This window comes from Hordeum vulgare, chromosome 4H (assembly GCF_904849725.1).
Source record: "Hordeum vulgare subsp. vulgare chromosome 4H, MorexV3_pseudomolecules_assembly, whole genome shotgun sequence".
In the NCBI taxonomy this organism is placed as follows: Eukaryota; Viridiplantae; Streptophyta; class Magnoliopsida; order Poales; family Poaceae; genus Hordeum; species Hordeum vulgare.
Genome location: NC_058521.1, coordinates 228140435 through 228428792, shown reverse-complemented (window position 1 = coordinate 228428792; position 288358 = coordinate 228140435).

Genomic DNA, 288358 nt, shown 5'->3' with positions numbered 1-288358 from the left:
CAACATACATATAGCTCTCAACAATAGTAATAGACACGTGTGTCTTAGGAGAGTTTTGTTACGATGCTTATGAAGCTCCCCCTTATTATATGCATAGTAAAATAGGTAAGTGCGAGAGCTCCCCCTTAATGTGTGCATTGAAGATAATAGCATGATATAACACCATAATAGTTCAACAATGCATAGCATATCATATGAATCAATAGGATAGCATAAAACTCATCATCATATGACACAACGATAATATCGTGATATCTCATCACCACATGATAGTTCAACAATACATCATCCATAGGTGATGGCATAGCACACCATCCATAAGTATCGTTACATGATGATACATCATTAAGTTCAACATAATACATCATACCATACATTGTGAGAGGAACTAAAATCGAAAACTAAGATAAGATAATGTTCTCCCCCTTTGGCATCAAGGACCAAAAAGGACGGAAAACCAGCAATGCTATCACATACTCAAGGATCACCTTGATCAATATCATCATTAATCAGGCATCATCCTGAACATCATCATCCTCATCATCAGGCAAACCACTGCCACCAGCCTCGTCAAGAAAATCAGCCCACTCAGGACCAGATGAGAAGCCAAAGTCAGAAGGAGGAGCAGCAGGAAGGGCCTCATCATCACTCACATCAAGAGCGCACGAGTCTCTCAGACGAGCCTTGAGGGAATTCTTGGAGGAGACTAGGCGAGAAACCACATCATGGGTTTGACCACACTAGAAAGAGACGACCTTCATCATAGCAGAATGTGCCTTTCCAATGAATTTGGCAAATCGACCGAGAGGAGCGGAGCTAGATGAGGGGGTTGCTGACCGGGCAGCAGTGCGGCGAGTGGATGTGGAGGATGGGGTTTTCTTGGGAGCATAGTTATCCGCCATGTGAGCGGGAATGACCCACTTGTGATGTGTGTGAGTGACAACAACAGAGAAATCAACAACATGATTAATAAGAGCCTGGATGAAGGGGGCATGAGGGAAAGCTCGCTTGTATTCAAAACTAGCAAGCCGAATCTCATGCCATAGAAAGTGAGGCACATTAATTTTGCTCTTGGGGTGCTCGTACAAGTGTGACATGATGTCAATACAGTAGCCACTGCAAGAGCCCTTATCACCCATCCTGGGATAGATGGTGCGGATAAGACACTGAAAGATGATAAAGTAAGGTGAACGCCAGATGGATACCTGGTTAAGATCCTTCATGCGTTCATCCACATCAAGCTCACGAAGTGGTTTGAGGAGATACCCACACGCCTCAATGGACTTAGGTGCATGGTTAGGATCATTCCTATGTATTTTGAAGCCGGAGTTGGGGAAACCAAGTGCCGCAACAAATGTATCATAAGAAGTTGTGAAGCGAACGTCAGAGGTGATCCAGCTAACAATGTGGTTTGGAGCAAAGAAGCATGTGGCATAGAACTGGTGAATGGCAGCAGCATTAAAATCGCGATGAAAAGCAAACGGGGCGGCAAGCCCCGATGCCTCAATAACCTCAACGGCGCCCGAGTATTTCGTCGGGTGCATGCGAATATGCTCAAGATCTATGAAGTGATGAACAGAGAGACCCTTAGGAACTATGACTGTAGTAAAAATGTCCGCCTGGACGTGTGTGCGGAAACGTGAGTCCGTAGAGTCACGTACGACAGAGAATTGATCAATGTCGCGGTAGAAAGTGAGGTATGAAGACTTGGCAAGTGTGGTGAAGTTCGTGACTTCACGACCTAAGGTAGCCGGGGGTTCAAGTGAGATGCGACGAGCTTCACCTGCGGGCTGAGCAGGAGGAGGTGGTGGCATATAGGACGCCATGCGAGTCCCGGGCTTTGGCATGGACCTCCGATCGGTGGGCTGGTCAGCAAGGTCCTCGGCGGCAAGCTCATCCTCGAAGTCAGAGCCATCACCATCAGACGACGAGGGGAGCTGTGGAGACGGAGGACGCCGGACAGTCCGTTTGAAGGGACGACGTTGCCCTTCCGAGTCCGACCCCGTGCCAGTAGGGGCACGAGCGGATGAGCCAGCAACGTCCTTCCGGGCGGCGTGCTTAACCTTGGGCATGGTGCACAACAACCTACACGGATGGAAACCCCAAATGAGGAACGAACATGGTCAAACCTTACGAACGAACATGTGGACTTTGGAGAGAGGGAACCAAACGCGAGGGGAACGGAGGAGATACCTGTAGACGGATCCTGCGGAGGAAGAAGAGGAAGAAGAGAAGGATCCGCGGAGGAGATCAGGAAGATCTCGGGACTGGCGGCGCGGGCGAGCGCTCCTGGAGCTGGCGGCGGCGGCTGCAAGGGAAAAAGGGGGCATGTGAGGGCTAGGGCAAAGCCCAGCCCCGTGCCCAGCTGTTTATAGGCCCCGATGCGTCGGACGTGCGACAGGCGTCAGACGTACGGAGAGCATTTTGTCGTCTGACGACCGACACTGGTCGGACGTCCGGAATGAGGTTAGCCGTCGGACGTCCGAGACACGTCGGACGACCGAGAGAGAGGAGGAGGTAGAGGCTGATTCTGGAATCTTGGATGATGAGGTGATACTAAGTATTCTCGCATGTGTAGCAGCCAAAGGGACCTCTCAACTAACATATTTTGGACATGGTCTGATGTAAGTCTTTTAATACGATTACTACGATAAATGTGGGTCCAAAATACGTCAAACGCATGAGTGCATAGAATCATGCACAAGTTATCCTCTTATAAGAGCAAGGCACATGACACAAGGGTCATGGCACAAATTTGTTTCATTCATATGACCATGAAGAGCTAAGAGAACACCAACACTAAGCATTTCATCAATGTGATTGACAAGGACTTGCAGGAAATTACAAAGTGGAAAAAGTATTATGTTCATGCCATGATGCAACCTACACAGTGTTGACTCTAATATTGTACATGCATGAAGTAAATACTTGTTACCGGAAAAGCATTGGTATGGCGTAGAAGTAGCCGAGTCCTGTCTTGACTCTAATTTCTTCGTGACTAGCACCATCTTTTTCTGAGAATAAGTCAAGATAGCAATGCTTCTCCAAAGTACCTAAACCACCAACTAAGCACAATATGGTCCCAAAATTTATTGGGTCCGAAGTAGTTAGTCCAACTACAATATATATATATAGGGTAAGATCACTCAATTATGTGCATATAGATATAAGTTTTACTTTCAAGCACACCCTAACCTTTTTAATGGATACGTCTAATTTACCATATACATATATTGGATCAAAGATACGATAGACATGGCATGTGCATCTACACATAGTAGATATGCCTACACAATCCTATCAAAATCCAAGGATATACAATTTGGACAAATGAACACATAATTTTCTATTACAGAACATTCATGTCATCCAAAATGGATCAGGGTGACAAATCAACACATGGTAGCACCCCAAGTTCAACACATGAACTGGTCAAGGCATCAAGCCATGTAAGGCATGCATTTTGCACAACCTTACATGCATGTCTCACCCCAGTAGATTTATAAGTGTAGGTAATATGATTATAACTACCACAACATTATGAAATAAGTAGTGCGAGCTCTATCGGGAGACACATGAATTTCTCGGCACGTTATGTAGGTCAAGTGAAGATAGAGCCGAAATAAAATGACCATGAAAAACACTACCAAGCCAGAGATACCATGTGTGAGAGAACACAATGACATTTAGAGTTATCAGTGGTGGTAGGTGCCAAACGAGCACAAGAATCGTTTTATACTCACACAAGTGTGATATGGGAGTTCAACCATAAGCATAATGTTTAGATGACATACGTTAACATCCCAATTAGTTAGATCATAGTGTGGAGGATTAATTCGGAAGGCATGCATCAACAATGCCCTTCTTTTAGATATGATATAGTGGCTAAGCCATGAGCATTGGTGTAGTAGGACATTATACTCACGCACATCTAAGAAATTTAGATACCAACAGGGATTATTATGCGAATTAAAATATGTGGAGCATGACACACCACAAAGTTATATGATAACCACATGTGGTGGATTCTGAGTGGCATACATCGGATGTTTTGTCTTACCAGGGGGATGTGACATGCACAAAGCATATCATCCTCACATAATGTGATAATCCATGTATTTATCATATAAGGCAATCGATCATCCAACTAAGGTGATAAGTGGATGCCAATTTAAATTTCGGATGGCCTTGACATCAAACTAATTGATTGGATAATCTTGCACCGAATACTACATGGAGTCCAACACATATGTACACATTTTGGGTTAGTGGTGTGCGTAGAGCAGAACACTCCCCCTTAATGTGATGAGCTATTAACATCGCAAAAGACCCACACAACGGTGCAACTAGGATGCAAGTAATGATCAAGACTACACACAACTATATGACATACATAACGACCTACACATGATAGATAACATATAACAATCATACTAGTAGGCGCAACATGTCAAAGTACATGCTAGGAAACAAACCTAAACATGAGAGGGAGTGGGGCAGGCGACTGTCAATGTAAACAATTTAAGTACAAGTCACCGCAAAGAGGCACATTGGATATGGGATATGGGTTCGATAATCCAAGTGACTTGGCTTGAGATGATACGAATGATGAAGAGTCCTCAAATCTTCATTGTGTATCCAAGTCTCCAATGTCCTCCAGAGTCACCTATTGATCAAGTTTGAGCTTGTTGGTCCCCAACTACGTTGGGTCCTAAGAGGTTAGTCACAATAGGCTTGGCAACCCAAATGGTTCTTTTCTTGACACCATTTTGAGTTCCAACAAACTTGGCAAACACATTGCCAACCTTATCCTTCCCAAGGGAATAGCTATCATCAATAGTGATTGGGTTGGATAAGTTACCTCTCGTGCAAGACGAAGCGACGTGACCCTTCTCACGACATAAGTAGCAACATCTACCCTTTGTTTTCTTCCCAGTTGATTTCTCACCTCGGGGACTGTTGGCTTGGGTCTTATTGGGAAGAGGCCTTCCTTCAACTTGTAGCTGAGTGTGTGATTGAGTTTGTGGCTGCTTCCCTTGTTGCTTGTGACTTTGAGACTTCATCTTCAGAGGGCAAGATCTAACATGGTTCCCTTTAACTTTGCACTTGAAGCAAATGATTTTGGCCGAATTCTTAACTCGTTCTAGGCCACTCTTGTTCTTGTTTGAGTATACTCCAACATCATTTTTGTCATTCGGAGATGTTTGCTCACACAGGACGTTGTTGAGTGTGGACATCCCTTCATGACACTATTCCAAGTCTTTCTTCAAAGAAGTGACTTGGGCCTTGAGCTCTTCGATTTCCTCTACACGGTTAGTTTTAATGCAAATACTAGAGGAAGTGTAAGTTTCATTGTTAGAGCAACAAGCGAAGGAAAGTAATTCATCACACGAGGTAGCAACATTATGAGAAGACGAATTACGAGGACTAACACATGGAAATATATTACTTTGACTAGAAGTAGTGCCATTGTCCACATGAGGCTCTCTTGATGTTACCTTGGTGATGATAGCCTCATGAGCTAACTTTTGCACATTATAGGATGTCAGAAGATCGGCATGAGAGCTTGTGAGCATTACATGGTTTTCTTCCAACTTCCCATAATTGCTAGTTAGTAAATCAAGTGGAGCATGTAGCTCAATATTCTCCTTCAATGTTGATACTTCAAATGAGGTAGAGTTAGATGTACAAGTATCATCAACAATATGAGAGGAGTAAGTAGCAAATAGAGACTTCTCATGAGTAGATTGAAGCTCCTCATAGATCTTAGAGGTTTTGATGAGCTCTCCCTTGACATTATTGCATTCAAGGAAAAGGACCTCAAAATCCTTTTTAAGTTAATCATGAGCAACTTCAATCTCTCCTTTTGAAGATCTTAAGTCTCTACATGCTTGATGACTCTTCTCAAGTTCATGTTCAAGTTGTTCACTTTTAGCTTGTTCATGATTAAGTGAATCATTACAATTTTCAAAGTAAGCAAGAACATCCTGGAATCTTTGAAGAGCGTTATTTTTAGCTTTATGAAGAATTTTACTGATCACATAGATATTTTCAGTCAAGTCATCATCATCATCCTCGTCGCAAATATCATCGTTATTACACAAGGAAGATGATACCTCATTATTACCTCTTGCCACGAGGCACATGTGAACTGGAGGAGTTGATGATGATTCTTTTGGTGAATCAGATTCTTCATTAGTCAATAGTACTTCATATTTCTTGATTTCCCCTAAATGATTAGTCATAGATCAACTAGGGAGAAACAAGATATTTTGATCAAGAGGACACGAGGAAGCAGGCATATCACCACAGACATTTGTCGAGGGATCTTTAGGTGAAATGCATGACCTATCAGCACAATAATTTACACTATGTGTGGTGCTAGATATGCTCGTGTCCATAGAGGCTATGACATTTTCATCAACATATATTTCTTCACTCACCATGTCATTACCTTGTGAGATTGAAGATGCTAAGGTGTGCAAGCAATCAGATATGGAAGTAGTGGTGGACTCTTTAAGATCGAAAAGAGTGAATAGCTCATGCACCAACTCCTTCATCATAATACTGTCTTCATCAAGATTGGACCCACCATATATATCTTCAATTTTAGTCCAAACTTCACGAGCTGACTTGCAAGTCGAGATAGACTTAACCACTTCAGGACTTATGGTTCGATGAATGGTGAGAAAAGCCTCACAATCAAGATACATTTAATTAGTAGATGAAGATGCATCATCCTTTTTGTCGGCAATCCCTACAAGAACAATTCGTAAAGTATTTGGGCCCATGCCCCGAAACTGATGAAACATGCGAATTCTCCATAGGGTATAATTTGTGCCATCAAAGTCAAAGGTGTCATTGTGCACTAATCCAATAGTCGACATCGATACTCTCTAGGTCGTGAAACCTAATTAAAGAGAGACCTTGCTCCGATACCAATTGAAAAGACCTCGATGACGCCTAGAGGTGGGGGGTGAATAGGCTATTTCAAAACTTCTTCGGATTTGGCTTGAAACTAATGCGGAAAGAAACTAAGAGGGTACTTGTCAAGCACAAATCCTAAATGCACTAGGCACTGCAACGTGTATCAACAACACGATCTACCAATATGGACACAATACAGTTACTAACAAGCACAAGTAAGTTACACAAACTTACTTGAGCTATATCACACGACAAGTAGGTGAACAACACAACATACTAGATCACACTATATCACACGATATATCAAAAGCTGCAAGTATGAACGTGTGGATATAGAAGGTATGCTTGAATGATTAATCTTGTACAAGAAATAGCCAACACAATATAACGAGCACAAACAATATGCAATGTATGTATGCTCAAGTAACACAAGTAAACCACAAGTAAGGTGTTAGGGTTACGGATAACCAAGGTCACTGTGACGAAGATGTATCCCGATGTTAACTTCCTTGGAGGGAAGCTAGTCACCGTTAGAGAGGTGGATGTTACCACGAAGGCACACCAACGCCATGAAGGCTCACCCTATTATCCCTTTGAGATAACACCACGAAGGCGTTTCTCAACCACTAGTGGTAAGCCTTTGAGGTGGCTTCCAAACCCTCACAAACTTTTCCGGCGGGTAATCACACGGATTGATTCCTCTCCAAAGAACTCCTACCGCCTAGGAGTCTCCAACCTCCAAGAGTAACAAGATCACGGGGAATGCTCAAAACTTGCTCAAATCTCAAATAGCTTGGGTTGAGAGAAGGAGAGGGAGACGATCTATCTTTTGATTGGAACAAATCTCAAAGGGGCTCACAAATGCTCTTGGGATCTAAGATTTGGTGTGAGCAAATGTGTGTGAGGTAGAAATGTGTTCTTATGGGGATATGGCTATGTTGGACACCCTCTCACGAAGTGGGAGGGGGTATATATATTGTGGGGAGTGTAAAATAGCCGTTGGGGACACTTTAAGCCACACAGGGCTCGGACGTCCGGCAGTTTACGGAAGTCCGTGCGTCCGCAAGGGGTCGGACGTCCGACAAGGGTCGGTCATCCGAGATCTGTAGATATGTCTGGAAACACTGTGGGTTGAACAGGGACCGGACGTCCGGAGAAGGCCGGAAATCCGAGTTATTCGACTCAACTTCTTCTGGTGCAAGGTTCCGGATTTTCGAAGGGGTCGGACGTCCGGCCCTCGGACGTCCGGAGGGAGCCGGAAATCCGATTTATAGAGCTCACGTTCTTCTGGTGCAGGGCTCCGGATTTCCGAAGCTGGTCGGTCGACCGGCCCTCGGATGTCCGGAGGGAGCCGAAAATCCGTGTTATAGGGCTCAAGTTCTTCTGGTGCAGGGCTCCGGATTTCCGAAGCCTGTCGGTCGTCCGACCCTTGACCGGCCTTCGGACGTTCGGAGGGAGCCAGAAGTGCGAGACATTAGACCTGTTTTGAGATAGGAGCAGAATAGAGAATATGTGGTATTGAGCAGAATAGTGGATATCTAGTTTGAGAAAGTTCATCACAAAAACCTGTGATCCCCTCTTAATAGTGCGGGATCCGTAAAGACTCAAGAATTGTAAAAGGGATACCGATGATCCATACTTGAGTGTGTACTTTTATTTGCTGATCATCACTCCGCATCGCTAACATCAAAGTAACTGATACCTTGAGTTAGCCCTTTCACTTGAGCTTGATGTTGTTGTTCCTTCTTGGCTCAATGTTGAAAGCAAGACATGATGAAGTCTTCAAGTAGCTCTCCCATACACAATGTGGAAAGCCTAGCTTATATATTTATCTTCATTTGTCCACCAGGTGAACATCCACAAGGATCAAGCATGTAGTGCTCAGGAATGCTTATCTTGATCTCGTCCTTCTTAGCACATGAGCTTGTCCTTATCAACACATGATCATTCACAATAGCTTAAAAAGGGTTAGTGATTAATTATCTATATGTGTGTTGTCAGCAACACCAAAACATGATTAAGGGCATGACTGCACTTTCAGAAGGAGAATATATAAAGGAAGATGGGCGCCACTGGTGGGTCAGGTTGCCCACTAAACAGCACGACGCGCCACGGGTGCCTCACGCGCCCTGGTGTAGAGTGGCCACCTAGTGGCCCCCCTCCGACACTTACTCATTCCTGTATTTTTTATTTATTATAATTTAGATCTCCATAATTTTTAGCTCAATCCGTGATGTGCAGAATAGGAATCTCTGACATTGCTTTTTCAGGTCCAGAACTGCATCTCGCATTATTCCCCCACTTGATGTAAACCTTGCATATTATGAGAGAAAAGACATTAGAATTACTCCACCAAGTGGCAAAATGAATAAAAACACTATAAATAATAGTAACAAAACATGATGCAAAATGGACATATCAACTCCCCCAAGCTTAGACCTCGCGTGTCCTGAAGCAAAAACCGATAACGAAAATCATGACCACATGCTTTGAGATAGGTGTGTCGATAAAAAAAAAATACGGACATAGGAGCATCATGCTTATTATTATAACAGGAAATAAAACCTTATAAATACTTCATCACAACATTTTCCTCACATAACTTCTATCATAAAGGATTCTTATAAACAAGTAGCAATTCATCACAACATCGAAGTATGAAGCATAAACTCTATTAATAACCAACAAACTATGTTCTTAGTCAACTTTGCAACACAATTCATCATATTTTTAGGAAGGGTCACATGTTGGAGCTTTTAATCAAGTCTAGATACTCAACCATTATTTAGTCTTCTATGATTGCTAACACTCACTACATTTATATGACCAAAAGGTTCCAACTGGACACATAAAAAGATAGGGGCTTATAGTGTCGCCTCCCAACATATTCACCTCAAGAGTAATGTCAACAATAATAATTCATGGCCACCCACACTCAGCTAGATATATATGTTTAGATCTTTCCCCACCACATGATGCTTGCCAAAAGAGAAGATAAAGAAAGTAGAAGAAAATACTTTAACGCACAAAAGTAAATACATCAAGATAAAATATAGGCCCTTCGCGGAGGGAAACAGAGGTTTTCATGCACTTTTTGGTTGTATGCTAAATCTCTTAGTGCGAAGGAACGTTACGTTATATTTCCCCTTGTGATGGCAACATTTATTATGAAATACATCGCTTTTATTATTACCATCACAAGTTTGTACAACCCTTAATTTCCCTTACTCTAAATGATCAAACATGTTTAGAAGCAATTTTAATTGCTTTGTGCACCGATGACAACTTACTTCAAGAATCTTACTCAATCCATAGCTAGGTATGGTGGACTCTTGAAACATAGGTGTGGGTTTGAGGTTTTGGATGCACTAGTTGTATCTCTACTTAGTCCGGAGTTTTTGGCTAGCAATGGTATTGGGCAAGAACCACATGTTAGAGGATCTATGACAATATAACTTTTATGTGAATATGAGCAAGCATAAATCATTATGTTGTCTTGCTTGTCCAATGTCAACAGTTTTGGCATATTATAATTAATGGTTGCTCACAATCATAAAAGATGCCAAGGATAGTGTATTTGCATGTAAATCTTCTCTTCCCTTATTAGTTCTTTCAAGTGTTGCATCACTGGCCAATGCTATTTTTGTCAATCTTTAACAAATTTTACCACTTATACTTTTCCTTATGTGGTGTCACTACTTACTATAAGATTGACATACGATCTTTTTCAATATTTTCTTTTATTTGTATTGCAATAAGAAAGTAGAGAAGCAAAGCTCAAACTAAACCTTATTACATAGCTCTCACTCGATTACATAGATAGATAGATTGATCAAGAAACTAGCACTCAACGGAAAAATATTGTACTAAACTTTTGTTTGACTAGATTTCCGAATAACTAAATATCAAACTAGGATGGATAAAGAAAAATAAGGTTGATGGGGATACGATACCGGGGTGCCTCCCCCAAGATTGACACAAGCCAAGGGGAGTGCCGATACCCGTGCACTAAAGTCTCCTTCTTTGGTGGTGAAGATGGTGGATTCCTCACAATGATGACCCTCAAGACACGATTTTCCTCCTCGAGCTTGTTACTAGTTGTTTGAGCTCCATTATTTCCTTATGTAGCTTTTCGGTGACAGTTAAGGCACCGTCCGCCCACGAATGTATCATGGATGCGGGGGAAAAGCAACTCTTTTTCTCAAGTTATTATAAGAGATGAACTTAGCATTGGGATGTTTAATTAAACCTGACAGGCTGAGCTTGTGAATTATTATTGCCAGCCCTCAAATTTAAAGGAAGAAGTGAATTCCTCTTTGATAGTTTCTTTCGGTTCCTCCCTTTTCATCTCCATCTTCATAAGCCAAACATCTTCCTCTAAGTGGTTGGAGGAGGAACAAGACATGATGCCCAGCTTGATAGTTCTAATAGAAAAAGAACACGAAACAAGAATAGAGGATTTGTCCGTGGTACTAGGGTTAGATCATCGGGAGATATATATTGAGATTTTTTATATAAGTGAATACATGATCCACAAGAAAACGAAGCCAGGAAGGTACGCAAGGGGCCCACTTGACATCAAGTCGCGCCAGGGGGGCCTGGCATGCCCTGATGTCTAGTGGACAACTCGGTTCCCTTCCCGTGTGTTTCTCAGTTTCCTAAATTTTCTAAAATTCCAAAACTGCAGAAAAAATTGAATTTTTTCTGTGCCCGTTTACTTACTGTATCACATACCTCTTGATTTTCAGGGTTCTGGAGTGGTTTGGAAGGTCTCCCTAATGTGCTCCTCCCGTGTCATGGTTTGGATAATATTTGTTTCATCATTAATTGGTGTACCTCAGATGTAGTGCTTTATTCTTTGTCCATTGACCACCTTCGGGTTAGTGCCTTCGGGATTATTTAACTTAATATCTCCAGACTGATAAACTTCTTCGATAATTTATAGTCCTTCCCATTTATATAGAAGTTTTCCTGAAAGAATCTAAGACGAGAATTGTACAATAGAACCTATTCACCAACTTTGAATTCTCGCTTTTGGATTATTTTATCATGCCATCTATTAACTTTTTCTTTGAATAGTTTGGCATTTTCATAAGCTTGGGTTCTTCATTCATCTAATGAGCTGATATCAAATATCATCTTTTCACCAGCAAGTTTGAAATCATAGTTGAGTTCTTTAATTGCCCAATAAGATGTATGTTCTAACTCAAGAGGTAAATGACATGCTTCCTCATAAACCATTTTATAGGGAGACATAACCATAGGATTTTCATAAGTTGTTCTATAGGCCCACAATGCATCATCTAATTTCTTAGACCAATTCTTTCTGGACCTATTGACAGTCTTTTGCAATATTAGTTTTATTTCTCTATTGACTAATTCTACTTGGACACTACACTGATGATGATAGGGAGATGCAATTCTATGGTTAACATCATATCTAGCAAGCAGCTTACGGAAAGCACCATGAATAAAAAATGAACCACCAATAGTCATTAAATATCTAGGGACCCCAAAACGTGGGAAAATTACTTTCTTAAGCATCTTAATAGAGGTGTTATGATCAGCACTATTGGTTGGCATAGCTTCTATCCATTTAGTACCGTAATCAACAACAACCAAAATATGTGTATAACCATTGGAGGAAGGAAAAGGTCCCATATAATCAAACCCCCAAACATCAAATGGGTCAATAAAAAGTGGATAATTCATTGGCATTTCCCGACAACTACTAATATTACAAGTTATTTGACATTCATCACAAGAAGGACAAACTTACGAGCATCTTTGAAAAGAGTAGGCCAATAAAATCCAGACTATAATACCTTGTGTGCAGTTCTATCTCCCACATGGTGTCCTCCATAAGCCTTGAAGTGACACTTATGAAGGATTTGTTCCTGTTCATGCTCAGGTATACAGTGTCTAATAATACCATCTACTCCCTCTTTATAAATATGCAGGTCATCCCAAAAGTAATGTCTTAAATCAAATAAGTATTTTTTTTCTTTTTTTGATAGGTGAAACTAGGTGGTATGTATTTAGCAACAATGTAATTAGCATAACCAGCAAACCATGGTGTGTTATGAGAAACATTGACCACAACTAGTTGTTCATCAGGAAAGCTATAATCAATAGGTAGTGGGTCATCAAGAACATTTTCTAACCTAGACAGGTTATCAGATGTGTGGTCCTCGGCTCATTTCCTATCAAAGATATGCAAATCAAAATCTTGTAGCAAGAGAACCCACCTAATAAGTCTAGGTTTAGGATCTTTCTTTTACATAAGATATTTAATAGAATCATGATCAGTGTGAAAAATTACTTTAGAATCGACAATGTAAGATCTGAATTTATCACAAGCAAATACAAGTGCTAAAATTGTTTTTCAGTGGTAGCACAATATCTATGGTCACTGTCTAGAGTTTTACTAGCATAATGTATGACATTGACTTTCTTATCAGCTCTTTGCACTAGAATAGCACCAACAACATAATACTAGCATCACACATAATTTCAAAAGGCAAGTTCCAATCAGGTGGTTGAACAATAGGTGCATAAGTTAAGGCATTATTAAGTGTTCCAAAGGCATCTACACATTCATCATCAAAAACTAAAGGAACATCCTTTTGTAATAAATTACTAATAGGCCTAGAAGTTTTATAGAAGTGTTTAATAAACCTCCTATAGAAACCAGCATGACCATGGAAACTATGGTTACCTTTGATATCTTTGGGGCATGGCATCTTTTCAACTGCATCAACTTTAGCCTTATCCACCTCAATACCCCGTTCAAAAATTTTATGACCCAAGACAATACCTTCATTCACCATAAAGTGGCACTTCTCCCAATCCAAGACAAGTTTAGTTTTCTCACATCTTTGCAAATCTCGATCAAGGTTGCTTAAGAAATCATCAAAAGAAGTTTCGTAAATGGTAAAATCATCCATGAAGACCTCAATAGTCTTTTCATATAAATCAGAGAATATAGCATTCATACATCTTTGAAAGGTAGCAGGTGCATTGCACAATCCAAAAGGAATACGTCTAAAAGCATAGGTTCCAAAAGGACAAGTAAAGGTAGTTTTCGCTTGATTAGGTTGTGACACAGGTATTTGAGAGAAACGAGAATAGCCATCTAGAAAGCAAAAATGTGTTTGCTTCGATAATATTTCTACAATTTCGTCTATCAACGGTAAAGGATAATGATCTTTTCTAGGAGCTTTGTTTAATTTTGATAAATGAATTACCATTCTATATTCAGTCACAATTCTTTGTGGAACAAGTTCATTTTTATCATTAGTAACAAAAGTGATACCTCCTTTCTTAGGGACACAATGGACGGGACTTTCCCATCTACTATCAACTATGGGATAAATTATACTTGCCTCCAGAAGCTTTAATATTTAATTTTGCACCACTTCTTTCATTTTGGGATTCGGTATTCGTTGGTGATCAACAACAGGTTTAGCATCTAGTTCCATATCAATCTTGTGCCGACAAAGAGTGGGACTAATGCCCTTACGATCATCAAGAGTACACCCAATAGCATCTCAGTGCTTCCTTAAAGTTTTTAGTAATCTTTCTTCTTCATGCTCTGTAAGGTTAGCACTGATAATAACAGGATATATCTTCTTTTCATAAGATAAGTATATTTCAAAGTGTGAGGTGATTGCTTTAATTCAAACACAGGATCACCCTTGGGTGGAGGAGGACCTCCTAGATTTTCGACAGGCAAGTTGTGTTTAACGGTAGGTTTTTGTTCAAAGAACATATTATCTATTTGATTTCTCTCATGCACATGCATATCATTTCCTTGGTCTAGAAAATATTGTTCTAATGGATCCATAGGAGGAATGGAAATAGAAGCAAGACCAATTACTTCATCTTTACTAGGCAATTCTTTGTCATGGGGTTGTTTACTAAACTTGGAGAAATGAAATCCATGAGACGTACCACCAAAATTAACACTAACAATTTCCCTTTTGCAATCTATTTGAGCATTGACAGTGTTCAAGAAGGGTCTACCAAATATTATGGGATAAAAATCATCTTGTGGTGATCCAAGTGCTAGAAAATCAGTGGGGTATTTTACTTTCCCACACAAGACTTCAACATCTCTAACAATCCCAAGTGCTGTGATGTTGTCTCTATTAGCAAGTTTAATAGTAACATCTATGTCTTCTATCACAGCGGGTGCTATCTCATGCATAATATCTTGATATAAGGTAAAAGGGATAGCACTAACACTAGCACCCATATCACATAAACCATGATAGCTATGATCTCCTATTTTGACTGAAATGACAAGCATGCCAACAACATGTCTTTTCTTATCTCTAGTATCAGGTCTGGCAATTCTAGCAGCTTCATTATGGAAATAAATAGCATGCCCATCAATATTGTCTACCAAGAGATCTTTAACCATAGTGGTACTAGGTTCTACCTTGATTTGCTAAGAGGGTTTGGTTGTTCTAACATAACTTTGATTAACCACAGTTGAAGCTTTAGCATGTTCCTTTATCCTAACAGGGAAAGTTGGTTTCTCAATGTAAGTAGTAGGCACAACTGGGTCAACATTGTATATAGTATTTTCAACTTAAACTTTGATTCGTTCTTCCATTTTTTCGTTATAGGTAGACGATATTTAAACCACTTCTTTCTAGGGAGATCAACATGAGCAACAATGGTTTCACAAAATGAGGCTACTATCTCAGAGTCAAGTCCATAGCTAGTGCTAAAATCATTGAAAGCATCAGTATTAATAAAAGATTTAACACAATCAAACTTAGGATTTATACCTGACCCTTTACCTTCGTCGAGCTCCCAATCTTCGGAATTGCGTTTAGTTCTTTCTAAAATATCCCACCTGAATTCAATAGTCTTCTTCATAAAAGAATCACACCAAGAAGTATCGAGCAAGGTTTGATCATTACGAGAAAGCCGAGCATAAAAATTCTGAACAATAATTTCTCCCGAGAGCTCATTATTGGGGCATGAATATAACATTGACTTCCTCCTCCCCAAGCTAGAGTGATACTTTCTCCTTTATGAGGCCAAAAATTATAGATACAATTCCGATCACGATGAACATATGCATAGGATAAAATGTTTGGTGTAACTCCAATTGCAATTGATTCAAGTTCCATGATTGTGTATCATCACATAGCCTATACCATGTTAATGATTTCCCCCAAAGATAAATGAAAAACATTCTTATTGACTTCATCTCTGGATAGACCTGCAAGCTTAAATAATCGACAAACTTCATCCACATAGAATAGGTGCATATCGGGATGTTTCATTCCATCTCCTGCATAAGGATTAGCTAGCAGTTTCTCTATCATCCCCGAAGGAATTTCGTAATAAACATTTTCGGTGCACCAGGTTGAGGAACAAATCTTGGTATTTTCCTTCGAGGTGAAAATATTTTGGACAAGCCCCTAAAAGGATTACTTTTCATAGTGACAAGTAACGGTAAATTTCAGCACGTAATATAAGTTTTCCCTTACCAAAGTCCGCTTACCAAAGGCGCTTCACTCCCCGGCAATGGCGCCAGAAAAGAGTCATGATGACCCACAAGTATAGGAGGTTAGTCATAGTTCTTTTGATAAGTAAGAGTGTCGAACCCAACGAGGAGCGGAAGGTAATGACAAGCAGTTTTCAGCAAGGTAATTTCTGCAAGCACTGAAATAACGGTAACAAGTTGTTTGATAGCAAGATAATTGTAACAAGTGACGAGTAGCAATAGTAACAATAGGTATAGAAAGGTAGACCAATCCTTTTGTGGCAAATAACATGCCAGAACAATTTCTTATAATAGGCAAAGCGTTCTTGAGGGCACACAAAAATTTCATCAAGTCACTTTCGTCGTGTTGGGTTAATTCGCATTGGGTATTTTGATAATTTGATATGTGGGTGGACCGCTGCTTGGGTGATATTCCTACTTGAACAAACCTTCCACTTATGATTAATCCTCCCGCAAGCATGCGCAACTATGAGAAAAGTATTAAGAATGAATTCTAACCATAGCATTAAACATAGGGATCCAAATCAGCCTCTTACGAAGTACTGAATAGATTGGGGTTTATGTTTCTGTGACTCTTGCAACACACCCTCTATTTACTACTCCAAAATGCATTCCCTTAGTCCCAAAAATGGTTAAGTATCATGTAGTCGATGTTCACATAACACGACTAAGGGGATCACAACATTTATATCATCAAAATATTGAACGAATATCAACATCACATGACTACTTGCAACATGGTTTCTCTCGTGGCCTCAAGAACAAAAGTAACTACTCACAAGTGATAAACATGTTCATGATTAGAGAGGTATTGAATAGCATAATGGATCTGAACATATAATCTTCCACCAAATAAACCATAAAGCCTCAACTACAAGACGTATTTAACACTACTAGACACACCCCAAGTACCAATCCGAGGTTCCGGTACAAGATTGAGTACAAGAGATCATCTAAGGTTTTGATAGGATCTGGTGTTGGTGAAGATGTTGATGGATATTAGCCTCCCCAAGATGAGAGGGTTGTTGGTGATGACGATGGCCTCGATTTCCCCCTGCGGGGCGGAAGTTCCTCCGACGGAATCGCTCCGCCGGGCGGCAAAAGTGCTCCTGCCTAGATTCCGCCTCGAGACGGCGGCGCTTCATCCCGAAAGTCCTCTCCCTAATTTTTTAGGTCGAAGAAGAATATGTACCAGAAGATACATGCCAAAGGTGGGCCAGATGGCCCACTAGACATTAGGCCGTGGTAGGGGTGCCTGGCTCACCCTCGTGTCTAGTGGACGCTTGGTGGCCTCCCTCCGACACTTCTTCATTCCAGTTTTTTTATTTTTTATAAAATAAGTCTTCGTAAATTTTCAGCTTAATTGGAGATGTGCAGAATAGGTATCTTTGATGTAGCTTTTTCAGGTCCAGAATTCCATGTGCCGGTATTCTCCCACTTGATGTAAACCTTGCATATTATGAGAGAAAAGGCATTAGAATTACTCCACCAAGTGGGAAAATGCATAAAAACACTATAAATAATAGTAACAAAACATGATGCAAAATGGACGTATTAGAGGGCTCACCTTAGATCGAGGAGGATGCCACAGTGGTGGAGGAGGGCCGGCACCGTGAGGAAGGCTGGCACAGGGCGGGTCGGTGATGGCACGGAGAGGATGTCGCGGTGGTGGTGAGGGTGGCCTTAGGGAGGAGGGCTAATGTAGGGAGGAGGTCCGGCGCGGGGAGGTGTGGACGCGGAAGGAGGGACGGACAAGGAGGAGGTCTAGCGTGGGGAGGGGTGGCCGCAAGGAGAATGGATGACACGGGGAGGAGTTCCGATGCAGGACTGCTCGGGGCGGCGACAGGGACAGGCGTGGCGGGGGCGGCATGGGTCGTCGGGGGCGGTGTGGGTCGTTGAGAAGAGAGGGAGAGAGAGGACGGTGGGAGAGAGAGAGGGGGGTGGGGGCACGACCATTATGTAGGCATCTTCTTTGTCGTCTGCTATTAGACGGCAAAGAGTATAAAAGCGGACAACAAAGACCTAGCGGACGATGTCTAGTGCATCAATTTGACCTATCCAACTCCACGGTCTAGTGGGGCCCAACTGGGCCCTTTGCCGTCTGCCATTTGGCTATTTTCCGTCTGACCACAGACAACAAAGAATGTACTGATGGGAAATAATATCTTTGCCATGAGTCCCTTCTTTGTCGGTTGTTTTGTGGACACTAACGGCAAAGACCTTCTTTGTCGTCTGCTGGCAGATGACAAAGAATGGACTGATGGCAAATTCCCTAATTGCATTAGTAGATGTTGGTAAAATCTTAATGAATATGGAAATTCTCAAGTTCTTGAGAGCATGCTCAAACACTAGGTTATATCCTCGGTATTAGTTTCGAAAGGAAATGAGACATTCTCAGAAAATATTGGCATTAGGTAAAATGCAAACCCATATTTTTTTGAATCACAGAAATATTTATTTTGGGCATCTCATTCAATCCAATAGTTATTTGCCTTGGATTTATATTCATTATACAAATAATATAAGTCCAATAATTCTGAAACTTTTTATGTGATACTAGTTAAATCCACTAAACTCACATGAGAATTCTCATATTTTACAAAAATGGTTTAGTATTTTATCTAAACAAAAAAATTGCAATAATTAAAAAAACAACACGAAATAACAATAAAAATCTTACATGGCTAACATGGCAGCTCGAGTAGCCAGCCCAACCCACCTGGCTGAGCAGCCACTTGTCTCCTTCCTCTTGCTGGTAGGCAGGGGGATAGACAGCGCACAATCGGGAGCGCCACCTCCTACTTCATGCTGGCGGCCATCCCTGCATCCAAATCTCCCAGCCAAGAGAGCTGTGTGAGCCTCCTCGAGCTCATCCTCCTCCCTCGGTCTCCCTCCCCTCTCCCTTGCTCTCTCTCCCAACCAGATACGAGCGAGCCCGTCACTACCGCTTGCAACCACCGTGTCCACGGTCCTCGAGAAGCCCCGACGTATTCCTACCTGCCTCCTCATCGGAGGAATCAAGGTGGGAGGCCGTATAGCACCACCATTCCGTTCGTCTTCAACCTTTGGACCCAACGGCAGCCTTGCTACCTCTTGAGCTTGCGTTTGTTTTCCCTCGAAGAGGAAAGGGTGATGCAGCGAAGTAGGTAAGTATTTCCCTCAGTTTGTTGAGAACCAAGGTATCAATCTAGTTGGAGGAACAAGCGATACTCATATAGTAGTACCTACACAAATAATCAAACACTTGCACTATAAAGGGGTTGTCAATCCCTTCAAAGTTATTTGCAAGGATGAGATCTGATAGAGAAAGATATAAAATATTGATAGATCTGGAAGTAAAACTAAAGTAAATAAATTGCAACAAAGTATTTTTGATATTTTTTTATAGATCTGAAATATGATATGGAAAATAGACCCGGGGCCATATGTTTCACTAAAGGCTTCTCTCATAAAGGAAAGTAATACGGTGGGTGAAAAAATTACTTTCGAGCAATTGATAGAAAAGCAAATAATTATGAAGATATCCAAGGCAACTATTATGCATATAGGCATAATGTCTGTATCAAGTAGACCGAAACAATTCTGCATCTACTACTATTACTCCACACATCGACTCACTCCTACCTACATCTATAGAAAATAATATGTTAGGTAGCATTCCACTTCAGTCCCAAATATTTTTGATGTGGAATGTTACCTAACATATTTATCCATGTAATCTTCTCTAATGTGGCATGAATATTCAGACCCATAAGACTCAAAACAAAAGACTATATTGAGATAAAAACAATAATACTTCAAGCATACTAATAAGGTAATTGCTTCCTTTCGAAATAACATGGTCTTAGAAAGTTATCGCTGCAAAATCATATGGTCTGGCTATGCTCCATCTTCACCACACAAAGTATCTAAATCATGCACAACCCCGATGAAAATCAAGCAATTGTTTCACACTTTTAATGTTCTCAAACCCTTTCAAATCTCACGCAATACACGAGCGTGAGCCATGTATATAGCACTATAGGTGGAATAGAATGTGGTGGAGGTTGCAAAAAGAAAGGAAGAAGATAGTCTTACATCAACTAGGCATATCAACAGGCTACGGAGATGCCCATCAATAGATATTAATGTGAGTGAGTAGGGATTGACATGCAAGAAATGCACTAGAGCTATAAGTGTATGAAAGCTCAAAAAGAAAAGTAAGTGGTTGTGCAAAAGATGTGTACCACTAGTTATGTGAAAGTGACAACATAGGAGACTCTCTATGAAGAGCATGGTGCTATTTTGAAGCACAAGTGTGGAAAAACATAGTAGCATTGTCCCTTCTCTCTTCCTCTCATTTTTTCTTTTTTTTTGGATGGGCTTCTATGGCCTCTTTTTTTTATGGCCTTCGCTGGCCTCTTCTATTTTATTTTGTAAAGTCGAGAGACTCATCCCAACTTGTGAGGGAATCATAGCTTCCATCATCCTTTTTTATCATATGGGACAATGCTCTAATAATGGAAACTCATCAAACTTTTATTTACTTACAACTCATAATATTACAACTCGACATCTAGAACAAAATATGACAAGCAATATGGAAGTGATGGTGCATGTCATAAAAATGGAATGGTGGTGTTCCATGGCAGTATATCTCGGAATGGCTATGAATATGCCATAATGGGTAGGATGGTGGCTATTTTGAGGAAAATATATGGTGGCTGTTTTGAGGAAGGTGGGTTTAATCTACCGGCAAAAGTTGTGCGGTACTAGAGAGGCTAACAAAGATGCAAGGGTGAGAGTGCGTATAATCCATGAACTCAACATTAGTCATAAAGAACTCAGAAAATTATTGCAAAATCCTATTAGTTATCGAAGAAAAGTATTAGACACATGCTCCTAGGAGAAGGGTTGGGAGGAGTTGACCATCGCGCGATCCCGACCTCCACACAAAGGTTGACAATCATTAAACAAGTCATGCTCCGACTTCATCACATAACGGTTCACCATACATGCATGCTACGGGAATCACAAGCTTCAACACAAGTATTTTTTTCAAATTCACAATTACTTACTAGCATGACTCTCATATCACCATCCTCACATCTCAAAACTATATGCAAGGAATCAAACTTCTCATCATATTCGATGCACTTAATATTAAAGTTTTTATTATATCCCTCTTGGATTCCTACTATATTGGGATTAAATTCATAACCTAAACCAATTTCCATGTTGTTTAAAGAACTCTCAAAATAATATAAGTGAAGTACGAGAGTTTAATAATTCCACCACACCGTCGTGCTCTAAAAGATATAAGTGAAGTACTAGAGCAACATTGCCTAGCTCAAAAGATATAAGTGAAGCATGAAGAGTATTCTAATAAATTCCCAATTCAGCGTGTCTTTCTCTCAAAAGATGTGTGCAGAAAGGATGATTTTAGCAAACTAAAAATTAAAGACTCATGTCATACAAGACGCTCCAAGCAAAACACATATCATGTGGTGAATAAAAATATAACCTCAAGTAAATTTACACATGGATTGAAGACAAAAGAGGGGATGCCTTCCGGGGCATCCCCAAGCTTAGGCTCTTTCGTATCCTAGAATATGGCTTGGGGTGCCTTGGGAATCCCCAAGCTTAGGCTCTTGCCACTCCTTATTCCGTAGTGTATCAAATCTTTACCCAAAACTTGAAAATTTCACAACACAAAACTCAACAGTAAACTCATGAGATCCGTTAGTATAAGAAAGATAAATCACCACTTAGGTACTATTGTGAACTCATTATTTATTTATATTGATGTAATATTTATTGTATTCTATCGTCTTCCTGATTCATCCCCCCCCGATACAACCCATAGATTCGTCAAAGTAAGCAACCAACACAAAGAAAATAGAATATGTCAAAAATAGAAAATTCTGTAGCAATCTGATTACTTCGAATACTTCTGTAACGCCAAAACTTCTAGAAAATTAGGATGACCTGGGAAATTTGTAAAGCAATCTTGTGTAAAACATCAGATAAAAATTGCATTCCAGTGAATTTATTAAATTCCTAGACTGAGAGCAAAAGTTTCTGTTTTTCAGCAAAATCAACTTGCAAGCACAATAGATCATCCCAAAGGTCTTACTTGGATCAAATACTAACTAAAACAAGAAACACTATTATTACAGAGGTAGTAATATGTGAATCACACAAAAACATAAACAAAAACAAAAGCAAAACAAGTAAAATTGGGTTGCCTCCCAACAAGCGCTATTGTTTAACGACCGTAGCTAGGCATAATGCAATAGATCTAAGTATTATCATCTTCTGTATGCAATCCATAGGTAGCTCTCATTCTAGATTCATAAGGTAATTTTATTTTCTTTGTAGGAAAGTGCTCCATGCCTTTCCTTAATGGGAACTGGAATCTAATATTACCTTCCTTCATGTCAATAATTGCACCAATCGTTCTAAGGAAGGGTCTACAAAGAATAATATGACATGTAGGATTTCATTCTATATCAAGAACAATGAAATCTATGGGCACATAATTCCTATTAGCAATAATAATAACATCATTAACCCTTTCCGTAGGTTTCTTAATTGTGGAATCCGCTAGATGCAAATTTAGAGAACAATCATCAAATTCATGGAATCCTAACACATCACATAAAGTTTTTGGAATTGTGGAAACGCTAGCACCCAAATCACACAAAGCATGTCACTCATAATATTTAATTTTAATTTTAATAGTAGGTTCCCACTCATCATAAAGTTTTCTAGGTATAGAGACCTCCAACTCAAGTTTCTCTTCAGAAGATTTCATCATGGCATCCACAATATGTTTAGTAAAAGTCTTATTTTGACTATAAGCATGTGGAGAATTTAACTTGGATTGCAAAAAGGAAACACAATCAATTAAAGAAAAACTATCATTATCAAAATCCTTGAAATTCGAAAGAGTGGGCTCATTGCTATTTAAAGTTTTGACCTCTTCCATCCCACTTTTATCAATCTTATCACTAAGATCTATGAACTCTGAATCATTGGGACGCCTCTTAGCTAAAGTTGACTCATCACCAGTCCCATATTTTTCAGACTTTATGCTAGAAAACAAAGATTCACTAGCTATCACACCAATTAATTTTAGATCTTCATCAATATCATCACGAGGAAACACCTTTTCAAGTCATTCGCGATTAGCACGTATCCTAGCGGTTCTTTCTTTACACTCATCAATTATCATATATTTTAAATACTAATTAATATCATGCTTGGGAGGAATAGATCTATTTTTTTAAAAATCAATCTTAAGAGAAATTCTACCAACTTTCCTAGCCAAATCAGCAATCTTGAGCAATTTGTCTTCAATCATAGCATTGAAACCTTTTTAGAGCTAAAGAATTATTTAATATTATTATCAACATCAGAGGGTATCTTATTATAATTTCCATAAGAATTGTTGTAGGAATTACCATAATTATTAGAGTAATTACTAGGAAACGGCCTAGGATTAAAATTACCTCCATACGCGTTATTGCCAAAATTGTTCCTACCAACAAAATTCACATCCATAGATTCATTTTTGTTTCCAATAAAGAAGACAAAGGCATATCATTGGGATAAATAGGAGCACTCTTATTACCAAACAATTTAATTAATTCATCCATCTTTCCACTCAATGTATTTATTTCTTCAATAGCATGCACCTTCTTACTACTAGGAGATCTTTCAGTATGCCATTGACAGTAATTTGCCATAATATTATCTAGGAGTTTAGTAGCTTATCCTAATGTGATTTCCATAGAAGTACCACCCGAGGCTGAATGTAAAATATTTCTAGAAGGAAAATTCAATCCTGCATAAAAAATTGTATAATCATCCATAAACTCAAACCATGCGCGGGGCAATTCCTAATCATTAGTTTCATCCTCTCCCAAGATTATGCAACATGCTCATGATCAAGTTGTTTAAAATTCATTATATAGTTCCTAAGGGAGATAATCTTAGCGGGCGGAAAGTACTTGGAAATAAAAGCATCTTTACACTTATTCCATGAATCAATACTATTTTTAGATAAAGATGAAAATCAAGTTTTGGCACAATCTCGTAATGAGAAAGGAAATAGCTTTAATTTAACAATTTCATTGTCCACATATTTATTCTTTTGCATATCACACAACTCAACAAAAGTATTTAGATGGGATGTGGCATCTTCACTAGGAAGGCCAGAAAATTTTTGTTTTACAACAAGATTGAGCAAAGCGGCATTTATTTCACAAGATTTCGCACTAGTGGCGGGAGAAATCGGAGTACTAATAAAATCATTATTATTAGTGGTGGAAAAATCACATAACTTGGTATTCTCTTGAGCCATCGTGACAAAGCAATCTAGCACACAAGCAAGCAAACAATAAGAAAATCGGAGAAAGGGCGAATAAAAAGGCAAATCTTTTTGGTATTTTGTGAAAAAAATAGAAGTGGGGGAGAGGAAAACAAGAGGCAAATGGAAAATAAAGTAAATGCAAGAGATGACTTTGTGACGGGTACTTGGTGATCTTGCTATGTATACTCCCTGACAACGGCGCCAGAAATCCTTCCTGCTACCTCGTGAGCTTGCGTTGGTTTTCCCTTCAAGAGGAAAGGGTGATGCAGCGAGGTAGATAAGTATTTCCCTCAGTTTGTTGAGAACCAAGGTATCAATCCAGGAGGAGGAACAAGTGAGACTCCTATAGTAGTACCTACACAAATAATCAAACAGTTGCACCCAACGCTACAAAGGGGTTGTCAATCCCTTCAGATTTATTTGCAAGGATGAGATCTAATAGAGAAAGATATAAAATACTGATAGATCTGAAAGTAAAACTAAAGTAAATAAATTGCAGCAAAGTATTTTTGGTATTTTTGGTTTATAGATCTCAAAATATGATATGGAAAATAGACCCGCAGGCCATAGGTTTCACTAGAGTCTTCTCTCATAAAGGAAAATAATACGGTGGGTGAAAAAATTACTTTCGAGCAATTGATAGAAAAGCAAATAATTATGAACATAACCAAGGCAATGATTATGCATCTAGGCACGACGTCCGTATCAAGTAGACCGACACGATTTTGCATCTACTACTATTTCTCCACACATCTACCGACTCCTGCCTGCATCTAGAGTATTAAGTTCACGAAGAACAGAGTAGCACATTAAGTAAGATGACATGATGTAGAACGATAAACTCCAGCAATATGACGAAAAACCCATCTTTTTACCCTTGATGGCAAGAATACAATTCGTGCCTCGCTATCCCTATTGTCACTGGGTGAGGACACCGCAAGATTGAACCCAAAACTAAGCACTTCTCCCATTGCAAGAATTACCAATCTAGTTGGCCAAACCAACCGATTAATTCGAAGAGAATTGCAAAGATATGAAATCATGCATATAAGAATTCAGACGAGACTCAAATAATATTCATGGATCATTTGAACGTAGACTCACAATTCATGGTATCTCGACAAACACATCGCAAAAGAGTATTACATCGGATAGATCTCCATGAAGATCATGAAGAACATGGTATTGAAGATCAAAGAGAGAGAAGAAGCCATCTAGCTACTAGCTATGGACCCGTAGGTCTGTGGTGAACTACTCACACATCATCGGAGGGGCAATGGAGTTGATGTAGATGCCCTCCATGATCAATTCCCTCTCCGATAGATTACCGGAAAATGCTTTCAGATTGGATCTCTCGAGATCAGAGGCTCCCGACGGCGTATAAGTATTTTCGATCCTCTTTTTTGTGTTTCTGGAATATTTGGGATTTCATAGGCCAAGAATTATGGTTAGGAGACCTGCAGGGGGGCCACAAGCCACGGGGTGAGGCCACCCCCAGGGGGAGCCCTGCAGGCTTGTGGCCTCCCGGCAACTGCCTTTCCCCCTACTCCAAGTCTTTTGCGTGTCTTCTAGTGCAAGAAAAATCTTTATGGAGATTTTATTCCGTTTGGACTCTATTTAATATTCCTTATCTGCAATATTCAAAAACATTGAAAAATAGAAACTGGCACTAGGCTCTAGGTTAATAGGTTAGTCCCAAAGATAATATAAAACAACATATTAATGCATATAAAACATCCAAAACATATAATATAATTGCATGGAACAATCAAAGATTATAGATACGTTGGAGACGTATCACGCCTCCATTGACATGCCACCAGCAACCCCTTGCTGAGCTCGCCGTTGCCACCTCCGGAAATGCGGTGCGCCGTTGTCCTGTATCCCCCTCTTCCTCAGTTTTTCGCGGACCCTAGCTAGCGCCCCCAACATGGCCGAGCTCTGGACGCTGCCGTGAGCTTTCCTCTGGCGATCCCAAGCTCCCTTGGACCCTCTAGGCCACTGATAACCCACAAGTGTAGGGGATCGCAACAATTTTCGAGGGTAGAGTATTCAACCCAAATTTATTGATTCGACACAAAGGGAACCGAAATAATATTCTCAAGTATTAGCAGCTGAGTTTGTAAATTTCAACCACACCTGAAAGATTAGTGTCTGCAAGCAAAGTATCAGTAGCAAAGTAGTATGATAGCAACGGTGTCAAAAAAAGATCTGTTGACGGCAGACTATTCCTAACTTGTTGTATCAATGGCGCCAGTAAATAGCACGTGGACGGGGAACTATTCTTCCCAGGCAACGGCTCCAGAAAAGTCTTGCAACAAGTAGCAGCAAGGTAACAGAAGTAGTGACAGCAGTAGCAAGGAACAGCAGTAGTAACAGCAGCATTAGAGTAACAGCAGTAGCAACAGTAGTAGCGACAAAGTAACATATCAAGGACCAGTAGTAAAAGACTCGTAGGCAGTGGACCGGTGATGGATGAGTATGCCGGATGTGATTCATCATGTAACATCTATAACAGAGAGAGATATGTAACTAGCTCCCGTTCGTCAATCTAATGTAGGCATGTATTCCATATGTAGTGATACGTGCTTAGGGAAAAGAACTTGCATGACATCTATTGTCCATCCCTCCCGTGGCTGCGGGCTTCTAATGGAAACTACGGGATATTAAGGTTCTCCTTTTAATAAAGAACCAGACCAACACATTAACACTTGGTGAATACATGAACTCCTCATACTATGGTCATCTCCGGGAGTGGTTCCGGCTATTGTCACTCCGGGGTTGCCGGGTCATAACACATAGTAGGTGACTACAACTTGCAAGATAGGATCTCAAACACACATATATTGGCCACAACATAATAGGTTCAGATATGAAATAATGGCACTCGGGCCCTAGTGACAAGCATTAAGCATGGCTAAGTAGTAGGAACATCAATCTCAGAACATAGTGGATTCTAGGGATCAATCCCCATCAAAACTAACTTGATTACATGATAGATATCATCCAACTCATCACCGTCCAGCAAGCCTACGATGAGATTACAAACGAACGGTGAAGAGCATCATGGAATTGTCGATGGAGGAAGGTTGATGATGACGATGGCGACGATTTCCCCTCTCCGGAGCCCAAAGCGGACTCCAGATCTGCCCTCCAGATGAAGAACAGGGGGTGGTGGTGCCTCCGTATCATAAAACGTGATGAATCCTTCTCCCTGATTTTTTTCCGGGCGAGACAGAATAAATAGAGCTGAGTTTGGAGGCGGTGGCGCCACGTGGGCCCCACAAGCCCTCACGTCGCGACCTAGGGGGGTGGTCGCGGCCCAGGGGCTTGTGGCCCACTGGTACACCTCCTCCGGTGGATCTTTGCGCAGGTATTTTTCATTTATTCCAGAAAAATTCTCCGTAAATTTTCAGGACATTCTGAGAACTTCTATTTCTGCACAAAAACAACACCATGGCAATTCTGCTAAAAACAACGTTACTCCGGGTTAGTTCCATTCAAATCATGCAAGTTAGAGTCCAAAACAAGGGCAAAAGAAGTTCGGAAAAGTAGATACGGCGGAGACATACCAGCCACATAGATAAATGCGGGCTAGTCCTTGCTCCGTGTAGGTACCCTCTGCCGGCCATTTGGTCGCCGCGGGAGGTATTCTGGCGGCTCCGCCGCGTCAGAGGTCGCTACCAGCCTAACTCCGGCCAGATGACGTGCCGGATTAGGTTAGCCACTAACCACCCCCTTGTGTGGATGACATGTGAGCTCAAGCCCGGTTAACTTTTAGTTAGATTTTAATTAAAAACCATTTAACACTATGCCCATGACATGTGGGACGTGGTCGTGAGGTTTGACCTGGACCTCGCATAGTTGACATGCTCACGCAGTGATGACACAACACTAACGTCATAAATCATTTACTCAATTTGTTTTATGTAGAGATAAATCTGAGAATTCTAGAAATGTTTTAAACTTCCAAAATTTATAGAAATTCAACCGTAGCTCCAAATGAAATAAATTATATATGAAAAATGATCTGAAAAATCCAATAGATATGTTTATGGCATTTTCGTGCATGTTAGAACAACTTATATCCTTTGTTTAGGACAAATTGCTTAAATGACATATAAATAACCACGTGTGGAGTTTAAATTTGAATCTTTGATTCAAACCAACTTCATTTAATGTGGTTGCTTGATGCATTAGCTCAGTGAACATCATATTGCCATGGCATGATCATGCATCATAGTGTTGCATTTCCGTGAAGTAAATGTTCTTTTCTTTTTTGCTGGTGATGTTTCCCCTCGGTAGACGTTGTTCCGACGATATTGTTGTCACCGAATTGTTATCTTCAGAAGTTCGAGACGAGCAAACTCCCTTTGATCATTCCGATGCATACTCTCTCGCTCTTGCTCTCTTTGACTGCATTAGGACAATAATGATTAAACTGGTACATGTTCTCGGTAGTTATCCTATTCATTTGTGTGACTTTTGTTTGTTACAGTAAATACTTGAAAGCACTTAGCATGAGTAGCAACTTCTTGATCCTTGTTGTACCTACTCAACCATGATTGCTTACTATGTCTGCCATGCTTAGAGTCGTGTAGGGTCTGATCTATCTAGGCGATAAATTAGAATGGTTGTGATCATGTTCCACAGTGTGAAAGCTAAGTGTGTGAATCCGATTTAGTAAAGGTAGCCATGAGAGGCCATATAGGAGTACATGGCAGCTTGTCTCATAGAAACTGCTCTTAGGATATGTGGTCTTGTATTTATGTTCCAAGACATTATACTATCGCACATTGGGCTCCGATAACGTGAGCTCTCTTGGCCTATTGACTTCCCTATTCTCAGGCTAGGAGTCGCAGTAGTTTGAAACGTTTCTAGTTTGTGTCATGGCTTGCGAAGAGGACGAACGACATAGTTGGGACCGGCTTGGGGCCCTCCTCACATTGTTTGAGGCCTTATTGGGAACCCGAGCCGGACTTCCATTATGGTCTCCAACTCAGATAGGCGACTACCTTGGGTGCAAGTCATTGTACGCTAACATCCGTAGCCCACACCCTTGCCACACTTCCTCTTGAAGGTTGCCGAGTACATGACATGTATGTAGTTGTAAGTGGCAGGAGCGTGTGTGAAGAAGTGTACCCATGTCGGGTAAATGATTTGTTCAAATAGTCGCGTCCTCGGATATGGACTACTTGGAAACTTATATGGTTCATGGACAAGCGAAATGGATACTCCAAAATGCGCAAGATAAGTGTGAGTGCTATGGATGGTCTTCTCGTAGGGAGACGGGAGTGGGTCCATAGTGGTGTATGGATGCGATGAATATGTGGAATCGTGTGCGCTATCCCACCTCAAAGAAAGTATTCATACTCGTAGTACATGTAGGCAAATAGTCAAAGGTGGCTTGCTGCAATAAACTCCACAAGACCATAACCGCTTTGTTCATAATGATGCATAAGTAGATAGTTCTGATGTAAGTCTTGATGAGTACGTTTGTACTCATAGTTGCTTATTTATGTTGTTGCAGATGAGACGTTAGTCTCACTAATAGTTCTATGTAATGTGTTTGATGTTGACCGGAATAGCTTGGGAATTCCAGACAGAGGTCTCGCTCCTTTGGGAGGGTCGTTGTAGATTTTAGGGCTTCTCCAACCACTTTTGGTAGATGTGTGCACCCAGACATGTTAAGCTACCACTTGATGCTTGTACGACTTGAGTGTTGGGTCATGTAACCCCTATTCGTAATATCACACTATGTTGACTTTTATGATTCTTTAAACAATGCTTGAGTCATAGAGTTGTGTTGTGATGACATGTTGTATCTACACATATCGTGCATATTGTGTGTATGTTTTGAAATGCATTGTATGTGTCGGATTCGACACCTAGTTGTGTGCCTTTAGTAGACCTTTTTACATGGAAATGCCTCTTTGTGCTTCCACCGAGCCATGGTAGCTTGCTACTGCTTCGGACACATTTATTGACCGACGTATATCCTTATTGCTGTTGTGTCTGCCTCTACGGGGAAATGTCACACGGTGTAATGGAGTCCATGTAGCCTGCTATAACTCGTTTACAAGCAGTTGATGACAGCAATGTCACATGGTGTAACGGAGCCGTGTAGCTTTCTATGACTCGTCTACACGCAGTTGATGACCGACACCTGCATTGCTAGGTTACGTATTCTTGTTCTTGTACGGATGTGCCACTTGGGTTTATAACTTGTCATGTCAACCCAAGTTCTTTCACATATGATTGCTAGCGACATATTCATATATATGATCATAAAGACGAAAATGGTCTCGGCCAAGGTAAGGTGGCAGCCATGGGGCTTACCGTGCGGGAGGCCGAAAGTGATGTGATGTGTTACATGCTAGACTCATATGGCTTAGGATCAGGGCACCGACAGAAGTGATGGTGAGAGAGGGATACATGGGCCCTTGGCCCGTGGGCTCTGTGCATGTAGGTGCCGAATATCCGGGTTGGGAGCTAGATGTCTAGTCGTTCACGAGGCGTCGGATGTCCAAGGCACTAGCCGGATGTCTGGCTTGGCACTGGTCAGAGATCCATGGCTTCGGTGTACTTGGACGGATGTCCAGGCAGTTGGTCGGATGCCTGGCCACTGTAGCTCCATCAAGCGATGGTCCCTAGCTTCTGGTTTGGACTTAGTGGTGTCAAATGACCAGGCTTTAGCCGGATGTCCAGCTGCTATGGCTCTATCGCGAATACATTGAGGCACTTCTTGTTCCGCGTCCGTGGTGGCTTGTCCTCCACTTCAAGTGTCGCCATGGTCGTCTCGCATGTACCTGAGTATACACAAGGTTTGTATTTGAGGTGGCATCCATGTCTCAAGTGAATTCAAATAGGAAGCACTTAGGAGCGAGTTTACCTTATGTCTAATGGCACTTGGAGCTTGGGGGTAGACAGAGTGTTCATGGGGATGGCCATAGGATGCTCCGCATCATGTCCCCAAACATATATCCTCGGATAAAAACGTCATCACCATGGAAATGGTAGTCATGAACAGACTCGTAGTTGGACGGAGTGGAAGTCGTGGTGCGATTAAAGTACCCCAAGATGTATCCAATATGGTGTACATGCAAAACGAGCAAACACAAAGTACACATGGAAATACATTTACCGCACACGAGGTGTCCATGAATTAACCACTAGTTTGTCTAACAAGAATGTTCATGACAAGTATTGTGAAGCCTAGTAGAAAGATGGAGAATGATATACAAAGCAATCATGTGATCAAGTTCATTGTGCACGAAGTGACAAATTCTACCATTATGTCGCATCATATTATAGTAAGAAGTTTTATGAAAAGCATGAGCATGGCAAATGTTAATCAAAAGGAATGTATGATCATGCAATTGTTGGTGGACAATGTGATCATGAAGTATGAATAGTCCATCAAGGTAGATCACAATAGATTTGCTAAGAAAGTGCACAAGCTCATATATCAAGTATGAGATGGAAAGAAAAGATGCACGAAGACATTAAAAATGTGAGTCAATACATTCATGCAAAGCAAATTTGGTGTGGAAAGAATGTTTCCATTTAGCATGTTGCACAACAAATGTGTAAGTGTTCTTGCAGGTTTCAAAATGCATGGGGAAGTACCAAGTCTAATCGTATGCACAATATATCTTTCTTCTCCATCCATTTGATGTATCATGTAAAAGACAAGGAGGAAACAACAATGGAAAAGTTGGCCATTCAACAAGTGTATGGGGGAGTGGCCCAAAGGTAACGAGCTTACCATAGGAAGATGCTCAATGATCTTGTTGCCGCTCATCACGTGTGCCTTTGCATGACCAATATGTCTCATGAAGGCATCACCTTACAAAGCCTTCAAAATTAAAGAACACGACAAACACTCGGAAAAAGAAATGATTATAGTGTGAATGCAAAACCTATCATTTGTGTGGTAAAAGACCCAACAAGTGTCATCGTCATTCTTATCATAAGAAGGGACAAGACAATGCGGCATGGTATGTAAGCATACCACGTGAGCACAACGAAACATATGGAGCTCAACCAAAGTAGCATACGTTTAAAGTAATATGCCCATGTTTACAAGCATACATAAGAATTGTAGCGCAATGTCAATATAAATAATCATAGCATGTGATGAGGACACAAATATAATTTTTACACCCACAACCCCTATTACTATACATACTAGACCAATTAATACAGTTCGGGCATGCCAATTGAATTACTAGGTACTTTTGTTTCTTAGAAATCCTTCTAATGTTCATGAACATATGATGATGCCTAACTTAGATACTTTTGTGTTACTTATGAATGAAGGGCCTACCACAGACAAGAAGGATGTCCACTGGAGCAGGATCAAGCATGGATAAGAAGGTGCGCACGCGTGAAAGAAAAATGCAGTTTCTATTGGTGATGTTCGCACTTTGAAGCCACCATAAGGAGAGCATGAAGGCTTGGATGAAATGTACAAGATGCCACTTCATAAATTTGGTCCATAGGCCACTACAGGTGCTGCATTACCTTATTTTAGGCCAGGACCATGTAATTTCTAAATACCACTTTATAGGCTGTTTTTAGAGTACGTATGTGTGGGCGAAACTGAGTTAGGGTTGGTTTTGGACCCCTCCTCCAAGGGGTCACTAAATTTCCCTTTATTCCCCCATATATACAACCCTTAGGGCGCCGTTTAGACTTGGATTTTGTTTAGATTACAAGTTCACCATAGCTGAACTTCGCACCTTTGATTTGTGTTATACGACCAGACCAAGACGTAACCGTACCCCACTTCCATCAATAAAGCTTTCCCCTTATATTCACAATATCTAGATTGCAATTTCAGTTTCATGTTTATTCTTCATTTATGTGGAGGAAACATATTCTCTTGGTCAGGTTGATAATGCTCTGGTGTGGTCAATAACCTGGGAGTTGGTTTAGCGATTGCAAAGCCACGACATCCACACATGTTTATAGTCAGATCATCAAATCCCACTCCACCATAAACGATAGTCACATCTCATCGAATGATAGGGACAACTTCACCTCTATCAAGTGGTATCTGATTTCCAGGTTGCTCGGTGAGAATTTCCAGTTTTTCGTAGTTCAGACCGCATCTGTTATTCATACATATAGTCCCCCAAAAAGCCACACAAAAAACTAGGGTTACTTCATCTTCTCTGAACCAATCTGAGCCTTTTGCAATTATCTATTCACTGTTTTGCTTTGTTAAATTTGCAGTTGCATCATCATGTCGATTTGCTGTTATTAATTTCTAGTATTTTAGAGTTCCTAGTTATGTTCATATCTTTTCACGTCATCGCTGCACCATCTTCATCGCTGCGAGATACCACCACCACACAAGATACATCACTTCTACCATATACCACCACCACACTAGATACATCACCTGCCATATCCCAACACCGCATATCTGCCACCAATATGAGTCCATATATACCACCACATATCTGCCATCACGCCAATCCGACTCCACCTCCATCACAGATTCGCCACGAGCAGTGTTCCACCACCCCTACATATATCCGCCACTAGTCTGAGTTCCACCAGATTCATATCCACCACCAATCCTAGTGTGAGTCTAGTATTTTCTGCTTTGTTGATGATTTCCAGATCATGCCATACTACTTGTCGTGATCAAGTTGTACTTAATAACTTTCGTGTTGCTCGCAGTAGAGAAATAGGTCCAGTTTAAAAAACTAAGTGTGGAAAATTCTGGCTAGACAGTTTTTAGACCATTCTAAGACTTTTTCAAAAAATAATTGTTGTCGAGCACAAAAAGAATAGGAAAAAGGAAAAAAGAAAAAATTGTGTGTGCTCCTTCCTTGTTTAGGTGCAGTGGTGTGATTTTGTACTGTTCTAGGCTCGCGTCTCTAGGACAGTCTAGCCTAGGACTAGCACGGTACCGTTGTTGAGCGTCTTTTCAACTTTGCATCTCTGAACTGGCTATTGCTGACCCTTTTTTCTACCATATTATAAGCCTTCCTAGCTCCACATACATCTGCTTTGTGTGTTTCCCAACATATAGAAATCTCTTTAGCCAAGCGTTGATATTTTTAACTACAACGGTTGCTGATCACCGCCTTTTGCTTGCTAAGAACTGGTAAAAATTTGAGATTTTCCTGACGGATTTGTGACACACATCATCACCAATACCACCACTTCCTAGTAGTCTGTAGGTTCATATTCTTGTGTGTTCCTATTGCTACTAACCATCCCAGGATCACAAGCCGATGAGATCGACTGGGAGGGCCTGACCAACAAGGAGCTCCATGATGAATTTTAGCAAATAAAAGGTGACCAGGTGCAAGACTTGGTGACCAGCCTTGGAGAGGCCTTGGAGAAGCTCGAAGGTTTGGAGAAAGCATTCAACACCAAGATGGACGCCAATTTCAATGAGGTGATTTCCCGTCTAACACCACTAGTCGCAACTATCGTCCCTCTCCAACAACAAGAACAACAACACCAGCAACGCCCGAATTTTTGGGGCGTGCATAGTGTGTGCCTTTCGACCAAGACCATAATTTTGGTGTCGTTGTTACTATTGCTGCTGTTGTGGCTTCTGTGGCTACTATTGCAACTGTCGTTGAGAAGAATGAGGATTATGATGGTGATTGCAATGATGAGGGAGAGGTTGCTCCAAATCAGCACCAGGGGCAACCACCACCACAAGCACTGGGTCTTCCATGTGGATACAATCACAAAGGTAGGGATGTACCACCCCCTCGGGTATGGGATCTTCGCCATCTCCCTAAACTTAAATTGAATATTCTGACATTTGATGGTAGATATGTTCGTGATATATGTCTTACCTGGGATACACAAATAGAACAATTTTTTACATGCTTACAATTTCGTGAGGGTCGACGTGTTGCGGCTGCTGTTTGTCCATTCACTAGTCTTGCTTGTGTTTGGTGGCTTGAACATTGTAGAATACATCATGCTCATATCCCAACTAGTTGGGCTTATTTGAAAACTGCTATGCGTACTGGGTTCCACCATATTATCAACGTGAATTACTTCAAAAATTGCAGCTTCTAAGAGAAGGAAAAAATTATGTAGAAGAATATTATGAGGAATTACAAACTGGCATGATCAGATGTGGTATTGTTGAGGAAAATAAATCTATGCTTGCATGTTTTATGGGTGGATTAAATAGAGATATTGGTATTATTTTAGGGTGTAAGGATTATAACACTATCACTCATTTATTCCATCTAGCTTGCAAAGCTGAACATGAAGTGTACGATCGACAGGCATACGCGAGAAGTAATTTTTCTATAGGTCACACTTCATCATGGAAGCCACATACCTCATATACTTCTACACGTCCTGGTGGAACACCGCCTACTTCAGCCATCAACTCCAACCGAGATACCAGGAAATAGGCCCCTGCCCCACCCTCCGTCGCCTACTTCAGCCATCAACTCCAACCGAGATACCAAGAAATAGGCCCCTGCCCCACCCTCCGCCAAGAGCACACCTTCCGGGCCTGCATAGAGCTCTTCTTCATCCATTACATACACATGATAAACACATGAGGTTATATGTCGTCATTGCAAGTGTGACGGTCACTACGCGAGAGAATGTCCATCCAAGCGTGTGATTATTGTTACTAAGGATGGTAGATATGACTCCGCTAGTGATTATGGTGAAGAGACTCTAGATCTTACTGCAAGTGAATAACATGGTGTAGATGCTACTAAACAAGAGTCACAATAAATGGCTCTGACTATGTTGACATGTATGAAAGTTTAGTTGCTCAACGTGTTTCAAGTGCAAAGGTAATACAGGCTGAGAAAAATGAGAGACACAATTTGTATCGTACGAAGGGGGTTGTGAAGGAACGTTATGTTCTCGTCATCATCGATGGAGGGAGTTTCAACAACTTGGCTAGCATGAAGATGGTGGAGAAGCTCTCGCTCACCACTAGACCACATTCTCATCCTTATTACATCCAATGGTTCAACAATAGTGGCAAGGTTAAGGTAACTCATATTGTTCATGCGCATTTTACCATTACTACATATTCTGATTTTGTTGATTGTGACGTGGTACCCATGTAAGCATGCTCTGTTTTACTTGGTAAACCATGGCAATTTGATAAAATTCCTATACACCATGGTAGGACAAATCAATATACTCTTGTTCATAAGGATAAAATATAACTTTGCTTCATGTGTATCTTGAACATATTATGAAAGATGACATTGCTAGAGCTAGTAAAGCAAAACAGGTGCAACTAAGAGTGAAAATCAGATTCTGGCAAAGGAATTTGAGCAACACAATAAGCCTAATAAACCATCATCTAGTGTTGCATGTGAAATAAAATTGTAGAGTGGATGTTTACTTTCTACTAAATCTAATATTACTGATCTGGATTTTACAACATCTGTTTGCTATGCTTTTGTGTGTAGTGAGGTATTATTTTCATTCGAGGATGTGCCACCCTCTTTGTCTCCTATTGTCACTAACATCTTGCAGGAGTTCACTGACGTCTTTCCACAAGATGTGCCACCGGGATTACCACCTGTTAGAGGGACCGAGCTTCAGATTGACTTAATTCCTGGTGCATTGCTACCCAATCGTGCGCCATACCATACTAATATAGAGGAGATGCAGGAGATTATGCGTCAAGTACAGGAACTCTTCGATAAAGGTTATATACACGAATCCCTTAGTCCTTGTGATGTTCCTATTATTCTAGTGCCTAAAAAGGAGGGTACATCGTGTATGTGTGTCTATTATAGAGACATTGATATTATTACTATTCATTATTGTCATCTTATTCCTAGGCTAGATGATATGCTTGATGAACTAAGTGGTTCTACAATTTTCTTCGAAGTTGATTTGCATAGTGGATACCATCAAATTCGTATGAAACCGGGAGATGGATGGGAAACAACATTTAAAACTAAATTTGGATTATATGACTTGTTATCCATGCCTTTTGGGTTAACTAATGCACCTAGTACTTTCATGAGATTACTGAACGAGGTTTTACATGCTTTCATAGGACGATTTGTGGTAGTCTATTTAATGATATACAGATTTATAGTAGATCCTTGGAGGAACACTTGGAACATTTATATGTTGTATTTATTTCTCTATGTGAGTCATGTTTGTTTGGTAACCTTGGGAAGTGCACCTTTTGCACTCAACCGAAGCTATTGAGAGTTGGCCACAGCGCAAAACAGTCACACAAGTGAGGAGTTTTCCTGGCCTCGCTAGTTTCTATAGGCATTTTGTGAGAGATTTCGGCACCATTGTTGCACTTCTCATTGAGCTTACAAAGAAGCATGCGCCTTTTGCTTGGGGTAACGCCAGGAAGAAGCATTCACGGTATTGAAAGATAAGTTAACACATGCTCCTTTACTCCAACTTCCTGATTTTATTAAGACATTCGGGCTTGAATGTGAAGCTAGTGGAATTGGATTAGAAGGCGTGTTTTACAAGATGGTAAACATGTTGTGTACTTTTCTTAAAAATTGAGTGGTCCTAGTCTGAATTATTCTACTTCTGATAAGGAATTATATGCTCTTCTTCTGACATGGAAACATGCCAACATTATTTATGGCCCAAAGAATTTTTCTGATCGTGAATCTTCAAAACATATTAGAAGTCAAGTAAATCTGAACTGTAGACATGCTAAATGGGTTGAATTTATTAAAAGTTTCCCTTATGTCATTAGACACAAGAAGGGAAAACACAATGTTATTGCTGATGCATTGCCTCGTCGTTATACTATGCTTTCAAAACTTGACTTAAAAATATTTGGTTTGGAGACCATCAATGATCAATATGTGTATGATGATGAATTCAAAGATGTGTTGCGGAATTATAAACAAGGGAGAACATGGAACTAGTTTGTCATTAATGAGGAATTTGTGTTTCGTGCTAACATGTTATACATTCCAGCTAGCCCCGTTCGTATTTTGTTGTTGCAGGAGGCGCACGAAGGAGGATTAGTGGGACACTTTGGTGTGAATAAGGAGGACGTATTTCCTACATATTTCTTATGGCCAAAGATGAGACGGGATGTTGAGTGATTTATTTCTTGCTGCACTACATGTCAAAAAGCTAAGTCATGACTCAGTCCTCATGGTTTATCTATGCCTTTGCTTATATCTAGTATTCCTTGGGAGGATATATCTATGGACTTTGTTTTAGGTTTACATTGAACAAAGAAGGAGAAGGATAGCATATTTTATATCATGGATAGATTTTAAAAAATGGCACACTTTATACAGTGTCCTAAAAGTCATGATGATGTTAATGTTGCTGATTTGTTCTTTCGTGGAATTATTCGCTTGCACGATGCGTCAAATACAATTGTTTTATACTGTGATGTTAAATTTCTTAGCCACTTCCGGAGATGCTTATGGGCTAAGTTGGGGACTAAACTACTTTTTAGTACTACATGTCACCCCCAAACTGATGGACAAACTCAAGTAGTCAATAGATCATTGTGTACTATGCTTTGGGTTGTCTTGCAGAATAACTAGAAAATGTGGGAAGAATGCTTTCTTCATATTGAATTTGCTTATAATCGTTCATTGAATTCTACTACAAATATGTGGCCTTTTGAAGATGTGTATACTTTCCTACCTCGTGCACCTATTGATTTGTTGCCTCTTCCATCTTCGGAGAAGGATAATTTTGATGCTAAACAATGTGTTGAATTGATCTTAAAAGGCATGAGAGAACTAATGAAAATATTGAGCATATGAATGCTAAACACAAACTTGCTAGAAATAAGGGTAGAAAACATGTCGTCTTTGCACCTGGAGATCTTGTATGATTGCATTTGTGTAAGGTTAGTTTCCTGATTTGTGTAGGTAAAAGCTAATGACATGATGCTCATGGTACTCTTAAGGTATTAGAGAAAATAAATGATCTGCGTGCAGAGTTTTGCGTTAGTCCCACTTTTAACATAGCAGATTTGAAGCCTTATTTCGGTGAGGAAGATGATCTTCCGTCGAGGACGACTTATTTTCAAGAAGGGAAGGATGATGAGGACATCGATACCAATGTTACACCAAAAGCCCCTGCTGCTAAACATATTGGACCAACTACTAGAGCTCGCGCATGCCAACTGAATTACTAGGTACTTTCGATTCTTGTAAATCCTTCTATTTTTCATGAACATATGTCATAGCTAACATAGATAATTTTATTTGAATTATGAATTAAGGACCTATCATGGATAACAAGAATGGACATTGGAGCGAAATCAAGCATGGAGAAGATGGTGCGCTGATACGTCCCAAACGTATCTATAATTTCTGCTTTTCCATGATCTTTTGGGTGACATTGTTACATGTTTTGCTACACTTTTATATCATTTTACACATATTTGGACTAACCTACTAACTTAGTGCACCCAGTGCCAGTTTCTGTCTGCTGCTGTCTTTTTTGCACACGACTTTTACCCAATTTTTCTAAGCCCGAAAAAATCCAGAAAAATATATAAAAAAATCAGCGAAACAGAAGCTTCGGGATCACCGAAGGAGGGCCAGAGGGGGACCATGGGCTTCCGAGGCGGAGGGCCAGAGGGGGACCATGGGCTTCCGAGGCGGCCTGCTAGCGCGACCAGGGCCCAGGCCACACTAGAAGGTCGCCTTGGTGGGCCCGACCTCCTCCGGTGCCCTCGTTTTGCCTATATTTTCTGTTCCTTGAGGAAACCCTCGCAGACTTTCTGGAATCGCGAATTTCTCCATCGTTCCGTCGCGGCAGTGCTTCCAAGATCGGGAGCGTTAGGAGACCTCTTCCCGGCACCCTCTCGGAGGGAGGATTGACCTCCGGGAGCTTCTCCACCACCATGGACGCTTCCCGGACGTGTCGTTAGTAGTCCTCCTTGGACCATGAGTCCATGACCAGTATCTATGTGATGTCTTCTCTCCAATCTAGTGCTTCAATGGTTAGTCCTTGTGAGCTGCCCTACATGATCAAGGAATCTATGTAATTCTCTTGCTATTGCTATGCTCTGTTTTTGGGATCCGATGGATTATGATATTATGTTTAGATTGTTATGAGTTATATATTTGATTATCCTTTTATATTATGTTCCTTAGTGATTCATGCATGTTCTTCGTTGCTATTTATTGCTTTGCCCGAGTAGTAGATTGTAACACCAAGAGGGAGCGTTATGCATGATTGTGGGTTCATGCCCCTCGATGTCTAGCTTGAGTGACAGAAACATGAGACTAGGAGATGTGATTTTTGCCACCAGGGAGAAAACAACGGTGCTTGTGACCATAGTTGCAAGGATTATTTACCTTACGCATAGTTCGTTAATGCAGTTGTCCGTTGCTTTGAGTTTACACATTGAGTTGGGCTCGCAACTTAATGCCAGAGAGATGTTCTGGATAGATATCTCGAGGTGGATGATTAGTAAGTAGATGCTGATGAATAAACGGTCTACTTGTCTTGGCGTATTGCCCATTACTATTGAACCTCATACTATCAAGGAGCATAATTAGCATTGCGGTGCGATCATAATTCTGTCAATTGCCCAACAATGATTTGTTTACCCTAGCATAGTTGTTTATCGTCTTTTGGGAGAGAGACATCACTAGTGAACATCATGTGACTCCGGTCCATACCACCATCATTTCTTAAACATCCACTATTATCGCTTTCTTTACTTTTCCGTTGCAATCACTATTACCTTCCCTCTTGTGTTTTGATCCTTTGCAAACTACAAGGCGAGAGAGATTGACAACCTCTCTGTACTCGTTGGGAGCAAAGTTATTTGTTGTGTGTGCACGTCCACGTCTTCTGCTAGCATTAGGGTGGAATACACCTACTTGTTGAGCCTAGCAGTCCTCCTAGTTCGATAAACCTTACAGTCTCCTTGTAAGGGAAATTTGCTGTTGACTACATCTCCACCTTCCACTTGGGATCCAACGAGGGGCGAGAAGTATATACATCAACTTGTCATCAAGCGAATTTCTGGCGCCGTTGTCAGGGACTCCACTCTTCAAGATAGGGGAGTTGCACACCATCTTTTACCTTTGCTTTTTAGTCTTGTTAGTTTTCTTTCTAGTTTTTGCTTTAGAGTCCTATACCCAAAACCCACAAAAAATTAGTTACCTTGCTCTTGCTCGTTGTCGGTTCTATGGGTTCCACTGAGAACACCAAGTTGTGTGACTTCACTAGTCACAACAACAATGAGTTTATCTCCACTCCTATTGCTGCTCTTGCCACTTAGGCCACGTCCTATGAGATTAAACCGACTTTGCTAAGCCTAGTTATGAAAGATCAATTCTCGGATGCTGCAGATGATTCTGCTTTGCACTTGAACAATTTTGTTGAGCTCTGTGATATGCAAAAATATAAAGAAGTAGATGGTGATATTGTTAACCTTAAGATTTTTCCTTTCTCCTTGAGAGGAGGAGCTAAAGTGTGGCTTCAATTTTTGCCTAGGAATAGCATAGATTCTTGGGATAAGTGCAAAGATGCTTTTATTGGGAAGTATTACCCGCCTGCTAAGATTATCCAGTTGAGGGGTAACATTATGAATTTTAGGCAACTGGATAATGAACATGTTTCTCAAGCTTGGGAACGTATGAAATATCTTGTTAAGAATTGCCCTACTAATGGTTTGACTACTTGGATGGTTATCCAAACTTTTTATGCAGGATTGAACTTTACCTCATAGAATCTGTTAGACTCGGCCGCGGGAGGAACTTTATGTCAACTACACTTGGTGCTGCAACAAAGCTATTGGATGAGATGATGACAAATTATTCTCAATGGAACACCGAGAGAGCTCCAACATGTAGGAAGGTAAACTCTGTTGAGGAGATTTCCTCCCTTAATGATAAGGTTGACATGATTATGACTCTACTTACTAAGCAAGCTCCTATTGATCCTCATGACGTTCCTTTAAATTATTTGGTTGCTTAAGAGAGAGAGCAAGTGGATGTTAATTTTATTTCTAGGAACAACTTTAATAACAATTCCTATAGGAGTAATTTTGGTAGCAATCCTAGACCGTTCCCATCCAACAACTATGGGAACAACAACAATTATCCTAGCACCAAAAACTCCACTTGTGAATTAGAGAGCATGCTTAAGGATTTTATCACTTCTCAAAAAGCCTTCAACAAGAGTGTAGAAGAGAAACTAGAGAAATTAGATAGTCTCTCTTTGAAGGTGGACAACCTAGCTCATGATGTAGAGATGCTTAAAATTAGATTTTCCCCACTTGAGGAAAGGAACACCACACCCATGAATGCTATCCAAGTCCAAATTAATGATAACATAAGAATGCTAGCCAAACATAAAGAGAGATGGGCTAGAGAAAAGGAAGAGGAAGAGAGAATTAAGAGGCTTCCTACACACACTACATTGCTACTATACAAGTTTTTGAGGATCTCAAAACCTTTAGCACCAATCGCACTCCTAGTCCAAGTGGACCCATTAATGGTGATGCTAATACCTCAACCAAGGACAAGAAGGTCCTATGAATTTAGAGACTACCAAAAGAATGAGCTTAGATGACATTTCTACCACTTTAATTAATGGTAGTAATCTTGAGTTTGACAATTTTAGTCTCTCCGAAGTCATCACCTTTTTGCAAAGAATGGCTAGAGACACCCACACTAGCACACTTATTATTGCCTTCATCGAGCATATTAGCAATGCTCTTATCAAAGCTTGGGAGGAGAAGCTCAAGCTAGAGACTTATATTCCTAGGAAGCGAGAAGATGATTGGGATCCTATGGTCAAAATTAAATTGAATAATATCTCTTGCTTTGATTTATGTGATGTTAGAGCTAGTGCCTCTGTTATGCCCAAAAGAATGTATGATATGCTTCATTGGAAACCTTATGATCCATGTTCTTTTGGTGTTCGTCTTGTTGATTCTTCCATAAAGAAACCTTTAGGGAGAATTATTATGTTCTTATTATTGTCAATGATAATTACGTGCCCATTGATTTTCTTATTATGGACATTGAATGTGATCCTTCATGTCCAATTATTTTGGGACGTCCTTTTCTCCGCACCGTTGGTGCTATCATTGACAAGAAAGAGGGAATTATTAAATTCTAATTTCTACTCAAAAAGGGAATGGAACACTTCCCTAGAAAGAATATTAAGTTACCCTATGAGTCCGTTACACGGGCAAGCTATTCTTTTGGAGTTGATAACACTTGATCTTCTTGCACTATGCCTAGCTCAAAGGCATAAAAGAAAGCGCTTGTTTGGAGGCAAACCAATATGTTTTTACTTTATGTTTTAGTCGTCTTGATGTGTGTTAATACTTTAGCAACATCATTGTATCTTTTTTTTAAGATTTGTGCCAAGTTATAGCCTCCGGTTGCAAGAAAGTTCAAAAATTGTGACATGCTGTCCAGAAACAGATTCTATCTGCTTGACGGAAACATTCGCCAAAAATCACCAAATCATCTTTTTGATCTGAACTTTTTTTGATAGCATGCTCTATATAGTTGTCTTTGTGGCATCTTTTTTGAGTTTGTTTATTTGAGTTGCAGAACTGCCACGAATAAATTATTTACTACTAGTTGTTTTGTTTTTCACAGATTCTGCCATGTTTTGTGTTTTCATTGTTTTGCGAATCCTAAGCTTGCTTTTTATTTGCTAAAACCCTTTGGCATTCATGATAAGTAGTAGCTTTTCATGAGAATCTTTATTTCTAGAAGGTATTGAATTATTTTATTAAGGGAACTAACTACTCTAATCAGCTTATGATGAGTTTTGTATGAAGGGACTTTTCAAGTATTGCGATGGGAGAGATGATGAAAGAACATAAAGGAGTGTCAAACGCTCAAGCTTGGGGATGCCCCCATGCACCCCAAGAAATATTCAAGGAGACTCAAGCGTCTAAGCTTGGGGATGCCCCCGTGCATCCCCTTCTATATCAACAATCATCTGGTCGTCCATCTCCATACTATATTTTTATCACTTCATATGATATGTGCTATGCTTGGAGTGTCCCACTATTTTCTTTTTAGTTTGTTTTAGTTTTGTTTGCTGGTTATAACAAGTAGGAACCTAGCATACCTTGTTTGGGAGAGAGGCACGCTCCATTCCACTATAGAACACAACATAGCTTTTCATGCTTATCCTTTTTGTGTGTTCTTCATCTTTTCGTAGCTACTGTCATGCTTAGCTCTTAGTTTTCATGCTTATCTTTTTAAGAGCTTTTACTTAGGTTGAATTTGGAACTCTCTTGAGTTATCATGCGTATCTTGTTTAGAGAGTTGTCTTGTTGCACTGAGTTGTGTGTCTTGTATAAGTAGGTAATCGAGATTGCTATTTACGTATAGTAGTAACTTGCAATAGTTTTGAGGTATTGATTTGAGTAATGTTTCAACTATTGGTGTCGAGAGCTTCAGCCTATTAGTGATAGGTGTTGTATTTTGGGAAATCCGTGTCTTTTTGAAAAACTAAAAATTAGTGGAGAACTCTAGGTACTACATTGATCGCTAACCTCTAGAGGGGTTGGAATATATAGAGTACCCTCACGATACCATGAGTCGAGGATGCGCAAGGATAACCAAACCCCCAAACATTCCTCCTCGGGGTACTTGTCTTTTTGTGAATTTCCTAACTAGATAGAGAGTTACTGATAATAAGTGTATGAGTTCTTCGGACTAATGTGAGTATTTTATTGTTGGCACTTCCACCATCCATATTTTGCTAGCCTCTTCGGTACCGTGCATTGCCCTTTCTCACATTGAGAGTTGGTGCAAACTCTGCCGGTGCATCCAAACCCATGACATGATACGCTCTGTCATACATAAGCCTCATTATATCTTTCTTAAAAACAGCCACCATACCTACCTACTAAGGCATTTCCATAGCCTTTCCGAGATACATTGCCATGTAACATCCATAATCTCATGACTTGATCTTCATGTCATACATGCTTTTGCTTGATCATAGAGTTGCATGCTAGTTGGGCCTTTCCCTCATTACTGCTACATGACATGCTAGTATCATTGCATATCCTGCTACACTAGCAGAGGCATACATTTGCATACATCATGATAGTTTTCACTTGTCTTTATGTTGAGTACTTCTTATAAAGTGTGATGATTTTTATTTCTATTCATGTAAAATATATAGTGTTGCCCTTAAGTGAGGAAAAGATCCCAAAGAGGACAAACAAAAGATCCCAAAGAGGACAAATGAGAGATAAAAAGAAAGAGCCAAAGATTCCATACAAAAATAAAAAATAAAAGAGAAATAAAAAAGAAATGAAAAGAGAGAAAGGGGCAACACTACTATTCCTTTTGAAAGATCCACACTCGTACTCCATTACTATATTGGTACTACATAGAGATTGTCATTCATGCATAACTATATGGGGATCCTTACACTATAGAACTTGGTTTGCATATTCCAATGATGAGCATCCTCAAATGAGCTCTAGGTCTTCATGAGCAAACAAGTTGGATGCACCCCCACTAGTTCCATTGGAGAGCTTACCTTAGCTCATATGTGCATCCATTACATGGCAATCCCTACTCCTCACATCATATCTATCATTTGGCTTTCTCTCGCCTATGGTTGTCCTCATTGATGTGAGCCTTTCACACCTTTTTGTCTTACTTCGCATTATAATTATATTTGCCATCCTAAGTGCCAACATATCTTGCTTACGCTCATTCATTGCATGAGTGCTCAAAATCGAAAGGGAGAGGATCATTTTGACTTGTGCCCGACAAGTGGTCTCGGGATGAGCCAAAATAAGATTCCAAAGGAGACTAAGTGTGAGGTTTAGTAGATTGATTTCTCAATTAAAAAAATATTTTATCTCTAAACCCATCTCCCACTTCTTGCACGCAAACATCATTTGGAGACATTCGAGTCACGGACGGCGAGAGCTCTTGCACCTTTATGTTCTTACTTTGCTAAATTCAATACTAGATATAGACTCTTGCTTGTTATTGTCTTGACTTGAATTGCATATCCCAGTTGCTTTACTTTGAAGTACTTATATGTGTGTTAGCATGTCACCACATAAATTATTGTGTTATCATTTATCTACTCGGCGACGAGCAGAAGTTAAGTTTGGGGATGTTGATACGTCCCAAACGTATCTATAATTTGTGCTTGTTCCATGATCTTTTGGGTGACATTGTTACATGTCTTGCTACATATTTATATCATTTTACACATATTTCGACTAACTTACTAACTCAGTGCACCCAGTGCCAGTTTCTGTCTGCTGATGTCTTTTTTGCACGGGTTTTTACCCAATTTTCCGAAGCCCGAAAAAATCCAGATAAATTTATAAAAAAACAGTGAAACAGAAGCTTCTGGATCAACGAAGGAGGGCCAGAGGGGGCCAGGGGCCTCACAGGCGGTCTGCTGGCGCGACCAGGGCCCAGGCCGTGCCATGAGGTCGCCTGGGTGGGCTCCACCTCCTCCAGTGCCCTCCTTTGAGCTATATTTAGTGTTCTGTGAGGAAACCCTCGCAGTCTTTCTGGAATCGCGAATTTCTCCATCGTTCCGCCGCCACAACGCTTCCAAGATCGGGAGCGTTAGGAGACCTCTTCCCCCCCCCCCCCCCCCCCCCCGCCGGAGGGAGGATTGATCTCCGGGAGCTTCTCCACCGCCATGGACGCTTCCTGGACGTGCCATGAGTAGTCCTCCTTGGACCATGAGTCCATGACTAGTAGCTATGTGATGTCTTCTCTCCAATCTTGTGCTTCAATGGTTACTCCTTGTGAGCTTCCCTACGTGATCAAGGCATCTATGTAATTCTCTTTCTATTGCTATGCTCGGTTTGTTGGGATCCGATGGATTATGATATTATGTTCAGATTGTTATGAGTTATATATTTGATTAGCTTTTATATTATGTTCCTTAGTGATTCATGCATGTTCTCCGTTGCTATTTATTGCTTTGGTCGAGTAGTAGATTGTAACTCCAAGAGGGAGCGTTATGCATGATTGTGGGTTCATGCCCCTCGATATCTAGCTTGAGTGACAGAAACATGAGACTAGGAGATGTGCTTGTTGCCACCAGGGAGAAAACAACAGTCCTTGTGACCACGGTTGCAAGGATTTTTTACCTTACCCATAGTTCGTTAATGCAGTTGTTCGTTGCTTTGAGTTTACACTTTGGGTGGGGCTCACAACTTAATACCGGAGAGATGTTCTGGATAGATATCTCAAGGTGGATGATTAGTAAGTAGATGCTGATGAATAAACGATCTACTTGTCTTGGCGTATTGCCCATTACTATTGAACCTCCTACTATCAAGGAACATAATTAGCATTGCGGTGCGGTCATAATTCTATCAATTTCCCAACTGTGATTTGTTTACCCTAGCATAGTTGTTTATCGTCTTTTGGGAGAGAGACGTCACTAGTGAACATCATGTGACTCCGGTCCATACCACCATCATTGCTTACACCTCCACTATTACCGCTTTCTTTACTTTTCCGTTGCAATCACTATTACCTTCCCGCTTGTGTTTTGATCCTTTGCAAACTACAAGGCCGGAGAGATTGACAACCTCTCTGTACTCGTTGGGAGCAAAGTTATTTGTTGTGTGTGCAGGTCCACGTCTTTGCGCGAGGGGAATGGTTATAGACACATTCCGATGAATCCAAAGTTGTCATTACTCTCAAGAGCTCTTTTTGTCAACTCATGGGATTGTGGTGTTGATGGGTATTCATGAGTATCTATACACAACAAAGGCTAAGGGAAAATTGTGTGCGCGTGGTATATGTATACATCATTCGTTCGGTTGTGCATGTGCATGTGTTCATTAGCAGAAAATATCAAATGCTCAAATAAATAAGATGCGTGATATAGGAACTTGTCATCCATCATGTAAGGTTTGTTGTTATATATAACACAATGGAGACTAGAAGTAGGTAGTGCATCAGTTCAATTATTTAGCGCATGATAATAAATGGTATGCAGATGGTGCACACAAATATTGGGACCAAGCAATGGATGGGATGAAACACAATCTCCTAACATGTATGAGGAAACTATGGGGGCCTCCTCATGTGCATTAGCCAAAGAATAATTCGGAGTATATGGACAAAATTCAAAACAATTCATATCCAAAGCATTATGGTCACATCATGACATATGTGAATAATTGCGCAAATGATGCAAAGGAAGCATGGCAATATCATCACAAGAAAAACAAATGCCAATGACCAAACGCTTATCATATATACCATATTCGCAAATTGGATTTACTTTTGTGGGATATGAATAGTCACTATGGTGAGATTGCAATGCTGCAATATGAGAATTCTCACTCGTAGCAAATGGCAAGTTTACACGATTGTCAAACATGATGTGAACAATAGAATTTTCACATGTTATCCTACGGAGTATACTATCAAAACTAGGTATTTTTTGCATTCTTATCATCATATTCATCATAAATTGGTGGCATGTCTAAGAATAAGCAAGACATCGCATGTGATGTATCCACAAGGTGATCAACATCATGCAAGAAATCAATGTCAACATAGTCCACTAGTGGGACAAGCAAAGAGACTTCACCTATGTTACCTTTAGAGCTCCGCTCAGGTGATGTAGGTGAGGTGGGAAAAACCAACTCATGGTCAACATCATGATGGAACCATGTGGGGGTGCATCATAGTCCACCATGGACATCATCATTCCGATTGGAAGGATGGACTCATCGAGGGTAGGAACGTCGTCATGTATGTTACCTTGCACCAAATAAGCAAACACAAGAGGAGTAGAGGTTAAGTTGTTAGAAATCATAGTGGCCACATCTACCCTCTTAAATACCTCACTCACTAAGTGTTGTAGCTCACACACTCCCTCAAGGATGCTCTCACTCATATGGTTGGTTGAATCACTCAAAGGGTGGTGATGGCTCTCCACCTCACATAGGATATTTGGCACGTTTTGGTGTATGGGGCTAGTGGTGGTCACACTCTGCCTCTCATAGGAAATGCACTCAATGTCACATATGGTGGAGGCACTCATCTCACTCATGTGGTAGTGGCTCTCCTCACATGGAAATTGGGGCATCTTATCATAGGTGGATGTCAGAGAGATGTAGGTGCCAAAGTCTCCGTGATCAACTCCTTGCACCGCCTTCGTTGAAGGGATGGTCTCATCCTCAACCTCATGATCGATAAAGCCTCCGAAGATGAATGTAGTAGGATGTGGCAAATCATCACTCTCCTCCAAGTTTGAAGGTAACATCCCAAACTCGGTCTCGGCGCTTGTCTCCAAGTATGAGTCCCATGTTGGCGACGTCTTCATGTTGTCGAAGAGGGTCACACTTGCCTCCATGGTCGAGGGGAAAATCCCATGCTCGACCGTATTATCGCCGTTGCCTTGTATGAGGGCCATGTGATTTGGCTGCTCGTTGCATGCCTCCATGACAAAAGGGAAATTCCCATGCTCGGCCACCTTCTTTGGGGAGCTTATGAAGATGGAAGGGTCGCCCTTTCTTATAGGCCTTGAAGGTGGCACCGAAGCTTCTAGATGTTGAGCATCACATGGTATCCCCATGGATACATCGTCAACACCTAAAGCTCCAAATGGTCCATGACAAGAGCACATGGAGGTGACATAGAAACTGAGGTGACATCTCTTGTCGGGTATATACCCCGCAGTGTAACCCGACTTGAAGTATGACCCGCCATGGACTTGGCGACTCACCGACGACTCAGCAGTGACCTGGCGGGGAACTCATACTTGACCCTACAGGCGACTTAGATAAATGCCGAAGGCCCAAGGCCCGGTGTACAACCTCGCATAAGGCGGCTCATAGGGAGACCAGGAGGGTCGGCTCACAAGAGAAGGCCCAGGAAGAGGAGAGACTCCCTCACAAAGGAAACAAGACGCGGATTAGGATTCAAGAGAGACTAGTCCTATTCCTATTCCTAGTAGGACTCTACATGTAAACTTATCCCTTCCACCTATATAAGGAGGGATAAGGTGTCCCAAGAGGGACAAGTTAAGTTATACAGATTGATAAGTTTAAGCAATTAGAGATTAGAGGTGATGAGTCTGCACCTTTATAATCAGGGATCATCATCTTCATCAATGAAACACAAGCATGACGTAGGCTTTTATCTTCATCGGAGGGGCCGAACCTGGGTAAACTCGCGTCTCTCGATTCTGACCAACCCCTCTCAAGCCGCCACATGGTTGTGATGGCCTCACACCTAAGTCCTTGCACGAGGACATATACCGTGACGAAACCACGAAATTTGACACGCACCGTGGGGCCGATCGTACGGTGATGTTGTGTTCTTCAAGGAAAAAAATTTCAAGGATCGAGAAGTTCATGATTGATCGAAGGAAGATTATCCAACACGGAAAGATGACGCAAGATAAACCTGTCGTGTGACAATTTCGGTCGAAGCTACTGATAGTATAGTATAAGATTTGAGTGAAATAGAAATTAGGGTGACAACTTGCGCGCCGTCGTCGAGACTGATCAGGGGGAAGCTGTCAAGAGGTCAACTCCATGAAAAAATAAACCACCACGTGGAGATGGACACGGAGAAGGACGCAGACACGGATTGGAACAAAAACAATCTCCTGACCGATCCTAGGATTAGGGAGCAAGGGTTCCGGCCGGCCCGATGGATGAGGCACAACCTTCTTGGCAACTCCTTTTCCTGCGCGGCGCTGCGCAGTCTGTACCTCGGTACTGCAAGCTCGACCTTGCATCCATTCCAGCCTCCCAGCGGTTCGCCGCTCCGCTGCGCCGACTCGTTGCCGCGCCTCACCATACCAGCCACTAGGCATCTCCCATTCATCCATGTCCACAGCACCTACCCATCAACCCATGCATCCATCACGAAAGCATACATCCATCCATGTCCACGACACATATCCATCAACCCATGCATCCATCACGAAAGCATACATCCATCCACCACCAAAATACACATCATATCCACCTCTCATGAGTGGGAGGAGAAATCGCATCGGGTGGAGGAGTCCAGAGAGGACGCTTGTGCAGGCGGCCGAGCCTCTCCGTACACCAGCTTGACCTCGCCTCAAGTCGTCGTTGCACCTTGAGCGTCGGTGGTGCCGGCCGCCATCCGCGTCTCGAGCCTCCATCGTACCTCGAGCCACCGTGCCGTCGGACACCACCTCGCCCGGCTCCACTTCACCTCGTTGCCGACGGTGCACCTCTAGCCACGCGCCCATGCAAGCTCCATCCGTCGTGGCTAATCAGCTGGTGTCCGTGCACTTCGAACCCGCCGCGCCCGCATGCACTTCGCCTTCGCCATAGCCTCGCCTCCCCTGGGCCGCGACCTCGCCTCGCCACAGCAGTCGCCGCCGCCGCGGCTCCAGCTCGCCGGCTTGCCACAGGCCTCCATCTCCGCCTGGCCTTGTGTAGGCCATCGACCGCGACCTGACCTGGTCCAGAGCCGTCGCCCCGGCTCCGTTCGCCTCCCGCTGAGCCGCTACCTGCTGTCGTCGCCACCGCGGGGCTACGCCATGTGTCCGCTAACAGCCCCCCCTCCGCTCGCCCATATCGGGCCTGCTCCCGTGCTGCGCCGACAGGGCCCTGTCCGCCTCACCTGGCCACGCTGCGCTCCTCCTCTTGTGAGTCGCCACACTCCTCCTCGCCTAGACCAGCTCGTCCCGCTCACTAAGTCACCAGTGAGTCGCCCCTGTTGCCATAGATCCACCACACAACGCCGACTCGCCCCTGCTGTCTTTGCCTCGCGCGTGTCGCCGCGTTGCTATGCCCTCGCCGCGTCGCACCTTGCAAAAAGCCGGCCCGCCACCAAGCCATGTGCCACGCCACGCCGGCTGCAGCCACTCCATGACAACGCCGCCACCATGCACGGTTCCACCATCAAGTCGCTGCTCCGGCCGAGCCTCGCGTCGGTTGTAACAACCATTCGCTTTCGTACTATGTCACGCGTTGGTCAAACAAACGGCGTTTAATAGCTTGGGTTTGTTATACAAAAGACCGAGGAGAAAGAGTTGTTCAAAAAAAAGAAAAAAAATGGCTGTTGTGAGATTTGAGTGGTTCAAAGTTCATCTGGATATCCATCACACAAATTTTACGACTACAGTCCGATCAGTCAGAAAGACTCGCCAGATGATCTGCCACGGTTTGACTTAAACAGAGCCGGTCGACGGACATACACATAGCTGTTTCTCCGTCTACTATGGACACACAAAGAAAATACCAGGTGCTATCCGTTCCATATATTTTCTTAACGCATATTATTTTATATGAGCACACTTATTCCGGCTTGTAAATTTTTTATGCAGGACAATTCCTCGTTTCAAGGATGGTATTATATCCCGGAGATGGAGCGTGCGCATACACTTTTATGCACCGGTGTTCATCCATTTTGCATTGCCCAGCGAACTCGCACACCAAATGAGAACGCAGTGGTCAGCTCGCCATCAACACCGGCTAACAATGACGCGGCCAACTCTCACATTCGTGCAAACCAAGGCAGCTTACAATGAGGCGTCCAACTCTCACGTTCGTGCAAATCAAGGCAGCTTATAGTGACGCAGCCAACTTTCACATCCGCACAAACCAAGACGGTTTACAATGACGCGACCAATGCTCATGTCCGCACGACCAAGTCGGTTTACAATGCCACGGCCGATTCTCGAGTCCATGCCAAAACGCCAGACAACTCTCGCATTAAAGACGCCGCCCTCACGGACTGGATTATGTCAACCCGTCGGTGTAGTGCTCGCTTGTACGAGCCGCCCAACAGATGGACGCAAGTCGCCGACCCCATGGTCCGGTTTATATCAACCCACCGATGCAGTTCTCGCTCATAGGAGTCGCCCAACAAACGGATGCAAGACGCCGCCATCACGGTCCCGACGACATCAACATATCGGTACAATGCTCACTTATACGAACCACCCAACAGACGTGCGCAACCGTCAACATTATATCGGCTTATGTCAAAATCAAGTATGGAGACTCTCAAGCCGCCCTCCTTGAGTCGACTTAAGACTTGGGGGCTACATGAACATGGCTCGGCAGACTCAACTGCGATGAATAATTCAAGAACCCCAGGTCATTACAGCAATAAAGCCGGCGCCCACGAAATTCGGGGTTTCTGTCGTTTCAGCTTCTTGAAAGCATGAGTCTTTATTGTTTCATAAGCCATCCAAGCATGGACTCTATCAGTATAAAAGAGCATAAGTCGCCATGCTGCACTTATTTCAGAACTGGATACTGGTAAGCCAAAGGGGACCAAAGTTGCCCCGTTGCACGGTTCAAACATGGGCGCCTTATATGGTTTTGAGAATTAAGCCGGCTTACTTGGGGGCTACTAGTTCCCAAGTCGTTTTGCTGTAAGAGCGTAAACTCTTCTACAATCCTATGTCCGACCTTTCCCTAATCATAGGTCACTTGGGGGTTTCGACTCACTTAGTTCAGCCTGAATACCATCTTGGCTAGCGAAAAATGAACGCATTACAATGGTTATACTGGACTATGTGTTTGGCGACTTGCCCTATGGTCCCATGTACTCTTGGCGAGTTAATCCATTTTGGACCCTGAACTCGCCTTGGTTATAACATGAATGGTGCTTGCGGGAGCCGGCATATGGAAAATAGACAAACCATGGGTTCACAGAACGTGCTTCACTGAAGCTTGACTCGCGCCTGATCAGCCGTTCTAAACAACTAAGGTTGTTGCAAAAGCCTCTTTAGGGTGGCACTAGAGCCTTGCAAGCTCGTCCTACCCTGTCGTGACTCACTGAGCCGGCCGCCGTGACTCACTGAGCCGGCTTAACCTTTTTTGGTACCACTAGAGCCTGGAGAGCTCGTCCTACCCACCATGACTCACTAAGCTGGCTGCCATGACTCACTGAGTCGGCTTATTTAAAATAACTTGATGTCATACTATGGTGTTGCCAGCATTATTCTATCATATACATGCATCATATCGCATTGCATCATGCATCATACAAACATATTATGCCGATCTTCAAACCGGGTCAAAGCATAATTTCTTGCAGGTACAAGTAAAGCTTTAATAGCCAATTTGGCTGGATTTTGATCATGGTTTATCATAACAAGTGTTAAATGATTGGGGTTTTTAAGCCAGCTCGGAAGAATCAACTATTGTCGAAGAGCCGCCCTATCACATATAATGTCGGGTCATCTACTTGACCATCTCTTGGATTTCTTCAACTCGTGCTCTGTAGTAAATTACAACACTTATGGATTTCTCAAACATATGGATTTCTCAAGCATATATTTTTCGGGTTACATGACAATCACGATCAAGGATTTCTTTGATTCTATAACGGAAGGAATAGTCCCAAGTCGCTGCAGGCACACAAACCGGCACTTGGGGGCTATGTTATTCATATCAAGATTACATCAAAGTATGAAAGTCCCATGTCACTGCAAGCATGCACCCTGACACTTGGGGGCTAATGCAAACTGCTCTTTCAAATCATCACATCATCAATAGACCCGGCTACTTCAAGGAGATAAGCCGACCCTAGGGGCTACTGGTCGCTCTTTATTTAAGTATGGATTCAAGGAAGAACCGGCTCATCGTTTTTATAATGACCCGGCCCTTGGAGGCTACACATCGCCGCTCAAGTTTACATAGTCAGATCTACAAAGTCCCTGCTCAATATTGCATAATGTCCCGGCCTTGGGGGCTACATTATATGATGCTTTATTTTCAAAGGAGAAGAACATGGAAGTCTCGAGTCTCCGCAAGCAACCGACCCATCACTTGGGGGCTACACTATTCAGATCATAATTTCTGAAGACCCAGGTTGCCGCAGGCAAGACAACCGGGCACTTGGGGCTATAGCACTAAGTTGTTTCACACATCATGAGGTTCAAATTGAAGACCCTACCATCACACACTCATTACCCGGCCCTTGGTGGCTACACCAGCTGAAGCTTTATAAATATAAGATGATTACAAGTCTCGGGCTGCTGCAAGGAAGACAACCGGACACTTGGGGATTACATGGTCAATGATATTATTGCAAAACACCAAGTCACCATAAACTGATAAACTTGGAGTTTGGGGGCTACAGGTAATATGGATATATCAAAAAATTGAAGAGCACATTTCATTTCGTCATGGAGGTGAAGTATTGGGAGACCGGCTCAGTATATTTTTATCTAGTTGAAGCATTGAAAGACCGGCTCAACATCACACGGATTTCTTTATCCCCAATAATTGGATATAGTCAATTAGAGTTCAGTTGTTTGACAGGGCATTACCAATAATCATGATCCGCAATTAGCAATCATGAACCGCCATTAGCAATCATGACCCACCAATGTCAATCATAACCCTCCAAAGCAAGAGAAGCCGGTTCAACATTGTGTGGGTTTCTTATTCCCCAAATTTTCATCAAGCCAAAGCATTGGAGGCCGACTCAATGGCATATGTATTTTATTGCAAAGGACACGTACCAACAAGATGATTGTGAAGACGGCTCGTTATTATGAAGAAGAAACCCGGAATTTTCAAGGAGCCACTTCAGTAAATCAAGTCGGCCAGAGGAGCAAGCCGGTCCCTTAACATATTTATTATTCTTATTTCAGGAGCTTACCATGAATAAATTCAAGCTAACCTTGGGGCTAATGTCGGGGATATAACCCGCAATGTAACCCAGCTTGAAGTATGACCCGCCAAGGACTTGGCAACTCATCGACGACTCAGTACTAACCTAGCGGGCGACTCATACTTCACCCGACATGCGACTTAGATAAATGACGAACGCCCAAGGCCCGGCGTACACCTTGGCATAAGGGGGCTCATAGGGAGACCAGGAGGGCCGTCTCACAAGAGAAGGCCCAAGAAGAGGAGAGACTCCCTCACAAAGGAAACAAGAGCCGGATTAGGATTCAAGAGAGACTAGTCCAATTCCTACTCCTAGTAGGACTCTACATGTAAACTTACCCCGTCCACCTATATAAGGAGGGGTAAGGCGGACCAAGAGGGACAAGTTAAGTTAGACATATTGATAAGTTCAAGCAATTAGAGATAGACAGATTAGACAACCACGAGATTAGAGGTTACGAGTCTACACCTTTGTAATCAGGGATCATCATCTTCATCAATGAAACATAAGCATGATGTAGGCTTTTAACTCCATCGGAGGGGCCGAACCTGGGTAAACTCGCGTCTCTCGATTCCGACCAACCCCTCTCAAGCCGCCACATGGTTGTGATGGCCTCACACCTAAGTCCTTGCACGAGGACATGTGTCGTGATGAAACCACGACATCTCTCCTTGCTCAACCATCGTCTGGTCCACTCGAGACATGATCACTACCTCAAGCGGAAGGCCATTGCATACTCAGGTACTCAAAATAAGATCGTGGAATGAATATGAAGGACCACGAGGATGTCAAGCTCGAAAGGGCCAATGAAGAGCTGTGGACAGGCTACAGCCTCCGGACAACGGGCATTGTATGAACATCCGGACCCTAGAGCTCAACCATGTAAGTCGCTGAAAGCACATATGCTCCCTTGGTGGCTTTGATAATTCATGACAACATACATTGTCTATTGGGCTAACACTTTTACCTAGTATATTTCAGGTATAGTCCATAGAGGTGCATTGGCAAAGAATTGTGTGGAGAATCCCCAAGGAAGGAAAGGAATAGGTTGTCCAACCTTCAAGCTACAAGACTCTACATTTTATATTTGTGAGAAATCACATTTGAGTCCATGGGAAAGCCAATACTATTAAAAGGGGGTGAGGTATCCATGATGAATTGGTTGCTCAAGTACTTAGAGATAGCCACCAAAAATACTCACCATTATCCCACAAAATTCTCTGTCCTAAGCCAAAACATCAAAATCGGTGCTACCAACAATTTCCACTCGGCCCTACCGATATTTCCACGCACATAACCTATGCCGAACCCTAGAATCTCGGTACCACTAACTTCCACTTCGGTGCCACCGAAAATAACTAACCACTTTCTTGTTCTGTCGACTTCAAGAATCAGAATTTCTGTATTTTGAAATCGGTCTCACCTTGATTTTGAAACTGCCCTAGGTCACCATTTCGGTACCTCCAAGATTCCTATATCGCTCTCACCGAGAATGTGAAAGTTGCCACATTTGGTGCAACTCGGTACCACCGACATTCATGTCGGTGTCACTGAGTTGGGCAATATTGTTGTAATGCTTGGATTTTTGTAGATGCCTATATATACCCCTCGACCACCTGTCATCCATGGAGGAAGCACTCAGAAGACACATACACTTGCCAGATTCATTTTTTTGAGAGAGAGACACCTACTCATGGGTTGAGATCAAGATATTCCAATCCATCCATTAGAAAGTTGATCTCTAGCCTCCCCAATTTTCTTTCCATCCAATAAATGTCTTCTACCCATGCAAAATCTGTGAGAGAGTGATTGGGTGTTGAGGACACTATCTTTTGAAGCACAAGAGCAAGGAGTTCATTGTTCTATCACATCTATTACCTTTTGGAGGGTGGTGCCTCCTAGATTGGTTAGGTGTTGCTTGGGAGCGTCCTACTTCGTGTTGTGGAGTTGAACCAGGAAGTTTGTACAAGCAAGGAGATCGCCTACTTCGTGAAGATCTACCCTAAGTGAGGCTAGTCATGTGTGGACGTAAGCCATGATGGGATAGACAAGGCCGCTTCTTCATGGACCCCTTGTGGGTGGAGCCCTCCGTGCACTCTCGCAGTCGTTACCCTCCACGGGTTGAAGTCTCCACTAACGTGGACGTACGATAGCACCACATATCGGAACAACGCCAAAATTCACCGTGTCCATCTTAGCGTTTGATCCTCCTAAACTCTACTCCTTACTTGCATGTGAAATGTATTTACTTTCGGTTGCCATATATGTTGACTAGCATGTGTAGGGTGCACTAGACTTGTTAGCATTGCTAAAATATGCCAACAATTAAAATTGGGGAAAGGCTAGGATTTAATTTATGCAATGTAATGACCAAACCTCGAAGGATTTGAGTCTCTGTGCTTTACTGTGCTAGTCCCTGGATCGACTCGCAAGCACACACAGTATAGATGAAAACCAGATATAGCAAGTGCATCATTTATAAGAACGTATGATCCAGAATTTATAAAGTATAATAATCTGCATAGCACTTAGCTAGCTCTATTCTATTAAATAGCAGAAAAGTAGCAGAAAAATAATGATGAGTCCCATCATAGCCCACTGGCAATGTTCAGTGAAGACTCGCGACCCTAACGGTACCTTACTCCTCGTCTGAATATCCTGCAACATGATACGTTGCAGCCTTATAGGTCAATACTTTGAATGTATTGGCAAGTTACACAGGAAAAGTAATATAACAGACCTACATGTATATGCATAGTATAACAAAAGAAAGGTTGATGGTTATTTTGCAGAAAGCTGATTTTATCCTCATAACTACCTAATAGTCAAGTTTTAATTTGTTTGCTACAATAACTCACATATGGTTGAATTGGCCTCACCAACTCCAACCTATTACCATCATTAAGTTTCCCATCAAATTTTATTAAGTGTGTCATCTGTCAAGATCATCCAACAACTGTAATGGTCTAACTGCTCAAAATTGTCCATAACCGGGGACACGGCTAATCATGATTAGTTTATACACTCTGCACAGGTTAGTACGCTGTACCCACTGGACCCAACCCGAAGATTGAGACGAAATCTTTCAGAAGTAGTCACCTAGTCTCAAAGGAGGCCCATCCCACCTATCATAGCTACATCAGCTGGCACATCCGGGTAAGGTTTCCACGACTGATCAACTAAGCCAGAGCCCATAATGGCCAGTGGTCGCACAAGGAAGTTACTAGTCACTAAGTCTGTTTGATATTTTTGAACCTGGGCGGCATCCACTTACATTCAGAGGGTTTATACCATGATGTTCTTGAAACCACCCAGCAATACCATATCCGCCCAGAGGTGAGTTAAATCCTTAATTACTACTCAAATTTATTTTGTAGTAATCCTCACATAATCTCAATGAATACAGGAACCAATCCCTGTATACATAGCATAGCAAAATTTTATCTAACACGATATTCATGACAAGGGGATATAGCTCAATAGCATAGCAATAATAATAATATTCCTATACATGCATAATTTTCATAGGGTGATACAATACTACATGCATAGAAAAATAATAGGTAAAGGATGATCAACATGTAACTTGCCTTGATTATGATTCAGAAACTCACACTCCTGACAATAGTTTGCGTCGCACTCCGCACAATCTACACGTTGCAGACAATCACACCAATCAATCACCACAATCACATAACACCAAATAAAACCATCGGCAATAAAACAACTTGTTTAAAACCAAAGCATAAATAGCATGGCAGTAGGTATAAAATCATCTACATGCTGGTACGATCACAACGCAATAAGAATCAACTAAATCGGATGAACGGTTTGCAAAATATGGCCTCCGGTAGGTTTAAATCAAATCTGATTTAACAAAAAAATTAATTTTCGCAAGACTGAAAACTACTGGTTCTAACATGTTCTACTAATCAATACGAGATCGCAGGAAAAAGAATTTCCTGAATCGGAGTTACGAGTAAAAAGATGGACGCGTTTCAAAATTATACCGAGAGTGTGACAGAGCTAAAAACAGGTTAAAAACAGATTAAATTTCGTCCTGAAGTTGTTCATCGGGGTTTGATGAATCAGGTAGTGCGTGCGTTCTCACCACGAACAGCGGGGAAAAACGGAACCGTCTCGGTGTGGTGCCTCCGATGGTGCTCCGGTGGCGGTCGAACAGACTCCGGTGATGGCGGCTCCGCGAACTCCGGCGAACACGGACGAACTTCGATGGTGCTCCGGCGTGCTCTGCGGTGCTCGAGGCTGCTGCGCGTGCGAGGCGGCGGCGGGGCGAATCGGGAGCAGGGAAAATAGGGCTGCAGTGTCTAGTTGGCCTGGGGTTATGGCGTTGGGCTGGGCTGGCTCGGCCTGGCTAAGCCGGTCCCCCTTTTTTTTAAAACCACAAAAAAGTAAATAACTAAGTAATATTTTTTCTAAGAAAAACAAACAGAATAATAATAATAATAATATACGTATACAAAAATATATACATATATATATATGTAAAATAAATATATATGCATATAGTAATATATACATATAAGTATATATAGATATTTATATTAAAATGCTAATATATATATATATATATATATATATATATATAAAATAAATCCACCTAATAAATAATAAACCTAGTTCCTCCTAATGCAATATTTTTGAAAATAGTTTTAATGCAATAGGCTACGCAAATAGCATTTGAAAACTTAACTAAAAATAATTTTGGACATTATAAAATTTGCAAAACCAAATCGGTAACTCTAAATAATATTCGAAACATTATGCACTTTTATTTGAGAGGGAAGAAGTCATATTATCTCCACTCCAATAAATTTCCCGAAGTTACATAATGAATAGAATTCTCAGAAGAGCAAATAATGCATAGGAAATATGAGATGCATATGAATGACCTATTAACATCCTGATTTAAGAAAATTGGGATGTTACAAACCTACCCCCCTTAAGATGAATCTCGCCCTCGAGATTTTGGTTGGCTAGCAAATAGGTGTGGGTGATCCCGCTTGAGATCCTCCTCTCGTTCCCAAGTAGCCTCTTCTTCGGTATGATGATCCCACTGAACTTTGCATAATCTGATTGCCTTGGTGCGAGTAATTCTCTCTGCTGTCTCCAGAATCTTAACAGGCTTCTCCTCATATGTCAAGTCAGTCTCCAACTGAATTGCCTCAAGTGGCACTGTATCTCTCAAAGGAACGCCTGCCATCTCGGCATGACACTTCTTCAGCTCGGATACATGAAACACATTATGAACTCCTGACAAAGCTTCTGGCAACTCCAGCTGATAAGCTACTTCTCCTCGACGCTCCAAGATCCTGTAAGGCCCCACAAAGCGTGGTGCTAACTTACCTTTGATTCCAAACCTCTTAATTCCACGAAGTGGTGAAACTCTAAGGTATGCACGGTCTCCTACCTCATATGTCACCTCCTTACGGTTTGCATCTGCATAACTCTTCTGTCTGGACTGTGCTATCCTTAGCATGTCACGAACCAACCTGACTTTCTCCTCAGCATCTCTAATCAAGTCTGGTCCAAAGAACTGACGCTCTCCAACCTCATCCCACATCAATGGTGTCCTGCACTTCCTACCATACAGAAACTCAAACGGTGCCATCTGCAAACTAGCCTGATAACTGTTATTATATGAGAACTCTGCATATGGTGAATAATCATCCCAACTGGACCCGTAGTCCAAAGCACAAGCTCTCAACATATCCTCCAATATCTGGTTCACCCTCTCAGTCTGCCCATATGTTTCTGGATGTAATGCTGTACTGAACTCCAGTCTAGTACCCAATGATTCATGCAACTGACGCCAAAATTTAGAGGTGAACTGAGTACCTCTATCAGACACTACCTTCTTTGGAACTCCATGCAGACAGACAATTCTGGACATATAAATCTTGGCTAGCTTAGCACTGGTATAGGTAGTCTTTACCGGGATGAAGTGAGCGACTTTAGTCAAACGATCAACAACTACCCAAATGGAATCATAACCAGATCGAGTCCTGGGTAATCCAGTGATGAAATCCATACCAATCCGATCCCACTTCCAATCAGGTATAGGCAATGGTTGTAACAAACCTGCTGGTTTCTAATGCTCTGCTTTAACTCTTTGGCACACATCACATACTGCAATATACTCAGCAATTTCCCTCTTCAGGCTAGGCCACCAAAATCTCTCCCTCAAATCCAAATACATCTTAGTATTACCTGCGTGGATAGAGTAAGGTGAATCATGCGCCTCCTGAAGAATCAATTTCCTCATATCTGCATCCCGAGGTACACAAATACGCTTCTCAAACCATATGGTTCCATGTTCATCCTCATGGAAATCCTTTGCTTTCCCTTTTAGCATATTCTCCTTTATCTTAGCAATATACTTATCATCCTTTTGAGCTTCTCTAATTCTGTCAAGCAAGGTAGGCCTTACCTCAAGTGTAGCCAAATAGCCTCTAGGGACCATCTCCAATCTCAGATTTCTGAACTACTCACATAACTCCGATGGCATATCATCAATATTAATTGCATTAGCATGGCTCCTACGACTCAATGCATCAGCAACAACATTAGCCTTACCAGGATGATATTGCACATTCAGATCATAATCCTTAATAAGCTCCAACCATCTCCTCTGTCTGAGGTTCAACTCCCTCTGAGTAAATATGTATTCAGGCTCTTATGATCGGTAAATATATCACAATGATTACCGACAAGATAATGCCTCCAAGTTTTCAATGCATGCACAACTGAGGCTAACTCCAAATCATGTGTAGGATAATTATGCTCATGATTCTTAAGCTGACGTGAAGCATAAGAAACGAGTTTACCTTCCTGCATCAAAACACTCCCAAGTCCCTGACGAGAAGCATCACAATATACCTGGAAGTCTTTATGTATATCTGGCAGAGTTAAAACTGGTGCTGTGACTAAACGCTGCTTCAGCTCCTAAAAGCTAGCTTCACAATCATCAATCCAAACAAACTTGTTCCACTTCTTCAACAATTAGTCATAGGCTTTGCAATCTTTGAGAAATTCTCAATACACCTTCTGTAATAACCTGCTAAGCCCAAAAAGCTGCGAATCTCACCAACTGACGTGGGTGTCTCCCACGCTGTAACAGCAGCAACCTTGGATGGATCAACTGCAACTCCATTACCTGATATAACGTGGCCAAGGAATGCTACCTCATCCAACCAAAACTCACATTTACTGAACTTGGCATACAACTGGTGCTCCCTCAGTTTCTCCAACACCAAACGCAGATGCACTTCATGCTCTTGCTTATTCCTAGAGAACACCAATATATCATCAATGAAAACAACCACAAATTTATCCAAGAACTCCATAAACACCTTGTTCATCATATTCATGAAGTATGCTGGGGCATTAGTCAATCCAAATGACATAACAGTATACTCATACAACCCATAGCTCGTAGTGAAAGCAGTCTTTGGAATATCTTCCTCACCAATCTTTAATTGATGATAACCAAAACGAAGATCAATCTTAGAAAACACAGTAGCTCCCTCCAACTTGTCAAACAGATCATTTATCATAGGCAAAGGATACTCATTCTTAATGGTTACCTCATTTAGAGAACGATAATCAACACACATCCTCAAGGTCCCATCCTTCTTCTCAACAAACAAAACAGGGGCTCCCCAAGGTGATGAACTTGGGCGAATAAATCCTTGTGCCTGTAACTCCCTCAGCTGCTTCTTCAATTCCTCCAACTCTTGAGGAGGCATTCTGTATGGTCTCTTTGCAATAGGTCCAGTACGAGACATTAAATCAATGAGAAACTCAATATCCCTATCTGGTGGCATACCTGGCAACTCCTCCGGAAACATATCTGGATAATCCTTCACAACTGGCACCTCTTCCAGGCTACCCCCCTTAAGAGAGTTCACCTGCATCCTCTTATGCTGATACTTACATACATATTTGATTCTTGTCCCGTCTGGTGCATTCAGAGAAATAGATCGACTAGCACAATCAATGACTCCCTGATATTTGATCATCCAATCCATACCCAAAATAATATCCAGACCTTGCGACTTCAATATGATCAAATCTGTAGGGAAAACATGCTTCCCAATAGACAAGGGCATCTGAAAACATCCCAAACTTGCTATCATCTCAGCTCCTGGGGAACTCACTCTAATAGGCATACTAAGGGTTTTGGTTGGCAAGAATAGATAAGAAATAGACAGAATAGGTCTAGAGGAATATAGATATTCTACCCATATGCATATTATGATCAAGGTAATATATATGAGGCAACAAAACAACATAACAAATAACACAAACAAGCATGACAATAATCAAACATATCTATATATATAGTCGAATAATCTTGACAAGATCCTAATTTAACAAACAAGCAAAATAACAATCAAGCAAGCAACCTAGTATCGTCATGCCACAAAGCGGGCATAAACAGATACGCTAACACATTAATATCGCTATAAAAACAAACATAAGTGGTGGTCTCAGCACTAGTTCCTACTTAAGTTGGTCAAGATACTAGAGTGGTTATCTAATGAAAGAGTAAGATGTAGACAAAGTTTATAGAATAAATTTTCACTCCTATGACTTTTCTAATCCATTTTCTAGGGCCACGACCTACAGTCAACGCATTGCTCTGATACCATCTGTAACGACCAAACCTCAAAGGGTTTGAGTCTCTGTGCTTTACTGTGCTAGTCCCTGGATCAACTCGCCAGCACACACAGTATAGATGAAAACCAGATATAGCAAGTGCATCATTTATAATAACGTATGATCCAGAATTTATAAAGTATAACAATCTGCATAGCACTTAGCTAGCTCTATTCTATTAAACAACAGAAAAGTAGGAGAAAAATAATGATGAGTCCCATCATAGCCCACTGGCGATGTTCAGTGAAGACTCGCGACCCTAACGGTACCTTACTCCTCGTCTGAATATCCTGCAACATGATACGTTGCAGCCATATAGGTCAATACTTTGAATGTATTGGCAAGTTACACAGGAAAAGTAATATAACAAACCTACATGTATATGCATAGTATAACAAAAGAAAGCTTGATGGTTATTTTGCAGAAAGCTGATTTTATCCTCTTAACTACCTAATAGTCAAGTTTTAATTTGTTTTCTACAATAACTCACATATGGTTGAATTGGCCTCACCAACTCCAACCTATTACCATCATTAAGTTTCCCATCAAATTTTATTAAGTGTGTCATCTGTCAAGATCATCCAACAACTGTAATGGCCTAGCTGCTCAAAATTGTCCATAACCGGGGACACGGCTAATCATGATTAGTTTATACACTCTGCAGAGGTTAGTATGTTGTACCCACTGGGCCCAACCCGAAGATTGACACGAAGTCTTTCAGAAGCAGTCACCTAGTCCCACAGGAGGCCCATCCCACCTATCATACCTACATCAGCTGGCACATCCGGGTAAGGTTTCCACGACTGATCAACTAAGCCAGAGCCCATAATAGCCAGTGGTCGCACAAGGAAGCTACTAGTCACTAAGTTTGTTTGATCTTTTTGAACCTGGGCGGCATCCACTTACATTCAGAGGGTTTATACCATGATGTTCTTGAAACCACCCAGCAATACTATATCCGCCCAGAGTTGAATTAAATCCTTAATTACTACTCAAATTTATTTTGTAGTAATCCTCACATAATCTCAATGAATACACGAACCAATCCCCGTATACATAGCATAGCAAAATTTTATCTAACACGGTCTTCATGACAAGGGGATATAGCTCAATAGCATAGCAATAATAATAATATTCCTATACACGCATAATTTTCATAGGGTGATATAATACTACATGCATAGAAAAATAATAGGTAAAGGATGATCAACATGTAACTTGCCTTGATTCTGGTTCAGAAAGTCACACTCCTCACAATAGTTTGCGTCGCACTCCGCACAATCTACACGTTGCAAACAATCACACCAATCAATCACCACAATCACATAACACCAAATAAAACCATCGGCAGTAGAACAACTTGTTTAAAACCAAAGCATAAATAGCATGGCAGTATGTATAAAATCATCTACATGCTGATACGATCACAACGCAAAAAGAATCAACTAGATCGGATGAACGGTTTGCAAAATATGGCCTCTGGTAGGTTTAAATCAAATCTGATTTAACAAAAAAATTAATTTTTGCAAAACTGAAAACTACTGGTTCTAACATGTTCTACTAATCAATACGAGATCACACGAAAAAGAATTTCCTGAATCGGAGTTACGAGTAAAAAGATAAATGCGTTTCAAAATTATACCGAGAGTGTGACACAGCTAAAAACAGGTTAAAACAGATTCAATTTCGTCCTGAAGCTGTTCATCGGGGTTTGATGAATCGGCTCGTGCGTGCGTTCTCACCATGAACAGTGGGGAAAAACGGAACCGTCTCGGTGTGGTGACTCGGATGGTGCTCCGGTGGCGGTCGAACGGACTCCGGTGATGGCGGCTCCGCGAACTCCGGCGAACACGAACGAACTTCGGTGGTGCTCGGGCGTGCTGTGCGGTGCTCGAGGCTGCTGCGTGTGCGAGGCGGCGGCGGGGCGAATCGGGAGCAGGGAAAATCGGGCTGTAGTGTCTAGTTGGCCTAGGGCTGTGGCGCTGTGCTGGGCTGGCTCGGCCTGGCTCAGCCGGTCCCCCTTTTTTTTAAACCACAAAAAAGTAAATAACTAAATAATATTTTTTTAAGAAAAACAAACAGAAAATAATAATAATAATATACGTATACAAAAATATATACATATATATATATATAAATATGCATATAGTAATATATACATATAAGTATATATATATATTTATATTAAAATGCTAATATATATATATATATATATATATAATAAATCCACCTAATAAATAATAAAGGAACCTAGTTCCTCCTAATGCAATATTTTTGAAAATAGTTTTAATGCAATAGGCCACGCAAATAGCATTTGAAAACTTAACTAAAAATAATTTCGGACATTATAAAATTTGCAAAACCAAATCGGTAACTCCAAATAATATTCAAAATATTATGCACTTTTATTTGACAGGGGAGAAGTCATATTATCTCCACTCCAATAAATTGCCCGAAGTTACATAATGAATAGAATTCTCAGAAGAGCAAATAATGCATAGGAAATATGAGATGCATATGAATGACCTATTAACATCCTGATTTAAGAAAATTGGGATGTTACATGCAAGTAGTCTATTCACCGCCCCTCTAGACATCCTTTCTAGTGATCCCACAATTGGTATCACAGCTTTGGTCTCCATAGCCTTGGTTTAATCACCATTGGAGGAAGATGGATGTGTCAATTTTGAGGAATCTTAGTTGTAGAGTGCATGTTCTCAGTGGGGAGTATTAAAGACAATGGTAAGGTAAAATGCTTGATATATTTGATGAATTCCATTTGAGAAAGTATGTTGAATATCCCTTACATCCTTCTCATGATGAAGAAGTTAATGTGCTCGACTACCTTAAAACTGTTAATCTCATCATTATAGCTTTGCCAAGAAATGCGCTTAATCAAATGAAGAACTTTGAAAAATATCCCGACTACTCCTTGAAAAGATATCCCGACTACTCCTTGAAAACATATCCCAACTACTCCTTGAAAATATATCCCGACTATTCCATTTGAGAAAGTCTGTTGATGAAGTGTTCTTATTGTTGCTACGAAATACTTTGTGGAAAGATTTGGAGAAAAGATATCCCGACTACTCCTTGAAAAATCTTGATATCATTTTCCAAAAAACTATTGCCTTTCACAAGATGAAGCCCAATGATCCTAACTTTGATAAATGTCTATTTGAGATTCTTGACCACATGCATGCTAAAGGAAACGTCATTACCGTTAATGACATGATTGTTGAAGCTATTTGCATGTATACACATGAACATTGTCATAGTAAAAATTCTGATGAATCACTTGATTCTCATGATGAGGATATTCCCTCTAACGATAACAATGTGGAGCATGGCTACTATGATGAAGACAAAGAGTTTGACATCGAGTATGAGAAGACCATGAGGATCCTGGGTCTTATAACAAACCTTAGAGACTACATGGCCACAGGAAAGGAGTATATACTTGAGAGTGGATGCACCAATAACATGACGGGAGATAGAGACATGTTTCATGAGATCATACCAAACCATGGACCACGAAGGTATATGTCACTTTTGGGGACAACTCCAAGGGTAAGGTACTTGGTCTCGGTAAGGTGTCCATATCTCATGATAGTTCCATTCAAAATTTCATGCTTGTTGAATCCCTTGGCTATAATCTTCTTTACGTATCTAGACTGCACACTTTGGTTTCAATGTGCTATTTACAAAAGTTGACTGCCAAGTGTTTCTTAGCAACAATAAGAACATGGTCTTTACTGGTTTCTGCAGAGGTGATCTATACATTGTCAATTTCACTAAAAGATCCAAACCCCGTACATGTCAAATTGCAAAATCTTCTAAAAGTTGGTTATGGCATAGAAGGCTAGGACATGTTGGTATGCGTAATCTTGACAGGCTTATCAAAGGTGATCATATTCTTGGTGTTAAAGATGTTATCATTACAAATATAGACTTTGTAGTGCTTGTCAAGCAGGAAAACAAGTCGGTGGAAGTCATCCCGTGAAGAACATCAAGACTACTAGAAGGCCACTCGAGCCGACAAGAGCCTCCGTGGAAATTCTTACGGCATAGTTATTTTTGTTTATTTTTCTAGATTTCCATCGGTATTATTTCTTGATGACAAGTCACAGGTACAAAGGATCATCAAGAACTTCGCTCGGAAAGCTCAAAATCAGTTTGAAGTGAAGATCATGAAAGTTCAGAGAGACAATGGATCGTAGTTCAAGAACACAAATGTGGATACTTTTCTTGATGAAGAAGGTATCTCACATGAGTTCTCGGTGACGTACACACCTCAACAAAATGGATTTGTTGATAGGAACAACCGTACTCTCATAGAAATGGCTAGAACGATGCTTGATGAATACAAGACACCAAGGTACTTTTGGGCTAAATCCGTGGAAACCGCGTGTCATGCCATGAGCCGACTCTACTTACACAAGCTTCACGGTAAAATGGCATATGGGCTAATCACTGGTAACAAACCCCAAGTTGGATATTTTTTAGTATTCGGCTCTAAGTGCTACATTCTTGATAAGCATCGTCGTTCTTAATTTGCTCCTCAAACTGATAAAGGTTTCCTACTTGGTTATGGATCAAACTCTCACACTTACCATGTCTACAACAACTTTGCTCGAATAGTTTAAGAGATGGTAGATGTAAAGTTTGATGAATCTAATGGTTCGCAAGTCGAACAATTGCCGAATGATGTAAGGAATCTTCGGAAGCCTTCCAAGATCTATCCATCAACAAGATTCGTCCCATGGAGGTCAAGGAAAACACTTCATCAACTCAAGTGGAAGCTCATACTTCACGTCAAGGAGAACGAAAAATGACATGGAGGCATCCACAAGTGGTACACGACATGATGAAGAGGAGGAAGCACATCATGACGATCCACGTCAACCTTCCTTGCAACCACCTCAAGGAGATGACACCTTCAACGACAATGATGAAGAAAATGGTAAGGAAGCTCCACCATCCAACATGAAAAAGTTGTCACGAGTTTGATCAATAGTGGACAAGGATCATTCGCTGAATCAAATCTTTAGTGACATACAAACCGGAAGAATCACTCGCTCGAAAACTTGTCTAGCCAACATTTGTGAGCATTACTAATTTATCTCCAGAATTGAGCCTATGGATATGAAAGAATCACTTCAAGACCCTGATTGGGTGAATGCCATGCACTAAGAGCTACACAAGTTCGAGAGAAATGATGTTTGGGCACTTGTGTAGATGCCCAAGGACGAGCACAACATCATAGGTAGAAAATGGGTGTTTCAGAACAAGCAAGATGAAGATAATCAAGTTGTACGTAACAAGGCATGTCTCGTAGCTCAAGGTTACACCAAGTCGAAGGTATGGACTACGGTGAGACCTATGCCCCTGTTGCTAGACTTGAAGCCATTCAAATTCTTCTCACTTATGCCTATCACCATGATATTAATCTATACCAAATGGATATCAAAAGTTCTTTTCTAAATGGTGAAATAGAGGAGGAAGCTTATGTCAAACAACCTCCCTGCTTTATGAACCCTAAGAAACCTAATCATGTTTACAAACTTCATAAAGCTTTATATGGTCTTAAATAAGCACATCGTGCTTGGTACAAATGCCTAACGAAGTTTCTCATTAAGAAGTGTTTTGAGATTGGTGCAATTGACGCAACCTTATTCACTAAAAGAGTTAATGATGAACTATTTGTGTGCCAAATATAAGTGGATGATATTATCTTTGGTTCTACTAACCACATTTCAGTGAGAAGTTTGGAAGGTTGACGTCAGAGAAGTATGAGATGTCTACGATGTGTGAGATGAAATTCTTCCTTGGTTTGCAAATCAAACAAACGAGAGAAGGTACGTTTATCTCTCAAACCAAGTACACCAAGGACTTAATCAAGAAGTTCAACATGCAAGAGTGCTAAGGTATGGAAATTCCCATGCCTACTAGTGGATATGTTGACATCAATAAGGAGGACAAATCGGTTAATCAAAAGGTTTATCGATCAATTATCGGTTCATTTCTATATCTAAGTGCCTCCCATCCTGATATCATGTTGAGTGTTAGTATGTGTGCCTGATATCAAGTGGCATCTAAGGAGTGTTATCTAAAGGGTGTGAAAAGAATTATGACATACTTGATACATACGCCAAACTTTGGCATATGGTATCCCAAGGTATCTACTTTTAATCTTGTTGGCTATTACGACTCCGACTATGCCGAAGAAAAGGTTGATAGAAAATCCACCTCGGGAACATGTCAATTTCTTGGAAGATATCTTGTGTCTTGGTCATCCAAGAAACAAAACTCAATATCTTTATCTACTATCGAAGCGGAATACATTGATGTCGGATCATGTTGTGCACATGTACTATAGATGACACAAACTCTTAAGGATTATGGCATTCATTTGAAAAGTGTTCCATTGTTGTGTGACAATGAAAGTGCTATTAAAATTTCCCATAATCCCATGCAACATTCACAAACTAAACATATTCAAGTGCGACATCATTTCATTCATGATCATGTTGGTAAAGGATATATTAATCTCAAGCATGTTTGTACCAACAAACAATTGGCTAATATCTTTACAAAACCACTTGATGAGAAAATATTTTTTCATTTGAGTGAGTTGAACATCATTGATTCTTCAAACTTTACCTAGACTCACTCGGATGCATGCAAGGGCATGGGCTTACTTCATTATTGCATGATGCTACTTATATGACACTATATTACATATTGGAAAACTATACTCCCTTGTATTGCATCTAACCTTTTGTAGGTCCTTGGAAGAACTACACTTCAAAAGATTTCCATCAAGTCACATCAAAAGAAATCTTGTCGTGGCCAAGTATAAACAACCCTTTCTTCGGAGATGAAGGAAGAAGGCAACAAAATCATATCCTTGACAACTATATGATGATAAAATAAACTCTTTTCATTTGGATATATTATGTTCTTCCTTGCATGAATTACCAATGTAGGTGAAAAGTGAACCAAAACGACGAGGATAGCTCCTAACTCAAGATGATCTTCATCAACATTGAGCATCCACGAAAAGTTCACCTACATGCCATGTCATCAACATCATTTGAAGGTATGTACTCGTATCCCGGATAAATATTTACACCAAGTCATGAGCTAAAGAAGCTCAAGTGATATGAAGACAGTAAAATGCTTACTCAAAAAATGGTAACCCCATTTTGCGCTTAATGGTGAGTATGACCTACGATCAATCATTCTTGCTTGACTCCTCAAGTCAATACACTCTAATATAGGTGACCTAGTCAATGCACAACATCCAGATAAAGTTTCTTGTATGGTTCATGTTTCGGATGAATGATTTATTGGAACCATTCAATTCTCATCTATATGTGTATATACATTTCGAAATAAAAAAATAAAAAATATTGTGTTCTCTAAATTTGGATATTTTCTATCGAGTTGAGTTCAGAAGTTGAATTTTTAATTGCAACTTGGTCTCTCCAATATGGAAAATTGATCCTACCAATTTATCGTAGAGGCTAAAACTTCATTATCGGTTCTACCGAACCACATTGCCTCGGACACCATGAATTTTAGTACCACCCGAGTTCTTATTTATATTACTGGATTTATGCCAAAGGGGCGTATAATTGTGACCCCACAATCATCAAGGGGGGACTTCAAAGGGGGAGAAAACTTCAGTGATCCCACAACATAAGGGGGATAAACATCTAGGATCCGAACTACAAAGGGGGAGAACTTTCAAGGAACACTTATCTAACTGAAAGGGGGAGAAAATTCAGGGAACCCTTATCAAAGAAAGAAGAATCCATGATCCCTGACTCTCAATGAACCCTTCCCTTTGACCTTTTTGGAAATTAATGCCGAAGAGGGAGATATGTCAAAGCTTCTAAATGCGTATACCTAAGGGGAGGTCTAGCAAAGGGTAGATCTACCAAAGGGGGACATATATCAAACCTTACATATTCAGAGGGAGAGATACCATTAAGGGGGAGAGATACATAAAAGTTTTATTGCCTACTTTGGATTGAACTTGTCTCACCCTGCCTACTCGCAATATATACATGCTATGATTTAGGGGGGAGCAAATATTACGTATTAATTCTTAGGGGAGAAAGTTCTAAATATTCTTGAAGACATATCTGTCATGAAATCCTATTTTCAATATGTCTTCCCTATCTTGGTACTTTTGAAGATCTTTGCATCTTTACAATAGAATTATCTTGTGCTATCTAACCTTTGTTTTCCCAAGTGTACTCCTACTGCTAAGATGCTCAAGAATCTCAAGGTAACTATATGCACCATATACTTTCTCAATATCATATCTTGTCTCTTGCACATATTGTTTGCAAGAGTGAGTCTTGAACATGGAAACCTTTCCTTCACATAATGTTTATTCCATATAGAAAAAATTCACATGAGTTGTCTCATCCCTTCTACTATGTGTGTGCTCATGCAGTCGAAAGCAAACATATCTTAAAAGGGATTGCACACATTTAGGGGAGCTTGTATTAGTCATGTATCTTTCAAAGTTGTCACATTCAACTTCTTATCTTTATTTGAAGCTCTGATTGTATGTTGTCATCAATTACCATAAAGGGGGAGATTGAAAGCACATATGCTCCCTTGGTGGTTTTGATAGTTCATGACAACATACATTGTCTCTTGGACTAACACTTTTACCTAGTATATTTCAGGTATAGTCCATAGAGATGCATTGGCCAAGGATTGTGAGAAGCCCCAAGGAAGGAAAGGAATAGGATTGGCCAAGCCTCAAAATACAAGACTCTGCATTTTATATTTGTGAGAAATCACATCTGAGTCCATAGAAAACCAATACTATTAAAAGGGAGTGAGGTATCTATCATGAATTGGTTGCTCAAGTGCTTAGAGATAGCCACCAAAAGTACTCAACCATTCTCCCACAAACTTCTCTCTCGAAACCCTAATAATCAAAATCGATTCCACCAACAATTTCCACTCGGCCCTACCGATTTTTCCAGAGATAGAACCAATGCCAAACCCTAGAATCTTGGTACCACAAACATCCACTTCGGTGACACTGAAAATCAGAGACCAACTTTTTGGCTGTCCACTTCAAGAATCTAAATTTCTGAGTTTTGAAATCGGCCTCATCGAGATTTGGGGACTGCCCTAGGTCACCATATTGGTACCACTGAGATTCCTACATCGGTCTTCCCGAGAATTCAAAAGTTGCCGCATGTAGTGCAACTCGGTACCACCGAGATTCATGTCGGTGTCACCGAGTTGGGAAACAATGTTGTAACGGTTGGATTTTTGGATATGCCTATATATACCCCTCCAACACCTCTCATTCTTAGAGGAAGCACTCGGACCACTTGCCAGATTGATTTTCTGAGAGAGAGCCACCTACTCATGTGTTGAGATCAATATATTCCAATCCATCCTTTAGAAACTACATCTCTCGCCCCCCAAGTTGCTTTCCACCCAATCAATCTCTTATACCCATGCCAAATATGCCAAGTTGAGGAGACTATGTTTTGAGGCACAATAGCAAGGAGTTCATCGTTCTACCACATCTATTACCTTTTCGAGGGTGGTGCCTCCTTGATTGGTTAGGTGTCGCTTGGGAGCCTCCTACTTCATGTTTTGGTGTTGAATCAAGAAGTTTTTGCAGGCAAGGAGATCGCCTACTTCGTGAAGATCTACTCCGAGTGAGCCTAGTCCTGTGTGGAAGTAAGCCATGGTGGAATAGACAAGGCCGCTTCTTCATGGACCCCTTGTGGGTGGAGCCCTTCATGGACTCTCGCAGTCGTTACCCTCCGTGGGTTGAAGCCTCCACTAACGTGAATCATGCCAAAAATCATCATGTCCATCTTTGCGTTGGATCTTCCTAAAATCTACTCCTTACTTACATGTGCAATGTTGTGACACCCTGTTTTCACCTCACCTCCATTGTAGTTCAAAAAACTGACTTTTTTAAAACTTTTCAAAAACCAATGTTGTGAATGCCATGGTTGTCATTGTATGCTGGTATGCTTGATTAAGTGATATCAAAAAACATATTTTCCATAATATAAATATTTCCAAAAATCCTTTTCTTATTTCTGACTATTTCAAACCCTGCTTTGGGTTGCACTACAAGTCCTTAATGGCAAGGGAGTACTCTTACCCGAAGTTGGTGATCTGGTTTTAAAACTATTTTAACTCTCCAAAACCATAAAATAATTATACTATAAATTATTTTCCTATTTTATTTGCATGTCCATTTCTGAGGCCAGAAATAATATTCCTATATGGAAAATTAATTTTCTGCCTTAGAAAAATCTGAGAAAATTTGGAGTTACTCATAGGACATATATTTTCCATACATAACATTTTCAACCCCTATTTATATTCAAAATATTTGAGTAAATCCCTGAAAACCTATTCTGTCTGTTTTGTTCTTTTGGAATATTTCCAAAGGAAATATTTTGGAAAAATTTCCAATAAAATCCCTTAAAATTCCAGCAACCTTCCCAAGATATGTTTAGTGGTCACATAAAGCTTCACCTCATTCCAAGGTGATTTTGTTCACTAAATAATCCAAAAACCCTTTCTGTACAGAACCAAGTTGAAGCATCTCTACATTACAAAGTTTATCCAAATGGGTTGAAACTTTGTAGAAGTGTTCAAAACCACAAATGAGGAGCCTCTACCAAAAATGGGATTTGCACGAAGTAATTTACACACATTCCCTTTGGAAGGGGCAGATCTGCCATTTGGGGGGTAATTTCAAGTTTACATTGCCAAACTTGTCCAATGAAGCTAAAACTTGGTCGAGTACCTTATTTCTTCATGAAAGTTTATCTTGTTAACTCTCACCACCAGTGGTGAGGTGTTGCTATCTCAAACACCTGTCAAACACCTTCTGCCATATTAGCAAAGCAGCCCCTACCCCACTCCACACTTAAGCTCATCCCTCCAAACTCTTTGACCAAGTAGCCAAAACCACTCCCCAACTGCAGGAGACTGGCCCCTCTTTGAATCCAAGTAGAAGGCCCCAAAGTCCTTATTCTAATTTCTGGTCTAGCACTGACATCTCCTCTTTCCTCTCCTCCCATTTCCAACAGTGAGCCACTCGACTTCCAAACGGCTAGGCATCTTCGGGCCAAGCCCCAGGACAGCCCAAACAAGGCCAAAGCGCCCCAGAGCGCTCCAACATGTCGTGGCATACCAAAACTGTGCTCTGGGCACGCTGCTCGACGCAACCGAAGCTAAGGTGGCCAGCTCGGCCGGTTCAAGCCTCCCCCTGTTGCTATTTCAAGTCCCCGACCACTTCTCTGCATCACAGCAGCTCCAGTGCCCCTCCTCCCTCGCTCTGTTGACCGGAGTGACGCGTGCCCAAGCGCGCCAGATCCACCAGAAGACCTTGGCCACGCATGCATGCTCCTCCTTGCTCTCTCTCCCTCTCAGTGGGTCACGCAGGTCCTAAACCACGTCTGCATACCGTGGTTTCGACTCCGAAGGCTCACTGCTCCTCCTGAGAGCTGCGGTGAAACCATCGGCGCCACCGGCTCGGTACACCGCCGGGAGCCTATAAATAGGGCCTCCCCCTCCCTCCAGCACCTCCATCCCACCTCTCTAATGCATGAATTCCACCCCTAGCCTCTCCATTTGAGCACATCGAGCTCCTGTGCTCGAGATCAACCGAGGCCCATCGCTTCGAAGCTTCGTCGATCTCGGGCTATGGGCCAGCTACGGTGCTCCTTTCACCTCCTACGGGATCCTAGCAACCTGAGGGAGCTTCCCCATCACCTCCCCAATCTTATCCATGCCCGTAGCACCTAGTTCATCAACCTCCCGAAATTGCTCTGCCGTAGCCTCCTCGTCGCCGGTGAACCACGGCCTCCCCATCCACCCCTCGACCACCAGCAGGTAGGCGATGGTGAGTTGAACCCATTTCTGCCTTTGGTTGGGCTCGAGGTCGTCGGTAGCCTCGTCGGCGTGTCTCTCCTCCTCTCTGTCTAGAGGTGGAAGACGACCTCGACAGGTGGGGCTCAACTGTCGGTGGCTCCTGTCTCTCCCCCTCTCTCTTCTCTGTCGCTGACCGCAGGGGCCCATGCATCAGGTTTGAACCTGGCCGCGCGCGCGCGTGGGCTGGCTGGCTCGCTGGGCCGGCCCAAGCCACAGGCCAAGCCAGGCCTGAGCCCCAGCCCCTTTTTCTTTTTCTGTTAAATCTGTTTTTGAAAGATTTTTATAAAAATAACTATCCAATATATTTTTATTATTTTTCCACCATAACTCTTCTAAAAATGAGTAGTATTTCACAAAGCCTTTGTGTAATTTTTGAAACAACCTTCAGTTTTATAATAATTAAAAAGGGTTAATTGGAATAGTTTTGCTTCTGTTAAAATGATTTAAAAAATATTCCTTTCACTAAAACCAAAGACAAATATTTTTAAAATAACAATATGGATTTATCAGATTTTTAAAGTGAGTTTGTGGACTGTTTTTGAGTGAGCTACTTATTGCTTTTTATTTATTATGAAGATAGAAACCACGTTTGACGAAGGAGTTGGACTTGAAGACCCGAAGACCCTGGATACTTAATTGATCAAGGCAACCAGTCCTTTGACCATGTTTGAGCATATGTTATACTTCATGCTAGTAAAGAAAATACTCCCATTGCATGCGATCATGAATATTCGTTAAATCATTGAAGTGATGTTACCGATGGCTCCTCTGGAGCACTTGCATTTTGAGCATGATCCTACCACCTATGAGGGTCACACTAATATCATGTTGACAAGTAGAGCTAAGCATAGTAGAAGCATGAGCATGATGATGGTATATGTCAAAGGTTTATGGAAACCCCGTTGGTTGCCACTAATGCCCGAGGGTGATGATGATTTAGGTGGCCACTTTTGGTGAAGCGGTGCACCGGGTGTATTTTAGTGTGAGTGGTTTTGGAAATGGGAATAGATTTTATGATGTCTTGACCATCCCAACCTTACATGTGCGACCACGTTACCCCTTTATGGGACGGGGCTTTGTTGATTACTCTGGTTGGTGCTAGCAAAGAGCCACATTACTAGTGGCGGGAGTGATATGTGGTCACTCTCGTGACGGGGTCGTGCCAAGTAGGGCGACTATACCATTTTTACGTGTTTCGGGCACACCGTTGGTCCCCGCATGCATGATATTGTCCAGAGTCGGTGCTCGTAAGACGTACATCATGTGGGCTGGGTAGCCATCGAGTGGACCTCTTTGTCTAGTATCGTTAGGGGAAAGGCATTGATTGGGTACCTACGTCGGGTATGTTATATACCGCGAGTCGTGGACGACACGGAAGTTTCCTAGATCTCGTGGGTACGGCATACAACCTCTAGAGGGTGTAAAACTATTCGAATAGTCGTTCCCACGATCAAGGACAGTTGGGTGGTGCTGCTTAAACTACGTCCAGTCGTTTCCACATAAACCAAGTGTGTGTGTGTTTAATGGTGTTATCCGAGAAAGATTTGATATGACTAAGTTTGGTGACTTGGCATACCCAACAGATATATTGATATCTGTAACCTGTTCTTCTAAATACCATCTAGCTTATGTTGCACATCCATGAACATGTTTACTTATAGTTAAGCTCCTGTCCACCAAAACTTCATTTTACTTGTTATTCTACAAATTGCATTGTTCATATCATGGGCTGTTTGCAAGTACATTCAAAGTACTCATTGCCTTGCCACTGGTTATATTATTAACCAGACATGGAAGGGCCGGAGTTCGGAAAAGAGTACGTCGTCGGAGACGACCGTGCGAACTAGGATGCTTCCCAGTCATAATCCATGTTGGTGTAGGCTGATGGCATGGGCACCCGCTTAGCCCTAAGATTTATGATACTAGATGTATCAGAGTTACTTGGCCTTATAGGCTCTACCTCGTGATCTTGATCTTAATGGTCATGTGTTTTAATATTTCGGTACTTGGATGTAAGACTCTTATTATTCAGCATCTGTGTGTTCGATGAGCATTGATCTCTAGGATCATTAAGCACGTTCATTCGGCGATCTCGACTCGTAAGTCGGGGTCCCCAGAAATGTCTTTACTTTCTCCTGACGGGAACGTTGACTAGCATGTGTAGGGTGCACTGGACTTGTTTGAATTGCTAAAATCTGCCAAAAAATAAATTGGGAAAAGTCTAGGTTTTAATTTATGCAAAAAGTCTATTCACCACCACCCCCTCTACAAATCCCTTCTAGTGATCCCACGATGCCAAGCTAAACGCTGCAGTGGACAAACGACCGACCCTGTTTGGACGTCCAACACCTCCCAGTGTCCGTACGCCCGAGATCCTCTGGAAGTGTGACATCATCAAACCAGCACCAAATCTATGGAAGACTAAATCCTTGTGGATGACTGGGCCCTATCGGTGTCCCGGATCTACATCCAAATACTTCTCCAAGAACAAGGTTCGAACAGTGGGGGGCTTGGCCTTCGACCTGCAACACAACTGCAAACACAACAAAGTTGCGTGGTGAGCTCTCTCCTTCTCGTTGAAAACATCGGGGGCACACGAGCTACCAAGGTTTGGGCCGCCAAAGCGCAAAACCCTACTCCAGCTTGTGCTTTGCTTTCTTGGAAAAGAGACATATCTTTGGCTCTCATACACAAAGATTAGGGTAGAGAATGGGTCAATCACCCTACAAAGATGTTAGCCTCATCTTGTTGCAATGCCAGGGTCCTCTTCCCCGAAAACATGACCACGGAAGGTTGGCCACAACGCGGCCATTCGAAGGGGGACAAGGTTCCAGTCCTATCCTGACTAAAGGTGGTCTTCGCTTGGTAAAGTAGTCTTCAAGATGCGGTTGTGGGCTCGATGATGACCTCCTCTTACAACGTTGATCCATCCTGATCCTCTATCACCAAAATGACAAGCTTTTGGCACCTTCTTTTCATGAGCAGGTGGCGTTGCCTCCTAATCACCAAAGGGGAAACCCTCATGTCCACGCCCGCTCGCACGGCCCTGCTACGACGATAGAAATCCTTCTGTTTCCTCTTGAGCTTACGTCGATTTTTCCCTTGAAGAGGAAAGGGTGGTGCAGCAAAGGAGCAGTAAGTATTTCCCTTAGTTTGAGAACCAAGGTATCAATCCGGTAGGAGAATCGCGCCATGTCAAGAGTACCTGCCAAACACAAAAGTGCTTGCACCCAACGCTATAAAGGGGTTGTCAATCCCTTCAAGATTGACAGCAAAGTGAGATCTGAAGGCAGAAACTGCAACGAAGTAAAATTGTAAGGCTAAAATAATGGTGTGAAGTAGACCCGGGGGCCATAGTGTTCACTAGAGGCTTCTCTCAAAATAGCAAATAATACGACGGGTGAACAAATTACTATCGAACAATTGATAGAATCGCGCAAAGTCATGATGATATCTAATGCAATGATCATACATATAGGCATCACGTCGGAGACAAGTAGACCGATACTTTCTGCATCTACTACTATTATTCCACACATCGACCGCTATCCAGCATGCATCTAGTGTATTGAGTTCATGACGAACAGAGTAACGCTTTAACCAAAATGACATGATGTAGAGGGATAAACTCAAACCAATGATGAAAACCCCATCTTTTTACCCTTGATGGCAACAACATGATGCGTGCCTCGCTACCCCTTCTGTCACTGGGTGATGTCACCGCACGGTATGAACCCAAAACCAAGCACTTCTCCCATTGCAAGAATCATAGATCAAGTTGGCCAAACAAAACCCACAACTCGAAAAGAATTACAAGGATATGAAATCATGCATAAGAGAGATCAGAAGAAACTCAAACAAGATTCATAGATAATCTAATCATAAATCCACAATTCATCGGATCTCGACAAACACACCGCAAAGGAAGATTACATCGGATAGATCTCCATGAAGATCATCGAGAACTTTGTATTGAAGATCCAAGAGAGAGAAGAAGCCATCTAGCTACTAGCTATGGACCCGAAGGTCTATGGTGAACTAATCACGCATCATCGGAAAGGTCATGGTGTTGATGAAGAAGCACTCCGTATCCGAATCCCCCTCCGGCAGGGCACCAGAACGTGCCCCAGATGGGATCTTGCGGAGACAGAGGCTTGCGGCGGCGGGTAAGTATTTTCATGGATCTCTCCATCAGTTTTGGAATTTTTATGAATTTATAGGCGGAAGAGGTAGGGCAGACGAGCCACAGGGGGCCCACAAGCCTGCTAGGCGCGGGGCCCTCCTAGCCGCGCCTAGGGGGCTTGTCGGGTCCCCTGCCTTGGTTCTCAAGTCTGGTGTGTATCTTCAGTTCCGTAATAAATCTTTTCAGAAGTTTTATTCCGTTTGGACACCGTTTAAAATCCTCCTCTGAAAAGGGTCAAAAACAAGGAAAAACCAGGAACTGGCACTTGGCACTGAATTAATAAGTTAGTCCCAAAAAAGATATAAAAGGCATACAAAACATCCAAAGGTTGACAAGATAATAGCATGGAACCATCAGAAATTATAGATACCTTGGAGACGTATCAAGCATCCCCAAGATTAACTCCCGCTCGTCCTCGAGTAGGGAAGTGATAAAGACATATTTTTTGATGTGGAATGCTACCTAGCATAGTTGTCCTTTGTAACTTCTTTCATGTGACATGAATGTTCAGATCCGTAAGATTCAAAACAATAGTTTGCTATTGACATGAAAACAATAACACTTCAAGCAAACTAGCAAGGTAATCATGAACTTTTGAAATAACAAGGCCAAAGAAAGTTATCCGTACAAAACCATATAGTCTGGCTATGCTCCATCATCCTCACACAACTAATTTAAATCATGCACAACCCCGGTATTGGCCAAGTAATTGTTTTCGCACTCTTACTTTCGCAAACCTTTTTTAACTATCACGCAATACATGAGCGTGAGCCATGGATATAGCACTATAGATGGAATAGAGTGTGCTAGTGGTTGTTAGACAAAAAGGAGGAGATGGTCACATTGACTCGGCGTATTAAAGGTCTATGGAGATGCCCATTAATAGATATCAATGTGAATGAGTAGGGATTGCCATACAAAGGATGCAGTAGAGCTATAGGTATGTGAAAGCTCAAAAGGAGAACTAGTGGGTGTGCATCCAACTTGCTTGCTCACGAAGACCTAGGGAAATTTGAGGATGACCATCCTTGGAATATACAAGCCAAGTTATATAATAAAAATTCCCACTAGCATATGGTGGTGACAAAACAAGAGGCTCTCAATCATGAAGAACATGGTGCTATTATGAAGGACAAGTGTGGAAGAAGATAGTAGCATTATCCCTTCTCTATTTTTCTCTTTTTTTTATTTGGGCTCTTTGGCCTCTTTTTTTCTCTCTTCTCTTTTATTTGGGCTCTTTGGCCTCTTTTTTTGTTTCCTCACATGGGACAATGCTCTAATAATGACGATCATCACACTTTTATTTACTCACAGCTCAAAGCTTAGAACGATGATGACTCTATAAGGAATGCCTCCGGCAGTGTACCGGGATATGATCATGCAATGGCAATATGAGAGTGACGGCACAAGTCATTAGACGGAATGGTGGGAGTTGCATGGCAATATATCTCGGAATGGCTATGAAAATGCCATAGTAGGTAGGTGTAGTGGCTGTTTTGAGGAAGGCATATGGTGGGTTTGTGCACCGGCGAAGATTGCGCGGTACTAGAGAGGCTAGCAATGGTGGAAGGTGAAAGTGCATCTATACCATGGACTCACATTAGTCATGAAGAACTCACATACTTGTTGCGAAAGTTTTTATTAGTAATCGAAACAAAGTGCTAAACGCATACGCCTAGGGGAAGGGTTGGTAGGTGTTAACCATAGCGCGATCCCGACCGCAACACAAAGGATGACAATCAATAGATTAATTATGCTCCGACTTCCTAACATAGCGGTTCACCATACATGCATGTTACGGGAATCACTAACTTCAACACAAGTATTTCTAGATTCACAACACCCTACTAACATAACTCTTAATATTACCAAATCCACGTCTCAAAACTAATTGAGAGGAATCAAGCTTCTCTTTCTACTCAATGCACATGAAGATGGAAGTTTTTGTATCCTATTTGGGTACCTATCACCATTGGGACTATTTTCATAGCACAAACAAACTACCAAGTCACGCACCGCTGTGCTCTAAAAGATCTAAGTGAAGCACCTAGAGCAAAATTATCTAGCTCAAAAGATATAAGTGAAGCACGATGAACATTCTAGCAAATTCACGATGAGTGCATGTCTCTCTCAAAAGGCGTGCAGCAAGGATGATTGTGACACAAAAAAAAATAAAAGACTCCTACGATACAAGACAATCCAAGAAAAACACATATCATGTGGTGAATAAAAATATAGCTCCAAGTAATGTTACTGATGGATTGAAGACGAAAGAGGGGATGCCTTCCCACGGCATCCCCAAGCTTAGGCTTTTTGGTGTCCTTGAATTTGGCTTGGGATGCCTTGGGCATCCCCAAGCTTGAGCTATTTCCACTCTTTATCCATTTGTCCATGAGAACATCACCCAAAACTTGAGAACTTCACAACAAAAAACTTAAACAGAAACTCGTGATATCATTAGCGCAACAAAACAAAGTACCACCTCTTTAGGTACTGTAGAAATCTTGATTTCTATTCATATTGGTCTTAGATTACTGTATTCTCACTTCTCCATGGCTAGTACCCCCCGATACTATCCATAGTTTCATCAAAATAAGCAACCAACTCAACAAAAACAGAATATGTCAAAAACAGACCAGTCTGTAGCAATATGTATACTTCGTATACTTCTCGTACCTCAAAACTTCTGAAAACTTACGATTGCCTAGGAAAAAGGCATATCAACCAGCAGCAAAAAGAATCAACTCAAAAGATCTTTCTGAATAAAAATGAATAATAATCTCGTCAGCAAAAGTTTCTGTCTTTTTCCAGCAGGATCAAACAACCATCACCAAGACTAGTCATAAAGGTTTTGCTTGGTTCAAGCACAAAAAGAAACACAAAAGACACAATAATAACATAATTATGATGGTGTGGACGCAACAAAACAGAAAGAAAAAAAGATAAATTCATTGGGTTGCCTCCCAACAAGCGCTATTGTTTAACGCCCTTAGCTAGGCAATGATAATTCAATGATGCTCACACAAAAGACAAGAACTGAAGCACAACGAGAGCATCATAAAGCATGTGAAAATCACATCTAAGTCTAACATACTTCCTATGCATAGGCATTTTATAGGAAATCAAATTGGCAACACAACCAATAGTTACCAAATGCAAGGAAGAAGAAAGAGACAATAGCAATCTCAACATAACGAGAGGTAATTTGGTAACATGAAAGTTTCTACCACAATATTTTCCTCTCTCATAGAAATTACACGTGGGATCATAATCAAATTCAACAACATAGCTATCACAAAGGATGTTCTTTTCATGATCCACATGCATGCAAAGTTGATGCTCTTCAAAAATAGTGGGATTATCATCAAGAAAAGTCATGACTTCTCCAAATCCTCTTTCAATATTATTGAAAATATCATATTCATCATGAGGCTTAAACAAATTTTCAAGATCATAAGAAAAATCATGACCCCAATCATGATCATTGCAACAAGTAGTGGACATGGCAAAACTAGCATCCCCAAGCTTAGGGTTTTGCATATTTTTTGCATGATTGTCACTAATAGAATTTATAGTGAAACCATTGCAATCATGCTTTTCATTCAAGGAGCCCTCGCGAAACACTTCATAAATTTCTTCATCACGATTTTCAGATTCACTCATCTCAAGCAAAACTCCATAGAGAAAGTCAAGTGCACTCAACTCCCTAGCAATTGGATCAACATAATTGGATCTCTTAAAGAGATTAGCAAGTGGATGAGGATCCATATCACTAGATTTTCAGCAAGCGAAGATGCAAGCATATTGAAGGCACATAGCACACAAGCGAACAGAAAGCAAGTGAAAGAAAAGGGCGAACGAAAAAGGCAAATGAAAAAGGCAAATATTTTTGTAAATTTTTGTTTTTCAAAATGGGGGAGAGGAAAACGAGAGGCAAAAAAGTAAATGCAAGAGATGAGTTTGCGACACTTACTTGGATGAGTTCTTGAGTTCATCCTCCCCGGCAACGGCGCCAGAAATTCTTCTGCTACGGCGACAAAAATCCTTCTATTGCCTCTTGAGCTTGCATCGGTTTTTCCCTTGAAGAGGAAAGGGTGGTGCAGCACAGGAGCAGTAAGTATTTCCCTCAGTTTGAGAACCAAGGTATCAATCCAGTAGAAGTATCGCGCCAAGTCCAGAGTAACCGCGCAAACACAAAAGAGCTTGCACCCAACTCTATAAAGGGGTTGTCAATCCCTTCAAGATTGATTGCAAAGTGACATCTGAAGGCGGAAAGTGCAACGAAGTAAAATTGTAAGGCTGAAAATATGGTGTGAAGTAGACCCCGGGGCCGTAGTGTTCACTAGAGGCTTCTCTCAAAATAGCAAATAATACGGTGGGTGAACAAATTACTGTTGAGCAATTGATAGAACTGCGCAAAGTCATGATGATATCTAAGGCAATGATCATACATATAGGCATCACGTCCGAGACAAGTAGACCGATACTTTACGCATCTACTACTATTACTCCACACATCAACCGCTATCCAGCATGGATCTAGTGTATTGAGTTCATGACAAATAGAGTAAACTTTAAGCAAGATGACATGATGTAGAGGGATAAACTCAAACCAATGATGAAAACCCCATCTTTTTACCCTTGATGGCAACAACATGATGTGTGCCTTGCTACCCCTTCTGTCACTGGGTGAGGTCACCGCACAGTATGAACCCAAAACCAAGCACTTCTCCCATTGCAAGAATCATAGATCAAGTTGGCCAAACAAAACCCACAACTCGAAGAGAATTACAAGGATATGAAATCATGCATAAGAGAGATCAGAAGAAACTCAAATAAGATTCATAGATAATCTGATCATAAATCCGCAATTCATCGGATCTCGACAAACACATCGCAAAGGAAGATTACATCGGGTAGATATCCATGAAGATCATGGAGAACTTTGTATTGAAGATCCAAGAGAGAGAAGAAGCCATCTAGCTACTAGCTATGGACCTGAAGGTCTATGGTGAACTACTCACGCATCATCGGAGAGGTCATGGTGTTGATGAAGAAGCCCTCCGTATCCGATTCCCCCCTACGGCAGGGCACCAGAACGTGCCCCAGATGGGATCTTGCGGAGACAGAAGTTTGCGGGGGCAGAAAAGTGTTTTCGTGGATCGCTCCGTTAGTTTTGGCATTTTTCTGAATTTATAGGCGGAAGAGGTAGGGCAGACAAGCCACAGGGGGACCACAAGCCTGCTAGGCTTGCGGGGTCCCCTGTTGGTTCCTGCCTTGGTTCTCAAGTCTGGTGCGTATCTTCTGTTACGGAAAAAATCTTTTCGGAAGTTGTATTCCGTTTGAACACCGTTTAAAATCCTCCTCTGAAAAGGGTCGAAAACACGGAAAAAACAAGAACTCACACTTGGCACTGAGTTAATAAGTTAGTCCCAAAAAAGACATAAAAGGCAACATCCGAAGTTTGACAAGATAATAGCATGGAACCATAAAAAATTATGGATACGTTGGAGACGTATCAGGCCCCTAACGCCTTTCTCCAAGAGGACGTGTCACCCATGTGATGGGCACAAAACCTTGCGGTTGGTGCCGTAAGCTTAGCCTCGGGAGGCTTCCTTGCGGAAGGGGCCTCATGGGATTCCCTTTGACTTGTAAACCCTCACAGGTCCTTATGTGTCACACCGTGCGTTTGAACCACATTTGCCACATGTTATTTTTATGAAAACTTCTGACCAATTAAACTTTTGCAGGTTGTGATGATTGATTTCTGTAGCAAGTTGCTTGTGTGACTAATTGAGTTTTCGAATCACTATAGTTGTTCTCCTCTCTAAAACCTACCTCCTTGACCACAAGCCTTGCCCAATGATCATGCCATGTGAATGGAACTAGAAAACCATTTTTATAAAATATTTTTTTAACAAAAAGGCATTTAATCATGTCAAGTTCCCCAAAACTCTGATTGGGATTTGCACTTCAAGTCCCTAAATTAGGAGGGATGTTTTGTGATACGTCCATTTTGCATCATGTTTTCATGTTGATATTTATCGCTTCTTTGGCTATTATTTCACTTCACGGTACTATTCTTATGCCTTTTCTATCTAATTTTGCAAGGTTTACATGAAGAGGGAGAATACCGGCAACTGGAATTCTGGCCTGAAAGTGGAGCAAAGTTGAGATACCTATTCTGCGCAACACCAACCGCCGTGAAAATCAACGGGGATTTTTTCCCGATTTATCAAAAATACTGGGCCGAAGAAGTGCCAGAGGGGCACCAGGGGGTGCCTACAAGCCTGCACGGCGCGGCCACCCCCCGCTCCAGGCTGCGCCATGGGGGCTTGTGGGCAGCCCACAGGCCCACTGGCCCCCCTCTTTTTCTATATGGAGGGTATCATCCAGGAAAAATCACAGAGGAGCTTTTTCGTGGTTTCGCCGCCGCCACGAGGCGGAACTTGAGCAGAACCAATCTAGAGCTCCGGCAGGAGGATCCCTCCCGGAGGGGGAAATCGTCGCCATTGTAATCACCAACACTCCTCTCATCGGAGGGGACTCGTCACCATCAACACCTTCATGAGCACCATGTCATCCCCAAACCCTAGTTCATCACTTGTAACCAATCTCCGTCTCGCGACTCCGATTGGTACTTGTAAGGTTGCTAGTAGTATTGATTACTCTTTGTAGTTGATGCTAGTTGGATTATTTGGTGGAAAAGTTTATGTTCAGATCCTTGATGCTACTCATTAACCCTCTGGTCATGAATATGGTTATGCTTTATGAGTAGTTACTTTTGTTCCTGAGGACATGGGATAAGTCATGCTAATAGTAGTCATGTGAATTTGGTATTCGTTCGGTAATTTGATATGTTGTATGTTGTTTTTCCTCTAGTGGTGTTATGTGAACATCGACTACATAACACTTCACCATTATTTGGGCCTAGAGGAAGGCATTGGGAAGTAGTAAGTAGATGATGGGTTGCTAGAGTGACAGAAGCTTAAACCCTAGTTTATGTGTTGCTTCGTAAGGGGATGATTTGGATCCACTAGTTTAATGCTATGGTTAGACTTTGTCTTAATTCTTATTTCATAGTTGCGGATGCTTGCTAGAGGGGTTAATCATAAGTGGGATGCTTGTCCAAGTAAGGGCAGTACCCAAGTGCCGGTCCACCCACATATCAAACTATCAAAGTAATGAACGTGAATCATATGAACATGATGAAAACTAGCATGACAGAAATTCCCGTGTGTCCTCGGGAGCGTTTTTCCTCCTATAAGACTTTGTCCAGGCTTGGCCCTTGCTACAAAAGGGATTGGGCCACTTTGCTGCACCTTTGCTACTTTTGTTACTTGTTTCTTGCTACGAATCATCTCACTACACAATCACTTGTTACCAACAATTTTAGTGCCTGTAGATTTTTCCTTGCTGAAAACCACTTGTCAGATCCTTCTACTCCTCGTTGGGTTCGACACTCTTACTTATCGAAAGGACTATGATTGATCCCCTATACTTGTGGGTCATCAAGACTCTTTTCTGGCACCGTTGCCAGGGAGTGAAGCGCCTTTGGTAAGTGGAACTTGGTAAGGAAACATTCATATAGTGTGCTGAAATTTGTTGTCACTTGTCACTATGGATACTAATCCTTTGAGGGGCTTGTTTGAGGTATCTTCCCCTCGAACGGAAGCACAAAGAGTTGCTCCTCAACCTGCTGCACCTACTGAAAATATTTTCTTTGAATTTCCTTCGAGTATGCTTGAGAAACTGCTGGCTAATCCTTTTACACGAGATGGAACATCACATCCAGACTTGCATCTGATCTATGTAGATGAGGTTTGTGGTTTATTTAAGCTTGCAGGTGTGCCCCAGGATGAGGTCAAGAAGAAGGTCTTTCCTTTATCTTTGAAGGATAAGGCGTTGACATGGTATAGGCTATGTGATGATACTGGATCATGGGACTACAATCGGTTGAAATTGGAATTTCATCAAAAGTTTTATCCTATGCATTTAGTACATTGTGATCGGAATTATATTTATAATTTTTGGCCTCGTGACAGAGAAAGCATCTCTCAAGCTTGGGGGAGGCTTAAATCAATTCGATATTCCTGCCCCAATCAAGAGCTCTCAAGAAAAATTATCATTCAGAACTTCTATGCTCGGCTTTCTCATGATGATCGCACCATGCTTGACACTTCTTGTACCGGTTCTTTTATGAAGAGAGATATTGACTTCAAATGGAATTTATTAGAGAGAATTAAACGTAACTCTGAATATTGGGAGCTTGAAGAAGGTAAGGAGTCAGGTATGAATTTCACTTTTGATTGCGTTAAATCCTTTGTTGAGACAAATACTTTTTTGTGACTTTAGCGCTAAGTATGGACTTGACTCTGAGATAGTAGCTTCATTGTGTGAATCCTTTCCTGCTCATATTGACCTCCCCAAAGAGAAGTGATTTAAATATCCTCCTCCTTTAGAAGTCAATGTAGTTAAACCCACTCTAGTTGAAGAGAAATTCATTGCCTATAATGACCCTGTTGTTCCCAGTGCTTACTTTGAGAAACCACCTTTCCCTGTTAGGATAAAGGATCATTCTAAAGCTTAAACTGTGATACGTAGAGGCTATATTAGAACACCTACACCCCTTGAGAAAATTAGAGTTGAAACTAGCATTGCTATTATCAAAGATCTTCTGTCTGAAGAAGTTGAGGGACATAATATTCACTTCTGTGAAGATGCTGCTAGAATTGCTAAACCTCATGCTAGAGACAAACATAGGCCTGTTGTTGGCACGCCTGTTGTTTCTGTTAAGATAGGAGATCATTGTTATCATGGTTTATGTGACGTGGGTGCTAGTGTTAGTGCAATACCTCAATCCTTTTATGATGAAATCAAAGATGAGATTGTACCTGTTGAGATAGAACCTATAGATGTCACTATTCAGCTTGCTAATAAAGATACCATCTGCCCTGTGGGAATTGTTAGGGATGTTGAAGTCTTGTGTAGTAAAACAAAGTATCCTGCTGATTTCCTCGTTCTTGCTACCACACAAGATAGCTTTTGTCCCATCATATTTGGTAGACCTTTTCTCAATACCGTCAATGCTCATATTGATTGTGAGAAGCAAACTCTCACTGTTGGCTTTGAAGGTGTATCACATGAGTTCAGTTTCTCTAAATTTGGTAGGCAACCTCATGAAAAGGAGTTGCCTAGTAGGGATGAAACTATTGCCTTAGCCTCTATTACCGTGCCTCCTACTGATCCCTTAGAGAAATACTTGCTTGAGCATGAAAATGATATGCATCTGGATGAGAGGGATGAAATAGATAGAGTTGTCTTAGAACAATATCCTATCCTTAAGAATAATCTGCCTCTTGAACTGCTTGGGGATCCACCCCCACCAAAGGGTGATCCTGTTTTCGATCTCAAATAGTTGCCTGATACTCTTAAGTATGCCTATCTTGATGAAAAGGAGATATATCCTGTTATTATTAGTGCTAGCCTCTCAGAGCACGAAGAAAAGAAGTTACTAAAAACTCTGAGGAAGCACCGTTCTGCTATTGGATATACTCTTGATGATCTTAAGGGCATTAGCCCCACTCTATGCCAGCACAAGATCAAAACTGATCCTGAATTCAAACCAGTTGTTGATCATCAAAGGAGATTGAATCCTAAGATGAAAGAAGTAGTGAGATAAGAAATACTAAAGCTCCTGGAAGCGGGTATCATCTATCCTCTTGCTCATAGTGATTGGGTGAGTCCGGTGCATTGCGTCCCTAAGAAGGGAGGCATTACCGTTGTCCCTAATGATAAGGATGAATTGATCCCTCACAGGATTATTACTGGCTATAGGATGGTGATTGATCTTAGGAAATTAAATAAAGCCACTAGGAAAGATCATTACCCTGTGCCTTTTATCGACCAAATGCTAGAAAGGTTGTCCAAACACACACACTTCTGCTTTCTAGACGGTTATTCTGGTTTCTCCCAAATACCAGTTGCACAATTTGATCAGGAGAAAACCACTTTCACCTGCCCTTTCAGTACCTTTGCTTATAGATGTATGCCTTTTGGCTTATGTAATGCACCTGCCACCTTTCAAAGATGTATGATGGCTATATTCTCTGAATTTTGTGAAAAGATTGTCGAGGTTTTCATGGATTACTTCTCCGTTTACGGGTCTTCTTTTGATGATTGCCTCAGCAACCTTGATCGAGTCTTACAGAGATGTAAAGACACCAATCTTGTCTTGAATTGGTAGAAGTGCCACTTAATGGTTAATGAAGGCATCGTCTTAGGTCATAAAATTTCCGAAAGAGGTATTGAAGTCGATAAGGCTAAGGTTGATGCAATCGAGAAAATGCCATACCCCACAGATATCAAAGGTATAAGACGTTTCCTTGGTCATGCTGGTTTCTATAGAAGGTTCATTAAAGACTTCTCTAAGATTTCTAGGCCTCTTACCAATATCTTGCAAAAGGATATTCCCTTTGTCTTTGACGATGATTGTGAGGAAGCCTTCGAAATACTTAAGAGGGCTTTGATAACTGCACCTATTGTTCAACCACCTGATTGGAATTTGCCTTTTGAGATCATGTGTGACGCTAGTGATTATGCTGTTGGTGTTTTTCTAGGGCAAAGAGTCGATAAGAAGTTGAATGTTATTCACTATGCTAGTAAAACTCTAGAGAGTGCCCAGAGAAACTATGCTACTACGGAGAAGGAATTTTTAGCAGTCGTGTTTGCATGTGAGAAGTTCAGGTCTTACATAGTTGATTCCAAAGTCACTATTCACAATGATCATGCTGCTATTAAGTACCTCATGGAGAAGAAGGACGCTAAACCTAGACTTATCAGATGGGTTCTCCTGCTACAAGAATTTGATTTGCACGTTGTCGACAGAAAGGGTGCTGATAACCCAGTAGCAGATAACTTGTCTATATTGGAGAACGTTCTTGATGACCCACAACCTATTGATGATAGCTTTCCCGATGAGAAATTGAATGTCATCAATGCTTCACATAGTGCACCGCGGTATGCTGATTATGCAAACTATATCATTGCCAAATACATACCACCTAGTTTCACGTACCAACAAAAGAAGAAATTCTTCTTTGACTTGAGACATTACTTTTGGGACGATCCTCACCTTTATAAGGAAGGAGTAGATTGTATTATTAGACGTTGTGTACCTGAACATGAACAGGGACAGATCCTACAAAAGTGTCACTCCGAGGCCTACGGAGGACACCATGCGGGAGATAGAACTGCACACAAGGTATTGCAATCAGGTTTCTATTGGCCCACTCTCTTCAAGGATGCCCGTAAGTTTGTATTTTCTTGTGACGAATGTCAAATAATAGGTAATATTAGCAAACATTAGGAAATTCCTATGAACTATTCACTTGTCATTGAACCATTTGATGTCTGGGGCTTTGACTATATGGGACCTTTTCCAAAATCCAATGGGTATACTCACATCTTAGTTGATGTTGATTATGTCACTAAGTGGGTAGAAGCTATCCCCACTAGTAGTGCCGATCACATCACCTCTATCAAGATGCTGAAAGAAGTTATCTTCCCTAGATTTGGAGTCCCTAGATATCTAATGACCGACGGTGGTTCACACTTCATTCATGGTGCTTTCCGTAAAACGCTTGCTAAGTACGATGTCAACCATAGAATTGCGTCTCCCTATCACCCTCAGTCCAGTGGTCAAGTAGAGCTAAGTAATAGAGAGATTAAACTGATTCTGCAAAAGACTGTCAACAGGTCTAGAAAGAATTGGTCTAAGAAGCTCGATGATGCACTGTCTCCGTACAAAATGGTGTATGGGAAAGCATGTCACTTACCTCTTGAGCTAGAACATAAAGCTTATTGGGCAATCAAAGAGCTCAACTTTGATTTCAAACCTGCCGGTGAGAAGAGGCTATTTGATATTAGATCGCCTGATGAGTGGAGAACTCAGGCATATGAGAATGCCAAGCTGTTCAAGGAGAAGGTTAAGAGGTGGCATGATAAGAGGATAGAAAAGCGTGAGTTCAATGTAGGTGATTATGTCTTTCTATATAACTCTCGTTTAAGATTCTTTGCAGGCAAGCTTCTCTCTAAATTGGAAGGTCCCTATGTTGTTGAGGAAGTATATCGTTCCAGTGCTATCAAGATCAACAACACGGAAGGTAATTGTCCGAGAGTGGTAAATGGGCAGAGAATCAAGCATTATATCTCACGTACCCCCATAAATGTTGAGAGCAATATTATCAATACCATAACTCCGGAAGAATACCTAAGGGACATTTATCAGCCTGTTTCAGACTCTGAAAACGAAGAGGTATGTGATTCGGTAAGAAAACAGAGTCCAAAACTTTTCCAGTAGGAAATTTTCTCCGCTTTAGAATATTTGAAAAAAATACAAAAATTGGAAGTAGTCCGGAAAGTGCGCGAGGAGGCGACAAGCCTGCACGGCGCGGGCCCACCCCCTGGCCGCGCTGTGAGGGATTGTGGCCACCTCGTGCGCCTCCCGGACTACTTTTTCGTGCACGGGACTCCTTCTGGTGTGGAAAAAATCATTATATAAACTCTCGTTTGGTTGACCCCAGCATCAAGCTGATTTCCTCTGTTTTTTGTTTCGAGCCTGTTTTCTGCCGCAAATTTAGAGCAAGATGTCGTCTCAGGAATCTGTGGGGGAGAACAATCTCCCTCGAGCCTATGGAGAAGTAAATGCTGATCTGAAAAGAATGGAAGCCATGGAGAGGCTACCTAAAAAACCAAGGGCAAAACTAAGGAGAGGAATTAGGCGTGGGATGAAGTGCAATCTGTGCTCAACAAGGAAGAAGTTGAAGAAGTGGATTTCCTCCAACCCTACCTCCACCTACTGTCTCCATCCTTGATTGAACTCTTGAGGTTTTGTGAAACAACTCGTGCTCGCAATACTTGTCTCACTCATGAAGTTGTTTTGCTGGAAAAACATATCGCAGATCTCCAAGGTATAAATCAAAGATTAATGGCCCTCTTGGAGTCAAAGATTGCAACAACTCCACCACCATCACTACCAAAGGAAGACAACTGAGCATTGGTATGGGCAATCCCCTTGGCTTGTGCCAAGCTTGGGGGAGTTGCCCCGGTAATGTATCACCATCATATCTTTTGCCTTTACCTTTGTTTTAGTTCTTCTTTTCAGTTTTCTTTTTCTCTAGTAGATTAAAAGTCTTAGTGTTTTAGTCTTGAGTTTTGCTTTGTGTCACCCCCGATGTATTCTTACTCGTGATCCATATAATAAAGAGTGTCTTAGTTGAAGGGCTTTGCCTCTTGCCATCATCAAAAGAGTAAGAATAGAACCAAAGCATGAAAGATCATGTAATGATCTTATGGGAAGTGATGGCTTCACATATAAAAAGAATGAGGATTGAAACTTGTTGAAGGCAAACGTAGACCTTGGTCATTGTTGCAATTAATAGGAAGTGGTAAAGAAGGATAGGTTCACATCTAAATATATCATCTCTGACACCATCTATGATTGTGAACACTCACTAAACTATTACATGCCTAGATGTAGATGTTGGACAAGGAAGACAACGTAATGAATTGTGTTTGCTTGGCTCCGAACAATGTTATATGATTAGAGATCCCTTAGCATGTGACGATTGCTTCCACCTCACAATAGCCAAAACTCCCGCACCAAGTAGAGATACTACTTGTGCATCCATAAACCTTCAAACGAGTTTTGCCATGAGTGTCCACCATACTTACCTATGGATTGAATAAGATCCCTCAAGTAAGTTGTCATCGGTGCAAGCAATAAAAATTGCTCTCTAATAAGTATGATCTATTAGTGTGTGGAAAATAAGCTTTATACGAACCTATGATGAGGAAGACATAAAAGCGACGGACTGCATAATAAAGTTCTTTATCACAGGGGGCAATATAAAGTGACGTTCCTCCGCACTAAGAGGACACGCATCCAAACCTCAAAAGCGCATGACAACCTCTGCTTCCCTCTGCGAAGGGCCTATATTGTACCTTTATTTTTTTCCTTGAAAGAGTCATGGTGATCTTCACCAATTCCTTATTCCGCCTTTATCCTGGCTACCGTCACATCCTTGGGAAAGATCTATATTCATATGTCAACTTGGAGGTAAGTATTCATGAATTATTATTGTTCACATTACACTTGAGGTAAGCAGTTGGGAGGCGAAACTATAAGCCCCTATCTTTCTGTGTGTCCAGCTGAAACTTGCAGATCTCATGAGTACCACGTGAGTTGTAGCAATTGTAGAGAACGAAAGGATGATTGAGTATGTGGATTTGCTTTACAAGATCTTATTGACTCTTCCTGATGTTGTGATAAATTGCAATTGCTTCAATGACTAAAGGCTATCGGTTGTTACTTCTCGGTAAGGTTCTTGATCCATGCTTTACTTTTTGAAGGAATTATCACTTTAGCATGAGAGATTATATGTTGGTATTGCTGTTCTGATCTTGATCATGATGCATGCATGTTCGTATCTTGTTTTGTCGACACCTCTCTCCCTAAACATGTGGACATATTTATGGAGCTAGGCTTTCGCTTAAGGACAAGCGAGGTCTAAGCTTGGGGGAGTTGATACGTCCATTTTGCATCATGTTTTCATGTTGATATTTATCGCTTCTTTGGCTGTTATTTCACTTCACGGTACTATTCTTATGCCTTTTCTATCTTATTTTGCAAGGTTTACATGAAGAGGGAGAATACCGGTAACTGGAATTCTGGCCTGAAAGTGGAGCAAAGTTGAGATACCTATTCTGCGCAACTCCAAACGCCACGAAAATCAACGGGGATTTTTTCCCGATTTATCAAAAATACTGGGCCGAAGAAGTGTCAGAGGGGCACCAGGGGGTGCCCACAAGCCAGCACGGCACGACCACCCCCCAGGCCGCGCCATGGGGGCTTGTGGGCAGCCCACTGGCCCACTGGCCCCCTCTTTTGCTATATGGAGGGTTTCGTCCAGGAAAAATCACAGAGGAGCTTTTTCGTGGTTTCGCCGCCGCCACGAGGCGGAACTTGAGCAGAACCAATCTAGAGCTCCGGCAGGACGATCCACCCACATATCAAACTATCAAAGTAACGAATGTGAATCATATGAACATGATGAAAACTAGCATGACAGAAATTCCTGTGTGTCCTCGGGAGCGTTTTTCATCCTATAAGACTTTGTCCAGGCTTGACCCTTGCTACAAAAGGGATTGGGCCACTTTGCTGCACCGTTGCTACTTTTGTTACTTGTTGCTTGCTACGAATCATCTCACTACACAATCACTTGTTACCGAGTGCCTACAGATTTTTCCTTGCTGAAAACCACTTGTCAGATCCTTCTGCTCCTCGTTGGGTTCGACAATGTTACTTATCGAAAGGACTACGATTGATCCCCTATACTTGTGGGTCATCATTTTGCACCAAAGATTTTATTTGGATCCAATTATTCAAAATACTTCCCAAAACCACAAAATAAATATTCTTAAAGTTATTTCCCTATTATTTTTAAATACATTTTTTGAGGCCAGAAATGGTATTTCATAGGGAAAAATCATTTTCTTTCTTCATAAATATTTGAGGAAATTTAGGGAAACTCAATCGAGATATATTTTTCATACATAAAAGTTTCAACACATGGTCATGTTCAAAATATTGGACAAAGCCCCTCAAAACCCTTTCTGCCTATTTCTAGCTTTTGAAACATTTCCAAAAGAAATATTCTCAATAAATCCCAAGAAAATTCTAGCAAGTCACACATGATAAATGCCATGATCCTGCAAAGTTTCATCTCAATCCAAGTTGATTTGATCCACCTATTAATCCCAAAACCCTTTTCTATTTAGAACCAAATTTGAGGAACTTCACATTGCAAAGTTTGCCCAATTGATTCCAAACTTGGCAGGAGCGATCCAGCCCCCAAATAAGGATGCCACACCAAGTTGTGCAGTTGTGGGAGTCGATTTGATTACCTTCGTCCACAGAAATCTGATTCTCTCCATTTCTAGGGTTTTTTCAAGTCTACATGGTCAACCTTTCTCAAATGAGCTCAAACTTGGTGAATCCTATTGATTTTGCTCATAATTCAAACCTTTTAAATCTCACTACAAGTGGTGAGGTTTATCTTGCTCAAACCAGCATCAAACACCTTCTGGTGATTTGGTAAAACTGCTACTTTCACCCCTTACACTATTCTCCTTCACTTCAATTTTTTACCACAATCCCACAGAGACACTCTTCATCCACAATAGCAAGATCCAGCTGTGGTTCAACGTGGAGTTTGATTAAAAAAACCCAATTACCCCTCCGGACCATTGTGGTAGGAGCTTTTTACCTCTCTCCCTTTGACTTTAGTCTTCCCCCACGGATCTAAAGCATCCCATGAGCATCCCCACATCCCCCACATGCTAGAGTACAAGGTGTGATGCGGCAGAGCGCCCTATCATGCCGTTGCATGCCAAAATTGCACTCTGGACATGCTACAGTGTGCACCCGCACATTGGGATACTAGCCCCGACTAGCTTTGGACCCATCCGACTATCCCCCGCGGCCCCCTCAATGGCAGGAGTCGAATTCCACGTCGTGCCACTCCTCTCTCCCCTTCACCCCCTGCGACGCGTGCCCCCGGCTGCCGTTTCGTTCAGATGGTGCTCGCCACCATGCCACACAAGGAGCCAGCTCCCGCTCCTCCTCGACCTTGTCCCAACCCTAGAACGCATGCATGAAGATCGTAGACATGTTCCCAAGCCCTCTCTCCTCCCTTGGTCGTCGCCATGGCCTCACCAGCACATTAACTTTCACGGTACCGTGCCCCCTCTATATGATGCCACCCCGAGCCTCCCTCTCCGTTCCTTCGAGCTCCTGCTACACCTAATCAGACCCCTGATCCGCCATTCATCGTCGGGAGCCCCCGAGCTCGAGATCAAGCTCCGGATATGCCGCATCGGTATTCCGACAAGCCCCGGGTAGAAGGCTGGTCCGGCTCTCATTTATTTTCCAAAGGAACCGCATCAACTTCCTGATGCTTTCCCCTCTCTCCCTTATTCATCTGTAGCAGGATATGGCCCAGGCGACCACCCACCCTAAGCGTCTCCTCCGTGGGACCTCGTCGTCGGTGACTGCCTGCACCCCGGTCCTCTCTCCTCCATAAATCAAAAGGTGGCTCGTCCCTGGACCCATTTCCACCACTAGTTGCACTCGTCGTGCCCTCTATCATCGTCTGTGAGATCTCCACCCTCTGTGTCCCAAGGTTGAAGATGACAGGTGGGGGCCACCTGTCATCCTCACCTCTCCCTCGCCTCCCCTCTCTGTCACTCGTGGCTGGGCCCCGCCTAGCGGGAGCGCGCGCCTCATCCGCGTGGGCTGGTTCGCTTGCCGGGCCGATTTGGCCAGCAACTTCTGGCCGATGGACGGTGGTCCTTTTCCTTTTCCTTTTAATTCTATTTTTCCAAAATTCCATAAGATTGAAAAATTATCCAAATTCAAATATTCCTCCAGCACAAATCTTGTAATATTATGTAGTATTTTAGGATGCCACTTGTGGAATTTTTACAAATGGTTGCATGCACTATATTATTTGAAAACCCTATTTTAGGAATTTTAACATTTTGTTAATATAGTTTATACAACATTTTGCAGTCTAAATAGAAAACAAAATAATGTTTATAGAACCTATACTCACCCTAGTAATTTACAAAAATGTTGTGACATTTTTCTGAGTAGGATATTTTCCTGGTTTTTGGTTGAGTGCTTCTTTTTTCCCGTTTATATTGAGGCGATAGATTGCGTTGCTGATGAGGGGTTTGGACCATAAGACCTCAAATACCTCAGAAACTTATCTGAGAAAGGCAAGTAGACCTTTGACCATGTGTGATAAACTACTGTTATGCATGTCAAATAGTACTTCGTTCCGTTGCATTGAATCATGTTGAATGGATTACCACCTTGATAGGTCGTTTCCAGTAACTCCTCGTTGAAAGTTGCAATTGGGCATGACCCTACCTTCCTATGAGGGTTGTGCGGGTGGGAAGTAGTAAGGTTGTTGGTAGTGCTACGCATGGGTTTTGGTAGATGCATAGAGACGGTAAAAGGAAATTATTTCAAATGTTTTACGAAAACCCCGTTGGGTGCCACTAATTGTTGGAAATATGCCCTAGAGGCAATAATAAATTGGTTATTATTATATTTCCTTGTTCATGATAATCATTGTTATCCATGCTAGAATTGTATTAATTGGAAACTCAAATACATGTGTGGATACATAGACAACACACTGTCCCTAGTGAGCCTCTAGTTGACTAGCTCGTTGATCAAAGATGGCCAAGGTTTCCTGGCCATAGACAAGTGTTGTCACTCATGACGGGATCACATCATTAAGAGAATGACGTGATGATAAAGACCCAAACTATAAACATAGCATATGATCGTGTCAGTTTATTACTACTGTTTTTCTTTATGTCAATGTATCTCTTCCTATGACCATGAGATCATGCAACTCCCGGACACCGGACGAATGCCTTGTGTGTATCGAATGTCGCAACGTAACTGGGAGACTATAAAGGTGCTCTAAATATATCTCTAAAGGTGTCTGTTGGGTTGGCATGGATCAAGACTGGGATTTGTCACTCCGTGTGACGGAGAGGTATCTCGGGGCCCACTCGGTAATACAACATCACAACAAGCCTTGCAAGCAATGTGACTAAGCAGTTATTCACGGGATCTTGTATTACGGAATGAGTAAAGAGACTTGTCGGTCATGAGATTGAACTAGGTATGGAGATACATACGATCAAATCTCGGGCAAGTAATATACCGAAGGACAAAGGGAATAGTATACGGGATTATATGAATCCTTGACATAGAGGTTCAACCAATAGAGATCTTCGTAGAATATGTAGGAGCCAATATGGACATCCAGGTCCCACTCTTGGTTATTGACCGGAGAGTGTCTCAGTCATGTCTACATAGTTCTCAAACCCGCAGGGTCTGCACACTTAAGGTTCGGTGACGTTTCAGTATAGTTGAGTTATATGTGTTGGTGACCGAATGTTGTTTGGAGTCCCGGATGAGATCCCGGACGTCACAAGGGTTTCTGAAATGATCCGGAAATGAAGATTGATATATAGGAAGTCCTGTTTTGGTCACCGGAAAAGTTTCGGGCTCATCGGTAGTGTACCTGCAGTGCCGGGAGGGGTCCCGGGGACCATCGGGAGGGGTGTCACGAACCAAGGGTCCTCATGGGGTGTGGGAACAGATAAACCAGCCCCTAGTGGGCTGGAATAAGTTCCCACTAAGGCCCATATAATGTTTGAGAAGGAAAAAAAACAAGGTGGAAAGAGTTTCCAAGTGGGAAGGAGGAATCCTACTCCAAATATGATTGGAGTAGGACTCCTCCTCTCTCCCTTGCGCAATGAAAGATAAGGCTGACCTAGGGCGCAGCCCTCTCCATCCTCTCCTCCTATATATACTAAGGGTTCTGACGGTTTTAGACACAACAGAAAACAGCCAGGTGTTGCCCTCTCTCTCTAGATCTGTTTCTCCTCAAGTTTCAGCGGTGCTTAGGCGAAGCCCTGCTGGAATAGCACCACCACCACCACCACCATGCCGCCGTGCTGGATAACTCGTCTACCTCTCTGCGCCCTCTTTCTGGAACAAGAAAGCGGAGATCGTCATCGAGCTGTACGTGTGCACAACGCGGAGTGTCGTCCGTTCGGCACTTGATCGGGACAGATCGTGGGACGGGTCGTGAGACAGTTCGTGGTACGGATCGTGGGATGGTTCGTGGGACGGATTGTGTAGACATACCACTACATCAACCGCTTTTATTAACGCTTCCGCTTAGCAATCTACAAGGGTATGTGGATCCCATCTCCCTCTCGTAGATGATCATCACCATGATAGGTCTTCGTGTGCGTAGGATATTTTTTGTTTGCCATGCGACGTTCCCCAAAAGTGGCATCATGATCTAGGTTCATGCGTAGATGATATCTTGAGTAGAACACAAAAGAGTTTGTGGGCATTGATGTTCTTTTTGCTGCCCTCCTTAGTCTTTTCTTGATTCGCTGGTATTGTTGGATTGAAGCGTTCCGTACCAACCTTACTCGTACGCTTAAGAGAGACCGGTTTCATCGACTAACATGCAACTTGTTGCTTAAAGATGACCGGCGGGTGCTTGTTTCTTCAACTTTAGTTGAATCAGATTTGACCGAGGCGGTCCTTGGAGAAGGTTAAATAGAAAATTGCACATCATCGTTGTGGCTTTGCTTAAGTAAGATGCGATCATACTAGATACCCATAGTAGTCACGTAAAACATGCAACAACAAATTAGAGGACGTCTAACTTGTTTTTGCATGGTATGTATGTGATGTGATATGTCCAATGACATGATATGATATATTGGATGTATTATATGATCATCTTGTAATAGTAAAATATCGACTTGCACGTCGATGCTACGGCAACCGACAGGAACCATAGGGTTGTCTCTAAACTAATGTTTGTGCTTGGAGATGCATTTACTATATTGCTAGGTAGTAGCATTAGTAGTAATAGCATAGATAGCACGACAACCTCGATGGCGGCACAATGAAGAGATCATGATGATGGAGATCATGGTGTGTAGCCGGTGACGATGAAGATCATGCCGGTTCTTTGGTGATGGAGATCAAGAAGCACAAGATCATGGCCATATCATGTCACTTATGATTTGCACGTGATGTTAATCCTTTTATTCACCTTATTTTTCTTAGAGCGATGGTAGCATTATAAGGTGGTCCCTCACTAAAATTTCAAGATAAAATTGTGTTCTCCCCGACTGTGCACCGTTGCGACAGTTTGTCATTTCGGGACACCACGTGATGATCGGGTGTGATAGACTCCACGTTCACATACAATGGATGCAAAAGAGTTGCACACGCAGAACACTCGGGTTAAACTTGACGAGCCTAGCATGTACAAACATGGCCTCGGAACACAAGAGACCGAAAGGTCGAGCATGAATCATATAATTGATATGATCAACATGGAGATGTTCACCACTGAAACTATACTCAACTCACGTGATGATCGGACTAGAGTTAGTGGATTTGTATCATGCGCCACTCGAATGACTAGAGGGATGTCTATTTGAGTGGGAGTTCTTAAGTAATATGATTAATTGAACTAATTATCATGAACATAGTCAAAAGGTCTTTGCAAATAATGTTGTAGCTTGTGTTGTAGCTCTACTATTTTTAGATATGTTCCTAGAGAAAATTTAGTTGAAAGATGATAGTAGCAATTATGCGGACTCGGTCCGTAAACTGAGGATTGTCCTCATTGCTGCACAGAAGGCTTATGTCCTTAATGCACCACTCGGTGTGCTGAACATCGAGAGTTGTCTGTGGATGTTGCGAACATCTGACATACAGGTTTTTGATGACTACGTGATAGTTCAGTGCGTAATACTTAACGTCTTAGAATTGAGGCGTTGAACACGTTTTGTACGTCACGAAACATATGAGATGTTTTAAGAGATGAAAATGGGATTTCATGCTCATGCCCTTGTTGAGAGGTATGAGACCTCCGACAAGATTCTTTGTCTACAAAGTAAAGGAGAAAAGCTCAATCATTGAGCATTTGCTCAGATTGTCTAAGTGCAACAGTCGCTTGAATCAAGTGGGAGTTAATCTTCCAGATGAGATAGTGATGGTTCTCCAAAGTCACTGCCACCAAGCTACTAGAGCTTCGTGATGAACTATAAGATATCAAGGATAGATATGATGATCCTTGAGCGATTCACAATGTTTGGAACTGCGAAAGTAGAAATCTAGTAGGAGCATCAATTGTTGAGGGTTTGTAAAACCACTAGTTTCAAGAAGGGCAAGCGCTAGAATGGATACCTCTTGAAACGGCAAACCAGTTGTTGCTCGAATGAAGAAACCCAAGGTTGAACCCAAACCCGAGACTAAGTGCTTCTGTTATGAGGGGAACGGTCACTGAGCCGGAACTACCCTAGATACTTGGTAGATGAGAAGGCTGGGGAAGTCGATAGAAGTATATTTGATATACATGATATTGATGTGTACTTTACTAGTACTCCTAGTAGCACGAGGGTATTAGATACCGGTTCAGTTGCTAAGTGTTAGTAACTCGAAATAAAAGCTACGGAATAAACGGAGACTAGCTAAAGACGAGGTGACGATATGTGTTGGAAGTGTTTCCAAGGTTGATGTGATCAAACATCGCACACTCCCTCTACCATCGGGAATAGTGTTAAACCTAAATAATTCTTATTTGGTGTTTGCATTGAGCATGAACATGATTAGATCGTGTATAATGCAATACGATTATTCATTTAAAGAGAATAATGATTATTCTATTTGCTTGAATAAATACCTTCAATGGTTTATTGAATCTCGATTATAGTGATACACATGTTCATAATATTGATGCCAAAAGATACAAAGTAGTAATGATAGTACCACTTACTTGTGGCACTGCCGCTTGAGTCATGTTGGTATAAAATGCATGAAGAAGCTCCATGCGGATGGATCTTGGTACTCACTCATTTTTGAAACATTGGAGACATGCAAACAATGCCTATTGGTATAAACGCATGAAGAAACTCCATGGAGATGGATCATTTGTACTCACTTGATTTTGAATCAATTGAGACATGCAAATCATACCACATGGGCAAGATGCTTAAAGACCTCGTTTTCCAGTGAGATGGAACTAGAAAGTAACTTATCGGAAGTAGTACATTTGCATGTATGCAGTCCAGTGAGTACTGAGGCACGCAGTGGATATCGTTATGTTCTTACTTCACAAATGATTTGAGTAGATACTAGTGTATTTGCTTGATGAAACACACGTTTGAATTATTGAAAGGTTCAAACTAATTTCAGAGTGAAGTTGAAGATCGTCGTGACAAGAGGGTAACATGTCTAAGATATGATCATAGAGGTGAATATCTGAGTTGCGAGTTTGGTACACAATTAAGACAAATGTGAAAATTGTTTCACATCTCATGCCACCTAGAACACCATAGTGTGATGGTGTGTCCGAACGTCATAGTCGCGCCCTATTTGATATAGTGCATGCTATGATGTCTCTTATCCAATTAGCACTATTGTTTATGGGTTATGCATTAGAGACGACCACATTCACTTTAAATAGGGCACCACGTATTTCCGTTGAAATGATACCGTATGAACCATGGTTTGGAGAAACCTAAGCTGTCATTTCTTAAAAGTTTAGGGCTGCGATGCTGATGTGGAAAAGTTTCAGCATGATAAGCTCGACCCCAAAGCAGATAAATGCCTCTTCGTAGGACACCCAAAACAGTTGGGTATACCTCCTATCTCAGATCCGGAAGCAAAGTGTTTGTTTCTACAAATGGGTCCTTTCTCGAGGAAAAGTTTCTCTCGAAAGAATTGAGTGGGAGGGTGGTGGAACTTGATGAGGTTATTGAACCGTTACTTCAACCAGTGTGTAGAAGGGCGCAGGAAGTTGTTCCTTTGGCGCCTACGCCAATTGAAGTGAAAACTGATGATAGTGATCATTAAGCTTCAGATTAAGTTACTACAAACCTCGTAGGTCGACAAGGTAACGTACTGCTATAGAGTGGTACGGTAACCCTGTCTTGGAGGTCATGTTGTTGAACAACAATGATCCTACGAGCTATGGAGAAGCGATGGTGGGCCCGGATTCCGGCAAATGGCTGGAGGCCATGAAATCCAAGAGAGGATCCATGTATGAAAACAAAGTGTGGACTTTGGAAGAACTACTTGACGACCGTAAGACTATTAAGTACAGATGGATCTTTAAGAGAAGACATACAATGATGGTGAAAGTCGCTATTTAAGAAAGCTCGACTTGTTGCAAAGAGGTTTCCGGCAAGTTCAAGGAGTTGACTCCGATCAGACTTTCTCACTCATAGGGATGCTAAAAGTCTATTGTAATTATGATAGCAGTTGCTGCATCCTACAGATGGATGTCAAAACATTGTTTCCTCGACGGTTTCCTTGAGGAAAGGTTGTATGTGATACAACCAGAAGGTTTTATCGATCCTAAGGATGCTAACAAGTATGGAAGCTCTAGCGATCCTTCTAAAGGACTGGGGTAAGCATCTCAAAGTTGGATATGCGCTTTGATGTGATGATCAGAGCTTTTGGGTTTATACAAAGTTTGTGAGAAACTTGTATTTCCAAAGAAGTGAGTGGGAGCACTATAGAATTTCTGATAAGTATATGTGGTTGACATATTGTTGATCAGAAATAATATAGAATTTCTTGAAAGCATAAAGGGTTGTTTGAAAGGAGTTTTTCAAAGGAAAACCGGGATAGAGCTACTTGAACATTAAGCATCAAGATCTATAGATAGATCAAAACGCCAAATAGAACTTTCAATGAAATGCATACCTTGACAAGTTTTTGAAGGAGTTCAAAATAGATCAACCAAGAAGGAGTTCTTGGCTGTGTTGTAAGGTGTGAATTTGAGTAAGACTCAAAATCCGATCACGGCAGAAGAAAGAGAAAGGACGAAGGTCGTCCCCTACGCCTTAGCCGTAGGCTCTAAAGTATGCCATGTTGTGTACCGCACCTGATGTGTGCCTTGCCATGAGTCTGTCAAGGGGTACAAAGAGTGATCCAAGTTTGAATCACTGAACAACATCAAAGTTATCCTTAGTAACTAATCTGAATAACTCTCAGCTGTAAAACGGATTCGTATAGTGGAGCATACATTTGGAATAGTTCCAAATGGTGTGTGGTAGCATCATCTATAGGATGGCATAGAGATTTGTTGTCACATCCCTAGATCCTTTCATGATTAGCAAGATTGTGCTCATGTTTTATTCTTGCATTAAAAAAGAACATAGAAATCAAAGATAAACCCTAGCACTTCCATATTCAACCCAATTCAAAACGTGTGATAAGTCAATGAACCCAAAATGGTCTTCATAAAAGTCCATATTTTTGATAAATAGTGGAAACAATATTTCAGGGGTGGATTTATTTTTAAAAGTACATTTGGTATTTTATTTAAAACACAAAAGCCCCTGATAATATTCAATTAAGGGATTTTAAATATCTCTGGTTATTATAAAATGTTGAATCTTTTATGTGGGCTTGGATATAATTCAAATAACACCCCAACATTATTTTCACTATTTTAGAAATAGTTTGGAGCCAAAAATAAAATGAAACAAATGTGAGAAAGGTTAAAAAAGAAAGCAGAAATGAAAAATAAATGCAAAAAGACTATTTGTCGCTTACCTTGGCCCAGCCCAGCTCGCCTCTATCGTCTTCCTCTTTGCCAGCGAGCAACAGGAGCTGGCCGCCGCTCTCTCTGGCGCGGCCACACACCTGAGTGCATTCCTGGCCTCCCCGTCGCGTTGGCCGCGAAGGGATAAGCTCCCGGAACCCATTCCAACTCTCTCCCTCTCCTCATTCGCTCTACTGCTCCCCTCTCTCTCTCTCGTCAGCCATTAGAGCCGAGCTTGAGCTCGATCTCCCCGTTGTCTCTGGCCTCCGCAAACCTCCCCTAGAACGCCTTCCTCTCCGCCTCGTCGAGCACGTCGTCCTCGCCAAAGGAAGCAAGCCCCCAAGCCCTGCAACGCCTCAACGCCGTCGTCTTCTTCCTCGGATCACCTATGCTCGCCGCCATTGTTCTCCCTCTCCAGTCCATCCCCGAGCCCGCTCTCGACGTCTCTGCAACCCCTGTGAGCTCAGGATGATTTGCCCCCTCTTTCCCCCGTCGATTTCGTGCCCTACCGCTCGATTCCACCGAAGCCCGATGAGATCTGCTGCGGGAGCTCGTCGCGGGTGATGTTCCGATGATGGGTTGGTCTATCTGAGACCACCATCAGCTTCAACATGTCGTGTACATGTTGTAGGAGCCAAACCCCAGCCCTTTTGCCCTCTGTTTCGATGATTTCGACATTGCTCGAGCTCCAGTAGCCGTCGAGCTCGTCACCGCGTCATCTCCGGCCGTTTCAACCCCTAAGACTAGGAAAAATGGACTCGCGGATGAGTGGTCGTTCCTCTAGTGCCTTCCACCGCTCATTTGGTCGTCGGAGAAGCTTTTCCGATGCCTTCCCCGTCCCTGGAGTCATCAGAGGCTCGCCGCCGGTGGGTTTGACCCCATCGCCGGTGGGTTTGACCCCCCTAGGTCTACGACAGGTGGGGCCAGCCCCTGAGATGTTAAGTTTAAGTTAATGAAAATACTTAATTAATTAAAACCCTAATCAGTCACTAACATGTGGGCCAGTCTCTGTTAACTAGCTAATTAACTTAAAGTTTAATTAAAATCTAGCCAGAGTCACTAACTAGTGGATCCCACTGGTCAGGTTTGACTTTCAACGGCGAGATTGACCTGCTGATGTCATGCTGATGTAGTAATACTATTTCTGTTTTATAATAATTCCAGAATAAGTGAAAAACTTTCGAAATTCATAGAAAATTAAATATAACTCCAAATTTGGCAAATAATATATGCAAATTGAAAAGAAAAATTCAATGAACACAATGGTGCTATTTTCATGCATGATAAACAAACTTATGAAACAGCATCAGGTCAAATCAATTAAAGCAATTTAATAAATGTCCCATATTGAATAGTATTTGAATTTGAATTCAAATCAACATCAACCCAAAGGTTTGATAGCCACATTAGCTCATGCTACATTTCATTGCATGCCATGATCATGCATCATACTTTGCATATGAATGTTAATGATTGTCGTTATTATTTTGGTAGGCTCAGCCCTTCCGGAAACGTCTGAATATCCGACTGACGGATTTAATCCCTCTGCTGAACAACAAGGCAAGCACCCTTTTGATCATCTCGATATAATCCCATGTTCCTGCTCCTGCTCCCACTTATTGCATTAGGACACAATATTTCAAATGCTTTACTTCGGTAGCTGAACCTATTCATTTGCAAGACCTATCATTATCACAGTAAATAGCCAAACCTTGCAACCTAGCATACCTGGTAGTTGCTTGAGCCATGATGTGTCTTATCCTGCTATGCCTAGAGTTGTGTCAGGTCTGTTTCATCTGGGTGATGAACATGAATGGATGATTGTGTTCTGGTGACAAAGAATAACTGTGGAACCTGATTTGGTAAAGGTACCGATGAAAGGCTATGTAGGAGTACATGGCGGGTTGTTTCATTGGAATCATCCTTAGGAACTGAGTTCCGTGTATGTAATCCAAGACTAGTTACTACCACATGCTGGGCCCTGAAATATGACCCCGCTCGACTCATTAATTTCCTAGTACTCGGTCCAGTAGTTGAAAGTAGATTCTGGTGTTTATAGTCATGCTGGAGGCCATGCATAGTGCTGACCTTAGAGGTGGGCTATGATGCGGTAGGTAGTGCACGGTGTACCAAGTGGAACCCGGATGGTGGGCTTGGGAACCCTGCGCACATCATTTTTGGCCGTGGCGGAAACCTCAGCCGGACTTCCGTGCGGGTTCACTCTCAAATAGGCGATAAACCTGGACTAGGTATTAGTGTGCTTAACGGTCGTGGCCGACTCCCTCGCTAGGCTTCCGCTTGAAGGTTGCCGAGGTGCATGATGTGCACATGGCAATAAGTGGCGAGAGTGTGTGTGAAGAATTACACCCCGGCAGGGTTATGATCTATTCGAATAGCCGCGTCCGCGGATATGGACTACTTGGAAACATATGTTGTTCATAGATTACTTTAATGGCTACTCATAAAAGTATCAAGATAAGTGTGAGTATCATGTATGGCATTTCCGTAGGGAGACGGAAAGGAATCCATGATAGTGTATTATTGTGGTGGTAGTAGACTCGTGTACGACTTATCAAAGTTGTTTAAAACTATTTAAAATTGTAGTCTAGTCTAGCCAAGAGTCAAAGATGGCTTGCTGCATGAAACCCCAGAACCCCCTTTATTGATACATGTGCATGAGTAGATAGATCTTTTCTAAAGTCTTGCTAAGTAGTTTTGTACTCATGTTTGTTTAATAAATGTTGCAGAGGATACCCACGAGCCAACAGGTGGGTTCTATCTAGACCTCGATGATGACGAGTAGCTGGTGTCCCAGCTACGACCTGGCCCCTTTCAGAAGGGATCTGTAGATAGTCAGGCTTTATGCCCTTTTCCTTTCAACTATCTGAGTCTTCTAAATAAATGTTGTGATGTTGTATGGTTATGTTGATATTCCATTGTTGTATCTATGCATATCGAGTATGTCATGCGTACGTGTGATGCACTGTGATATGTATGGGATTCGACACCTAGTCGTATGCCCTTAGTAGCTCTCTATATAGAGAAATGCCCCTTTGTGCTTCCAATGAGCCTTGTTAGTTCGCTACTGCTCCGGACACATTGGTTGACCGACATGTATCCTTATTAGTTGATGTGTCTGTTCCTACGGGGAAATGTCATGCGGTGTAATGGAGTCCTTGTGACCGACACCTGCTTTGCTGGGTTATGTATGCCTGTCTCTGTATAGTTGAGCCACTTGAGTTTATGACTAGTTATGCCGACCCAGGTTCTTTGGCATTGGAATGCTAGCAACACAATTGCATACGTGAGTCAAAAGGCGCAAATGGTCCCGGCTAAGGTAAGGTGGCAGCCGTGGGGTTAACCGTGCGTTAGACCACAAAGGGATGCGATGTGTTACAGGCTGGATTTCTATGGCTTAGTATCGGGGTCCCGACAGCGTTGCTATCAGAGCCTGACTGACTGTAGGATTACCAAGCCAAACTCGTCGAAGTTGAGTCCAGAAATTCTTTTGTTATATATAATGGAATTTATTGTGGAAGGGAACGTAAGTTTCTTGCTTCTCTTCTCAAGTCATTCTTTTCTGGTCATCCCCATCTTTTCTACGGGGATTAAGAACTAGGTTACTTATCTATCTCTCAAGATCACGTTTTACCACTCGGTAGATTGTAGAAAAACGGTTCGAGAGATAATCTGAGTTTTCTTTTGTTTCAAAGAAAATAAAATAAGTATTTGATGACCATGGAATTGAACTTGATAGTTGAGTGTTTATGCTATCCTATCTTTTGTGGGTTGTCTCAAAATTGTTTTTGAGCATTTACAACCGTTATGCTGCCCAATTTTTTCACCAGAGCTCTAATGCCTTTTGCATTACTCTCTATTTCAGATGCCTGGCCGTCCTTCTTGTCAAGTGGTCCGTCTGACTAGGTGCATTGATGTGCTGGGTCACACGGCCATGCTAGTGAGGATGATGTCAGTAGCCGATTACTGCTGGTACCCAGAGTATACAATGGCACAGCAGTACCGGGATTTCAATCAGAGTTAGTACTTGTGCACTATTAGGGTATTCCCAGATTACCCTGGAGCCGAGGAGCCGATCAATTGGTCTTATGGTTTGGGGGTTACCATTGACATGGCGGTACAACATGCCGCCTATTCAATGTTGACCATCATGAGAGCTAGACATGCACTGCTGCAGAATTCAGAGTTCTGCTATGTTCCCGCTTCTCTGCGAGGAGAAGAAGGATACCTCAGTGGGGTCTACTTTGATTCCTCTTTGGAGGATCCGCTGCTGCAGTCTACCACTGAGATGTTAGAGAATATAGACAGAGATGCTCGTGCCCTTCATATGGAGCTCTATGCTACTGGTGCCTATTTGTGGACAACTTTGACACAGCTGGCACTTGTAGTTCAGACAGGGTATGGAGATGTTGAACCCCGTTAGGACTCAACTTCCAGCTCATGTTGACTGGCCTACTATAGGAGGTGTTACCCCTCTTCGGGGACCTCTACTGCCACCAGTCAGGGGACCAAGGCCACACCCGTGTCCTTACGGTTCCCAGGGGTCTCGGGCTTGAGTACTTCCTAATTCGCAGGTTGAGCTCCGAGGCCATGGAGGCAACCTTTATGAGATGTTTCATGTGGATGCTTGAACCCGTGAGTGGAAGAGTAGTATGGTAGTAGTTGTACTTCCACAGTCCTGTGTGTCTTGTGGAGTATGACTATGTTGTGAGATGAGTTCCGCAGGCATAGATAAATAATGTATAGGAAGCTTGGAAAGCCTCTGAAAAGTAGTATCATCTTTTCAGTAGTTTGCCCTTCAGTTTGAGGTTGTACTGAACTATGTAATGGTGTGTATGAACCATGGTGTGTATATAGTAGTTTGCTTGTTACCATGTTGTTCGGATGTTCATTTCCGCATTACATGTGTATAGTGCATTCTTAATCCGTAGTTAGTATTGATGTTGATCTAGTCTAAGGTGTGAGTTTGTTTGCTAGGATGGTGTTTACCAGGCAGAACCGTGCCCCTAGCCATGAGCACAGAGAAGGTAGTCAGGCAGCACAGGAGGAACTGCCTCACCCGCCTTCTCTAGTGGAGGTTATGCTCGAGGGAGAAAGAAACAAGCAAGAGACCAACCGTCTGCTAGAACGTATTGAGCAAAATACGGCTCGTCACCCACGAAATGACGCAGTGTCCCTCAATGACTTTGTGAAGCTGAATCCCCCGAAGTTCCATCACTCCGTCGATGATGACTGGTTGTGCAGTATATCACGCAAGATACGCTCTGCCAATATTTCCGAGGCTGACAAGGTGACCTTCACTGCGTATTTTCTGGAACGCCCCACCAAAGAGAATTTTGAAGCTATGCGTCCTGCCGGACCAGCAACCACATGGGCATATTTCAGTGCAGCCTTCCGTCTGCACCACATTCCAGAGGGTCTGATGGACCGTAAGAGAGAGGAATTATGCGCCTTCACACAGGGAAAGTTGACCGTGGATGCTTATAGCCACGAGTTCGGTAATCTTGCTCGCTACGCAACTAAAGAGGTGTCAACTAATGCTAAGAAGCAAGCAAGATTTCGCAAGGGTGTGAGCCTCGAACTTCGTCGTGACCTGCGCCTTCATGAATGTAAAAGTTTCCAAGCTCTTGTAAACAAGGCGATCACTGTCGAGACTGGTCATACCGACTATGAAGCCACGAAGAAGCACTCTCGCGACTCTGGCTCCTCATCCGGTTCCGTGTTTCCGAAACACAGGTTGTGGGCCCCGAATAGCTCCCTGCCGCCAAGATATACCCCGAGGCCATCCTATGTGGCGCCTCAGGCGAACCAGACCAACCCTCCAGCAAAGACCTATGGTGGTCCAGCTAGCAATGCTGCACCACGTGCCAATCAGGTGACCTGTTACAATTGTGGAGGACCAGGACACTATTCACGAGACTGTCCTCAAAATATAGCTGCCAAGCAACCTGGGAAGTCTGTTGGGCAAGGCAAGCCGAGAAAAGCATATTATGTGAAGCCAACTCCTGCGCGTGGCCGCGAGAATTATGTTTCAGCAGAAGAAGGTGTAGAGGATCCCGATGTAATTTTGGGTATGCTCCTTGTCAATCATCATCCAGCGTCTGTTCTTTTTGACACTGGGTCATCTCATTCCTTCATTTCCGAAAGTTATGCACAGTTGCATAACATGTCCTTTTGTGATATGCCAATCCCATTAGTTGTCCAAACCCCTGGTAGTAAATGGCAAACTTCTAGGATATGTTATGACAATGAAATCCTAGTAGAGAGGGTAGTCTTTCTAGCATCATTAATAGCCCTGAAATCCTCAGATATCAATATCATCTTGGGTATGGACTGGATGTCAGCTCATTATGAAAAGATTGATACCCATACTAGGAATGTTCAGCTTACCCATCCCTCGGGTGAGATAGTTAATGTCTCAACTCAAGTTGCCAAATGCCCTACATGCTAGTCCTCTTCCAGAACTTGAAGACATTCCGGTTGTCCGTGACTTCTCGGATGTTTTTCCAAAAGAACTGCCAGGAATTCCACCTGACAGGGATGTAGAGTTTGTGACAGATCTTGTTCCAGGAACTGTCCCAATAGCCAGAAGACCCTATAAGATGGTACCCTTAGAGCTAGCCGAACATAAGAAACAACTAGATGAAGCCTTGGACGAAGGTTTCATTCGACCTAGCTCTTCTCCTTGGGCTTGTTCTGTCCTCTTCGTTAAGAAGAAGGATGGAACAGATCGGATGGTTGTGGATTATCGACCAGTTAACCTGGTCACCATAAAGAACAAGTATCCGCTCCCCAGGATCAACGATCTGTATGATCAGCTCGCTGGATCCTCAGTATTCTCCAAAATGGATTTGAGGTTGGGTTACCATCAAATCAAGATCAAGAACGGGGACATTCCAAAAACGGCCTTTGTCACTCGTTATGGCCAATACGAGTACACCGTCATGTCCTTCGGTTTAACCAATGCCCTAGCCACCTTCTCTCGCTTTATAAATTCAATCTTCATGGAGTATTTGGATAAATTCGTCGTGGTATACCTCGATGATATTCTCATCTACTCGAAGAACGAACAAGAACATGTCGAGCATCTAAGGCTGGTATTGACGAAACTTCGAGAGCATCACCTTTATGACAACTTTTCAAAATGTGAATTTTGGTTACCAGAAGTGACCTACCTAGGCCACGTAATCACTGGTAAGGGTATTGCTATCAATCCCGAGCGAGTTCAAGTTGTCCTCGATTGGACTCAACCTGAATCGGTTAAGCAAGTTAGGAGTTTTCTTGGTCTAGCGAGCTATTGTCACTGCTTTGTCGAGAACTTCTCCAAGGTTGCAAAGCCTCTAACTGAACTCCTCAAGAAAGAAAAAAGTTCGAGTGGACATTATAGTGTGAGCATAGTTTTCAGGAACTAAAAAAACGCCTGACCTCCGCACTTGTGTTGCTACCACGAGATTTTTCTAAGGACTTTGTTATCTATTGCGATGCCTCGCGACAAGGATTAGGTTGAATTCTCATGCAGGATCGTCATGTGATTGCATACGCGTCTCGACAATTGCGTCCACATGAGGATAATTATCCCACACATGATCTTGAGCTTGTAGCTGTAGTCCATGCACTAAAAACCTGGTGACATTACCTTCTTGGTAATCATTGCGAAATATTCACTGATCACCAAAGTCTGAAATATATCTTCACCCAGCCAGATTTGAATCTCACGCAAAGACGGTGGGTCGAGTTGATCTCAGATTACGACTTAGGGATAACTTATACCTCGGGGAAGGCAAATGTCATGGCTGATGCACTAAGTCATAAGTATTATTGTAACAATCTCATGCTACAACGAGGTCAACCACGTCTCTATGAGGAATTTCGGAAGTTAAACCTTCACATTGGTCCTCAAGGATTCATTTCTAACCTGGTGGCGAAACCTACACTTAGGGATCAAATAATAGATGGCCAAAAGCGTGATCAGGGTATATCACGGACCAAGGAAAATATTATTAGCGGAAACGCTAAGGAATTCTCCATGAATGATCAAGATGTTGTCTTCTTCGAGAACCGTCTAGTGGTTCCTAAGAATCCATATCTGAGGCAGTTGATCCTTAAGGAGGCTCATGATTCTCCTCTCACCATTCATCCTGGTAGTACTAAGATGTATCAGGAGCTACGCCAGAGGTTCTGGTGGACTAGGATGAAGAGAGAAATTGCTGAGTTCGTTGCTAACTGCGACGTTTGTCGTCGAGTTAAGGCAGAATATCAAAGGCATGCTGGCACCCTTCAACCTTTAGCTATTCCTGAATGGAAATGGGATAAGTTTAGTATGGATTTCATCACTGGATTTCCCAGGACCAAGAAAGGAAATAATACTTTCTTTGTGGTCATTGACCGTCTTTCCAAAGTAGCTCATTTTCTTCTAGTTCGTGAGAGTATAACAGCTAGCCAGCTTGCCGAGTTATATATCTCTCGAATACTGTCTCTTCATGGTGTCCCTCTGGAGATTAACTCAGATCGTGGAAGTATTTTTACTTCTCGCTTCTGGGAAAGTTTTCAGAATGCCATGGGGACTCATCTATCTTTTAGCACTGCTTTCCATCCTCAATCAAGTGGTCAAGTAGAAAGAGTGAATCAAATCCTAGAGGATATGCTTCGATATTGTGTTATATCGTTCGGCATGAATTGGGAGAAGTGCCTTCCATTCGCAGAATTTGCTTATAACAATAGTTATCAATCAAGCTTTGGCAAAGCCCCTTTTGAAGTTCTCTATGGACGAAGATGTCGAACACCTCTTAATTGGTCAGAAACCGGAGAGAGGCAACTCTTTGGTCCGGATATGAGACAGGAAGCAGAAGAGCAAGTTCGCATTATTCGTGAAAAGTTGAAAACAGCCTAGTCTCGTCAAAAGAGCCAATATGATCGTAATCATAAGGCTGAGACCTTTGAAGTTGTCGAGAAGGCTTACCTTCGGGTTACACCTTTGAAGGGTACCCATCGCTTCAGTATCAAGGGAAAATTGGCTCCTCGTTACATTGGTCAAACGAGGAGAAGTTGCCTACCAGTTGGAACTTCCTCCGCATCTTTCCAAGGTTCATGATGTTTTCCACGTCCCGCAACTCAGGCGTTGCTTCTCGGATCCTATCCGTGAAGTCGACCATGAAATGTTTGATCTCCAAGATAACCTTTCATACCGAGAATACCCTCTTCGTATTCTTGATCAAGCTGAGCGTACCACTCGACGTTGAAACCTCAAGTTTCTTAAAGTTCAATGGTCAAATCATTCTGAAAAAGAGGCAACATGGGAAAGAGAGTACCATCTCCGACTTGAGTATCCCGCGCTATTCCCGACGACTTCCAAATCTCAGGACGAGATTCTTTTGAGTGGGGGTAAGTTGTCACATGCCTAGCTACCATTTTATGATTAGCAAGATTGTGCTCATGTTTTATTCTTGCATTAAAATGAACATAGAAATCAAAGATAAACCCTAGCACTTCCATATTCAACCCAATTCAAAATTTGTGATAAATCAATGAACCCAAAATGGTCTTTATAAAAGTACATCATTTTTGATAAATAGTGGAAACAATATTTCAGGGGTGGATTTCTTTTTAGAAGTACATTTGGTATTTTATTTAAAACACAAAAGCCCCTGATAATATTCAATTAAGGGATTTTACATATATATAGTTATTATAAAATGTTGAATCTTTTATGTGGGCTTGGATATAATTCAAATAAGACCACAACATTATTTTCACTATTTTAGGAATAGTTTGGAGCCAAAAATAAAATGAAACAAATGTCAGAAAGGTATGGTAAGCATTGTCCATTACGTGTTTGTGTACTAACCCATGGTCTTCGTGAGAGTTCTATGTGGGGGTTAGGTGTGTTTCCATGGGCTTGCGTCAAAGAGAAGATCTCATACAACCCGTGAAGTATGACGCCAAGTTGTGATCGTCATCAAGATTGCGATGTGCAAGTTCAAGTGGATCAGCACGAAGATATCATACTTGAAGCTTGTTGTCCATTGTGGTGGCAATGGACTTGTGAATATATGCTGAAGAGTGGCTCACCCATAGTGAGTATGGGGGAGCAACCAACTAGTCTTCATCAAGCGAACGCAATCAAGAAAGGTGGTCCATCTTGAGGAAGCCAAGATCATCATCATCTAGCTCAAGAGGACGAGGTGCAAGGTATAGGTTTGCCCTTGATAGGTTTTCTGGTTAGGATAGATTGTTGTACTATCAAGGGGGGCTCGCAAGTGAGTAGCTTGATCGTATCGTTCGTTGAGAGCTCAAACCATTTGCATCCTTGCATCATACTTCTTGGTTCTTGTTTGGTGTTTCTCTTTGTGAGTTTTAGAGCTTATGATCATCTTCGTGACAAGCTCGAGTTCATCGAAAACGGAGTCCATATGCATCTACAATGATGTTTTCGATGTTGGAGTTTTTGCCGGTTCTTCATTCATAGAGATCTCACATCTCTATATCATTGGCATTTTCATATCTGCATGGTCTTAAGATTTCCATTCGCTGTTTGGATAGCTCTTGTCGTCCTGAATCCAACAAGCTTGGGTTTGCTCGATTCGGAGCTCGTATGCGAAAGTTATGGCTATTTCAGTGGCGAGCGGTAGTACCGCTGGACCTAGCGGTAGTACCGCTGGCTGGCGGTAGTACCGCCCTTGGTCAGCGGTAGTACCGCTCCAGGAGCTTAGTACCGCCTGCCTAGCGGTTGTTCGTGGACGGACCTTTTTGCGAAGACTTTCTTGGCGGTGGTAGTGCCTTTGCACTACCAGGGGCCCAGCGATATTACCGCTGGAGTGCCAGCGATAGTATCGCTGGAGCCAGCGGTAGTACCGCTGGAGCTCGGGCAGAGAGTGGGGGTAACGGTCTGATTCCTTCCCCCACTATATAAAGGGGGTCTTCTTCCCCCTTGGCCTTATCCATTCGTTGAGCTCTTGTTCTACCTCCATTGTTGACATTCTTAGAGCTTGCTTACTCTCAATCCCTCCAATGATTCTTGCTTGTTCTTGAGGGAGAAGAGAGAGAGGAGATCTAGATCCACATCTCCACCAATCACTTTCTCCTCTATGTGAGGGGAACCCCTTGGATCTTGATCTTGAAGTTCTTTGTGAGCTCCTTGTTCTTCCTCTCATATTTCTCCATAGCTTTCGTTGTTGTGGAGGGATTTGAGTGTGAGGGACTTGACCACTTCGTGTGTTCTGGCCATTGCATTAGTTGCATCGGTTTGAGTTCTCCACGGTGATACGTGGAAGTGAAGTTTGAGAAGCTTATTACCTTTGGTACTTAGTACCCTAGATATTGTTCTTCGCGGATGCTTTGGCGTCCTAGAAGCTTGGTGGAGTCTCGGAGCTCAATCATTGTGGTGTGAAGCTCCAGGCAAGCGTCGGGGTCTCCAATTAGGTTTTGGAGATTGCCCCGAGCAATTTGTACGGGTATCGGTAACCGCCCCCAAGGGTTGCCACGTGTACGGGTTCGGTGACCGCCCCCAAGGTTTGCCATTTGTACGGGTTCGGTGACCGCCCTCAAGGGTCCCTTAGTGGAATCATGGCATCTTGCATTGTGCGAGGGCGTGAGGAGATTACGGTGGCCTTAGTGGCATCTTGGGGAGCATTGTGCCTCCACACCGCTCTAACGGAGATTAGCATCCGCAAGGGTGTGAACTTCGGGATACATCATCGTCTCCCCGTGCCTCGGTTATCTCTTACCCGAACCCTTTACTTATGCACTTTACTTTGTGATAGACATATTGTTTATTGTAATATATCTTGCTATCACTTAGTTGTTTATCTTGCTTAGCATAAGTTGTTGGTGCACATAGGTGAGCCTAGTTGTTTGTAGGTTTTGTGCTTGACATATTAAACGTTAGTTTTATTCCGCATTTGTTCAAGCCTAAACCTTAATTATTTTAAGGCGCCTATTCACCCCCCCTCTAGGCGACATCCACGTCCTTTCAGAGGAGCACTGGCCTGGGTTGTTGATTAAGTCTCCTCGGGGTAGCTATTCCCTATGCTTTTATTATTAAGTTATTAGCAAATTAACACCAAAGTTGAGTCTTTTCAGACAAGCATTAACACTAAACGATTTACCAAGGGGGTCCCCAAAACAACCCCGAACGTGTTAGGAGCGCTCATTTATGGAATAAAACACCGGTATCCGAAAATAAGGCAACAAAGGCGGAACAAATCACCTAGCAAAAGTCCAGGCCTTCCGCCTTTTACCAAGTATATAGGTGCATTAATTAAATAGCATTTAAATAAGATGATATCAATTGCCCATGTTATCACATGGACCAACTTGCACCTACAACTAGCAACGCTATAAGAGGGTTGAGCAACCACTAACTTAGCCAAACAATATTTGCTAGGAGGTGAAGGTTAGGGGTTTCATGGCAATGTTTGGAGGCTTATTATGAGGAGCTAGGCAGCGGTAAGTATGATGCAAAAGATTCAACTAGGAATAAAAAATCTAGATACGGTGTTAGGGTCATGATCATCTTGCCTGTGAGATCTTCACACTAGAACCGCTCTTGATCTTCGTGAACGTACTCAACAGAATCCTCGAACTCGTTCTCAGCTCCCAATGCTACCCAAAAGAAAATAAACAGCCAATAAACACCAAAGTGACTATGGAACAAACAATATGATGCATGTGTGGCACAAACTTCAAAGCACACACATAAATAATCCTACACCAATGACAAAATGCCACCTCATCACAAAATGACAATTTTGCCAACTTGATCAAAAGTAAAATCTAATGCCACCATTGGATTCCTTGGGTTTTTATACCCCAAATTCATATATCACACTCATATGCTTGCATGTATAAAACTACACAAAACAGAAAAGGAAAATACATTACAAATCATAACTCACGTATATGTCAAACAACGCCAGATTTGGCACATGCCAGATTTGGCATATTCCATCTCTGGAATATTCCACATATGGAAATAACACACAATTAAAATAAAATACACATAGGATATAATTTAATAGGGGCCCCACTGGTCATAGACACCAGGGACCCTAGTGCACGACAGGTGGGCCACGTGGCCCACGTCAGTGGCACACTACTGCAAGCAACAACAAAATGCAGAGGGAAAATTAGCATGGGAGAAGTGGGACTCGAACCCACCACTTCCCTGGTGGAGAACACAACCCCAACCTCTGGGCTACGCTCGGATAGCTGAACTAACTGGGGGCTAACAAAGATGTCTCTCTGCTCCCCTAGCACAATCTAAATGTGTCAAACACCACAAAACTAAAGGGGGAAGAGGGGGGGGGTCGAAACCACAACCTCCCTTGCTCACAACCTACCACTAGGCTACGTGCACGCATCTTCTAGAACATAGTAGGTAGGTAACGTAAACATACACTGCAACTATTCCACAGAAGTAGAAAAAATAAGCTAAAAGGGGTACACGCATTCAATTCCAAGACTATCAGGTGTGGGTGTGGCTCTGTTGCCACTGCGCCAAGCTGCGTGCTACTGCTAGAACAGAAGAAGAAAACCACATATGCAGACACTTCTAGCTACAATCACACGAGAAAAATAGTAGAACTTTACAAAGGATTGCTCACAACCTACCACTAGGCTACGTGCACGCATCTTCTAGAACATAGTAGGTAGGTAACGTAAACATACACTGCAACTATTCCATAGAAGTAGAAAAAATAAGCTAAAAGGGGTACACGCATTCAATCCCAAGACTGTCAGGCATGGGCGTGGCTCTGTTGCCACTGCGCCAAGTTGCGTGCTAATGCTAGGACAGAAGAAGAAAACCACATATGCATACACTTCTAGCTACAATCACAGGAGAAAAATAGTAGAACTTCAAAAAGGGGCATCTTCTAGAACATAGTAGGTAGGTAACGTAAACATACACTGCAACTATTCCACAGAAGTAGAAAAAATAAGCTAAAAGGGGTACACGCATTCAATCCCAAGACTATCAGGCGTGGGTGTGGCTCTGTTGCCACTGCACCAAGCTGCGTGCTACTGCTAGAACAGAAGAAGAAAACCACATATGCATACACTTCTAGCTACAATCATAGGAGAAAAATAGTAGAACTTTAAAAAGGGGCATCTTCTAGAACATAGTAGGTAGGTAACGTAAACATACACTGCAACTATTCCACATAAGTAGAAAAAATAAGCTAAAAGGGATACACGCATTCAATCCCAAGACTATCAGGCGTGGGTGTGGCTCTGTTGCCACTGCGCCAAGCTGCGTGCTACTGCTAGAACAGAAGAAGAAAACCACATATGCAGACACTTCTAGCTACAATCACAGGAGAAAAATAGTAGAACTTAAAAAAGGGGCGCTGGGTATCAAACCCAAGACGTGGTGGCCTTTGTGCTACGCGCGAACCAGTAGGCTAGGAGGGGTGAGTCTGCTAAATGGTGGGGATCCACCCCAGATGACTAACTAAACGGGGCGCCTTCCCTGCTAGAGCAGAGAGATGACGGCGACGAACTCGCCAGTGAAGACACGCACATCCACACGAGAAGTACATGGGATCGCGAGAATGGGCGCGGCGCAGCCGCCCTACTGCTACTGCAACCAAGTTGTTGCTGCTGCGAACAGCTCCACACTAACCTAAGATATTGCTGCTACTGCATTACACGGCGCGACAGAGCAACGCGACGGCGAGCACATCTACATGACGTCGCGAGGCTAAGAACATAGAGGGGGAAAGAGGAGGAGGCACGCTTACCCAGGGTGCAGAGGAGAAGGGCTCCAACGATGGAGAGGAACAGCACATCGATGTCGATCTACTGCAGAAGACGCCATCAGAGGTGGCCGAAGTAGTGGACGTCGGGGACGTCGTTGTAGAAAACCTTGGTGTTCAATATCGTCGGGAATGGACCTCCCTTGGCGTCCGCGACCTCTTTGTCCAGTCGGGGAAAAAGAAGAGCGACGCTACGCCGGCGATGAGCTCGAACAGGATCCGTACATCACAGCGGTGGTGGTGCTCGGGGGCTCGCCCCGACGGTACCAGGTAGGAAACGGAGAGGCTACGGTTAAAGGAGGTTGCGTGCTTCCTGATACCTCGAGCCTCGAGCTCCTGGTTGTCTGATCAAGGGCAAAGGACAAATCGGTGGCTGCTGGCTGGTCGTACAGGAGTGACAACAGGGAGGAGGAAAAAGGGTCGCTTGCTCAGCTCTCGGGCGATTCCAACAGGTCATGGGCATGGTGCTCTCTCTCTCTCTCTCTGCGTTAAAGGTTTTTCCAAATAAAATATAACAGCGTTTTATTTAAATCCCAGGGGTTAAAAGGAAAAGAGTTTTAACAAAATAAAAATATCGTTGGTCTTCTAAAAACATGCTTCTCTTAATAACGATAATTTAGGCATTTTTAGAAGAGTAAAATTAAATCCCTTTTATTAAAATAAGGCAATGTTTTAAATTAAAACCTAAAGGGAAATAAAACCAAACCAGAGGGGTGCACTCCACAAATAGTAAGAAGATTTTTAGCAGGGGAGGAACATTCTATTGGAAGCAAAAAGGAAACTTTTAAATCTACCACAAAATAAAAGAAAGAAGGGTTTTAGGAGGTATGGTGCAACAAGGGGGTTTTGAGAGGAATCTTGTTGCAACCAAATCACAACAACAATCATAATGCCGCACTCACATAGCACTTACACTTTCAAACACCAAGGTGCAAGACAAGCAACACAAGACAAAAGGCAAATGATGTTACGCATGATGCCATGATGCAACGGAAATGAAGTCAATATCCATCTTATTCCACTTAACATTAACATAGAGAGGTTCCCAAACAAGGAAAGATGTACAAAAGGGGGAAGGTAATGCATTGGGGCTATTACAACTCTCCCATACTACAAGAGGATCTTGGCCCAAGATCTAGAACCAGGAAAACTCTGGGAATTCGAAATGGAGGAGGTCCTCGCGTTCCCAAGTGGCTTCTTTGTCCGAATGATGTGACCATTGAACTTTGAGGAACTTGATTGACTTATTGCGGGTCTTGCACTCAGTCTCTTCCAGAATTGCTATAGGATGCCCATGGTAGGATCGATCAATATCTTGGAGGTCAACTGTGCGCTCGGGAGTCTTGAAGCATCTACGTAGCTGAGAGACGTGAAACACATCATGCACATTAGAGAATGGGTGGAAGCTCTAACTATTATGCAAGATCACCTGTCTTGCCAACCACTTTGAAAGTACCAACAAAGCTAGGAGAAAGCTTTACTTTGATGCAAAAGTGTTAAGTGTCCTTCATGGGAGACACTTTGAGATACACAAAACCATCGAGCTAAAAAGTCATGTCACGATGCTTGCTATCGTAGTAGCTCTTCTTACGTGACTAAGCTGCTTTGAAATTATGCCAAATGACACGACACATTTCTTCTGCTTCAGCGATCATGTCATTCGCAAGAATCTGACACTCACCAGTGTGAAACCAATTGACCAGGGTACAACATTTCCTACTATATAGAATCTCGAATGGAGCCTTGCCTGAGCTTGCTTGAAAGCTGTTGTTGTATGAGAACTCGGAAAATGGGAGGCAATCTTCCTGCTTCATGCCAAAAGAAATCACACAAGCTCTGAGCATATCTTCAAGGATCTGATTGACTCTCTCAACTTGACCACTTGTCTAAGGAGGGAAGGCCGTACTGAAATGGATCTTAGTACCCATCACGGTCTGAAAGGAATCCCATAACTTGGAATTAAAGAGGCTTCCACGATCTGAAGAAATGAGCATAGGAACACTGTGCAAAGAGACTATCCTTGACACATACAACTCTACAAGCTGAGCTGCCAAGATAGATTCTCGACCGGAAGAAATGAGCAACTTTGGTCAACTTGTCGATGACGACGAAGATGGCATCGTAGCCTCTCTTGGACTTCGGAAACCTAGTGACAAAATCCATTTCCACATGATCGAATTTCCACTCGGGTATGGGCAAAGGATGGTGGAGACCTGCTGGACATTGATGTTCCGCCTTCAATCTGCAATACATATCACACTTGTTCACGAAGTGAGAAATTTCACGTTTCATGCGAGTCCACTAAAGGTCTGCTTCATACATTTGGAGCTACCTGGATGTATCGAGAGGAGGAAATTATGGGCTTCATCCATGATAACTTTACTGAGTTCTCCTTTCAAAACGATAAGGCGGTCCTCGAAGAATAAGGTATAACTGTCATCAACACGGAAGCACTTATATTTCGGAATGCTCTTTGCCAAGCCAACTTCACTTCCTTCACCATAGCATCAAGAAGTTGAGCTTGGCGGACTTGGTCTTCCATGGTAGGATTAATCTGGAGATTAGCAAGAAATATTTGAGGTACTATCTGAAGGTTGAGCTTCCGAAAAGATTCACAAAGATTAGGCCGGAGAGGTTTCACGATGAGGCTGTTCCAATAAGCCTTTCTGCTCAAAGCATCTGCAATGCCATTTGCTTTGCGTGGAGTAAAGTCAATGCTTGTATTATAATCTTGGATCATCTACACCCAACGAGTTCTCCGAAGATTGAGATTAGGTTGAGTGAAGATGTATTTCAGACTCTTTTGATCGGTGTAGACTTCAACATGTCTTCCCAACAAGAGGTATCTCCAAGTCATCAAAGCATGGACCACTCCTGCCAACTCGAGATCATGAGTGGGGTAGTTTTTCTCACTCGGCTTCAACAGCCTCGAGGTATAAGCAACCACTTTCTTCTCTTGCATCGGAACTGCGCCAAGACCTTGGAGAGAGGCATCAGAGAACACTTGGAAAGGCTTGGATTAATTAGGAGGAGTCAAGACTGGGGTTGAGGTGAGCTTCTCTTTGAGTGTATCGAAAGCCAATTGATACTCTAGAGACCATACATACTTCACACTCTTCTGAAGAACGTTGGGCAGAGGCTTCGCAATCTTGGAGAAGTTCGCAAAAGCCTTCTAAAATAGCTTGAAAGCCCGAGAAAGCTTTGAAGCTGCTTGACATTTGATGACCCACAAGTATAAGGGATCTATCGTAGTCCTTTCGATAAGTAAGAGTGTCGAACCCAACGAGGAGAAGAAGGATCTGACAAGTGGTTTTCAGCAAGGTATTCTCTGCAAGCACTGAAATTATCGGTAACAGATAGTTGTGTGATTAGATGACTCGTAGCAAGTAGACAGTAACAACGGTGTAGCAAAGTGGCCCAATCCCTTTTGTAGCAAGGTACAAGCCTGGACAAACTCTTATAGGAGGTAAAGTGCTCCCGAGGACACATGGGAACTTCTGTCAAGCTAGTTTTCATCGTGTTCATTTGATTCACGCTTGCTACGTTGATTGTTTGATATGTGGGTGGACCGGTGCTTGGGTACTGCCCTTACTTGGACAAGCATCCCACTTATGATTAACCCCTCTCGAAAGCATCTGCAACTACGAAAGAAGAATTAAGACAAAGTCTAACCTTAGCATTAAACTAGTGGATCCAAATCAGCCCCTTACGAAGCAACGCATAAACTAGGGTTTAAGCTTATGTCACTCTAGCAACCCATCATCTACTTACTACATCCCAATGCCTTCCTCTAGGCCCAAATAATGGTGAAGTGTTATGTAGTCGACGTTCACATAACACCACTAGTGGAAAAACAACATACAACACATCAAAATATCGAACGAATACCAAATTCACATGACTACAAATAGCATGACTTATCCCATGTCCTCAGGAACAAAAGTGACTACTCACAAAGCATAATCAGATTTAGGACCAGAGAGGTAATGAGTAGCATCAAGGATCTGAACATATAATCTTCCACCGAGTAATCCAACTAGCATCAACTACAAAGAGTAATTAACACTACTAGCAACCTTACAAGTACCAATCGGAGTCGCGAGATGGAGATTGGTTAGAAGAGATGAATTAGGGTTTGGAGATGAGATGGTGCTGATGAAGATGTTGATGGTGATGAGTCCCCTCCGATGAGAGGAGTGTTGGTGATGACGATGGCGACGATTTCCCCCTCTGGGAGGGAAGTTTCCCCGGCAGGACGACCCTGCCGAAGCTCTAGATTGGTTCTGCTCAAGTTCCGCCTCGTGGCTGCGGCGATTCCTCCCGAAAGCCTACTCTTGATTTTTTCTAAAACGAAACCCTCCTTATAGAAAAATAGGGGGGCCAGAGGGCCAATAGGGAGCCCACAAGCCCCCTAGGCGCGGCCAGGGGGGTAGGCCGCGCCTAGCAGGCTTGTGGCCTCCTGCTGGCTCCCCTCTGGTACTTCTTGGGTGCAGTATTTTTTATAAATTCCAAAATAAATCCTCGTTGATTTTCACGGCTTTTGGAGTTGCGCAGAATAGGTATCTCAAACTTGCTCCTTTTTCAGGCCAGAATTCCAGCTGCCGGCATTCTCCCTCTTCATGTAAACCTTGCAAAATAAGAGAGAAAAGGCATAAGTATTGTACCGTGAAGTGTAATAACAACCCATAAAGTGATAAATATCAACATGAAAGCATAATGCAGAATGGACGTATCAACTCCCCCAAGCTTAGTCCTCGTTTGTCCTTAAGCAAAAGCCGAGATCAATAGATATGCCCACATGTTTAGAGAGAGAGGTGTCGACAAAACAAAATACGGACATGCAGGCATCATGATCATAGTTCGAACAACAATATCATCATATCAACTCTTATGCTAAAGTGATAATTCCTTCACAAAGTAAAGTATGGATCAAGAACGTTACTGAGAATTAACAACCAATAGCCTTTAGTCACTGAAGCAATTGCAATTTATCATAACATCGGAAAGAGTCAAGTAAGAGCTTGTAAAGAAAATCCACATACTCAATCATCCTTTCGTCTTCTACAATTGCTACAACTCACATGGTACTCATGAGATCAAAGTTTCAGTCGGACATAGAGAAAGATACGGGCTTATAGTTTCGCCTCCCAATTATTTACCTCAAGGGTAATGTCAACAATAATAATTCATGAGTACTTACTTCCAAGTTGACATATGAATATAGATCTTTCCCTAGCATATGACGTTAGCCAAGATAAAGGTGAAATAAGGAATTGGTGTAGACCACCATGACTCTTTCAAGGGAAAAAAGTAAAGGTACAAGATAGGCCCTTCGCAGAGGGAAGCAGAGGTTGTCATACGCTTTTGAGGTTTGGATGTGTGTCCTCTTAGTGTGAAGGAACGTCACTTTATATCGCCTCCTATGATAAATAAATTTATTATGCAGTTTGTCGCTTTTATGTCTTCCTCATCACAGGTTCGTATAAAACTTATTTTCCACACACTAATAGATCATACATAATTAGGGAGCAATTTTTATTGCGTGCACCGATGACAACTTACTTGAGGGATCTTATTATATCCATAGGTAGGTATGGTGGACTCTCAAGGCAAAACTGGGTTGAAGGTTTATGGATGCACAAGTAGTATCTCTACTTGTGTGGGAGTTTTGGCTGATATGGGGTGGAAGCAATCGCCACATGCTAAGTTATCTCTAGTTATATAATCATTGTTCGGAACCAGGCAAACATAATTCATTATGTTGTCTTCCTTGTCCAACATATACTTCTAAGTATGCAATAGTTTAGTGAGTGTTCACAATTATAGATGGTGTCAAAGATGATATATTTATATGTGAACCTCTCCTTCTTTATCACTTCCTATTAATTGCAACAATGCCCAAGGTCTATGTTTGTCCACCCTCAACAAGTTTCAATCATCATTCTTTTTACATGTGAAGCCATCACTTCCCGTAAGATCATTACATGATCTTTCATGCTTTTGTTCTTTTATCATTCTCTTCTTTGATATCATGGCATGAAGCAAGGCCCTTAACTAAGACCCTCTTTATTATAAGGCTCACGAGCTCGAATACATCGGGGCTGACACAAAGCAAAACTCAAGCCTAAACCACTAAGAACTTTATTCTACTAGAGAAAGATAAAACCAAAAAGGATCGAACTAAGAAAAGGTAAAGGCAAAAGATGTGATGGTGACACCATACCACGGCAACTCCCCCAAACTTGGCATAAGCCAAGGGGATTGCCCATACCCATGCTTAGTTGTCTTCCTTTGGAGGTGATGGTGGTGGAATTGTTGCAACATGGGTTTGATCCTCCGTCTTCCAAGGCATAGGTTCTCCATCATGGAAAGATGACCGAGTCTCCGGAATTCTCAAACCTGTAGCCAACCGTATTGATTTAAATCTATACTCATACTCACAGTTTTGGTTTTGCAGGTCATAGATCTGGGCTTGGAGGTGATCAATTCTCTCATAGAGCCTGGAGAGGTGCTTCCTGATGTCATTGGCATTGATCTTGTGCTTGTTGGTGAACTCCTTGATCATCATGTGGTTGGCGTTGAGTCCACGCTCCACCATCCCTGGGCACTTGAAGACTTGTTGCTCCATTGCTTCGAGCCTTTCCTCCACGCTTCCGGTCTTCTTCGGCCCCTTAACATCATAGACGTGCAGCATCCCCGCATGCATCTCGATAGATTGAGGGTGTTGCAGCACTCCCGCGAGGTAGGGATTGATGACCTTCTCGAAGATCCTGTCCTTCAGAGCTTCTGGTGATCCCATAGCGATCTAGATCTGCAACAAAAATGGGCTCGTAACGAAAACATAGGAAATTTGCGTGATACGAGGGTCCGACCTTTCAGGAGAATATATAATGATTTTTTTCCGACGAGAAGGAGTACTCCGTAAGAAAACGGAGTCCAGGAGGCACACGAGGTGGCCACAAGCCCCCCAGGCACGCCCAGGGGGGTGGCCCGCGCCTGTCAGGCTTGTCGCCTCCTCGTGCGCTTTCCGGACTACTTTAATTGTTTCTCGTAAGTGCATCTAGTGCCCCTTAGTGATTTTGGTGGTTTGAAGACTTATAGGTTAAGTATCTAATGTGTTTGTGAGCGTACACATGATCTATAAGTCATTGAGGAGTTTGAGATATTTGAAGAATATCGACCCCTAAAAATATATGTCTTCAGTTGAAGAAATTGGTCTGAAGCTGAAGAAATGAATCGTGAGGAATCTGCGATGAAATTGATATTCCTCATGAAGATTCTGATATTAAGAAGTCCGGTGGTTCCTGAAGAAAATCATTCTGAAGAATTTGAAGCATGAAGATTTATACTTTCTGTTTTACTTTCTTCGCACTTGAGTAATAGGAACACTGTACTGTTAAAGGGGGTCGAAGTTACACTATGGAATGAATTTCCTCATGATGCTCAACCCAGGCCTAATCCTAGCAAAAGCCTCAAGTGAGGAATATGAGTGACATGAGGACTCTCACAGTTGAGGGTTCCGACCATTTCGATAACCACGCCAAGTCATTGGTCTTATCCACTCCAACGGTCGTATTATTAAAGGGCATTAGTGTCAAATCATGTCGGGATGCTCCCAGGCTATAAATAGCCACCCCCCACAACCACTAGCTTGTTGGCTGCTCCATTAGAAACTGACACTTGTCATAAGAGCAACCCAAATTCCTCAGAGCTTTCGAGAGTAATTCATCAGTGAGGAAATACACCACCCACCGAAACCACAAACCAAACCTAGTGATTGAGCATCACTGAAGAAGTTGTTTCTGTGTGGGACTGAAGCCTTTTACCTTTGAGGACTGTGCATCCTCCAGACGGTTAGGCGTCATGGTCTAGAGCAATCCAGCAGTCAATTGTGGATCGCCGGGTGACCAAGTTTGTGATGGTTTGGAAGTCTGCCCTGAAGACTTACCACGAGTGTTGGGCGAGGACTGTGTGTCCTCAGCTCAAGGAGAATACGGTAGGGACTATGTGTCCCGGGACTGGGTGTCCTTTGGTTTCAATACCAAGCTGCTCCAAACCAGATGTACAACTGTCACAGCAGTTGGAACTGGGTCATCAACAACAGTCTTCACTGAGAAACGGGTTCTAATTCCTCAACTCTTTACTTTTCTTGTATTGTGTGTTGATGACATTCATTGTGACTGTTTGAAGAATTTGCTGAAGTATTTCTCTGAATTTCCTCAACCCCAAATTCTTCGTGATAGTTAATCATCATCTGTATTCTGCGTGCCTGCTTACTGTGCAATCTGTTTTCACATTCTTCACTCCGAAATACTGCTGTTGTGAACGTTTGCATGTCTGATCCTTTACTGTTTCCGCTGTAAGTTAGTCATCAGTGAGGAATTTCCTCAAAAGGAATTTCCTCAGTGATGAAATTCTAAAAATCTCCTATTCACCCCCCTCTAGTCGATATAACGCACTTTCAATTGGTATCAGAGCAAGGTACTCCCTTGTTCTGTGTGATTTTGGTTTAACCACCTGGAGTTTTAGTTTTGTCGACTGCAGGCATGTTTAAGGTGACTGCAGCATGTCCTACCTACGAAGGAAAGAACTTTCCCTTCTGGAAGAACAAAATGCAAATGCATTTACAAGCTATTGATAATGATCTCTGGTATATTGTGGAAAATGGTGTCCCCATTATCTCTGCTAGTGTTGCTGCAGCTGATGTGAAGAAATTCAAGCAACTCGATTCTCAAGCGAAGAACATCATTTGTGGCCATCTAAGCCCAGGCCAGTTTGGAAGAGTAAGTGCTTTGGGTTCTGCAACACTGATCTGGGAGAGACTGTGCAAGGTAAATGAAGGAGTATCAACCCAGCGTGACTCGCGTGTTGATATTCTTCGCAATCGCTTCAAGAGACATGACAATGAAAGCTGCCAAGACACCTTTGATCGCCTCATTGACATATCAAATGAACTGCAAGCACTAGGAGCTCGAGACATCACTGATCACGAAGTTGTGAAGAAACTGCTGAGATCTTTGGATTCTTCATTTGATACTTTAGTTCTGATGATTCAAGAAAGACCAGATTACAAGATGCTTGATCCAGCTGATATACTAGAAAGGCTAAGTACTCATGAATTCCAACTAGAAGAAAAGAGAGATCTATATGGACCAAGCTATTCTAGACCACGTGCACTGAAGGCTAGAGCAAGTTCCTCATCTGAGGACGAAGACACAGATGACAGCATTTGTGACCCTGAAGAATTTGGACACGAGCTTGCAATGCTCGTGAGGAAATTCCAGAGATTTACATGACGTGGTCAGTTCGGTAAATCTTCAAGAAGAGACATGAGGAAATCAGAATCTTCATCTGAGGACTACAAGAAACGAACCTGTCACAAGTGCAAGAAATCAGGTCATTACATTGCTGATTGTCCCCGTTGGGGAAAGGAATCAAAGAAGAAGAAATACAAGGATGACAGTTTGATGACTCGAAGAGCAAGAAGAAATCTTCAAAATCCTCATCTTCAAAGTCCTCATCGCACAAGAAGACTAGTTTCAGAAAGGCTCGGGCACTTATTGGCAAGGAAATGGACTCTGAGGCAGAATCAGAGGAATGTGATGAAGAAGAGGGCTCTGATGAAGACTCAGAATCCGGACAGGCTAGTCTTGCACTAGCAACCACTTTCGTCACCAAGTCAATCTTCAATCTTGAAGAAAATGATTGCACCATCCATACTGATGACAATGCTGATGACTTCGCTCCAACCTATTGCTTCATGGCAAAAGGATCAAAGGTATCAAATAATGCCTCCTCCTCTGATTCAAGTGACTGTGAACCTAATTGAAACCCAGTTACAGTAAACTTGCTATCATTGCCACTAAACAACAAACTGCTCTGGAAAAGCTTCAGAAACTGCTTGACAAAAGTGATGATCTGTTGAATGATGAAATGAACCTTACCCAAACCCTCACTGATGACATGAAAAGTCTTCAATCTAGATTTGATAATCTTCAGGATCGTTATGATACACTCCTCACTGATCATGAGAAGCTTTCCTATGAATTTCTTCAAAGGAAGCTTGATCTTGAGAAGCTGAGGATGTCTCATGATGATCTTCGTATGGAAAATGATTCATTACTAGCTCAACAGATCAGCGCTAGTCAAGTTGAATTTATTCCTCCATGTCTTAAATGCATTGAACGTGAAACTGCTAATTCCTCACCAGAATTATCAAATGCTACCATTGCTACAAATTCTTCAACTACACCCGTTGTGTCTATTTCCTCACTTGAGGAAAACACAAATATTACTAATGAAAATGCAGGGTTGAAGGAATTCTACGTGACAGGCATGTACAAAAGCCTCAAAGGACATCAAACCCTTTGTGATGTGCTCAAAAAGTAGATCTTGAACAGGAACCCGAGGAAAGAAGGAATTGCCTGTGAGAGGAAATTAAATGCTGATGGATCTTATTGGAAACCTGAGCAGTATCCCAAAACCTCATGGGTTGCTGCTACTGGGCCTTTTTTTGATCCATCTAATCTAACTGGCTTTTCATGTAAACTATCCTATTCCTCGGATGAGTCACTTGATTCCAACTATAAACTGTTCAAAAATCAATCTGGTGAAGTATTTGCTCGATGTGTTGGAACTAACTACAGGAATGGCCCTCCTCTGAGGAAAATCTGGGTTCCCAAAAGCTGTCTCGAAAATCTTCAGGTGAATGTCCTCATGACACCACCACTGAAGAATCTGAACCCCAGATCAAATTCCTCAGGAGGACCAAAGTCTTCAAGATGATCAAAATCCTGAACTGGTCAAAACTATGCTCGTACCCGTGCTTATGCGTCTAACATGCAGGGAAACTACAAGGAATATGAATATGAGCGTTACTCCTCAAATCATTATGTTCATAAATCCTCAAACCAGTTCTCTGCATATTCGTATGAGTACTTTAATCCCCCTATTGTTAAGAGAAGTGCATTAGCTACAATGCCACCTTTCTCATATGGTGCTCGCAGGATGATGAACGCTTTGCCACCCCTTCAGATGTGGGTGGTGAAGAAATCAAACTAATCACTTCTGCAGGTCAGGTCTCCAAATGAAAATCATCATCTGAAGAATTTATTGGAGACCTGAAGAAATGCTTGATAGGACACAAGCTAATGATTGATGAAATAGAGATATTTCACTCGTCCTTACATTTCTGTTATGATGAAATTACCGATCTGATGGTTTAAGTATCATATTCTTCAAATCTGAAGCAGGTGAGATGGTAAGCAGTACTAATTCTCTGCAGGATGACAAACCCAAGAATACTGAGTGGGTTCTTGATAGTGGCTGCACACATCACATGACTGGTGATAAAAGCTTACTGATGAATATGCCACTAACTCCATCACCTCTGAAGCAAATCACATATGCTGACAAAGGTAAAAGCAAGGTATTGGGACTTGGCAAAGTGGCTATTTCCAAGGATAGCCATATGGACAAAGTGATGCTTGTTGAATCACTTGGTTTTAACCTTATGCCAGTCTCAATGATTTGTGATCTTGATATGATTGTTATCTTTGGTAGATATAGATGTGTAGTCATCATGGAATCTGACAGATCCAAAGTCTTCGAAGGTGTAAGAAGAGGGGATTTGTACATTGTTGATTTCTCTATAGGTCCTCAACCAACCACTTGCTTACTAGCAAAAACCTCAGAAGGATGGCTGTGGCACCGAAGACTAGGTCATGCAGGCATGAGGAATTTGCACACGCTCGCGAAGAAGAAGCATGTCATCGGCATCAAATCAGTCAAATTCCTCAAGGATCATCTCTGCGGTGCTTGTGAATCTGGGAAAATGACCAGATCCAAGCATCCCTCCAAAACCATCATGACCACTACATGTCCATTCGAATTGCTTCATATGGATTTATTTGGACCTACTCACTATGCCAAACTAACCAAGGCAGCATCTCTATATGGCTTCGTCATAGTTGATGATTATTCCAGATACACTTGGGTGCATATCATAGTGTATAAAACTAAAGTGCAGGAAATCTTCAAACGATTTTCTTGAAGGGCCTCGACGAACTTTGGCATCAAGATCAAACATATCAGGAGTGATAATGGAACCGAGTTCAAAAACACTGGTCTTGATGATTATCTTGATGAACATGGTATTACTCACGAATTGTCTGCTCCTTATACTCCTCAGCAGAATGGTGTCGTCGAAAGGATGAACAGGACTCTGGTTGAAATGGTGAGAACTATGCTTGAAGAATATCAGACTCCTCGTCGCTTTTGGCCTGAAGCAATCAACACTGCATGCCATATCATCAACAGGGTATATCTTCACAAATTCCTCAAGAAAACCTCATATGAACTCCTCACTAACAAGAAACCCAATGTAAGTTATTTCAAAGTCTTCGGTGCAAAATGCTGGATTAGAGATCCTCACCATAGCTCAAAATTTGCACCTAAGGCACATGAAGGTTTTATGCTCGGTTATGGAAAGGACTCGCACACTTACAGAGTCTTCAACAACTATCACAACAAAGTTGTTGAGACTGTAGATGTGCGGTTCGATGGAACTAATGGCTCGCAAAGAGAGAAATTGCCTTCTGATCGAGATAAGCTGTCTCCTGAGGAAGCAATAAAGCTCAAGCCTACTGAAGACATTGTCCCATCTGAGGAAATTGATGAAGAAACGATCCCCATCGCTGATAAAAACCAAGAAGATGCTCCTGAGGAAATTGCATCAGCACCACTTCCTCAGCCCAGACAAAATCCTCAACCAGCTCATCCGAGGATTGCAAACGAAGTAGAACTTGACAAAATCCTCAACGACATCAACGCGCCAGGTCCTCTCACTCGCTCAAAAGCATCAAACTTAGTTAACTTTTGTGGGCATTTCTCCTTTGTATCCATCACAGAACCTCAAAAGTTGCTGAGGCTTTTCGGGAACCGGAGTAGATCCAAGCTATGCAAGGTGAACTTCTTCTATTCAAGCTGAATGACGTATGGGAGCTCGTCAAACGACCAGATCCTCGCAAGCACAATATCATCGGCACCAAGTGGATTTTCCGAAACAAGCAAGATGAGGACGGTCAAGTGGTAAGGAACAAGGCACGACTTGTAGCCCAAGGCTACACCCAGGTTGAAGGAATAGATTTCGATGAAACTTTTGCACCTGTTGCTAGACTTGAAGCTATTCGAATATTACTTGCTTATGCTAATCATCATAACATCACCTTATTTCAAATGGATGTGAAAAGTGCATTCCTCAATGGTAAGCTTGAGGAAGAAGTATATGTTGCTCAGCCTCCAGGTTTTGAGGATCCAAAGAATCCAGACAAAGTCTTCAGACTCAAAAAGGCTCTGTATGGCCTCAAGCAAGCCCCTCGGGCATGGTATGATACATTGAAGGAATTCCTCATGAAGAAAGGCTTCAAACCTGGTTCACTTGATCCAACTCTTTTCACTAAATCCTATGATAATGAGCTATTTGTGTGTCAAATATATGTCGATGATATTATATTTGGTTGTACTGACAAAAGATATAGTGATGAATTTGCCTACATGATGAGTGAGGAATATCAGATGTCCATGATGGGGGAGCTGAAATTCTTCTTAGGTCTTCAAATTCGTCATCAAAGCAATGGAATCTTCATATCACAGGAGAAATACCTCAAGGATGTTCTGAGGAAATTCGACATGCACGAATGCAAAGGTGCCAAGACTCCAATGTCTACCAACGGCCACCTCGGCACTCATGAATGGTAAAGATTTTGATCAGCAGGTATACCGTTCTATGATTGGCTCCTTATTGTATCTATGTGCATCTAGGCTAGATATAATGCTTAGTGTTTGCATGTGTGCATGTTTTCAAGCAAAACCCAAGGAATCACACCATAAGGCTGTGAAACATATTCTTCGATACTTAGCTCACACACCAACACTAGGATTATGGTATCCCAAGGGCTCCAATCTTCATCTGGTAGGGTATTTTGATTCTGACTATGCTGGTGACCGTGTGGATCGCAAGTCAACTTCTGGCACATGCCATTTCCTCGGAAGATCACTAGTTTGCTGGTCCTCAAAGAAGCAGAACTGCGTATCACTCTCCACTGCTGAAGTTGAGTACATTGTTGCTGGTTCTTACTGTGCTCAATTGCTATGGATGAAGCAAACCCTCAAGGACTACGGCATCAACATGAAGAACTATCAAGATTGCATACAACCCGGTACAACACTCAAAGACCAAGCACATCCAGATTCGTCATCATTTTCTTCGGGACCATGTCCTCAAGGGCAATATCCTCATCGACCATGTGAAGACTGATGATCAACTGGCAGATATTTCACTAAGCCCTTGGATGAGAAAAGGTTTTGCAAGTTGCGGTGTGAGCTAAATATCTTAGAGTCTTCAAATGTTTTGTAAAAACATGCACACATCCTTACACTTATGCAAAGTTGATGACTAGATGTGCAACACATGATGAATCGATTTTCTTCAACTGATGAAGAATGTCACTCTGAATGTGAAGAAATTAACGAAGAAATTGATTGTCAGGGCCCTACGACAATTGTACGCGGCGTCTGTAATCAACATTCTTATATGGTGGGTAACGCCACCACCCTATGTGAAATTCCTCAAGTTGTTTTTCATCAAATGATCAATTTCCTCACAATGCGTTTTTCTTCAAAACAACCGTTCTTCATTGTGATGATTTATGACAAAATCTTCAAAAACACTTGATGACTTTCATTTGACTAGGTAGACTGTGATTTCTAGTCCTCAATAGCATTCACTTATTGCTATTTCTTCAAGTTGATGTTTCTGCTAAGTGAATGTGATCAGACCCTACTTTCCCTCTATGCTATACTTATCCAGTGTATTCAGTTCTTCATATGTGTTTTGTTTGAAACTTTGTTCAAAATCCTCACTGCGTCCTTGTCAGCTGATGATTTTGTAACGAAAATCCTCAAATCTTCAAAAATTGTTTCTTTGAAGACACAGTAACTGTACCCCCACTTCCCACGATCGGATAACCACGATCTCCACTATCTCCACCACATCGTACGGGAGCTACACGTGTCCTGCGGAGACGTAGAGGCCGGGGCTATTTGGTCCGACATTTTCGCGCCAAACAGTAACTTTTCGGCTATAAATATGTCCTTATCCCCCTCGGCATCCTCTTCTTCGCCTCATCGCTCTCCTGCCACAGCACACTCCACGGAACCCTAGCGCCACCGCTGGTAGTCTCGTCGCCGGTGAGGAAGAGCTTCACTGCCTTGACTTCTTCGTCGCGAGAACCACGCCGAAGTCGGATCATCTTCGTCCGCCGCCGCCGTAGACGTCCTCTTTCGCCGAGTTAGGGTGCATTGGACACTCGAACGAGGAGCCTCTCCAACACTACTTTCTGTGTTCTTCGTACGCACCTTCCAGGGTAAATATATCCCATTTTTACAGCAGATTAGATCTGAATTTTACATCTTCTATGAGAAATCTGTTTTTCCTCAAGATACGATGCGCACATTATTCCTCAAACACTACATATCACCACAATCATTGATGAACTGTGCTAAGCATCTAAGATTATCACGAGATTCCTCAATTATGCGAATTTTCGGATCTGTACAACTCTGGAACCCAAGAACAGTATGCTTAGGCAAATTCCTCAACCACTGGTTATATTCCTCAAACTGTCAAACTTTTTCATTTTCCTCAAATCTAAGAACGCATATGACCTCTCCAAATTCCTCGCAACCATACTCTGTTCACAGGTACACACATGTCAGCTGATGAATCTCTCGGTTCTCATCACATTAACTCATTTGCAGCGTTTCTGGAAGAAACTCTTCAAGGCTCATCAGAATTCTCAAGAGTTCAAAATCATCAGCAAAATCCTCAACTGAAGAAAATGGAGGAAGACAGAAAACAGAAGGGAGGAAAGAAGCTGGAGCAAAACACAGCTGTTGATATCCGTGAGGACATTTACTTGGACTATTGCACGCCTGATGAACATGAGACAATGGCCAAGAGAAATATACGGCTGCAGAAGATTGAACGCCGATGGGCGAAGGAATGGAAGGAGTACAGGTTTGTAACTCCGAAATATGCGAAGAAATTCGCTTTGAAGCCTCCTGGCAGAAGGGCCCCACTTGAGGATCATCAAGTAGCACATCCCTCAAGCCTCAAGACCATTGATTACTATCCAGATGAAAAGGAAAAGCATCTCGCCAAGCTCAAGAGGCAGGCAGAAGCTGCAGTGAGGAAATTTAATGAATCCTCAGATGCTGCCTCCGGCGCTGCTAATTCCTCAGCTGCAGAAACCTCAGGCTTAGAAATTCCTCAAATGCTGTCTGCGCCATCAACGCCAAAGGCTCCAAAGCCTCAAGAGAAGTCTGCTCAGGCTTCTGTCACAAAACCCTCAACACCAAAACCCTCATTACCAAAACCTTCAACACCAAAACCATCAGCGCCAAAGCCCTCACCACCAATCTCCTCAGTATCAAAATCCTCAGCTCCAACCCCAAAGCCTCAAGAGAAACCAGTACCGAAGCATGTCATGAAGCCTACGACCGCCAGCTCCAGCTCCTCACTCCCAGCTGCAACTAGCTCGGAGGCAAAGTCTTCAACACCTCCTACGAAGACTTTGGCAACTGCTGAACGTGCACCTCTGCCCAGCCCCAGCAAAATCATCGCAGTCCCTTCTTCATCAGAGGGAAGTGATGAATATGATGATGAAACCCTGCAAGCCATCATCAGAAACAAGCAAGAAAGAGTAGCTCAAGCATCAGGCAGTGTTATTCCTCTGGCCATGTACCCCAAGGTCCTCCTTGACTACATCAATATCTGGTATGAGGATCCAAACACCCCTATTGATGATTTGAAGCTTCCTCCTGGCATCAGCCACATGGTGGCCACCTTCATAAACGAAGCCAAGTGGAAAGAACAGCAGGCCAGGCAGGCAAAGGTTGCAAAGATCAAAAAGGAGAAATTCCTCAGGCAGAATCTCCTCAAACGGACTCGTGATGCACTGGTGACTACACAGGCAGAGCTGCAGAAATTGACTGACAAGTACACCAAGCTGTCAGATCGCAAAAGCCTCAAGAGCAATTTTCATCAAGCTGGCCACTAGTGCTGTTGATGACTACAACAAGAGAACTGCACCCCCAGCACCAACCCCTCAGCCCTTGGTTGAGGAGCCAACAGATGAATCTCCTCAGGAGGAGGAAACTCCTCAAGCTGAGGAAGTACACCAAGAGCGCCGTGTTGATGAACCGGCCATTGAAGAACTCATCATGGAAACTCCAACTGATGAACTTGCTGCCACTAATGAGACTGCTCCTGATCCAGCTGCTTCATCAAAGCAGGCTGATGACTCTGTTCCAGCTGGTTCCTCAATACCAGCTGAAGAAACTGAAGAGAGAACACCTTCACCAAAAGTTTCAAAGGTGAAGAAGGTAATTCCGTCTGCATCAGACGTGAAGAAAACAAGGGATGCTGAAAAGGAAGCCAAGAAGAGAAAAGCCTCCTCAGCAGTAGATGAAACAGAGGCAAAGCGCCTCAAATAAATTGAAGAAACTGCTCCTCTAGACCCGGTGCCTCTCAAGGTCGCCCCTTCCTATGAGATGGTCGTCATTAATGATCCAGCTACGAAGGCAAATGAGGAAATGAAGGATGTCGCTCCTAAGGAACACACTGATGAGGAAATTCAGATTGACGACAGTCCTAAACCTCATATTCCTCAGACAGAAACTGCTCAAGCATCAGCTGCACCAGCTGATGAAATTGCTTCTGCCATAGAGCCAGCTGAGGAAAAACAAGCTGAAAATCCTCAAGCTGAAGAAATCCAAAACTCTGAGCAAAATCCTCAAGATGAGGAACAGGCTGATCAGACTCCTTCAACTGAGAAATAAGCAGAAATTCCTCAGCCTGAAGCTCAGTCAGGGAAAGCACCATCTCCTCAGCATGAAGTACCAGCTGATGAAATTCCTCACCCTGAGGAAAATGCTGAAGAAAATGCACCCGCCCAAGACAATGCATTAGTTGTGCTCAACCCAGAGACTGCTATTGTTGTCTCCCCCCCATTCCTCGGCAAAATCTTCAGCCATTTCAGCGTCAGCCATTCTCCAAGTGTCCAAAGTTTCAGAAGGAAAATTTCTTTGAGGAACGCATGTACTTCATCGGGGAGAACCCTTATGACAAGCCTCAAATGAGGCATCTGAAGTTTATGACAAGGACTCAGATGAACTACTATGCCTCTGTGCTCTGTGGACACAACAAGATTTTCCAGCACAGGCATATTCCTCATGTGGAGCTTGAAGCAATATCTTGCCTAGAGCCAGTCCTCAGTGTACTCCACGATATCAGACTAGAACAACGAGCTTATTCTTCAGTTCTATGCCACTCTTCATATATCTGGCAACCCTGAAGACATCAACACTTGGGTGTTTGATTGGATGACCCAAAACACTCACTACAAGGCTCCTACTTCTGAACTCCTCAGAGAACTGCCCGTACCAATTCCCTCAGATGGGGCAGTGAAACTTTATGGTGAGCGTGAGCTGCCAAATGGAATGATGGAAGTCCTCATGAAGCCTTTGGCTGCAGGCAAATCTTCAAGAACAACCTTCCTCGTCCACGAGCTCAAGTACACACCCCGGTCTGTTTACAGAATCCTCTGCAGTGTACTAGCACCGATCAAAGGTCATCACGATGAAGATGATGTTGTAGGCCTCGTGAAGAATATCCTCTTCAACATCATTCACGGTATTCCTATCAATATCCATGATTTCTTCTTGAGGACTTTGTCCGACAATGCCATGTGCCCCTTTGATCACAAGATATATGCCCCGTGGATCATGAGATTCATCAGGACAAGGACAGGCATCAACTTTCATGCTGATTTTCAAAACCATGTTGGTTATATGCCTCCTATCCGGGTCAACAAGAAGACTTACGAGCCCATTGAAGGAAAAGGAAAATCAGTGATTGAAGAAGGCAGTAGGCCCCTTGATGGCCAGTTCAGAGAGCCAGAAGCTTATTCTTCATGGGACGATACTGAGACTCGTCCAGCAAGCGCCGTTCCTCCTTGCTTGCTGAATACCAGAGAGCTCCTCCTCAGTCTTCACCAGAAGGTGGATCGCAACCACAAATGGGTCAAACGGCAGTTTGGTGCCATTTTGAAAACCCTCACTGAAACACAAAACTCTGTGAAGATTAACCATCACTATCTGCATGAGGTTTTCGATCGCACCTGGGCTACACTTGCACATCTGAAGACTCAGACTGAGCTTGAAGAAATGTACTTTGAGCGAGACTTTGACTGGTCGTGGCCTCCCAAGAAGAAGTTCAGGCCCATTCCAGTGCCAGACCTTGAAGGCAGCTCCTTTTCTACATTCCGCACTGCTGAATCTGATGAAGAACAGCTCGACACTGCAAGCGGCCCCAGGAAGAAGACTACTCCCAAGAAGCATCACGGCTCTTCCTCGACCGCCAAGAAATGAAGTCTTCACGGGCGTTAGTCCTCAGTTTGTCCCTTTTTGTCACTTGATGACAAAGGGGGAGAAACTCGAGAGTTAGTCTTCAAGCGGGATATTTTTGGGGCTTATAAACTATATTTAAGTTACAAACTCTTGGCTCTTCTGAAGTTTTTATGTAATGAGTTGTAACTTAAGTCCGATGGTACTCTGACGCTTTTGAACGTTTTTCTTCGCATGCTTATTCCTCAAGTTTTAATGCACGCATGCTGGAATTCGTCAGATACCATTTGTCATCATGCATCTTCATTTAATTCATATAATATGTTATATGTATGAATGATTTACAAGACTCAGGGGGAGATCTCCATGATATAAATCATCAATGTGCATTTGCTGTGAAAAGCAAAATCCTCAAGATATGCACATCTTCAGGGGGAGTCTCTCTAAATCTTGTTTTCAAATTCCTCAAATGAGTATTTACACTTCATATTTTTATTCCCTGTTGAAGACTTAACCTAATTGTCATCAACCACCAAAAAGGGGGAGATTGTAAGTGCATCTAGTGCCCCTTAGTGATTTTGGTGGTTTGAAGACTTATAGGTTAAGTATCTAATGTGTTTGTGAGTGTACACAGGATCTATAACTCATTGAGGAGTTTGAGATATTTGAAGAATATCAACCCCTAAAAATATATGTCTTCAGTTGAAGAAATTGGTCTGAAGCTGAAGAAATGAATCGTGAGGATTCTGCGATGAAATTGATATTCCTCATGAAGATTCTGATATTAAGAAGTCCGGTGGTTCCTGAAGAAAATCATTCTGAAGAATTTGAAGCATGAAGATTTATACTTTCTGTTTTACTTTCTTCGCACTTGAGTAATAGGAACACCGTACTATTAAAGGGGGTCGAAGTTACACTATGGAATGAATTTCCTCATGATGCTCAACCCAAGCCTAATCCTATCAAAAGCCTCAAGTGAGGCATATGAGTGACATGAGGACTCTCACAGTTGAGGGTTCCGACCGTTTTGATAACCACGCCAAGTCATTGGTCTTATCCACTCCAGCGGTCATATTATTTAAGGGCATTAGGGTCAAATCATGTCGGGATGCTCCCACGCTATAAATAGCCACCCCACACAACAACTAGCTGGTTGGCTGCTCCATTAGAAACTCACACTTGTGATAAGAGCAACCCAAATTCCTCAGAGCTTTCGAGAGTAATTCATCAATGAGGAAATACACCACCCACCGAAACCACAAACCAAACCTAGTGATTGAGCATCACTGAAGAAGTTGTTTCTGTGTGGGACTGAAGCCTTTTACCTTTGAGGACTATGCATCCTCCAGACGGTTAGGCGTCATGGTCTAGAGCAATCCAGCAGTCAATTGTGGATTGCCGGGTGACCAAGTTTGTGAGGGTTTGGAAGTCTGCCCTGAAGACTTACCACGAGTGATGGGCGAGGACTGTGTGTCCTCAACTCAAGGAGAATACGGTAGGGACTGTGTGTCTCGGGACTGGGTGTCCTTTGGTTTCAATACCGAGCTGCTCCAAACCAGATGTACAACTGTCACAGCAGTTGGAACTGGGTCATCAACAACAGTCTTCACTGAGACACGGGTTCTAATTCCTCAACTCTTTACTTTTCTTGTATTGTGTGTTGATGACTTTCACTGTGACTGTTTGAAGAATTTGCTGAAGACTTTCTCTGAATTTCCTGAACCCCAAATTCTTTGTGATAGTTAATCATCATCTGTATTATGCGTGCCTGCTTACTATGCAATCTGTTTTCACATTCTTCACTCTGAAATACTACTGTTGTGAACGTTTGCACGTCTGATCCTTAACTGTTTCCGCTGTAAGTTAGTCATCAGTGAGGAATTTCCTCAAAAGGAATTTCCTCGGTGATGAAATTCTAAAAATCTCCTATTCACCCCCCTCTAGTCGATATAACGCACTTTCATTTCTATTTTTCTAAAAATTCCAAAACAGAGAAAATTTCCTACTGGAAAAGTTTTGGAGTCGATTTACTTACCGAATCACATACCTCTTCGTTTTCGGAGTCTGAAACGGGCTGATAAATATCCCTTATGTACTCCTCCGGAGTTATGGTATTGATAATATTGCTTTCAACATTTATGGGAGTACCTAAGATATAGTGCTTGATTCTTTGCCCATTTACCACTCTCGGAAAATTACCTTCCGTGTTGTTGATCTTGATGGCACCGGAACTATATACTTCCTCAACAATGTAAGGACCTTGCCATTTAGAGAGAAGCTTGCGTGGAAAAAATCTTAAACGAGAATTATATAGCAAGACATAATCACCTACATTGAACTCACGTTTTTGTATCCTTTTATCATGCCACCTCTTAACCTTTTCTTGGAACAACTTGGCATTTTCATATGGTTGAGCTCTCCATTCATCAAGCGACCTAATATCAAATAACCTCTTCTCACCAGCAAGTTTGAAATCAAAGTTGAGCTCTTTGATTGCCCAATAAGCCTTATGCTCCAGCTCAAGAGGTAAATGACATGCTTTACCGTAAACCATTTTGTACGGAGACATGCCCATGGGATTCTTATAGGCAGTTCTATAAGCCCACAGTGCATCAGCGAGCTTCTTAGACCAATTCTTTCTAGACCTATTCACAGTCTTTTGCAGAATTAGTTTAATCTCTCTATCGCTTAGCTCTACTTGACCACTGGACTGAGGGTGATAGGGAGATGCAACTCTATGGTTGACATCATACTTAGCAAGTGTTTTACGGAAAGCACCATGAATGAAATGTGACCCACCATCAGTCATCAGATATCTAGGGACTCCAAATCTGGGGGAAATAACTTCTTTATGCATCCTGATAGAAGTGTTGTGATCAACACTACTAGTTGGGATAGCTTCTACCCACTTCGTACCGTAATCAACAACAATTAGGATATGAGTATACCCGTTGGATTTTGGAAAAGGTCCCAGATAATCAAAGCCCCAAACGTCAAATGGTTCAATGACAAGTGAATAATTCATAGGCATTTCCTGACGTTTACCGATATTACCTATTCTTTGACATTTGTCACAAGACAAGACAAACTTACGGGCATCCTTGAAGAGAGTGGGACAATAGAAACCTAATTGCAATACCTTGTGTGCAGTTCTATCTCCCGCATGGTGTCCTCCGTAAGCCTCGGAGTGACACTTCTGTAGGATCTGTCCCTGTTCATGTTCAGGTACACAACGTCTAATAACACCATCTACTCATTCCTTATAAAGGTGAGGATCATCCCAAAAGTAATGTCTCAAATCAAAGAAGAATTTCTTCTTTTGCTGGTATGTGAAACTAGGTGGTATATATTTGGCAACGATATAATTTGCATAATCAGCATACCACAGTGTACTACATGAAGTATTGATGACATTCAAATTCTCATCAGGAAAGCTATCATCAATAAGTTGTGGGTCATCAAGAACATTCTCCAACCTAGACAAGTTATCTGCTAGTCGGTTCTCATCACCCTTCCTATCGACAACATGCAAATCAAATTCTTGTAGCAAGAGAACCGATCTGATAAGTCTAGGTTTAGCGTATTTCTTTTCCATGGGGTAATTAATAGCAGCATGATCAGTGTGAATAGTGACTTTGGAATCAACAATATAAGACCTGAACTTTTCACATGCAAACATGACTGCTAAAAATTCCTTTTCCATAGTAGCATAGTTTCTTTGGGCACTGTCTAGAGTTTTACTAGCATAGTGAATAACATTCAACTTCTTATCAACTCTTTGTCCTAGAACAGCACCAACAACATAATCACTGGCATCACACATGATTTCAAAATGTAAGTTCCAATCAAGTGGTTTAACAATAGGCACAGTTATCAAGGCCTTCTTAAGTATTTCGAAGGCTTCCTCACAATCATCGTCAAAAATAAAAGGAATATCCTTTTGCAAGAGATTGGTAAGAGGCAAAGAAATATTAGAGAAGTCTTTAATGAACCTTCTATAGAAACCAGCATGACCAAGGAAACTTCTTATACCTTTGATATCTGTGGGGCATGGCTTTTTCTCGATTGCATCAACCTTAGCCTTATCGACTTCAATACCTCTTTCAGAAATTTTATGTCCTAAGATGATGCCTTCATTAACCATAAACTGGCACTTCTCCCAATTCAAGACAAGATTGGTATCTTTACATCTCTGCAAGACTCGATCAAGGTTGCTGAGGCAATCATCAAAAGACGACCCGTAAACGGAGAAGTCGTCCATGAAAACCTCAACAATCTTTTCACCAAAGTCGGAGAATATAGCCATCATACATCTTTGAAAGGTAGAAGGTGCATTACATAAGCCAAAAGGCATACGTGTGTAAGCAAAGGTACCGAAAGGGCAGGTGAAAGTGGTTTTCTCCTGATCAGATTATGCAAGAGGTATTTGGGAGAAACCATAATAACCATTTAGAAAGCAGAAGTGTGTGTGTTTAGACAGTCTTTCTAGCATTTGGTCGATAAAAGGCAAAGGGTAATGATCTTTCCTAGTGGCTTTATTCAATTTCCTAAAATCAATCACCATCCTATAGCCAGTAATAATCCTCTGTGGGATCAATTCATCCTTATCATTAGGGACAACGGTAATACATCCCTTCTTAGGGACGCAATGCACCGGACTCACCCAATCACTATAAGCAACATGATAGATAATACCTGCTTCTAGGAGCTTTAGTATTTCTTTTCTTACTACCTCTTTCATCTTAGGATTTAATCTCCTCTGATGATCAACAACTGGTTTGGAATAAGGATTGGTTTTAATCTTGCGTTGGCATAGAGTGGGACTAATGCCCTTAAGATCATCAAGAGTATATCCAATAACATCACGGTGCTTCCTTAGAGTTTTTAGTAACTTCTTTTCTTCATGCTCTGAGAGGCTAGCACTAATTATAACATGATATATCTCTTTTTCATCGAGATAAGCATACTTAAGAGTATCAGCCAACTATTTAAGCTCGAACACAGGACCACCCTTTGCTGGGGGTGGATCTCCAAGCAGTTCAACATGCAAATTATTCTTGAGGATAGGATATTATTCAAAGATAACTCTACTATGTCATTCCTTTCATCCATATGCATATCATTTTCATGCTCAATTAAGTATTGCTCTAAAGGATCAGTAGGAGGCACGACAATAGAAGCTAGGGCAATAGTTTCATCCTTACTAGACAACTCCTTTTCATGATATTGTCTACCAAACTTGGAGAAATTGAACTCATGTGACACACCTTCAAAGCCAACAGTGACAGTTTGCTTCTCACAGTCAATATGAACATTGACAGTATTGAGAAAAGGTCTGCCAAATATGATGGGACAAAAGCTATATTGTGTGGGATCAAGAAACAGGAAATCAGCAGGATACTTCGTTTTACCCCACAAGACTTCAATATCCCTAACAATTCCCAAAGGGCAGATAGTATCACTATTGGCAAGCTGAATAATGACATCAATGGGTTCTATCTCGACAGGTGCAATCTCGTCTTTGATTTCATCATATAAGGATCGAGGTATTGCACTAACACTAGCACCCACATCACATAAACCATGATAACAATGATCTCCTACCTTAACAAAAACAACAAGCGTGCCAACAACAAGCCTATGTTTGTCTCTAGCATGAGGTTTAGCAATTCTAGCAGCATCTTCACAGAAGTGAATATCATGGCCATCAACATTGTCGGAAAGGAGATTTGATAATAGCAATGTTAGGTTCAACTCTAATTTGCTGAGGGGTGTAGGTGTTCTAATGTAGCCCCTACGTATCACAGTTGAAGCTTTAGAATGATCCTATATCCTAACAGGGAAAGGTGGTTTCTCAATGTAAGAAGTGGGAACAATAGGATCATTATAGGCAATGACTTTCTCTTCAACTGGATTGGGTTTGACTACATTGACTTCTAAGGGAGGATGATATTTAAACCAATTCTCTTTGGGGAGATCAATATGAGCAGCAAATGATTCACACAATGAAGCGACTATCTCAGAGTCAAGTCCATACTTAGTGCTAAAATCACAAAAAGTATTTGTTTCAACAAAGGATTTAATGCAATCAAACTTGAAATTCATACCTGACTCCTTACCTTCGTCAAGCTCCCAATCTTCAGAGTTGCGTTTAATTCTTATCAATAAATTCTATTTGAAATCAATATCTCTCTTCATAAAAGAACCGGTACAAGAAGTGTCAAGCATGGTGCGATCATCATGAGAAAGCCGAGCATAGAACTTCTGAATGATAATTTCTATCGAGAGCTCATGGTTGGGGCATGAATATAACATTGATTTAAGCCTCCCCCAAGCTTGAGCGATGCTTTCTCTGTCACGAGGCCAAAAATTATAAATATAATTCCGATCATGATGTACTAGATGCATAGGATAAAACTTTTGATGAAATTCCAATTTCAACCGGTTGTAGTTCCATGATCCAGTATCATCACATAGCCTATACCAAGTCAATGCTTTATCCCTCAAAGATAAGGGAAAGACCTTCTATTGGAATTATGCCCTAGAGGTAAAAATAAATAAGTTATTATTATAATTCCTGTATCAAGATAATCATTTATTATCCATGCTATAATTGTGTTGAATGAAAGACTTAGATACATGTGTGGATACATAGACAAAACACTGTCCCTAGCAAGCCTCTAGTTGGCTAGCCAGTTGATCAAGGATAGTCAAGGTCTTCTGACTATGTACAAGGTGTTGTTGCTTGATAACTAGATCACATCATTGGGTGAATCGTGTGATGGACTAGACCCAAACTAATGAACGTAGCATGTTGATCGTGTCATTTTGTTGCTACTCTTTTTTGTGTGTCAAGTATTTATTCCTATGACCGTGAGATCATATAACTCACTTGCATCGGAGGAATGCCTTGTGTGTATCAAACGTCATAACGTAACTGGGTGACTATAAAGATGCTCTACACATATCTCCGAAGGTGTCCGTTGAGTTAGTATGGATAAAGACTGGGATTTGTCACTGCGTGTGACGGAGAGGTATCTCGGGGCCCACTCGGTAATACAACATCACACACAAGCCTTGCAAGCAATGTGACTTAGTGTAAGTCACGGGATCTTGTATTACAGAACGAGTAAAGAGACTTGCCGGTAAACGAGATTGAAATAGGTATGCGGATACTGACGATCGAATCTCGGGCAAGTAACATACCGAAGGACAAAGGGAATGACATACGGGATTATATGAATCCTTGGCACTGAGGTTCAAACGACAAGATCTTCGTAGAATATGTAGGATCCAATATGGGATTACCTCATTGATTACCGGAAAGTTTTCGGCATTACCGGGATTGTACCGCGAGTGACGAATGGGTTCCAGATGTTCACCGGGGGGGGGCAGCCCACCCAGGGGAAGCCCATAGGCCTTAGGGGTGCCGCACCAGCCCTTAGTGGGCTGGTGGGCAAGCCCAAGAAGGCCCATGCGCAGGAGATAAGAAAAATCAAAGAGAAAAGTAAAAAAGGGGAAGTGGGAAGGAAGGGAACGACTCCACCTTCCAATCCTAGTTTGACTAGGATTGGAGGAGGAGTCCTCCTCCCCCCCCTTCGGCCGACCCCTTGGTGCTCCCTCCCCTCCCTCCTATACATACCGAGGTATTAGGGCTGATTTGAGACAACTTTGCCACGGCAGCCCGACCATATACCTTCACGGTTTTCCTCTAGATCGCGTTTCTGCGGAGCTCGGGCGGAGCCCTGCTGAGATAAGATCACCACCAACCTCCGGAGTGTCGTCACGCTGCCGGAGAACTCATCTACCTCTCCGTACCTCTTGCTGGATCAAGAAGGACGAGATCATCGTCGAGCTGTACGTGTGTTGAACGCGGAGGTGCCGTCCGTTCGGCACTAGATCGGAGCAGATCGTGGGAAGGATCGCGGGACGGTTCGTGGGACGGTTCGCGGGGCGGATCGAGGGACGTGAGGACGTTCCACTACATCAACCGCGTTTATTAACGCTTCCTGCTGTGCGATCTACAAGGGTACATAGATCTGAAATCCCCCTCGTAGATGGACATCACCATGATAGGTCTTCGTGCGCATAGGAAATTTTTTGTTTCCCATGCGACGTTCCCCAACAGTGGCATCATGAGCTAGGTCCATGTGTAGATGTCATCTCGAGTAGAACACAAAATTTTTTGTGGGCGGTGATGTGCGATTTGCTGCCCTCCTTAGTCTTTTCTTGATTCCGAGGTATTGTTGGATCGAAGCGGCTCGGACCGACATTACTCGTACGCTTACGAGAGACTGGTTTCATCGCTACGAGCAACCCCGTTGCTCAAAGATGACTGGCGAGTGTCGGTTTCTCCAACTTTAGTTGAATCAGATTTGACCGAGGAGGTCCTTGGATGAGGTTAAATAGCAATTCATACATCTCCGTTGTGGTGTTTGCGTAAGTAAGATGCGATCCTACTAGATACCCATGGTCACCACGTAAAACATGCAACAACAATTAGAGGACGTCTAACTTGTTTTTGCACGGTATGCTTGTGATGTGATATGGCCGACGATGTGATGTGATATATTGGATGTATGAGATGATCATGTTGTAATAGTTAATATCGACTTGCACGTCGATGGTACGGCAACCGGCAGGAGCCATAGGGTTGTCTTTAAACTAACGTTTGTGCTTGCAGATGCGTTTACTATATTGCTAGGATGTAGCTTTAGTAGTAATAGAATGAGTAGCACGACAACCCCGATGGCGACACGTTGATGGAGATCATGGTGCGGCGCCGGTCACAAGAAGATCGTGTCGGTGCTTTGGTGATGGAGATCAAGAAGCACGTGATGATGGCCATATCATGTCACTTATGAATTGCATGTGATGTTAATCCTTTTATGCACTTTATTTGTCTTAGAATGACGGTAGCATGATGAGGTGATCTCTCACTAAAATTTCAAGATGAAATTGTGTTCTCCCCGACTGTGCACCGTTGCTACAGTTCGTCGTTTCGAGACACCACGTGATGATTGGGTGTGACAGACTCAACGTTCACATACAACGGGTGCAAAACAGTTGCACACGCGGAACACTCGGGGTTAAGCTTGACGAGCGTAGCATGTGCAGACATGGCCTCGTAACACATGAGACCGAAAGGTCGATCATGAATCATATAGTTGATATGATTAGCATAGGGATGCTTACCACTGAAACTATCCTCAACTCACGTGATGATCGGACTTGAGCTACTAGAATTGGATCATGAACCACTCAAATGACTAGAGAGATGTACTTTTTGAGTGGGAGTTTAGCAAGTAATTTGATTAGTTAAACTCTAATTATCTTGAACATAGTCTAAGTCCACTTTGAATATATTTGTGTTGTAGATCAATGGCTCACGCGACAGTCACCCTGAATTTTAATACGTTCCTAGAGAAAGCTAAGTTGAAAGATGATGGAAGCAACTTTGTAGACTAGGCTCGTAATCTTAAGTTGCTCCTACAAGCTGGGAAGAAGGATTATGTCCTTAGTGCTGTGCTAGGAGATGAACCTCCCGCCACGGCTGACCAAGATGTTAAGAACGCTTGGTTAACACGTAAGGAGGACTACTCAGTAGTTTAATGTGCAGTCTTGTATGGCTTAGAGCCGGGACTTCAACGCCGCTTTGAGCGTCATGGAGCATATGAGATGTTCCAGGAGTTGAAGTTTATCTTTCAGAAGAACGCCCGAATGGAGATGTATGAGACCTCCGATAAATTCTATGCTTGCAAGATGGAGGAGAATTCGTCTGTCAATGAACATGTGCTCGAAATGTCTGGGTACTCAAACTGTCTAGCTGAGCTGAGGATTGAACTCCCGCAAGAGGCTATCACTGATAGAATTCTTCAACCACTGCCGCCAAGCTATAAGGGCTTTGTGTTGAACTATAACATGCAAGGGAAGAACAAGTCACCCAGCGAGTTATTCGCGATGCTGAAAGTCACAGAGTCAGAACTCCGTAAAGAGCATCAAGTGTTGATGGTGAATAAGACCACTAGTTTCAAGAGAAACGGCAAAGGAAAGAAGGGTAATTCAAAGAAGAGAGGCAAGCCTGTTGCCAATCGGACGAAGAAACCCAAAGGTGGACCTAAGCCTGAAACGGAGTGCTATTATTGCAAGGGTATGGGTCACTGGAAGCGCAACTGCACCAACTATCTGGATGTTAAGAAGGCGGCCAAAGAAAAATCAGGTATATTCGATATACATGTTATTGATGTGTAGTTAACCAGCTCTCGTAGTAGTGCGTGGGTATTCGATACCGGTTCTGTTGCTCAAATTTGCAACTCGAAACAGGAACTGCGACATAAGCGAAGGCTGGCGAAAGATGAAGTGACGATGCGCGTGGGAAATGGTTCCAAGGTTGATGCAATCGCCGTCAGCAGAGTTTCACTTCAGTTACCATCGGGATTAGTTATGAACTTAAATAAATGTTATTTAGTGCCTGCATTAAGCATGAACATTATATCTGCATCTTGTTTATTGCGAGACGGTTACTCGTTTAAGTCAGAGAATAATGGTTGTTCTATTTCTGTGAGTAATATCTTTTATGGTCATGCACACAATGTGAGAGGATTGTTCATATTGAATCTTGATAGTGATAATACACATATACATAAAATTGAGACCAAAAGAGTTAGAGTAAACAATGATAGCGCCATGTTTTTATGGCACTGCCGCTTCGGTCATATTGGTGTAAAGCGCATGAAGAAAGTCCATACCGATGGACTTTTGGAGTCACTTGACTTTGATTCACTTGACACATGCGAAGCATGCCTCATGGGAAAGATGACTAAAACTCCGTTCTCCGGGACAATGGAGCGTGCAAGTGACTTGTTGGAAATCATACATACCGATGTGTGTGGTCCGATGAGTGTGGAGGCACGCGGCAGATATCGTTATTTTCTCACCTTCACTGATGATTTGAGTAGATATGGTTATGTCTACTTGATGAAGCACAAGTCTGAAATATTTGAAAAGTTAAAGCAATTTCATACTGAAGTTGAAAATCATCGTAACAAGAAGATCAAGTTCCTACGGTCTGATCGTGGGGGTGAATATCTGAGTTTCTAGTTTGGTGCTCACTTAAGACAATGTGGAATTGTTTCATAGTTAACACCGCGTGGAACACCACAGCGTAATGGTGCGTCTGAACATCGTAATCGTACTTTATTAGAGATAGTGCGATCTATGATGTCTCTTATCGATTTGCTGTTATCGTTTTGGGGTTATGCATTAGAAACAGCTGCATTCACTTTAAATAGGGCACCATCAAAATCCGTTGAGACGACACCATACGAACTGTGGTATGGCAAAAGACCAAAGTTGTCATTTCTTAAAGTTTGGGGATGTGATGCTTATGTCAAAAAGCTATAGCCTGAAAAGCTGGAACCCAAAGCAGAAAGGTGCGTCTTCATAGGTTACCCAAAAGAGACAGTTGGGTATACCTTCTATCTCAAATCCGAGGGCAAAGTTTTTGTTGCTAAGAACGGAGCTTTTCTGGAGAAGGAGTTTCTCGAGAGAGAATTGAGTGGTAGGAAGATAGAACTTGACGAGGTTGTCGAACCTCTCGTCCCTCTGGATGGTGGCGCAGGACAAGGGGAAACGCATGTCGTTGCGACGCCGGTTGAGGAGGAAGTTAATGATGATGATCATGAAACTCCGGATCAAGTTCCTATCAGACCTTGCAGGTCGACGAGATCGCGTACTGCTCCAGAGTGGTATGGTAATCCCATCTTATCAATTATGTTGTTGGACAACAATGAGCCTACGAATTATGAAGAAGCAATGGTGGGCCCGGATTCCAACAAATGGCTGGAGGCCATGAAGTCCGAGATAGGATCTATGTATGAGAACAAAGTGTGGACTTTGGAAGTACTACCTGAAGGCCGCAAGGCTTTTCACAACAATTGGATGTTTAAGAAGAAGACGGACACTGACGGTAATGTGACTGTTTATAAAGCTGGACTTGTGGCAAAGGGTTTTTCACAAGTTCAAGGAATTGACTACGATGAGACATTCTCACCCATAGCGATGCTTAAGTCCGGCAGAATCATATTAGCAATAGCTGCATTTTTTGATTATGAAATCTGGCACGTGGATGTCAAAACGACGTTCCTTAACGGTTTCCTTAAGGAAGAGTTGTATATGATGCAACCCAAGGGTTTTGTCGATCCTAAAAATGCTAACAAAATGTGCAAGCTCCAGCGATCCATTTATGGACTTGTGCAAGCATCTCAGAGTTGGAATAAACCCTTTGATGAGGTGATCAAAGAATTTGGGTTTATACAGGTGGTTGGAGAATCCTATATTTACAAGAAAGTGAGTGGGATCTCTGTGGCGTTTGTAATGTTATATGTGGATGACATATTGCTGACTAGAAACAACGTGGAGCTTTTGGAGAGCATAGAAGCTTACTTGAATAAAATTTTCTCTATGAAGGACCTAGGAGAAGCTACTTACATTCTAGGAATTAAGATCTATAGGGATAGATCAAAACGCCTGATAGGACTTTCACAAAGCACATACCTTGATAAAGTTTTGAAGAAGTTCAAAATGGATCAGTCCAAGAAAGGGTTCTTGCCAGTGTTACAAGGTATAAAATTGAGTAAGACTCAGTGCCCAGCAACTAAGGAAGATAGAAAGACAATGAGTTCCGTCCCCTATGCTTAAGCGATAGGTTCTATCATGTATGCAATCTTGTGCACTAGACCGGACGTTAGCCTGGCCATAAGTATGGCAGGCAGGTTCCAGAGTAATCCAGGAGTGGATCACTGGACGGCGGTCAAGAATATCCTGAAGTACCTGAAAAGGACTAAGGAGATGTTTCTCGTATATGGAGGTGACAAAGAGCTCGCCGTAAAGGATTACGTCGATGCAAGCTTTGACACAGATCCGGACGACTCTAAGTCGCAGACCGGATACGTATTTATTCTTAATGGGGGTGCGGTAAGCTGGTGCAGTTCCAAGCAAAGCGTTGTAGCTGATTCTACATGTGAAGCAGAGAACATGGCTGTCTTAGAGGCAGCTAAGGAGGGTGTTTGGATGAAGCAGTTCATGACGGATCTTGGAATGGTGTCGAGCGCACTGAATCCAATAACCCTGTTTTGTGACAACACGGGTGCCGTTGCCTTAGCAAAGGAACCACGGTTTCACAAGAAGACCAGACACATCAAACGACGCTTCAACCTCATCCGAGACTACGTCGAGGAGGAGGACGTGAATATATGCAAAGTGCACACGGATCTGAATGTGGCAGACCCGCTGACTAAACCTCTTCCATGGGCAAAGCATGATCAACACCAGAACTCTATGGGTGTTAGATTTATTACAATGTAATTCGCATGGTGATGTGAGGACTAGATTATTGACTCTAGTGCAACTGGGAGACTGTTGGAATTATGCCCTAGAGGCAATAATAAATAAGTTATTATTATAATTCCTGTATCAAGATAATCATTTATTATCCATGCTATAATTGTGTTGAAGGAAAGACTTAGATACATGTGTGGATACATGGAGAAAACACTGTCCCTAGCAAGCCTCTAGTTGGCTAGCCAGTTGATCAAGGATAGTCAAGGTCTTCTGACTATGTACAAGGTGTTGTTGCTTGATAACTGGATCACATCATTGGGTGAATCATGTGATGGACTAGACCCAAACTAATGAACGTAGCATGTTGATCGTGTCATTTTGTTGCTACTGTTTTCTGCGTGTCAAGTATTTATTCCTATGACCATGAGATCATGTAACTCACTGGCACCAGAGGAATGCCTTGTGTGTATCAAACGTCACAACGTAACTGGGTGACTATAAAGATGCCCTACAGGTATCTCCGAAGGTGTCCGTTGAGTTAGTATGGATCAAGACTGGGATTTGTCACTCCGTGTGACGGAGAGGTATCTCGGGGCCCACTCGGTAATACAACATCACACACAAGCCTTGCAAGCAATGTGACTTACTGTAAGTCATGGGATCTTGTATTATGGAACGAGTAAAGAGACTTGCCGGTAAATGAGATTGAAATAGGTATGCGGATACTAACGATCGAATCTCGGGCATGTAACATACCGAAGGACAAAGGGAATGACATACGGGATTATATGAATCCTTGGCATTGAGGTTCAAACGATAAGATCTTCATAGAATATGTAGGATCTAATATAGGCATCCAGGTCTCGCTATTGGATATTGACCGAGGAGTCACTCGGGTCATGTCTACATAGTTCTCGAACACACAGGGTCTGCACACTTAAGGTTCAGCGTTGTTTTATGCGTATTTGAGTTATATGGTTGGTTACCGAATGTTGTTCCGTGTCCCGGATGAGATCACGGACGTCACGAGGGTTTCCGGAATGGTCTGGAGACGAAGATTGATATATAGGATGACCTCATTTGATTACCGGAAAGTTTTCGGCATTACCGGGAATGTACCGGGAGTGACGAATGGGTTCCGGATGCTCACCGGGGGGGCCAGCCCACCCAGGGGAAACCCATAGGCCTTAGGGGTGCCGCACCAGCCCTTACTGGGCTGGTGGGCAAGCCCAAGAAGGCCCTTGCGCAGGAGATAAGAAAAATCAAAGAGGAAAGAAAAAAAAGGGAAAGTGAGAAGGAAGGGAAGGACTCCACCTTCCAATCCTAGTTGGACTAGGATTGGAGGAGGAATCCTCCTCCCCCCTTCAGCCGACCCCTTGGGGCTCCCTTGAGCCTCAAGGCAAGGTCCCTCCCCTCCCTCCTATATATACCGAGGTATTAGGGCTGATTTGAGACAACTTTGCCATGGCAGCCCGACCACATACCTCGACGGTTTTTCCTCTAGATCGCGTTTCTGCGGAGCTCGGGCGGAGCCTTGCTGAGATAAGATCACCACCAACCTCCGGAGTGCCGTTAAGATGCCGGAGAACTCATCTACCTTTCCATCTTTCTTGCTGGATCAAGAAGGCCGAGATCATCGTCGAGCTGTACGTGTGCTGAACGCGGAGGTGCCGTCCGTTCGGCACTAGATCGGAGCAGAACGTGGGACGTATCGCGGGACGGTTCGTGGGACGGTTCGCGGGGCGGATCGAGGTATGTGAGGATGTTCCACTACATCAACCACGTTTATTAACGCTTCTTGCTGTGCGATCTACAAGGGTACGTACATCTGAAATCCCCCTCGTAGATGGACATCACCATGATAGGTCTTCGTGTGCGTAGGAATTTTTTTGTTTCCCATGCGACGTTCCCCAACACCTTCTTCTTGACCTCATCCTCGGGCAAACCTACAAGCTTAAATAAACCACAAAGATTAGATGCAAGTCGGGATGTGATATTCCATCTCCTGTAAAAGGATTAGCCAAAAGTTTCTCAAGCATACCCGAAGGAAATTCATAGCAAATATTTTCAGTAGGTGCAGCAGATTGAGGAGCAACTCCTTGTGGTTCCGTTCGAGTTGAATATACCCCGAACAAGCTCCTCAAAGGATTATTTTCCATAGTAACAAGTAACAATAAATTTCAGCACACTATATAAATATTTCCTTACCAAATTCCACTTACCAAAGGCGCTTCAATCCCCGGCAACGGCACCAGAAAAGAGTCTTGATGACCCACAAGTATAGGGGATCTATCGTAGTCCTTTTGATAAGTAAGAGTGTAGAACCCAACGAGGAGCAGAAGGATCTGACAAGTGGTTTTCCACAAGGTATTCACTACAAGCACTGAAATTATCGGTAACAGATAGTTGTGTGATAAGATGATTCATAGCAAGTAGCAAGGGACAAGCCTCGACAAACTCTTATAGGAGGTAAAGCGCTCCCGAGGACACATGGGAATTTCTGTCAAGCTAGTTTTCATCATGTTCATATGATTCGCGTTCGCTACTTTGATAGTTTGATATGAGGGTGGACCGGTGCTTGGGTACTGCCCTTACTTTGACAAGCATCCCACTTATGATTAACCCCTCTCGCAAGCATCCACAACTATGAAAGAAGAAATAAGACAAAGTCTAACCAAAACATTAAACTAGTGGATCCAAATCAACCCCTTACGAAGCAACGCATAAACTAGAGTTTAAGCTTCTGTCACTCTAGCAACCCATCATCTACTTACTACTTCCCAATGCCTTACTCTAGGCCCAAATAATGGTGAAGTGTTATGTAGTTGACGTTCACATAACACCACTAGAGGAAAAACAACATACAACACATAAAAATATCGAACGAATACCTAATTCACATGACTACTAATAGCATGGCTTATCCCATGTCCTCAGGAACAAAAGTGACTACTCACAAAGCATTATCATATTCATGACCAGAGAGGCAATGAGTAGCATCAAGGATCTGAACATATAATCTTACACAGAGTAATCCAACTAGCATCAACTACAAAGAGTAATTAACACTTCTAGCAACCTTACAAGTACCAATCGGAGTCGCGAGACGGAGATTGGTTACAAGAGATGAACTAGGGTTTGGAGATGAGATGGTGCTGATGAAGATGTTGATGTTGATGAGTCCCCTCCGATGAGAGGAGTGTTGGTGATGACGATGGCGACGATTTCCCCCTCTGGGAGGGAAGTTTCCCTGGTAGGACGACCCTCCGGGAGCTCTAGATTGGTTCTGCTCAAGTTCTGCCTTGTGGCGGCGGCGATTCCTCCCGAAAGCCTCCTCTTGATTTTTTTTTTGGAATGAAACCCTCCTTATAGCAGAAGAGGGGGGCCAGAGGGCCAACAGGGAGCCCACAAGCCCCCTAGGCGCGGCCAGGGGGGTAGGCCGCGCCTAGCAGGCTTGTGGCCTCCTGCTGGATCCCCTCTGGTACTCTTTCGGCCCAGTATTTTTTATAAATTCCGAAATAAATCCTCGTTGATTTTCACGGCTTTTGGAGTTGCGCAGAATAGGTATCTCAAACTTGCTCCTTTTTCAGGACAGAATTCTAGCTGCCGACATTCTCCCTCTTCATGTAAACCTTGCAAAATAAGAGAGAAAAGGCATAAGTATTGTACCATGAAGTGTAATAACAGCCCATAAAGCGATAAATATCAACATGAAAGCATGATGCAAAATGGACGTATCAACATTCTGAGGAGGCTCCCACTGAACAATGGACTGAACCTTTGTAGGATCAACTTTGATGTCGTCGACAGAGATGATGTGCCCAAGGCAAACAACTTCCTGCAATTAGAATTCACATTTGGAAAACTTAGCATAGAACTTATGCTCTCTTAGCTTATCAAGCACAAGTCGGAGATGTTCTTCATTCTCTTCCTCGGTTTCAGAAAAGACTAGAATGTCACCAAGACAAATTCATATTTGAAGGGAGAGAAGATATAATTCATTATCCGAGAGAAAGTCGGAGGAGCATTGGCGAGACCAAAAGACATGACTGTACTCATACAAGCCAAAGCTTGTCCTGAAGGCAGTCTTGGGAATATCTTCTTCACAAATACGGATCTGATGATAGCTCATCCGAAGATCAGGCTTATAGAAAATCTTGGCCCCTTTCAACTACTTGAACAATTCATTGATGTTGGGAAGTGGATACTTGTTTCTGATTGTCTTCTTATTCAATGAACGGTAATCCATACAGAGTCGGTCCATGCCATCCTTCTTCTTGACAAACAGAACGCCACAACCCCAAGGAGATGAAATTGGTCTGATCAGACCCACACGTTCTTGCTCATCAAGCTGCTTCTTCAACTCTTTCAGCTCTTCAGTACCAAGTTTATACGAGCGCTTGCAGACTGGTTATGTTCTAGGTTCAAGTTCAATGATGAACTCTACTTGTCGTTGAGGAGGCATTCCTGGCTATTCTTCTAGAAATACATATTCATACTCATAAACAACCGGAACTTGAGAAATGGTGAGATTTCACGCTTCTCATTGAGGGAAAAGACACGAATCGTGTCATCGCGAGCAACTAAAATGATCACATCCTCCAAAGGAATGGTCAACTTGACTTCTTTGGCTTCATAATCCATAAATGCCTTGTTCATCACCAGAAAATCCATGCCAAGGATCAGGCCAATATCCGAATTGCCAAAGACATAAGGAAACGCCATAAAGGAATAATTGTCCATCTTGACAGAGACATCCGAAACCACAAAATTGGTTCTCATTTGAACTCCTGGAGAAACAATACGCAACGGTCTACCCAAATTTGCAGAAGGGAAATCATGCTTGATGAAAAATGGATTTGACATAAAACAATGCGATGCACCAGAATCAAACAAGACCTTTGCACGAATAGAATTAACTCAGAAATTACCCATGATCACATCTGACGAGTTCTCTGCTTCAGCTGCATTCACCATGTTCAGCCTTGCAATTCTTGGATTAAACTTCACCATTGCATTGCTTGGAGGCCTGATTGGAGGAGGAGGCGGAAGACGCCGCTGGCTGGTACACTTGTTAGATTAGTGACCCTTTTTACCACACTGGTGACAAGTCACCTCTAACAGCAGACGAAATTGAGGTTGAGCATTCCCTTGCTTCTGGTGCTGAAACTTCTGTTGGAAATCTGGGTTTGGTGGGTGGGAAGAACCACGACCAGCAGACTTCTTGAATTGTTGAGGCTGCCGAGGACGAGGATAAACCTAGAACTTCTGCTGCTTGAGAACCACCTCAGTTGAGGAAGAGGAACTGGACTCTCTGAAACGCTTCCTTGAGTTCTCAACTTTGAGCAACGCTGACTCAACCCTAAGAGCCAAGTTATAGAACTGGTCGAACTCAAGAGGATCGTGCAAGGCAAGGGATAGTTGCAAGTCTTCCTTCCGACCACCACAGAACTACTAAAACATGCTCTTCTGATCTGGAATGTCTTGATTAGCATAACGAGCCAGATCCTGGAACTCCACATTGTAGTTGTACACAGACGAACTCCCTTGCTTCAAGCGCCTGAATTTCTCACGCATCTCTTCCACAAAACTGGTTGGAATATAGTGAGCCCCAAAATCCTTCCAGAAATCATCCCAGCTGATCACCCTGTCGCCTCTGGAATCTTTCAATTAATGCCACCATTCTGCTGCCTATCCCTTGAGATGGAATGTTGCAAACTTGACAAAGTCCTCTCGTCTGACATTACTGCACTCAAAGTGTTTGTTCATGTCATGGAGCCAGTCGTCCGCATCGAATGGTCGGTCACAGAAGGTGAAGGACTTTGCCTGATTTGCCAAGAATTGATTTAGAGAAGAAAACTGCTGACCACCATTGTTGAAATTACCCTGCTGCCCTTGGTTCCTCTCTTAGAACAACTGGAGCAACATTTGAGGGTTTGCATTGTTTGCAGCCATCACAGCTTGCCATGCCTCATGAGGAGGAGGCGGAGGGGGTGGTGGAGGGTTTGACTGCTCACCCTCACGACACGGATTCTGGAGTCTTGGTGGAGCCATCCTAGAGACGGACAATAACATTAGACCAGAGAAGAAAATTTAAAGATGAAGTTGATTCAATGGATAGAAATATCTGAACAAGAATTCTTAGCAACTGCACTCGAGCTAAAATTAGTAAGAATGCTTCCACTAAATTACTCTCGACAACATCTCATTCAAAGCCACATACAATTGTCAAGTATGAGCTAGGATTGCTCGGAACAAATGTATATTCCCAACATACATCTGATGGAAGAATTCCTAAGTTTCTAATGGAATTCCCACCTAAGAACTTCCGAAATTTCTGGTCATGCAATTGGGTCCACGGATGCAAGGATAAAATTTTCACTCAACTCCTAGCAATAACACTAATCCGTCCAGTGTATAACATCCGTCAACACATAACCAGAATCTCGGAAACTCGTCTATCTCAGACCCTCGTAATCACAACGATACTAAGTATGGCAGTACATCCAAACGCTCTCCATCAGTACTGTGGATGCCGGACTCCTCTCGCCACTACCAGTATTAAAGAAATTTCTAACATCCTCCGCCCTGAGATACTAAGAAATCAGAACGATAATGATGTGCTCAAGAATCTTGTGGAGCTCAAATACCCGGAAGAAATCAAGTCAGACAGGAGGCCCCAAGACATAACTCCGTCACATCGGCATCATATATATTCCAAATATTTGCGTGATCCTAAAAAAATTCAGCGAGAAGAAGAATAGAATTAAAATTTCCTACGTCGTGAACCTCACCACAACATAGAAGAGGAGAAAAAATAAACCTACTCTCTAATATAAATAAGACTCAAAATAGTTTTTCACTAGACTCGACTCGGCCAAGTTCGATCAACCAAAGGCTCGTATGGTCGTAAGGCTCTGATTACCAACTTGTAACGTCTAAGATGCGACACTTTCCTTATTTGGGGCGAGGCCTCAAAAGGGGAAAGAGTCGCATCTAAGCATTCCGCAAGCAGGATAAGCCTTGCAATACATAATAGATGGAAGAGTAATAAGATTTGGCTTACACTCACCACAAGCTAAATTACGGATCCACACAGGCATTCATTATTCAAATAGAAACTAGGGTCCGACTACGGACAAGATAAAGGACAAAAAGTAATGTTATTCCGCGTTGCTAGGCCCAGGATCACGACCAAGGTCCTCTAGTCATCGGGATACGTCACGTACAGCCAACCGTTGTCCTTGTCAAACTCCCACTTCAGCTGGGTATCCTCGGAAGCATGTGTATCTGGGGTACCTGTACCTGTGGGTTGTTGTAGTAATCTGTGAGCCACAAGGACTCAGCAATCCCATGACCATGGCAGCGAATCTAACTAAGTTGTTGCGTAAGGATGGGCTATGTGTTTGAGTTTGCAGCAACACTAAGCATTTATGGTGGCTAACTTACGTTGAACAAGAACAAAAGGTATAGTGGTCTATGCATAAAGGTCGTAATCTAAGAATAATCACTAAGTGATCCTGAACACTTAGTTACATCGTACATAACCCTACCGTGTTCTCGATCAGAGAAAGAACTCTGAAGGAAACAGTCAAGGTTACACACACAGTTGGTAGTTTTAGTTAAGTTACTCCAAGTTATCTAGAACTGGATGTTAACAAAGTTTCCATGTTTGCCACATAACCGCAGACACTGCTTTCCGAAATATTTAACCCTACAGGGGTGCTCCAACTAATCCATCACAAATTACCATAGGCCGTATAGAAATCCTCGATCATGAAACTCGCGATCTCGTCGGATTACTTAGTGCAAAATCTCAACTCTGAGAAGACCCAAAGTATCACCGGAAACCAAATGCACAAGATATATCGTTAAGGTAAGACAAGTCCAACAAGACCACCTGATAAGAGCCGCATATCTCAGTCTCAGGACACGCCGGATAAGAGAACCGTACGGTGGTCTGATAGAAATCTCACGAGTTGCCTCGGGTTGGCCCCACACGGTGCTCTAGTTTGGACCAACACTCCTGAGGATCACTGTCCCGGTTTGTTGATTAAGTCTCCTTCACATAGCTATTCCCTATGATTTTATTTTTAAGTTATTAGCAAATTAACACCAAAGTCGGGTCTTGCCAGGCAAGCCTTAACAATAAAAGATTTACCAAATGGGTCCCCATAACAACCCCGAATGTGTTAGGAGAGCTCAGTTATGGAATAAAACACCGGTAGCTGAAACTAAGGCGGCAAAGGCGGAACAAATCACCTAGAAAAAGGCCAGACCTTCTGACTTTTACCAAGTATATAGGTGCATTAATTAAATAGCATTTAAATAAGATGATATCAATTGCCCATGTTATCACATGGACCAGCTTGCACCTGCAACTAGCAAAGCTATAAGAGGGTTGAGCAAGCACTAACTTAGCCAAACAATATTTGCTAGGAGGTGAAGGTTAGAGGTTTCATGGCAATGTTTGGAGGCTTATTGGTAAGCAGCGGTAAGTACGATGGAAACAATTAAACTAGGCATAACAAAGCTAGATACGGTGTCAGGGTCACGATCATCCTACGTGTGAGATCTTCAGACTCGAACTGCTCTTGATCTTCGTGAACGTACTCAACAGAATCCACGAACTTGTTCTCAGCTCTCGATGCTACCCAAAAGAAAATAAACAGCCAATAAACACCAAAGTGACAATGCAACAGACAATATGATGCATGTGTGGCACAAACTTCAAAGCACGCACACAAATAATCATACACCAATGACAAAATGCAACCTCATCACAAAATGCACAGAAGAAGAAAACCACGTATGCACACACTGCTAGCTACAATGGGTATCTAACCCAAGACCTGCTGGTTTTTGCGCTGCGCTCGAACCAGTAGGCTAGGAGGGGTGAGTCTGCTCATTGGGGGGATCCACCCCAGATGACTAACTAAAAGGGGTGCCTTCCCTGCTAGAGCATAGAGATGCCGGTGACGAACTTGTCGTGCGCACAGGGACAACCACACGAGCACTACACGGGGACGCGAGCATGGGCGCGGCATGGCCGCCCTACTACTACTGCAGCCAAGATATAGCTGTTGCGAACCACTCCGCCTTTCTTATCAACTAAGGCTCCCAGAGCTTCCAAGGGCATTACCACATTGTTTACTCCCCCAGGAGCTCGTGGACATGAGATTCTACGTCAGATCGCGTCAAAAGTTCTAGCATGTCGGCCAAAATCATGCTCTTGAGCATGCCCACGCGCTCCAGAGAGCTGACCTCTCAACCCCGACCACCTCGAGCCCATCCCCTCACGTGCAAGATGCCCTCGCCATTCGGGACACGCAAAGCTCTTGTCCCCCTCCTTTCTATCCCTCAGTTGCCCCCCTATTTACACGCACGTCGGCCACCAGAGAGGTCCATTGAGCATCTTTGCACGCGCGGGCTTCTGGTCCCCTCTCGCTCCCCCTCTTCCCACCGGCTGGTGCAGACCACATCCACGAATGTCACAGACACGGTCTGGACCACCCTCATGGCCTATGGCCGTGCCCTCGACCTCTCCTTGCTCTCCATCCATGGCAAGCCTCCCTTGGTCCCCCTCTTCTCGCCCTTGGTTCCCTACCCGTCCCCTGAGCACTCCTCGGACACAAGCTCGTCCTCCCACATCCTCCCCCTCTCCCCATTGTCAACATTGCCGCCTTGGACTCCTCCAAAATTTGGGCCCTCCTCCACCTTCCTTCTTCTCCTCACCCCTCCGATAACACCCCATCCTCTCCATGAATCCACATGATCGCCTCCTTCCACCCCAGGGCACCGAACGCTCGAAGCCAGTGGTGGCTGGAAGCCTCCTCCATGGCCCCCTGAGCTGGCGCTGGTGTGGCTCTCCCCGGCCGACAAGGGCCATGCAGGAGGGCGCGACTCGGTTCCTTGAGCCCGCCGGTGGTTGGGCCGCTGGAAATGGTGGCCGGCAACACAGCTACAGATGACCGGTGCCCCCCTTTGTTCTCCCTGCTCGGGCGGGAGGAGGGAGGACCCGACAGGAAGTTCCCCCGTGTAAGCCTCCCACCGGTCAGGCCCTTCAGTTCAAGTGGAAGCGCCGAATGGCATTTGTGTCTTTGTGCGCGGAAAACGTCTTCTAACCGGTGCGCCATCGGCGTAGCACATACGCAGGCGCAACTCGGCTACTTGGACGGCCCAATAGCTAAGTTGCGCCAAGTGCGTCATTTAACCATTTGTGGTAATATCCTAGCCTTTTTTTCTTTTCTAGAATGGCAATAAAATCCATAATAAATTCATATGGCATCCCAATTTGATGATTCAAATTTCTATCCAAAAATATATCCTACATATTTTTTCTTAGTAACTTTTCTGTATAGTTCAAATTTGTATTTCAATCTGAACTATGAAATGCCTTACTTGAAAAATCCCTAGAGCATTCATATCAACTCCAAATGGAGTGATTCCAATTTCTAGGTGCTCTACATATCATGGCCTATTTTTCTATCCTTAGTGAACATTTTTCTCTGGCATTTTTTTGCTAGGTCAAATTAATAGCCCCTTCTCCCACTATTTCCATCTTAGGAAAATAATAGGAAGAACATCCCAACTCCAAATCCAGTGAAACAACTTCCTCATTCTTATAAAAACATCCCCTAAGTGATAGGAACATCCACCAATTTTTGTAAAAATGTTTTATGTAGACTATTTACAGGATCACCAATTTCTCTATTTCCACCGTTTAAAAATCTCTGGTGATCCAAACCCCTTAGAGAAACTTTAGGAATTTTTCTTATGACCAGAGATGTCCAAGAAAAAATAAAACTCCTATTTTTAGAGTACTTTTGATATCTTCTTTTTGTGTGGCTTATCGTGGTTGTTTCTGGTGATAGTTGACAAAGTAGACGAAGTGCTCGGAGACGAGAAGGGTGAGAAGACCTCAAAGACTTTGATGAACCAGACAAGTAGCCCTTTGACCATGTCTAAGAAACCGTTTATTTTGCATGCCATTAAGCACTATATTTTGTTGCATTTGATTCATGATGAGTCGGTGACCACCTTGGTGGGTTGTATCCAAGAAACTCTTCATTGATACTTGCACCTAAGCATGACCCTACCACCTATGAGGGTTGTGCGGGTGGGAAGTAGTTAGCTTGCTAGTAGCTGCTACGCAAATGGGATGGGACTATGCATGGTGATGATGAAAGGAATGATTGCGAAGGATTTAAAAAACCCCGTCGCGTGCCACTAATGCTCAAGGGATATGGTGTTGAAATGGGTGACCACTTGTGAAATAAGTGGTGTAACGAGAAAGGTTTCGTGTGTGTGGTTTAGAAAACAGGATTAGATTTAAGAATTGCTGACCATCCCAACCTTACATATGCAACCACGATACCCCTTATGGTACGGGGCCTTGTTGATTACTTGGGCCGATGCAAGCAGAGAGCCCGTTGGGGATATTACGTGCGATATGACCCGTCATGCTGGGCCGGGTCAGGAAAGCGGCGACTCATATATACATGATCAGTAGAAGCCTTGGTTCGGGCCTGAGGCGTGCAGGGAGATCTTCAATGGTGGGCTGCCAGGGCCCATGAGCCAGATGGCGGTTCAGGATTGATGGAGAAGATAAGTCGCCAAGGAGGTTTCCTGGCTTGGCCAACACGACGACTTAGAGATATGGAAGGCCATGATTTGTAAGTAAGGCACGGACCTTGTAACCTCTAGAGCCTCGACCTGTATATAAAGGCGAGTCTCTAGGGCAGGTAGATTAAGTTAGAATCCATCAAGAGCTAGGTCAGGCAAGTTACGCCCTCCTTGTAATCGAATCCACCATCGATATACACAAACAAAGACGTAGGCTTTTACCTTCACAGGAGGGGCCGAACCTGGGTAAATCTGAGTCTCGCTTCTGCTCACCCCCTTTGAGTCGCCACCAAGGTGTGATGGCTCCATCACTAAGTCCTTTCACCAGGACATCTGCCGTGACAAAACCACGACAGTTGGCGCCCACCGTGTTGCTTCCGCACGGTGGAATTGAGTTCTCAAAGGGAGCACTTCCAGGGTTAGGAAACTACGCGGTCGACATCATGACGAAGAGCCGCGGTAGAAGATACTACATCGACAACTCTCAGTGGGGACCTAAGGCCGATTCAATCGAATCTGGATACAGGGTCCCTTTCGGCAAGATCCACATTTTCATTGGCAAGATTGGGGCACCCGTACCTGAGTCGGACACCTTCGCCGACATCGTCGAGCCGACCCGATATGCCCATCCCGTCAAACAACAAGTCAGGAAACACCACGCTTCCGTTGGTTTTACGCAAGGAACCGCCCTACCGGACGAGCCAGTAATCCAGGAGATCACCCCCGTCAACTCGGACGACGAGTCGTCCATGGGTGATACAGATTCAATATACCCTCTCCATGAAGGACAACTTGGGGGGTTGCCGGAGGCAGTAATCCCTCAGGACGTTGCGGGTCCACACCGTCAAGTCACCATCTACATGGCGGGGGAAGCTCCACCTCAGCCAAACGTGGCAGGTAACAATGAAGCCAGCGGATCCAGGAAGGCTCTCGCTCAAGCCATGGCGGATCTGGCAGCAGAAATGGCCAAACTCATGGCGATCACTATGGCAGCGGAGAACCAAGAAGCTGTCAACGCTGAACTGACAAAACTGAGGGAGGAGATGGCCAAAATCCAGCGCGACATAGAAGAAGAAGCCGCCAGGATAGCGACACAGCAGACCCAGATCACCATGGAGACAAAGCTGCTGAATACTAAGGGATGGTGGCTTGAGCGACAACGGCGTGCCTCTGATGCGATCCACCAGAGGAGGCATTACGGCTGTTGGCCGGCTGATTTAAACCCAACTCAGCTCTTCGACAGCCCACATACTCCAGGGATGGAGCCCAATCGGCCATGGTAGGCCGCCCTAGGAGGCGAACCGGCTCTGGCACCGCTTAACCCATAGCCGCCTCAGCCAATGGAAGCTCAAGCACCCCGTTTTCAGACCCCACGGGGTCACTTCTCGAACCCCGTTGACAACATGCTAGCAACAACCCACCACCTTGAATCTCTCCCCATTCACGGGAACTCTCGAGCCAAGTGGAGGCAAGAAACGCCATCGAGATGCTGAAAACAGGGGTAGTGCAATAGGCGCAATATTCCTATAGCAGCGAGCGGCTACACTCCACACCCAAGGCGAGTCACACCAGGAGTCGCCATGATGACCCGCCCGCAGAGACCAGCGAGCAACGACATTTTCCACAGATCAATCCACCCGGGATGCCCAAGACACGTGCTCAGGATCTTGTGGATGCGGCAGCGAGTCGCCCGTCTGATGGAAACAACAGCCGTGGCGGGTCAGGGTTATCCGGCTTACACCTTGCCTTCTCCCGCGCTTGCCGAAACAGGTGGCAGGCACGTCGGGGTGCCTTGTCTAGCGCCCGCCCTTCGCAACGAGCGTATGTCGAAATATTTCAAAGGTCCATGCAAGGTACCCAATTACACGCCGGACCTCGAGCCAGGTGCGTCGATCGAGAGTTACGAGCTTGCGATGGATATGCTCTATGTGAGTGAGGCAGTCTGTGCTAAGTACTTCACCATGATGCTCGAAGGAACAGCGTGCACGTGGTTCAAGAACCTGCCGCCGAACTCCATTAACACCTGGGCCGAGTTGAAGGAACGCTTCGTCAAAAAAATTAGAGGAACCTGCAAGCGCCCGATGACCATCGTTGACCTACAACACTGTGTCGAGCGTCCGGATGAGTCGGCCCATCACTGGACGCGGCGAGTTGCAGAAGTGATCTATTCGTCGGATGGTATCTCGGTGGCTCAGGCCATGCTGATCCTGGAGAAAAATGGTCACTACGAGCCTTTGGTGCCGAAGCTTGGGCGACTCAAACATAAGGTGCGGGACATGGGAGAATTGATGGACACCCTCACTAGGTATGCCAAATCACACGACACTAAAGATCCCGGGGAGGATGAAGACAAAGTTAACACCGCCAGGAGAGGCGAGTCGTCAAAAGTCCACCCTCAGTTCCAAGGGTGAGGCAACCACAACCTCACGGGACAAGGTAAAAGGAGGCAGCAGGAAGGCGTCACAGATTTCGTCGCTAACACTAACGCTCGCAACGGGAACCAGCGTTAGAAGAAAAGGGGCTTCAAGAGGAAGAAAACATGCAACTATCATGAGATGCTCAAGGGCCCTTGCCCGCAACACGCCACCGCGGAAGGTCCGTCTAGCCACTCTTGGGAGGATTGCTATGTGATGCAGGAATTCTGCGCTGAGGCGCTCAAAAATGGTCAAGGAGATAACCAGGGCGGGCACCAGGAACAATTTGGCACGCCCGGATAACACCGAAACCCGTTTGGTGGATTTCCCAACCCGGGCCCGCAGGGCGAGTAGCAGTCTAATGCCGGGCAATATCAGGTTCAGAACAGTCAGCAATACAACGCGCAGGGCATTTTTCAGCAACCGCCTCCGCAAAGCGGCTCCCAGCGGCAAGACGACAATGGCGGCTTCCAGAATAATCCTAAGCAGTTAAACAGCGGGTTGTATCATGTGTTTACCATCAACACTTGTAAAAGGGACCGAAAGGTAAAACATAGAGCCTTCAACATGATTGAGCCGGCGATCCCGAGGTACCTCAATTGGTCTGAGCAACCCACTGTTTGGAGTAGGGAGGATCACCCGCCCCAGGTAGATAACCCTGGTGACTTGGCTTTGGTCGTGGCACCCCAGCTTGGGGGCTACACCCATTCCAAGGTCCTTATGGATGGCGACAACAACATTAATATCTTATATTTCAATACCTTTTAGTGGATGAATTTCTCAGAGGTGATTTGATGCCATCCTCCACGGTCTTCCACGGCATTGTTTCGGGTAAGTCTGCATACCCTGTTGTGCAGATCAAGCTTAATGTAGCTTTTGGCATGGAGTCTAATTACAGGAGTGAGTTCCTCATGTTTGAGGTGGTCAAAATCAAGAGTCCTTACCACGCGTTGTTCGGAAGGCCGGATTATGTTTGTTTCATGGCCCGCCCATGCTATGTCTACCTGAAGCTCAAAATGTCAGGCCCTAAGGGAACTATCACGATCAACGATGGCAGGAAAATAGCTCAAGAATGTGAGGGAGGAGACGCGGCTTATGTGAGTCGGCTTGCGCAGCTGAAGAACTCAAGTTTCATCAAGCTAATTTTGACCCGGCAGATATGACACCGCTTAAAAGGCACACAATCGATTCAGAGCCGCCCCTCAAGTTTGAATCGACAGATGACATGAAGTTGATAGATTTCACGCCTGGCGACTCATCCAAGCAGTTCACCATCGGGGCGGGTCTGGATCCCAAATAGGAAAGCGCGTTCATCGAATTCATCCATGAGAATTGGGACATCTTCGCATGGAACCTTCTGACATGCGAGGTGTACCGAGGGAATTCACTGAGCACCACCTTAATATTGAGCCTAAAATAAAGCCAGTTCGGTTGTATCTTTGCCTATTTAACGAAGAACGACGTAAAGCAATTGGGGAGGAAGTCGCGTGGCTCTTGGCCGCTGGATTCATTGTTGAGGTTTTTCATCCTGAGTGGTTGGCTAATCCGGTTGTGGTAATCAAGAAGAGGTACTTTCCGCATGTGCATTGACTACACCGACCTCAACAGGTCCTGCACAAAGGACCCTTTCGCTTACTCAGGATGCTTACTCAGGGTACCACCAGGTCAAGATGGCTTTGGCAGATCGGGAGAAAACATCGTTTATAACTCCCTTTGGGGCCTTCTGTTATGTGTCTATGTCGTTCGGGATCAAGAGCGCTTGGGCGACTTATCAACTCTGCATCCAAAATTTCCAACACAGTCAGATAGGGCGCAACGTTCACGCCTATGTTGATGATATAGTGGTCAGATCCCAGAAGAAAGAGTCACTTTTGGAGGACCTCAAGGAGACTTTCGACAATTTGCGCGTGTATCAGATGAGGCTTAACCCGACCAAGTGTGTTTTTGGTGTTCCCGCAGGAAAGTTATTGGGCTTCTTGGTGTCAGAGCGAGGCATCGAAGCTAACCCGGAAAAATTGAAGCGATCACTTCGCTTGGCAAGCCGGCCAATGTCAATCAAGTTCAGCACATGGCGGGTCGTACTGCGGCTCTAAGTTGTTTCATAAGTCGCCTTGGGGAGAAGGCCATCCCTCTTTATCAGTTGCTCAAGAAAATTGATCGCTTCGTTTGGACGGATGAAGCCAATGAAGCCTTCGAAGCCTTGAAGAAACAACTCACTGAGCCGCCTATCTTAGCTGCTCCGACTGACAAAGAGCCTATGCTCCTGTACATTGCTGCCAACTCTAAAGCGATAAGGGTTGTAGTGGTCGTCGTGCGCAAAGACAAAGGGAAGAAATACCTGGTTCAAAGACCGGTCTACTTAGTCAGCAAAGTCCTAACCCTCTCCAAACAGCGCTACCCGCATTGGAAGAAGCTAGTCTTTGAGATCTTCATGGCGAGTTGAAAATTGAAACATTACTTTCAAGAGCATCCTATCACGGTGGTCAATTCTGCGCCGCTCGGTGATATCATACAGAACCGAGAGCCGACTGGGCGGATTGCTAAGTGGGCCATTGAGCATGGACCCAATCATGTGAAATATACCCCCCGCAAGGCTATTAAGTCTCAAGCTTTAGTGGACTTTATCAACAATTGTACCGAGTTGCAAATTCCGGAAGACAGACCTGATCACACGTATTGGACTATCCATTTTGACGGGTCTAGGCAGCTAGAAGGCTCGGGGGCTGGCGTGGTATTGACTTCGCCTCAAGGTGACAAGTTTTGCTATGTCCTCCAACTCATGTTCCCGTGTACCAACAATGCGGCGGAATACAAGGCCTTGCTCCATGGGTTGAGAATTGCCAAAGAGATGAACCTCAGTCGAGTCAGATGTTTGGGCGACTCAGATCTAGTGGCGCAGCAAGTTTCTGGTACATGGGATTCCAGAGATCCTCTGATGGCGGCTTATAGGTGTGCTATGTCACACATGGCGGGTCATTTTCATGGCTACCAGGTTCATCACATTGATCGTTGGCTCAACGAGGCGACTGATGCTCTTTCATGACTCGATTCACAGCGTAAGCCGGTTCCCCCTAACGTCTCTTTGGAGGTATTGCACAACCCATCAGTAAAATTGCCTTCATAGGAAGACTTAGCAGTTCCTGACCCCTGAGTCTCAACTTGTGGCGGCTCTCCGTGCTACCCCGGATTGGGCAACCCCCTACATGGCATATCTGGAACGAGTGAGTTACCTACTGATGAGTTGTTGGCCCGCCAAATCATCCGTCGATGCAAGTCCATGATCATACATAAAGGCGAGTTACACAGACGAAGCACTTCTGGAATTTTTGAAAGGTGTGTCTCCTCTGAGGAAGGGTGTGCGATTCCCAACGAGATACATATAGGTGACTGTGGTCATCACGCGGGGTCACGCTCTCTGGTATCCAGACCCTTTAGGTATGGGTTTTTCTGGCTGACAGCTCATGCAGATGCTGAGGATATACTACGCAGATGTGATGGTTGTCAAAAATTTGGGCGTCAGATGCATGTGCCGGCTCAGGAATTACGGATGATTCCAATTACATGGCCTTTTGCGGTTTGGGGGCTAGACATGGTTGGTCCCTTCAACATGTCATCCAATAAAAAGACTCACCTATTGGTGGCAGTTGACAAGTTTACCAAGTGGGTTGAAGCAGAGCCGGTTAGCAGCTGCGATGCAGACACGGCCGTCAAGTTCCTCAAGAAGTTGATTTTTTGCTTCGGGTATCCTCATAGTATTATTACTGATAATGGTACTAATTTATCGAAAGGCGCCATGCAAGAGTTTTGCGCAAAGGAACACATCCGGCTTGATGTTTCTGCAGTTGCACACCCCCAGTCTAATGGACAGGCCGAAAGGGCAAATCAAGATATATTGCGAGGAATTAAGCCCCGACTTATGGTACCTCTAGAACGTACTCCGGGATGATGGGTTGAAGAGTTGGCTTCAGTTTTATGGAGCATCAGAACCATCCCTAATCAGTCTACCGGTTACACGCCCTTTTTCCAGGTCTTTGGAGCAGAGGCAGTGCTACCAAGTGACATGAGACATGACACGCCATGAGTCGCCCTGGAGGAAGAGCGCGACTTGGTCGCGTCACGATCGGCGATTTATCAACATGAGTTACGACGTTATCATAGCCGCTGAGTCAAGAGCCGAGCCTTTCAAGAGGGCAACTTAGTGCTCCGGTTCATTCAGGATCATACTGGTATGCATAAATTATCTGCTCCATGGGAAGGACCTTTTGTCGTCAGCAAAACTCTTCACAATGGTTCATAGTACCTGGTGGATCTTTGCCCAGATAGGCCAAAAACAGAGGTTGAGACGACCCGCCCATGGAACATCGCCCACTTACGGCCGTACTATACTTAGAGCCACTTGCTTCTTATCTATGTCTAAAATTTAGTCTTTGTAATCTCTTCTTTTATATATAAAGCAATAAAGCTAGCGCCCACGAACTTCGGGGTTCTGCCGTTTCAGCTTCTTGAAATCAGGAGTCTATATTGTTCCATAAGTCGTCCAAGCATGGACGCTATCAGCATCAAAGAGCATAAGTCGCGATGCTACGCTTATTTCAAAACTGGATGTTGATACGCCAAAGAGGACCAAAGTTGCCACGTTGCACGGTTCAAACATGGGCACCCTATATGGTTCTGAGAATTAAGCTGGCTTACTTGGGGGCAACTAGCGCCCAAGTCGTTTTGCACTAAGAGCATTTACGCTTCTGCAATGCTATGTTTGGCTTTTCCCTAATCATAGGTTACTTGGGGGCTTCTGCTCATTGAGTTCAGCCTAAATACCCTCTTGGCTAGCAAAAAATTAACGCATTACAATGTTTATACTGGACTGTGTGTTTGGCGACTCGCCCTATGGTCCCATGTACTCTTGGCGAGTCAATATATTTTTTGGACCCTGAACTTGCTTTGGTTAAAACATGAAGGGTGCTAATGGGAGCCGGCACATGGAAAATGGACAGACCATGGGTTCACTAAAGCTTGACTCGCGCCTGATCAGCCGGTCTAAACAACTTGGGCTATTGCAAAAGCCTACTTGGGGTAGCTCGAGTTTTGCAAACTCGTCCTATCCAATCGTAAATCATTGAGCCGACGAACTTTATGACTATCTTTGTGGCACAGCCCAAAGGATTCATAAAACTCTATTATAACCCGTCGCGACTCATTGAGTAGGCCTATTGTTTTTTCTCTGATAAACAGGGCAAAGATCTTTGTTGTCAAATATGGCAAAGCATTAGGAAAGGCGATTCATATTAATGAAGGTTGAAACCTTCAAACCGTCACAAGTGATAAGGTAGCATAACCTACATATTCCTGGAGTAAGTTTGGATTCAGTAGGGAAATTATGATTACAAGATAAAACTCTTGGTGGTATAATCAATTGTTCTCGTCAAGTAGTAGTCATGGATTAATAGTGACTTGGAGTAACCAGTAGGATCCCGATGGACATGAGTTTTGGATTTAAATAGGTAATCTTAATAGAGTGTCGATGATAAATGAGATCACATGGTTCAAAGTAAATTGTATTTAGTCTGCTAATGTTGATCATGATACCATGTTTCCCGATGGATGAAAAAGTAGAAGTAACTAGATGATGTCAGGATTGAATTAAGAATCTATGTAAGATTGACCTTGGAGTTTACTTGGTTATGATATTGCAGTTGGTGGATGTATTATGATATAATATGTGCAATGATTAGTGGACAATAGAAACTCTAGGTGATTATGTAGAACCAAAGAAGTGTTGGATTTATAGGAATGATGTATCATGTAACGATTTAGGGTGTTGGAGAACCACATGATTGGATTCGCATGAATAAACAAGATCTTGGATTAACATACTACGTGTTTCCCTAGCATAGAAATGCAGTACATTTGACCATGGATAACTTAGCTCGCACTTGGATTTGTAGTGTTCTATTCAAGCTTAGCAGCGTGTAAGCTTTCCCGGGGATATCTACATAGGGATTATATATATAAGTTAGCTATATTATACTTATGAGATTTTGGTTCAGACCCTCTTCCAAACCTCATATATGGATAGCATAAGTGATGTTGGAGTTGACTTATTTATGTGGTACCTTTCATGATACTTGATGATATTGTTTGGAGAAGTAGGTAGAACTATTGGCATCTACGAACTGTGCCCAAGGATAAGAGGATAGATGTTCACTCATATCCTAAGTTCCTTGAAACCTCGATGCTTTTCCGAGCCATAATATGGTTGGATTATGACCATAGGTCTTGGCTCTAAGTCCTGAGACCATGGCCGGTACTCCGCCCTAGCTACCACCAACCATGTCCATGGGGAGCATGGACATGAAGGACTAGATTATGTTGGGCCACAAACCCGTGGTCGAGTGATCATCCGAAACAAATACCCACTCCTCTCACATATGTCATGAGAAGTATGCTTATGTGGTGCTTGGGGAAATATGTTGTTATCCTTAGGGATGACATACTTATTTACCCAAAAAGAGAAGGATAATCTGGCAACCGTGTGATCACCTAGGATGATTTCAAGCAAGGTTACAAAGTGCTCACATCCCTTCTGGGATCATGGTTATCAAGAAGCGGGAATTTCAAGCACTGAAACAAGGAAGTAGCTCTGTCAAGGGGTACTTGCAAAAGTTCAACCTTTTGTCAAGGTATGCGCATGAAGACGTCAACACTGAGGCAGCCAAGATAGAACACTTCATGGAAGGGCTCCAGTAAGCCGTGCAATATCAATTTGTTGCATGTGACTGTCGGACTTCCTTCGAGCTGCTGAACAAGCCTCTTATGCTTGAAGACGAGCGTCGTGCCATGTAAGACACACACAAATGCAAGACGACCAACAACGGTGGTTCCAGCAACCAGAAGACTCGCCCCTGGCAACCAGCCCTAGCGAAGCCAACTTATCAGCCTCAGCAAGTCAAGACCCACGTGCCTCGTCCAAGCTACCAGCCTCAACACCATGCCAACCCCAGGCTAACATACATTGATACCAACAATAGTGGTGCCAACAAGAAGAACTCAGGCTAAGTCACTTGTTTTGGTTCTGGTCAGCCATGGTACTACTCGAGGTCGTGCCCCAACGAGAATCACGATGCACTCCGCCCCAATACACCTTAGTCGTAAGGTGAAGAACCACCACCATCGGAAAACCATGACAAAGGAGAAGAAGCTATAAAAGTCAACCACCACTCTTGTGCCAGCTACATCAACTATGTCAAGAAGCATCGATCTTCAAGCACGATGAAGCAATTGGACATCAAGGAGCCCTTTTTAGACCAATCAAGAGCATAAGTCCTGACTGGATCATGATGAAACCCCTTGTCAAAGGGGATCACCCCACTTGCCAATCCATCGGCCTTGGGGATTGGATGGCTGGTCTATACTTTTTTGGGGTAGCCAGCTGATCCGGGACACTCAAAGACTCCCCTAGGTGGTAGAACCCGTTCTAACATCGAGTCTTTAAGCTTAGACATAAGGACAAGACCCAACCCAGACTTCCTCACAACAAGCTACGAAGAGGCTAGAAGACCAAGCATCCAAAGACATGCCAGAAACGTGCATCCGCGACAACGAAGACGAAGGGATCATAGCAAATGAAGTACATGCCTGGGAAACTTATGCAAGCAGAAGATCTAGACAAAAGCCTACGATGGCACACTTCCACACTCTCGAGGATGAAGACCACGTGCGACCGTAACTTGCCTAATATAAGGGAGGCAAGGACTTCCCCATCGGCGTAGAGTTACACAAAGACCTTGACCCTTCTGTTATAACACCAAACATCTTCATGTCACTACCCAATGTGAGCAACTCCAGAACCAGCACAAGGACACACTACTTTGCCACATATTCCAAATTTGGAATACACATGCAAGCCAGACCCTTGCCTGAACCTCGATCACCATGCTCTTGACCCTTAGTAAAGTCTAACTTATTGCAAGAACCCCATTCACGTTTGAAAGAAGACGAGCGAAATATACGAAGCCGTAACATAAGAACTTTCAGATCCAATGGAGCAATCACATCGAAGAAGAAGCAACATGGGAACGTGAAGGCTACCTGTGACCCAAAAATTTGTATCCCTTGAACACCTAGCCTAGGAATCTCGGGGAAGAGATTATTGTAAGGAGGGTAGGATTGTCACACCCTATGTTTTGTATTCTTTGCTAAGTTAACATATCTCAAAAATTAGGGACAAATATATTTTTTGTGAGTGCTTCTGATGCTTGATGTCACTGCTGATTGCTTGTTTGCTTGCTATCGTTTAAATCACCAAAACTCCCTCGTACTCTCGAGACTCATCTACTTGTCCCACACCATTGTTTAGTGACCATACCATGTGGATAGGACATAAAACTACTTTTACAAAATATTGTTTTATCCAAAAATCATTTATTTAATTTAAGCTTGCAAAACCCCCTAAGTTGGGATTTGTAGTACAAGTCCTCAAATTCGGGAATTTGTTTTGCCCCAAATATTTTATTTGGATCCTATTATCAAAAAGACTTCCCAAAACCACAAAATTATTATTTTAAAAGTTATTTTTCTATTTTATTTAAATACCTTTTCCTGAGGCCAGAAAAGGTCATTTATGATGGGAAACTATTTTTCTTGCTTTCAAAATATTTGAGATCATTTAGGAAAACTCTATGGACATATATATTCCATATAAGAGAGTTTAAACACATGGTCATGATCAAAATATTGGAAAATAAACCTTCAAAACCCTTTCTGCCTATTTCAAGGTTTTGAAATATTTCTATAAGAAATATTCTCAATAAATTCCAAGAAAATTCTTGCGAGTCGCACATGATATATGTGATGATCTTGCCAAGTGTCAACCCAATCCATGTTGATTTGATTCTCTAAATATTCCAAAATACTTTCTGTCCAGATCCAAATTTGATAAACTCTACATTGCCAAGTGTCTCCAATTGAGCTCAAATTTTGTGGTCATGTTCTAATGCTCTAATATTGCATCCACACAAAGTGGTGCATCAAGAAGAACAGAGAAACTTGCCCCAAGCCCCTCAAAACCACTTTTGTTGATTTCTAGAATTGGGAAATTTTACATTGTGAAGTTTCTCCAATTGGTCCCAAAATTTTTGGGCATGGTATAATACTTAAGTAATGCCACCACACCATGTGGTTCATTACTGGGATTTAATTTTCATGGATTTATCTACAGAAAATCATTTATGCCCATTTTTAGGGTTTTTTAAGTCCACATTAGAAATTTTCTCCAACAAATCCCAAATTTGGTGTCCAGCCTCATTTTTACCTAACATGTGATTATGTTAAGTTTCAAAGCAAGTGGACTCCAATTTCTAGCCCTAACCCCCATCAAACACCTTCTGCTCACTTGCCAAACTTGTAGCTTTGGCCCCTTCCACTATTCTCCTTGAGCTAAAAAATTTACCACAGACCCTCCTAGTCCCCCTTTACCTGGATTAAGCTTTGCATGGGTGTGGCACAACTATTGGAGGATGGAACCCCAGATTCCTTCACTGGATAGCAAGAAACTACCCCTCTCTCACCCTTTCTTCTCAACCAAGCCTCCCCAGAGCATCCAAGGGCATCCCCGCATTGTTTACTCCCCCTGCAGCTAGTGGACACAAGAGGCCACGTTAGAGCGCGTCAAAACTTTTGGTGTGTCGGCCAAAGTCACGCACTGGAGCACGCCCACGCGCTCCACAGAGTTGTCCTCTCAACCACGACCAGCTCGAGCCCATCCTCGCCTACAAGATGCCCTCGGTGTACGGGACGCACAAAGCTCATGTCCCCCTTCTTTCTCTCCCTGTGGTGGCCCCCTTTTCGAATGTGGGCCAGCCATCAGAGATCTATATTGAGGAGCTTCGCACGCATGGGATTCTCTCAATCTCTAGCTCCCCCTCTTCCCACTCGCGAGCGCGGACCACGTCCATGAATGCCACACACACGGTCTGGGCCGCCCTGTGGCCTATGGCCTCGCCCTCAACCTCGCCTTGCTTGCCATCCACGGTGAGCCGCACCCCCCGCCATATAAGGCCTCCCTCGGACCCCCTCGGCTCTCCCTTGCTTCCCTACCCTCCCTTGAATACTCCCGGGCCACCATCTCCTCCTCCCGCAGCCTCTTCCTCTCCGCATTGTCAACATTGCCGCCTCGGGCTCCCCCGATCCTACCTTCTTCCCTGACCCCTCTGATACCACCCCACCATCTCCACGAATCCCCCTGATCGCCTCCCTTCCACACCAAGGCACCGAACGCTCGAACCCAATGGTGGCCGGCGGCCTCCTCCGCGGCCCCTAAGCTGGCGTTGTTGTGGCTCTCCCCGGCCAGCAAGGGCCACTCAGGAGGGTGCAGCTCGGTTCCTTGAGCCCGTCGGTGGACGGACTGCTAGAAATGGTAGCCGGCAGCACAGGCTGCCAATGATCGGTGCCCCCCTTTGTTCTCCCTTCTCGGGCAGGACGAGGGATAAAGACCCAACAGGTGGGGCCCCCTGTAAGGCTCCCACCGGCCGGGCCCTCCAGTTCAAGTGAAGCACCCAACGGCGTTTGCGTCTTCCTGCGCCAAAAACGGCTTCTGGCCGATGCCCACCGACGTAGTACCTGCACAGGCGCAGCTGGGCCACTGGGCCGACCAAGTAGCTAAGTTGCGCCCAGTGCGCCATTTAGCCGTCTCTGGTAATATCCTTTGCCTTTTTTTTCTTTTCCCAAAAGGCCATAAAATCCATAATAAATTCATATGAAATCCAAATTTCATGATTCCAATTTCTAGGAAACTCTGAAATCTTGCTCTATCCAAAAATATATCCTACATATTTTTCTTGCTAACTTTTACGTATAGTTCAAATTTAAATTTGAATCTAAACTATGAAATGCCCCACCTAAAAAATCCCTAGAGCATTCATATCAACTCCAAATGGAGTGATTCCAATATCTAGGTGATCTAAATATCATGGCCTATTTTCTAGGATTAGTGAATAATTCCTCTATTTCGACCGTTTAAAAACCTTTGGTGACCCAAACCCCTTAGAGCAACTTTAGGAATTTTTCTTATGACCAGAGATGTCCAAGAAAAAATTAGAACTCCTATTTTATAGTACTTTTGTTCTCTTCTTGTTGTCTCGCTTATCGTGGTTGTTTCCGGCGATAGTGACGAAGTAGATGAAGTGCTCGGAGCTGGACGTGAAGCTGGATGACAAGCATTGTTTGGGTGCTTACCTCGGCTATGTAACATACCGCGAGTCGTGGATGACATGAAAGCTTCCCAAGTCTGATGGTACATCGCGCAATCTCTGCAGTGTGTAAAAATATTCGAATAGTCATGTCCACGGTCAAGGATAGTTGTGTAATCCTGCTTAAACTATGTTGAGTTGTTTTCAAACAAACCAAGTGTGTGTGTGTGTGTGTGTGTGTGTGAAATATGGTTGTGTGTGTAGATGATACTTGAGCTAAGTCAGATGACTTGGCATGATAAATGAACATGGGACGTTCAACCCCTGCTTATGGTGATATCTATAACTTGTTCATATGGATATCTGCAATTGGTTGATGCATGCTTTTACAAGATTGATCAGGTCATCGCACTCAAAATTAGCTTTCTGAAAATTACCTACTTAGTGATGTTGGGGAACGTTGCATGGGGAACAAAAAAATTCCTATGCACACGAAGACCTATCATGGTGATGTCCATCTATGAGAGGAGATTTGGATCTACGTAGCCTTGTAGATCGCATAACAGGAAACGTTAAGAAACGTGATTGATCTAGTGGAACGTCTTCACGTCCCTCGATCAGCCCCACGAACCGTCCCACGAACCGTCCCGCGATACGTAAGACGAACCGTCCCGCGATCTGTCCCACGAGCCATTTCTCGATCTATCGCACGAACCGTCTTGCGATCCGTCTCACGATCCGTTCCGATCTAGTGCCGAACAGACGGGACCTCCACGTTCATCACACGTACATCTCGACGATGATCTCGGCCTTCTTGATCCAACAAGCAAGACGGAGAAGTAGATGAGTTCCCCGACAGCGTGACGGTGCTCCGGTGGTGGTGAGGATCTATTCCTGCAGGACTCCGCCCGAGCTCCAAGAAATACGATTTAGAGGAAGAACTATGGTGTCTAGATCTGAGTTGCACGTGGCAAAAAGTTGTCTCAAATCAGCCCTAAATCACCACTATATATAGGAGGGAGGGGAGGAGGCTTGCGTTGAGGACCAAGTCCCCAAGGGGGCGCGGGCCAGGAGGAGAGTAGGATTCCTACACCAATCCTACTCAAAATAGGATTGGAAAGTGGAGTCCTTCTCTTCCTTCCCACCTCCCCCTTTTTTTTGGTTTTCTTCTTATGGCGCCAAGGCCCTCTTGGGCTGTCCCAATAGCCCACTAACGGCTAGTGTGGCACCCCTAGGGCCATTGGGCTTCCCCAGGGTGGGTGGCCCCCCTCCCGGTGAACTTCCAGAACCCATTCGTCACTCCTGGTACATTCCCGGTAATGCCCGAAAACCTTCCGGTAACCAAATGAAGCCATCCTATATATCAATCTTCGTTTCCGGACCATTCCGGAAACCCTCGTGACGTCCGTGATCTCATCCGAGACAACGAACAACATTCGGTAACCACACAGATAACTCAACTATACTAAAACATCATTGAACCTTAAGAGCGCAGACCCTACGGGTTCGAGAACTATGTAGACATGCCCCGAGGCACTCCTCGGTCAATATCCAATAGCGGGACCTGGATGCCCATATTGGATCCTACATATTCTCCGAAGATCTTATTGGTTGAACCTCGGTGTCAAGGATTCATATAATCCCGTATGTCATTCCCTTTGTCCTTTGGTATGTTACTTGCCCGAGATTTGATCGTCGGTATCCGCATACCTATTTCAATCTTGTTACCGACAAGTCTCTTTACTCGTTCCGTAATACAATATCATGTGACTTACACTTAGTCACATTGCTTTCAAGGCTTGTGTGTGATGTTGTATTACCGAGTGGGCCCCGAGATACCTCTCTGTCACACAGAGTGACAAATCCCAGTCTTGATCCATACTAACTCAACGGACACCTTCGGAGATACCTGTAGAGCACCTTCATAGTCACCCAGTTACGTTGTGACGTTTGATACACACAAGCTATTCCTCTGGTGCCAGTGAGTTATATGATTTCATGGTCATAGAAATAAATACTTGACATGCACAGAACAATAGCAATAAAATGACACGATCAATATGCTACGTATATAATTTTGGTCTTGTCCATCACATGATTCTCCTAATGATGTGATCCCGTTATCAAGTGACAACACTTGCCTATGGCCAGGAAACCATGACCATCTTTGATCAACGAACTAGTCAACTAGAGGATCACTAGGGACAATGTGTTGTCTATGTATCCACACATGTATTTGAGTTTCCAATCAATACAATTCTAGCATGGATAATAAACGATTATTATGAACAAGGAAATATAATAATAACTAATTTATTATTGCCTCTAGGGCATATTTCCAACAGTCTCCCTCTTGCAGTAAAGTCAATAATCTAGTTCACATCACCATGTGAATTCAACGAATCCAACACCCATATAGTTCTGGGGTCTGATCACGTCTTGCTTGTGAGAGAGGTTTTAGTCAACGGTTCTGAATCTTTCAGGTCCGTGTGTGCTTTAAAAATCTTTATGTCATCTTATAGATGATGCTACTACATGTTATTCGGAAATACTCCAAATATCTACTCTACTATACGACTCCGTTTTACTACTCATAGTTATTCGGATTAGTGTCAAAGCTTTCATCAACGTAACCCTTTACGACGAACTCTTTAACCACCTCCATAATCGAGAAAAAAATCCTTAGTCCATTAGTTACTAAGGATAAATTTGACCGCTGTTCAGTGATTCAATCCTGGATCACCCTCCGTACCTCTTAACAGACTTGTGGCGAGGCACACATCAGGTGCGATACACAACATGGCATACTATAGAGTCTACGGCTAAGGCATAGGGAACGACCTTCGTCCTTTCTCTTTCTTCTATTGTGGTCGGGCTTTTGAGTCTTACTCATATTCACACATTACAAGACAGCCAAGAACTCTTTCTTTGTTGATCTATTTCGAACTCCTTCGAAAACTTGTCAAGGCATGCATTTCATTTGAAAGTTCTGTTTAGCATTTTGAACTATCTCCATAGATCTTGATGCTCAATGTTCAAGCAGTTCTATCCAGGTCTTCCTTTGAAAAACCCCTTTCAAACAACCTTTATTCTTTATAGAAATTCCACATTACTTCTGATCACCAATATATCAACCACATATACTTATCAGAAATTCTATAGTGCTCACACTCACTTCTTTGGAACTACAAGTTTCTCATAAACCTTGTACAAAACCAAAATCTTTGATCATCTCATCAAAGTGTATATTCCAACTCCGAGATGCTTGCACCAGTCCATTGAAGGATCGCTGGAGCTTGCATACTTGTTAGTATCCTTAGGATCGACAAAACCTTCTGGTTGTATCACATACAACCTTTCCTCAAGGAAACCGTCAAGGAAACAATGTTTTGACATCCTATATGCAATATTTCATAAATAATGCAGCAACTACTAACATAATTTCAATAGACTTTTAGCATCGCTACGAGTGAGAAAGTCTCATCATAGTCAACACTTTGATCTTGTCAGAAACAATTTTGCGACAAGTCGAGCTTTTCTTAATGGTGAATAGTCACCATCATTGTCTGTCTTCCTTTTAAAGATCCATCTCTACTTAATAGTCCCACGACCATCAAGTAGTTCTCCCAAAGTTCTCATACATGGATCCTCTCTCGGATTTCATGGCCTCCACCCATTTGTCAAAATCCGGGCCCACCATCGCTTCTCCATAGCTCGTAGGTTCATTATTGTTCAACAACATGACCTCCAAGACAGGGTTACTGTACCACTCTATAGTAGTACACGACCTTGTCGACCTAAGAGGTTTGTAGTAACTTGATCCGAAGCTCAATGATCACCATCATCAGTTTCCACTTCAATTAGTGTAGGTGCCACAGGAACGTCTTCCTGCGCCCTGCTACACACTGGTTGAAGTGACGGTTCACTAACCTCATCAAGTTCCACCACCCTCCCACTCAATTCTTTCGAGAGAAACCTTTCCTCGAGAAAGGACCCGTTTCTAGAAACAAACACTTTGCTTCCGGATCTGAGATAGGAGATGTATCCAACTGTTTTGGGTATCCTATGAAGATGCATTTATCCACTTTGGGTTCGAGTTTATCAGACTGAAACTTTTCCACATAAGCGTGGCAGCCCCAAACATTTAAGAAACGACAGCTTAAGTTTCTCCAAACCATAGTCTACACTTGTCGTCTCAACGGAAATACGCCGTGCCCTATTTAAAGTGAATGCGGTTGCCCTAATGCATAACCCATAAACGATAGTGGTAATTCGATAAGAGACATCATAGTATGCACCATATCAAATAGGGCGTGGCTATGACGTTCGGACACACAATCACACTATGGTGTTCTAGGTGGCATGCATTACGAAACAATTTCCACATTGTCTTAATTGTGTACCAAAACTCGCAACTCAGATATTCACCTCTATGATCATATCGTACACAGTTTATCCTCTTGTCACGACGATCTTCACTTTAAAATAGCTTTGAACTTTTCAATATTTCAGACTTGTGATTAATCAAGTGAATACTCCTGTATCTACTCAAATCGTCAGCGAAGTAAGAACATAACGATATCCACTGCGTGCCTCAACACTCATTGGACTGCACACATCAAAAATGTATTACTCCCAACAAGTTACTCTCTTGTTTCATGTGGCATTATTTGCATGTCTCAAGTGATTCAAAATCAAGTGAGTCCAAACAATCCATCTCTATGGAGCTTCTTCATGCACTTATACCAACAGGTATGGTTTGCATGTCTCAAACGTTTCAAAAATGAGTGAGTACAAAGATCCATCACCATGGAGCTTCTTCATGCATTTTATACCAACATGACTCAAGTGGTAGTGCCACAACTAACTGGTACTATCATTATTACTTTGTATCTATTGGTACCAATATTATGAACATGTGTAACGCTACGATCGAGATTCAATAAACCATTGAGGGTAATTATTCAAGCAAATAGAATAACTTTTATTCTCTTTAAATGAATAATCGTATTGCAATAAAGACGATCCAATCATGTTCATGCTCAACGCAAACACCAAATAACAATTATTTAGGTTTTACCACCAATCCCAATGATAGAGGGAGCGTGCGATGTTTGAACACATCAACCTTGTAAATACTTCCAACACTTATCGTCACCTTGCCTTTAGCTAGTCTCTGTTTATACCGTAGCTTTCATTTCGAGTTACTAATCACTTAGCAACCGAACCGGTATCCAATACCCTCGTGCTACTAGGAGTACCAGTAAAGCACACATCAATATCATGTATATCAAATATACTTCTGTCGACTTTGCCAGCCTTCTTATCTAGCAAGTATCTAGGGTAGCTCCGCCTCAGTGACCATTCCCCTCATAACAGAAGCACTTGGTCTCGGATTTGGGTTCAATCGTGGGTTTCTTCATTGGAGCAGCAACTGGTTTTCCGTTTCATGAAGTATCCCTTCTAGCCCTTGCCCTACTTGAAACTAGTGGTTTTACTAACCATCAACAATTGATGCTCCTTCTTGATTCCTACTTTTGCAGTGTCAAACATTGTGAATCGTTTCAAGGATCATCATATCATTGATATGTTTACAGTTCATCATGAAGCTCTAGCATCTTGGTGGCAGTGACTTTGGAGAACCATCACTATCTCATCTGGAAGATTAACTCCCACTTGATTCAAGCAATTTGTTGCACTCAGACAATCTGAGCACATGCTCAACAATTGAGCTTTTCTCTTTTACTTTGTAGACAAAGAATCTTGACGAAGATGTCACACCTCTCAACAAGGGCACGAGCATGAAATCTCAATTTCATCTCCTAGAACATCTCTTATGTTCCCTGACATTTCAAAACGTCTTCGGCGCCTTGCTTCTAAGCCATTAATTATTACACACTGAACTATCACGTAGTCATGAAAAACGTGTATGTCAGATGTTCGCAACATCCACAGACGACGCTCGATGTGCAGCACACCAAGTAGTGCATTAAGGACATAAGCCTTCTGCGCAGCAATGAGGACAATCCTCAGTTTTATGGACTCAGTACGCAAAGTTGCTACTATCAACTTTCAACTAAATTTTCTATAGGAACATATAAAAACAGTAGAGCTATAGCGCAAGCTACATCATAATTCGCAAAGACCATTAGACTATGTTCATGATAATTAGTTTAATTAATCATATTACTTAAGAACTCCCACTCAAAAAGTACATCTCTCTAGTCATTTGGGTGGTACATGATCCAAATCCACTAACTCAAGTCCGATCATCACGTGAGTTGAGAATAGTTTCAGTGGTAAGCATCTCTATGCTAATCATATCAACTATACGATTCATGCTCGACCTTTCGGTCTCATGTGTTCCGAGGCCATGTCTGCACATGCTAGGCTCATCAAGCTTAACCCGAGTGTTCCACGTGTGCAACTGTTTTGCACCCGTTGTATGTGAGCGTTGAGTCTATCACACCCCATCATCACGTGGTGTCTCGAAACGATGAACTGTCGCAACGGTGCACAGTCGGGGAGAACACAATTTCGTCTTGAAATTTTAGTGAGAGATCACATCATAATGCTACCGTCGTTCTAATCAAAATAAGGTGCATAAAAGGATTAACATCACATGCAATTCATAAGTGACATGATATGGCCATCATCTTGTGCTTCTTGATCTCCATCACTCAAGCACCGGCATGATCTTCTTGTCACTCGCACCACACCATGATCTCCATCAACGTGTCGCCATCGGGGTTGTCGTGCTACTTATGCTATTTCTACTAAAGTTGCGTCCTAGGAATATAGTAAACGCATCTACAAACACAAACATTAGTTTAAAGACAACCCTATGGCTCCTGCCGGTTGCGGTACCATCGACGTGCAAGTAAATATTAACTATTACAACATGATCATCTCATACATCCGATATATCACATCACGTCATTGGCCATATCATATCACAAGCATACCTTGCAAAAACAAGTTAGACGTCCTCTAATTTGTTATTGCATGTTTTACGTGGCTGCTATGGGTATCCAGTAGATCGCATCTTACTTACGCAAAAACTACAATGGAGATGTGCAAATTGCTATTTAACCTCTCAAAGGACCGCCTCGGTCAAAACCAATTCAACTAAAGTTGAAGAAACCGACACCCGCCAGTCATCTTTATGCAACGAGGTTGCATGTCAATCGATGAAACTAGTCTTTCGTAAGCGTACGAATAATGTCGGTCCGGGCCGCTTCAATCCAACAATACTGCTGAATCGAGAAAATACTAAGGAGGGCAGTAAATCGAACATCACCGTCCACAAAACCTTTGTGTTCTACTCGAGATAACATCTATGCATGAACCTAGCTCATGATGCCACTCCTGGGGAACGTTGCATGGGAAACAAAAAATTTCCTACCCACACGAAGACCTATCATGGTGATGTCCATCTACGAGAGGAGATTTGGATCTACGTACCCCTTGTAGATCGCACAGCAGGAAGCGTTAAGAAACGCGGTTGATGTAGTGGAACATCTTCATGTCCCTCGATCAGCCTCACGAACCGTCCCGCGATCCGTCCCACGAACCGTCCCGCGATCCGTCCCACGAACCATCTCGCGATCCGTCAGACGAACCATCTTGCGATCCGTCTCACGATCCGTTCCGATCTAGTGCCGAACGGATGGTACCTCCGTGTTCAGCACACATACAGCTCGACGATGATCTCGGCCTTCTTGATCCAGCAAGCAATACGGAGAATTAGATGAGTTCTCCGTCAGCGTGACGGTGCTTCAGTGGTGGTGAGGATTGCTACTTCTCAAACAACAGCGCCAGAAATTGACACGTTGACGGAGACTTGCTTGCGTTGGTTTTTCCCTTGAAGAGGAAAGGGTGATGCAGTAAAGGAACAGTAAGTATTTCCCTCAGTTTGAGAACCAAGGTATCGATCCAGTAGGAGGGTCTCGTCAAGTCCAGACTACCTGCGCAAAGACTAACGAGCTTGCACCCAACGCTTCAAAGGGGTTATCAATCCCTTCAAGATTGTTTGCAAAGTGAGATCTGAAGTCGGGAAGTGCAACGAAGTAAAAAGTGTAAGGCTGAAAATATGGTGTGGAGTAGACCGAAGGCCATAGTGTTCACTAGAGGCTTCTCTCAAAATAGGAAATATCATGGTGGATGAACAAATTACTGTCGAGCAATTGATAGAACCGCGCAAAGTCATGACAATATGTAAGGCAATGATCATACATATAGGCATCACATCCGAGACAAGTAGAGCGATACTTTCTGCATCTACTACTATTACTCCACACATCGACCGCTATCCAGCATGCATCTGGTGTATTGAGTTCATGACGAACAGAGTAACGCCTTAAGCAAGATGACATGATGTAGAGGGATAATCTCAAACCAATGATGAAAACCCCATCTTTTTACCCTTGATGGCAACAACACGATGCGAGCCTCGCTACCCCTTCTGTCACTGGGTGAGGTCACCGCACGGTATGAACCCAAAACCAAGCTCTTCGCCCATTGCAAGAATCATAGATCTAGTTGGCCAAACAAAACCCACAACTCGGAGAGAATTACAAGGATATGAAATCATGAATAAGAGAGATCAGAAGAAACTCAAATAAGATTCATAGATAATCTGATCATAAATCCACAATTCATCGGATCTCAACAAACACACTGCAAAAGAAGATTACATCGGATAGATCTCCATGAAGATCATGGAGAACTTTGTATTGAAGACCCAGGAGAGAGAAGCAGCCATCTAGTTACTAGCTATGGACCCGTAGGTCTATGCTGAACTACTCACGCATCATCGGAGAGGTCATGGTGTTGATGAAGAAGCCCTCCGTATCCGAATCCCCCCTCCGGCAGGGCACTAGAACGTGCCCCAGATGGGATCTTGCGGAGACAGAAGCTTGCGGCGGCGGAAAAGTACTTTCGATGATCTTCTGATTTTTCGTGGAATTTTTGGGGATATATAGGCGCAAAACCTGGGGCAAAGGGGCCTCAGGGATCCCACAAGCCAGGGGGCCGCGGGCCCCCCTGGCCGCGCCATGAGGGCTTGTGGGGTACCTGGTGGCCCCTGCCCTCATTCTCGGGCTCTCTGATCTTTTTCTGGTCCGGAAAAATCTTTTTGGTAGTTTCATTTCGTTTGGACTCCGTTCAAAATCCTCCTCTGAAAGGGGTCAAAAACATGGAAAAAATAGGAAGTGGCACTTGGCACTGAGTTAATAAGTTAGTCCCAAAAAATATATAAAAGGCATGCAAAACATCCAAAGTCTGACAAGATAATAGCATGAAACCATCAAAAATTATAGATACATTGGAGACGTATCAAGCATCCCCAAGCTTAACTCCTGCTCGTCCTCGAGTAGGGAAGTGGTAAAGAATGAATTTTTGATGTGGAATGCTACCTGGCATAGTTGTTCCTTTCCAACTTCTTTCATGTGATATGAATGTTCAGATCCGTAAGATTCGAAACAATAGTTTGCTATTGACATGAAAACAATAATACTTCAAGCAAACTAGCAAGGTAATCATGAACTTTCAAAATAACAAGGCCAAGGAAAGTTATCCCTACAAAATCATATAGTCTCGCTATGCTCCATCATCCTCACACAACTAATGTAAATCATGAACAACCCCGGTATTGGCCAAGTAATTGTTTTCGCACTCTTACTATCTCAAACTTTTTATAACTATCACGCAATACATGAGCTTGAGCCATGGATATAGCACTATAAGTGGAATAGAGTGTGGTGGTGGTTGTGAGACAAAAAGGAGGAGATGGTCACATTGTTTCGGCGTATCAAAGGGCTATGGAGATGCCCATTAATAGATATCAATGTGAATGAGTAGGGATTTCCATACAAGAGATGCACTAGAGCTGTAAGTATGTGAAAGCTCAAAAGGAGAACTAGTGGGTGTGCATCCAACTTGCTTGCTCACGAAGACCTAGGGCAATTTTGAGGAAGCCCAACATTGGAATATACAAGCCAAGTTATATAATGAAGATTCCCACTAGCATATGGTAGTGACAAAGCAAGAAGCTCTCAATCATGAAGACCATGGTGCTATTATGAAGCACAAGTGGGGAAAGGGATAGTAGCATTGTCCCTTCTCTCTTTTTCTCTCTTTTTTCTATTTGGGCTCTTGGGCCTCTCTTTTTTGTTCTTTTTTTTCTCTTTTTTTTATTTTTGGGCTCTTTGGCCTCTTTTTTTTATTTCCTCACATGGGACAATGCTATAATAATGATGATCACCACACTTTTATTTAATCACAACTCAAAGCTCAAAATGATGATGACTCTATAGGAAATGCCTCCGGCAGTGTACCGGGATGTGCAACGATCTAGCATGGCGTATGACGTTGGAACATCTCGCTAGCTATCTTACGATCATGCAATGTCAATATGAGAGTGACGACACAAGTCATGAGACGGAACGGTGGGAGTTGCATGGCAATATATCTCGGAATGGCTATGAAAATGCCATAGTGGGTAGGTATGGTGGCTGTTTTGAGGAAGGCATATGGTGGGTTTGTGTACCGACGAGAATTGCACGACACTAGAGAGGCTAGCAATGCTGGAAGGTGAAAGTGCATCTATACCATGGACTCACATTAGTCATGAAGAACTCACATACTTGTTCCGAAAGTTTTTATTAGTAATCGAAACAAAGTTCTAAACGCATACTCCTAGGGGAAGGGTTGGTAGGTGTTAACCATCGCGCGATCCCGACCTCAACACAAAGGATGACAATCAATAGATCAATTATGCTCCGACTTCCTAACATAGCGGTTCACCATACGTGCATGCTACCGCAATCACTAACTTCAAGTTCAACACAAGTATTTCTAGATTCACAACACCCTACTAACATAGTTCTTAATATTACCAAATCCACGTCTCAAAACTAATTGAGAGGAATCAAGACTTCTCTTTCTACTCAATGCACATGAAGATGGAGGTTTTTGCATCCTCTTTGGGTACCTATCACCTTTGGGACTACTTTCATATCATAAGCCAACTACCAAGTCACGCACCGCCGTGCTCTAAAAGATATAAGTGAAGCTCATAGAGCAAAAGTATTTAGCTCAAAAGATATAAGTGAAGCACTATGAGCATTCTAGCAAAATCACGATGAGTGCATGTCTCTCTCTCTCTCAAAAAGGTGTGCGGCATGGATGATTGTGACAAAACAAAAAGAAAAGACTCCTAAGATACAAGACGCTCCACGCAAAACACATATCATGTGGTGAATAAAAATATAGCTCCAAGTAATGTTACCGATGGATTGAAGACGAAAGAGGGGATGCCTTCCCGGGGCATCCCCAAGCTTAGGCTTTTTGGTGTCCTCGAATTTGGCTTGGGATACCTTGGGCATCCCCAAGATTGATCTCTTTACACTCCTTAGCTCTTTTTCCATGAGAACATCACCCAAAACTTGAAAACTTCACAACACAAAACTTAAACAGAAACTCGTGATAACACTAGCACAAGAAAACAAACTACCACTTTTTTGGTACTGTAGCAAACTTGAATTCTATCTATATTAGTTTTGGGCTACTGTATTCTCACTTTTCCATGGCTAGTACCCCTCGATAATAACCATAGTTTCATCAAAACAAGCAACCAACTCAACAAAAAAACAGAATCTGTCAAAAACACACTAGTCTGTAGCAATCTGTATACTTCATATACTTCTGGTACCTCAAAAATTCTGAAAAATTACGAATGTCTGGGAAAAAGGCATATCAACCAGCAGAAAAAGTAATCCACTCAAAAGCTCTTTCTGAATAAAACTGAAAAATCATCTCGTGAGCGAAAGGTTTCTGTCTTTTTCTAGCAGGATCAAACAACCATGACCAAGACTAGTCATAAAGGTTTTGCTTGGCTCAAACACAAAAAGAAACATAAAAAACACAATCACAACAGAATTATGATGGTGTGCACGCAACAAAACAGAAAGAAAAATAGAAATTCATTCGGTTGCCTCCCAACAAGCGCTATTTTTTAACGCCCTTAGCTAGGCATAAAAGCGATAGAATCACGTATGTTCGTCTTTGGTGCTCAAACCATAAGTGGCCCTCATCATGGATTCATAAGACAATCTTATTTTCTTTCTACGAAAGTGTTCCATTCCCTTCCTTCAAGGAAATTGAAATCTAATATTCCCTTCCTTCATATCGATGATATCACCGATAGTCCTTAGGAAAGGTCTACCAAGAATAATAGGGCATGTAGGATTGCAATCAATATCAAGCACAATGAAATCCATGGGTACATAGTTCCTATTTGCAATAATACGAACATCATTGATCCTTCCCATGGGTTTCTTGAAAGTAGAATCAGCAAGATGCAAATTAAGAGAACACTCTTCAATGTCATTAAAACCAAGAACATCCCATAAAGACTTTGGAATTGCGGAAACACTAGCACCCAAATCACACAAAGCATTGCATTCATAGTTTTTGATTTTGTTTTTTTAGTAGGTTCCCACTCATCATGAAGCTTTCTAGGGATAGAGACTTCCAATTCAAGTTTCTCTTCAACAGATTTTATCATAGCTTCGGTGATATGATTGGTAAATTCCTTGTTTTGGCTATAAGCGTGTGGAGAGTTTAACATGGATTGCATCAAGGAAATGCATTCAATGAAGGAGCAACTATCATAATTGAATTCCCTGAAATCCCTCGTAGTAATTTCATTACTACTCAAAGTTTTAACATCTTCTACTCCACTTTCAATGCTTTTAGCATCAAGATAGATGGACTCCGAATCATTGGGGCACCTTTCAACCAAAGTGGATTCATATCCAGCCCCATAATCATTAGGTTTGACACAAGAAAACAAAGATTCAATGGGAGTCGCACCAAGAACTTTAAGATCTTCGTGATTCTTATCACGAGAACACGCCTTTTTAAGCCATCCATGTCTAGCACGAATTTGGGCGGTTCATTCTTGGCTCTCAATCATGGAAACACGCATAGCTTTCAAAGTTTCATCCATGTTGATCTTGGGAGGAGCACATCTAACTTTCAAAGCATCAACATCACTAGACATTCTATCAACGCTCTTAGCCAAATTGTCAATTTTGAGTAGCTTTTCCTCTATGGACGCATTGAAAATCTTTTGAGAGTTGATGAACTCTTTGATATTACACTCTAGATCAGGGGGTAATCTATTGTAATTTCCATGAGTATTGTTGTAGGAGTTGCCAAAATTATTAGAGGACTTACTAGGAAAAGGTCTAGGAACATAGTTTCCTCTAAAAGCATTGTTGTTGCCAAAGTTATTCCTACCAACAAAATTAACGTCCAAGCTAGCGTTGCTACTCTCAATCAAAGAAGACAAAGGCATATCAATAGGATCTAAATGAGCACTTCTACTAGCAACCGAATTCATTAACTCATCCATCTTAGCACTCAACGAGTTAATTTCTTCTATAGTGTGTACCTTCTTACTAGTAGGTGACCTTTCAGTGTGCCACTGAGAGTAGTTCGTCATGATGTTGTCTAGGAGCTTTGTGGCTTCCCCTAACGTGATTTCCATGAACGTTCCACCTGAGGCGGAGTCCAAGATATTTCTAGAAGCGAAATTCAAGCCAGCGTAAAAGATTTGAATAATCATCCAAAGACTCAAGCCATGAGCGGGATAATTTCTAATCATTAATTTCCTTCTCTCCCAAGATTGTGCAACATGTTCATGATCAAGTTGCTTGAAATTCATGATATCATTACGGAGAGAGATGATCTTAGCCAGCGGAAAATACTTGGATATATAAGCATCTTTGCACTTATCCCAAGAATCGGTACTATTTTTGGGCAAAGAAGAAAACCAAGTTTTTGCGCGATCTCGCAACGAGAAAGGGAAAAGCTTCAATTTAATCACGTCATTATCCAAATCTTTCTTCTTTTGCAAATCGCAAAGCACAATGAAGGTATTGAGATGGGATGTGGCATCTTCACTAGGAAGGTCGGAGAATTTCTCTTTCATAACTAGATTCAGCAAAGCGGCATTGATTTCGTATGACTCCGCACTAGTGGCGGGAGCAATCGGAGTACTAATAAAATCATTATTATTAGTATTCGAGAAGTCACAAAGTTTGGTGTTTTCATTCATGGTGACTTTGGCAAGCAAGCAAGCACACAAGCGAACAAAACGCAAGCGAGAAAAGGGCGAACGAAAAGGCAAACGAAAAAGGCAAATTTGTGAAGTGGGGGAGAGGAAAATGAGAGGCAACTGGAAAACAAAGCAAATGCAAGAGATGAGTTTGCGACACCTACTTGGATGTGTTGTTGACTTGATCTTCCTCCCCGGCAACGGCGCCAGAAATTCTTCTTGCTACTTCTCAAACAACAGCGCCAGAAATTGACACGTTGACGGAGACTTGCTTGCGTTGGTTTTTTCCTTTGAAGAGGAAAGGGTGATGCAGCAAAGGAGCAGTAAGTATTTCCCTCAGTTTGAGAACCAAGGTATCAATCCTAGTAGGAGGGTCTCGTCAAGTCCAGAGTACCTGCACAAACACAGACGAGCTTGCACCCAACGCTTCAAAGGGGTTGTCAATCCCTTCAAGGTTGTTTGCAAAGTGAGATCTGAAGGCGGAAAGTGCAACGAAGTAAAGAAGTGTAAGGATGAAAATATGGTGTGGATTAGACCCGGGGGCCATAGTGTTCACTAGAGGCTTCTCTCAAAATAGAAAATATCACGGTCGGTGAACAAATTACTGTCGAGCAACTGATAGAACCGCACAAAACATGACGATATCTAAGGCAATGATCATACATATAGGCATCATGTTCGAGACAAGTAGACTGATACTTTCTGCATATACTACTATTACTCCACACATCGACCGCTATCCAGCATGCATCTAGTGTATTGATTTCATGACGAACAGAGTAACGCCTTAAGCAAGATGACATGATGTAGAGGGATAATCTCAAACCAATGATGAAAACCCCATCTTTTTACCCTGGATGGCAACAACATGATGCGTGCCTCGCTACCCCTTCTGTCACTGGGTGAGGTCACCGCACGGTATGAACTCAAAACCAAGCACTTCTCCCATTGCAAAAATCATAGATCTAGTTGGCCAAACATAACCCACAACTCGAAGAGAATTACAAGGATATGAAATCATGCATAAGAGAGATCAGAAGAAACTCAAATAAGATTCATACATAATCTGATCATAAATCCACAATTCAACGGATCTCGACAAAAACACCGCAAAAGAAGATTACATCGGATAGATCTCCATGAAGATCATGGAGAACTTTATATTGAAGATCCAAGAGAGAGAAGAAGCCATCTAGTTACTAGCTATGGGCCTGTAGGTCTATGGTCAACTACTCACGCATCATCGGAGAGGTCATGGTGTTGATGAAGAAGCCCTCATGGTGAACTACTCACGCATCACCGTAACGTGCCCCAGATGGGATCTTGCGGAGACAGAAGCTTGCGGCGGCGGAAAAGTACTTTCGATGATCTCCTGATTTTTTGTGGAATTTTTGGGGATATATAGGCGTAAAACCTAGGGCAAAGGGGCCTTAGGGAGCCCACAAGCCAGGGGGCCGCGGGCCCCCCTGGCCGCGCCATGAGGGGTTGTGGAGTCCCTGGTGGCCCCTGCCCTGATTCTCCAGCTCTCCGATCTTTTTCTGTTCCGGAAAAAATCTTTTTGGCAGTTTCATTCCGTTTGGACTCCATTCAAAATCCTCCTCTGTAAGGGGTCAAAAACATGGAAAAAACAGGAACTGGCACTTGGCACTGAGTTAATAAGTTAGTCCCAAAAAATATATAAAAGGCATGCAAAAGATCCAGAGTCTGACAAGATAATAGCTTGAAACCTTCAAAAATTATAGATACATTGGAGACGTATCAAGGATCAATTCCTGGAGGGCTCCGCCCGAGCTCCGCAGAAATATGATTTAGAGGAAGAACTATGGTGTCTAGATCTGAGTTGCACGTGGAAAAACGTTGTCTAAAATCATCCCTAAATCACCACTATATATAGGAGGGAGGGGGAGGAGGCTTGCCTTGAGGACCAAGTCCCCAAGGGGGCGCCGCCCAGGAGGAGAGTAGGATTCCTACTCCAATCCTACTCAAAATAGGATTGGAAAGTGGAGTCCTTCTCTTCCTTCCCACCTCCCCTTTTTTTGGTTTCCTTCTTATCGCGCCAAGGCCCTCTTGGGCTGTCCCAACAGCCCACTAAGGGCAGGTGCGCCACCCTTAGGGACATTGGGCTTCCCCAGGGTGGGTTGCCCCCTCCCGGTGAACTTCCGGAACCCATTCGTCACTCCCGGTACATTCCGGGTAATGCCCGAAAACCTTCCGGTAACCAAATGAAGCCATCCTATATATCAATCTTCATTCCAGACCATTCCAGAAACCCTCGTGACGTCCGTGATCTCATCCGGGACTCCGAACAACATTCGGTAACCACACATACAACTCAACTATACTAAAACATCATCGAACCTTAAGTGTGCAGACCCTACGGGTTCAAGAACTATGTAGACATGCCCCGAGGCACTCCTCGGTCAATATCCAATAGCGGGACCTGGATGCCCATATTGGATCCTACATATTCTCCGAAGATCTTATCGGTTGAACCTTAGTGTCAAGGATTCATGTAATCCCGTATGTCATTCTATTTGTCCTTCGGTATGTTACTTGCCCGAGATTTCATCGTCGGTATCCGCATACCTATTTCAATCTTGTTACCGGCAAGTCTCTTTACTTGTTCCGTAATACAAGATCCCGTGACTTACACTTAGTCACATTGCTTGCAAGGCTTGTGTGTGATGTTGTATTACCGGGTGGGCCCCGAGATACCTCTCCGTCACACGGAGTGACAAATCCCAGTGTTGATCCATACTAAGTCAACGGACACCTTCGGAGATACCTGTAGAGCACCTTTATAGTAACCCAGTTACATTGTGATGTTTGATACACACAAGGTATTCCTCTGGTGCCAGTGAGTTATATGATTTCATGGTCATAGGAATAAATACTTGACACACAGAAAACAATAGCAATAAAATAACACGATCAATATGCTACGTATATAATTTGGGTCTTGTGCATCACATGATTCTCGTAATGATGTGATCCCATTATCAAGTGACAACACTTGCCTATGGCCAGGAAACCTTGACCATCTTTGATCAACGAACTAGTCAACTAGAGACTCACTAGGGACAGTGTGTTGTCTATGTATCCACACATGTATTTGAGTTTCCAATCAATACAATTCTAGCATGGATAATAAACAATTATTATGAACAAGTAAATATAATAATAACTAATTTATTATTGCTTCTAGGGCATATTTCCAAAAAGTGCTATATCATGCTTTGTTATTGCCTCGTTCCAAACATGGGTTGCTTGCGATTACATTGAAAGTACCCATTGGCTTGCCACTGGTTATTATATTGGCCAGGCATGAGAGAAACAGGATATGACGAATATTACCTTGGTGGCGTGTGTGTGAGCTAGGACGCTTCCTAGTCAGAATGCATGTAGGGTTAAGGAAGATGGCATTGGTTCAAGCTATCGATGAATACTTTACGCTGCAAATATATGAAGACTTGGCCATAAAGGCCATATCCAAGTTAAACCGTACGTAATGGATATAAGACTCTTGCTATTCAGTTTATGTGTGTTCAGTGAGCATTGATCTCTGGGATCACTATGCACGTTCTCTAATGACTAAGATGCGGCCATTTCCCATTTTGGAGGCGAGGCCTCAAAATGGAAAGGGGCGCATCTAAACGTTTCGCAAGCGAGATAATCATAACATTACATAACTGAAAGAGTGACAAGTAGGGCATACTCTTGCCATCTGATAAGAGTATATCATAATGCTTACCGACACACATTATTCAGAGCAAAGTTTAGTCCAACTATGGACAACATGAAACAAGTAAAACTATGGAATCCCGCATGCCGGCCCGCGATCACGACCACGACCTCAGTACTCCTGGTAGTTCACGTATAGACTTCCAGAGTCCTCATTGAACTCCCACTTCAGCTAGCTATCATCAGGATCTCCTGCGTCAGGCGTACCTGTACCTATTGGTGTTTGTAGTAATCTATGAGCCACGGGGACTCGGCAATCGAATGACCTTGGTATCGAGTCTAACCTAGTTAATGAGTGAGGAAGGTTATGTGTATGAGTTTGCATCAACCTAAGCATATGTGGTGGCTACCTTACGATGGTCAGAGTAAACATATGGTGGCCTACGCAAGTCGGTCGAACATGGGATTGATCACTAAGTGATCCTGATCACTAAGATACCCCACCGTGTTCTCGATCAAAGAACGATCTCCGAAGGAGACAGTCGCGGTTACGCACATAGTTGGTAGTTTTTATTAGGAATTAATTTAAGTTGTCTAGAACCGGATGCTAACAAATTATCCACAATTGCCACATAACCGCGGGCATGGCTTTCCGAAAGATTTAAACCTGCAGGGGTGCTCCAACTAGTCCATTACAAATTACGTCGGATTTCTAAGAGGAAAATCTCAACTTTGAGGAGACCCAAAGTTTCACCGGAATCCCAATGCGCAAGATATATCGCTAAGGTAAGACAAATCTAGCAGGACCTCCCGATGTGTCGACGAATCTGATAGGAGCCGCGTATCTCCTTCTTAGGACACGACAGATAAGCGACGCGTACAATGTCCCGAAAGAAATCACTCAAGTTGCCCTGACTTGGCCCCGCACAGTGCTCTAGTTTAGACCAACACTCATGAGGAGCACTGGCCCGGGTTGTTGATTAAATCCTCGGGGTAGCTATTCCCTAAGCATTTAATTATTAAGTGATCAACAGATTAAAACCAAAGTTGGGTCCTGCCAGACAAGCCTTAACACTATACAATTTATCAAGGGGATCCCCATGACAACCCCGAACGTGTTAGCAGCACTCAGTTATGGAATCAAACACTGGTAGCCGAAACTAAGGCGACAACAATGGAACAAATCACCCGACATATGGCTAGGCATTCCGTTATTTACCAAGTATATGGGTGAATTAATTAAATAACATTAAATATAATGATATCAAAATGCCCATGTTATCAAATGGACCAACGGCACCTGCAACAAGCAAAGCTATCCATTAGAGGTTGAGCAAGCCTACTTAGCCAAACAACATTTGCTAGGAGAGGGAAGTGTTCGGGGTTCATGGAAAAGACAGGTGGCATCTATATCAAGTGGTAGGCAGCGAGCATGTAATGAAGGAAACGAGATTCTAAGGTCACGGTCATCTTGCCTGTGATTTCTTCAGCCTGGAACTGGTCTTGTTCTTCCTGCACATACTCTCCAGAATCCAAGTACTCGCTCTGTGTTCCCTATGCTACCCAAGATAAGATAACAGCCAATGAACACCGGCACAACATAATGCAACAATCAATATGATGCATGTGTGACGAAGGAAGCATGCATCACTGTTCTAGTCACTGAGTTAATTGAATTCTGGACAAAACCTCATATTAAGTTATCTTGACATGCATAAACATGGCATGAACATGTGCATTACGAGAAAACGATGCAAAAACATATAAGGAACGTAATGACCGGAGTCACAGATCAACCGGAAATTACAAAACTAGTTTCAAAGGCCTACGGGATCAAAACAACAACAAACACAAACCAATGGGCACTCACTGGTGTAACCAGGTTGCCACATGCTCAAGCAACAACATACAAGTGGAATGGTGCTTGGGATCACACCACACGAACAACCAATACCCACACAAGCTCTAAAACCACATAAGCATACAATCTGTTTTTAACAGCAACATAGCAGTTTGTCTACATGATGTACAATAGCTACAGCCATCTAAATAAATCAAACAAGACATGAGACAGAAGCCATACAAAAGTACTACAACCCTAGACAAAAAGCTAAGGCAAAGGAATCACCCATGAGCAGATCTATAACCACTAACTTGGACAAAAATTCACAGTTTGGGACTTAGTGAAAATTACAGATTTTCACTAGCTGCTTATGCTGTGAACCATTTTGGCAGCCTTCAAAATGATATCTACAGGAGGTGTATAAGCATGAAATTTTATAGGGAGCTATAAAAACATAACAACTAACAAACATTAGTTTGTTCCATGGGCTAATTCCCAACACAGGAGCTAATTCACACAAGACAACAGGGGAAGAAAATAAGTCCAGATCCCCATACTTACTGAAATTTAGAGGGTTTCACAAATCTGACAGATTCAGCCAAGTGCCCACTTTGACAGGGCACAATAGGTGCATACAAAAACCTAAGAACAAAAGGAATGTCCCATGTTGTAGAGGGGTTCACCCACTACCATCCCATCAAGAAATCATCCCCAAAGGATCAAAGCACCACCTAATGTAAAGCACTAAACATGGCATCACATCAGAAAATAACAGTTTTATGAAGTTACTCTAAAGTGAAATCTGATTGCACCAATGGATTCCTGGGATGATTCTACCTCAAAACTCACATTCATACATATGTACTTGCATGTGACAACAATGCACAAAGCTAGCTCGAAAAATAGCACAAGGATTCCTATAAGGTACAAGTGACTTATTGTCACATGTAGAAGCAACCATATTTGACAAAATCTACACAAGGACACTTGCTAGAAGAAGATTTAAGCTCACTAGTCATAACATAGCATCACCAACATGGTGATCCTATCAAGGGGGGATGTGTTCATCCACACACACACATGCCCAAGTATATATGTGCCCACACATGCACATGTATATGTGGACTCACACCACACACCTACATCTACACATGCACCCACACACACACACACACACATATAGTAGGAACACACATCACACTATAAGTGGATATGCACACATACATGTTTACGCCTACTAGCTCAAGTGTATGTGCAAACTCATGCACACATACACTTGACACCTACATCTACAACACACACACACACCTACTACAAAACCTAGTGCTTCAAGAGGAAAAGAAAAACAACAATCACAACCCTGGCAGTAGATAAAACAAAACAAAATAAAGCAAAAGGGAAAAGGGGGGATGTGGGATTCGAACCCACAACCCACTGGTTGCAACCCCCAATCCAACACCACTGCGCTAGGCGATCGAAGCTTAACAAAGAGGGGGGAGTTGCTCTTTTAAGCAGCCCCCTCTGCTCTAACTACACCCTACGCGGCTGGAACACAGGCTCTACTCCGGCGACGCTCCGGTGACCTGCTCGTCTCGGAAACCCTTGGCGCTAGTCGCGGGGTCCCTGGGGAACCCATTCCCCAGCTCAGATCGGTGGGAGGGAGCCCGCAACAATGGATGCCCTGCGCGGCACTTCCCTGCCACGGCGGCGACAGCAAGGCGGCGAGCTACCGTACGGCGCGACAACAGGAGAAGGAAGAGGGTGGAGGAGACGTCGTGCTCACCCTGGAGTCAAGCAAAGTCGACGCAGGGGTGAGAAGGGTTTGGGAAGCCTGCCGGAGCCGAAGCAGGATTACCACGGGTGGAGCAGCACGACGGCGATGTTCGCGAGGACGTAGCCGTCACCGTGGAGTATCTCCGGGGCTCCTAGCACTGGGAACAGAACGCGGGGAGCCTCCCCGAGTCCCTGGACATGCTTGCCGATGCCGGAGACGACGGCAACGTGGGTGTAGACGGCGGCGAACTCCTCTCTCTCTCGGGTCTTCTCTCTGTTCTACCTACAAAGACTTACCTGGGAGGGAGAGAGATGGAGAAAGAGGAGGAGAGGGTGGCGTCGCGATGGGGAATAGGGGAAACCCTATCGGGCACGCACGCCGAGGCCTAAATCGGCACGGATGGGACGGCTGACGGCGTTTGGCGAGACCTTCGTCTCTCTCTACTATCTGACGGAATGCAACACGAGGACATGGTGTCAAAAGGAGGAAGAAGGGACGCGTTGCGGGCCTTTGCTGGCGACGGAGGAAAACGGGCAGAGGTGGAGAGGAGGGAGCCAGCCCAACTGGCCTTCTCTAGCGCACGGTAAGGCAGGGAAAGAAAAGGTTTGCCCTTTTGTATAAATTAAACATCAAACCAAAATACCCCAGAGGCAAACACAGGGATTTGAAGAAAATAAAAATAGATAGGGCATGAGGGAATTATGCCCTATTTAACAAAATTCAAACCAGATTTTTTGAACAAAGTAAAATACACCTAAAACAGGAATTTAAATGTTGTTTTGTTTTTTTAAACTCTCACCAATCAAACTCCAAACTAACAGTGAGAACTACCCCCTCATCCACAAATATATCCTCTAAAGAATTAACATTTTTATAACAGGTTCAAGCCAAGTTTAACACACAAGTTAAATAATTAAAGGGGGGAGGGTTTTTGAATGGTTTTGAATAACATTGTTTTGAACATACCACACAAAACCCACACACTTATAATCACTATCACTCCCATGATGTATAAAACACTAGCAACACAAGATTGGGATTGCCATGAATGCAATAGAATGTCATGATGCAAGATGAAGACATAAAATGAAGCCACATGAAATGATAACCTCTATTTGACACCCACACATGATTCAACCATGTCACCAGAAAATAGGAAAGGAGTACAAATATGGAAAGGGATACATCTGAGCTGTTACACGTTCATTCGGTGATCATGACGTACGAGTCGGGTGTCCACACACGTGGCCACTCTCTAGACGGGGTCGTGCCAGGTAAAAGGGTGACCATGGGCTGTTTTTTAAGACACCAAGCACACCGTTGTGTGCCCTCGTGGGTGATACGTGTGATATACATCACAAGGGAGTGTCACCAATGAGTGGACTCTTTGCTAGCATCATCATGGGAAAGGTGATGTTCTTGTACTTACCTAGCGTATGATAAATATCGTGAGTCGTGTTCTGACAGAGAGGTTTCCTAAATCCTATTGGTAAAGTGTGCAACCTCTGCAGAGTGTAAAACTATTTGAATAGTCGTGTCCACTATCAAGGACAGTTGGGTGGTGGTGCTTAAACTACGTACATGAGTTTTTGCTTAAACCAAGTGTGTGTGTGTGTTTGTGTATGTGTGTGTGGGGGGGGAATGGTGGCAGTACGAATGATGAGTTAAGTCAGATGACTTTCCATGATGGGTGAGCATGGGTCGTTCAACCCTCGGTTTATATTGATATGTGTAACCAGTTCACTTAGTTACCGGTTACCTTATGATGCATGTCGCACGAGAAGTTGATGATGTTATCGCACTAGGGAAGAGTCTGCTTTTCGCAAAATAGCACACTAGTGTTATGTAATACTTCATTATTGCCTTGTTCCATATCATGGGTTGCTTGTGAGTACATTCAAAGTACTCATTGGCTTGTCACCTGCCGCCCTTGATACCGCACGGCGGTTGGGAAATGTCCATAGCCGCTTGAGCGTCAAAAGGGGGCTCCTGAGCATCGGGCCTCAGGGGCCTTACCGGTCATCAGGCCACCTGCCGCCCTTGATATTGTCCACGGATATTCGGTCGTTATCAGGGGTGGCAGGGCTTGACCCCGTAGCTACATCTGCTTAGTCCGTCACACACAACGGCAGTTGGGAAATGTGCGGGACTAGATCTTAGCGATGCATAGCCTCTCGAACATTAAAGGGGGCTCCTCAGCATCGTGCCTCAGGAGCCTTACCGGTCGCAAAGCCACTTGACCACCCTGGTGCCGTCCACGCACATTCGGTTGGTATCGGGGGGTGTCGGGGCCTTGCCTCAGGAGGCGCCTCACGACGGTAGGGAAATGTACGGAACTAGGACCTGCCGATGTAGAGTAATAGAAAAGCCCTCAACCGGCCTCAGGAGAAGGAGCGCGCGGGACCTGCACCAACTCGCGGCACGTGTGCATCGTCCTTCAATACTTCCGGAACCAACTTCATCCCGTGACAGTCCCACGTAATAACAAGCCGAGGCTGTATACGCCCATGGCCCCCTGAGCACGCGGAAGGGGCCCACCCCACGCCTAGTGGAAGACCTATGCTCTGCGCTGGGTGCAGATGGAGGAAATCAACACAGTCCACCAATGACTTCCGGAATCAGGCACCTATGCATCGGGCGTAGGGACACTCTCGAGGCCAAAGCGTCCTCGTGACCTCCCATATACACCCCCACCGTGACACTCTCACATAATAACGAGCCAAGGTTGTATACAGCTAGGGCCCCCTGAGGACGTGGAAGGGGTCCACCCCACGCCTAGTGGAAGACCTATGCTCCGCACTGGGTGTAGACGGAGGCAATCAACTTAGTCCACAATTGACTATGCCCGTAGCTGGCAAGGAAACCCATATAGTCCACCAATGACTATGCCAGCCTGAGTGCCGGACGCAGTGTTTGCTTGCTTTTCTTGGATTTTGAACTATCTTCTGCGGGACTTACATCTGTCAACTTTAAAAGTTGATGTTTGAAAAACAAAAGGGGGTGGAACTTTCTCTTGCGCTTTCTCGTATTCGCCGGTTTCGAAGCCTCATTTTCTGGATGACATTCTATGAGGAGCTAAATGCTCCGCACCGCGCCTAGGGGCCAAGGAGCGAACGCAAGGACTTGTCGTCCCAGGGGCAAACATTTTCCGCGATCAACCCCCGCTCGGGGTCCGGATCAAAGGACAATATCACCACAAAGAGTCTCAGGAGGCCTCAGGGCATCCTGGGGCGATACCAAAGGAACGGGAAGAGGAATCACTCAAGCGCCACAGGGGGCTCCTGAGCATCGAGCCTCAGGAGCCTCGCCCGACACAGTGCGGGACCGCGACCCGCAAACATAGAGTGCCAAATGGGTCTCCACTCCATCCCGCATACAAAGCGGGAGCTACTCAGGAAGAGCTACTAAAGGGACCGATGCAAACACACGAGCTAAGTACCCCGCAAGCCCAGACGGGGGTCATTTGGTTTCACGCCAAACTAACAACAAATTAGAAACATGTGTACTAACGAAGAGATGTAGGGCTTAAGGATTCAGCCATGGCAAGGAATGAGGCCATCGACCAAGCGTGCAGTGGCACGAGCAGAGCCTCGGGGGGAGGGGGTCTCCTGAGGGACCTGGCCGCCGTTGCCCTCGAGCACTGGCTGGGGCAGCGACGGGCCCTAAGCTTCGAAGCTAAGCTGCAACGACCACCGGCGAGCCTACCATCAATTCAAGAGATAAACAGAGAACGGCGAAGGTAACAACCAAAAGTTTAACACCCAACAAAGGAAAGTTCTTGATCCACTATTATAGGCGAAGGAAACAGAAGATGGAGAGCGCCTAGGGGTAGGGGTCGCCGATGTCGCCCATGGCGCCTCTAGGCTCGGCGCCGGAACCCTCCTCCCCACTGGAGGCGGGCACCTGGACGTACTGCTCCACCAGGGCATCCACGCGCGAGCGGACTTCGTCCCGGAGAGAACGTCAGGACACAGCAGGCACCCGCTCAACGACAAACTGGAGATCGAGCTCCGGGACAAGACGACGCAGGTTGGAGAAGACGAGCGTCAAGGCAAGGCCTAGAAGCTCACGCGCGTCGGACGCGATGTCCTCCTCCACGCGGGAGATGCCAGCCTCAGCGCCTCGATTACCTTCTGTAAGAAGGCGAGATAGCCCCCGTCGCTCCTCACGTTAGGCAGCCATGGGGCCTCCCCCACAAATCAGCGCGTCACTTCAGCCGCCCGGCCGGCGATGCCCTCGAACTGTTTGGCGCGCTAGGACGCCATCATCCGGGCATACGCCGCCTCGTCCTGGGCGGCCTGAACGGTGTCGGTCGCCTCCTGGACCTGCTGCTACAACGATGACAGCTCCGCCTTGGCCTCTGCCTCGCCCTGGCGGGCGCCCTAGAGGGCCGCCTAGGCGCTTTCGAGCTGGGCCTGCAGCCCATCCACCTCCTCTTGAAGCTCGCCAAGCTTCGCTTTCTTGGCGGAGGGCACGTCAAAGAAGAGGAGAGATCAACCACCAAGCAACTCACGGGATAACTAGGAAAAGAGGTGCAGGCGAGGGCTTACGTGTCGGCCAAAGCCCAGCGGTGACAGATGCGCGGAGGCCCCGAGGGACCTCCGTCGCTGCTCCCGGAGGCGGACGGGGGCATGGACGGAGACGCGCGCTTCCCCCTGCCAAGTTCGCCTCCAGGAGACGCCATGGAAAATAGGGAAACGGAGAGGAGAGGAGGTTTTCTCGATGGAGCAAAGGGAAGCAGAGAGGAAGCTCAAAATTGCAGTCCCCCCCCCTTGACGGGGGTGGGGCGGATTTATAGGCGGACCAAGGCCTCAAAATTGCAGGGAACCTTCGTGGGAACGCGAGCGTCGCGCGCCCCATTGGGTCGCGAGGTGGGCCGACGGGAGCGCTGCCGCTCACGTCGCTTCACCTGTCCGTCGAGCAGTCACGTCCGCGAGGGACGTTGGGTGTGGTTAGGCCGCACCGACGCCATTCAAGAAAACAATGATGGCCTATGCGGTTCTTGGAGATCATGCCATCGTGGCTTGGCACACCCCGGATGCCTCGAGGAGCGCGAGCGTCACCACACAGCCGTTGGACACGTGTGCCGCCTGGCACATAGGCAATTAGGGCCCGCGAAGCTTTGGGACGCCCTCAAGGCTTCGCCGAGAAGACAACCCAGGCGCGCCTTGGGCCCGGGGGCTACTGTGGGCATTTTGGAAATGGGGGTACCCAGACCTGCGTGCCTACGGCCCAGGGCTGACCCACTTCATCAAGCAAACTAACAGGCGCGACATCACTCAAGGCAAGGCCCTCGTGAGGGGCAAAGCCTCATGAGGAGGAATGCATCAAGACCCCCACGAGACCTCCCCAGGACCCCTCCGGAGCGGCAGATATGTCGAGGCGAGGCCCGGCCTCACGAGTCAAGGATGACCCAAGGGAAGGATAGGAGAGCAGCAGACAGCGGGGTGGCACAGTTTTCCCGTTAGTGCAAAGGAGGCAAGGACATACCAGAGGTTCCAAAGTCATCTCTAAAAGATTTCCATTCTGGTGCGACAAGACCATGGCCGCCCGCACGCAGGACGGACGTCATCCCTGATGTGGGGACTCCGACTTACTAGTCGAGAATCGATGTGCTCAATGATCCCAGAGATCAATGCTCACCGAACACAGATACTGAATAAAGAGTCTTACATCCAAGTACCGATTATTACAACACGTGACCGAAGGGTCAAGTTCACAAGACAGGGCCTAAGGCCAAATCACACGAGTACTCTAATAGCAGAAAACAAAGGGGCTAAGCGGGTGCCCATGCCATAAAGCCTACACGGACAGGCATCCTGACTCGGAAGCGTCCTAGTTCGCAGGGGTGTCTCCGAAGACGTACTCATCTCCAAACTCCTGTCCTTCCATGTCTGGTCAATAACATAACCAATGTCAAGCCAATGAGTACTTTGAATGTACTCGCAAACAGCCCATGATATAATCAACGAAAGTGAAGGATAACAATATCATGCATCTCTAGTATAACTCATCGGGTGGAATGATCACGAATATGCATCAAGTTAAAGAATTACTCTTGAAGAACAGGTTACAGATATCAATATATCTTCTCAAGACTGAACCATCCGAGTTCACCCTATATGCCAAGTCACCGAACTTGGTCATATCATTGCTATCATAGTAACACCTTCTCATCACCATACACACACACACACACACACTCACGCACACTCGGTTTATGCGGAAATATCAGGACGTAGTTTAAGCAGGATTACCCCAACTGTCCTTGACCGTGGACACGGCTATTCGAATAGTTTACACTCTGCAGAGGTAGTACGCTGGACCCATGAGATCTGGGAAACTTCCGTGTCATCCACAACTCGCGGTATATCACATACCCGAGGTAAGTACCCGATCAATGCCTTTCCCCTGACGATACTAGACAAAGAGGTCCACTCGATTGGTACCCAGCCCACATGTTGTACGTCTTACGAGCACCAACTCTGGACAGTACCAACCATGCGGGGACCAACGGTGTGACTGGAACTCATAAAAATGGCATAGTCGTCCTACTCGGCACGACCCCATCACGAGAGTGACCACATATCACCCCCGCCAATAGTAGGGTGGCTCTTTGCTAGCACCGACCAGAGTAATTAACATAGCCCCGTCCCATAAGGGGTAACTTGGTCGTACTGGTAAGGTTGGGACGTTCGAGACATCATAAATCTAATCCCATTTCTGAAACCTTACTCACACAAATACCGCGTGCATCACTTCACCAAAAGTGACCACCTAACTCATCATCACCCTCGAGCGTTAGTGGCACCCGACGGGGTTTTCATAAACTCTTGCTTTATGACAACATCATGCTCATTATAGTACTACTGCTATCTTTACTTGTCAACATGGTATTAGCATGACCCTCAAGGGGTAGAGTCAAGCTCAATGCATATGCTCCGGAGGAGCCTTCGGTAAAATCATATCAAATGATTACCGTCACTTATGATCATATGCAACGGGAATACTTGCTATTTGACATGCAAAGTAACATATGCTCAGTCATGGTCAAAGGGTTGCTTGCCTTGGTCAGCTCAGTATCCGGGGTCTTCGAGGTCTTCCGCTCCGATTCCCTTGTCACACGGATTTTCTGTCGCCGATAAAACAATAAATAAGAAATAGCTCACACACAAACAGTCCACCAAGTCATTTTAAAAATGTTCCCTATTTCTGATAAATCTAAGACATCAATTTAAAAATATTTTCCTTAGTTTTCTTTGAAGGAATATTTTTGAAAACAACCAAGCAGAAGCAAAACTATTCCATTTTAGTTCTTTTTATTAATGTAAAATAGAACAGTTGCTAGAAAAATTCACCTAAGCATATCATTAAATACTACACATTTTTAGAAGAATAACATTGGAAGAATTATATTTTTACACTGATTAAATGTTTTTATAAAACTCTTAGAAACCAGGGTTTAAAATAAAAATAAAAACAGGCTAACTCCGTCCTGGCTCGGCCCAGAGCTGGGCTGGCCCAGGGCCAGCCGACAGCCTGCCCAAGCGCGCGCGCCATCAGGTTTGAACCTGACGCGCGGGGCCGTGCGGTCAGTGGCCTACGCCAGCGCGGGGGAGGAGGTTGGGCCACCGACAGGTGGGGCACACCTGTCGGGGTCGTCTCCTAGCTCTGGCCAGGGAGTAGGAGGAGGACGCCGACGAGGTTGGCGACGCGCTCATGCTCCAATGAACACGGGAATGGGTTTGCCTGACCGTCGCCTACCTGCTGGTGGTTGAAACAACGACGGGGAGGCAGGGGTTCGCCGGTGACGAGGAGGCCCTGGCGGAGGGGTTTCGGAAGTGGTCGAGGGGGTAGCTAGAGACACGGAAAAGCTCGAGCGAGTTGGGGGAAAGCTTCCTGGGATCAAGGAGGTCAGTTTGGTGGGTCGAGGGGTGCAGGAGCCGTCGTGTAGCCGGAGATCGACCAGAGCTCTAAGGCGGAGGGACCTCGGTCGATCTCGAGCACCGGGGCTCTGCTGGTTTGCTGGGGTGGCTAGGGAGGTACTAGTGATCGTGGCGAAGCTATCTGAGGGGTGCTGGAGCGAGGGGGGGCTATTTACAGGCCCGCGACGGTGAGCAGATTCGGGAGCGCCGGTGACTCACCGTGGCGCGCATGGGGGTGCAGAGAGAGGTTGGGGTTGAAACGACGGTCCCATGACGTGATATTGGATCGCCTGAACCATCTGTTGCAGAGCGAGAGAGGAGAGTCGCGCATTCATGGCCGCGCAACCTTGGCCAGTTCTGGAGCGCGCGGGCACACGTCGCGCGAGCTCTATAGCGAGAGAGGAGGGACCCTGAGGCCTGCCCGATGCAGCGGGGTTGTCGGGGAAGAGGTTGGACATCTCAGGGGAGGCTGGAACTGGCCGAGGGCGTCGCCCCCACCTCGGTGACTCCCTGTAGCCACAACATGCTGGTGCCCTCTGAGGCACTTTGGACGTGTCTAGTATGTCCTGGCACTTGGTGGGGGTGTGGCTAGCCGTTTTGTTTTAGTGGGAGCTTCGGCTGGTCAAAGGAGGCAAGAAATACTGGTGTTGTCAGTCATGAACTGAGGTCCAAATTGGGGTTTGTGGCCTTTCCACTTTGAACCAGTGAGGGGCCAGTTGACTTGGTTAGATACAGGTGTTGGCTGATACGTCTCCAACGTATCTACTTTTCCAAACTCTTTTGCCCTTGTTTTGGACTCTAATTTGCATGATTTGAATGGAACTAACCTGGACTGACGCTGTTTTCAGCAGAATTGCCTTTGTGTTATTTTTGTGCAGAAATCAAAGTTCTCCAAACGTCCTGAAAATTTACGCGGAGCTGTTTTGGAAAATATCAAAAATATCTGCGCCAAGTTCCACCTCAGGGGGTGGGCCAGTGGGCCACAAGCCCCTGCTCCGCCACCACCCCCCTGGTGGCGATGGGCAGGCTTGTAGGGCCCACAAGCACCTGCCGCCCCCAACTCCAGCTCTATAAGTTGTCTTTCGTCCCAGAAAAAAAAAAAGAGAAGTTTTCGTCGCGTTTTCGATACGGAGGCGCCGCCACCACCTGTTCTTCATCTGGAGGGCAGATCTGGAGTCCGTCTAGGGCTCCGGAGAGGGGAAATCGTCGCCATCGTCATCATCAACCTTCTTCCCTCTCCAATTCCATGAAGCTCTTCATCGTTCGTGAGTAATCTATTCGTAGGCTCGCTGGGCGAAGGATGAGATCTATCATGTAATCGAGTTAGTTTTGATGGGGATTGATCCCTAGTATCCACTATGTTCTGAGATTGATGTTGCTACTACTTTGCCATGCTTAATGCTTGTCACTAGGGCCCGAGTGCCCTAATTTCAGATCTGAAATTATTATGTTGTCACCAATATATGTGTTATTTAGATCCGATCTTGCAAGTTGTAGTCACCTACTATGTGTTATGGTCCGGCAATAACCGGAACCACTCTCGGTGATGACCATAGTTTGAGGAGTTCATGTGTTCACCAAGTGCTAATGTATTGGTCAGGTTCTTTATTGAAAGGAGAACCTTAATATCCCATAGTTTCCTTTTGGACTCCGCTGCCACGGGAGGGATGGACAATAGATGCCATGCAAGTTCTTTTCCCTAAGCACGTATGACGACACACGGAATGCATGCCTACATCACATTGACGAACGGGAGCTAGCCACATATTTCTCCGTGTTATAGCTGTTGCATGATGAATATCATCCAAACAAATCACCGACCCATTGCCTACGAGTTTGTCCTACTACTGCTGTTACTTGTCTTGCTCTGCTCCTATTGTTGCTACTACTCTCGCTTGCTACTGTTGCTACTTGCTACTGCTGTCACTACTGCTTTTCCTTGTCGTTGCTATTGCTCATTACACTGTCGTTACTCATTATTTTGCTGTTACGATTGCGCTTGCAGATACTAATCTTTCAGGTGTGGTTGAATTTGACAAATTCATCTGCTAATACTCGAGAGTATTCTCTCACCTCCCTTAGGCGATCTACAAATTTGGGTCGAATACTCTACCCTCGAAAACTGTTGCGAACCCACGCGCTGGTGGGCCGTCAACAACATTCTTCTAGTTTCATTGCTGGGGAGTGCTTTTAGCATTCTTCTGGCGCCATTGCAGGAGAAGGTTCGTTGTCATAAGTATTCATCTAGCTAACACTAGAGATTGCAGGATCAGCACTTTTCTGGCGCCACTGCCGGGGAAGCACAGCTGACATCAGCATTTTTCTGGCGCAGTTGCCGGGGAGGTATTGCTATATTCTCTGAGTTACTTGGGACTTATATCTGCTGATCACTATGAAGAATCTGAAGAATCCGAAGACCAAATTCTTGCCCTCAACTATGAGGAGGTAAGGAATTGCCATCTAGCTCTGCACTTGATTCACCATTAGTTATTTGTAAGTTTGCGACATCACCTCCTGCTAGAAATCTTGATATGTCGCCTGTGCTTGATGATGCTTATGATACTACTGTTGGAGATGCTATGCTTGATATTATGCCTGATGATACTATGCCTAATGATACTATGCTTGATGTTATGCTTGATACTGCTAGAGATGCTATGCTTGATACTGCTTTGCCTGATGATGCTAGAGATGCTATTTTGCCTGATGATGCTATGCTTGATACTACTAGAGATGCTACTTTGCCTGATGTTCCACTGGGAGTGTTCCTTGATGCTCATATTGCTAGAGTTACTGCCAATGCTCGTGATGCTTCTGAAACTGCCGATAATATTGAGATAGAACCTGTTGTTGCTCCTGTTAGATCTAGCTCTCCTAGATATGAATTGCCTGATATACCTGAGGGTTACGTTATGGAGGGAGGGATAGCTAAGGATTTTCTTGCGTGTAAGGATGCCTATGACGCTGAGAAATTACTTCTGAAGTGGAAGGAAAAATCTCGGGATGCTAGGATGAAAAATGACCCAAAGTTTGCCACTTCTCCTATCTTTGTCACCGATAAGGATAATGAATTCTGTGTCGACCCTGAGATAATCTCTCTAGTCGAATCTGATCCTTTCCACGGTTATGAGTCTGAGACGGTCATAGCCCATCTTGCCAAACTATCTGAAATAGCCAACCTCTTCACTAATGAGGAGAAGTTCCTCCACTACTATATCCCTAAGTTGTTTCCTTTCTCTCTAAAGGATGACGCTAAAGCCTGGTTCACCTCTCTTGCTCCTGGATGTGTGCGTAGTCCCCAGGAGATGGTCTATTACTCTTGTGAGAAATATGTCCCTGCCCATAAGAAGCAAGCTGCCTTGCAGGAAATATACAACTTTGATCAACTCCAAGAAGAGAGTCTTCCACAAGCTTGTGGGAGGCTCGTCCAGCTACAAAATGCTTTGCCTGATCTCCCTCTTAAGAAGAACGAGATACTTGGTATCCCCTATAACGGACTTACCGATGCCTCTAGAGACTACCTAGATAGTTGTGCCGGTTGTGTTTTTAGGGAACAAACTGTAGAACAAGCTGAGACCCTACTGAATAACCTCTTGATCAACGATAATGCTTGGACTATTCCCGAACCGCCTCCTAAGCCAACTCCTAAGAAAAGAGGTATTATGTTCCTCAGTCCCGAAGATATGCAAGAAGCCAAGAAATCCATGCAAGAGAAAGGCATTAGATCTGAAGATGTCAAAAATCTACCACCTATCGAAGAGATCCATGGTCTCGATAACCCGATACAGGTAGTAGAAGTGAATTCTCTGCGTAGGTTTGATGAGAGTGATATTCCTTTTCATAAACCTTCTAGCCTATGCTTTGATGAATTTGATAACTTTGTTGCCAAACAACAGAGTTTCAATGATTATGTTAGCAGACATTTGGAACAAAGTACTCGTATGCTTAGCCATTTAAGCACTTGTGTAGACAGAAATGTCAATGCTCTGAAGCTTCTGAGTAAACATGCCTCTATGATTACTACTCAGGTAGAACAAGTACTTAAAGCTCAGAATGACCTGTTCAATGAATTAAATGACAACTCTGTCAGAGTCATTACTAGAGGAGGCAAAATGACTCAGGAACCTTTGTATCCTGAAGGTCATCCTAAGAGAATTGATCAAGATTCTCAAGGAATCAATGCTGATACACCTAGTCATCCTAAGGAGAAGAAGAAGGATGATAGAAACCTGCACGCCAGTTCACCAAATAATATCACACCTGAAGAACCTAATGATATCTCTGCGTCTGATGGAGAAACACAATCTGGTGATGAACATGAACCTCGTGACACTATGGACAGTGATGTTCATAATAATGCTCAACCTAGCAATGATGAGGATGTGGAGATTGAACCTACGGTTAATCCTGATAATCCACAACCTAAGAGATACGATAAGAATGACTTCACTTCTAGGAAGCATGGTAAAGAAAGAGAGCCATGGGTTCAGAGACCTATGCCCTTTCCTCCTAAGCCATCCAAGAAAAAGGATGATGAGGATTTTGAGCGCTTCGCTGAGATGATAAGACCCGTCTTTCTGCAGATGCGGTTAACTGATATGCTCAAGATGTCTCCGTATGCCAAGTACATGAAAGATATCGTGACTAATAAACGGAAGATACCAGATCCTGAGATCTCCACCATGCTTGCCAATTACACTTTCAAAGGTGGAACTCCTAAGAAACTTGTTGATCCTGGAGTGCCCACTATACCTTCCTCCATTAAAGGAAACTACATAAGAACTGCCTTATGTGACCTTGGAGCCGGTGTTAGTGTTATGCCGCTCTCTCTTTATCATAGACTTGAGTTGGATAAGTTGACACCTACTGAAATTTCTCTGCAGATGGCCGACAAATCAACTGCTTTCCCTATCGGCATTTGCGAGGATGTGCCTCTTGTGGTAGCTAACACCACTATCTTAACAGACTTTGTTATCTTGGATATTCCCGAGGATGATGCCATGGATGTCATCCTCGGAAGACCCTTTTTAAACATGGCAGGGGCTGTTATAGATTGCAACAAAGGCAATGTCACTTTCCATGTCAACGGTAATGAGCACACCGTGCACTTTCCGAAGAAATGATATCAAGTACATTGCATCAATGCTATGGAAAAGACTTCATCGATTCTCATTGGGAGCTTTGCATGCCCTATTCCTCGTGTCAAGATGAAGTATGATTTGCTTGTTGGGCAGATACATATCCCCATTGAGGTGACTTAGTGGCTATTAGAAAATTCTCCGTTCTCTCTTGAGATTCGAGAAGGTTTTGTCATAAGGACTTGATCAATCCCATTGACGGATTTCTTTCGATGACCATGAAACGGATGAATCAAAGAGTCACATACCTCTGTTTTTAAGCTTTCCTTTTCTTTTGCTTAGAAGAAAAATGATAGAATTAGTTTAGTTTTTCCTATTTTCTGTTTTAGCTTCCCGGAGAAAAATACCTCGAAAATAAAAGTTCTCTGATGGTCCTGAAAATTTAGTATGATTTTTTCTGGAATTTTTGAAAATTTCTGGGCCTAAGAGCTGGCCTGGGGGGCCAGACCAGTGGGCCAAAAGCCCTGCCACCGCCACCAACCCCCTGGTGGCGGGGTACAAGCTTGTGGGGCCCATAGGCACCCCCTCCACTCATTCCAGCTCTCAGCCTCTTCTTCCACCTCCAGAAAAAAATTGTTTCGCAGCTCAAACCCGTGTTCTTCCTCATTTGGCTGTGATTTTCGATCTCCTTGCTCAAAGCACCATTCTCCGAACCATTTTGGGGAAATTACTCCTTGGTAAGTGACTCCTTCATTGGTCCAATTAGTTTTTGCTCTAGTGCTTTATCCTTCGCGAATTCTTGCTACCTTGGTGACCCTGTTCTTAAGCTAGAAAAGTTGATTTTAGCTGGTCCCAAGTAGGTTTAGCGCGTGATACGGTCTCTAGGCACTAGTAGGAGTAGTTGCTACAAGTTGGGTTAATCCTTATTCACTTTTCTTTCGAAGTCTCTAAAAATTTCAGAATTTTTCAGAGCTAGAAAAAGGAAGAGATGAGGAGGTTCTTGAGAGGCTCTTCAAGCCGTAACCACAAGGAGGATGAGAAGAACCACCCCAAGTACGTAGTCCCTCGAGTCACAGAAGTTCAAGCGTTCGAGTGGCCAAGTGATGAATTTTTGCACGCCGCCGGACTTTATGCAGACTTTTATTACTTGGTGGAGAACACAGGTCTTACTGCGTTCGTTGAAGATAAGTGCCCACAATATCTCCTCATCACCAATATTTTCGTTCAAAGCTTCAACTTTTATCCGAGGAAAAATCCTCCCATGGTTGAGTTCATTATTTACGATATCCCCCAGTGCATGACGCTGTAGGACATTTGCAATGTATGCCAATTACCTTATGTTGGGGATATCCGTGACCCTCGTCCACGGGACTTGGAGGATTTCATTGGTTCCATTGCTGTTGGAGAGGAGAGAGGAGTGTCTCGTGCTAGAATTGCTAGCATACATTTTCATGTGCTTCGGTACTTCTCACTATTTGGCGGAAAATGTTTGATTGGCCGTGGGGAGGCTGGATCACTTACTTCTCCAGACCTTTAGGTTTTGCGCGAAGGCCTTTATAACGATAAGACTTATAGCCTGGGAGCTATAGTAGCTCAACGGTTGAACCTGAACCGTTCTTAAGGTGTTGTCTATGGAGGTATCTATGGTACCCGTCTTACCAGACACTTTGAGATACCCATTAGACTGGGAGAGGAAGGAGAGATGCTTCTCCCTGAGAGATATCTGGATTATGATAGCATGGTTCGCCATGATTTTCTGGATAGAGATGCTAGTAGATGGATGATTTGTAACCTGGTGTTCAGTCAGGGTACTCGAGAGACTATTACATTGCCTGCTCCTTCTTTGTTTGATCTTCATGCAGGCAGGTACACTATTATGACCGCGGACATCTACGCATATTGGGGCTTGGCCCAACCAGAGGCACCCGTGCCCGAGCCGTCAGTCGAGTACCAGACGCCAATTTATCAGTGGGGGCCAAAGGAGCTCGCACAGAAGTGGCATCCGCAGTCTGCTCCGGAGTATCCTGGAGCTGGTTATTTCCCACCTTGGGAGTAGACCAAGCTAGTCCAAAAGCCTAAGCTTGGGGGAGTACGTGTTCTCACCGACTTTACATTCATGCTTATGCTTTCACTTTGTTAGCCGGTGTTTACACTTTGCCACTTTATTATCCATGCTAGTTTATTTTCGTTTTCTTGTTTTCTTGTTTTGTGTCCTTTTGAGAACACCCAAAAAGATTTTTCTTTCTTCTTTTGCTTGTTGGGAGTTTTCCCGTCTAAATAATTTCTTTTTCTTTGTGGCAAGGTAGAACATATTGGTTACAATGCTTAGTGGTTCTTACATGCTTACCTGTTTAGCTTTCAAAGAGCCATATTACTTTGTCTTCTCCTTTGTGTTTGCCTGCAGATTCAGCTTAGTCCAATGCGCTTATTATCGTTCTCATTGTTCGATCGTGTAAATGAAAGGCAACAATGATGATATATGATGAAGTGACTGAGACTGAAAAGCTGGTATGAACTCTATCTATTTTGTTTTTGTAAATATGACTAGCTTGTCGACCCAGATTTAGCTTTTTTGTGAGAGAACCATGTTTGCAATGACAACCTAGAGATCATAGTTTCTGATGCCATGCTTATTTAGCTGAGAGCTTATAATGGTTTGCCTTGATTGCCAACATAGATTTTCAGATGATTATGATGTAGTATGATAGGATGGTATTCTCCTTTGAATGATTCAAGTGGCTTGAGTTGGCGCATGTTCATGCATGTAGTTGAAACAAGATCAACATAGCCTCTATGATGTTCGTGTTCATAGTGATTTATATCCTGTTCATGCTTGCATTTAATGTTAGTCAAACTCATTGCATCTTGATGACCGTTGTCGCTCTCTAGTTGGTCGCTTCCCAGTCTTTTGCTAGCCTTCACTTGTACTAAGCGGGAATACTGCTTGTGTATCCACTTCCATGAACCCAAAAAAGTTTTTCCATGAGAGTCCACCATACCTACCTATTTGTGGTATCTACCTACCATTCCAAGTAAATATGCATGTGCCATTCTCTAAACCTTCAAGAAATAATCTGTTTTGCATGTCTGAACCGCTCGTGTGGTGACAGAGGGCTATTGGTATCTTCCATGCTAGGAGTGTTATCCTCGACATGTGTTTATTCACAGTCATTCACGAGAAAGGGATCGGTATTTGGGATGCCCAGTTCCATGCTTAAATCGAAAACATAACTGTAAAACAAGACTCCCCCCGGATTGATGTTAGTATGGACGGTACCCGAGGATTCGGCTAGCCGTGGAGTGTGATTGATTGGTGGAGGGGGAGTTAAAACTTTGCTTTTCTGTTTGGGAACCACCTATAGCATGAGTAGTATGGAAGATATTGAGAACTCTTGGTCATTGCGTTGACAATGAAGGCATGCCACCCAACATTATTATCTCTATTTTCAAATCTTGAGCTCTGGCACCTCTGCAAATCAATGCTTCCCTCTGCAAAGGGCCTGTCTATTTATTTTCCCGTCGAGTCATCCTCCTCTTATATAAGCACCTCTCTCATTTTTATGCTTTGCTTTTGATTGATATTGAGTATGATTATGACTGGATCTTCTTTGCTATGAATTACAATGTTTAGTCAGCCCTTGATCTTTGAAAGTATTCTGCATTTATGTTTTGCGGTCTCAGAAAGAGCTAGCGAGATACCACCTATTCATATTGCTTCATGCTTGTTTTGATTGAAGTGTTGGTATTTGAAACTCATCATTATTTGCTCGTTAGCTGATTATGCCATTGATATTAGTTTACCGTGAGACCTTTGTGTCATTTGCTTATGTGGTTAACTTGTGATCTTGCTGAAATTTTGGTTATGAGTTAGACATAGTTGCAACAACAAGATCAAACAGAGTTTGTCAAAGTTTTTCTTTCTCTCTCAGTTTGTCAACTGAGTTGCTTGAGGACAAGCAAGGTTTTAAGCTTGGGGGAGTTGATACGTCTCCAACGTATCTACTTTTCCAAACTCTTTTGCCCTTGTTTTGGACTCTAATTTGCATGATTTGAATGGAACTAACCTGGACTGACGTTGTTTTCAGCAGAATTGCCTTGGTGTTATTTTTGTGCAGAAATCAAAGTTCTCCAAACATCCTGAAAATTTACTAGGAGCAGTTTTGGAAAATATCAAAAATATATGCGCCAAGTTCCACCTCAAGGGGTGGGCCAGTGGGCCACAAGCCCCTGCTCCGCCACCCACCCCCCACCCTGGTGGCGGTGGGCAGGCTTGTGGGGCCCACAGGCACCTGCCGCCCCCAACTCCAGCTCTATAAGTTGTATTTCGTCCCAGAAAAAAATAAAATGAGAAGTTCTCATCGCGTTTTTGATACGGAGGCGCCGCCACCACCTGTTCTTCATCTGGAGGGCAGACCTAGAGTCCGTCTTGGGCTCCGGAGAGGGGAAATCGTCGCCATCGTCATCATCAACCTTCTTCCCTCTCCAATTCCATGAAGCTCTTCGTCGCTCGTGAGTAATGTATTCGTAGGCTCGCTGGGCGGTGATAAGTAGGATGAGATCTATCATGTAATCGAGTTAGTTACACTGCCGTTACTCGTTACTTTGCTGTTACTACTGTGCTTGCACATACTAATCTTTTAGGTGTGGTTGAATCCGACAAATTCAGCTTCTAATACTCGAGAGTATTCTCTCACCTCCTTTAGGCGATCTACAAATTTGGGTCGAATACTCTACCCTCGAAAACTGCTGTGAACCCACGCGCTGGTGGGCCGTCAACAACATTCTTCTAGTTTCATTGTTGGGGAGTGCTTTCAGCATTCTTCTAGCGCCATTGCAGGACAAGGTTCGTTGTCATAAGCATTCGTCTAGCTAACACTAGAGATTGCAGGATCAACACTCTTCTGGCGCCACTGCCGGGGAAGCACAGCGGACATCACTGGCCACTTAATCTAAGAGTTTGAAGCAAAGGAGTTTGGTTTAGCTGCGGCTAAGGTGGCTTTTTCCTATCTGTCAGAAGGTGTTCGACAGTGGTTTTAGGGGGTTGCACCCCACCCCTAGTGCTGAGACTTAACATGTTTGGTTTTGGTGGCAAACCATGGAGTTCCACTAAATTTCAGCTCCAAAGGACAAGTTTAGCTTTGTAAACTTGAAAACACTCCAATATAACCAAATATGTTCCTTCCAAAGGGAGTGTGGGCAAACTAAGTCCCACAAATCCCATTTTTTGTGTGGAACCCTCATTTGAGGTATTAGGCACTCCTGCAAATTTTTAGCCTCATTGGACAAACTTTGCTATGTAGACTTGCTCTAACTTGATTCTGGACACACAGGGTTTTTGGATTATTTGGGGTCCTTATCCACCTTTGATCAAGGTGAAACTTTATGTGGACACCAAACAAGGATTAGCGATACCACTGGAATTTTCTAGGAATTTATTGAGAATATTTCCTTTCGAAATATTTCAAAATGCCAAAACAGACAAAAATAGCTTTTATAGTTTTAACCGATAAATACAATATAAAATGGGGTTTAAAATCCTATGTATGGAAAATATATGTCCTTCTGATCATCTCTAAATTTAATCAGATTTTCCCATGTTGGAATACCAATTCTGGCCTCAGAAATGGACAGGTTATTTAATATGAAAAATAGTCACAAAAATAATTATTTTTGTGGTTTTGAAGTATAAAGATAGGTAAAAATCAGATAACCAAATATGAGTTGAAGCAGTGCTTGCTATCAAGGACATGTAGTGCAACTCAAGGTAGTTTTACTTTGGTCAGCAAAGGTTTTTGGAAATCAGTATAATACCAAAGGAATTTAGGGTTTTAAAACCTCACATGATCAAGCATACAAGCATACAATGTCAATCATGGCACTCACAACATTAGTTTTGAAAAAGGTTTAACAAGCTCAGAATTTTACAACTCAGACAGGTGATAGCTAAAACAGGGTGTGACAGACCTATCCCCCTTACAAGAATCTCGTCCACGAGATTCCTAAGCCAAGTGCTAAAAAGTTGTGGAAACTCAGATCGGAGATAGTCTTCACGCTCCCATGTAGCTTCGGCTTCGGTGTGGTTGCTCCATTGAACCTTGAAGTACTTGATGGTGCGGCTTCTGGTGCATCGCTCTGCTTCATCCAGAATGCGGATTGGCCTCTCGCGGTAGGTGAGATCAGAATAAAGGTCAATGGTCTGGTGATCAATGTCCTTGTAAGGATCAGAATGACTTGGCGTTCGGCGACACTTCCGAAGCTGTGACACGTGGAAAACGTTGTGCACACCCGAAAGTTCTGGAGGTAACTCCAACTGATAAGCGACCCCTCCACGCCTTGTTGTGATCTTAAATGGCCCAATGAACCTGGGAGCGAGTTTCCCCTTAACATGGAAACGCTTGGTTCTCTTGAGAGGTCTGACACGGAGGTACACCACATCTCCGGGAATGAACTCCACATTCCTGCGGCGAGAGTCCACATAACTCTTTTGTCGTGACTTGGCTGTTTTCAGATTTTCTTGGACTAGTTGCACCTTTTCTTCTGCCCGATGCAAAACTTCTGGTCCAAAAATCAGCCCATCTCCGGTTTCTGACCAGTTGAGCGGGGTGCGGCATTCTGTCCATACAGCACTTCAAACGGGGCCATCTCGAGACTGGACTGGTAGCTGTTGTTGTATGAAAACTCAGCGAACGGAAGACAACCTTCCAGTTTGGCTCCATGCGCTAGGACGCATGTGCGGAGCATATCTTCGAGTATCTGATTCACCCTTTCCTTCTGTCCTCCCGTCTGCGGGTGGAAGGCGGTGCTGAAAGAGAGTTTGGTACCGAGGGCTTCCTTATGTTTCCTCCAAAACCTTGAGCTGAACTGCGTGCCTCGGTCAGATACAATCTCCTTGGGAACTCCATGAAGCCTTACTATGCTCTCGATATAGAGACTAGCCAACTTGTTCCCATCATAAGTGGTGTTGACAGGGATGAAATGGGCCACTTTGGTCAAATGGTCGACAACAACCCATATCGAGTTACGGCCCTTGCTAGACCTTGGTAGGCCGGTAATGAAATCCATCCCTACCTTGTCCCACTTCCATTCCGGCACCTGGAGAGGTTGTAGCAATCCTGCAGGTCACTGATCCTCAGCCTTAACTTGCTGACACACAACGCACTTGGCCACATACGACGCGATTTCCCTCTTCATGTCGTGCCACCAGAATCTTTCTCGGAGATCTTGATACATCTTGGTACCACCGGGGTGAATGGAGTAGGGTGTATCATGAGCTTCCCGTAGGATGAGTTCCTTGAGTTCAGCCTTGTTGGGTACGCATAAACGTTTCCCAAACCACACCACTACTTGATCATCCTCCAAGAATCTTGGGGCCTTGCCTTATGGAATCTTCTTCTTGATACCTTCGATGCTCTTGTGACCCTTCTCGGCTCCCTTGATGTCGTCTTCCAGCGTTGGCTTGACTTCGAGGTTATCTTGGAATCCTGGTTCCACCAATTCCAATCTGAAGTTCTCCAATTCTTCATATAAGGCGGGCTGCCTTTCCTTAAGCATGACGTTTAAGGTGCTAGTCTTCCGACTCAAGGCATCAGCCACTACATTTGCCTTATCGGGGTGATATTGAATGCGGAGGTCATAGTCTTTGATTAACTCCAACCATCTCCGTTGCCTCATATACAATTCCCTTTGGGTGAAGATATACTTCAGACTCTTGTGGTCGGTGTATATTTCACATCGCGTTCCCAGAAGGTAATGTCGCCATGTCTTCAGGGCATGCACTACTGCTGCCAACTCGAGATCATGGGTGGCATAATTTTCCTCATGCGGGCGCAATTGTCGTGACAAGTATGCCACGACCCTGCCATCCTGCATTAGAACCCCACCTAGCCCGGTCCTTGAGGCATCGCAATATATCACGAACTCCTTGCTGATATCTGAAGTCGCCAATACCGGGGCGGTGGTTAACCTCTTCTTCAACTCTTGGAAGCTTGCCTCACACTCCGGCGTCCAATTGAACTTCTTGCGTTTCTTCAGGAGCTGAGTCATAGGTCGCGCAATGTGGGAGAATCCTTCTACGAACTTGCCGTAATATCCTGCGAGTACGAGGAAACTCCTGACTTCCTTCACGTCGATTGGCGATTCCCAATTGGTTACCGTGGTAATCTTCAGGGATCAACTTCCAATCCACTTGTTGTCATGGTATGACCCAGAAATCCAACTTCATTCAGCCAAAACTGGCATTTGCTGAACTTGGCATACAGTTGGTGCTCTCGAAGCTTCTCCAATACTAACCTCAAGTGTTGCTCATGCTCTTCTTCACACTTGGAAAAGATTAATATGCCATCAATGAATACGGCGACAAACTTGTCCAGGTATTCCATGAAGACTTTATTGATGAGGTACATGAAGTAAGCTGGGGCATTTGTCAATCCAAAGGACATGACAGTGCATTCGTACAGACCGTACCGGGTCACAAATGCCGTCTTCGGAATGTCTTCGGGTCGAATCTTTAGTTGGTAATATCCAGATCGGAGGTCGATCTTGGAGAATACCTATGCTCCATTCAGCTGGTCGAACAAGTCTTCAATCTTGGGGAGTGGATACTTGTTCTTGATCGTGACCTCATTGAGAGAACAGTAATCGATGCAAAGTCGGATTGTCCCAAGCTTTTTGGACACGAAGAGAACAGGTGATCCCCAAGGTGACGCACTTGGACAAATAAACCCTTTCCTGAGTTGCTCATCCAGTTGCTTCTTCAACTCCTCTAGCTCTTCGGATCCCATCCTGTAAGGCCTCTTATAAATAGGCCTTGATCCTGGCATGAGTTCGATGATGAACTCGATGTCTCGGTCTGGAGGCATCCCTGGTAGCTCATCAGGAAAGACGTCCAGGTATTCACAGACTATGGGAACTCGGTCGAGTCCTTCCTCTGATAGGCTGTTAACTCGTGGCACTCCAGTGGGTACTGGCTCAGAGACATACTTGACTTTGACCCCTTGGTCACTTGTCATGGTAATGGCCCTGTTAGCACAGTCCAAGATATTCAGATGCTTGGCCAACTAGTCCATACCGAGAATTACTTCTAGCTTTTGACTTAAGCACAATGAGATCCACTGAGAAGCTCGTCCCATTGATAACTATCCCGACCTTCGTACACCCTAGGTTGGTCCTCAAAACTGCTCCTGGGGTTTGACTTGCCATATGCCCATGAAGCAAGGTAGGTTCTAGACCACACTTTTCCGCAAACTTTTGCGTAACAAAGGAATGCGAAGTACCACAATCAAACAATATTGTTGCTGGGGTAGAGTTGACGAGGAACGTACCCAGAATGCAGTCTTGGTCTTCATGTGCCTCTTCTGCGGAAATATTATTAATCCGCCCCTTGCCGTGATATTGCTGATTGCGGGGAGCCTGGTTCCTGCCTGTTGCCCCTTGGCCTGGATTTGGCGCATTGGGGCGCGGAGCATCGGCTTTCTTGTTGGGGCAGTACCTGGAATAGTGCCCTGGTTGTCCACACCTGAAACAGGTAACTTGCGCTGGAAGGTTGGTCTTGCCTCCACCGTTGTTTGGCGGAATGCTTGCTGGCTTGACGCTGACTTGCTGAGGTTGGTAATTCTGGCGAAACGTTGGATGCTTGTACTGCTGTTGCTGACAGTTGGGTCTTGCCGGGGCTGACTCCCAAGGTCGTGGTTTCGAGCTAATTGGTCCTCCATTGCCCATTAGCTTGCACTTACGGGTGCCGTCCATTACACGATGCTTGTCTTCCAACATAAGGGCCTTATTAACCAGGTCACAGAAGGTCCGACCTTCACAAACAACCAACTGATATTGGAGTGACTGCTGCAGTCCTTCCATAAAGCGCTACACTTTGGCAGCCTCAGTGTTGACGTCTTCAGGTGCATATATTGATAGGAGGTTGAACTTCTGCAAATACTCCTTGACTAATCCACAACCTTGCCTTAAGGCCCTGAATTCCTGCTTCTTAGTGGTCAACATTCCTGGAGGAATGTGAGCGGCGCGGAATCCATCCTTGAACACGGCCCAAGTGATGACTTGCCCGTCTAGCATGATCTGAAATCCATCCCACCAGGCTCTAGATGTGCCTCCGAGACAGTGGGTTGCATAAAGGACTTTCTCATTGTCGTCAGTGCACTTGACCAGCGCAAGAAGGTCTTCAATAGTGCGGATCCAGTCATCGGCATCCAAGGGCTCAGTCGTCTCCGTGAATATGGGCGGCGTAGTCCGCATAAACTCAGAGAGAGTTGAGCAACCGTTGCCATTCATGTTCTGTGGCAGGTGGTTTACCAAGGGTTGAGCCAGCAGCCGGATAGCGGCATTGTTGGCTTGACGCTCCTCCCGAAGAGCTCGAAGGAACTGAGCCATGGTCAAGCTTTCATGGGGAGGTGGTGGTGGTGGAACATCGTCTTGCTGCACATGGTGATCTCCAGCTTGAGCTTCCCCTCGGGTTACCTGCTGCTGTCCTAAAGAGGCAGAGTCGGGGTTGCCGAAAGTGCTGTTGCAAGTTGCATTCACCATCCTGTCAGGGCAGTAGACAGGTCAATTTTTGCCGAACTGGTTGCACTCAAAAGGGATGATGTTCTAGTAAAGAGGGGGTCTAGTGTTGTGCTAGTGTGCAAGGTTTTTATGACAAAGGTTGTAAAAAGAACTACTGCATTAATTTAAAACAAGTGACGTAGTCGCTCACAAGCAGCTTAAGGCAGAATGCGACTTGCATCCAACAGGTTCACACAACATCCGGGTCATAAAATCCTGATACAAGTACTCCTACGTTCGGTACATCCTACGCTGCTAAGCGATCGACTGTGCGGTCTCCTAAGCCGGCTCTGTGGGATCTTCGTCTTCATCTTCCTCTCTGTCTTCATCTTCATTAGTGCTTCCCTTCCTCGAGGGAGTAGGGGAAGGAAGCAGACCATCATGACGTCTCTTGGTTGGTCAGGTAGCGAAGAGCTCGATGTACTCTTCTGCGGTTAAACGATGACTCTGAAGAGGAACAACCTGAAGCGGGGGTATTCCTCCTCGGAATGCAAAGCCAGGTGATATTATGGGTGCTCCTTCTTTCTTCACCTTGCGGTTCTTCATCTTTTACTGTAACATCCCAAATTTTTGGAATGTTAATATAATTATTAGATTGCTTGTTTGTTTGATTGAGTGATTGAAACTTGTGTCAAGTTTGAAACTATTCAAAAACTTTTGAATGAGAGGGAATAAAATGACTTTCCCCTTCTCCGGTGAATTCAAATTTATCCATTTAGAATCAATAAGAGAAGATGACATGACTTCCTCAAATTATAAAGATTTTGAATGAAGGTGGCATTTGAATTTCTTTCAATTATTATTTTGCAAATTTGTTTTCTTTTTCACTCATGGAGTGTCGGGATTATTATCTTGCGAAGGAAGAAAGAGTGGAGGAACATGACCCTCCAAACCAGGGGCATTTATTTGAAGTATTTGAACCATAAAACCCCAGGGTTTATTTGAAAATTAATTGCAAAAAGAAATAAAGCTTTTAGGGGATTATCTGAAAAACATTTTTTAAAAAGTTTTCTATTTTTGCCGTGGAAAAATGCCCATCATTTAGATTTTATTTTTCTGATAATTTTAGTATATACAAACTCTATATTCCGAATTTATTTAATTTCCTTTTATACGTTTCCTTTCCTAATTTTAATAAAAAGGAAACGTTTTTTATTTTAGGAAGGCCATCGTGGCCAAAGGAAACGAATCATGCCCAATAAGCCCGTCATACCCTACATCCCGTTCTTTACTTCTCTGCCATGGCCACGCTCGTGGGAAGCTTCCTTTCCCTCCCTGGGCCTCCTCGCCACCTATAAAGGATCCCCTCGCCCGCCTCGTTCCATTCCCCTCGAGAAACGCCCCGTTCCCCTGCAAGTAGCATCTCCCCACCACCTTCCCTTTTCCCTGTCAAGAACGCACCAAGAGCTCGCTACAGAGCTTCCCTGTCGCCCCAGGATCTCCCCACCGCCTCCTGGACCCCTGCAGCCCTCCACCTACCCCGCTGCACCACCCCCACCCCCCCCCCCCCCCGCAGCCACCCTCCTCCGTCGCCACCGCCCCCTCGCCCCAGGCCCCATCGGCTCCCTGCCACGGACCAACCAGAGCAGCGCCAGGAGCCCTCCCCTTCGCCCCTGCTCGACCAGGACCTCGCCCCCCCTCCACCGCCCCCTCCTCCGCCACCCCACCCCGCCAGCGACCCCTCCCCACGCAGGAGCCGCCCTCCCCACCTTGCCGGCATAGTCCCCCATCGCCCGAGCTTTCCCTGTTGTGTTCAGCCACGGGAGGTAACTCTTCCTTCCTTTTTTTTCTTTCGTTTTTTTTGTTGTTGTTGTTTAGATTCTACCGTTAGATCTAGATCCAACCGTGTATATTAATAGCAACTTACCCCTTCGGTTTTTAGTTAAAGATACGAACGGTTTTCTGTCCAATTATTTTTAGCCGGAGTTTTGTTTAGTTATCGGCCGTTTGCTAGTTAGCCCCTCAGCACACACCATCTAGGCCAATCAGGAGCTGCCACATACCCCCCCCCCCTGTCCGCTAGATCTAATTTTCTTTTTTCTGTTTTAGTTAGAAAACAGAGAGAGTTTAAATTTTGTTTTCCCTATAACTTTTGATCTAGAGGTCCAATGAGGTTGATTCTTTTTCCAGTAGATCACAATTTTTCTGTAGTTTTCGAAAACATATTATTTGCCTATGTTCAAAAATTTCAAATTTTGAATTAGATCAGATTTGGTTTAAAGCTTGCTTTGCTTACTCCGAGAGTTTAAAAACAGCTTTTAATTTGATTCTTTTTGCTACTGCTTCCTAGTGATCATATCTTTCTGTAGTTTAAGTTTCAATTTTTTTAAATATTTTTTGTTGGGGTTTTATCAAAAACAGATTCTGTTTTGATTAGGTGAAGTGAATTTCTTCACTTTATGCAATAGTAGTTTTATGCTAGTCATGTTATTTTGCTTGTTAATGATTGTAGTGCTTATGGTGTGTATTTGTTTGTATCGATAGATACCCGGAGTGTGAAGCGTGCTACTTAGAATTGCTTGATAACGACAACTATCAACAAGGCAAGTCATTTGATCATGTATCACCTATGTTTTCATGCATCGTAGTTCTACCTTCCTATACGCATTTGCATGCTGACTAGGTACTTGGAAAAATATGGTTAGTTGATGTAGTATCATGTGGTAGGCACCACAACAACCATGCTACTTGGCCCGGGACGACGAATTCTATTATGCTATGCTTGTGTAGACGGGGTTCTGGTTGAGAGTTTATCACGAGTGATGCGAGAATAATTTAGTAACCAAGACCGGTTAAGTCAAGACTTTTCAAGACCTCGTGATGCAATGCAACTCTGGGTGAAGGACGGTTTAGATGGGCTCCCTGGACAAACCAGTGGACGACCCGGGATGCATGGAGACGTGCCATGACATCTTGCGGAAAGCTTCACCCAGGCTCGAAGAGACGGACGGAGGCTTCAAGACCCAAGGCTTACTTGCACAGCCACAAGTCATTATGGGCTCTGGCTTGGTTGGACAACACGACAACTCTGGACAGGCGGTGCTAGCAGATGTAGAAGAACGGTAGGATTGGATGGGCACCGATAGGGGATTAGAGGGACCCGTTGAAAGACCATGTTTTTATCATCCGGTCTTCAAACACCCCGAAGTGCGAGGACATACCCAGAGGCGATCAAATCTTGTGGGGAACGTGTGCAAAACTCTGTAGAGTATTCAAACCTAATCGATTAGCCGTGTCCATGGTCATGGACAACTTGAGCCGAAGGCATTGAAATTTTCCTGAACTCTCAACACAATTTAATAATGATATGGCAATTATTGACAACTCGGGTACGAGAATTGGTTGGCGGAACCATCTCGTTAACAACCAACAATGTAGTAACATTTTGCTTTTAGCCCTCTCTTGATGTAGGAGAAAACTGGCTTTTCGCTTAAAACTTATAGCCCCACCTCCCATATATGCATGTAGAATAGATGATTATTATTTCACCCCCTCTCTTTGATGACTTGCCGGCATATTCAATATGCTGACCTACACGGCTGCAACGTCTTATATTGCAGATATTTTTCTTCGACGAGTAAGAGTACGATTCAGGGTTATGGTCTACACTCAACTTGCCGTTGGTGTCTATTGGGACTCCACTCCCTCTGACTGTTTCCGCTGAGATTTTTAAGGTATATATCAGTTTTACGCTATTTACATGTGATTGCACTTTGATATATACATTGATGTACTCTGTGTGCCAGCATACTGATCCAGGGATGGCACAGATGCACAGAGGCTTGACTCGTTTTGAGTCGGGTCGCTACATTTCCATACGAAGTAGGTCCTTGACTTGGTGCAGCTCTTGGCGGATCCTAGTCGACTCCTTGATCAAAAGATGCGTCAAGGTGTCTGAGGAGAGGTTGAAGTAGGTCTGAAACCTCAATGGCGTCCCATCCTCGGATGAGGGGTTGAGTGTCCAACTCCCGTCTACCTTATCCTTCACAAAAGGTAAGTGACGAGTAGCTGGCTCGTCCGCCATCTCAGGGAGAATGTCGCGGAGTCGCACGAGTGCCTCTCGTGCTGCTGTCTCCACGGCCAACATCAGATCCTTCATCTGTGGCCCTTCAAAGAACCAGCTAGTTGGGGAGTCGTTAGCCTTCACTATCACGTCCACGTGATACTCCTTGGTGTCGGTGTTGACCCAGTGTTCGTGGTAGAGAAAGACGGGCGTGCGACGCACTTGACACTTCTCGAGGCTATCACTCAAAAGCAGAGGAAAGCATGTTTCCAGAAGCATCTCGGGTACGGCGGCCATCTACAAGGTGTAGAGGAGATGGTTAGAAATATTTAGTGGGTGCGGTTCTCGGGTCATTCTATGTGGACTAATTTATCAGCTATCACCCATGCTACCTAAGGCTTCCTAAAGTGAGGATGGCTCTGATACCAGCTCTGTGGGGACCCCGACTAACTAGTAGAGAATCGCCCTGCTCAGTGATCCTAGAGATCAATGCTCAGTGAACACACATACTGAATAAAGAGTCTTACATCCAAGTACCGATTATTACAACACGTGACCAAAGGGTCAAGTTCACAAGATAGGGCCTAAGGCCAAAGCACATGAGTACACTAATAGCGGAAAACAAAGGGGCTAAGCGGGTGCCCATGCCATCAAGCCTACACCGACAAGCATTCTGACTCGGAAGCGTCCTAGTTCGCAGGGGTGTCTCCAAAGACGTACTCATCTCCAAACTCCGGTCCTTCCATGTCTAGTCAATAACATAACCAGTGGCAAGCCATTGAGTACTTTGAATGTACTCGCAAACAGCCCATGATATAATCAACAAAAGTGAAGGATAACAATATCATGCATCTCTAGTATAAATCATCTGGGTGGAATGATCATGAATATGCATCAAGTTAAAGAATTACTCTTGAAGAACAGGTTACACATATCAATATATCTGTTGAGGACTGAACCATCCGGGTTCACCCTATATGCCAAGTCACCGAACTTGGTCATATCATTGCTATCATAGCAACATCTCCACATCACCATACACACACACACACTCACGCACACTTGGTTTATGCGGAAATATCAGGACGTAGTTTAAGCAGGATTACCCCAACTATCCTTGAACGTGGACACGGCTATTTGAATAGTTTACACTCTGCAGAGGTAGTACGCTGGACCCACGAGATCCAGGAAACTTCCATGTCATCCACGACTTGCGGTATATCATATACCCGAGGTAAGTACCCGATCAATGCCTTACCCTAGACGATACTAGACAAAGAGGTCCACCCGATTGGTACCCTGCCCACATGTTGTACGTCTTACGAGCACCAACTCTGGACAGTACCAACCATGCGGGGACCAACGGTGTGACTGGAACTCATAAAAATGGCATAGTCGTCCTACCCGGCACGACCCCATCACGAGAGTGACCATATATCACCCCCGCCACTAGTAAGTTGGCTCTTTGCTAGCACTGACCAGAGTAATTGACATAGCCCCGTCCCATAAGGGGTAACGTGGTCGTACAGGTAAGGTTGGGACGGTCGACACATCATAAATCTAATCCCATTTCCGAAACCTTACTCACACAAATACCGGGTGCATCACTTCACCAAAACTGACCATCTAACTCATCATCACCCTCGGGCATTAGTGGCACCCGACGGGGTTTTCATAAACTCTTGCTTTATGACAACATCATGCTCATGATAGTACTACTACTATCTTTACTTGTCAACATGGTATTAGCATGACCCTCAAGGGGTAGAGTCAAGATCAATGCATGTGCTCCGGAGGAGCCTTCGGTAAAATCATATCAAATGATTACCGACACTTATGATCATATGCAACGGGAATACTTGCTATTTAACATGCAAAGTAACATATGTTCAATCATGGTCAAAGGGCTGCTTGCCTTGGTCAGCTAAGTATCTGGGGTCTTCGAGGTCTTCCGCTCCGATTTCCTCGTCACACGGATTTTGTATCGTCAATAAAACAATAAATAAGAAATAGCTCACACAGAAATAGTCCACCAAGTCATTTTAAAAATGTTCCCTATTTCTGATAAATCTAAGACATCATTTTAAAAATATTTGCCTTAGTTTTCTTTGAAGTAATATTTTTTTAAACAACCAAGCAGAAGCAAAACTATTCCATTTTAGTCCTTTTTATTAATGTAAAATAGAACACTTGCTCAAAACATTCACCTAAGCATATTATTAAATACTACACATTTTTAGAAGAACAATAGTGGAAGAATTATATTTTTACACTGGTTAAATGTTTTTATAAAAATATTACAAACCAGGGTTTAAAATAAAAAGAAAAACAGGCTAACTCCGGCCTGGCTCGGCCCAGAGCTGGGCTGGCCCAGGGCCAACCGACAGCCTTCCCAGGTGCGCGCGCCATCAGGTTTGAACCTGGTGCTTGGGGCCCTGCGGTCAGTGGCCGAGGCCAGCGCGGGGGAGGAGGCTGGGCCACCGACAGGTGGGGCACACCTATCGGGGTCGTCTCCTACCTCTGGCTAGAGAGGAGGAGGACGTCGACGAAATTGCCGACGTGCTCATCCTCCAATGAACACGGGAATGGGTTTGCCTGACCCTCGCCTACCTGCTGGTGGTTGAAACAACGACGGGGAGGCAGGGGTTCGCCAGCGACGAGGAGGCCGTGGCGGAGGGGTTTCGGGAAGTGGTCGAGGGGGTGGCTAGAGACACGGAAAAGCTCGGGTGAGTTGGGGGAAAGCTTCCTGGGATCAAGGGGGTCAGTTTGGTGGTCGAGGGGTGCAAGAGCCTTCGTGTAGCCGGAGATCGACCGGAGCTCCGAGGCGGAGGGGCCTTGTTCGATCTCGAGCACCGGGGCTCTGCTGGTTTGCTCGGGTGGCTAGGGAGGTACTAGTGATCGTGGCGAAGCAATCTGTGGGGTGCTGGAGCGAGGGGGAGGGCTATTTATAGGCCCGCAACGGTGAGCAGATTCGGGAGCGCCGGTGACTCACCGTGGCGCACATGGGGGTGTAGAGAGAGGTTGGGGTTGAAACCACGGTCTCAGGACGTGGTATTGGACCGCCCAAACCATCTGCTGCAGAGAGAGAGAGAGGAGAGTCGCGCATTCATGGCCGCGCAACCTTGGTCGGTTCCGGAGCGTGCGGGCACGCGTCGTGCGAGCTCTAGTGCGAGAGAGGAGGGCCCCTGAGGCTTGCCTGATGCATAGGGGTTGTCTAGGAAGAGGTTGGACATCTCGGGGGAGGCTGGAACTGGCCGAGGGTGTCGCCCCCACCTCGGTGACTCTCTGTAGCGCGCCCAGAGCGTAGTTTTCGCATGCCACGGCATGCTGGTGCGCTCTGAGGCACTATGGACGTGTCTAGCATGTCCTGGCACATGCTGGGGGTGTGGCTAGCCGTTTGGTTTTAGTGGGAGTTTCGGCTGGTCAAAGGAAGGAAGAAATAATGGTGCTATGAGTCATGAACTGGGGTCCAAATTGGGGTTTTTGGCCTTTCCACTTTGAACCAGTGAGGGGCCTGTTGACTGGGGTTAGATACAGGTGCTGGCCACTTAATCTAAGAGTTTGAAGCGAAGGAGTTTGGTTTAGATGTGGCTAAGGTGGCTTTTTCCTATCTATGAGAAGGTGTTCGTCAATGGTTTTAGGGGGTTGCACCCCACCACTAGTGCTGAGACTTAACAGGTTTGGTTTTGGTGGAAAACCATGGAGTTCCACCAAATTTGAGCTCCAAAGGACAAGTTTAGCTTTGTAAACTTGAAAACACTCCAATGTGACCAGATCTGTTCCTTCCAAAGGGAGTGTGGGCAAACTAAGTCCCACAAATCCCATTATTGGTGTGGAACCCTCATTTGAGGTATTAGGCACTCCTGCAAAGTTTTAGCCTCATTGGACAAACTTTTCTATGTAGAGTTGCTCTAACTTGATTCTGGAAAGACAGGGTTTTTGGGTTATTTCGGGACCTTATCGACCTTTGATCAAGGTGAAACTTTATGTGGACATCAAACAAGGCTTAGGGATACCACTGGAATTTTCTACGAATTTATTGAGAATATTTCCTTTGGAAATAATTCAAAATGACAAAGTAGGCAGAAATAGCTTTTATAGTTTTAATCAATAAATATAATATAAAATGGGGTTTAAAATCCTATGTATGGAAAATATATGTCCTTCTGATCATCTCTAAATTTAATCAGATTTTTCCAAGGCAGAAAAATATTTTCCCATGTCGGAATACCAATTCTGGCCTCAGAAATGGACAGGTTATTTACTTAGAAAAATAGTCACACAAATAATTATTTTGTGGTTTTGAAATATAAAGATAGGTAAAAATCAGATTACCAAATATGAGTAGAAGCACGACTTGCTATCAAGGACATGTAGTGCAACTCAATGTGGTTTTACTTTGGTCAGCAAGGGTTTTTGGAAATCAGTATAATACCAAAGGAATTTAGGGTTTTAAAACCTCACATGATCAAGCATACAAGCATACAATGTCAATCACGGCACTCACAACATTAGTTTTGAAAAAGTTTTAACAAGCTCAGAATTTTACAACTCAGACAGGTGATAGCAAAAACAGGGTGTGACACGTGAACCCGCCCCTGCAGTGCTGGCAGCCACTTTGTACGCGAAGACCACTTTTGGACAGGGGAAGCATGTTCCCATGTCCCCCTTTGAAACTATGTTGTGGGATCCCTTCCCGCCGAAATGATAAGGAAAGAGGACTCGGGCCGCCACTACATATTGAGGATAGGTTGCTTCGTAGGGGGGATCCCAATTCATTCGGTAACTCACTAGCTCCACATAAAGCCACCAAGCCTCTAGAGGCCCTCAAGAACATTGTACTAGTTCATCCACCCACCTCCAAGAGACGCAATCCACCAAAGCGGGAGTAGGGTATTATGCTTCTCAGCAGCCTGAACCTGGGTAAACTGCCGTGTTCTGTGTCTTCCTCACCATCGAGTGAGTTCCTTGTGTTGTCCATCGAGTAGCTAGATAGGCGAGGTTAGGCCGGGAGAGATATTTGTACAAGCCCCTGAGTTTGAATCTTAGGGTTTTGAGGAGCCCGAAATCCGACAATGTCGTAACGATCTTGAATACTATCAAATCTAGACTGAAGACTTTTCACATCTTCAGTGAGGACATGAGTACGATTCATTTGATCATTCAACATATCATCGCTTCTTTCTAGCCGTTTTTGAAGTTTTTCAATGGCACTTTGTTGCTTAGTGGCAATGTTAGCAAGTTTGTAGTAACTGGTTTTTGATAATCATCAAGTTCACAGTCACTACAATTAGAGGAGGAAGTATGGTTTGGTACCTTTGAACCTTTTGCCATGAAGCAATAGGTTGGAGCAAAGTCATCAGCATTTTCATCTGTGTAGATAGCGTTGTCATTTTCTTCAAGGTTGGAGATTGACTTGCTGACGAATGTGGTAGCCAGTGCAAGACTTGCCACACGAGACTCTGAATCCTCTTTAGAACATTCCTCTTTGTCACATTCCTCAGATTCTTCTTCAGAATCCATTTCCTTGTCAATGAGTGCCCGAGCCTTTCTGAAACTAGTCTTCTTGTGTGATGAGGACTTTGAGGATGAGGACTTTGAACGTTTCTTCTTTTTCTTCGAGTCATCAGAACTTTCATCCTTGTATATCTTCTTCCTAGATCCCTTCACCCAGTCAGGACAGTGAGCAATGTAGTGACCAGATTTCTTGCATTTGTGATAGGTTCTTTTCTTGTAATCCCCATATGAAGATTCTGATTTCCTCATATCTCTTCTTTAAGATTTACCGAACTGGCCACACTTTGTGAACTTCTGGAATTTCCTCACGAGCATAGCAAGTTCCTGTCCCGGTTCATCAGGGTCACCAATGCTGCAATCTGAGTCTTCTTCTTCAGATGAGGAAATAGCCTTAGCCTTCAGCGCACGAGGTCTTGAGTAGCTTGGTCCATACATATATCTCTTTTCTTCTTGTTGGAATTCGTGAGTATTGAGTCTCCCGAGTATATCAGCAGGATTAAGCATTTTGTAGTCTCTTCGTTCTTGAATCATCAGAACCAGTGTGTCAAACGATGGATCAAGAGATCTTAGCAGTTTCTTCACAACTTCATGGTCAGTGATGTCTCTAGCTCCCAGTGCTTGCACTTCATTTGAGATGTTAGTGAGGCGATCAAAGGTATCTTGGCAGCTTTCATTGTCAAGCCTCTTGAAGTGATTGAAGAGATTGCGAAGAACATCAACACGAGAGTCACGCTGTGTTGATACTCCCTCATTGACTTTGGACAGCCTATCCCAGATAAGCTTTGTTGTGCCCAAAGAACTTACTATGCCATACTGACCTTTGCTCAGATGGTCACGGATGATATTCTTCGCTTGTGAGTCAAGTTGCTTGAACTTCTTCACATCAGCGGCAGAGACACTAGCAGTTATGGAGGGAATACCATTTTCCACAATATACCAGAGATCATTGTCAATAGCCTGAAGATGCATCTCCATCTTTGTCTTCCAATAGGGAAAGTCCTTTCCTTTGAAGGTAGGACAACCTGTAGTAACCTTGATCATACGTGCGGTCGATATAACTAAAACTCCAGGTGGTTAAACCAAAATCACACAGAACAAGGGAGTACCTTGCTCTGATACCAATTGAAAGTGCATTATATCGACTAGAGGGGGTGAATAGGAGATTTTTAGAATTTCATCACTAAGGAAATTCCTTGTGAGGAAAATCCTCAATGATGAACTTAGCGCAGCGGAAATACCGCAGGATCAGGACTGCAAAACGACTACAGCAAAGTACTCAATGAAGTTTATGAGATTCGGTTTTCATAGTTCGCAAGTACAGATTACGTGGTGAAGATTAACTCAAGTGAATAATTTGAGGTTGAGGAAATTCAGAGAAAGTCTTCAGACAAATTCTTCAAACAGCACACTGATGAAAGTCTTCAACATACAATTTGAGGAAATGAAAGAGTTGAAGAAATAGAACCCGTAGCTTGATGAAGACAGTTGTTGATGACACAGTTCCAACTGTTGTGACAGTTGTACGTCTGGTTCGGACTGGCTTGGTATTGAAACCAAAAGAACACACAGTCCCGGGACACACAATCCCTACCATATTCTCCTTGAGCTAAGGACACGCAGTCCTCGCCCAACACATGTGGTAAGTCTTCAGGGCAGACTTCCAAACCCTCGCAAACTTGGTCACCCGGCGATCCACAATTGACTGTTTGATGATCTAGACCATCACGCCGAACCGTCTGAAGGATGCACAATCCTCAAAGGTAACAAGCTTCAGTTCCACACAGGAACAACTTCTTCAGTGATGCTCAATCACTTAGTTTTTGGTTTGGGGTTTGGTGTTTGGGGTATTTCCTCACTTGATGATTTTCTCTCGAGGACTCTGAGGAATTTGGGTTGCTCTAAATGACAAGTGTCAATTTCTCTCGGAGCAGCCAACCGGCTAATGGTTGTGGGGGCCGGCTATTTATAGCCTGGGAGCATCCTGACATGATTTGACATAAATGCCCTTAAAAATGTGACCGTTGGGTGGATAAGGTCAGTGAGGTGGCGCGTGGTGTAGCAACGGTTGAACTTTAAACTGTGAAAGTCCTCATGTCTCTCATATTTCTCATTTTGAGGCTTAGGTAGATTTAGGGTTGGGATGAGCATCATGAGGAAATTCATTCCGTAGTTTTACCTCGACCCCCTTTAATAGTATGCATTCCTATGACTCAAGAGTAAACAAATTAAAACATAAAGAATAAAAATTCACGCTTCAAGGTCTTTAGAGTGTTTTCTTCAGGACACACCAAATTCCTAATCTTCAATATCTTCATGGGTAATATCAATTTCATCGCAATTTCTTCGCGATCAAAGTCTTCAAGGAAAGACGAAAGTCTTCAACCAAAGACATACATTTTTAGGGGTCGATATTCATCATATAACTCAAACTCCTCCGCGACTTATAGAGCCTCTGTACACTCACAAACATATTAGTCACTTAACCTATAAGTATTCAAACCACCAAAATCACTATGGGGCACTAGATGCACTTACACGATCTCATGAGTTTTCTCTTCAGTTTTGTGTTGTGAAATTTTCAAGTTTTGGGTAAAGATTTGATGGACTATGGAATAAGGAGTGGCAAGAGCCTAAGCTTGGGGATGCCCAAGTCACCCCAAGCCATATTCAAGGATACCAAAAAGCCTAAGCTTAGGGATTCCCGGGAAGGCATCCCCTCTTTTGTCTTCAATCCATTGGTAAATTTACTTGAGGCTATATTTTTATTCACCACATGATATGTGTTTTGCTTGGAGCGTCTTGTATGATTTGAGTCTTTACTTTTTAGTTTGCACAATCACCCTTGCTGCACACATCTTTTGAGAGAGAGAGACGCTGAATCTTAAATTTATTAGAATACTCTTTGTGCTTCACTTATATGTTTTGAGCTAGGCAATGTTGCTCTAGTACTTCACTTATATCTTTTAGAGCACGACGGTGCTGTGTTTTATAGAAATTATTAAACTCTCGTACCTCACTTAAAATATTTTGAGAGTTCTTTAAACAGCATGGTAATTGGTTTAGGTTATGAATTTAGTCCTAATATAATAGGTATCCAAGAGCGATATAATAAAAACTTTCATATTAAGTGCATTGAATATGATGAGAAGTTTGATTCCTTGCATATAGTTTTGAGATATGAAGATGTTAATATGAGAGTCATGCTAGTAAGTAATTTTGAATTAGAATAAATACTTGTGTTAAAGCTTGTGATTCCCGTAGCATGCACGTATGGTGAACCGTTATGTGATGAAGTCAAAGCATGATTTGTTTAATTATTGTCAACCTTGGTGTGGAGGTCGGGATCGCCCGATGGTTAACTTCTACCAACCCTTCCCCTAGGAGCATGCGTCTAATACTTTGCTTCGATAACTAATAGGCTTTTGCAATAAGTATGTGAGTTCTTTATGACTAATGTTGAGTTCATGGATTATACGCACTCTCACCCTTCCACCTTTGCTAGCCTCTCTAGTACCGCGCAACTCTCGTTGGTACATTAAACCCACCTTCATCAAAACAGCCACCATATCTACCTATTATGGCATTTTCATAGCCATTCTGAGATATATTTCCATGCAACACCATCGTCTCATTTTTATGACACGCACCATCACTTCCATGTTGCTTATAGAGTCATATTTTGTTCTAGTTATCGAATTGTAATCTTTTGAGTTGTAAGTAAATAAAAGTGTGATGATTTGCATTATTGGAGCACTGTCCCATGTGAGAAAAGGATGATGGAAGCTATGATTCCCTCACAAGTTGGGATGAATCTCCAGAATTTACAAAAAATAAAAGAGGCCAGCGAAGCCCATAAAAAATAAAAGAGGCCAAAGAAGCCCATTCAAAAAAAAGAAAAGAAAGAAAAAAATGAGAGAAATAGAGAAGGGACTATGCTACTATCTTTTTCCACACTTATGCTTCTAAGTAGCACCATGTTCTTCATAGAGAGTCTCCTATTTTGTCACTTTCTTTTAACTAGTGGGATTACATCTTTTGCACGACCACTTAGTTTTATTTTTTTGAGCTTTCATACACTTATAGCTCTAGTGCATTTGTTGCATGGCAATCCCTACTCACTCACATTAATATCTATTGATGGGCATCTCTGTAGCCCGTTGATATGCCTAGTTGATGTAAGACTATCTTCTTCCTTACTTTTTGCAACCTCCACCACACTCTATTCCACCTATATTGCTATATACATGGCTCACGCTCATGTATTGTGTGAGAGTTGAAAAGGTTTGAGAACATAAAAAGTGTGAAATAATTGCTTGATTTTCATCAGGGTTGTGCATGATTTAGATACTTTGTGTGGTGAAGTGGAGCATAGCGAGACCATATGACTTCGTAGGGATAACTTTCTAAGACCATGTTATTTCGAAAGGAAGCAATTGCCTTATTGGTATGCTTGAAGTATTATTGTTTTTATGTCAATATTATACTTTTGATTTGACTCTTATGGACCTTAATATTCATGCCACAATAGAGAATATTACATGGATAAATATGTTAGGTAGCATTCCACATCAAAAAATCTGTTTTTATCATTTACCTACTCGAGGACGAGTAGGAATTAAGCTTGGGGATACTTGATACGTCTCCAACGTATCTATAATTTTTGATTGTTCCATGCTATTATAATATCTATTTTTGATGTTTTATATGCATTAATATGTTGTTTTATATTATTTTTGGGACTAAACTATTAAACTAGAGCCTAGTGCGAGTTTTTGTTTTTCCACTTTTTTGAGTATTGCAGATAAGGAATATTAAATGGAGTCCAAATGGAACAAAATCTCCGGAAAGATTTTTCTTGGACCAGAAGACACCTAGGAGACTTGGAGTAGGGGGCACGAAAAATGCCGGGAAGTCATAAGCCTACACGGCACGCCCTGGGGGGTGACCGCGCGCCTGGCTTGTGGGCCCCCTGCAGGTCTCCTAACCCTATTCTTTGGCCTATAAATTGCCAAATATTTCCGTCTCACCAAAAAGAGCCACGAAAATACTTTTATACCGCTGAGAGCCTTTGTTCCCGTGAGATCCAATCTGGGAGCCTTTTCTGGTAATCTGTCGGAGAGGGAATTGATCATGGAGGGCATCTACATCAACTCCATTGCCCCTCCAATGATGTATCAGTAGTTCAGCACAGACCTACGGCTCCATAGCTAGTAGCTAGATGGCTTCTTCTCTCTCTTTGATCTTCAATACCATGTTCTTCATGATCTTCATGGAGATCTATCCGATGTAATACTCTTTTGCGGTGTGTATGTCGAGATCCAATGAATTGTGATTTTATGTTCAGATTGCCTATGAATATTATTTGAGTCCCTTTTGAATTCTTATATGCATTATTCCATATCTTTGCAAGTCTCTGGTTTGGTTTGGCCAACTAGATTGATCATTCTTGCAATGGGAGAAGTGCTTAGTCTTCGGTTCAATCTTGCAGTGTCCTCACCCAATGACAAAGTAGGGGTAGCGAGGCACGTAATGTATTGTTGCCACCGAGGATAAAAAGATGTGGTTTTCATCATATTGCTTGAGTTTATCCCTCTACATCACGTCATCTTACTTGATGCATTACTCTGTTCTTCATGAACTTAATACTCAAGATGCAGGCATGAGTCGGTCGATGTGTGGAGTAATAGTAATAGATGCAGAATCGTTTCAGTCTACTTGACACGAACGTGATGCATATATGCATAATCATTGCCTTAGATATCTTCATAGTTATTCGCTTTTCTACCAATTGCTCGACAGTAATTTGTTCACCCATCGTATTATTTTCCTTTATGATAGAAGCCTCTAGTGAAACCTATGGCCCCCGGGTCTATTTTCATTACTACATTTTCAGATCTATAAACCAAAAATACCAAAAGTACTTTGCTGCAAATTATTTACTTTTGTTTCCGCGATCTTTTATATCTATCTCTATCAGATCTCATCATTGCAAATCAATTTGAAGGGATTGACAACCCCTTTATAGCATTGGGTGCAAGTGCTTGATTGTTTGTGTAGGTACTACTATTGGGGCCTTGCTTATTCCACCTACTGGATGGATACCTTGGTTCTCAACAAACTGAGGAAAATACTTATTTACTTTGCTGCATCACCCTTTCCTCTTCATGGGAAAAACAACGCAAGCTCAAGAGGTAGCAAGCCTGTCCGCCGATAGTCTGGCTCACAACCTGATCAAGGAATCCATGAAGCTCCGCCAAGAACTTCACCAGACCCCTGAGCTACTTCATCAAGCTAAGATGAAGTCGAGCAAGATCAATGAGGATGGATCCCCCGAGGGCAACCCGATGTCGCTTAGAGAGGAGGAATACCCCCAGCTAGAGGTACACCCACACAGCGTCATCACATGAGTGCGAAGGAGTATCGTGAGCTCTTCACTTCTCCATCGATGAAGCGTCGTCGGGATGGACCTCCATGTTCCCCGACTCCCCTGGCTGGAGACGATGCCCATACAGATGATGACCAGGAGGAAGACCCAAAGGAGCGTGAGCACGAGACTTAGCACTCAACTAGTTGACTCCGAGAACCCCTAGGGTAGGACAAGCTATGAACCCCTCACGGAAAGTCGAGTCCGTGTAATGGTTCATATGAAACTATGTGTGCTTGTTATTTGTTTTTCTGTTTATGTTTCGATGGAAGTCACGCATTTGCCTTAGGCAACATGTAAGAGACTACATCGCTTATCTTATCTTATGGTTATGTGACGGGTCTTTCAACCCTTTGTTTGACACACCTGCATGGTAGCGACCCCCCCTTTTAGGCGCGTTTACCCCCTTGTTGCTATTCCTTTCGTCTATTCCACTTGCTTGACTTGGCTGCTCCAAACAGGATGGTTATTGCTACTCGCACTAGTAATTTTGGCAACCCGAGCACCCACAAATCTAGCCAACAGCTGATACGTCTCAAACGTATCTATAATTTTTGATGGTTTCATGATGTTTTCTTGTCAACTTTGGATGTTTTATGTACCTTTTATATCTTTTTTGGGACTAACTTATTAATTCAGTGCCAAGTGCCAGTTCCTGTTTTTCTGTGTTTTTGACTCTTTTCAGATCTGATTTTGGAAAGGAGTCCAAACGGAATAAAATCCCCAAAATAATTTTTTCCAGAACAGAAGAAGATCGGGGGCCTTGAGGGCCAAGGCAGGAGCGCCATAGGGGGCCCACAAGCCCTGTAGCCGCCACGAGGGGGCTGGCGGCTACCAGGCTTGTGGCCCCCCTGGAGCTCCCCTGCCCTAGCTCTTTCGCCTATCAATTCCCTAAAATCCCAGAAAAAATCAGGGCATCCATGAAAACACTTTTCCGCCGCTGCAAGCTTCCGTTTCCGCGAGATCTCATCTGGAGACCCTCCCCGGTGCCCTGCTGGAGGGGACTTTGGAGTTGGAGGGTTTCTACATCAGCATCATCGCCTCTCCAATGACTCGTGAGTATTCCACGTCAGACCTACAGGTCCATAGTTAGTAGCTAGATGGCTTCTTCTCTCTCTTGGATCTTCAATACAAAGTTGTCCATGATCTTCATGGAGATCTATCCGATGTAATCCTCTTTGGCGATGTGTTTGTCGAGATCCGATGAATTGTGTATTTGTGATCAGATTATCTCTGATTTATATTTGAGTCTTTGCTGATTTCTTATATGCATGATTTGATATCCTTGTAAGTCTCTCCGAGTCTTGGGTTTTGTTTGGCCAACTAGATCTATGATTCTTGCAATGGGAGAAGGGGCAGTGACAGAAGGGGCAGCAAGGCACGCATCGTGTTGTTCCCATCAAGGGTAACAAGACGGGATTTTATCATAGATATGAGATTGTCCATCTACATCATGTCATCTTGCTTAAGGCGTTACTCTGTTCTTATGAACTTAATACACTAGATGCATGCTGGATAGCGGTCGACATGTGGAGTAATAGTAGTAGATGCAGAAAGTATCGGCCTACTTGTTTTGGACGTGATGCCTATAGATATAATCATTTCATAGATAACGTCACGACTTTGTGCGGTTCTATCAATTGCTCGACAGTAACTCGTTCACCCACCGTCTATTTGATTTCATGAGAGAAGCCACTAGTGAACACTACGGCCCCCGGGTCTATTCACAACTATTGTCTCCACTTTCACTTTTACTTTGCTTTGTTTACTTTTTGCTTTTAGTTCTCACTTTGCAAACAATCTATAAGGGATTGACAACCCCTTCATAGCGTTGGGTGCAAGCTCTTTGTGTTTGTGTAGGTACTTGTGATTCGACGTGATCCTCCCACGGGATCGATACCTTGGTTCTCAAACTGAGGGAAATACTTACCGCCGCTGTGCTACATCACCCTTTCCTCTTCAAGGGAACACCAACGCAAGGCTCCAAGGCCGCGGGGAAATCCTTTGCATATTTGCCAAGGAAGTACCTATAGGTGTAGCCCGTGATAGAGGGATTCCTGGCGCCGTTGCCAGGGAAGGTCTCTTGTTGCAGTAGCAGAAGGATTTCTGGCGCCGTTGCCGGGGAAGGTCTGTTGTCGTAGTAGCAGAAGGATTTCTGGCACCGTTGCAGGGGAGGAGGATCGCTTACCGAGGAGATCAAGTCAAGATCTATACAAGTAGGTGTCACAAACTCATCTCTTGCATTTACCTTTTTTGCGAGTTGCCTCTCGTTTTCCTCTCCCCCACTTCACATTTGCCGTTTTCATTTGCCTTTCTCCTTTGCCGTTTTCTTTTGCATGTTGCCGTTTTCCTTTGCCAGTTTTCTTGCTTGCTTGTGCTCTTGTTGGTTTTTTGAAGTCATCATGGCTGAAAACACCGAACTTTGCGACTTCTCGAGTACCAATAATAATGATTGTATTAGTACTCAGATTGCTCCCGCCACTAGTGCGGAATTGTATGAAATCAACGCTACCTTGCTGAATCTTGTTATGAAAGAGCAATTCTCTGGCCTTCCAAGTGAAGATGCCGAATCCCATCTCAATAGCTTCATTGAACTTTGCGATATGCAAAAGAAAAGAGATGTGGATAATGACGTGATTAAGTTGAAGCTTTTTCCTTTCTCGTTGCGAGATCGCGCAAAAACTTGGTTTTCTTCTTTGCCTAAAAATAGTATCGGTTCTTGGGATAAGTGAAAAGATGCTTACATATCCAAGTATTTTCTGCCGGCTAAGATTATCTCTCTACGTAACGATATAATGAATTTCAAGCAACTTGATCATGAACACGTTGCACAATCTTGGGAGAGGATGAAGTTAATGATTAGAAATTGTCCCGCTCATGGCTTGAGTTTGTGGATGATTATACAAATCTTTTACGCTGATTTGAATTTTGCTTCTCGCAATGTCTTGGACTCCGCCTCAGGTGGAACGTTCATGGAAATCACGTTAGGAGACGCTACAAAACTCCTAGACAATATCATGACCAACTACTCTCAGTGGCACACTGAAAGGTCACCTGCTAGCAAAAAGGTACACGCTATAGAAGAAATTAACTCGCTTAGTGCTAAGATGGACGAGTTAATGAATTTGGTTGCTAGTAGAAATACTCCTTTAGATCCAAATGACATGCCACTATATTCCTTGATTGAGAGTAGCAACGCTAGTTTGGACGTTAATTTTGTTGGTAGGAACAATTTTGGCAACAACAATGCTTTTAGAGAAAACTATGTTCCTAGGCCTTTTCCTAGTAACACCTCTAACAATTATGCCAGTTCCCACAACAACACTTATGGAAATCACAACAAATTACCCTATGATTTAGAGAGTAATATCAAAGAGTTCATCAACTCTCAAAAGATTTTTAATGCGTCCATAGAGGAAAAACTACTCAAAACAAACGATTTGGCTAAGAGCGTTGATAGGATGTCTTGTGATATTGATGCTTTGAAAGTTAGATGTGCTCCTCCCAAGGTCAACTTGGATGACACTTTAAAAGCTATGCGTTTCTCCATGAATGAGAGCAAAGAAAGAACTGCCCAAATTCGCCCTAGGCATGAATGGTTTAAAAGGGTGCGTTCTAGTGATGCAAATCACGAAGATCTTAAAGTACTTGGTGTGACTCCTCTTGAATCTTTGTTTTCGCGTGTCAAACCTATTGATGAAGGGGCTGGATATGAATCCACTTTGGTTGAAAAACGCCCCAATGATTCGGAGTCCACCTATCTTGATGATAAAGGTGTGGAGAGTGGAGTAGAAGAAATCAAAATATTGGGTAGTAATGAAACTCCCAATTTGGATTTCAAGGAATTCAATTATGATAGTTGCTCCTTGTTTGAATGCATTTATTTGATGCAATCCATTGCAAACTCTCCACATGCTTATAGACAAAGCAAAGCCTTTACCGCACATATCGTAGATTCTATGATGAAATCTCTTGAACAGAAACTCGAATTAGAAGTCTCTATACCTAGAAAACTTCATGATGAGTGGGAACCTACTATCAAAATCAAAATCAAAAACTATGAATGCAATGCTTTGTGTGATTTGGGTGCTAGTGTTTCCGCGATTCCAAAGTCTTTATGTGATATTCTTGGTTTTCATGAGATTGAAGAGTGGTCTGTTAATTTGCATCTTGCGGATTCTACTGTCAAGAAACCCATGGGAAGGATCGATGATGTTCTTATTGTTGCAAATAAGAACTATGTACCCGTGGATTTCATTGTACTTGACATAGATTGCAATCCTCCATGTCCCATTATTCTTGGTAGACCTTTCCTAAGGACTATTGGTGCTATCATCGATATGAAGGAAGGGAATATTAGATTTAAATTTCCTCTAAATAAGGGCATGGAGAATTTTCCTAGAAAGAAAATAACATTGCCTTATGAATCTATGATGAGGGATACTTATGGTTTGAGCACCAAAGATGACTATACGTGATTCCATCACCTTTTGCCTAGCTGAGGGCGTTAAACAATAGCGCTTGTTGGGAGGCAACCCAACGAATCTATCCTTTTTCTTTCTGTTTTGTGTTTTCCACACTTTCATAATTCTGTTATTATTGTGTTTTTTGTGTTCCTCTTGCGTTTGTGCCAAGTAAAACCGTTATGATTAGTCTTTGGGATGAACGTTTGGTCATGCTGGAAAAGACAGAAACTTTCTGCTCACCAAAAGAATTTTCATTTCTTTTCTGAAAGAGCTTTTGATTTGATTCTTTTTGCTGCTGATTGCTACGAAATTCTTCAGACTGTCGTAATGTTTCAGAATTTTGGAAGTACCAGAAGTATACGAAGTATACAGATTGCTACAGACTGGTCTGCTGTTAATAGATTCTGTTTTTGTTGAGTTGGTTGCTTATTTTGATGAAACTATGGATAGTATCGGGGGGTATTAGCCATGGAATATTGAAAATACAGTAACCCAAAATCAACATAAGTAGAATTTAAGTTTGCTATAGTACCTAAGGAAGTGGTGGTTTGCTTTCTTATACTAATGATATCACGAGTTTCTGCTTAAGTTTCTTGTTGTGAAGTTTTCAAGTTTTGGGTGAAGTTCTTATGGACAAAGAGATGAAGAGTGGCAAGAGCTCAAGCTTGGGGATGCCCAAGGCACCCCAAGTTGATTCAAGGATGCCGTAAAAGCCTAAGCTTGGGGATGCCCCGGTAAGGCATCCCCTCTTTCGTCTTCAATCCATCGGCAACGTTACTTGGGGCTATATTTTTAATCACGACATGTTATGTGTTTTGCTTGGAGCGTCTTGTATCGTAGGAGTCTTTTATTTTTGTTGTGTCACAATCTTCCTTGCTTCACACCTAGAGAGAGAGACATGCACTCACCAAGATTTTGTCAAGCTTCACTTATATCCTTTGGTTAGACAATTCAGTTCACATGTGCATCATTTATATCTTTTGAGCTAGTTGATTTTGCTCTATGTGCTTCACTGATATCTTTTAGAGCACGGAAGCGCCTGGCTTGGTAGTTGATCTATGATTTGATAGTAGTCTCAAAAGGGGTAGTTATCCAAAGGGATATGAAAACTTCCACCTTCATGTGCATTGAGTAGTTGGAGAAGTTTGATTCCTCTCAATTAGTTTTGAGTTGTGGTTGTGGTAATATTTAAGTTATGTTAGTATGGTGTTGTGGATCTAGCAATACTTGTGTTGAAGTTAGTGATTCCCGTAGCATGCACGTATGGTGAACCGCTATGTGATGAAATCTGAGCATGATTAGTCTATTGATTGTCATCCTTTGTGTGGCGGTCGGGATCGCGCGATGGTTTATACCTACCGACCCTTCCCCTAGGAGTATGTGTTGAATGCTTTGTTTCGATTACTACTAAAACTTTTGCAACAAGTATATGAGTTCTTCATGACTAATGTTGAGTCCATGGTTTAGATGCACTTTCACCTTCCACCATCACTATCTTCTTTAGTGTCGTGCAACTTTCGCCGGTGCACAAAACCCAGCATATAGCCTCCCTCAAAACAGCCACCATACCTACCTACTATGGATTTTTCAAAGCTATTCCGAGATATATTGCCATGCAACTATCACCATGACATGTGCCACCACTTCTACATTACCATTGCATGATCGTAAGATAGCTAGCATGATGTTTCCATTAACGTCTATGTCATGCTAGATCATTGCCACGGTACACTACCGAAGGCATTCCATATAGAGTCACCATTGCTCTAAGTTTTGAGTTGTAAGTGTGATGATCATCATTGATGGAGCATTGTCCCGTGTGAGGAAATAAAAGAGGCCAAAGATGCCCAACAACAACAAAAAAGAGGCCAAAGAGCCCACCAAAAAGATGAGAGAAAAAGAGAGAAGGGACAATGCTACTATCTGTCCACACTCGTGCTTATTAAACACCATGATCTTCATGATTGAGAGTCTCTCGTTTTGTCACCACCTTATAGCTAGTGGGAAATTTTCATTATATAACTTTGCTTGTATATTCCAATGATAGGCTTCCTCAAATTTGCCTTAGGTCTTCGTGAGCAAGCAAGTTGGATGCACACCCACTAGTTTTCTTTAAGAGCTTTCACATACTCTTAGCTATAGTGCATCATTTGTATGGAAATCCCTACTCATTCACATTGATATCTATTGATGAGCATCTCCATAGCTCATTGATATGCCTAGTTAATGTGACCATCTTCTCCTTGTTTGTATTGCAACCTCCACCACACTCCATTTCACTAATAGTTCTAAAACCATGGCTCACGCTCATGTATTGCGTGAGAGTTGAAAAAGTTTGAGAAAGTAAGGTGTGAAAAAATTTAGTTGGCCAATACCGGGGTTGTGCATGATTTAAATTCGTTGTGCAAGGATGATAGAGCATAGCCATACTATATGATTTTGTAGGGATAACTTTCTTTTGGCCTTGTTATTTTGAAAGTTCATGATTACCTTGCTAGTTTGCGTGGAGTATTATTGTCTCCACATCAATAGCAAACTGTTGTTTTGAATCTAATGGATCTAAACATTCACGTCACATAAGAGGAGTTACAAAGGACATCTATGCTAGGTAGCATGAAAGCATCAAAAATTCATTCTTAATCACTTCCCTACTCGAGGACGAGCAGGAGTTAAGCTTGGGGATGCTTGATACGTTTCAAACGTATCTATAATTTTTGATGGTTTCATGCTGTTATCGTGTCAACTTTGGATGTTTTATGTACCTTTTATATCTTTTTTGGGACTAACTTATTAATTCAGTGCCAAGTGCCAGTACCTGTTTTTTCTGTGTTTTTGACTCTTTTTATATCTGATTTTGGAACGGAGTCCAAACGTAATAAAATCCCCGAAATAAATTTTTCCAGAAGAGAAGAAGATCGGCGACTTGAGGCCCAAGGCAGGAGCTCCACAGGGGGCCCAAAAGCCCTGTAGCCGCCACTAGGGGGGCCAGCGGCTACCAGGCTTGTGGCCCCCCTCGAGCTCCCCTACCCTAGCTCTTTCGCTTATAAATTCCCTAAAATCCCAGAAAAAATTAGGGCATGCACGAAAACACTTTTCCGCCGCCGCAAGCTTCCGTTTTCGCGAGATCTCATCTAGAGACCCTTCCCGGTGCCCTGCCGGAGGGGACTTCTACATCAACATCATCGCCTCTCCAATGACTCGTGAGTAGTCCACTTCAGACCTACGGGTTCGTAGTTAGTAGCTAGATGGCTTCTTCTCTCTCTTCGATGTTCAATACAAAGTTCTCCATGATCTTCATGGAGATCTGTCCGATGTAATCCTCTTTGGCGGTGTGTTTGTCGAGATCCGATGAATTGTGGATTTGTGATCAGATTATCTATGATTTATATTTGTGTCTTTGCTGATTTCTTATATGCATGATTTGATATCCTTGTAAGTCTCTCCGAGTCTTGGGTTTTGTTTGGCCAACTAGATCTATGATTCTTGCAATGGGAGAAGTGCTTGGTTTTGGGTTCATACTGTGTGGTGACCTTTCCCAGTGATAGAAGGGGCAGCAAGGCACGCATCATGTTGTTGCCATCAAGGGTAACAAGATGGGCTTTTATCATAGATATGAGATTGTCCATCTAAATCATGGCATCTTGCTTAAGGCGTTACTCTGTTCTTATGAACTTAATACACTAGATGCATGCTGGATAGCGGCAGACGTGTCGAGTAATAGTAGTAGATGCAGAAAGTATCGGTCTACTTGTTTTGGACGTGATGCCTATAGATATAATCATTTCCATAGATAACGTCATGACTTTGCGTGGTTCTATCAATTGCTCGACAGTAATTCGTTCACCCACCGTCTATTTTCTTTCATGAGAGAAGCCACTAGTGAACACTACGGCCCCCGGGTCTATTCACAACTATCGTCTCCACTTTCACTTTTACTTTGCTTTGTTTACTTTTTGCTTTCAGCTCTCACTTTGCAAACAATCTATAAGGGATTGGCAAACCCTTCATAGCGTTAGGTGCAAGCTCTTTGTGTTTGTGCAGGTACTTGTGATTCGACGTGATCCTCCCACTGGATCGATACCTTGGTTCTCAAACTGAGGAAAATACTTACCGCCATTGTGCTACATCACCCTTTCCTCTTCAAGGGAACACAAACACAAGGCTCCAAGGCCGCGGGGAAATCCTTTGCATATTTGCCAAGGAAGTCCCTATAGGCGTAGCCCGTGACAGAAGGATTCCTGGCGCCGTTGCCAGGGAAGGTCTGTTGTCGCAATAGCAGCAGCCAAAAGCCGGTGGGTCCGCTCAAGCTAGAGGTCACCAGGAGCAGCCATAAGACGATATTCCCATGCCAGTGCCTCCGCCGGAGAATCTGACTATGGCTTAGTTTCTCCAAGATCTCTCGAAGGAACACCAAGCCAACACTGCCACTATCCAGTGGATGGCTCAAGTTCTCGTGAACAACCCGCTGCATGGCTACAGCAGCAACAGTTATTCCACTCTGTCAGAGTTCATGAGGTCTTTTCCCCCGACCTTCACTGAGACAGCTGAATCTTGGATACTGATGACTGGATCCGCACCATCGAGGACCTCCTTGCATTGATCAACTGCAATGAGGACCATGAGAAGGTTCTCTATGCCTCTCACTACCTTGGAGGTACCACCAGAGCTTGGTGGGATGGATTCAAAGTCATGCATGGCAAGCGTGTTATCACCTCTTATGATTTCAAGCAAGGATTTTGTACCGTCCATATCCCTTCTCCGATTATGGCCATCAAGAAGCAGAAGTTTCGAGCGCTGACGCAAGGAAGTGGCTCAATCAAGAAGTACGTGCATAATTTCAACCTCTTATCAAGGTATGCACCTCATGATGTCACCACTGAGGCAGCCAAGATAGAATGCTTCATGGAAGGGCTTTAGCAATCACTGCAGTATCAACTTGTTCTTTATAACTGCCGAACCTTCTTCGAGTTGGTGAAGAAGGCCCTCATGATTGAAGATAAGCGTCGTGCTATGGAAGACACCCGCAAGAGCAAGATGATCAACGTTAGTGGTTCCAGCAACCACAAGACTCGCCCGTGGCAATCAGCCCTAGCAAAGCCAAACTATCAATCTCAGCAACCCAGGTCTCTTGTACCTTGTTCGAGCTACCAGCCTTTGTCGTATGCCAACCCCAACAAGAACAATGGTGGCAAGACCAACAACTTCAGGAGGGTCACTTGCTTTGGGTGTGGTCATCCTGGACACATCTCGAGGCAGTTCCCCAACAAGAAGCCAGATGCACCGCCCCCAATGCGCCAAACCACGGACAAGGCCGTGGAACGCCACCCAGGAACAAAGCTCTCAGCAACCTGCCCAACATTGGCAAGGGTCATGTGAATCACGTCTCCGCAGTGGAAGCCCAGGAGGACCTGGATGTCATACTTGGTATGTTCCTTGTCAACTCAACCCCGGCAACAGTTCTGTTGGATTGTGGTGCTTCGCATTCTTTTGTCACCCAAAAGTTTGTGCTAGAAACTAGCTTGAAGCCTACGCTCTTGAATGGTCACATCACCATGCAAACCTCGGGTGCAATATTGAGGACCAAGCTAGGGTGTAGAAGAGTTGGGATCAACATCAACGGGGTTGACTTCTTAGCAGATCTGATCGCCCTTAAGTCCCATGGCTTGGACGTGATCCTTGGCATGGATTGGTTAGCCAAGCACCAATGCATGTTGGAATGTGCCAAGACGGCTATTATGATAGCCAATAACCAAGGAGTCGAGGTCAAGTATGTTCCCAACCCTACCTCCAATCGAGCTCCTCAAACTAATTGACTTTCGAGAGTTGAGATGGATCAAGTACCAGTGGTATGTGAATACCCAGATGTCGTTCCTGACAAAGCGCCTGAAATGCCACCTGATCGGTACATTGAGTTCGCTATTGAGCTAATGCTCGAAGTAGTACTCATCTATAAGAAGCCCTATAGAATTGGATCCGAAGAGTTGGCTGAAGTGAAAGAGCAACTGGCTGAGCAGATCAAAAAAAGATTCATTTGCCCTAGCGCCTCTCCTTGTGGATCACATGTTATATTTGTGACAAAAAAGGACGAAACAATCAGACATTGTGTTGATTATCATTCTCTCAATGAAGTCACAATCAAGAATAAGTGTCCGCTCGCTAAGATTGAAGACCTCCCCGATTAGCTGAATGGTGCCAAGGTCATCGATCTCATGTCTGGATATTACCAGTTGAAGATTAGACCTGAGTATATCCCGAAAATGGCACTTGTGACCAGATATGGCATGTATGAGTACGCGGTCATGTAATTTGGGTTACCCAATGCCCCAGCCTACTTCATGTACCTCATGAACAAAGTCTTCATGGATTTTCTAGACAAGTTTGTCGTTGTTTTCTTTGACGACATACTTGTCTTATCCAAGTCTGAAGAACAGCATGAGCAACACTTGAGGATGGTGCTGGAAAAGCTTCGAGAGCACCAGCTTTATGCCAAGTTCAACAAGTGTGAATTCTGGCTGCATGAAGTTTGATTTTTGGGCATGTGATGACAACAGATGGATTTTCAGTTGACCCTGTCAAGATTGAAGCCGTGACAAAGTGGAAATCGCTGATCAACATGACGGAAGTAAGAATCTTCCTTGGACTCGCGGGATACTACCGCAAGTTTGTCGAAGGATTCTCAAGCATCGCCCGACCTATGACTCAACTCTTGAAGAAGGATAAGAAGTTCAAATGGACACCGAAGTGTGAGGAAAGTTTCTAAGAGCTCAAGAAGAGATTGACAATAGCCCCAATCCTTGACACCCATGATATTCACAAGGAGTTTGTGATATATTGTGATACATAAAGGACCAGGCTTGGCGGTGTCCTGATGCAAGAGGGAAGAGTTGTGGAATATTTGTCCCGACATCTGCGTCCTCATGAAGGGAACTACGCCACTCACGATCTTGAGCTGGCAGCAGTGGTTCATGCTTTGAAGACATGGCGACATTATCTTCTGGGGAAGCAATGTGGGATATACACAGACCACAAGAGTTTGAAGTATATTTTCACTCAGCGGGAATGGAACATGAGGCAGTTAAGATGGTTGGAGTTGATCAAAGATTATGACATCAGTATTCAATACCACCCCGGAAAGGCCAATGAGGTAGATGATGCTTTGAGAAGAAAGGTTTGTTCCATGAATGCTATGATCAAGGAAAGGCTACCCGCCTTGTATGAGGAGATTGAGAGCTTCGGGTTGGAGCTAGTCGCACCAGGATTTCTAGCCAACCTTGAAGCAAAGCCTACATTGATGGACAATATCAAGGAAGCTCAGAAAGTACACGAGAGCGTCAAAGGTATCAAGAAGAAGGTCAAGGATGGCAAGACCCCGATATTCTCCATGGATGAGCAAGGAGTCATATGGTTTGCGGGCCGCATTTGTGTACAAAACAAAGCTGAGGTCAAGAACAGGATCTTGCAAGAACCACACTGGCACTCCATATTCCATTCACCCAAGAGGAACAAAGATGTACCAAGACCTAAAGGCAAGATTCTGGTGGCATGGCATGAAGATAGAGATAGCCTCTTATGTCGCTAAATGTGACGTATGCCATAGGGTCAAGGCTGAGCATCGGTGGCCTGCTAGACTGCTACAACCTCTCCAAGTGCCTGAATGGAAGTAGGACGGAGTCATGATGGACTTCATCACTGGTCTGCTAAGATCAAGGAGAGGTCATGATTCCATTTGGGCCATTGTCGACCACCTGAACAAGGTAGCCCACTTCATTTCCATCAATACCACCCATGGTGGGAGCCAACTAGACAACCTCTACATCAATCACATCTTGAGCCTTCATGGAGTTCCTCAGGATATCGTGTTAGATCATGGCACACAGTTCTCCTCGAGATACTGGAAGATGTTTCACGAAGCTATGGGAATCAAGCTATTCGTCATCACCGCTTTTCACCCTCAAACCGGCAGCATTCGGAATGAGTAAATTAGATACTTGAGGACATGCTCTGTGCTTGTGTCTTGTCATGTGGAGCCAAGTGGGAAGATTGTTTTCCCTTTGCCTAGTTCTCCTACAACAACAGTTATCAGTCGAGCCTCCAGATGGCACCATTTGAGGTGTTGTATGCTCGTAAGTGCCATACTCCCCTCAACTAGTCGGAAACCTAAGAAGGGCTGGTCTTTGGACCACATGTCCTCCGTCAAGCAGAAGATCAAGTTCAACTTGTCAGGGAACGCCTAGATAATGCCAAATCAAGACAGAAGAGCTACACTGATTCCCATCGCCGAGACATGAGTATCCATGTTAGGGATTACGTCTATCTACGAGTCACGCCTCTCAAGGGAACAAAGCGCTTCCACGTCAAGGGGAATCTTGCACCAAGGTACATTGGCCCCTTCAAGGTCACCGCAAAACGGAGAGAAGTTGCCTACCATTTGGAGCTGCTATCCATACTTTCGGAGGTGCACAACGTTTTCCACGTGTCACAACTCCGGAAGTACCTCCAAGTTCCCAACCACCCTGAGCTCTACAACGATATCGATCATCGAGCCATCGATCTTGAGCTAGACCTCACTTATCATGAGAGACCGATCCACATCCTGGACAAAGCTGAGCGTTGCTCCAAAATCCGCACCATCGAGTACTTCAAGGTCCAGTGGAGCAACCACACTGAAGTAGAAGCAACATGGGTGTGTAAAGACTACCTCAAATCTGTGTTTCCTTCTCTTTTTAGCACCTAGCCTAGGAATCTCGGGGATGAGATTGTTGTAAGGGGGATAGGTCTGTCACACCATGTGTTTTGTACCACTTTTGCCACATGTTATTTTTATGAAAATTTGGGACCAATTGAAACTTTTGCCTGTTGTGATGATTGATTTGTCTTGCAACTTGCTTGTGTGACTGATTGAGTTTTTGAATCATTATAGTTGTTCTCCTCTCTAAAACCTACCTCCTTGACCCCAAGCCCTTGCCCAATGATCATGACATGTAAATAGAACTATAAAAACTTTTTATAAAATATTGTTTTTAACAAAAGGCATTTTATCATTTCAAGTTCTCCAAAACCCATGGTTGGGATTTGCACTGCATGTCCCTAAATTAGGAGGGATATTTTGCACCTAAGATTTTAATTGGATCCTATTATTCAAAATACCTCCCAAAACCACAAAATATATATTTTTAAAGTCATTTTCCTATCTTATTTAAATACCTTTTTCTGAGGCTAGAAATGGTATTTCTTAGGGAAAATTATTTCCTTCCTTCAAAAATATTTGAGAAAATTTAGGGAAACTCAATGGACATATATTTTCCATACATAAGAGTTTCTACACATGGTCACGTTCAACATATTGGACAAAACCCCTCATAACCCTTTCTGCCTATTTCTAGCTTTTTAAATATTTCAAAATGAAATATTCTCAATAAATTCCAAGAAAATTCTAGCAAATCACACATGATAAATGTGGTGATCCTGCGAAGTTCCATCTCAATCCAAGTTGATTTGATCCACTTATTAATTCCAAAACCCTTTTTGTACAGAACCAAATTTTACCAACTTTACATTGCCACGTTTGTCCAATTGATTCCAAACTTTGATCCAACCCCCCCCCCCCAATAAGGATGACACACCAAGTTGTGCATTTGTGGGAGTTGATTTGATCACCGTGGTCCACAGCAATCTGATTCTATCTATTTCTAGGGTTTTTCATGTCTACATGGTCAACCTAGCTCAAATGACCTCAAACGTGATGAATCCCATTGATTTTACTCATAATTTAAGCCTGTTAAATATTACTGCAAGTGGTGAGGTTTATATTTCTCAAACTAGCATAAAATACCTTCTGGTGATTTGGTAAAACTACTACTTTCACCCCTTACACTATACTCCTTCACTTAAATTTTTTACCACAAGCCCACAGAGTCACTCTTCACCTGTAGTAGCAAGATCCAGCTGTCGGGGGGATAACCCCGGAGTAGGCTCAAGGAACCTGCTCCTTTGCCTTCAACCAACAAGGAATAACGAGAACAAATTCTACAAGGCCCAAGTCCCCTAGCCGGCTAGGAAGCACCTGCCGGCTGGGGGGCGATGCGGCCAACTCTCTAGCCGGCCAGGAAGCACTTGCCGGCTAGAGGCAAGTGGCTACCTCCCCCTGGCCGCCTAGGCCAAGCCAGTCGGCTAGGGGCGAGGCGGTCGTGCCCAGGTCGGCTAGTCAAGCAGGCTAGCCGGTGGGGATCTCAAGTCACATCAGACCGTAAGTCATGACGAGACCCTACGGTTAAAGGTGACTACGCATCAGCAAAGGTACTGGATTGGGGTGCACGGCAGGTACCAGCGTCGGCGGCCACGCCGCTGACCTCCTCCGGCTCTGATCCATCACCCTGCACAGTGTCGGCCCGTCAAACTCCCACTCCATTACTGCACTCAGCGCGGGAACAGTGGAGACAGCCGTATTGTTTGCCCATGATGAGTCTCGCTGGAGGACGCCGGACGTACAACACATGTCTTGCGTCAACCTTACGTGAGAGCCTGCTTGGCTAGCTGGCGGGTCCCACAGCCAGACGGGACCTCGCAGCCGGTGGGCCCCTCCAGCGACAAGACAAGACCCCCGTGGGCCCCTTAGCCAGCTGGTGAGGCTGCCAGCCGGGTCCCACTCTTGTACCTTTTATCCATATAGTAGGTCGGTGCGTTCGTCTATAAAACCCCCCGGCCCCCCTCCATGTAGAGGGTCGGTCAACTTAGCACACACACCAACCACATAGGAGAGGCAGACGCGACCGGCAGCTCCTTCTTCCTCCTCCGCAATACAGCTCCAGGAGCACTTTGTAGTCCCATTCATAAATCATACACACCGGCAAGATTAGGGGTGTTATCTCTACGGAGAGCCCTGAACCTGGGTACATCGTGCGTTGCATGCTTGTACCAACCTCGTTCCCAGCGCCCTCTCGTGCCACTTCGGTTTCCACCATCTTTAGCCTACCCGTGGCTTATGTTGTGAGTAAACACCAACATTTGGCGCCCATTATGGGGCCGTCCGCGGCATCGGCTGGCTTCACGCGCTGGGCGGGGCCCCGCGCTCACACCACCGGATGCATCGCATCTGGATCGATCTGCATGCCCGTGGAGCCTGCCTTCGATGAGGCTTCACCGATGATAATCGACGTCCCTATCCGTCACGCGGATTCGGATGGGGACTCCGATGATGAGGCGCCTCCCAGCATCGTCGTCACTGCTATCGAGAACCTTAGTGTTCTCTTTAGCAATCTGCGCCTCAACGACTGTCCTCGCTACTTTGGCGAGGACTTCGATGTCGAGCCGTTATACGCCAACTTCAGTAGGCTCTCTATCGCTAAGATGCCTACATTCGACGTGTACCCCAGCAATATACTCCTTTTTGACGGTCCTCCGTCGTATTCGGGGTTCTTCACCCCGTATCATGTCGTCACCGCCTCCAACATCATGGAGGTGATGGTCATCGGTGCTGGCACCAGCACGGCTCATGGCAAGGCGTCAGCAGACGCTAGTGAGCATGTTGTTGTCACCACCGACACACTTCAGGACGCTCTTACTGGCCTGAAGACGCTCATCTCCGCCTCCACAAACCCCACCGACGCATGGGCCTCGCTGGAGGAGGCTCACAGGCAGATCTTGGCGGAGGGCATCACCATTGCCTTGGCTAAACGTCGGATGGAGGCCACGCAGCGCGAGTATAACTCTGCCTATGGCCTCACTCCAGTTTCCAAAGCCCCTAGACGGCTCGGCTCAGTCTGCGGCCACAGCCGGGTCATCGCCGAGATTCTAGGCAACAAGCAGCCCATCTACGAGACTCCTGCGGCTAACTTACGGGCGGCTGATTGCAATATCTCGCGATGTCTAGACGAATGATGATGACAACAAACCTTCCCCTGCAACGACACCACAAGAATGCTGCTAGCACTCCCCGGCAACGAAACTAGAAGAATGTTGTAGATGGCCCACCAGCGCGTGGGTTCGCAGCAGTTTTCGAGGGTAGAGTATTCGACCCAAATTTGTTGATTCGCACGACGGGAGGTGAGAGAATACTCTCAAGTATTAGCAACTGAATTTGTCAGATTCAACCACACCTGAAAGATTAGTATCTCCAAGCACAGTACTAACAGCAAAGTAGCGAGTAACGGCAATGTAACGAGCAATAGCAGCGGCAAGGAACAACAATAGTGACAATAGTAGCAAGTAGCAATAGTAGCAAGCGACAGTAATAGCAACAGTAGTAGCAGCAGCAGAGAAAACAAGTAACAACAGTAGCAACGGTAGTAGCAGCAGCAGCAGAGCAAGACAAGTAACAGCAGTAGCAACAGTAGTAGCAGCAGCAGCAGAGCAAGACAAGTAACAACAGTAGGACAAACTCGTAAGCAATGGGTCATGATTTGTTTGGATGATATTCATCATGCAACAGTTATAACACGCAGAAATATGTGGCTAGCTCCCGTTCGTCAATGTGATGTAGGCATGCATTCCGTGTGTCGTCATACGTGCTTAGGGAAAAGAACTTGCATGACATCTATTGTACATCCCTCCCGTGGCAGCGGGGTCCAAAAGGAAACTATGGGATATTAAGGTTCTCCTTTTAATAAAGAACCCAACCAACGCATTAGCACTTGGTGAACACATGAAGTCCTCAAACTATGGTCATCACCGGGAGTGGTTCTGGTTATTGTCACTCCGGGGTTGCCGGATCATAACACATAGTAGGTAACTACAACTTGCAAGATCGGATCTAAAACACACATATATTGGTCACAACATAATAATTTCAGATCTGAAATCATGGCACTCGGGCCCTAGTGACAAGCATTAAGCATGGCAAAGTAGTAGCAGCATCAAATCTCAGAACATAGTGGATACTAGGGATCAATCCCCATCAAAACTAACTCGATTACATGATAGATCTCATCCTACTCATCACCGCCCAGCGAGCCTACGATTAGATTACTCACGAACGACGAAGAGCTTCATGGAATTGGAGAGGGTAGAAGGTTCATGATGACGATGGCGACGATTTCTCCTCTCCGGAGCCAAAGACGGACTCCAGATCTGCCCTCCAGATGAAGAACAGGTGGTGGCGGCGCCTCCATATCGCAAACGCGACGAAAACTTCTCTTTTTTATTTTTTCTGGGACGAAAGGGATCTTATAGACCTGATATTGGGGGCGGCAGAGCCGTATGGGCCCCACAAGCCAGCCCACCGCCACCAGGGGGGTGGTCGCGGAGCCAGGGCTTGTGGCCCACTGGCCCACCCCCTGAGGTGGAACTTGGCGCAGATATTTTTCTTATTTTCCAAAACTGCTCCCCGTAAATTTTCAGGACGTTTGGAGAACTTTGATTTCTACACAAAAATAATACCAAGGCAATTCTGCTGAAAACAGCGTCAGTCCAGGTTAGTTCCATTCAAATCATGCAAATTAGAGTCCAAAACAAGGGCAAAAGAGTTTGGAAAAGTAGATACGATGGAGACGTATCAACTCCCCCAAGCTTAAAACCTTGCTTGTCCTCAAGAAACTCAGTTGAAAAAGTGAGAGAGAAAGAAAAACTTTGACAAACTCTGTTTGATCTTGTTGTTGCAACTATGTCTAACTCATAACCAGAATTTCAGCAAGATCACAAGTTAACCACATAAGCAAATGACACAAAGGTCTCACGGTAAACTAATATCAATGGCATAATCTTCTAACGAGCAAATAATAATGAGTTTCGAATACCAACACTTCAATCAAAACAAGCATGAAGCAATATGAATAGGTGGTATCTCGCTAGCTCTTTCTGAGACCGCAAAACATAAATGCAGAGCACTTTCAAAGATCAAGGGCTGACTAAACATTGTAATTCGTAGCAACAAAGATCCAGTCATAGTCATACTCAATATCAATAAAAAGCAAAGCATAAAAATGACAAAGGTGCTCTCTAATTGGTGCTTATACAAGAGGAGGATGACTCAACAGGAAAATAAATAGACAGGCCCTTCGCAGAGGGAAGCATTGATTTGCAGAGGTGCCAGAGCTCAAGCTTTGAAAACAGAGATAATAATTTTGGGTGGCATGCTTTCATTGTCAACGCAATGACCAAGAGTTCTCAATATCTTCCATGCTACTCATGCTATAGGCGGTTCCCAAACAGAAAAGTAAAGTTTTAACTCCCCCACCACCAATCAATCACACTCCACGGCTAGCCGAATCCTCGGGTACCGTCCATACTAACATCAATCTGGGGGGAGTCTTGTTTTACAGTTATGTTTTCAATTTAAGCGTGGAACTGGGCATTCCAATTACCGGCCCCTTTCTCGTGAATGACAGAATAAACACATGTCGAGGATAACACTCCTAGCATGGAACATACCAATAGCCCCCTGTCACCACATGAGCGGTTTGGGCATGCAAAACAGATTATTTCATGAAGGTTTAGAGAATGACACATGCAAATTTACTTGGAACGGCAGGTAGATACCGCAAATAGGTAGGTATGGTGGACTCTCATGGAAAAACTTTTGGGTTTATGGAGGTGGATGCACAAGCAGTATTCCGCTTGGTACAAGTGAAGGCTAGCAAAAGACTAGGAAGCGACCAATTAGAGAGCGACAACAGTCATCAAGATGCAATGAGTTTGACTAACATTGAATGCAAGCATGAACAGGATATAAATCACCATGAACACGAACATCATAGTGGCAATGTTGATTTTGTTTCAACTACTTGAATGAACATGCGCCAAGTCAAGCCACTTGAAACATTCAAAGGAGAATACCATCCTATCATACTACATCATAGTCATCTCAAAATCTATGTTGGCATTCAAGACAAACCTTTACAAGCTCTCACCTAAATAAGCATGGCATCAGAAACTATGATCCCTAAGTTGTCATTGCAAACATGGTTTTCTCGCAACAAAGCTAAATCTGGGTCGACAAGCTAGTCATAATTACAAAAACAAAATAGATAGAGTTCATACCAGCTTTTCAGTCTCAGTCACTTCATCATATATCATCATTGTTGCCTTTCATTTGCACGATCGAACGATGAAAACGATAATAAGCGCATTGGACTAAGCTGAATCTGCAGGCAAACACAAAGGAGAAGACAAAATAATATGGCTCTTTGAAAGCTAAACAGGTAAGCAAGTAAGAACCAATAAACATTGTAACCAATATCTTCTACCTTGACACAAAGAAAAAGAAAACTATTTACACGGGAAAGCTCCCAACAAGCAAAAGAAGAAACAAAAACCTTTTTGGGTTTTCTCAAAAGGACACAAAACAAGAAAGCAAGAAAACGAATAGAAACTAGCATGGATAATACAGTGGCAAAGTGTAAACACCGGCTAACAAAGTGAAAGCATAAGCATGAATGAAAAGTTGGTGAGAACACGTACTCCCCCAAGCTTAGGCTTTTCGACTAGCTTGGTGTACTCCCAAGGTGGGAAATAACCAGCTCTAGGATACTCCGGAGCACACTGTGGATGCCACTGCTGTGTGAGCTCCTCTGGCTCCCACTGATAAACTAGCGTTTGGTACTCGTCTGGCGGCTCGGGCACGGGCGCCTGTGGTTGGGCCAAGCCCCAATATGCGTAGATGTCCGCGGGCATAATAGTGTACCTGCCTGCATGAAGATCAAACAAAGAAGGAGCAGGTAAAGTAATAGTCTCTCGAGTACCCTGACTAAACACCAGGTTATAAATCATCCGTCTACTAGCATCTCTATCCAGAAAATCATGGCGGACCATGCTGTCATAATCCAGATATCTCTCAGGCAGAAGCATCTCTCCTTCCTCTCCCAGTCTAATGGGTATCTCAAAGTGTCTGACAAGACGGGTAGCATAGATACCTCCATAGACAACACCTTTAGAACGGTTCAGGTTCAACCATTGAGCTACTATAGCGCCCAGGCTATAAGTCTTATCGTTATAAAGGCCTATGTGCAAAACTGCAAGGTCTGGAGAACTAAGTGATCCAGCCTCCCGACGGCCAATCAAACATTTTCCCACAAATAGTGAGAAGTACCGAAGCACAGGAAAATGTATGCTAGCAATTCTAGCGCGAGACACTCCTCTCTCCTCTCCAACAGCAATAGAACCAATGAAATCCTCCAAGTCCCGTGGACGAGGGTCACGGATATCCCCAACATAAGGTAATTTGCATACATTGCAAAAGTCTTGCAGCGTCATGCACTGGGGGACATCGTAAATCATGAACTCAACCATGGGAGGATTCTTCCTCGGATAAGAGTTGAAGCTTTGAACGAAAATATTGGTGAGGAGGAGGTATTGTGGGAACTTATCTTCAACAAACGGAGTAAGACCTGCGTTCTCCACCAAGTAATAAAAGTCTTCATAAAGTCCGGCGGTGCGCAAAAAATTAATCACTTGGCCACTCGCACGCTCGAACTTCTGTGACTCGAGGGACTACATACTTGGGGTCATTCTTCTCGTCTTCCTTGGGGTTACGACTTGAAGAGCCTCCCAAGAACCTCCTCATCTTTTCCCTTTTCTAGCTCTGAAAAATTCTGAAATTCTTAGAGACTTCGAAAGAAAAGTGAATAAGGATTAGCCCAACTTGTAGCAACTACTCCTACTAGTGCCTAGAGACCGTATGACGCGCTAAAACTACTTGGGACCAGCTAAAATCAACTTTTCAAGCTCAAGAACAGGGTCACCAAGGTAGCAAGAATACGCGAAGGATAAAGCACTAGAGCAAAAACTAATTGGACCAATCGAGGAGTCACTTACCAAGGAGTAATTTCCCCCAAAACAGTTCGGAGAATGGTGCTTTGAGAAAGGAGATCGAAAATCACAACCAAATGAGCAAGAACACGGGTTTGAGCTGCAAAACAATTTTTTCTGGAGGTGGAAGAAGAGGCTGGGAGCTGGAATGAGTGGAGGGGGTGCCTGTGGGCCCCACAAGGTTGCACCCCGCCACGAGGGGGGTAGGTGGCGGTGGCAGGTCTTGTGGACCACTGGTCAGGCCCCCAGTCCAGCTCTCAGGGCCAGAAATTTTCAAAAATTCCAGAAAAAATCATACTAAATTTTCAGGACCATCGGAGAACTTTTATTTTCGAGGTATTTTTCTTCAGGACGCTAAAACAGATAAGAGGAAAAACTAAACTAATTCTATCATTTTTCTTCTAAGCAACAGAAAATGAAAGCTCAAAACAGAGGTATGTGACTCTTTGATTCATCCGTTTCATGGTCTTCGAAATAAATCCGTCAATGGGATTGATCAAGTCCTTATGACAGAACCTTCTCGAATCACAAGAAAGAACGGAGAATTTTCGAATAGCCACTAAATCACCTCAATGGGGATATGTATCTCCCCAACAAGCAAATCATACTTCATCTTGACACGGGGAATAGGGCATTCAAAGCTCCCAATGAGAATCGATGAAGTCTTTTCATAGCATTGATGCAATGTACTTGATATCGTTTCTTCGGAAAGTGCACTGTGTGCTCATTACCATTGACATGGAAAGTGACATTGCCTTTGTTGCAATCTATAACAGCCCCTACAGTGTTTAAAAAGGGTCTTCCGAGGATGATAGCCATGGCATCGTCTTCGGGAATATCCAAGATAACAAAGTCTGTTAAGATAGTGGTATTAGCAACCACAACAGGCACATCCTCGCAAACGCCGATAGGGAAAGCAGTTGATTTGTCGGCCATTTGCAGAGAAATTTCAGTGGGTGTCAACTTATCCAACTCAAGTCTACGACAAAGAGAAAGTGGCATAATAGTAACACCGGCTCCAAGGTCACATAAGGTAGTTCTTACATAGTTTCCTTTAATTGAGCAAGGTATAGTGGGCACTCCGGGATCACCAAGTTTCATAGGAGTTCCACCCTTAAAAGTGTAATTGGCAAGCATGGTGGAGATCTCAAGATCTGGTATCTTCCGTTCATTAGTCATGATATCTTTCATGTACTTGGCATACGGAGACATCTTGAGCATATCAGTTAACCGCATCTGCAGAAAGACGGGTCTTATCATCTCAACGAAGCGCTCAAAATCCTCATCATCCTTTTTCTTGGATGGCTTAGGAGGAAAGGGCATAGGTCTCTGAACCCATGGCTCCCTCTCTTTACCATGCTTCCTATCAGTGAAGTCATTATTATTGTACTTATTAGGTCGTGGATTATCAGGATTAACCATAGGTTCAATCTCCACATCCTCATCATTGCAAGGTTGAGCATTATTATGAACATCACTGTCCATATTGTCACCAGGTTCATGTTCATCACCAGATTGTGTTTCTGCATCAGACGCAGAGATATCATTAGCTTCTTCAGGTGTGACAGTATTTGGTGAACTGGCGTGCAGGTTTCTATCATCCTTCTTTTTCTCCTTAGGATGACTAAGTGTATCAGCATTGATTCCTTAAGAATCTTGATCAATTCTCTTAGGATGACCTTCAGGATACAAAGGTTCCTGAGTCATTTTGCCTCCTCTAGTAATGACTCTGACAGAGTTGTCATTTAATTCATTGAGCAGGTCATTCTGAGATTTAAGTACTTGTTCTACCTGAGTAGTAATCATAGAGGCATGTTTACTCAGAAGCTTCAGATCATTGACATTTCTGTCTATACAAGCACTTAAATGGCTAAGCATACGAGTACTTTGTTCCAAATGTCTGCTAACATAATCATTGAAACTCTTTTGTTTGGCAACAAAGTTGTCAAATTCATCAAAGCATAGGCTAGCAGGTTTATCAAAAGGAATATCACTCTCGTCAAACATACGTAGAGAATTCACTTCCACTACCTATATCGGGTTATCGAGGCCATGGATCTTTTCGATAGGTGGTAGATTTTTGACATCTTCAGATCTAATGCCTTTCTCTTGCATAGATTTCTTGGCTTCTTGCATATCTTCGGGACTGAGGAATATAATACCTCTTTTCTTAGGAGTTGGCTTAGGATGTGGTTCGGGAATAGTCCAAGCATTATCGTTGATCAAGAGGTTATTCAGTAGAGTCTCATCTTGTTCTACAGTTCTTCCCTAAAAACACAACCGGCACAACTATCTAGGTAGTCTCTAGAGGCATCGGTAAGTCCGTTATAGAGGATATCAAGTATCTCGTTCATCTTAAGAGGGTGATCAGGCAAAGCATTTTGTAGCTGGACGAGCCTCCCCCAACCTTGTGGAAGACTCTCTTCTAGGAGTTGAGTAAAGTTGTATATTTCCTGCAAGGCAGCTTGCTTCTTATGGGCAGGGAAATATTTCTCACAGAAGTAATAGACCATCTCGTGGGGACTGCGCACACATCCAGGAGCAGGAGAGGTGAACCAAACTTTAGCATCATCCTTTAGAGAGAAAGGAAACAGCTTAAGGATATAGTAGTAGCGGATCTTCTCCTCATTAGTGAAAAGGTTGACTATTTCGGATAGTTTGGAAAGATGGGCTATGACGGTCTCAGACTCATAACCGTGAAAAGGATCAGATTCGACTAGAGAGATTATCTCAGGGTCGAGAGAGAATTCATAATCCTTATCGGTGACAAAGATAGGCGAAGTGGCAAACTTCGGGTCATCTTTCATCCTAGCTTCCTGAGATTTTTCCTTCCACTTGAGATATAATTTCTCAGCGCCATAGGCATCCTTACACGCAAGAAAATCCTCAGCTATCTCTCCCTCCATAACGTAACCCTCAGGTATATCAGGCAATTCATATCTAGGAGAGCTATATCTAGCAGGAGCAAAAGCAGGTTCTATCTCAATAGTATCGGCAGTTTCAGAAGCATCACGAGCATTGGCAGTTACTCTAGCAATATGAGCATCAAGGAACACTCCTAGTGGAACATCAGGCAAAATATTATCTCTAGCATCATCAAGCATAGCATCATCAGGCAAAATAGCATCTCTAGCATCATCAGGCAAAGCAGTATCAGGCATAACATCTCTAGCAGTATCGGGCATAGTATCTCTAGCAGTATCAGGCAAAGCAGTATCAGGCATAGTATCAAGCATAGCATCTCTAGCAGTAGCATCATAAGCATCATCAAGCACAGGCGACATATCAAGATTTCTAGTAGGAGGTGATGTCGCAAACTTACTCATAACTGAAGGTGAATCAAGTGCAGAGCTAGATGGCAATTCCTTACCTCCCCTCATAGTTGAGGGCAAGACTTTGGTCTTCGGATCCTTCAGATTCTTCACAGTGATCAGCAGATATAAATCCCAAGCGACTCAGAGAATATAGCAATACCACCCCGGCAACGGCGCCAGAAAAATGTTGATTGCAATCTCTGGCGTTGGCTAGATGAATGCTGATGACAACAAAGCTTCCCGTGCAACTGCACCAGAAGAGTACTGCTAGCACTCCCCGGCAACGAAACTAGAAGAATGTTGTTGATGGCCCACCAGCGCGTGGGTTCGCAGCAGTTTTCGAGGGTAGAGTATTCGACCCAAATTTGTTGATTCGCACTACGGGAGGTGAGAGAATACTCTCAATTATTAGCAGCTGAATTTGTCAGATTCAACCACTCCTGAAAGATTAGTATCTGCAAACACAGTAGTAACAGCAAAGTAGCGAGTAACGGCAATGTAACAAGCAATAGCAGCGGCAAGGAACAGCAATAGTGACAATAGTAGCAAGTAGCAACAGTAGCAAGCGACAGTAATAGCAACAGCAGTAGCAGCAGTAGAGCAAAACAAGTAACAGCAGTAGCAACGGTAGTAGCAGCAGCAGCAGAGCAAGGCAAGTAACAGCAGTAGCAACAGTAGTAGCAGCAGCAGCAGCAAGACAAGTAACAGCAGTAGGACAAACTCGTAGGCAATGGGTCGGTGGTTTGTTTGGGTGATATTCATCATGCAACAGCTATAACACGGAGAGATATGTGGCTAGCTCCCGTTCGTCAATGTGATGTAGACATGCATTCCGTGTGTCGTCATACGTGCTTAGGGAAAAGAACTTGCATGACATCTATTGTCCATCCCTCCCGTGGTAGCGGGGTCCAAAAGCAAACTACGGGATATTAAGGTTCTCCTTTCAATGAAGAACCGGACCAACGCATTAGCACTTGGTGAACACATGAACTCCTCAAACTATGGTCATCACCGGGAGTGGTTCCGTGTATTGTCATTCCGGGGTTGCCGGATCATAACACATAGTAGGTAACTACAACTTGCAAGATCGGATCTAAAACACACATATATTGGTGACAACATAATAATTTCAGATCTGAAATCATGGCACTTGGGCCCTAGTGACAAGCATTAAGCATGGCAAAGTAGTAGCAGTATCAAATCTCAGAACATAGTGGATACTAGGGATCAATCCCCATCAAAACTAACTCGAATACATGATAGATCTCATCCTACTCATCACCGCCCAGCGAGCCTACGAATAGATTACTCACGAACGACGAAGAGTTTCATGGAATTGGAGAGGGAAGAAGGTTGATGATGACGATGGCGACGATTTCCCCTCTCCGGAGCCCAAGACAGACTCCAGATCTGCCCTCCAGATGAAGAACAGGTGGTGGTGGCGCCTCTGTATCGCAAACGTGACGAATAGCCCACTCCCTGAGGTGGAACTTGGCGCAGATATTTTTCTTATTTTCCAAAACTGCTCCCCGTAAATTTTGAGTGCGTTTGGAGAACTTTGATTTCTGCACAAAAATAACACCAAGGCAATTCTGCTGAAAACAACGTCAGTCCAGGTTAGTTCCATTCAAATCATGCAAATTAGAGTCCAAAACAAGGGCAAAAGAGTTTGGAAAAGTAGATACGATGGAGACGTATCAGCGGCCCAGGCAGCCATGGCAGAAATGCCAAGCTTGGAGGGCGAGGAGCGTGCCTTCTAGGAGAAGCGGGTCAAGGATCTCCTTGATGCCGCCAACGTGCATCAGACACGGCTTGACCCCGGTCAAGCTCAATCGGAGTCTCCGGGACCCAATCCCGGAGTGCGCCGTAACCCTAGCGGTCATCAACAAGCTGAAGGATCATCCTTGCATCGCACTTCTGGCCGAAAAGGCGAGGGCAGCCACGACAAGCGTTCACAGTGCCAGAGCAAGCATACTTCGAGCCGGTGTCGCCGAGATGATGAGAGTGATTCGGTATATGAGGTTCCTTGTCCGGGGACGACCCATGCTACCGACTCACAAGGCGCCCTTCCGATCGCGGCTCGGATGGCGCTCGCGTCCCCCTGGGCGACCAAGATGCCCGCAGGCGTCTGAACGCACTAGTGTAGTCAGCTCTTCTGGAGGAGGACGATCCGATTGGTCCAGCGTGCTTCGGCCCCTGGATCCGAGGGGAGCCGTTTCCCCAAGGCTTCACTCTGCCTTGGGACACTCACAAGTACAACGGCACCGCCAAGCCAGAAGACTGACTGATCGACTACACCACCGCCGTTGGCATTGCCAGGGGCAACAAGCGCGTAGCCGTCCGCTACGTGCCACTCATGATGGCCGGCTCGGCTCGGATGTGGCTTAACAGCCTTCCAGCCGGCAGCGTCAACTCATGGGTTGACTTCGAGGAGGCGTTCTTCCGCAACTTCACCGGCACCTACAAGCGTCCTGGCCGGCCTCGCGAGCTGTACATGTGCGTCCAGAGGCTTGACGAACCCTTTCGCGACTACGTCACGTGCTGGACGGAGCTGCGCAACTCCTGCGAGGGAGTACATGAGGTAAATGCCATCCAGTACTTCATCGACGGCTGCCGAGACAGCACTCTCCTCAAGCACAAGCTCATGTGCTCTGAGCCCACCTCTCTAGCAGTGCTAATGGCCAAGGCGGATAATTACGCCATGACCGACTCCGCGATGCGGGTCAAGGTGACCGCCTCGGACAAGGCTGTCCCCACGCGGGCTACTCCCATGCCGGTTGGAGACAATCGAGGCGGCCAGAACAACAATAAGCGCAAGGCGGATCAGCTAGATTCGCGCTCCAACAACAAGCTGGTAGCCAACGTGGAGGGAGAGGCGCTGTATACTCAGGACTGCTCCCAACGGAGGCGGACCGACAAGAACGACTGGCAGCCCAAGTAGTCCTTCGAGCAGATGCTTGACGCGCCCTGCAAGATGCATTCTGGGGCGAAGCCCTTTACCCACACCCTTCGACAGTGCAGCTTTGTACGACGACAGTCGCAAGGGGACAGCCTGCCGGCTGCCCCAGGTGCCCTTGCAGCGCCTCACGCTCCAGCTCTGGCTCCAACACCGCCGCGTCGAGACGACGGCCGTCTCCACGATGACTACCCCCATCAAGAAAGAGCATTCATCGTCTTCACCAGCGAAGGCGACGACAAGCATAGCCAGCGCCAGCGCCGGCGTGAGGTGAATGCCACGGTCCCCCCCGGTTCCCCAATACATGCACTAGTCTGAAAAGCCCATCACATGGAGCCGGGTCGACCATCCTGTGGTGATGCCCAACCCGGGCTCATACGCGCTCGTCCTCGACCCTACCTTCACGTCCCAGAGGCTCACCTACCGGTTCTCCCGGGTGTTGGTCGACGGCAGCAGCAGCATCAACATCCTCTACCTCGACACCCTTCTCAAGCTTGGGCTCAAGGAGAAGGACGTCTTGCCGACCAACACTGTCTTCCACGGCATTGTGTCGGGACAGTCCTGCTCTCCGATCGGCAAATCCAGCTCGACGTCCTTTTCGGTGACAAGGCTCACTTCCGCCGTGAGTCCATATGGTTCGAGGTGGTGGATCTCAGTAGCCCGTATCATGCGCTGCTGGGCAGATCGGCTCTGGCCAAATTCATGGCTATCCCCCACTACGCCTACCTGCAGATGAAGATGCCGGGTCCAAAGGGCATCATCACCATTGCTGGCGACTACAAGAAGTCGCTCGAGTGTGCACAGGACAGCAGCCGCCTGGCCGACGCCATGGTGATTGCTGAGGAGAGAAGGCAGATTGACCGGCTCGTGGCTCAGGCTACCGAGCAGCCGGCGATCCCTACTCCTCCATCCCACTCGGTCGGCGAAGGCTCCTTCAAGCCGGCTAAGCAAACCAAGCATGTGCCACTCGACCCTGCGAACCCCAAGCAGTGCGTCACCAACGGGGCTGGCCTCAGCCCTAAATAGGAAGGCGAGCTCGTCGACTTCCTCCGTGAGAATCATGACATCTTTGCATTGTCCCCCAAAGACATGCATGGTGTTCCGAGGAAGTACGCCGAGCACAAACTTCACGTGCGACCGGATGCAAAGCCAGTGAAAGAACCTTTGCGCCGCTTCGCTGAGGGGAAGCGGCACACAATCGGAGAAGAGATTTCCCGGCTCCTTGTAGCCGGCTTCATCATGGAGGTTTTCCAACCGGACTGGTTAGCCAATCCAGTCCTTGTGCTGAAGAAGAACAACACCTGGAAAATGTGTATCGACTACACAAGCCTGAATAAGGCATGCCCGAAAGACCCTTTTGCCTTGCCCCAGATAGATCAAGTGATCGACTCCACAGCCGGCTGCGAACTGCTGTCGTTTCTGGATGCTTATTCCGGCTAACATCAAATCAAGCTGTATCCAACTGATCGCCTGAAGACCTCCTTCATCACGTCCTACGGGGCCTACTGCTACACCACCATGACGTTCGGTTTGAAGAACGCTGGTGCGACATTCCAACGCTGCATGCAGCAGTGCTTACTGCCACAGATTGGCAGAAACATCCACGTCTATGTGGATACCATCGTCGTCAAGACCAAGCAGCACTTCTGCCTCCTTGACGACTTGCGGGAGACGTTCGCGAACCTGCGCGAGTACAAGATCCGGCTCAATCTGGAGAAGTGCGTCTTTGGGGTTCCAGTCGGCAAGCTCTTGGGGTTCATCATGTCCGCTCGTGGCATCGAAGCGAACCCTGAGAAAATCGGCACCGTCAAGCGGATGGTGAAGCCGGCTCGAATCCTAGACGTCTAGAAGTTTGCCAGCTGCCTGGCATCCCTTAGCCGGTTCATCAGCCGGCTCGGCGAGAAGGCCCTTCCACTCTATCAGCTCATGAAGAAGACAACGAAGTTTGAATGGAACAACCAGGCGGACGAAGCCTTCCGCGACCTCAAGCGGGTCATCTCGAGCCTGCCAATCTTGGCAGCACCGGCTGAAAGGGAACCCATTCTCATATACATTGCAGCGACAACGTGCGTGGTTAGTGTAGTGCTGGTAGTTGAGCGCAAGGTGGAGGGCAAGGTACTGTTAGTGCAACGCCCTATCTACTACTTCAGCGAGGTCTTGTCCGCCTCCAAGCAAAACTAGCCTCACTACCAGAAAATGTGTTATGGTGTTTACCTTGCCGCAAAGAAGTTGGAGCTATACTTCCAAGAGCATGCCATCACTGTGGTGAGCACTGATCCACTTCCATAAATCATGGGCAACGTGACGCGCCCGGCCGGATTGCCAAGTGGTCCATCTCCATGGCTGACCACGACATCCGCTACGAGCCTCGCACTGCCATCAAGTCTCAGGTGGTGGCCGACTTCCTTGTCGACTAGGCCGAAACCCAGTTTGAGGCGCCGCCTCCAGATTCCACTCATTGGCGGATGCACTTCGACGGCTTGAAGATGTGAACTTGTCTGGGAGCCAGCATTGTCTTGACGTCTTTGAAAGGAGACCAGCTCAAGTATGCTCTCCAGATTCACTTCGCCGCCTCCAACAACGTCGCCGAGTATGAAGCACTAGCTCACGGCCTCCGGCTTGCCAAGGACATTGGCATCCGGGGGCTCCTTTGCTTCGGCGACTCGGACCTCGTGGTACAGCAAGTCTCTGGTGAATGGGACGCCAGGGATGCCAACATGGCAAGCTACCGCTTCCTCGTACAACAGCTCAGCGGCCCTTTCGAGGGTTGCGAGTTTCACCACATTCCTAGGGCGAACAACGAGGTGGCTGATACATTAGCCACGATTGTCTCCACAAGACAAGCCATTCCAGCCGGCGTCTCCCTCGAACAGCTGCACAAGCCGTCTATCAAGCCATCTCCAGAGTCGGCATCAATTTTTGTGCCAGCTGATCCCTCGGGGCAAGCGCCGTCGGCTAGGCCAGCTGCGCCGGCTACAGCTCCTGTGTCGGCTACACTGGCTCTGCCGACTTCAGTTGCGGCACCGGCTACAATCACGTCGCCGGCTACAATCACTTCGCCGGCTACAACAACAAATCCGGCTCCGCCAAGCCTCGAATCCTGTCGTCTCGACACCCAGTGCGTGGACGTCATGGAGGTAGACGGCGAGCAGACTGCCACGACGGCATCAGAGACATAGAGTCTCGAGCCTGCAACTGCTTCATCAAGCGCGGGGGTTGCAGAAGCCCCTAACACTCAAGTCGAGATGGAGCCAGCTCTTGTGTCGGCTCCGTCGTGGGCTCAACCCATCCTGGCCTTCCTTCTTTGTGGCAAACTCCCTTAAGAGGAGGAGGAGGCAAGGCAGATCCAGCGGCAATCTGCAGCCTACGCCATCATCAATCGCGAGCTGGTTCGGTGTAGCGTGACTGGCGTGTTCCACCGCTACGTCAAATAAGAAAAGGGACAGGCGATCCTTAGAGACAGTCACCAGGGGGAGTGTGGGCATCACGCCGCCTCTAGAACCCTGGTGTCCAACGCATTCCGCCATGGATTCTACTGGCCCACGACCCTCGAAGAGGCCGTGGAAATTGTCAACAAATGTGAGGGCTGCCAACGCTTTGGCATGCAGAGCCACATGCCGCCTTTGACCCTCAAAACTATCCCCTTGTCTTGGCCTTTCGCCATCTGGGGGTTGGACATGGTGGGGCCATTCAAGACGGCTCGCGGTGGCATGACTCATCTCTTTCTGGCCATCGATAAATTTACCAAGTGGATCGAGGCTAGACACATCAAGAAGCTTGATTGCCCCCACGGCCGTCAGGTTCATCACGTACATCTCTGTCCGATACGGCGTCCCCCACAGCATCATCACCGACAACGGCACCAACTTCGCCAAGGGTGCTTTGGCGCTGTACTGCTCCAAGGTAGGCATCCGGCTTGACTTGGCATCGGTGGCACACCCCCAGTCCAACGGCCAGGTGGAGAGGGCCAACGGCCTAATCCTGGTAGCATTGAGCCAAGACTGGTGGCACCACTCGTCAAGTCAGCCGACTGCTGGATCAAAGAGCTGCCAACGGTACTGTGGACCCTCCGCACCACGCCCAACCGATCAACCGGCTTCACCCCATTATTTATGGTATATGGGTCCGAGACTATCATCCCTACAGATATCGAGTTCAACTCGCCTCGGGTCACCCTGTTCACAGAAACAGAAGTGAAGGAGGCAAGAGAAGACGGCGTCGACCTGCTCGAGGAGGCACGGGACCTAGCCTTGAGCCGGACGGCAATCTATCAATAGAAGTTGAGGTACTACCACAGCAAGAAGATCAAGCCCCTCTCTTGCAGAGAGGGGCTTGGTGCTTAGAAGAATCCAACGAATGGTCGGCCAGCACAAGCTCTCATCCCCATAGGAGGGGCCCTTCATCATCAGCACGGCATTGCATAACAATGCATACTACCTGATCGATGCCCAGAAGCCAAGGAAGTGCAAGAGGGACGACTTCGGCCAGGAGACAGAACGTCCATGGAATGCGGCGTTGCTTCGCCCGTTCTATTGCTAAGAAGGCAAGTAACAAAAATGGAAAGAGCATGCACATATGTATCTTGCTCCCTCTTCGGGATTTCCAACGAATACAAATGGGTGTTTCAAGCCGATGCTTGAAGCATACCTCTTTTGGGTTCATACTAGAGTCTTCACTCATTTTGTGAGTCCCTTGGTCCGGCTCCAATGGGCTCTGGGGCTTTCTAGCCACCCGAACGATTACCTTAGTTGTACAGGAACATATAGTGTACGCCGGGTCGAACCCTGGCCGTCTCGTAACAGCTACATACTGGCTCCCGGCTGTTCGGCTAGCGAGGCGGCGTCAGGTAAGGCCTGCTGCACGAAAAGTTCAAACTACAAAAGGGTTGCCGGCTCAGGTTGGTTTGATCCATTTAGCGATCTCATTCTAGCCGGCCTCTGCTGGTTTGTGTTTGAGTCTTTAAGTCTTGATGGCTTAGAAAAATCTAAGTCCAATATTTCCAAAGGCAGAAGCCTCGACCCAGTCACAGACCGGCTCCCGGCTGTCGGGCTGGCGGGGTAGACGCTAGAGGGAGTAAAGGGGTTGGAGAAAAAGAAGTCAAGCAGGAATCAAAAGATGAAAACATAAAACAGCATGCATGGCATTACGAATTTAATGCAAAATTCATACATTCAAAAGCAGTGGCCCACGACCGAAGTTCATTACACACCCCCCAGTGGGTGGAACTGTTGGACTGACAATATACTGCACACAACCAAAACAAAAACAGGACCGGCTAAGGGGCGGCGGCCTCGTCTGTTGCCCGGGCTGCTGCTCTTGAAGTGGTGGCTTCACCATCGCCGGCTGCTCCCGAGGCGGTAGCGCCATCTCCTCCACGAGAGCTCATGGCTCCGTCCTTGGCGGAGTCGGCATATGCCTCGCCGCTGGAGGTGGCGTCTTCCTCCTCATGGGCCGCCTCGTCGGAGCTTCCATTGGCGTCATAAGGCTGAAGGTCGTACAGATCCTCAGGGACCACGTTGTCGTCTTCACCCCGCTCCAAGTTGAGCACATCCCAGGCGGCGTACGAGGCGATGTCGCTGGCCCTCACACGCAGTTGCTCCTCCATGGCCTGCAGCTCCCCCTCCGAGCCGTCGCGCTGCGCGACGAGCTTGCCCAAGTCCAGGTTCCGGTACCAGGACTTGGCCAAGCGCAGCGCCATGTAGGCACCAGCACGTGCGGCTGAGGCGCGCCACGCGTCAAGGCAGTCGTCGCCGGCCGCAAGCGAGCGGGAGAGCCGGTTCATTGACGCCGGCTCCACGGCATCGGGCCACAGAGCCCTTATCATCAACGAGCCTGCACTTTGGAGCCGCTCCACGGATTCGACCAGGGCACGCAGGCGGGCTCTGAGGCCCACGCCAATCTCCTCCACGCTCCAGCCGGCAGTGACGTCTACCTCCTGCCCGGCAACGCGACGCTCCTCGCGGCTGACCTCGACAGCCATTTCAGCCGCTTCCCGTGTCTCAGGGAAGAATCCTGGGATAGGGGAAGGGGTGCGAAGAAGAGTAAGATGAGGAAGCAGCAAAGAAGAAAATTCAAGACAAAATAAAAAGGACTTAAGGTCGAAATGGTTGTCAGTCTCGTGGGCATTCTCCAAGGCCTCGAGCTCCCACACCTTGGTCGCTTGAGTGGCGTGGGAGATCTCTTCTTGGAGGGCCGAGGCCGTCTCCAGCGCCTTGGCCGACTACGCCTGCTTCTGGATCAGGGTTTCCTCCTTCTCCTTCAGGGCAGCGTCCTTGAGCTTCATCTCCTCGAGATGAGCCGTCTTGAGACGCTCCGTGTCAATAGCATAGGAGTCATCCTTCTCCTATAGGGTGGCACGCAGCTGCTCTTGCTCAACCTGGCGGGTCGCCTCGAGCTCCTTCTTCTTCGTCTGGAGAAGAGCCAGCTGCTGTTGGAGCCGCTGGTCCGCCTCGCGCAAGGTGTCCCGCTCTGTGACAGCCTCGTCCAGCCGTACATGAAGATCGGCAACCTGGCCGTCAGCCGCCTGGTTCTGAGCCCGTAGCGTGTTATGCGCCTGCACCTGGGTGTCGCAAAGGTCGTACGAGCAAAGCAAAGAAGAAGCAAAATAAGATTCAGCCCGGTTAATTCATAATCGGCGCGATTCTCGAGGGCTACACCCAGTGGGTGCACTAGCACGCCCCCACTAAAAAAGCAAAGACAAGGGATAAGCTCGAAGAGATTCGGCCCAGCCAATGCTTGACCGGCCCGATTCTCGGGGGCTACATCCAGTGGGTGCGTTGGCGCGCCCCCACTGATTCAACAGAAGAAAAAATGAAAACTAAGATGACGAAGATGCAAAGGATAAAGCACTCACCCTGGTGCGCTCCTCCAAGCGCTCCAGATCGCTGTTCGCCACGCGGGCCGCCTGCTTCACCTTGTACCGGCTGCTCGCAAACAGCGATACCAGCTCCGAGACGCCATGGAGCACGGTTCCAGCGAGCAGCATCTGGCGTTCAAGGTTGGCCGCCCGCCAAGCCTTCATAGGCCGGCTCCCGACACTGGGGCCGGCTCCTGGAGCGGCCAGGCCACGGCTGGAGACAACGAGGGTGTTGTCTCCAGGCGTCTGATCGGTTGCTGGCTCCACCGACACCCCAGCCGGCATCGTCTCTGTAGCGGGGGGTGGATTGGTCGCGTCCGGCGCATCCATGGCCACCTCTGGCGCCTCCAGGTTCAGCTCCGGCGCATCGGCCGCCGCATCGGCCTCCGGTGTTTCGGGGATCTCCTCGAGGTCCACTGGCGCGGAGGCGTCCGGCTCGGACGGCTTGGCCGGCTCGGCCCTCTGGGTACGCCTCGGGGCTGCCTCACTAGCTGGCTCCTCCACGCGAGCACACGTGGAGGGGTCATGTCTAGCCTTTGTACGCCTCTCCGTGGGCTTCTGAGCCCGGCGGGGCTGAGATTGGCCTGCGGCCATCTTCTTCGCCGCCACCTCCCAGCAACGGGTGGATTGTTCTTCAATAGCCTTCTGGGCAGTGTCAGTCGCTGCCTAGCCGGCTCGCTCAGCGGCGGAGGCGGTATTTTCCTCCACGTCCTCTGCCTCCGTGCCAAATTTCGCTTTGAGGAACCTATCTTCACGCGAGACAAAGCAAAAGGGAATGAAAAGGAACCCTTACCCCGGAACGATGGGCACCTGCCTCCTACCCGCACCAGCACGACGCTTCATAGCGCCGCCTGCTCGTCCTCCGGCTGGAGGTCCTGTCGCGACATGCTTAGGGAGCGGCGTGGAAGCTGTGGCACCCTGGCCTTTCTTCCGGGCCGCCGCGCCAAGACCGTCCATCTCGGCCGCATGGCGGCGACCACGCATCAGGGGTGGGCTGGTGACCTCCTCCACCCCATCGGAGTCTTCCTCGAAGGCTGCATCAAATTAGGAGGGTGGTGTCTCGTCATCATCCGTCCAATCTACAATGGAGGGCTTCAGATGCTCACAAGACGGCTCAGAGCCCTCTGACTCCAGCGCGTCCTCCAAATCCTCGGAGGCGGCAAAATGCGGCTCGATCATGCCCTTGTCCTCGATTTCCGAGGCGTCGGACTTCACGACATCGACGGCACGCGGGTTGAGCGCTTGCAAGTTCTCGAACAGCTGTGCAATGGAGTTGGCGGACGGCTCAAAAATAAGATCGACTACTTCAAAAAACGACAAGAACAACATCGACAAGAGCGCTTACCATCGGAGGCAGATGGGCACTGTCGTAAGGGACTAGCCCCCACTCCCAGTTTCCACTATCATCCAGGCGGGCGGTGGAGATCCGGTTCACGCCCCGAGCCACCGCGCTGGCTGTGAAGTTCTTGGTGGAGAGCCGGCACGGATCATACCGGTTTCCCATCTTACAAACCAGATGGGGCCGCCTCTGCAAGGGCGGGATCCTGTGGGTGATCATGGTGGTAAGTAGATCGCGGCCCACGAGGCCGCGATTCTTCAAGCTGTCAAGGTGGGCGCCGATCTGCGCCACCTCGGGAATTGGCTTCGGATATTTGGCTTGCCAATTCAGCTTCGCCCCCGGAGGCTCGATGGCGAAGGGAGGCATGTTGAGGGCGTCGTGTGTGAGGCTGGCGTTCTTCACATAGAAGAAGCCTTTCTGCCACTGTTTGATGGATTCTTGAAGTGGCAACTAGGGGAAGTCGGACTTCGACTGATGGTGCACCAGTGCGGCTCCGCACGGTGTCATCGGGCGAGGGCCGTCGAGCTTCTCCAACTCTGCCTTGTCCATCTTCTAGGACTGCTGCTTGAGGAAGAACAAGCCCTGCCAGAGGTCGAGGCGGGGCTCGATCCCCAGGAAGCCCTCGCACAGGACGACGAACGAAGCAAGTTGGAGAATGGCGTTCGGCGCCAGGTGGTGCGGTTGCAGGCCGAAGAAAGTGAGAAAGTTGGAGAAGAAAGTGCTCGTCGGAAGCCCGAAGCCCATGTAGAAGTGCTCGTCGAACACGACGATCTCTCACTCCTGCGGCGTCGGGGCGGTCTCAACTTCGGGGATCCGCACCGTCACGAGAGAGGCCGGAGGCAACATCCGGCGGTGGCGGAGCGCCTCGATGTGGTCATCGCAAATCTCGCTGCCAAGCCAAGCCCCGTTGGACTGGCTCTTCTTCGAGGAGGAGCCACTCGCCATGACTGCGGGCAACGGGCGCTTGGAAAGACTGGTGGCGATGGTTGGCGCGACGGGGACGGGGAGGATGAAGACGAAGACAGACGGTCTCTTTCTCTCTGGGCTCAGGGAGGAAGAGGGCATTGATGCGAGGCGAGAGGGGGCGAATGGCATCCTCGTTACCTCTGCGCCCCATTTAAACCCCATGAAGGGTCGTGGGGAGGGGATCCGGTGCGCACAAGCCCCCACTAATCCCGTTTATTACGGGTGGTAACGCTTCCCGAGACCCAACCGTCGCGGAGTAAATCCGCAGAGGATCCTCCGCATGGGGGCCGAGGGGGCATCGTGGCAGGACCCAGGGCCCAGGCCCGGTCCCGTCACTTGCATAAATCATCGTCACGTCAGGCCGGCCTGGCACGTGGCGCAATTTACGTGGCCTACGACGAAGACGAGGCGTCGTTTGGAAACCAGCCGGCTTTCGAGCTGGCGTGCCCTGCCGCAGGCGGCGATAGGAATACAACAACAAACAACTTAAGCCGGCGAGGCCGCCCGCTCCAAAGCGGCGGGCCTCCCCAGCTTCGGGGACTACTGTCTGGGGGATAACCCAGGGGTAGGTTGAACGAGCCTGCTCCTTTGCCTTCAACCAAGAAGGAATAACCATAACAAATTCTACAAGGCCCAAGTCCCCTGGCCGGCTAGGAAGCACCTGCCGGTTGGGGAGCGAGGCGGCGAACTCTCTATACGGCCAGGAAGCACCTGTCAGTTAGAGGCAAGACGGCTACCTCCCCCTGGCTGCCTAGGCCAAGCCAGCCGGCTAGGGGCGAGGCGGCCGAGCCCAGGCCAGCTAGTTAAGAAGGCTAGCCGGCTGGGGATCTCAAGTCACATCAGACCGTAGGTCATGATGAGACCCTACGGTTAAAGGTGGCTACGTGTCAGGAAAGGTACTGGATCGGGGTGCACGACGGGTACCAGCGTCGGCGGCCACGCCGCTGACCTCCTCCGGCTCTGATCCATCACCCTGTACAGTGTCGGCTGATGACCCACAAGTATAGGGGATCAATCGTAGTCCTTTCGATAAGTAAGAGTGTCGAACCCAAGGAGGAGCAGAAGGATGTGACAAGTGGTTTTCAGCAAGGTAAAATCTACAGGCACTGAAATTGTCGGTAACGAGTGATTGTGTGGTGAGATGATTCGTAGCTAGCAACAAGTAACAAAAGTAGAACGGTGCAGCAAAATGGTCCAATCCCTTTTGTAGCAAGGGACAAGCCCTGGACAAAGTCTTATAGGAGGAAAAACGCTCCCGAAGACACATGGAAATTTCTGTCATGCTAGTTCTCATCATGTTCATATGATTCGCGTTCGTTACTTTGATAGTTTGATATGTGGGTGGACCGGCGCTTGGGTACTGCCCTTACTTGGACAAGCATCCCACTTATAACTAACCCCTCTCACAAGCATCCGCAACTACGAAAGAAGAATTAAGACATAGTCTAACCATAGCATTAAACTAGTGGATCCAAATCAGCCCCTTACGAAGTAATGCATAAACTAGGGTTTAAGCTTCAGTCACTCTAACCACCCATCATCTACTTACTACTTCCCAATGCCTTCCTCTAGGCCCAAATAATGGTGAAGTGTTATGTAGTCGACGTTCACATAACACCACTAGAGGAAAAACAATATACAACACATCAAATTACCGAACGAATACCTAATTCACATGACTACTATTAGCATGACTTATCCCATGTCCTCAGGAACAAAAGTAACTAGTCACAAAGCATAATCATATTCATGACCAGAGAGGTAATGAGTAGCATCAAGGATCTGAACATAAAATCTTCCACCAAGTAATCCAACTAGCATCCACTACAAAGAGTAATCAACACTACTAGCAACCTTACAAGTACCAATCGGAGTCGCGAGACGGAGATTAGTTATAAGTGATGAACTAGGGTTTGGAGATGAGATGGTGCTGATGAAGATGTTGATGGTGACGAGTGCCCTCCAATGAGAGGAGTGTTGGTGATGACGATGGCGACGATTTCCCCCTCCGGGAGGGTAGTTTCCCCGGCAGGATTGTCATGCCGGAGCTCTAGATTGGTTCTGCTCAAGTTCCTCCGAGTGGCGGCGGCGAATCCACGAAAAAGCTCCTCCCTGATTTATTTTTTCTGGACGAAACCCTTCATATAGCAGAAGAGGGGGGCCAGTGGGCCAGCAGACTGCGCACAAGCCCTCATGGCGCGGCCTGGGGGGTGGTCGCGCCGTGCAGGCTTGTGGCCACCTGCACGCGCCCCTCTGGCACTTCTTCGGCCCAGTATTTTTCTAAATCCAAAAAAATCCTCGTTGATTTTTACGGCGTTTGGAGTTGTGCATAATCGGTATCTCAACTTTGCTCCTTTTTCAGGCCAGAATTCCAGCTGCCGGCATTCTCCCTCTTCATGTCAACCTTGCAAAATAAGAGAGAAAAGGCATAAGTATTGTACCGTGAAGTGAAATAACAACCCAAGAAGCGATAAATATCAACATGAAAACATGATGCAAAATGGACGTATCAACTCCCCCAAGCTTAGACCTCGCTTGTCCCAAAGCGAAAGCCTAGCTCAATAAATATGTCCACATGTTTAGGGAGAGAGGTGTCGACAAAACAAGATACGAACATGCATGCATCATGATCAAGATCAGAACAGCAATACCAACATATAATCTCTCATGCTATAGTGATAATTCCTTCACAAAGTAAAGCATGGATCAAGAACCTTACCGAGAAGTAACAACCGATAGCCTTTAGTCATTGAAGCAATTGCAATTTATCACAACATCAGAAAGAGTCAAATATGAGCTTGCAAAGCAAATCCACATACTCAATCATTCTTTCATTCTCTACAATTGCTACAACTCACGTGGTACTCATGAGATGAAAGTTTCAGCTGGACACAGAGAAAGATAGGAGCTTGCAGTTTTGCCTCCCAACTGCTTACCTCAAGGGTAATGTCAAACAATACTAATTCATGAATACTTACCTCCAAGTTGACATATGAATATAGATCTTTCCCAAGCATATGACGTTAGCCAAGACAAAGGGGAAATAGGGAATTGGTGAAGATCACCATGACTCTTTCAAGGGCAAAAAGTAAAGGTACAAGATAGGCCCTTCGCAGAGGGAAGCAGAGGTTGTCATGCGCTTTTGAGGTTTGGATGTGTTTCCTCTTAGTGCGGAGGAACGTCACTTTATATTGCCTCCTGTGATAAAGAACTTTATTATGCAGTCTGTCGCTTTTATGTCTTCCTCGTCACGGGTTCATATAAAGCTTATTTTCCACACACTAATAGATCATACATATTACAGAGCAATTTTTATTGCTTGCACCGATGACAACTTACTTGAGGAATCTTATTCAATCCATAGGTAGGTATGGTGGACACTCAAGGCAAAACTGGGTTGAAAGTTTATGGATGCACAAGTAGTATCTCTACTTGGTGCGGGAGTTTTGGCTAATATGAGGTGGAAGCAATCGTCACATGCTAAGGGATCTCTAATCATATAACATTGTTCGGAGCCAAGCAAACACAATTGATTATGTTGTCTTCCTTGTCCAACATCTACTTCTAGGCATGCAATAGTTTAGTGAGTGTTCACAATCATAGATGGTGTTAGAGATGATATATTTATATGTGAACATCTCCTTCTTTATCACTTCCTATTAATTGCAACCATGACCAAGGTCTACGTTTGCCTACCATCAACAAGTTTCAATCCTCATTCTTTTTATATGTGAAGCCATCACTTCCCATAAGATCATTACATGATCTTTCATGCTTTTCTTCTATTCTCACTCTGTTGATCATCGCAAGAGGCAAATCCCTTCAACTGAGACACTCTTTATTATATGGCTCACCAGCTCGAATATATCAGGGGTGACACAAAGCAAAACTCAAGACTAAAACACTAAGACTTTTAATCTACTAGAGAAAGAGAAAACTGAAAAGTAAAACTAAAACAAAGGTAAAGGCAAAAGATGTGATGGTGATACGATACCGGGGCAACTCCCCCAAGCTTGGCACAAGACAAGGGGATTGCCCATACCAATGCTTAGTTGTCTTCCTTTGGTGGTGATGGTGGAGTCGTTGCAATCTTTGACTCCAAGAGGGCCATCAATCTTTGATTTATACCTTGGAGATCTGCGATATGTTTTTCTAGCAAAACAACTTCACGAGTGAGACAAGTATTGCGAGCACGAGTTGTTTCAAAAAACCTCAAGATTTCAATCAAAGATGGATACAGTAGGTGGTGGTAGGGTTGGAGGAAATCCACTTCTTCAACTTCTTCCTTGTTGAGCATAGATTGCACTTCGTCCCATGCCTGATCCTTCTCCTTAGCTTTGCCCTTGGTTTCTTTAGGTAGCCTTTCCTTAGCCTCCATGACCTCCATCCTTTTCAGATCAGCATGAACTTCTCCATAGATTTGACGGAGGTTATTCTCCCCCCACAGATTCCTGGGACGACATCTTGACCTAGATCTGTGGCAGAAAACAGGCTCGAAAGGAAAAACAGAGGAAATCTGCATGATGCAGGGGTCAGACCAAACGGGAGTATATATAATGATTTTTTCAGACCAGAAGGAGTACCCCGCACGAAAACGGAGTCCGGGAGGCGCATGAAGTGGCCACAAGCCCTCAAGGCGCGGCCAAGGGGTGGGCCTGCGCTGTGCAGGCTTGTCGCCTCCTCGCGCACTTTCCGGACTACTTCCAATTTTTGTATTTTTTCAAATATTCCAAAACGGAGAATATTTCCTACTGGAAAAGTTTTGGACTCTATTTTCTTAACGAATAACATACCTCTTCGTTTTCGGAGTCTGAAACAGGGTCATAAATATCCCTTAGGTATTCTTCCGGAGTTATGGTATTGATAATATTGATTTCAACATTTACGGGAGTACCTAAGATATCATGCTTGGTTCTCTGCCCATTTACCACTCTCGAACAATTACCTTCCGTGTTGTTGATCTTGATAGCACCGGAACGATATACTTCCTCAACAACATAGGGACCTTCCCATTTAGAGAGAAGCTTGCCTGCAAAGAATCTTAAATGAGAGTTATATAGCAAGACATAATCACCTACATTGAACTCACGCTTTTGTATCCTCTTATCATGCCACGTCTTAACATTCTCTTTGAACAACTTGGCATTCTCATATGCCTGAGTTCTCCATTCATCAAGCGAGCTAATATCAAATAACCTCTTCTCACCGGCAAGTTTGAAATCAAAGTTGAGCTCTTTGATTGCCCAATAAGCTTTATGCTCTAGCTCAAGAGGTAAATGACATGCTTTATCGTACACTATTTTGTACGGAGATATGCCCATGGGATTCCTATAAATAGTTCTATAAGCCCACAGCGCATCATCGAGCTTCTTAGACCAATTCTTTCCAGACCTATTGACAGTTTTTTGCAAAATCAGTTTAATCTCTATATTGCTTAGCTCTACTTGACCACTGGACTGAGGGTGGTAGGGAGACGCAATTTTATGGTTGACATCGTACTTAGCAAGCGTTTTACAGAAAGCACCATGAATGAAGTGTGAACCACTATCGGTCATTAGATATCTAGGGACTCCAAATCTAGGGAAGATAACTTCTTTCAGCATCCTGATAGAGGTGTTGTGATCGGCACTACTAGTGGGGATAGCTTCTACCCACTTAGTGACGTAATCAACAACAACTAGGATATGAGTATACCCATTGGATTCGGGAAAAGGTCACATATAATCAAAGCCCCAAACATGAAATGGTCCAATGACAAGTGAATAGTTCATAGGCATTTCCTGACGTTTGTTAATATTACCTATTCTTTGACATTCGTCACAAGACAAGACAAACTTACGGGCATCCTTGAAGAGAGTGGGCCAATAGAAACCTGATTGCAATACCTTGTGTGCAGTTCTATCTCCTGCATGGTGTCCTCCGTAGGCCTCGGAGTAACACTTCTGTAGGATCTGTCCCTGTTCATGTTCAGGTACACAACGTCTAATAACACCATCTACTCCTTCCTTATAAAGGTGAGGATCATCCCAAAAATAGTGTCTTAAGTCAAAGAAGAATTTCTTCTTTTGTTGGTACGTGAAACTAGGTGGTATGTATTTGGCAACGATATAGTTTGCATAATCGGCTTACCACGGTGCACTACGTGAAGCACTAATGACATTCAGTTGCTCATCGGGAAAGCTATCATCAATAGGTTGTCGGTCATCAAGAACGTTCTCCAACCTAGAAAAGTTATCTGCTACTGGGTTATGAGCACCCTTCCGGTCAACAACGTGCAAATCAAATTCTTGTAGCAAGAGAACCATCTGATAAGTCTAGGTTTAGCGTCCTTCTTCTCCATGAGGTACTTAATAGCAGCATCATCGGTGTGAATAGTGACATTGAAATCAACTATGTAAGACCTGAACTTTTCACATGCAAACACGACTGCTAAAAACTCCTTCTCCGTAGTAGCATAGTTTCTCTGGGCACTGTCTAGAGTTTTACTAGCGTAGTGAATAACATTCTACTTCTTATCGACTCTTTGCCTTAGAACAGCACCAATAGAATAATCAATAGCGTCACACATGATCTAAAAAGGCAAGTTCCAATCAGGTGGTTGAACAATAGGTGCAGTTATCAAAGCCTTCTTAAGTATTTCGAAGGCTTCCTCACAATCATCGTCAAAAACAAAAGGAATATCCTTTTGTAAGAGATTGGTAAGAGGCCTAGAAATCTTAGAGAAGTCTTTGATGAACCTTTTATTGAAACCAGCATGACCAAGGAAACTTCTTATACCTTTGATGTCTGTGGGGTATGGCATTTTCTCGATTGCATCAACCTTAGCCTTATCGACTTCAATACCTCTTTCAGAAATTTTATGTCCTAAGACGATGCCTTCATTAACCATAAAGTGGCACTTCTCCCAATTCAAGACAAGATTGGTATCTTTACATCTCAGTAAGTCTCGATCAAGGTTGCTGAGGCAATCATCAAAAGAAGACCCGTAAACAGAAAAGTCATCCATGAAAACCTCGACAATCTTTTCACAAAAGTTAGAGAATATATCCATCATGCATCTTTGAAGGGTGGCAGGTGCATTACATAAGCCAAAAGGCATACGTCTATAAGCAAAGGTACCGAAAGGGCAGGTGAAAGTGGTTTTCTCCTGGTCAGATTGTGCAACTGGTATTTGGGAGAAACCAGAATAACCGCCTAGAAAGCACAAGTGTGTGTGTTTGGACAGCCTTTCAAGCACTTGGTCGATAAAAGGCAAAGGGTAATGATCTTTCCTAGTGGCTTTATTCAATTTCCTAAAATCAATGACCATCCTATAGCCAGTAATAATCCTCTGTGGGATCAATTCATCCTTATCATTAGGGACAACGGTAATGCCTCCCTTCTTAGGGACGCAATGCACCGGACTCACCCAATCGCTATGAGAAACAGGATAGATAATACCCGCTTCGAGGAGCTTTAGTATTTCTTTTCTTACAACCTCTTTCATCTTAGGATTTAATATACTTTGATGATCAGCAACAGGTTTGAAATCAGGATCAGTTTTAATCTTGTGCTGGCATAGAGTAGGACTAATGCCCTTAAGATCATCAAGAGTATATCCTATAGCAGCACGGTGCTTCCTCAGAGTTTTTAGTAATTTCTTTTCTTCATGCTCTGAGAGGCTAGCACTAATAATGACATGATATATCTCCTTTTCATCAAGATAGGCATACTTAAGAGTATCAGGCAACTGTTTAAGCTCGAACACAGGATCATCCTTTGGTGGGGGTGGATCCCCAAGCAGTTCAACAGGCAAGTTATTCTTAAGTATAGGATATTGTTCTAAGACAACTCTATCTATTTCTTCCCTTTCATCCATGTGCACATCATTTTCATGCTCAAGCAAGTATTGCTCTAAGGGATTAGTAGGAGGCACGGCAATAGAGGCTAAGGCAATAGTTTCATCCCTACTAGGCAACTCCTTTTCATGAGGTTGTCTACCAAACTTGGAGAAATTGAACTCGTGTGACACACCTTCAAAGCAAATAGTGATAGCTTGCTTCTCACAATCAATATGAGCATTGACAGTATTGAGAAAAGGTTTACCAAATATGATGGGACAAAATCTATCTTGTGCGGTAGCAAGAACGAGGAAATCAGCAGGATACTTAATTTTACCACACAAGACTTCAACATCCCTAACAATTCCCAGAGGGCAGATAGTATCTCTATTGGCAAGCTGAATAGTGACATCAATAGGCTCTATCTCAACAGGTGCAATATCATCTTTGATTTCATCGTATAAGGATTGAGGTATTGCACTAACACTAGCACCCACGTCACATAAACCATGATAACAATGATTTCCTATCTTTACAGAAACCACACGCATGCCAAAAACAGGCCTATGTTTGTCTCTAACGTGAGGTTTAGCAATTCTAGCAGCATCTTCACAGAAATGAATATTATGTCCCTCAACATCGTCAGACAGAAGATCTTTGATAATAGCAATTCTAGGTTCAACTCTAATTTGCTCAGGGGGTGTAGGTGTTCTAATATAGCCTCTATGTATCACAGTTGAAGCTTTAGAATAATCCTTTATCCTAACAGGGAAAGGTGGTTTCTCAATATAAGCACTCGGAACAACAGGATCATTATAAGCAATGACTTTCTCTTCAACTGGAGTGGGTTTAACTACATTGACTTCTAAAGGAGGATGATATTTAAACCACTTCTCTCTGGGGAGATCAATATGAGCAGCAAAGGATTCACACAATGAAGCTACTATCTCAGAGTCAAGTCCATACTTAGTGCTAAAGTCACAAAAAGTATTTGTCTCAACAAAGGATTTAATGCAATCAAACTGGAAATTCATACCTGACTCCTTACCTTCTTCAAGATCCCAATCTTCAGAGTTGCATTTAATTCTCTCCAATAAATTCCATTTGAAGTCAATATCTTTCTTCATAAAAGAACCGGTACAAGAAGTGTCAAGCATGGTGCGATCATCATGAGAAAGCCGAGCATAGAAGTTCTGAATGATAATTTCTCTCTAGAGCTCATGACTGGGGCATGAATATAGCATTGATTTAAGCCTCCGCCAAGCTTGAGCGATGCTTTCTCTGTCACGAGGCCAAAAATTATAAATATAATTTCGATCACGATGTACTAAATGCATAGGATAAAACTTTTGATGAAATTCCAATTTCAACCGATTGTAGTCCCATGATCCAGTATCATCACATAGCCTATACCATGTCAACGACTTATCATTCAAAGATAAAGGAAAGACCTTCTTCTTGACCTCGTCCTCGGGCAAACCTGCAAGCTTAAATAAACCACAAACTTCATCTACATAGATTAGCTGAAAGTCTGGATGTGATGTTCCATCTCCTGTAAAAGGATTAGCCAGCAGTTTCTCAAGCATACCCGAAGGAAATTCAAAGCAAATATTTTCAGTAGGTGCAGCAGGTTGAGGAGCAACTATTCGTGCTTCCATTCTAGGTGAAGATACCCTGAACAAGCCCCTCAAAGGATTAGTATCCATAGTGACAAGTAACATTAAATTTCAGCACACTATATGAATGTTTCCTTACCAAGTTCCACTTACCAAAGGCGCTTCACTCCCCGGCAACGGCGCCAGAAAAGAGTCATGATGACCCACAAGTATAGGCGATCAATCGTAGTCCTTTCGATAAGTAAGAGTATAGAACCCAACGAGGAGCAGAAGGATCTGACAAGTGGTTTTTAGCAAGGTAAAATTTGCACACACTGAAATTGTCGGTAACGAGTGATTGTGTTGTGAGATGATTCGTAGCAAGCAACAAGTAACAAAAGTAGCAACGGTGCAGCAAAGTGGCCCAATCCCTTTTGTAGCAAGGGACAAGCCTGGACAAAGTCTTATAGGGGAAAAAACGCTCCCGAGGACACACGGGAATTTCTGTCATGCTAGTTTTCATCATGTTCATATGATTCGCGTTCGTTACTTCGATAGTTTGATATGTGGGTGGACCGGTGCTTGGGTACTGCCCTTACTTGGACAAGCATCCACAACTACGAAACAAGAATTAAGACAAAGTCTAACCATAGCATTAAACTAGTGGATCCAAATCAGCCACTTACGAAGTAACACATAATATAGGTTTTAAGCTTCTGTCACTCTAGCAATCCATCATCTACTTACTACTTCCCAATGCCTTCCTCTAGGCCCAAATAATGGTGAAGTGTTATGTAGTCGACGTTCACATAACACCACTAGAGGAAAAACAACATACAACACATCAAATTACCGAACGAATACCAAATTCACATGACTACTATTAGAATGACGTATCCCATGTCCTCAGGAACAAAAGTAACTACTCACAAAGCATAATCATATTCATGACCAGAGAGCTAATGAGTAGCATCAAGGATCTGAACAAAAACTCTTCCACCAAGTAATCCAACTAGCATCAACTACAAAGAGTAATCAACACTACTAGCAACCTTACAAGTACCAATCAGAGTCGCGAGACGGAGATTAGTTACAAGTGATGAACTAGGGTTTGGAGATGAGATGGTGCTGACGAAGATGTTGATGGTGACGAGTCCCCTCCTATGAGAGGAGTGTTCGTGATGACGATGGCGACGATTTCCCGATCCGGGAGGGAAGTTTCCCCTGCAGGATCGTCCTGCCGGAGCTCTAGATTGGTTATGCTCAAGTTCCGCCTCGTGGCGGCGGTGAATCCACTAAAAAGCTCCTCCCTGATTTTTTTTTTCTGGACGAAACCCTTCATATAGATTAAGAGGGGGCCAGTGGGCCAGCAGGCTGCCCACAAGCCCTCATGGCGCGGCCTTTGGGGTGGCTGCACCGTGCAGGCTTGTGGCCACCTGCACGCGCCCCTCTGGCACTTCTTCGGTCCAGTATTTTTTATAAATCCGGAAAAAATCCTCGTTGATTTTTACGGCGCTTGGAGTTGCGCAGAATAGGTATCTCAACTTCGCTCCTTTTTCAGGCCAGAATTCCAGCTACCAGCATTCTCCCTCTTCATGTAAACCTTATAAAATAAGAGAGAAAAGGCATAAGTATTGTACCGTGAAGTGAAATAACATCCCAAGAAGCGATAAATATCAACATGAAAACATGATGCAAAATGGACGTATCATCGGCCCGTCAAACTCCCACTCCATTACTGCACTCGACGTGGGAACATTGGAGACGACCGTACTGTTTGCCCATGACGAGTCTCGCTGGACGAGCCGGACGTACAACACATGTCCTGCGTCAACCTTACGCGAGAGCCTTATTTGCTAGCCGACGGGTCCCACAGCCAGGCGGGACCTCGCAGCCGGCTGGCCCCTCCAGCGACAAGACAAGACCCCCATGGCCCCCCTGGCCAGCCAGCGAGGCTGCCAGCCGGGTCCCACTCTTGTACCTTTTATCCATATTGTAGGTCGGTTGGTTCGTCTATAAAACCCCCGGGTCCCCCTCCATGCAGAGGGTCAGTCAACTTAGCACACACATCAACCACATAAGAGAGGCAGACGTGAGCCGGCAGCTCCTTCTTCCTCCTCCGCAATACAGCTCCAGGAGCACTTTG